Consider the following 238,485-nt stretch of genomic DNA (forward strand, 5'->3'; position numbering starts at 1 on the left):
TCTCTCTCTCTCGATTTAGCTATTTTTTTAAATTTATTTTTTATTTTTTGACAGGCAGAGTGGACAGTGAGAGAGAGAGAGACAGAGAGAAAGGTCTTCCTTTTCCGTTGGTTCACCCTCCAATGGCTGCTGCGGCCGGCACACCGCGCTGATCCGAAGCCAGGAGCCAGGAGCTTCCTCCTGGTCTCCCACGCGGGTGCAGGGGCCCAAGGACTTTGGCCTTCTTCCACTGCTTCCTAGGCAATAGCATAGAGCCAGACTGGAAGTGGAGCAGCTGGGACTCGAAGTGGTGCCCATATGGGATGTTGGCACCGCAGGCGGCAGCCTCACCCGCTGCGCCACAGCGCCCCCCCCCCTTCTCTTGCCATCGCCCTCAGCCCAGACACTTGGGTGCTCAGGGCAGGCTGTTGAGTGGTGACAGGAAGTGCTCCTGGGCGAGGGTGGGAGGGGGGCTTCCTGTCTGCACACCCCCATCACGGAGGTTCTCAGTGGCTCTGGTCCCCCGGGTGGGTGGCCTGGCCCCTCCCTGCCCCTCCCAGCCCTCAGAGATGAGCACCGCTCGTCACTGTGAGTGGACAGGAAGGTTCTGGAATGGGGGGACTGCAGGACAAGGGCCCCTGGTCCCTGCTGAGCTCGTAAGGCCACGCGGAGCCACACTGCTCTCGCCCTCACACCCACCTCCACGCCAGTGTGTGTCTCTCCAGATACAGGTGGAACGGAACCTTGTACTCCTGGTCACTAGACCGACTGCTGGGGACCCAGGGGTTCCCAGGACACAAGACTCTCGGCACGCAAACTGGAAACATCCGGGGATGTCCGGACGCGTCGGGTACAGCTCTCCAAGCTCTGGGACACAGAGACAGCAGGTGGGTATGGGACCAGGGACTGACCTGTGCATTTGTCTCCTAAGCGTTACTCAGGTCCAGCAAGGCACAAGGGGGCTGGAGCCGTGCAGGTGAGCTCCTGGCCGGGGGAAGGACGGTGCTGCTCTCTCGGGTCAGCACGGCATGAGAGCCCTGCTCGGAGTCTCGGCGGAAACTCTCAGGGCCACAGCTTCCTCGGGGGCCTCCACGGAGCAGCCTGGCCCTGCGCTGTCCCTGCACCTGCCCTGTGGGACCTTTTCCTGTTGGATAGAAGGAGGACAGGGCTGGTTCTTCTGCTCCTTCAAAGTCCAGCGTCTGGTGCATCATGGTCACTCGGGGTGGGTGGATGATGGGTGGATGGGTGGGTGGGTGATGGGCGGATGGGTGGATGATGGAAGGTGGGTGGGTGATGGATGGGTGATGGGTGGATGATGGAGAGGTGGTGGGTGGATGGATGGTTGATGGACGAGTAGATGGAAGATGGACAGATGATTATGGAAGAGTGGGTGATGGGTGGGTGGATGGATGGATGGTGGATGGTGGATGGGTGGGTGACCGGGTGGGTTCTGGGTGAGTGGGTTGTGGGCTCTGCGTGGGCGGGTGGATGAGCAGAGTGCCTGTCACTCTGCCCCACAGGCCATCCCCTTGCAGGTGTGAGTCCTGTGTCAGGGCCCAGTAGCAGCTGTCAGTGCTGTGTGCTGAGTTGCTGTTTGCAGCCAGCATCTGTGCTAAGCTCACGAGGAAGCCTTGGGCCTGACCCTTCTCAGGGAGGGAGGCACAGTTCTGTGCGCTTTCAGATGGGTCACGGAGGCCGGGGAGCCCAGGAATTTGTCCAAAGTGCACACGGGGTGGCCATGGGGACCCAGGCGGTTTGCTCTTCTCTCCGTGCATGGCCCTGGACACCATGCCATAGCGTGACCTTTGACCCTGCCTTGCACCCCTCTTTCTATTGGGGAACAGGTTTCCAGGGGCAGGGTCCCTTAGTGGACAAGCTGCTGAAGTGACCTCAGGAGGCAGGGAGGGGGAGCGGGGCTGGAGTCCCCTGCACGTGAGAGGGCATGGGCAGATGGCCAGGGGCAAACGCGTGGACAGTGGCTCTGAACTGCCCAGGACTCGGCTGCATCGGGAGGACGCTCCTGGCCTGGAAGCCGCCCGGCCTCTGCTCTGTGTGGCACCAGCCGGGGTCTGTCCCTCCCAGTGCCACCCGGAACCTGCGCGGGCCTGCCTGCAGGAGCTGCCCCTGGGCAGGGTGGCCCCCTCCCTGGGCCGCTGGCCGAGGTCCGGTGTCCAGCATCTCCCGGACACGCCCTTGCCACGTGGCTGGGGCTCGAGTCCCCAGCAGGGGACACAGCCCTGCGCCCCTGCAGCCTCCTCCTGACGGTGGTGCAGCCCCTCACGGGGAGCCACGCGGAAGCCGGGGCACTGGCAGCCCACTCGTTGGGGTCACATGACGGCCACCTGCCCCTGGACACGCAGCCCAGCAAGTGTCGTCCACAGCTGGTGGCAAACCCCCGGCGGGAGTGCTCTCCTCCAGCCTGTCTGGGCTGCCTCCCCTCCCTGCCTTCCAGCAGCAGGAAGCTGGGGCCTGGAGCCCCCGCGCCGGTCCTGTGCCAGCTCTGGGGCTGGGGGCGGGGCGGGAGGGCACTGGGGCAGAGGCGGGGTGGCCGCAGCCCCGGCAGCAGGACCCACAGCCTCCCTGCTCCTCCTCCCTGGGTGCTCGTGGCCCGCGCGGCACAGCCACTGCAGGGGGAGCTCTGCTTTTCCGAGCAGGGGAGCGGGTGTGGGTGGCACTGGTTTCCTGCTGACGATTCAGCCCCATGGCGGCGGCAGCGGGGCTGGGCTGCCCGGCTCCAGGGCAGGGTTCTCCTAGCCCCTGCCGACTGCGGTGGGGAGCGGCGCCCCCACGCCCCATCGTGAGGTCCAGGGGGCAGGAGAAACACCCCACAGAGCCCTCGACGCCCTGGCTCTCGGGACCAGGCCCGGACACAGAAGTCAGCGCACGGATCTGGTCTGGCCCGCCTGGGCCGCGCCAGACCGGGGCCATGATCATTCTGGAGCTGCGGCACTGCGCGGCGGTCATTCAGCGCCCTCAGTGTCCTGTCAGCTCCTTGCCCTGCCACTTTCTAATTAATTCTTTTATTGTGCACCGGATGAAGACAGACAAAGGCCCCGGCCCTAACGGCTCATTAACATGCGGGGCCTTCTCGGGCTCTTGGCCCGGTGCAGGGCTCTCCACCGGCGCCCCTTAACCCTTTGTGGGACCTGCCGGGGTGCGGTCTCCGGGCGCCCCAGCAGGCCTGGGTTTGGGTTCTGGGCATGGGGGTGCCGGTTCACCTCCGACCGCTCCCCACCTCCCCACCCCGCGGGCTGGGGAGGGCCTGGGCCCCCAGCTGAGGAGGGGCCCTGAGGTCCCCAGGAAGCCAGGGAGCAGCAGACACGGCCCTCAGAGGCCAGGGCGCTGGGCCCCACAGACCCCACACACACTGCTCACACACCCCTCACACCCCTCACACACCTCACACACACCTCACACCCCTCACACACACACTATACACACCTCACACCTCACACCCCTCACACCCCTCACACACCCCTCACACCCCTCACACACACCTCACACCCCTCACACCCCTCACACACCCCTCACACACCCCTCACACACCTCACACACCCTCACACCCCTCACACCCCTCACACCCCCTCACACCCCCTCACACCCCACACCCCACACCCCCACCCACCCCACACCCCACCACACCCCCACACACCCACACCCCCACACACCCCCACACACCCACACACCTCACACACCCCCCACACACCCCACACACCCCCACACACACCCCACACCCCCACACACCCCACACACCTCACACCCCCACACACCCCCACACACCCCTCACACACCCCACACCCACCACACCACCCCTCACACACCTCACACACCCACACACCCCTCACACACCCACACACCCCCACACCCCTCACACACCCCCACACACCCCTCACACACCTCACACCCCTCACACACCCCCCACACACCTCACACACCCCACACACCCCCCACACACCTCACACACCCCTCACACCCCTCACACACCCCTCACACACCTCACACCCCCACACACCCCCACACCACCTCACACACCTCACACACCCCTCACACACCCACACACACCTCACACCCCTCACACCCCCCACACCCCCACACACCCCACACACCCCTCACACCCACACCCCTCACACCCCTCACACACCCCTCACACACCTCACACCCCCACACACCCCTCACACACCCCACACACCCCTCACACACCCCTCACACACCCACACACCTCACACACACCTCACACCCCTCACACCCCCCACACCCCCTCACACCCCTCACACCCCTCACATACACCTCACACCCACCCACACCCCTCACACACCCTCACACACCCCCACACCCCTCACACACCTCACACACCCCTCACACCCCTCACACACCCACACACCTCACACCCCTCACACACCCCTCACACACCTCACACCCCTCACACACCACCACACACCCCTCACACACCCCTCACCACACCTCACACCCCTCACACACACCTCACACCCCTCACACCCCTCACACACCCCTCACACCCCTCACACCCCTCACACACCTCACACCCCTCACACCCCTCACACCCCTCACACACACCTCACACCCCTCACACCCCTCACACACCTCACACCCCTCACACTCACACCCCTCACACCCCTCACACACCCTCACACCCCTCACACCCTCACACACCTCACACCCCTCACACACACCTCACACCCCTCACACCCCTCACACCTCACACCCCTCACACCCCTCACACCCCTCACACCCTCACACACCTCACACCCCTCACACACCTCACACCCCTCACACACACCTCACACCCCTCACACCCCTCACACCTCACACCCCTCACACCCCTCACACCCCTCACACCCCTCACACACCTCACACACCTCACACCCCTCACACACCCTCACACCCCTCACACACACCTCACACCCCTCACACCCCTCACACACCTCACACCCCTCACACCTCACACCCCTCACACCCCTCACACCCCTCACACACCCCTCACACCCCTCACACACCTCACACCCTCACACACACCTCACACCCCTCACACACACCTCACACCCCTCACACCCCTCACACCCCTCACACCCCTCACACACCTCACACACCTCACACACCTCACACACCTCACACACCCCTCACACCCCTCACACACCCTCACACACCCCTCACACACCTCACACCACACACCTCACACCCCTCACACACCCCTCACACCCCTCACACCCCTCACACCCCTCACACACCTCACACACCTCACACACCCCTCACACCCCTCACACACACACTATACACACCTCACACACACACTACTCACACACACCACACTCACACACATTACTTACACACACACTATACACACCTCACACACACCTCACACACCCCCTCACATCCCTCACACACCTCACACATCTCTCACACACCTCACACACACTACTTACACACCCCTCACACACACACTATACACACCTCACACACACACACTTCACACACACCTCACACACACCCTGCTCACACACACACACACCCCTCACACACACACATACCCACTACACACACACACACACACACACAACACTCCTCTTCCAGTTGGTTGGAAGTCAGGGTGAGTCGCCAATGTCTTCTATTTATCGTTTCTTTGTTTTATAAAGCTAAAAGCAATTTTTTTTAATTTGAGGGACAGACAGAGAAAGTGAGAGAAAGTGAGAGTGCGCAGCCATTGGCTGGTTCTCCCAGTGCCTGCGCCGGCCAGGGCTGGGCCAGGCTGCAGCTGGGAGATGGGCTCCCCACAAGTGGCCGCCACTCAACAGCTGGAGTCAGCCCGGCTGCTCTGGGTGCGCACAGGGGGAAGGGGAGTCCAGCCCCCCCTCCTCCCGGGTGTGCACCGGGGGAATTGGAGTGGGTCTCCGCTGCGCCCCACCCCCTCCTCCCCAGTGTGCACTGGGGGGATTGGAGTGGGTCTCCTCCCCAGTGTGCACTGGGGGAACTGGAGTGGGTCTCTGGCTGTGCCCCGCCCCCTCCTCCCCAGTGTGCACTGGGGGAACTGGAGTGGGTCTCTGCTGCGCCCCGCCCCCTCCTCCCCAGTGTGCACTGGGGGAATTGGAGTGGGTCCTCCCCAGTGTGCACTGGGGGAATTGGAGTGGGTCCTCCCTAGTGTGCACCGGGGGAATTGGAGTGGGTCCTCCCCAGTGTGCACCGGGGGAACTGGAGTGGGTCCTCCCCAGTGTGCACTGGGGGAACTGGAGTGGGTCTCCGGCTGCGTCCAGGTGAGCGGCGGCTCCAGTCCCATGCCAAACGCCGGCCCGGGTACCTGTTTTGTGTGAGGCACAGGCTCTGTGCTCTGGGTGAGGGGCTGGTACAGGAGACTGCCTGCCAGCTCACTCCTGCGGCCGGGGGCTGGCGGGGGCTCCAGGGGCACCCCCGCTCTGGAGCTCAGACTTGGGGCCAGGCGGCCCTGGGAACCACACGTTCAGCCAGGAGCTGGGCACCACTGGAGGAGCAGGGCGGGGCCTGACCCCTGGCTTGGGTTCAGGGTGGAAGTCACCAGGTTGTCTGACCAGGACCGCGGAGGGGAGGGGCTGTCTTCCTGCCTGCCGGGACAGTGGTCCCCACGCCTCCTGCTTGTCCAGCTCAGATGGGAGGTCCACAGGAGACTCAGCCCCAGCCAGGGCCCAGGGGTTGACACCAGGGAGCCCTGGCCACGTCCAGGCCTGACCGGCAGAGCCATCCAGGCCTTGAGGACCTGCGGATGCCGTGGCTGGGGCTGCGCCTGAGCCCCGAGGGACCCAGCCAGCCCTGGTCTGGACGCCAGCGGCGGGGGCCCACAGACCTGGCTGTCAGAAGCCCCGCCCCTACCCAGGCAGCTCTTGGCAGGCATGGGCCACAGCCCGGGTGAGGGCCGGGCACTCGGCCGGCCAGGGGACCCGTCACTGCTGCGCCTGCCTCTGCCCCGGCACTGACACACGGCTGCCCCCCCCACCTCCCTCCCCACCAAGCTCCCTCCGACTGGGCAATTCTGCCAGGTCCCGCGGGGCGGCCTGCATCCGTCCCAGGCCGGCCCGGCACACCGCCCAGCCGGCCCTGGGGCCCTGCCCGGGGGAAGCACCAAACCCGGCCCGCGCCGCCTTGCAGAGCCCCCGTGCTCCCCAGAGGCTGCTGTCTGGCTGGCTGAGGGCTATGGGGGCCGTGCCCGTCCCCCAGGAGGCACAGCCCGGGGTGGTCCTCACTTCCCTGGAGAGGAGCAGGGCTGAACCCGGGGCGGGGGCCTGACCCTCCTGCAGCCTGCCCTCCTGGGTTTGGGGAAGCAACACAGGAGACGCAGCCGGCGTAGATAAAAAGCCATTTTTAATTTTATCAAATCAGACTGTACAAAAGTTAGCGGGGCGCGGTAGAACATCGCGGGCGCAGCAGGCGAGGGCGGCCGGCACGGGCACGGGGGCTCTGCTCCCTGCCCGCCCGGGGCACCGGGCGAAATCGTGTTTTCCTCTAGAAAACGGTAGGAAAAGTAGAAAAAGTAAGAAGCAGCGGCCTCCCAGGCGCACGGAGACGGACAAAGTTCCAAAGGCACAGGTTGCTGTGGGAAGGGGCGTGGCTGGCTCCGCGGGCGGGGGGGAGGGGCAGGCGCACCGGCTGCTCCGGGCGACAAGGACTCCCCGGGGACACTCACGCACGGAAGGCAGCCGCCCCTCCCCGGGGAATCCCGGCTTCCACCACTGGGCACGGGCGGGCCAGGTCAGACGCCACAAGGCCGCCTCCCGCCCCGCCCGGCCCGCCTCTGCCTCTCCAGTGGAGCCCCCCCCCCCCCGCCCCGGCTGCATTCTGTCCCAGTGCGACTCCGCACAGTTTACTCCACTGGTTCAGGAAGAAACGATGCAGGCCATAAATACATCTTCAACAGCTGGCAAACAAACACGTTTGAGCTTTAAAAAATGACCGGAGAACAAAAGCAACAGAGACGCGCCGATGACGGCCAAACCTCGCTTGGAGGAGCTCTGACTGGCGTGTGGGCCCCGGCTGCCCCGGCCCGGAGGCCTCGGGCCGTCCTGTCCCTGGTACTGTGGCCACGGTTCCCGTCGGGTGAGGGGCAAACCCAGGCGCTGGGGCCAAGGGTCCCGCAGGCAGGGCCCGAGCGGCCCTCCTCTGTTCAGGAACCACCCCCGGGGGGCGCTCTGGCCACTGGCTCTGTCTGGAAATCGGGAGGCCGCGGGGCGTCCGGCGGCAGGGCCCCGCTCCCGGCACGCTCTGGCAGGCACTTGCTGGGCTCAGGGCCTGGTCAGGGTGGTGTACACGGGCTGCTCCCAGTTACTGGCGGGGCTGTGCGCCGGCGGCACGGACAGCCCATTGAGCAGGGGGGAGGCATAGGACCGCCGGGACGAGTGGAAGTAGGGGTACTGGTAGAGGCTGGACGGGTAGCCGGGGTACGTGCTGTAGTAGCCGGAGGCCTGCAGGTCGGTGTAGTCACACTGCGCGCTGGCAAAGGAGCCGGCGGCGGCCACGGGCGAAGCCGCGGGGCCGCTGGCCTGCGTGCTGTAGGAGCCGTAGTCGGCGCGGCCGGGCGAGCCGTGCGGCTGGTCGCTGTAGTGGCTGGGGCTCAGCTGCTCCGTCTTGATGTGCGGCCGAGGCGGGCCGGCCTCGGTGGGCGAGGCGGAGGCGGACGGGGCTCCCTTGGGGGCCCACACAGGGGATGCGCCCACGCTGGCCGCCCCCGAGTGCGCGTAGGAGGCGCCCCCGTAGGCGCTGGCCTGGCCAGGCTCCGCGGGCACAGCCGAGTGGCCGTTGAGGGGCAGGTACTGGTCAAACTCGTGGACGTCGAAAGTGTCCATGTTGCCGATGACCTCGCTGCTCAGCTCCGAGATGTCCACGTTGCTGAAGTCGATGTTCTGCCGCCCGCTGTCCACCAGGCGGCGCCCTTCCAGCTTCAGCTCCTGCCGGCCCCCTCCGCCCGCCAGCGGCAGGTCGGCCTTGGGGGTGGTGGGCGGGGTGGGTGGCCCGTGGGTCTGCCCTGAGGAGCGAGCACACGAGGCATGAATGCCCTTCTGTGGGGGGCGGGGCGGGGCTGGCGGCCGCAGGTAGGAATCAACGGCTTTTTGTTTCTTTACGTTTCCCAGAAATTCCAGCAAAGTCAGGCCCAGACCTCACTGCCTGGCCCGGAGAATTCCGCTAGGCGCGGCCCAGTGGGAAGACCTGGGCCCCTCCCTGCAGACACGGCTGGGGTGGGGGGGGGAGGCTGGCGGGCCAGCCCGGGCACAGCCAGCACTCCCGTAATGTGGTGCCCTGGGCCGGCGGCCACAAGGAGAGCCCCGGACACCGCAGCCCAGCAGGCGCCACTCAGCCAGCCGGGACCCCGGGACCCCAGCCCCTCGGCCTGACTGAGGCTCTGACGGGCGCCAGGGCCAAGCAGGCCGCCCCCACCCCTGCGCATGGGCCCGGGTCCTCCTGGGTCCACCGGGGCCAAGCTGCTGGGCTGAGCGGCCGCCCGTCCACAGGGCCCTCCCACGCTGGGGGTCCCGGGAGCCCACCTGTGTGGTCGCCGAGGCCCGCGTCCGCCTTGTACCCTGCGCTGGCGTCGGCGTCGCCCTGGCCGGCCTTCTGGCTCTTCCTGCGCCGCGGCTGGTACTTGTAGTCCGGGTGGTCTTTCTTGTGCTGCAGGCGCAGCCGCTCGGCCTCCTCCACGAACGGGCGCTTCTCGCTCTCGCTCAGCAAGCTGCGGGGGACGGGGCTCGGTGGGGGGCGGCCAGTGTGTCCGCGCCGGCCCCTCCCGGAGCACAGCCGGCTCTGCTGGGCGAGCGCCGAGGGCCGATCCTGGTCACCGGGAACCTGACCCCAGCCTCTCCATCTTCCCGCTTCTACTTCCCCCCTCTCCAGACTGGAGTTTGCTCCCTCCCTGTGGGGCTTTCTAAGGCGGGCGGGGGAGGGGCAGGACAGACCAAGCCTGCACTGTGGACAAAGCGGGGCTTCCTGGGAACGGCGCCGGACCGGGCAGGCAGCTGCTGCTCGCCGCCCCCCGGCCCCAGGCCGCCAGACTCCCTGGCAGACACCCCGACGGCTTGTGGCGCCCGGCGAGAACCAGAGCTCCGAGCCCGCGCCGGGCGATCCCGGCCGAGCGCGGGCCCTGTGCGTGCGCCCTTCCGCGCGAGGAGCTCCCGCGCCGCAGCCGCCGGACCCGCGCGCCAGGGCGTGCACCCCGCACTCGGCCGCCACCCGCCTCCTCCCCTTCCTTCCGCTGGGCAGAGGGAGTCGCGGCGGGGCGAAGCTGCGGGAAGCGCCCCGCACGCCTTCCACTCGCCTTGCCAGCTCCCTCCCCGGAGGGACCTCCTCCCCTGCCCCGCAGGACCGCCAAAGGGTCGGGGTCCTGGACGCGCAGGACCTCGCGGGAGGGGACAACGCGCGCCGCGCGCCGCCCGCGGCCCCGGCCTCTCTCCCAGGCCGCCCGCGGGCCCACCCGGGGGCCGCGGTGAGCAGAGGGGCCCCGCGCTCACCGCCACAGCTTGCCCAGCGTCTTGCTGAGCTCCGCGTTGTGCAGGTGCGGGTACTGGTCCGCCAGCTTGCGGCGCGCCGCCTGCGCCCACACCATGAAGGCGTTCATCGGCCGCTTCACGTGCGGCTTGGCCTTGAGCGCGCCGCCCCCGCCGCGCACGGGCAGCGGCACCAGGCTCCAGTCGTAGCCGCGCAGCACCTGGGACACCGCGTCGCGGATGCAGGCCGGGAAGCGCTCGTCCGCCGCGTCGCCGCCCGCGCCCGCGCCCGCGCCCGCGCCCGCGCCCGCCGCCCGGCCCGGCCCCTCGGAGCCGGCGGGCGACGGCGGCGCGTCCGAGTCCGAGTCCTCCACGTGCGCCATGGGGCTGCGGGGCGGCTGCGCGCGGGCCTCGCTCATGTCCAGCATGGGGCGCGCCGCAGAGTCCCGCGCCTCCTAGCCCTCGCCCCGCCGCCGCTGCCACCGCCGGGACCCGCAACAAGTTTCTTTAAGCGGCGGTTGTGAGCCCCGCCCCGGCAGCGCCCATTGGCCGGCGCGCGCCCCCTCCCCAGGGGCGGGGCCTGGTCGCCCCCCCTCCCCTCCGCCCTCCGGGAACGCGGTGCGGCTCCCGCAGCGCCCCCGCGCGCCCCTCCCGGCGCCGCACCACGTGGGCCCGGCGCGCCCCGTCCCCGGCCCGCGCTCCCCGACGTGCCTCTGGCCGCGGGCTCCCCTGGTGGGGGATGGAGGGGCGGGCAGGGGTCGGCGGGGCCAGACCCAGGCCCCTCCGCGGTGCTCGCCCCTGGGCGTGTGCCTTCGCGGGAAGTGTGCGCTGGGTCTGAGCCGCGACACCCAGCCCGGGACCCGGAGTCTCCACTCTGACCCCGGCCAGGGGAAGGTCTCAAGGCCGCGCACGTCCAGGTAAAGTGCGCCCAGCACCAAGCTGGCTGCCCCAAGCCGCCCACCCGGGCGGGGCGCGACACCGGGCTGGCGGGAGCGGAGGCGCGGGGCGGGGCTGCCAGATCCCTGGGGCCGCCGAGCGGATGGCGTGGCCGGACGCGTGGGCCCAGGGCCTTCCAGGCGTGACCCAGGGGTGGGGGCGCGGCCTCCCCCCCCCGGACCCGGAGCAGGGCGTCCCTGGGTGGTCCGGCGGAGGCGGAGGCTACTCCGGGCTTCTGCGCCTTGGGCTCTCGAAGAGAAGGGGAGGGGCGGGATGTGCAGCCTGGTGGCGGCAGCGGGGTCGTGGAGGGGACATTTCCCCGGAGGCGAGCGCCGAGCCGCGGCTCCGCGTCCCCGCCCGAGGCCGCCCCCTCTGGTTGGCCCCCGGCCCGGCATCCCCAAGGGCAGTGCCGATTATTTCGCCGAACGCGTTGGTAGGCGACAGACGCGCCAGCCCGGAGCTGCGCCATCCCTGCCTCGGCGGCCGTGACCCACTGGACCCTAGGCCAGGGCGCTCGCCGCGCAGTCCCCACAAATTAGGTGCGGCCCCCGCCGCCCCAGCTGACCCTCTCTCCAGCTTGGAGCTGGCGCCGGCCTCAGGTTTCCAGCCCGCCGCCTCCTGCACGCGCTCGGACAGGTGGGCAGACAGCGTCCCTAGCGCCCAGGCCTTGGTGCAGGCGGTTCGGGTTGTCCGCTCTGGGCAGGCGACATCACCCTGCAGGCTCCCGGGGCGACGCGGTGAGCCCCGCAGCCTTGCGTGGGAGCAGGGTCTGCGCCAGGTCAAGGGGCTCCTCCAGCCTTCTTGGGGTGCTCTGAGCCCCGGCCTGAAGGCGGAGGGCCCTGGCCCCTGGGCTGCCGGGAAGGGGAGGCCCCTGTTCCGTGCCCACCGGGCTGGTCCCCTGGTGCCCTCTCAGATGAACTGGGGGTGGGGGTGGGGGAGAGGCTGCCCTCCCTCCACACCTGCTGCTGCAGACCAAGCCTTGGCGGCCCCGGAGGACTTGGGGGAGGTCCATGGGTCAGAGCTGCAGGGCCCGACGATGGTGGAGGGGTTGGGAGCAGTGAGTCGGAACCTGACCCAAATTAGGCTGCCTGTCACTCCACACCCCGGGGCCTGGCCCCATCCTGGTCTCACGCCACAGAACTCTCTCTCTCTCCCCCCCTTCCCCCCCCAAACTTGTGTACGTATTTGAAAGGCAGAGAAACGGGGGGGGGAGCGATCCTTTCTCTGCGTGTCACTCCCAGGTGACGGCAGCAGCCAGGGCTGGGCCACGCTGAGGCTGAAAGCCAGAAACTCCATCGGGGTCTCCCAAGTGGACGGCAGGGGCCCGAGCACTGGGCCGTCACCCCCTGCCTTCCCCGGCGCGCGAACGGAGAGCTGGACTGGAAGCCAAGCAGCCAGGACTCGAACCGGCACTCCAGCGTGGGGTACTGGCCTCACACAGCGTCTCACTGGTGCCACCAAGACCCTGGCCACAGCCACGGCCTCTGCTGAGGGCGCCTCTCCTCCTGCCCCTACCCACTGCAGGGGCACGTGTCCACTCTGTGTCCCTTAACACAGGAAGTGACCGCTGGGACCCCTGAGGGAAGGAGACTGAGAGAGGTCAGTCCCAGACAGGCATCTGTCAGGGTGGGTGGGAGGTCCTCCCCGGGCTGCGCGGCCACCCGTGTGCTGGCCACTCAGGGAGGGCGGGGAGGGGCGCACCCCTTCTCCAGGGCTCCTGCGTGTGGGTGGTGCCCCTCCCTGCCCCATCCGGAGGGCCCAGGGACGCGCCTGTGCCCGGCCCTCCCTGGGTGGACACCAGGAGTGGCTTTCTCGAGGCAGGTTCCGGGATGGGTTGGCGTTGCGAGTCCTGACAGACCGCCTGCCCCGGGGGAAGGGTCTTAGGGACGGGTGGGCCAGGGGCTCCTGTGAAGCCGAGACCGGAAGCGTCCAGCCTTGTGCACAGAGAGTGGGGCAGGCGCACTCCTCTGGGGACGTGTCCTGCGTACAGGCCCTGGAGACGCCCTGGGGCCTGCAGCTCGGGCAGCCTCGTCCCGTGGGAGCTGCTTCTGCCTTCTAACGGGATTTGCCGCGTGGGGAGACGTCCGACAGGCCGACCGTGTGCCGGGGGCAGAGCTGACAGCCGCAGCTTCCGGCCCCGGCCCCTGGCGAGGCTCCATGTGCACCTGCAGAGGAGCGGGTGTGGGCTGCAGGCTCCCCGGTGCCTCAGGTGCAGCCAGTCCAGGCCCGGGCAGGACTGAGGAAGCCCTGTGTGTGTGTGCGTGGGAGGGGCTGCCACGTGCCACCGCGGACGCGGGAGCCATGTCCTGCCCTTCTTCCTGGCGGTCAGTCGGCCCGGGCCCGTGGACCCAGGGCTGGCGTGTGCTGGGTGTCCACAGCCCTGGCCTGGGCCTCCCTCAGCCCCCGGGTCAGGGCAGCCCGGCAAGGCAGTTGGCACCCTGTCCAGCACAGCCTTGGAGATTAATTGGTGCTTTTAATTACCAGCTGCTCTGGCGAGAGCAGGCTGGGGCAGAGAGGGGTGGGCTGCTCTGACAGCGGCTCCGTGAAGACAGACAGGGCTCTCGGTGCCCCTCAGGGGGCCAGCCTCCTGGCGGCAGACCCTCAGGGCTCTGGGCTGAGCGCAGTCTGGGAGACGCTGACCGGGCCGTCTGGGTGCGAGCCGGTCCCTTGCTCGGGCTCAGGCCCGCCGGGTTGCGCTTTGCTCTCACGCACACAGTGGTGTGGGCAGCCAGCCCTGCGGGAGCCGAGTCCCCCGCGGCCGGAGCCCGGCTTGGCGCCTGCACTGACGTGGGTTCCCCTGTGCGGCCCTAGACGTCTGTGGGTGCGTCCCAGTGTGCGGGCCTGGGGAGGGGCTCTCGCCGCAGTGCACACAGTTCCGGTTCCCAGGACCCCGATGGTGGCTGCCAGGAAGCGGGGTGTTAGCAGGCGCTGCCCAAGCCGCTGGAGAGGACGGCCCGCCTGCCACCGCGGGCTCGGGTCCCGGGCCTCCGGCTGGACCCCCGTATTGTCTGCTCTCCTTCAGGGCTGGAGTGGCCCCGGGGTCCCACAGGCGGCCTCCCCTGGCGGGGGTGAGGACCACGGCCGGCCCCGCCCGGCCCAGCACCGACTTCCCAGGGGGAAGCCGCGCCTGGCCGCGGTGGATGGGACTCAGGGTCAAGCGGTGCTTCCTCTGGACTTCCCCGTCCCGTAAAGCGGTCAGCCCCACCCCTGCAGGACGCGGTGCGATCCCTTTGCCTTGTTCCCACACCACAGACCCGGACGCCAGCCCAGCCCAGCCCAGCCCGAGCCCTCAGTCCCAGGGCTCCAGCCCAGTTTCAGGCCCGCGTGCCCACAGACCTGTCAGTCCACAGCTGTGCCGTCCACCTCCCGAGTGCTCGCGGCACCCCCAGAAGTGGTGTGAAGCCTGACGGGGAGCTGGCCACCGCTGCAGCCCAGCTGAGCCCCCGTGGGCCGCCCAGGCCTGTGTGCCACCTTCCAGGCTTCACCCTCAGGTTCCGGGGGCCTCTTGCCCCAGACGCCCAAGCTTAAAACCCGAAGTGGAGGGGCCGGTGCTGCTAACCTGCAGGTAAAGCCGCTGCCTGCAGTGCTGGCATCTCGTGTGGGCGCCGGTTCGAGACCCGGCTGCTCCACTTCCCATCCAGCTCTCTGCTGTGGCCTGGGAAAGCAGTGGAAGATGGCCCAGGTCCCTGGGCCCCTGCACCCGCGTGGGAGACCCGGAGGAAGCTCCTGGCTCCTGGCTTTGGACAAATTCAGCTCTGACTGCTGTGGAAGGGAGACCTCTCTCTCTCTCTCTCTCCCTCCCTCTCTCTCTTTCTCTCTGTCTCTCCCTCTCTCTGTCTGTAACTCTGCCTTTTAAATAAATGAATAAATCTTAAAAAACAAAACAAAGTGGTGCCCCCAACTGACTCCTGCTGCAGGTCCCGCTGGGGAGGGCGAATGGCGGGGAGGGGGCTGGCTCGGCCCAGCTGCCTGGGTCCCCACGGAAGGTCCCAGGGACCCGTTAGTGCCAAAGGCCGGGGAGAAGACGGCCTGCAGGAGGGGCCTGCCGTGTCGCGTGTCCGCTCTCTAAGCGTGGCGGCGTGGACGTGGGCCAAGCAGAGGGGAGCAGGGTTCCTCCGCGGCGTAGGGCAAGGCCCAGGCGTCTCCACCGAACTCGCTCCTGAAGACGGGCGGCCAGGCGCCTCGCCTGGCTGGCACCACGGTTGCGTTTCTCAGGCCGGGGTGTTGCCCCCCAGCGTTCCTTGGCCACGGCTGGGCCTGGGTCTCCCCGCTTCCGTGGCTCCATCTGGGTTTGTAGAGGTTTTTCCTTTTAATATTTATTTATTTGAAAGAGTTACAGAGACAGAGATGCTCCATCCGCTGGTTCCCGCCCCAAATGGCCGTTACAGCCAGGGCTGGCTCAGGCCAAAGCCAGGGGCAGGAGCTCCGTGTGGCTCTCCACGTGGTGCAGGGGCCCAAGCACTTGGCCATCTGCTGCTGCCTTCCCCGGCCATCAGGGGGCCGGACCGGCACTCTGATCTGGGGAGTCGGCCCGTGGGCTGGGCCTGACCGTGTCTGCAGCGCTCCTGCCTGCGTGGCGGCCTCCGGCCCAGGCGGTCCTGGGGCTGCTGGTCAGAGTGTGGTTCCTGGAGAAGGGACCATCACAGCCCTGTCGTCTCCTCCCTCGGGCTCCTCGGCGGGGAAGCTACCTGCTGGGCCAGGAGGGCTGCGCCTTCCACCCCGCACAGGGTTTGCAGGGCCGCCCAGGCCACGTCTCCCTCTGGGGTGCTGGGGGCAGCGCTGGTGCCTGAGACCCAGGGGGCAGCAGAGGGGTGGTGGAAGCCAAGCGGAACAGCTGGTCCCAGGGCACCCAGCAAATGGCACGGCACCTGCTTGCTCCCCCCGCCGCCCGCCCGCACCTGCCAGCCTCACTCTGGGGGTTTTGGCCGCTGGACAGTCAGGGCAGGATCAGCCCAAACTGGGCACCCCTCTAGAGAGAGATGAATGACGACGGCGCCGATGAGGCCTGCCCCCCCCCCCCACAGCAGATGTCAGGACGTGAAAAATTGGGGTAAATGAAGGATACACGATTAGCTTTGGACCCAAGCTGGGTTCCTGTGGGTGCCAGAGCCGGCTGCAGCTGCAGGACAGGGACGCGGCGGGGCTGCCCAGCCGGGGTGCCCGGGGGACAGCTGGGCGAGGCGCTGACAGGGGCTCAGCCCCCGCCACAGCGTTCTGCAGCTGCTGGGAGCACAGCCAGCCCGCGCCCGTGGGCTCTGCTCCCGGGGGCGCCGCCCGCCCTCTCCGCTGCCCTCCATTTCTCCGCTCCTGTTTGCCCAGCGCCAGGCAGCCTGGGGAAGTCCGCCGCACCGCGGCCGCCTCTCTCTCCTGTATGCCGCGCACTTTTCTCCCACTGTTTGGCTCCAGAGCGTTGAGTCCGTGTCCCCGCGCTGGCGAAAGGCAGCTCAGGGCGGCTCAGGGTGGCTCAGGGCGGCTCAGGGCGGTGCCCAGCGTGCCTGTGACCTGCAGGGCCTGAGCTCAGGACCCGGCAGCCCCCGACTCCAGCCTGAGCGTCCTGGCCGCTGCGGCCTCCGCCCGCCCAGTTCAAGGACGACTTCCCCCCACAGAGGAAGACCGGTGCCCCATCGCCGTCCCTCCCCTCCCCGACCCCGGTCCACGGGTGCCCCGCTCTGCTCCAGCAGCAGCCGCCTCTGGCGTGCACCCTGGGGCTCGCCCAGGCCGTGGCACGCGCCGAGGCCCCGTTCCCCCCGGGCACGTCTGACTACATGCAGGTTGAGATGGGCAGCAGCTGAGGCACGCGAGACGGAGGGACCTCTGCCGCGGGCACCGCGCCTCCTGCAGGGAGAACATGAGCTTGGCGGACCCTCTGCCCGGCTCGCCCACCCTGGGCAAGCCCGGAGAGGGAGCCGCAGCCGCAGCCGGAGCCCGGAGCCCGGAACAAGGGGCCCTTCTCTGCTCCGCACAATGCCCCATTGTGCCCTGCTCTGGGGAGGACAAGGCAGCCCAGCGGGGAACGCGGGGGACAAAGGGGCCCTTTGTGAGGGCCGTGCCCACCTGAGGAGCAGCACCCGGGTCACACCTGACGGCAGCACTGTCCGTCCTCACCGCGCGGCCCCAGCGCGGCCCTGGCACCCAGACAGGGCCTGGGCACAGCGGCCGGGCCCCCCTGCCCTCAGCGCCCAGCACCTGCATGGTGGGGGCCCTTAGAGGCACCACACTCAGGGCGCCAGCCTGGGCGCAGGCGGCCTTGCTGGACGGTCAGCGGCATGCAGACGCCCAGGCCGAAGCCAGGAGCCAGGAGCTTCCTCCAGGTCCCCCACGTGGGTGCAGGGGCCCAGGGACCTGGGCCATCTTCCACTGCTCTCCCAGGCCACAGCAGAGAGCTGGTTGGGAAGTGGAGCAGCCGGGTCTCGAACCGGCGTTCACAGGGGAGGCCGGCACCGCAGGCGGTCTTACCCGCTAGGCCACAGCTTCACCCCGGGACCCCAGCCCGAGACGCCCACCTATGCTGGGACCCCCAGCAATGGGAGAGAGGCTGGGGGCTGGGGAGGGCCCAGCAGCCGCTGGTCTGGATCGGACATGGGGAGCCAGGCTTCCCAAGGCCCGCGGCACAGGGGTGAAGGTCTGATGGTGCAGGGGTGGAGGTCTGATGGCAGCACAGGGGTGAAGGTCTGATGGTGCGGGGTGGAGGTCTGATCACACACAGGGGTGGAGGTCTGATGGTGCAGGGGTGGAGGTCTGATCACGCACAGGGGTGGAGGTCTGATGATGCAGGGGTGAAGGTCTGATCATGCGCAGGGGTGGAGGTCTGATCACGCACAGGGGTGGAGGTCTGATGGCGGCACAGGGGTGGAGGTCTGATGGCGGCGCAGGGTGGAGGTCTGATGGTGCAGGGTTGAAGGTCTGATGATGCAGGGGTAGAGGTCTGATCACGCGCAGGGGTGGAGGTCTGATAGCAGCACAGGGGTGAAGGTCTGATGGCGGTGCAGGGGTGAAGGTCTGATCATGCGCAGGGGTGGAGGTCTGATGGTGGCACAGGGGTGAAGGTCTGATCACACGCAGGGGTGGAGGTCTGATGGCGCAGGGTGAAAGTCTGATCATGCGCAGGGGTGGAGGTCTGATCATGTGCAGGGTTGGAGGTCTGATGGCGGCACAGGGGAGAGGGTCTGATGGTGGCACAGGGGTGAGGGTCTGGTGACGGCGCAGGGGTGAAGGTCTGATGGAGGTGTAGGGGTGAAGGTCTGATCACGCGCAGGGGTGAAGGTCTGATGCAGCCACACAGGCAGTAAGGACGCGCGCTGGGATCGCTGGCGTGGGCATCGTCCGCCCAACGCTGGGGGACTGGCGGGAGGCTGGGACGCTGGAGCACGCGCAGACAGCGTCTTTATTATTTTATGTTTTTAAAGATTTATTTATTTATTTAAAAGGCAGAGTTACAGACAGACAGAGGGAGAGCAGTGAGGAGAGAGAGAGAGAGGTCTTCCATCCCTGGGTCACTCCCCAGATGGCCGCAGCAGTCAGAGCTGAGCTTGTCCGAAGCCAGGAGCCGGGAGCTTCTTCCAGGTCCCCCACGCGGGTGCAGGGGCCCAGGGACCTGGGCCATCTTCCACTGCTCTCCCAGGCCACAGCAGAGAGCTGGTTGGAAGTGGAGCAGCCGGGTCTCGAACCGGCGTTCACAGGGGAGGCCGGCACCGCAGGCGGTCTTACCCGCTAGGCCACAGCGCGGGCCCCAGGTGGAGTCTAATGCGCAGCCCCGACACTCGCGTGGACTCCCCGGCCCGGCGCCCTGCGGCAGCCCGAGCCCACCCCCGCACTGATCAGCGTGCGCACCCTGGGCGGCCCGCTCTCCGGGGCTGGGTCCAGCCCTGACCGCTGCTGGGCGCTCCGCGGGGCGGGGCGGGGCGGGGGCGACCCCAGGCCGCGCCCCTCGGTCCCTGTCAGGCTGGGACCCTCGCCTGGCGTCCTCCCGGCGGAGCGAGGCGAGGGCAGCGCGCGGCAGCTGGCAGGCCCCCGGGCGCGCTTTCCCGGCCTCGCTCCCCGCGCCCGCAGAGCACAGCGCCGGACAGCGCCTCCCCGCGACGCGGGCTCCACGCAGCGCCCGGCCGGCCGAGGGGCGTGGCGTCCGGGCGGAGGCGGGCGCAGGGCCGGCCGAGGGGCGTGGCGTCCGGGCGGAGGCGGGCGCAGGGCCGGCCGAGGGGCGTGGCGTCCGGGCGGAGGCGGGCGCAGGGCCGGCCGAGGGCGTGGCGTCCGGCGGAGGCGGGCGCAGGGCCGGCCGAGGGCGTGGCGTCCGGCGGAGGCGGGCGCAGGGCCGGCCGAGGGCGTGGCGTCCGGGCGGAGGCGGGCGCAGGGCCGGCCGAGGGCGGGGCGTCCGGGCGGAGGCGGGCGCAGGGCCGGCCGAGGGGCGTGGCGTCCGGGAGGCGGGCGCAGGGCCGGCCGAGGGCGTGGCGTCCGGGCGGGGGCGGGGCATGCGCGCACCGCCCTCTCCACGCATGCGTCGTGGAGGCCCAGCAATGGCGGCGCCCGAGGAGTCTCTGAGGAGGCGGAAGGCTGGGGACGCGGACCCGCAGCCAAGGTCGCCACGCGCGCAGGGCCACGACCCCGCGGGCTTCCCGGACCGTCTCCGTGAGGGCACCTTCTGGTTGACCAGGATTGTGCTCCTGCGGGCTCTCGCTTTCGTTTACTGTGAGTGACGGGAGCCTGGGCCGCCCCCTGCCCCGCCCCCCAGCACCCCCTCACCTGCGCCCCGCCCCCTTCCCCACCCCCAGCACCCCCTCACCTGCGCCCCGCCCCCTTCCCCACCCCCAGGACCCCCTCACCTGCGCCCCGCCCCCTGCCCCACCTCCAGGACCCCCTCACCTGCGCCCCGCCCCCCAGCACCCCCTCACCTGCGCCCCGCTCCCTTCCCCACCCCCCCCGGACCCCCTCACCTGCGCCCCGCCCCCTGCCCCACCTCCAGGACCCCCTCACCTGCGCCCCGCCCCCCAGGACCCCCTCACCTGCGCCCCGCCCCCTTCCCCACCTCCAGGACCCCCTCACCTGCGCCCCGCCCCCCAGCACCCCCTCACCTGCGCCCCACCCCCTTCCCCACCCCCCCCAGGACCCCCTCACCTGCGCCCCGCCCCTTCCCCACCTCCAGGACCCCCTCACCTGCGCCCCGCCCCCTTCCCCACCCCCCCCAGGACCCCCTCACCTGCGCCCCGCCCCTTCCCCACCTCCAGGACCCCCATACCAGTCCCCAGGGCCCGGGCAAGCGGAGGGGCCGGAGCCGCTGTGCGGGTGCCGTGGGGAGCCCGTGGGCCTCCCACGAGGGGTTCTTCCCCGCGGGGCCCTGCGCTCCGCCGTGCTCGGGGGTCATCCAGTTCCCGGACCTCGACGGGAGCCGCAGTGAGCGAGTGTCGAGCGGGGCCTGGTGCGGCTGCCTGCCCGGACCCCGCGTCCTGTTCCCCGCCTCGTGTCCGTCCTGTTCCCCGCCTCGTGTCCGGGGTGGGCCCGGACCCCGCGTCCTGTTCCCTGCCTCGTGTCCGGGGTCTGCCCGGACCCCGCGTCCTGTTCCCCGCCTCGTGTCCGGGGTGGGCCCGGACCCCGCGTCCTGTTCCCCGCCTCGTGTCCGGGGTGGGCCCGGACCCCGCGTCCTGTTCCCCGCCTCGTGTCCGGGGTGGGCCCGGACCCCGCGTCCTGTTCCCCGCCTCGTGTCCGGGGTGGGCCCGGACCCCGCGTCCTGTTCCCCGCCTCGTGTCCGGGGTGGGCCCGGACCCCGCGTCCTGTTCCCCGCCTCGTGTCCGGGGTGGGCCCGGACCCCGCGTCCTGTTCCCCGCCTCGTGTCCGGGGTGGGCCCGGACCCCGCGTCCTGTTCCCTGCCTCGTGTCCGGGGTCTGCCCGGACCCCGCGTCCTGTTCCCCGCCTCGTGTCCGGGGTGGGCCCGGACCCCGCGTCCTGTTCCCCGCCTCGTGTCCGGGGTGGGCCCGGACCCCGCGTCCTGTTCCCCGCCTCGTGTCCGGGGTGGGCCCGGACCCCGCGTCCTGTTCCCCGCCTCGTGTCCGGGGTGGAACCAGCCCCGTCTTGCCAGGACCTGGTTTTCTGGCTCGGCTGAGTGTGGCGGGCCCCTTGTTGGCCTGTGGCTGGCACTGGCGGTCCTAGCCAGGGTTTCCCCGGAGGCCAGGGCCCTCCAAGGCGTGCACTGGGCGCTGGCTGTGCGCCGAGCTTGTGGCTGGATGGGGGGGGGAGCGTGCTCTGCAGACACCCCCCAGAGAAGGTGCTGGGCATGCGGGGTGGAGACCAGGGAAGCGTCCCGTGGGGGGCACGGCCGCCCCCCTGCACCAGGACTCCGCGTGCCCGGCTTGGCGCCTGCGCTGACGTGGGTTCCCCTGTGCGGCCCTAGACATCTGTGGGTGCGTCCCAGTGTGCGGGCCTGGGGAGGGGCTCTCGCCGCAGTGCACATAGTTCCGGTTCCCAGGACCCCGATGGTGGCTGCCAGGAAGCGGGGTGTTAGCAGGCGCTGCCCAAGCCGCCGGAGAGGACGGCCCGCCTGCCACCGCGGGCTCGGGTCCCGGGCCTGCCTGCATGGGGGACTGGGCTCAGGGAGCAGCCGCTGTGTGCCAGGCCCCTGGGCTGCTCACCTGGAGGCTGGGTCCGTGTGCAGAGCCCGGCAGGCCCCACCCCAGGTGGCCCGAGTGTCCCAGGTGCCACGCCCACACCTGGACACACCATGTGCTCAGGCCCTGAGAGGCACCTGAGCAGGCTGCCGGAGGGGAGGTGGACAGGTGGACTGGCCGCCCTCCCGCACGGCCCTGCCGCAGGAGCGGCTCTGTGCCGAGACCTCCTGGCCGGAGCTGAGACCCAGGCGCGGGGTTTGTGCTCCTGCGGAGGGGGTGGGTGCCCGGGTGCTGCCTTCAGGGTCGTGGTGGTCGGGGCAGCAGCGACGGTGCGGCCCGGCTGCGAAGCCCTCGCTGCCCCAGGTCACTGCCCCTTTCTGGGGGCCGGGAATTCCTGGGTGTGACCCCGTGTTCGCTAACGCTGACTCAGCACTGACGGCGCCCCCCCCCCCCCCCCGGAGCCCTCCCGAACCCTCGCCCAGCTCGACCTCAGCCCCCAGTGCCGAGCTGCCTCCTGCAGGGGCTCTAGGTGGGAAGGTGGACGGAAGGCGTGGCGGGGGAGGGAGAGTGGGCTGGCGTGCCCTCAGCAGGCGGCTCCTGGCCCTGGGGAAGCCGCCCCCAGCCGAGCCAGGCTTGTCGGGAGGTGGGCGCGGCGTGCGACCTTGCAGCTGCTTCGGAGGCCTGTGGAGCGAGGCTCCTGCCGCCCGTGCCGGTGGCTGCTGCACCGGAGTTGGCTGGCGCCGGGAGGGTCGTGTGGGTGAGCCGCTTGAGGGGGAGCTAGTCACGGCTGGTCGGCATTCGACATTTGCTTCCTTAGTTTTTATTTGAGAGGAGGGGGAGCGCGAGCGAGCTTCCACGTGCCATCCACTCGCTGAACGCTGCAGCAGCCGGAGCCGGCCCAGGCACGGGTGGAGCAGGGCCCGGGCCCTTGAGCCGCCCCTGCTGCCCCCGGGTCTGCGTTAGCTGGCAGCCGGGTGGGAATGGAAGAGCCGGGACTCAGGCCCAGGCAGTCTGGTACAGGCCGCGGGTGTCACACAGGCACGGCGTGGAGACCGCTCTGCCACGGACGGGCAGGATGGCCGCCTCGCCCCGCGCCCTTCTCGGGAAGCAGGTGCGGACTCGCCGCCGCGCCGCCCCTCACGCAGCCCACGTGGTCAGCCAGCGCGCGGTGTGCCTGGAAGGAACCAAGGACGTTTCCCAGGGGTCAGGCCTGCCCAGGAGGCATCTGCGCTGGAGCGGTGCCGTGCGGTCAGGCGAGGGTGCTGAGGTGCTGGCGTGGGCGGCCTGCCCTGCCCTGCCGTCCGGCGTCTCCCCTCGAGGTCGGCGTGCGGGTCTTGGTGGGGCCCACGAGGGACCGCTGTGGCCGGGGCGGGCCGTTGAACGTGTGCCGCGCGCAGCCTGCGGTTGTGGTCCAGTCTCCTCCGCGGAGCTCTTAGGATCCAGCCGCCCGGGCCCGCCTCTGCCCTCGTGTCCTGCTGTGCCCGCACTCCTGGACGGGGCTCTCCTGGCCCTGGTGACTTGGCACCAGAGCTGGCAGCCGGCTCCCGTTGTGTGGCCGTGGGAACGGCTCGCCTGGCAGGCTTGGGCTGCCCCCGGTAAAGCTGCGTGGACAAGGGGGTGGACCCCGGGCCCCAGGAGTGGAGCTCTCCGCGCGATCCGTGGGGGAGCAGGGGGCTTCTCAGGTCACTTCCTGTGGAGGCCACACTTCGAAGGCTCTCCGGGCCGGCTCTGGCATGAATTCTGTGTGGTTTGTTGGCGCAGTCGTGTCCCTGGGGTCGCGGGGGGCGGGGGGCGCCTGCTGCACGGCTGTCTCTGCCCCAGGGGTGCTGTTCCCTGGTGAGCTCGCGGGCGGATCCGGCCCTGCTGGCTCTTTGGGAAGGCGCGCAGGCCTCCCCCGAGGCTGGGCCTGGGCTCGGCTGCACCTGTGGAGACAGGTGTCCGGGCCCGGCCGGTGGGGCCCCCAGCAGCGGGGGCGCCACTGCTGCCTCCCAGGCTGCACTGGGCAGGGAGCTGGAGGTGGAGCCAGGACTCGAACCAGGCCCTCCGGTGCTGGGTGCTGGGGTCCAGCACTCGCTGGGTCTCCATCGGCGTCGCCCTGGGGCTGAGTGCCCGAGCCTGCTTCCCTGCGCCTGTGTCTGAGTGAGCCGACCGTCCCGGGTCTGCTCGGGTACCCTGCGCTGTGGCGTCTGCCCTCGGCTCAGGTCGCGTCGTGTGCTTCGGGCAGGTGTGAGTATTCTGGGTGCGGGTCCCTGACCGAAGCCGGGGTCTGCCGTCTTCCCCGTCCATGGCCGTTTCCTGTGACGCTTTTGCATTTTGGGAAAGTCCAGTGTGCCAGCTTTTTCTTTTCTTTTTTAAAGATTTAACTTTTTCTTCATTGGAGAGGTAGGGTTACAGACAGGAAGAGGGAGAGAGAGGTCTTCCATCCGTTGGTTCACTGCCCAATCGGCTGCAACGGCCGGAGCTGAGATGCTCCGAAGCCAGGGGCCAGGAGCTTCCTGCAGGCCTCCCACGCGGTGCAGGGCCGGGCACTCGGGCACCCTCCACTGCTCTCCCAGGTGCATCAGCAGAGAGCTGGATCAGAAGTGGAGCAGCTGGGGGCCTGTACGGGATGCCGGCCCTGCAGGCGGCGGCTCTGCCCGCTGCGGCACAGCGCCGGGCCCTGACTCATGGTGGTGATTCTGCGCCTTTGCTCTTCTCTGTACGGTTTAGGATGAGCTTGTTAGTGTCCCAGGAAGTTTGCTGGGTACCTTAAAAAGCAAAATACACACACATGAACTTTTAAACCTTTATTTCCTTGTGTGGGGGGGTAGGGTGCGCTCCCGTTGGTCAGTTCACCCCCAGAATGCTGCAGCCGTCAGGGCTGGGCCAGTGCAAAGCTGGGGCCTGGGGGCTCAGGCCAGGTCTCCCCTGGGGGTGGCAGGGGCCCAGCTGCTTGAGCTGTCCCTGCTGCTTCCAGGGTGTGGTGAGCAGGGTGCTGGCGGAGGAGAGCTGGGGCTCCAGGCCAGGCAGTCTGCTGCGGCGCGTGGGCACCACCGCCCGCTCTGACGGGCTCGCTCAGCGCCCCCTGCTGGCCCTCTCCTGGGGTGCGTGGGGCATCGCAGCCAGCTCTGACGTGCTCGGTCAGCGCCCCCTGCTGGCTGGGTCTCCTGGCTGAGGTGGCGCTAGGTCTGTGGGTCAGACCCGGGAGGTTTGTAGAGTGTGTGTCGCCCTCTGACCTGAGTAGACTGCCAGGGCCCGAGAATGAAGACCCGGATCCTGTTAACAGTGCAGGGGCCACCCGGGCAGCTTACCCGTGAGCTCACCTAGACAAGACAGCTTACCCGTGGGCTCACCTGGACAGGACAGCTTACCCGTGGGCTCACCTGGACAGGACAGCTTACCCGTGGGCTCACCTGGACAGGACAGCTTACCCGTGGGCTCACCTGGACAGGACAGCTTACCCGTGGGCTCACCTGGACAGGACAGCTTACCCGTGAGCTCACCTGGACAGCTTACCCGTGGGCTCACCTGGACAGCTTACCCGTGGGCTCACCTGGACAGCTTACCCGTGGGCTCACCTGGACAGCTTACCCGTGGGCTCACCCGGACAGCTTACCCGTGGGCTCACCTGGACAGCTTACCCGTGGGCTCACCTGGACAGCTTACCCGTGGGCTCACCTGGACAGCTTACCCGTGGGCTCCAAGGTGGGCAGGAGGTCTGGAAGTGTTTTCCCCTGAGGGGCAGCAGAAGTGGAGATGGTGTGTTCGGATTCAGTGGGTACCGGGCTCACACCCCCTGCACCTGCTCCAGGAGCGGCCCTCGGGGGTCTGCTGGTCCCCCTGGGCAGGGCTGCCTTGTCGCAGCCCTTGGCGAGTGCGTGGGCCAGCTGGCCGGAGGTCGTGGGTGTCCGCTGAGAGGCAGAGCTCGCGCTGGCTTGCTGCCAGGGGCACCCTTGTAGTTCCGACTCCTCCAGCCCACGGGCTCGGCGTGTCCTTGCGTGTCCAGATCTCCCTGGTTGCTTTCTGGGGTGTCTTGTGATTTCCCAGATGCAGGTTCTGGCATTCTGTTAGCTTTTTTTTTTTTTTTTTTAAGATTTTTATTTATTTATTTGAGAGGTAGAGTTACAGACAATGAGGCAGAGATAGAGAGAAAGGTCTTCCGTCCTCTGGTTCACTCAAATGGCCTCAATGGCCAAAGCTGTGCCAATGTGAAGCCAGGAGCCAGGAGATTCTTCCCGGTCTCCCACGTGGGTGCAGGGCCCAAGGACTGGGGCCACCTTCTACTGCTTTCCCAGGCCACAGCAGAGAGCTGGATCGGAAGTGGAACAGCGGGGTCTCAAACCGGCGCCCACATGGGACGCCGGTGCTTCAGGCCAGGGCGTTAACCCGCTGCGCCACAGCGACGGCCCCTCTGTTAGCTGTATGCTTCCCCGGGCGGCCGCACGAGCTGTGAGCGTTCCTGCTTCTGTCTGGTCTTTGCCTTCTGTGTGTGTTCAGCCTCGTGGACGCGTTAATTCCAAAAGGTGCATTCTTGGGTTTTTGTCATTTGTTTTTGGGGACTCTTAATAAAGTCGGGCTTGTTTCCGTGTGTCCCGCCTGTGCCTTTCCCGTTACTGGGCTTGCGAGGGCACAGAGAATGGTCTCAGCATGATCCTGGCCGTGGGTGCCCATGGTGCTCCCCACAGCCCCCCATTGGCTGGAAGGTTTGCAGTCCCGGGCTCCCCCGTGCGCTTGTCTCCTGATACGGTGACCTCTGCATGCTGCCCCAGCCCTGTGCCTGGGGGTGCAGTTGGCTGCGGCGCGTTCCTGTCCCTGTGGCTGTGACGGCTGCCTCTGTGCTGTGAGGTCGGGAGAGACGGGGGTCCTGTGACGGCTCCCTCTGTGCTGTGGGTCGGGAGAGACGGGGGTCCTGTGACGGCTCCCCCTGTGCTGTGGGGTCGGGAGAGACGGGGGTCCTGTGACGGCTCCCCCTGTGCTGTGGGTCGGGAGAGACGGGGGTCCTGTGACGGCTCCCCCTGTGCTGTGGGGTCGGGAGAGACGGGGGTCCTGTGACGGCTCCCTCTGTGCTGTGGGTCGGGAGAGACGGGGGTCCTGTGACGGCTCCCCCTGTGCTGTGGGTCGGGAGAGACGGGGGTCCTGTGACGGCTCCCTCTGTGCTGTGGGGTCGGGAGAGACGGGGGTCCTGTGACGGCTCCCCCTGTGCTGTGGGGTCGGGAGAGATGGGGGGTCCTGTGACGGCTCCCCCTGTGCTGTGGGTCGGGAGAGACGGGGGTCCTGTGACGGCTCCCCCTGTGCTGTGGGTCGGGAGAGACGGGGGTCCTGTGACGGCTGCCCCTGTGCTGTGGGTCGGGAGAGATGGCGGTCCTGTGACGGCTGCCTCTGTGCTGTGGGTCGGGAGAGACGGGGGTCCTGTGACGGCTCCCCCTGTGCTGTGGGTCGGGAGAGACGGGGGTCCTGTGACGGCTGCCTCTGTGCTGTGGGTCGGGAGAGACGGGGGTCCTGTGACGGCTGCCTCTGTGCTGTGGGGTCGGGAGAGACGGGGGTCCTGTGACGGCTCCCCCTGTGCTGTGGGTCGGGAGAGACGGGGGTCCTGTGACGGCTGCCTCTGTGCTGTGGGTCGGGAGAGACGGGGGGTCCTGTGACGGCTCCCTCTGTACTGTGGGGTCGGGAGAGACGGGGGGTCCTGTGACGGCTCCCTCTGTGCTGTGGGTCGGGAGAGACGGGGGGTCCTGTGACGGCTCCCCCTGTGCTGTGGGTCGGGAGAGACGGGGGGTCCTGTGACGGCTCCCTCTGTGCTGTGGGTCGGGAGAGACGGGGGGTCCTGTGACGGCTCCCTCTGTACTGTGGGGTCGGGAGAGACGGGGGCCCTGTGACGGCTCCCTCTGTGCTGTGGGTCGGGAGAGACGGGGGGTCCTGTGACGGCTGCCCCTGTGCTGTGGGTCGGGAGAGACGGGGGTCCTGTGACGGCTCCCCCTGTGCTGTGGGTGGGGAGAGACGGGGGTCCTGTGACGGCTCCCTCTGTGCTGTGGGTCGGGAGAGACGGGGGTCCTGTGACGGCTCCCTCTGTGCTGTGGGTCAGGAGAGACGGGGGTCCTGTGACGGCTCCCTCTGTACTGTGGGTCAGGAGAGACGGGGGTCCTGTGACGGCTCCCCCTGTGCTGTGGGTCGGGAGAGACGGGGGGTCCTGTGACGGCTCCCCCTGTGCTGTGGGTCGGGAGAGATGGGGGTCCTGTGACGGCTCCCCCTGTGCTGTGGGTCGGGAGAGACGGGGGTCCTGTGACGGCTCCCTCTGTGCTGTGGGGTGGGAGAGACGGGGGTCCTGTGACGGCTGCCCCTGTGCTGTGGGTCAGGAGAGACGGGGGTCCTGTGACGGCTCCCTCTGTGCTGTGGGGTCAGGAGAGACGGGGGTCCTGTGACGGCTCCCCCTGTGCTGTGGGTCGGGAGAGACGGGGGTCCTGTGACGGCTCCCCCTGTGCTGTGGGTCGGGAGAGACGGGGGTCCTGTGACGGCTCCCTCTGTACTGTGGGTCAGGAGAGACGGGGGTCCTGTGACGGCTCCCTCTGTGCTGTGGGGTCAGGAGAGACGGGGGTCCTGTGACGGCTCCCCCTGTGCTGTGGGTCGGGAGAGACGGGGGTCCTGTGACGGCTCCCTCTGTACTGTGGGTCAGGAGAGACGGGGGTCCTGTGACGGCTCCCTCTGTGCTGTGGGGTCAGGAGAGACGGGGGTCCTGTGACGGCTCCCCCTGTGCTGTGGGTCGGGAGAGACGGGGGTCCTGTGACGGCTCCCTCTGTGCTGTGGGTCGGGAGAGACGGGGGTCCTGTGACGGCTCCCTCTGTGCTGTGGGTCAGGAGAGACGGGGGTCCTGTGACGGCTGCCCCTGTGCTGTGGGTCGGGAGAGACGGGGGTCCTGTGATGGCTGCCTCTGTGCTGTGGGTCGGGAGAGACGGGGGTCCTGTGACGGCTCCCTCTGTACTGTGGGGTCGGGAGAGACGGGGGTCCTGTGACGGCTCCCCCTGTGCTGTGGGGTCGGGAGAGATGGCGGTCCTGGCGATTGCGTCTCCCGTGTGTTCTCTTCCTGCTCAGGGTCGATGTCTCCCTCATTTCCTTTCCGCTAGCCTGGCAAGAGGGCTGTTACTGAAACAGACCTCTAGGGACCGACTTTGGGGGCCAGTGCTGTGGTGCAGCGGGTTAAAGCCACAGACTGCAGCCCGGCATCCCGTGTGGGCGCCAGTTTGAGTCCTGGCTGCTCCACTTCTGATCCAGCTCCCTGCTAATTATGCGTGGGAAAGCTGTGGAAGATGGCCCAAGTGCTGGGCCCCCACCTCCGTGTGGGAGACCCGGCAGAAGCTCCTGGCGTTGGCCTGCCCAGTCCCAGCCATTTGCAGCCATCTGGGGCGTGAACCAGCAGAGGGAAGACAGCTCGCTTGCGCGTGCGCTCGCTCTCTCCCCATCTCTGTCTCTCTCTGCCTTAAAAAAAAAAAAAAAAAAAAAAAAAGGAAGGAAGGAAGGAAGGAAGAAAAAAAAACCACTTTTGATTCCGCTCCTTTTTCTCTATTCTTCGTCCTATTCCCAGTTTCCTTGATCGCTGCTCTTTGGAAACCTTGCTTGCCTGTTTCGGGTGTAATTTGCCTTCTGTCTGGACTCCTAAGGTTCACTGTGTGTGAGATCCTTGTCTTCTCCCACGTAAGTGTCTGATGGCGAATCGCATTGCCGCAGTAGCATCCCACATGGCCTGGTTTTGGTTTTAGTTTTTCCCTAACGATTTATTTATTTGAAAGGCAGAGTGACGAGAGGGAGGGAGGGAGGGAAAAAAAGAGAGGGAGAGGGAGGGGGTGTTTTCAGTCCACTTGTCCCCCCAGCGCCCGCATCATCCAGCTCAGCTCGGGTCACCTGCTCCCTCGGAGCCGGGTCAGCCCAGGCCTGGCTCTCCGTGTGAGGTTGCGGTCCCAGCAGCAGCGGAGCCTGCACACCTGCCCTCAGCACCTCCCCCAGCTCTTCCATGCTGAGTCTCATTGTCTTTCAATTAAAAGTGTGTTGTAATTTCTCCTGTGCCTTCCTTTTAAAAGTTCCTGGGATCACTAGGCTAATCCTCCGCCTGCGGCGCTGGCACACTGGGTTCTAGTCCCGGTCAGGGTGCCGGATTCTGTCCCGGTTGCCCCTCTTCCAGGCCAGCTCTCTGCTGTGGCCCGGGAGTGCAGTGGAGGATGGCCCAGGTCCTTGGGCCCTGCACCCGCATGGGAGACCAGGAGAAGCATCTGGCTTCTGGCTTCGGATCACCGCAGTGCGCCGGCCGCAGCGGCCATTGGGGGTGAACCAACGGAAAAGGAAGACCTTTCTCTCTCTCTCTCTCTCTCACTGTCCACTCTGCCTGTTAAAAAAAAAAAAAAAAAAAGTTGCTGGGTTAAGGGCAGGCGCCGGGTACAGCAGTTGCGACGCTGGCTGGGAGCTGCACCCCGTGTGGGGGCCTGGGCTGGATTCTCGGCCCCACTGCTGATTCCAGCTTCTTGGAAGCGCAGGTCCTGGGGGGGCGGGCGCTGGTGCACGTAGTTGGGTGGTCCTTGCCGTCCGTGTGAGAGACCTGCCTTGAGGCCCTGGGTCCTGGCTTCAGCCTGGCCCAGCTGTGACTGCTGTGAGAATTTGCTGACAGAACCAGCGGATGTTTCCCTCCTTGTCTCTCTGTGCCTCGAATAAAATAAGTAAACAAATGTTGGAGGTTAGAGATCTGTGTGTAAATATGTGTTTTAATTTCCAGTGCGAGTGTATGTCCAGACAGCTTTGTCACTGATTTCTAGTATCTGACATTAGATGGTTAGGTACTACATTTTATACATTTCAATTTTGCGTTCTTGCTAATATGTATTTGAGAGGCAGAATTACAGAGAGAGAGAGAGAGAGAGAGAGAGAGAGAGGTCTTCCATCTGCTGTTCACTCCCCGAATGGCCACAATGCCTGGAGCTAAGCTGATCTGAAGCCAGGAGCCAGGAGCTTCTTCTGTGTCTCCCAAGCGGGTGCAGGGCCCAAGCACTTGGAAGCCATCTTCCTCTGCTTTCCCAGGCCTCAGCAGGGAGCTGGATCAGAAGTGGAGCAGCTGGGACTTGAACTTGCGCCCATATGGGATGTGGCACTGCAGGAGGCTGCTTTACCTGATACACCGCAGCGCTGGTCCCTGTTGTTAAGATTTATTTATTTATTTGAAAGACAGTTAAAGAGAAAGAAAGGAGATCTTCCATCTGCTGGTTCACTCCCCAAATTGCCACAATGGCTGGAGCTGCACCAATCCGAAGCCAGGAGCCAGGAGCTTCTTCCAGGTCCCCTACGTGGGTGCAGGGGCCCAGATACTTGGGCCATCTTCCACTGCTTTCCCAGGCCATAAGTAGAGACTGGACTGGAAAAGGAGCAGCCAGGACCTGAACCGGCACCCATATGGATGCCGGCACTGCAGGCTGTGGTTTTACGTGCTGTGTGCAGTGCCTGCCCCAGCGCCGGCCCCAGCGTGTCTCGTGTGGTGTGTGCCCAGTTCATGTCCACATAGGCACCCTGCGTGTGCGCATCACCACCTGTGTGATAGCTGTGCCCACTCTGCGTCATCTGCAGCTCGGGTTTTCCAGGATTTTCCATTCTGCAAAAGTGCTCCAACTGCTTCAGTGCAGTTTGGAGTCCAAGCCCTGGTCCCCCGCAGCCCTGCCCTGGTCCCCTGTCCCCTCCTGGTCCCCCATCCCCTCCTGGTCCCCCACAGCCCTGCCCTGGTCCCCCATCCCCTCCTGGTCCCCCACAGCCCTGCCCTGGTCCCCCGTCCCCTCCTAGTCCCCTGCAGCCCTACCCTGGTCCCCTGTCCCCTCCTGGTCCCCTGTCCCCTCCTAGTCCCCTGCAGCCCTACCCTGGTCCCCCGTCCCATCCTGGTCCCCCTCAGCCCTACCCTGGTCCCCTGTCCCCTCCTGGTCCCCTGTCCCCTCCTGGTCCCCCACAGCCCTACCCTGGTCCCCCGTCCCCTCCTATTCCCCCGCAGCCCTGCCCTGGTCCCCTGTCCCCTCCTGGTTCCCGCAGCCCTGCCCTGGTCCCCCGTCCCCTCCTGGTCCCCCGCAGCCCTGCCCTGGTCCCCTGTCCCCTCCTGGTCCCCTGTCCTCTCCTGGTCCCCCACAGCCCTGCCCTGGTCCCCCATCCCCTCCTAGTCCCCCACAGCCCTGCCCTGGTCCCCCATCCCCTCCTGGTCCCCCACAGCCCTGCCCTGGTCCCCTGTCCCCTCCTGGCCCCCCTCAGCCCCGCCCCGGTCCCCTGCAGCCCCGCCCCGGCGCGTGTGGGTGTGAAGACACCGCGGGGCTCCGTGCTCACTCTTTGTCCTCTCTCCTCGCAGTCGTGGCATTCCTGGTGGCTCTGCATCAGAACAAGCAGCTGATCGGGGACCGAGGGCTGCTGCCCTGCAGGCTGTACCTGGAGAGCGTCCGGCGGCACTTCCAGGGCAGGGTCGGCTGGGATGCCTGGAGCTACGCGCCCACCGCCTTCTGGCTGCTGGACTGGTCGCACATGGACACCGGCCTGGACGCCTTTGCTGTCCTGGGGCTGGGCATCTCGTTCTTCGTGCTGATAGCCGGCTGTGCCAACATGGTGCTCATGGCTGCGCTCTGGGCCCTCTACCTGTCCCTGGTCAACGTGGGGCAGGTCTGGTAAGTGGGACGGGGCCGTGCGTCGTCCTGCGTGGGCGCCGCGTGCTGCGTGGCACGCTGGGCAGGCTTCCTCAGAGCAGCCGAGGAACACGCCAGCGTGTGCCGACGCCCAGGGACCCGGCTCCCGTGCTTTCCTCGGCCGGACGTGAACCTGGGTCCCTGGGGGCTGTCCCCAGCGCCGGGGCTCGGGAGGTGGAGGTAGCGTTGGCCGTGGGCTTCTGGGGGCGCCCTCGGGGGCTGCGTGGTCGTGTGGTGGAGGCCTCTGTCCCAGCCCCGTCACGAGGAAGAACGGCCTGTGCTGGCACGCTGTGGGGTCACGGCTCCACCTGCCCCGACACTGGGGCATCATGGGTGGCGCCGGCGCTCCGGTGGGTGCGGCTCCACCTGCCCCGACACTGGGGCATCATGGGTGGCGCCGGCGCTCCGGTGGGTGCGGCTCCACCTGCCCCGACACTGGGGCATCACGGGTGGCGCCGGCACTCCGGTGGGTGCGGCTCCACCTGCCCCGACACTGGGGCATCACAGGTGGCGCCGGAGCTCCGGTGGGTGCGGCAGGTTGGTGAGGGGTGGTTTCTGCTTCAGGTTCTGTGTTCCGGAGGAAGGGGGCTTGCCCAGTGGGAGGAGCGTAGAGGACCCTGTGGAGGCCACAGGTTCTGAGAGTGAGCCCGGGAGCCAGATCCGTGCAGGTGGGGGTCGCTGTTGGCTGCAGAGCAGGGGAGCGTGCGTCCTGTGTCCGTCCCACAGCTGCTGACCTGGCGGGGTCTTTGGCTGTGCTGCGCGTATCTGGGGTGGGCTTCAACCCGACAGCGGGGGCCGGGGCTCTTGTAACTGAGCTGCGGCTTCTCTGCTGAGTCGCCAGGGGCTGGGGGTCCCTGGGGGGCTGGGCTGTCCTGAGTGCTGGGCTCTCAGGATCTCCGATTCCAGCCGTGCTCGTGCTCTGGCTGTGCGTGATGTCACGGCACATGGCTGCGATGCCGGGCCCACGTGTGTGATGTCACCACGCATGCTGAAGTGCCGGGCCCATGTGTGTGACATCACCACACATGGCTACAGTGCCTGCTCAGCCCACGTGTGTGACGTTACGGCACGCAGCTGCAGTGCCAGGCCCACGTGTGTGATGTCACCGTGCATGCTGCAGCGCCAGGCCCACATGTGTGATGTCACCGCGCACGGCTGAGTGCCAGGCCCACGTGTGTGATGTCACCACGCATGGCTACAGTGCCTGCTCAGCCCATGTGTGTGACGTCACCACGCATGCTGCAGTGCCGGGCCCACGTGTGTGATGTCACCACGCATGGCTACAGTGCCTGCTCAGCCCACGTGTGTGAGGTCTCCGCACATGCTGCAGTGCCAGGCCCACGTGTGTGATGTCACTGCGCACGGCTGCAATGCCAGGCCCACGTGTGTGATGTCACCACGCATGGCTACAGTGCCTGCTCAGCCCATGTGTGTGACGTCACCACACATGCTGCAGTGCCGGGCCCACGTGTGTGATGTCACCACGCATGGCTACAGTGCCTGCTCAGCCCACGTGTGTGAGGTCTCCGCACATGCTGCAGTGCCAGGCCCACGTGTGTGATGTCACCGCGCACGGCTGCAATGCCAGGCCCACGTGTGTGATGTCACCACGCATGGCTACAGTGCCTGCTCAGCCCATGTGTGTGACGTCACCACACATGCTGCAGTGCCGGGCCCACGTGTGTGATGTCACCACGCATGGCTACAGTGCCTGCTCAGCCCACGTGTGTGAGGTCTCCGCACATGCTGCAGTGCCGGGCCCACATGTGTGATGTCACCGCGCACGGCTGCAATGCCAGGCCCACGTGTGTGATGTCACCACGCATGGCTACAGTGCCTGCTCAGCCCACGTGTGTGAGGTCTCCGCGCACGCTGCGGTGCCTGCTCAGGGGCGGGTGGTGGAGTGCTGGGAATCAGCACCAGGAGTCAGTGCTGGGAGTGAGGCCCTGGTTGACTGAGAATGACTTTGCGTTTCCTCTTCCCTGAAGTGGAAGCGAGACACATGTCTTGTGTGAGAAGCAAGCGCACGCGTGGGCTGAGACGCGCGGGTCAGGAGCCGTGGACGAAACGTGTCCTTGGCTGCTGGCAGAAGGGTGCACCCACCCGCCCGTCTCGGCTGGGGGCTGGGCTGCCTCCTGCGTCCCTGCCTCGCGCCGCACCTGCTCCTGGTGCGCTCCTTGCCGGGGTGCCTGTCGGCACTTCCCTGGCCTAGCCCGGAGCTCCTGAGCAGCGCCAGCGTTGACGGGTGCTGTCACTGACCCTGGACCTGGCGCCCCTGCTGAGCGAGGCCAGGGATGTGCCTCTGCTTGGCAGTGTGCACGGGGCAGCCGGCTGAGGAGCCCTGCCGTGGTGGCGGTGGGGAGTGGCTGCAGCCGCCCACGTGGCCCGAGTGATAGATGAGGCCGACGCCCCGGCTCGCGTCGGGAGGCAGGGGCTCCAGCACGTGGGGCCAGGAGAGGGGGCTGCTGCAGGCACGGGGTGGGGGCCGGGCCCAGCACCCCTCCGTACCGGGGGGCTGTCCTTGCCCTGGCTCTCCTCAGAGCTCAGACGGCACGTGGTCCCTGGGTCCCCTGAGGTGGGAGGCGCACCCTGGGCCTCCTGTAGGGGCGGGCGCCTGCCCTGAGGCCGGCTGTGCTTTGAGGGCGGCTGGGGCTGCTGATGGTAGGTGCCCGTTCAGCTGCTGCCCGGCTCCCCTGGCTCGGGGATTTACCAAACTGTCTTGCGGAGCAGTTTCTGGGCTGCAGTTACCATGGGAACAGCTCTGCTGTGCCCACGCCAGGTCCCCGCCAGGAGCGTCTGTGTTGCGGGCACACTCCCCATCCACGCCCTCGTCCCCGGCCCTCTGCTCTCCTTGCGGGCCCCGCCCGGGACCCCCGGGATGTCGTCCTGTCTGCTCTGGACTGGGACGGTTCTCAGACCCCGTGTGGGAGCTGTGTGGCCGTGAGCAGTGCTGCTGGGCACCCGTGGGCTGCCCCCGTGCTGGGGCTTGTCTGACGCTTCCCTGGACCTGAGTGGGTTGTGGTCTGCAGAGGGGGAGCGGGGAGGGGCAGCACCTCCTCCTCACGTCCTGTCGAGGGTTCCCTCTGCCCCCCGACCCGCTGCTGCTGCTGACCCTGACGGCCTGGCCGTGCCTTTGGCGTCTCCACTGCCTATCACGTCCTGTGCTCCCTGGAGGACGTGGCTGTGCCGCCTCCTCGAGGGTGGGGGCCCGTGGGGAGAACGTCCCTGGCCTGTGGCGTGTGGTGATGCCGTCCCTGGTGCTCTGTGTAGACGCCCGGTGAGTTCCGGCACTGTGGGTGCTTGCTCTCTTGGGCCAGTGTTTAAACACCTTGGGCTCAGCAGTGTGTGTCAGGGAGCCAAGGTTGCTGACGGGGACTGCATGGGCTCTGAACTGGCCTCTGGAGAGCGCCCAGGCAGGGTGGCTGCTGCGCCCACTCCCCAGGAGCCCACCCTGCCCGGAGGCCCGTCCACCTCTGTGCGCTCTGCTCCGGCAGCAGCGGCACGGCTGCTTCGTTGCTATGCAGGGGCCGCACATCCTTTTCTCCACTTCCCGACCCTGCAGGAGGGGATCATCTCGGGACACCTGGGCCCAGCAGGCGCCTGGCCCTCCTTCCTGCCTTGCACTTCCTGCCCGGAGGAGAGAGGTGAACTTGCAGAGCTGCACGGCGGAGGCCAGGCCTGCACTCCCGGCTCTGCACTGGGCCACGTCATTCTTGATGAGCAAAGCTGAGAGCTTACCTTGGCTCCAGGACGTCACCTCAGCACGCTCCCAGTGTCTGCTGTGCACCAGCCCGCCCCACCCTGCACCTGCTGCCCGCCCCAGCCTGCACCTGCTGCCCGCCCCAGCCTGCACCTGCTGCCCGCCCCAGCCTGCACCTGCTGCCCGCCCCGGCCTGTACCTGCTGCCCGCCCCGGCCTGTACCTGCTGCCCGCCCCGGCCTGTACCTGCTGCCCGCCCCGGCCTGTACCTGCTGCCCGCCCCAGCCTGCACCTGCACCTGCTGCCCGCCCCACCCTGCACCTGCTGCCCGCCCCGGCCTGTACCTGCTGCCCGCCCCAGCCTGCACCTGCACCTGCTGCCCGCCCCAGCCTGCACCTGCTGCCCGCCCCAGCCTGCACCTGGTCCTACCTGGTGAGGCTCCGGTCTCTGGTCTTAGCACAGCAGAAGGGCTTGATGGGGTAGGAGGCCCTGGGTGCCCGTTTGGGTTTCGTGAGCTTCAAGGGCTCTGGAAGGAAGGCTGGAGACAGCCGGGGTGTGTGTGCACGCTCCCGTCCTTTCCTGCATCTCCCTGCTCGGGGCCCTGGCAGTGCCCAGTGTGCCACGTGCCACGAAGACTTCTGACGGCTTCCTGGAGTCGGCTCCTGCCTGTGATCACGCGGGAACCAACGGCTCCACATCAGGCCCAGGGCAGCCTCTGCACCTGTGGTCCCCGATGTCCACAGCCTGAAAATCCTTGTTTGTTTGTTTTAAAGACAGGGTTGGGGCGGTGTGGTGTAGCAGGTTAAGTTGCCTACAGCACTGGCATCCCGTATGGGCGCCAGGTCAAGTGCCAGCTGCTCCACTCCTGATCCAGCTCCCTGTGTGGCCTGGGAAAGCAGCAGGAGACGGCCCAAGTGCTTGGGCCCTGCACCCGCGTGGGAGACCTGGAAGGAGCTGACTCCAGGAAGCTGTCAGGTGTCTTCATGGCATGTGTCACACTGGCCCCTGGCTTTGGCCTGGCCCAGCCCCGAGCACTCGGCCGTTTGGGGAGTGAACCTGTAGATGAAAGATCTCTCTCTCTCTCTCTTTTTCTCCCCCTGCCTCGTAACTCTGCCTGTCAAATAAATAAATATCTAAAAAAAAAAAAAAAAAGTGAGAGGACGTGAAAGAGTTGTAGAGAGAAGGAGGGAGAGACAGAAGTCTTCCATCGCTGGGGTTCACTCCCAAATGGCCGCTGTGGATGGGGCTAGACCAGTCCAAAGCCAGGAGCCAGGAGCTTCATCTGAGTCTCCCACGTGGGCGCAGGGGCCTGAGCACTTGGGCCGTCTCCCACTGCTTTCCCAGGTGCATGAGCAGGGAGCTGGATCAGAAGTGGAGCAGCCGGGACTCGAACCAGTGCTCATGTGGGATGCTGGTGATGCAGGCAGTGGCTTTTCCCACTGTGCCACAGCGCCGGCCCAAGCCCTTTCCTTTACAGAGCCGCTGACTCCAGTCTGGTGGAACCCTGGGGACACAGGGCTCCTCCTGTGGCCTTGGTGCTCCCTGTGTGGGCCCGTGGTCAGCTGGACGAGGTAGCTGGATGGAGGCCCTGTCACGCCAGCTCCCAGGACGCTGGCTTTGGGAGGGTTCCCGCAAGCACATGCTGTGGGACTCAGTCCCCGTGGCTGCCCTCCTCCCTGGTCTGTGTGGACGTGCGGCAGGGGAGGGGCAGCGTCCAGGACCCCCCAGGCTGGAGGGAGGAGGGCGCCCTAGATTGCTGGCTGCAGCGGCCCAGCCAGGTGGGTGCGCTGGCCCCCGCTGCCGCTGCCCCTGCAGCCCGCGGGCCGGCTCCTCCGGGTCTGGGTGGCGTGTGCAGCTTGGTGCTGAGCTTGCGAGGTCTGCAGCCTCAGGAAAGTGGGCGCAGCGTTTCCTCCCCGCTGGCCCTCAGCGCTCGCTGGACACCACGGCTCGGGTCTGCTTCCGCTTCTCTCTGGATCCCGTGCCTCCCGTGTGCTCCTTGGTGGACACGTGTGTGGCTGTCTTGGTGGACACACAAATGTTGCTGTCTTGTTGGATACGTGTGTGTTGGCTGTCGTGAACACATGTGTAGCTTTCTTGTTGGACACATGTGTGTTGCTGTCTTGCTGGACACACATGTTGCTGTCTTGCTGGATACATGTGTGTGGCTGTCTTGTTGGACACGTATGTTGCTGTCTTGTCGGATACATGTGTGTTGGCTGTCTTGGAGCGTGTGTGGCTGTCTTGTTGGACACATGTGTGGCTGTCTTGTTGGACACATGTGTGGCTGTCTTGGAGCGTGTGTGGCTGTCTTGTTGGACACATGTGTGGCTGTCTTGTTGGACACATGTGTGGCTGTCTTGGAACGTGTGTGGCTGTCTTATTGGATACGTGTGTTGCTGCCTTGTTGGACACATGCGTGTCGCTGTCTTGCTGGACACACATATATTGCTGTCTTGCTGGATACATGTGTGTGGCTGTCTTGGACACGTGTTGCTGACTTGTTGGATACATGTGTGTTGGCTGTCTTGGAACGTGTGTGGCTGTCTTGTTGGCCATGTGTGTGCCCTGTCCACAGCGGGCTTTTCTGCACTGAGCACAGAGAAGTGTTCCGTCCGCCGGCTGCAGGGGGAAGGGGCTTCTAGCGAGGCTGAGCTGAGCCGGTGCTGTCCTCTGGAAGAGGTGGGTTCTTTGAAGCCACTTCCTGTCGACCCCGGGCTTCCCTCCAGCAGCTGCGGCATTACCCAGGCAGATGGTGAACTGCCCAGCTCTTAGCTCTCTGTAGAACTCCTACAACATGTCCTCCAGCTTTGCTTCTTGGGCTTTCTTCGTGGACCGAAAGTGGACGTTCCTCATCTCCCGCGAGTCCGTCCCGTGGCCTGGGGGCAGGAGGAGCCGGCTGAGGGGGGCGCATCTGCCCTCGCGCAGTCTGGCTGGCATGGGGAGCGCCCCGGGGAGAGACCTCACGTCTTAAACCATTTCTTAGAAGACAGTATTTGTGACTGACTGTTCATGTAGTGAACAGGTGCAGGACTAGTCTTCACGCAATGAAACTATAAAGCAAAGTAGAATGTGAGGTGGTAGTAGTGTGTGACCCCTGGAGACAGACACACACAGCGGGCCCCACGCTGCCCCACGCTGCCCCACGCTGGCCCCGGCTTCCTGCCTGGGGCCCCTCCCAGCACCAAGGCCTTGCTGAACTGGGGAGGCAGCAGTCAGAGCTCAGCAGAGCCCAGGTCTCTGTGATGCGGCACAGGGTACGAGGGCCTCTCAGGTGGAACCACGGGCGTCCACCATAGCCCCCGGGTCTCAGTGCTGAGCCCACGGGCGTCCACCACAGCCCCCGGGTCTCAGTGCTGAGCCCACGGGCGTCCACCACAGCCCCCGGGTCTCAGTGCTGAGCCCACGGGCGTCCACCACAGCCCCCGGGTCTCAGTGCTGAGCTCACGGGTGTCCACGCACAGCCCCCAGGTCTCTGTGATGCGGCACAGGGTACGAGGGCCTCTCAGGTGGAACCACGGGCGTCCACCACAGCCCCCAGGTCTCAGTGCTGAGCCCACGGGCGTCCACCACAGCCCCCGGGTCTCAGTGCTGAGCTCATGGGCGTCCACGCACAGCCCCCAGGTCTCTGTGATGCGGCATAGGGTACGAGGGCCTCTCAGGTGGAACCACGGGTTTCCACCACAGCCCCCGGATCTCAGTGCTGAGCTCACGGGCGTCCACACACAGCCCCCGGGTCTCAGTGCTGAGCCCACGGGCGTCCACGCACAGCCCCCGGGTCTCAGTGCTGAGCCCACGGGCGTCCACGCACAGCCCCCGGGTCTCAGTGCTGAGCCCACGGGCGTCCACGCACAGCCCCCGGGTCTCAGTGCTGAGCCCACGGGCGTCCATGCACAGCCCCCGGGTCTCAGTGCTGAGCCCACGGGCGTCCACCCACAGGCCCCGGGTCTGAGAGCTGAGCCCACGGGCGTCTGCGCACGGCCCCCGGGTCTGAGAGCTGAGCCATGAACAGGAGGTGAGAAGCTCTGAGGCTGGGCAGCAGCTGGGGAGCAGAGCTGCAGGCAGGGGTGGGCAGGGTGCTGGGAGCTGTGGGCTGCATAGCCCCCTGCAGAGACCTGTGTGGACCGCCAGGCCTTGGGCAGCGATGCCCCCAATAGGCAGCGCCAGGGAAGGGGCTTTCTGGAAGCCGCCCCCGAGCTTGCCCGCAAGGCTGGAGAAGACCATCCCATCCTCCGCCCTCCGTCCTCCGCCCTCCGCCCTCTGCGAGGGAGCTGCCGGCCAGAGGCTCCGCCTCCTGTCGCCTTTCATGTCCGCGGGCAGCACCGAGACCCGAGACCCGAGACCCGGGCTGTCTGCCGTGTGCCGTCTATAGCCAGCAAACACGTCGCGGGAACTGGCCCTGGGGTTAGAGGCGGGAGTGGAAAGCGGCTGTTACACTTAAAGGACTTAACAATGCTCTGGTCATCTCGAATGAGCAGGTGGGAAATCGGTCAGAGAAGGGAATCTTTTTTTTTTTTAAGAGGATTTATTTTATTTGTGAGAGAGAGAGAGAGAGGTCTTCCTTTCTCTGGTTCACTCTTCAGATGGCTGCAGTGGCTGGAGCTGTGCCGATCAGAAGCCAGGAGCCAGGAGCTTCCTCCGGGTCTCCCATGGGGTGCAGGGCCCAAGCACAGGGGCCATCCTCCACTGCCCTCCCGGGCCACAAGAGAGCTGGGTCCAAGTGGAGCAGCCGGGTCTCGAACCATCACCAGTATGGGACACCGGCGCTGCAGCTGGCAGCTTTACCCGCTGCACCACAGCGCCAGCCCTGAGTATGTGTCTTCATTCCTTTAGTACACATGAGAGTATCCAAAGAAAGAATTACTGTAACGTGGAGTTTATAATGTGTCTGTAAAGGGTTTCAGAAAGTCCATGGGAATCAACTTAGAAGGTGTTTGTTTTGCAGAAGTCTGTGGAAGCCACGCGTAGGTTTTGTGGAACACACGTTCCCGCGAGCTGTGAACGACCCCTGGTCGGGTACCTGGGAAGCTTTGTTAGCACAGGAAGCTGCGAGGGCGCTGGTCTCTGCATCTCACCCAAACTGCAGTGCTGGCTCCAGGCTGCGTGGTTCCTCGAGGCACACGAGGTCGCGTGGCTCAAGGTGCAGAGGGTGCAGCAGCCACACACGCGGGCTCCGTGGAGAGGAGCCAAGAAGGGAGGAGGGATTTACAACAGAACGGGGGCCGGCGCTGTGGCGCAGCAGGTTAGTGCCCTGGCCTGCGGTGCCGGCATCCCATATGGCTGCTGGTTCTAGTCCTGGCTGCCCCACTTCCGATCCAGCTCTCTGCTGTGGCCTGGGAAAGCAGTGGAGGATGCCCCAGTCCTTGGGCCCCTGCACCCACGTGGGAGACCTGGAAGAAGCTCCTGGTTTCGGGCTTCGGATTGGCACAGCTCCAGCCGTTGCGGCCAATTGGGGAGTGAACCATTGGATGGAAGACCTCCCTCCCTCCACCCCGCCGTGTGTGTGTGTAACTCTGACTTTCCAATAAATCTTTAAAAAAAAAAAACAACACAAAGAATGGAGTGATGGAAAAGTAGCTGATTGGTAGAACGGGTTGAGCTGTGTTAATCACATTAGATGTGAACGGACCAGATGTGCCAGTTAAAAACCAGAGACTGAGGCGAGAGTTTCCTACAAGGAGACCCAGGTGACGCAGTTTGGAGTGTGAGGGTGCAGGTAGGTGGAGAGTGCGTCTCGCAAACCTAATAGGAAGCTGGAGCCGCCGGTCTGAGCGTCAGGCAGCATGGAGACTTCCAGGACGGTGACAGTGCCAGGGGGCTGGAGACAGCCGTCGCCAAGGCGTGGGCACTGTGCGACAGCTCGGCGGCGCGTGGCCGAGGTGTGGGCACTGCGCGACAGCTCAGCGGTGCGTGGCCGAGGTGTGGGCACTGCGCGACAGCTCGGCGGTGCGTGGCTGAGGCGTGGGCACTGCGCGACAGCTCGGCGGTGCGTGGCCGAGGTGTGGGCACTGCGCGACAGCTCGGAGGCGCGTGGCCGAGGCGTGGGCACTGCGCGACAGCTCGGCGGCGCGTGGCCAAGGCGTGGGCTCTACACGACAGCTCGGCGGTGTGTGGCCGAGGCGTGGGCTCTGCGCGACAGCTCGGCGGTGCGTGGCCGAGGCGTGGGCTCTGCGCGACAGCTCGGCGGCGCGTGGCCGAGGCGTGGGCTCTACGCGACAGCTCGGCGGCGCGTGGCCGAGGCGTGGGCACTGTGCGACAGCTCGGCGGTGCGTGGCCGAGGCGTGGGCTCTACGCGACAGCTCGGCGGTGCGTGGCCGAGGCGTGGGCTCTGCGCGACAGCTCGGCGGTGCGTGGCCGAGGCGTGGGCTCTACGCGACAGCTCGGCGGTGCGTGGCCGAGGCGTGGGCTCTACGCGACAGCTCGGCGGTGCGTGGCCGAGGCGTGGGCACTGCGCGACAGCTCGGCGGTGCGCGGAGAAACCAACAGGACTCAGACGGCTCTTGTTCCTGTGGCGTTTTTCACCCCAGCTGCTGGGAGCAAATCCACACGTGTGGCCGTCCCCCGTGGCAAGGCCTTGGGTCGTGATGACATGACAGGCCACAGACGTGACGAGCACGTGTCAGCTTCCTGCTGCTCACTCACACGTGGGCCTCTGGGGCGGCAGCAGCCAGCCTGGCTCAGCGCTCGTTGTATCCAGCGGCCGAGCGCGGAGGTGCTTCTCCCGCCTGAGGCTTATTTGAGAGGCAGAGAGAGGGCTGCCATCCACTGGTCACTCCCACATGCCCTCAACAGCCAGGACTGGCGAGGGGCTTCATCTAGGTCCCTCATGTGGGTGCAGCGGCCCGAGGACTTGGGTGGTCCTGCGCTGCTTTTCCAGGCTGTGGCAGAGAGCTGGATCAGAACTGGGGCTGTGGGGACTTGAACCAGTGCCCACACGGCGGCGGCTTCACTGGCTCGGCCACAGCGCTGGCCCCGCTTGGTTGGCTTTTCATATCACTGGGTGAACAACCTGCTGTTGAAGCTGCCAGGTTGCCTTGAATTTCTTTTTTTCAGTGGTGAAAGAAAGGTCTGGGAGTAGAGTGGACTCCATAGACGGTGCCCACTCCGCGGCATCGCAGAGCCCTGGGTCAGGAGGCGGTGGTGGCGCCCGTGTCCTCCCTCGGCAGCCGCGGGTGGAGGGGGCCTGGGCTGTCCACGCCTCAGCCCCGCCCTGCTGGCCTGTTTTGGTGTGGGGGCTTCGGGACCTGCTCCGTCGCCTCTTGCCCCTCTCTGTGCCTAGGGTCCATGGCCTTGAAATTCAAAGTGCGGAAGGGGTGGGGTCACTGACGGCCTCTGTGGGCTCCTGGGGAGCAGCCCCTCCTTCCCTGCTCAGCAAGGCTGGGGGAGGGGATTCTGACTGCGGCCATCTGGCGTTGGCTGGGTGTCCCTGGCGCTCTGCTCTGGGGGCCTGGAGCCTGCGTGCAGCCCCGCCCCCTGCAGACTTTGTCGCGTGCCTGGGAATGCTGTCACTCTGGTAGGTGTTTCTCTGGGCGGGGTGGGGGAGCCCGGCACTGCTGGACCATCGTCACACCTGGCGGGGGGCAGCGCCTGTGTCACTGCCCTGCCGCCCTCTTCCTGGGGCTCGGAGACGGCTGTTGTCATCAGTGCCCACAGGGGCCTTCTCTGCCTTCGCAGGTGTACGGTCACAGCCGTTTTGGGAGTGGGAGGTGAAGCACCTGTGACCCCAGCGTCCCACGTGGGTCCTGATGGAAGTCCCAGCTGCTCCACTTCCGATGGAGCTCCCTGCTGTGGCCCAGAGAGCAGCAGAGGGTGGACCAAGCCCTTGGGCTCCTGCACCACGTGGGAGACCCAGAGGAAGCTCCTGGCTTCAGCGTGACCCAGCCCGGTCCTTGAGGCCATTTGGGGAGTGAACCAGCGGATGGGAGGTTTGTCTTTCCCTCTCCCTGTAACTCTCTAAAAAAAGAAATCTTCAAAAAAAAAAAAAAAAAAAAAGTGCAGCCGTGGCCCCAGCCCCCTGCATCTGACGCTCCCTCTCGCTCCGGGGACTGCAGCAGGCAGCCCGCTGCCTTCACTGTCTGCACTGGGTGTGGGTCACGGGCCTCGAGGCTGTCACCCGTTCTCGTTGTCCCCTGAGGTCCAGTATTCGAAAGGCGGAGTCGGAGGGAGAGGCAGAGAGAGAAAGCACTGGCTCATTCCTCAGTGGGCTGTAACACCATCCGGGTCTCCCACGTGGCTACAGGGGCCCAAGCACGTGGCCATCCTCCACTGCCCAGGTGCCTTGGCAGGGAGCTGGATCAGACGTGCGGCATCACACAGGATGTCAGCGTCTCACACCGGCCCCGGAGAGTCCTGAAATCCTTGCTGACGAAGTTGAAAGCATTCTCATCCCCTGATCCTGGCCCCTGCCACCCCCCTGCGGTGGACTGCGTGTCTCCCACCCCCCTGCGGTGGACTGCGTGTCTCCCACCCCCCTGCGGTGGACTGCGGGTCTCCCACCCCCCTGCGGTGGACTGCGGGTCTCCCACCCCCCTGCGGTGGATTGCGTGTCTCCCACCCCCCTGTGGTGGATTGCGTGTCTCCCACCCCCCTGCGGTGGACTGTGTGGCCTGGGCTTCCCGTGTCGCAGCCGGTGTGTGCCTGTGCTCCCTGAGGGGGCTTTCTCGTGGCCTCCAAGGGGGTCTTGTGGCAGGGGTCAGCTGGAGAGGCCCGAGACCCCCCCCACCCCTCCCCAGCGAACGTTCCAGGGCCCACGGGGACTAGGGTGTCTGGTCGGGGTCCTGCACACGTGTCGGCTGCGGTCATGTCCTTCGCTCTCTCTGGGCGTGCGGCACGCAGGGTCTGGGCAGCCTGGCCGTGGCCACCGAGCTTCTGGCGGTCAGTGGCGGCGGAGAGCTTGCTGCTGCCTTTGCCATGTGCCCCTCTCCTGGCCAGCCCTGCTCAAAATCATGGGGCGCCCTTTAAAATTCAGGCCCCGCACAGGGTGCTCGATGGGCGTGGTCTACCCCGCGGGAGAGCCGCGGGCTCTGTTCGCTGTCCCACAGTTTGCATGGGCTCCTGTGCCCGTTTGGTGCCTGCCCTCGCTGCCCAGGGCTCAGCGGGTGGGCGTCACTCAGCGGGGAGCTTTTGGCCAGAGCAAACCAGCGGTCTCACGTTTCTCCTCTTTGTTTTCCAGGTACTCTTTCGGTAAGTGAAAGGCACCTAGAACCCCCGAGAGTTAGCGCTGCCAGCCGGGTATGTATCTACACGCTTGGGGCTTCCTCCTCGGGGCGCACCGCGTGTCCACTGCCAGTCCTGGCCAGGTGGGCCCTGCCCGGGGTCGCCCGCACCGCGTGGCAGCAGGGAGCCGACGGTGCTAGGGCGCTCCCACAGGTCCCGTGTGCCCCCGGGCCTGCACCCCGTCCGCCTGAGAGAGCCTTGCAGGGCACGCGGGGCCACTGGGTTTGTGCTTTCTGTGACGGAGCCCCCCAGCCCACACTTGGAGGCAGATGCTGGAGGGCAGGCGGGGCGGGGGCTTTCTGGAGACCCGCGGTGGCTTCGTGAGGAGAGCGTCTGCAAACCCTCGGGGGAGGGCCCAGTGCCCGGAGTTGGCGGGAGAGCTGGCAGGCAGGTGTTACTTGCAGGGCCGGTGTGTCCCGTGTCGGTGCCGTGGGGTGAGGGCCCGGCAGGCTGGGCTCCGGCCTCGAGCCTGTGCCGAGGCTGCGGAAGGTGCCTTCTGCACGCCCAAGCCCCGCTCTCCTCTCGGTCACGGCTCAGGGCAGGCTCGGACCCTGTCCTGGGACCTGTGGGAGGTCTCTGTGGCCTCACTGGGCTCTTGGTGCGAGTGCAGCATCGTCCTGGGCTTGTGCCCTGTGTGCACTCCATGAGGGCTGGGGGCCCTTCCTCCTGCTCGGCCGGGTGTGTGTGTGTGTGTGTGTGTGTGTGTGACGTCGTTCACAGCCACGCACAATGAGCAAGTGCAAGTCCGCCTGCCGTGGGCTTCCTGCGTTTGAGCCCTGTCCGTGGTTGCCTGGGCGGGGCCAGCCCCGATCGCGGTCGGGCCTTATGCGGCTCCTCAAGTGTGGGGCGTGTGGGGCGTGTGCGGGCAGAGCCCCTTGCCCTGGGTGTGGGGAGAGGGCCCACCGCAGGCGCGGAGCCCTGCAGCCGGGGACTTGGGTTTTCTCAGGCTGGCTGCACTTCCTTCAGAATATTCAAGTTTTTGTCAGCACGTCTCTGCTGTCTTAAGGGGTCTTTCCCACGGGCGATAGCCCCAGGCCTGCCCCGTCCCCTGCCGCCGTGCCCTGCGCTGTGTCCCGCGTTGCTGAGTGAGGAGGCCGCATCAGTGGGGCAGTGTTTGCCAGCTCCGGCGCCTGGCACTTCAAAGGCTGCGTGCCCAAGCCGGCTTCCTGCCTCCTGGGGCAGGAGCTTCCTGCCGGGCCTGGGCTCCCGCTGGGAGCTGCCGCGTCTGCCTCTGAAGACAGCAGGGCCAGGCACAGGCCAGCCTCCTGGCAGGGCCTCCCAGCTCGCTGCCCCGATGTGGCTGCTTAACCCTGTGGGACTCTGTGTGGCAGAGGGGTTCTGGCGGAGCTTGCTGAGGACTGGCCCTGCCCTGGGGCCGGGCCGAGACCCCTGTCCTGTCCCAGCCCAGACACCGGGCAGGTCTCAGGCTTGGGAGTGCCGGGCTGGGGGGTGTGGCCTCTCCCGGTCCAGGGGCTGGGGGGTGTGGCCTCTCCTGGTCCAGTGGTCGTGGAGGAGGAGCGCTTTCCTGAGGACTTGGGGTGCTTCAGGCCCCGAAAAGCACTCTGTGACCCTTGTGTCTTTTATCTTGGGCTCCGGTGTGGCAGTGTTGCCTCCAGGAACACCAGAGGTGGGGAGGGACAAGGGGCCTCGCTGTTAGAGGGGGCGGGGCTGCTGCCCGCACAGACGCTTGCAGTGGGGGGCAGGGCGGGGTACATGGGGCCCAGTGCTCCCACGCTCACTGCTGCCCATCCCCATGAGAATGGGGCCTCCTCATTTTCTTTCCTTTTTTTTTAAAGTGGATCTTTTATTTAAAGATGTATTTATTTGAAAGGCAGAGAGAGAGAGAGAGGTCTTCATCTGCTGGTTGACCCCCAAATGGCTGCAGTGGCCAGAGCTGGGCTGATCCAAAGCCAGGAGCTTCTCCTGGTCTCCCACGCGGGTGCAGGGCCCAAGCACTGGGGCCATCCTCCACTGCTTTCCCAGGCCACAGCAGGGAGCTGGACCGGAAGAGGAGCAGCTGGGACTCAAACCGGCGCCCGTAAGGGATGCTGGTGCTGCAGGTGGACGCTGAGCCCACTCCGCCACAGCACTGCCCCCTCCTCTTTTTGAAGAGGCAGAAGCCAGAGAGCCTCGGGCTCTTCCTGGGGCTGGGCCAGCTCTCAGCAGGCCCCGGTGCCTGTGCCCGCCCACAGCCCTGTCGGGCACAGGAGAGCCCAGCGACAGCTGGGGTCTGGTCTGGGTGGCTCCCTGGCCTCACGGAGAGCCGTCGCATGGTGGGCGCAAGGAGCCACTGCCTCAGGTTAACGGATCGCAGTGGGTGGCACTCGGGGCAGGGTCCCTGGGCAAGGGCTGGGCGTGGTGGCCCCTCCCCAGGTGCGGGGCTGGGCAGAGGTGGGGCCTGGCTGCAGGGCCCCCACAGGCAGGCTGGGCAGAGGCGGGGCCTGGCTGCAGGGCCCCCACAGGCAGGCTGGGCAGAGGCGGGGCCTGGCTGCAGGGCCCCCACAGGCAGGCTGGGCAGAGGCGGGGCCTGGCTGCGGGGCCCCCACAGGAGGCTGGTGTCCTGTGCCGCGTGTCTAGAGGGGTTGCAGGCAGAATGGCTTCTGGCTTGGGGGCCGAGCTCGTGCTGAGTGGGAACTCCTCTCGTGGGGGGTCTAGGCCGCCGCTCAGCGGTGTCACCCTGCCTCACTGAGGGTCTAGGCTGCTCAGTGGGTGTCACCCTGCCTCGTTGGGGGGTCTAGGCCACCGCTCAGCGGGTGTCACCCTGCCCTACTGGGGGATCTAGGCTGCCGCTCAGCGGTGTCACCCTGCCTCGTTGAGGGTCCAGACCGCTCAGTGGTGTCACCCTGCCTTGTCGGGGGGTCTAGGCTGCTCAGTGGGTGTCACCCTGCCTTACTGGGGGATCTAGGCTGCCGCTCAGCGATGTCACCTTGCCTTGTCAGGGGGTCTAGGCCGCTCAGCGGTGTCACCCTGCCTCATGGAGGGGTCTAGGCCTCTCCGCCAGTGTCTAGGCCACCGCTCAGTGGGTGTCACCCTGTTTCCTGTGGCAGCAGCTCCTCTGGCCATAGCTGTGGGTTGAATGCTGCCTGTGACCCTTCACCCTTGCTGCTCTTAAACTCCTGCTCGGAGGACAGCTTAATGAGGGGTTTCCTGGCCTGACTGGAGGGTTTTATTAAAACCTGCCAGTGCTGGGGCGGAGCCTGCAGGAAACCCTGGCCCCGGCTGGGCTGCAGCATGTCCCCCGGGAGTGTCCACGGCTCTGGGACCCTACGCTGTGCTCCTGGCTGCTCTGTGCTCCTGGCCACACAGCTCTCCTTCCCCACGGCCCCTCTCTGGGCGTCTGTGTGGACGTCACCCTTAGCCAGCCGCTGTGGGAGGAATCCTGCTGAGCACAGTCCCCAGAGTGTTACCTAAGCTGACAGCACCGTGGCCTGGACGTGGGGTGACCGTGGGTGTGCCCTACACAGGGAGGACACAGGGCCTGGCGTGGGCTGCTTAGGGCCAGGTGCTGTGTGACCATCTCGGCGGGTCACCCCAGAGGGACAGAAACGGTTGGACAGCATCCTTCCCTGGGTGGTCCCAGAGGGAGAGGCCCCACCGGCCCCCAGCCTGAGTCTCCCCTCCAGCAGGGCTCTGCTTTCTGGTGTCTCTGCCACTCTCCCTGGGCGTGATCTTTCCTGGGGTGGCACAGAGGACCTGGGACGTGGGCCATGACCTGTAGGTGACAGCCTGAGCCCTGGGCCGGTGTGCGTGGCCACCTGTGGCCTCCCCATGGCACATGGTCAGTGTTCAGCCAGCACATTGAAAGGAGAGCCAAGAGTGGTCTCTGCACACCGGGCCTCTGGGGCTGCTGTGGGGCCCCGTCACTCCTAGTGGCCATGCTCCTGACGCACCTGGGGTCGCTGCCGTCTGCAGGGCGTCCTGTCTCGCCCAGTGCTGGGCACCTGGGTCGCTGCCGTCTGCAGGGCGTCCTGTCTCGCCCAGTGCTGGGCACCTGGGTCGCTGCCGTCTGCAGGGCGTCCTGTCTCGCCCAGTGCTGGGCACCTGGGTCGCTGCCGTCTGCAGGGCGTCCTGTCTCGCCCAGTGCTGGGCACCTGGGTCGCTGCCGTCTGCAGGGCGTCCTGTCTCGCCCAGTGCTGGGCACCTGGGTCGCTGCCGTCTGCAGGGCGTCCTGTCTCGCCCAGTGCTGGGCACCTGGGTCGCTGCCGTCTGCAGGGCGTCCTGTCTCGCCCAGTGCTGGGCACCTGGGTCGCTGCCGTCTGCAGGGCGTCCTGTCTCGCCCAGTGCTGGGCACCTGGGTCGCTGCCGTCTGCAGGGCGTCCTGTCTCGCCCAGTGCTGGGCACCTGGGTCGCTGCCCCTGCTCTTGGGTACGCTGCTCAGCTCCACAGTCAATCACACATGCAGACGCACACGGAAACACACGTGCATAGACACAGAGCTATACACAGACACAGAAATGCAGACACAGATGCACACACACCCACAGAAACATGCGCACAGACACCAAAATGCAGACAGACACACGTGAGAAACATGCGCACAGACACCAAATGCAGAGGCACATGCATAGACAGACACGTGCATAGACAGAGTTAGACACAAAGACACAGAAATGCAGACACATGCAGAAACACGCACACAGACACCAAAATGCAGAGACACATGCGTAGACGCACAGAGCTACGCACACAGAGAAATGCAGACACACACAGACATACACAGAAACATGGACACAGATGCACACACAGACACGCATGCATAGACACAGATGTGCACACACAAATGCAGATGCAGATACATGTGTGTAGACAGACACAGAGCTACGCACACACACAGATGCACAGACGCTTCATAGACACAGAAACATGCACACATGTACACACACATACACACCAAGACACAGACACATATCCACACACACGTAGACGGACGTACACAGACACCCCCACACAGCTGCACACACACACACACACACACGTACATAGACACACGGAGGTGCACACACAGACACTCACGCACACTCAGGTTGGGGTTGACGTCTGAGTTACGCACGTGGGGCTGTGCTGTGTGCACGTCTTTCCTTCTCTCTGTCTCATCGTCACCTGGCACAGCAGCGCCCGCCGAGCCCGGGCGCCCCGCTCTGCTCTCCCCACCACATCCGTTCCTCGCTGCTGTGCGGTGTGGAGTCCTGGAGGATGTTCTGCTAGGATGCCTCCGTCCTGACCGCTGGGACGGCGTCATCCACGGTTGGGGGGGGGCAGCACCTGCTGTGTGCAGTGTGGTGGTGACGTCATGGCGGGCCGCTGCCTGGTCCCAGGAAGGTGGTTCTGCTCCCGCCGTGGCCGCTGGCAGCTGACGCCCGCCTGGGGCCCCCGCCGATGGGGGTCTGACTGGAGCCGGCCCCTGCGCCCCTCTGCCGTCGCGGCTGGCCGCAGCTGTTCCCGGTCAGAGCCCCCAGCTGCCGTGAGACGGGGCCTGTGGCCGCCCCCGCCCCCGCCCCCGCCCAGAGCTGTGGGTTGTCCCCTCTGGGGTCTTTGCAGAGCTCACGGAGCTTGGAAAGCGTTGGAGTCTGGTAGCTACTTCAGCAGGTGGCTTCCTGCTCCTGAGAGAAAACGTTTGCTGCTCTCTGATGTCTCCCGTTGATGGCAGCTTCCCCTCCTGTTAGGCCCCGAGGCGCCCCCCCCACCCCACCGTGGCCGCCCAGCTCGGCGACAGGCGGGTGCGGGCCCGGGATGAGCGCTGTGTGCAGCCGCGCGCCCGAAGGCCACGCCCGGGCCTCAGGGTCCCCTTCTGTTCCTCTGTTCCTCGGCTCTGGGTTTACTGTGCCACGACCAGGCAGCGCGGCCGCAAGCTTGACCTTTAGTTGTTAAAGAAAAGCTGCCTGTGTCACCTGTTCACCCCGGCACCGCCTGGATCTGCTCGCGTCTGTCTGAGGTGTGGACGTGGGTTGTTCTGGCACCTGACGCCCGACCTTGCGTAAATGCTCGTGTCGTGAATGACAGCCCAGCGCTCTTCTCCCCTCTCGGGGCAGCCGCGTCACGACTGTGACCAGAACTTTCCTTTGCAAAGGAGAGCCCTTCGTTGCTGATTGTGTGACTGTCTGGCGTGAGCTCCGTGTTTTTCCCAGTAACCCTTTGTTTGCCCTGGAGTTAATAGCTACCTCTTCCTTCTTTAGGTGGCTTTTATTTAAAAATTTATTTTTTTATTTATGCGAAAGAGTGGGGTGGGGGGGGACACAGATCTGCCATCTGTTGGTTTGCTCCCCAAATGGCTGCAATCACTGGGGCTGGGCCAGGCCAAAGCCAGGAGCCAAGGGCTCCATCGGGGTGTGCCACGTGGGTGCAGGGCCCAAGCACTTGGGCCATCGTCCCCTGCCCCCCAGGGGCAGCAGCACGGAGCTGGAGCGGAGCAGAGCAGCAGGGCTCTCACTGGCGCGGGCTCCCAGAACCGGCTTTCCCCGCTGCGCCGCGACGCCCCCTGCTGCTCCCTTGTGCTCTGCTCTGACCGTGGCTCCGTTGGCTGTCCCCAGCAGCAGGTCACGTCGGCGTCTCCGTGTCAAGGGATCTGCGCTCGGATCTGCCGCTGCTCGAGGCGGGGCTTCGGGGCAGCGCTCTGTCCAGGGCAGCATTGCTTCCCCTGTTGCCTTTGGGGTCCTTGCAGCTCCCCGGGCAGTGGCTGAGCTGTGCAGCCTCCGCCCCCTCCCCCGGCCCCTCAGCCCTCTGCTGCTGTGGTTGGCAGAGATGCCTGGGAGCGGCTGGCGTCTGCCGTGCTGGACAAGCCGCTGTCTCTGTCAGTTCACCCAGCGACTTTCTGCAGGCGAATGTGGTCGCCTGAGCCGTGGGCGAGGCCGTGGGGGAAGGCGTGGCCTGAGCCGTGGGAGAGGCCGTGGAGGGAATGTGGTCACCTGAGCCATGGGGGAAGGCGTGGCCTGAACCATGGCAGGGAAGGCGTGGCCTGAGCCGTGGGCAAAGCCGTGGAGGTGCTTGGTCTCAGATGCTGCTGAAGCCACCCAGCCCTAGCACCTGCAGCACCTGGTGCCCCTGCAGCCTCCTGGCTCGGGTCCCCGTAGTTGAAGGCGGGAACCTGTGCCAGTGCAGTGACAGGAAGAGGCCCCGTGGCCCACCCGGAGGGGCAGCTGGGCCAGTTCCTTTGGTAAATGCTTTGATCTTTTTTTTTTTTTTTTTTTTTTTGACAAGCAGAGTGGACAGTGAGAGAGAGAGACAGAGAGAAAGGTCTTCCTTTGCCGTTGGTTCACCCTCCAATGGCCGCCGCGGTCGGCGCGCTGCGGCCGGCGCACCGTGCTGATCCGAAGGCAGGAGCCAGGAGCCAGGTGCTTCTCCTGGTCTCCCATGGGGTGCAGGGCCCAAGCACTTGGGTCATCCTTCACTGCACTCCCTGGCCACAGCAGAGAGCTGGCCTGGAAGAGGGGCAACCGGGACAGAATCCGGCGCCCCAACCGGGACTAGAACCCAGTGTGCCGGCGCCGCTAGGCGGAGGATTAGCCTAGTGAGCCGCGGCGCCGGCTTGGTAAATGCTTTGATCTTTTAAAGAGAAACTCTGGACAGGAAGACCGTGCCTCGCTGCCGTGACAGTAGCAGCGTTGTCTGTGGACTCGGGAGGCGCAGCCGCAGCCAGTCCCGGTCCTCAGCTTGGAGGAGGGACCTATCCCAGGCTATTCAGGGCCTCCTCTTCGCAGGGGCCTCGGGCCCGTCCCGTGCTGCCCCACCTCCACGCCGTGCCCGGCAGGCTGGTCTTACCTTGGCCTCCGCCTCGGTGAGCAGCTCCGGGCAGTGGGAAGCTGCCGAGGGTCTCGGTGATGCTGTGGCTGCTCAGAGCCACCGTGGTGCCCTCCTGTGTTTGCCCGCTGCTGCATGGTGCCCCTGCCCCCAGGGCGCCCTGTGTTTGCCCGCTGCTGCACGGTGCCCCCCGCCCCCAGGGCGCCCTGTGTTTGCCCGCTGCTGCTCTGGCACGCTGCTTTCTCGGGTCCAGTTCCCGTCTCTGCGTCGGCCCCTCCAGGCTGTCCCCACAGTACCTGGAGTGGAGAGCTTGGTGGCGGTGACAGACCCGCACCTGGCCCCTGTGCGCAGCCACGGGGCTCCGGGCCACATGTGGCTGTCACAAGAGTGCACAGAAGAAGCGTGATGCCTTCCCAGGCTCACCACACGTCCAGGCGGCTTGGTGGTGAGCAACGGGTCACTTCCAGAAACCTGCTCGCCGTTCTCTGATGGCCAGCAGTCCCAGAGCCGCGGGCACGGGTGGTTGCAGCGTGTGTCCAGCTCACTGTGCAGAGGGTGTCGCTGGCCTGAGTGTGTGGTGCCTCTTCCTCCTCGCACAGCAGCTCGTGCCCACAGGGCACCGAGGCGAAGCGTCCACCCTCAGCCATGGGCAGCGTGGGAAGCCACAGCGTGCAGTGGGCAGCGGCCACTCCGGCCCCGTCAGAGCTTCATGCTCCCTGACCTCCGCAGGGTGACCCAGCACCAGGACAGGGAGCGACGGCTATGCCCAGTCAGGCCTGGTCACCTTGGGTGGGCCTGGAGCTCGCGGTGACCATGTCAAAGGTGTGTACCCGTGTGCCGTGTGGACAGCTCTTGGAGAAGCCCAGCGTGGGGTGGGCGTTTGGCCTGAGCCCGTGCCCCACGCTAGGGGACTGGATTTGGTTCCTGGCTTCCGCTCAAGACGGCAGCATCCCGATGGAGAACCTGGGAGGCAGAGGTGGTGGCTCAAGGCCTTGGGCCCAGCACCCACATGGCGCCCCGGTGGAGTTCTGGGTTCCGGGTTGGCCTGGCCTAGACCCAGCTGTTGTGGGCATTTGGGGCGTGAGCCAGCAGGTGGAAGAACTCTGTCTCTCTGCACCTCAAATGAATCAGTAAGAACAATTAGCAAAAAGCAAGCTTGCAGAGTTAGTGCCGAGAGCTCCCATCCCCCTCCGCCCACCTCCCTTCCAGCGCCTTCCAGATGTGAAGCGTGGTGCTCCACGGGAAGCCGTCTGTGGCTTTAGACAGCAGGCCACGTGCTAGCTGTGCTGTCCACCACCGCCAGGACCAGCGGGGCCACACAGCACACGGCCCTCACGGCTCCTGCACGCTGCACCTCCTCACGACCGTGGCTGTGCTGGGCGGTCCTGGCGCCCACCCTCTTGCAGGCTCCCCCCACCACCAGAAGCCCCGCCTTAGCCAGGCCCGCCCCGGAGCCCTGGTCCCACCTGATGGGGAGTGGCGTCCTCTTGGTGGACAGAGTTGGAAAATACCAGAATGCTCGCACGGGAATGGCCGCTGGCCCGGACGCGGGCGACCCTTGGGAGGTGGTGTCCAATGCCCTGCTAGACAGAGCTGCACTGTGAGGGCTGTGGGTGGGGCTTCCCCATGCCCTGGCGCTGGGGGAGGGGCTGTCACGTGGCTGGTGCACGTCAGAGGTCGTGGACCCTGGGGACTTGCCGGGACCCTGCAGCTGCTCTAAAGCGAATTCAAAATTCACAGGCCTGTGGTCACCGTACGTTTCAGCCTGTGTGTATTTTTTTTTTTAATCAAGCAGAACCCAAATAGAAACTGAAGAATGACCTTGTTTCAAATAGCACTCGAAATACACACGTGACACAGCCACCTGAGTCTGACCCTGTCACATACTTGAAACACACATGGACACAGCTACCCAGGTCTGACCGTGTCACGCAGGGCAGCACTGCTGTCCCGAGGTCCTCACCCGTAGCAGGTGAAGGAGCGCAGGCTGCAGGAGCTCCTGGGAGCCCCGGGCAGCTCGCGGGTTTCGGCGCTGGAGAGCAGGAGTGACGGGATCTTGAGAAACGCCAGTTACTCGGGGCAGCCAGCAGCTCTGCCCCCACACGGGCGTGGGGCGGGCAGCCTGGGGGTCAGGGCTGTGTGGGGCTCCCACGTGGGCGTGGGGCGGACAGCCTGGGGGTCAGGGCTGTGTGGGGCTCCCACGTGGGCGTGGGGCGGGCAGCCTGGGGGTCAGGGCTGTGTGGGGCTCCCACGTGGGCGTGGGCGGGCAGCCTGGGGGTCAGGGCTGTGTGGGGCTCCCACGTGGGCGTGGGGCGGGCAGCCTGGGGGTCAGGGCTGTGTGGGGCTCCCACGTGAGCGTGGGGCGGGCAGCCTGGGGGTCAGGGCTGTGTGGGTCTCCCACGTGAGCGTGGGGCGGGCAGCCTGGGGGTCAGGGCTGTGTGGGGCTCCCACGTGGGCGTGGGGCGGGCAGCCTGGGGGTCAGGGCTGTGTGGGGCTCCCACACGGGCGTGGGGCGGGCAGCCTGGGGGTCAGGGCTGTGTGCGGCTCCCACGTGGGCGTGGGGCGGGCAGCCTGGGGGTCAGGGCTGTGTGGGGCTCCCACGTGGGCGTGGGGCGGGCAGCCTGGGGGTCAGGGCTGTGTGCGGCTCCCACACGGGCGTGGGGCGGGCAGCCTGGGGGTCAGGGCTGTGTGCAGCTCCCACACGGGCATGGGGCGGGCAGCCTGGGGGTCAGGGCTGTGTGGGGCTCCCACGTGGGCGTGGGGCGGGCAGCCTGGGGGTCAGGGCTGTGTGCGGCTCCCACACGGGCGTGGGGCGGGCAGCCTGGGGGTCAGGGCTGTGTGCAGCTCCCACACGGGCATGGGGCGGGCAGCCTGGGGGTCAGGGCTGTGTGGGGCTCCCACGTGGGCGTGGGGCGGGCAGCCTGGGGGTCAGGGCTGTGTGCGGCTCCCACACGGGCGTGGGGCGGGCAGCCTGGGGGTCAGGGCTGTGTGCAGCTCCCACACGGGCGTGGGGCGGGCAGCCTGTGGGTCAGGGCTGTGTGGGGCTCCCACACGGGCGTGGGGCGGGCAGCCTGGGGGTCAGGGCTGTGTGCAGCTCCCACACGGGCGTGGGGCGGGCAGCCTGGGGGTCAGGGCTGTGTGGGGCTCCCACACGGGCGTGGGGCGGGCAGCCTGGGGGCCAGGGCTGTGTGGGGCTCCCACACGGGCGTGGGGCGGGCAGCCTGGGGGTCAGGGCTGTGTGGGGCTCCCACGTGGGCGTGGGGCGGGCAGCCTGGGGGTCAGGGCTGTGTGGGGCTCCCACGTGGGCGTGGGGCGGGCAGCCTGGGGGTCAGGGCTGTGTGGGGCTCCCACACGGGCGTGGGGCGGGCAGCCTGGGGGTCAGGGCTGTGTGGGGCTCCCACACGGGCGTGGGGCGGGCAGCCTGGGAGTCAGGGCTGTGTGCGGCTCCCACACGGGCGTGGGGCGGGCAGCCTGGGGGTCAGGGCTGTGTGGGGCTCCCACACGGGCGTGGGGCGGGCAGCCTTGGGGTCAGGGCTGTGTGGGGCTCCCACGTGGGCGTGGGGCGGGCAGCCTGGGGGTCAGGGCTGTGTGCGGCTCCCACACGGGCGTGGGGCGGGCAGCCTGGGGGTCAGGGCTGTGTGGGGCTCCCACACGGGCATGGGACAGCCTGGGGGTCAGGGCTGTGTGGGGCTCCCACACGGGCGTGGGGCGGGCAGCCTGGGGGCCAGGGCTGTGTGGGGCTCCCACACGGGCGTGGGGCGGGCAGCCTGGGGGTCAGGGCTGTGTGGGGCTCCCACGTGGGCGTGGGGCGGGCAGCCTGGGGGTCAGGGCTGTGTGGGGCTCCCACGTGGGCGTGGGGCGGGCAGCCTGGGGGTCAGGGCTGTGTGGGGCTCCCACACGGGCGTGGGGCGGGCAGCCTGGGGGTCAGGGCTGTGTGCGGCTCCCACATGGGCGTGGGGCGGGCAGCCTGGGGGTCAGGGCTGTGTGGGGCTCCCACACGGGCGTGGGGCGGGCAGCCTTGGGGTCAGGGCTGTGTGGGGCTCCCACGTGGGCGTGGGGCGGGCAGCCTGGGGGTCAGGGCTGTGTGCGGCTCCCACACGGGCGTGGGGCGGGCAGCCTGGGGGTCAGGGCTGTGTGGGGCTCCCACACGGGCATGGGACAGCCTGGGGGTCAGGGCTGTGTGGGGCTCCCACACGGGCGTGGGGCGGGCAGCCTGGGGGTCAGGGCTGTGTGGGGCTCCCACACGGGCATGGGACAGCCTGGGGGTCAGGGCTGTGTGGGGCTCCCACACGGGCGTGGGGCGGGCAGCCTGGGGGTCAGGGCTGTGTGGGGCTCCCACGTGGGCGTGGGGCGGGCAGCCTGGGGGTCAGGGCTGTGTGGGGCTCCCACGTGGGCGTGGGGCGGGCAGCCTGGGGGTCAGGGCTGTGTGGGGCTCCCACGTGGGCGTGGGGCGGGCAGCCTGGGGGTCAGGGCTGTGTGCGGCTCCCACACGGGCGTGGGGCGGGCAGCCTGGGGGTCAGGGCTGTGTGCAGCTCCCACACGGGCGTGGGGCGGGCAGCCTGTGGGTCAGGGCTGTGTGGGGCTCCCACACGGGCGTGGGGCGGACAGCCTGGGGGTCAGGGCTGTGTGCGGCTCCCACGTGGGCGTGGGGCGGGCAGCCTGGGGGTCAGGGCTGTGTGCGGCTCCCACACGGGCGTGGGGCGGGCAGCCTGGGGGTCAGGGCTGTGTGCAGCTCCCACACGGGCGTGGAGGTTTTTCATCCACAGGTTCACTCCCTAGTGGCTCCAACAGCTGGGGATGGGCCAGGCTGAAGCCAGGAGCCTGGAACTCCATCCAGGTCTCCCACACGGGCGGCAGGGGTTCAAGTCCTTGGGCCCTCTTCTGCTGCTTGCCCAGCTGCCTCAGCAGGGAGCGCCATTAGAAGTGGAGCAGGGAACTGGAAACACCGCTCGTGTGGGATCTCGTGTCAGACGGTGGCTTAAGCCATCGCGCCCCATCACCAGCCCCCAAGGTTGTACTGTGTACAGACTGGGTAGCCCAAGGTTGTACTGTGTACAGACTGGGTAGCCCAAGGTTGTACTGTGTACAGACTGGGTAGCCCAAGGTTGTACTGTGTACAGACTGGGTAGCCCAAGGTTGTACTGTGCCATGTTAGCAGACTGGGTAGCCCCCTGGACTGGGCACAAGTGCTGCCCCTAGGGTGCCTTACCTGGTTGGTGGGGGGAGTGGCTATGGAGGCACACTGCCCTGTGTGGTCAGGCTGGGTGGCCCGTGTGGAGCTGACCAGAGGCTGCTCCTGGGGAACTTGGCTGGGGGTAGGCTGGGACCCTTGGAGTCACCGGGACACGGGTAGGACTCTGCAGCATGGCTGCTAGTGTGCCCAGGGCTGCTGATGTCCAGCTCTGCAGGCCAAGTGGGCCAGGGCCAGCCGCCCCTGCCGCCCCCAGAGGCAGATGGCGTCCCACGCTCCTCCTGGGGCCTGCTGGGCACTCAGCCTCTCAGCCTGTGTTAGTCCTGAAGTGCTTGTCGCTCAGTCGTTCCCGCTGTCAGCACTGCTGTGTTCATCCAGACCCAGCAGTGCTGGCCACGGTGGAGTGCACAGATTTCGTCTTCGGGCTCACGGCGACACCCATGGGTCTCAGCGCTGGGCTCACCTGGGTCTGGGCGACACGGTTGTCATGGCAGCGGGGCTGCAGTAAGCAAGGTTGCTGGGACAGGGTCTCAGTGGGGCCGGGGGTGACACAGGCCACGTTGTGTGTGCTGTTTGCTGAACATGTCATAGCGGGAGCGCACAGCTTAGCACAGTCACACGGAAGCACGAGCCCCCCCCCTTCACAGGTGCCCGTCTGCTCCGCTGCTGGGTTTCCGTCCTGTCAGCTGCGAGGTGACGTTTCCCCGATGGCTGACTGTCCGAGGTCCTGGGGGCTGCCCAGTGCTGCGCTCTGTGTGACGTTTCCCCGATGGCTGGCTGTCCGAGGTCCTGGGGGCTGCCCAGTGCTGCACTCTGTGACGTTTCCCCGATGGCTGGCTGTCCGAGGTCCTGGGGGCTGCCCAGTGCTGTGCTCTGTGTGTGTGTAAAGTGTGTGAGGAGGCTGCTGGGACTGGGACAGGCCCCTGCTGGGGGCGGCTGCACACAGGCCTGACCTGGCCCAGACAGACAAGGTGAAGGCAGCGCCCTGGCACCTGGGCTGGGCCGTCCCAGGCCTTTCTGGCAGGACTCACGGTGGTCGCGGGTGTGAGGGGAACCAGCAGGTGGTCTGTGAGGGGAGGCGGCCCCCTCGGCACCCTCCTGGCAGGTGCACGCGTGGGACTTGGACTCAGCAGCATTCTCCAGTGAAGGTCCCTGCGTGGCCGCCCGTGGCCTGTGCCGGGCTGTCTGCGTGGTCGCCCGTGGCCTGTGCTGGGCTGTCTGCGTCCTCCCGAGCCGGGGCAGGATCTTGACCCCGGCTGTGGGGCAGTGTGACTGAGCCGCCAGGGTGTGGGGCCCCTCTGGGTGCTGTGCCTTCGCCCTCTCCAGCTGGGAAGTCTGATGCTGCCCGGTGTTCGTGAGATGTCCCAAGGCCACGGCCCACGGTAGGGCCTCCGAGCATTGCAGACGTGAGCCAGGGGACGACAGGCCCTGCACTCAGGGACACACGTGCAGAGGGGCTGCAGTTCTGTGTGCTCCCGGGTCCAGGCAGGGCCAGCCCCCCGTGCCCTGGGTCTGCGGCGCATGGTCCCTGGGCCCCAGGGTTCGTGGGTCGGCAGAGGCCGCTCCCCAAGCTGGAGGTGCTCTGTGGGCAGCAGCCCTTCCCCATCCGCGTTAGCCGGCACAGGATGAGGTTTTGGTGTGCCAGCTCCTAACTTTTCATCCTCGGCACAGGAACTTGTAAAAGCTCCGGCGCTCCCCAGGGCCGTCATCAGGAGCCCCCCGGGGCAGCGGGTGGCGGCTCAGAGCTGAGTGACAGCGTGAGGAGGGAGCGCCGGCTCTGCTCCCTGTTGCTAATGGTGCAGTTAATGGATTCCCCGTCCTCACGCGGGTGGCGGCTGTCACTTTGAAGGCTCCATCTGCACTATATTTAATTACTCTCCCCAAGTCTCTAAAATAGTTTAGTAGAGCTGATGCGGCCTCGGTTGGCGATTTCTGTCTAGAGCACCCGCCAGACTCCGTGCAGGTTTCTTCCTGGGGGGAGGCCGCTGGCCCATGGCACCCGGACCTTGCCCCCCGACCTGTGCCCCGCCCCGGCTCGCCCTCCGAGACTCGGCGCCGTGCCGGCAGCCAGGTGGCTCCGTCTGCTCCCCTCCCGGCCTGCAGAGCCTGTGGCTCCCGTCCTGCCCTGCTGCCCTGGAGCGAGAACGTGTGCATCGAGGAGCGCCGGGCCCGGCTGCGAGGCCTGCGCCTGTGCCTGCCTGGGGCCACCGGGCCCTGTGCTGCCCGGCCCCCTGCCCGTGGCAGCTCTGCAGTCAGTTGGTTGTCTTAGGATCCCGGCTCTATGTCCGTCTTGGGCTGTGGCTGCCCTTCCTCGCTGTCAGTGTGAAAAGCGCAGCTCGGCCTCTGGCCCGTGACCCTGGACTCTGCGCGGGTTGCCGTGGGCACCCCCACCCTCTGCTCACGGCTTCCCGGGGTCCTTCCTGCGTCCCGTGGGTGCAGATCAGGCCGCTGGGGCGCATCCTCTGCTTCCTTGGTGACAGCCAGGCTTCAGCTCCGTGATGCTCGAGAGTGGGGAGCAGGGGCCGTGCATGGACTGAGGAAGGGGAGGCTCCCGCGGCCGTCCGCCCCGTCCCGGCCGGTGCTGCGGGCTCCTGGTGTTTCCGGCCCCCTGTGGCACTCCCTCAGCCCCGAAGCTGCGTGCGGCCTGAGGCCTTTCATCCGTGACGGGGCCCTGGAGCCCGGCTGCCACGGTCAGGTGGGAAGCGACGCCTGTGCCCTGGGCTCTGCCGTTCGAGGTTGTGCTCGGGACCGAGTGCTGAGGTGCTGTGCGGCGTTGCGTCCCTGGCCAGGGGCTGCACGAGCCGAGAGGACGGAGAGCTGGGGCGGCCCCTGGGGCCAGAGGCTCGCCGTGTGTGCGAGCTCTTGGCCCGCAAGTGGAGGAGCAGGAGGGTGAGGCCGGGGCACCCGAGGCTCCTCCCCGCGTCCGACGCCCGCCCGTCTCTGCGGGACGCTGGGATTGCTCGCTCCTCCCCAGGAGTTCCCCAGGAGTGGCCGAGGCTTGGAGGGCGGCGCATCTGCGGTGGCCGGAGAGGCCCGGCGGCCCCGTCCCCCGAGTGGGAACCTCAGTTCCCGAGTCCGGGAGCTACCCTGAGAGGCCCCACGTGCCGGCCGCCTTCCCTCCCCAGGGCACCGAGGCTCAGCGCCAGAGTGCCGGGAGCTTGGGCGCTGGCCGGGCAGTGCCTTTGCCAGCTCATGGCCCGTTGTCTGGACCCGGCGTCTTCTGTGGCTGTAGAGTTGAGCAGGCAACCGTGACGTTAGGCCGGTTTCTTCTGCCTGCCTCTTCTGGACGTCCTGAGATGCCTCTGTGTGTTGCTACAATTCTGGGACACCCTGTGCCTGGAGCCCTCCTGAGCCAGCCCCTCTGCCCAGGCCTTCCTGCCCCAGCCCTCCTGGCCCAGCCCCTCTGCCCCAGCCCCTCCTGGCTCAGCCCCCCTGCGCCAGCCCCCCTGCCCCAGCCCCTCTGCCCCAGCCCCTCCTGGCCCAGCCCCTCTGCCCCAGCCCCTCTGGCCCAGCCCCTCTGGCCCAGCCCTCCTGGCCCAGTCCCTCTGCCCCAGCCCTCCTGAGCCAGCCCCCCTGTGCCAGCCCCCCTGAGCCAGCCCCTCTGCCCCAGCCCTCCTGGCCCAGCCCCTCTGGCCCAGCCCCTGCAGCCCTCATGAGCCAGTGTTGAGCACAGGTGTCGGACATCTGACCAGGAGTGAGAGCCAGCACGTGAGCTGGCCACGGGCCCAGCAGCTGCAGTTCTCAGACCCGTGTGTGCGGCTTCCTGTGGGCTGGCTGGCCCCTCAGGCGTGGCCACGCCGGGCGGGCGTCCCCTCACCTGCAATGGCTCGGCTGGACTGGTACCTTTCAGGTGACTTTCCGACGGTTGGCCCAGCCTGGCTGTTGCATTGTGGCAGCCACACATGTGGCTGGTTCAGGCCTGCAGGACCCGTGTGCTGTCCCCGCCGCAGCAGTCCAGGCGCCCTAAGGCGCGTTGCGTCTGCAGTATAGACCTGGGGGTGCCTGGTAGGTCCCAGAGGTGCGGTCCCAGCCGCTGATGGGTCTGGCTCCACCCAGCTGTGCCCTCCCCCACGCTGGGGTTTTTCTAGGGGTGTCCCCTGGGAGGGCCAGCCACAGCCTCCAGGAGGCAGTAGGGCCGTGGGCACCCTGGCTTGGTCCCACTTTGCCCAAAGGCTGCCTGTGTGTCAGGCTTGTGGGGTGCCAGGAGCTGCGTTCTCAGCCTCCCACAGGCGGTCCATCCCCCGCTCCATGTCCTGTGGACCACTCCAAGCGAGAGTGGCCAGTGTTCCTCGGTGTCCCAGGAACAGAACATGGCGGTCATGGACGCGAGAGTTCCTGCACCAGCTGTGGGGGCTGTCCGGGGCCTCCCTGTAAGGCTCGCCCCACCCTGTGCCATCCCCGCAGCACGTGCTGGGCACAGATGGCCTCTTCCTGGTGGACGTCGGGAGCCCGGGCTCCTCCTGGGCTTCCTGCCACCGGGGTCATGGGGAAGCGAAGGAGCCAGGACCTGTGTGCCCTGTGCATGGGCGCGTGGCCGGGCCCTGGGCTTCCCAGCTGGAAGATGGAAGGTGGGAGAGCCTGTGGCTCTGAGACCGCCTGTGTGCACAGCCACCGCCCTCCCGTCGCCTGCAGGAGCGGTCTGAACTCCGCCAGCTGCCAGGCTGCTTGGCCGCCGCCCCTGGCAGGAGCCGGGTGTCCCGGAGGCCTTGTCCTCTGCCACACTGGAAACAGTGGCGGCCTTGTGACAGCACAGCTGCTGCAAGCCAGTGGGACCCGGCACAGAGGACGAGCAGGTGGGGCGTCGGCGCCTCCATCCCAGCCAGGGTGCAGCCAGCTGTGGCCACTGTGCGCTGGGGCAGGGCTGAGGGCCAGGAGCTCCAGTCGTTAGAGGCCCCGGGGCCTCTGCTCGGTGGGCGTCTGCCGCTGAGCCCGCAAGGGTGAGGGGTGTTCTGTCCTCTGAGGAGGAGGGGACCCGGCAGCCCCTGCCCTCTCCTACACTCCTGGTGGGAATGGCCCATCTTGCCTCGCCCGCCCGTCACACTGCCTCTTGGCACTTTGTGTCTCTGGGCTCTGCCACTGTGTGTCAGTCAGTTTGACAGGTGTCACTCAGAGTGTGCGTTAAAATTCCGTTCCTCACATCCGTGCAGAACAGGGTGACACGCAGGCAGCTCCGTGCTCGGGGTGGGGTGTCCCGCTTCACCCCTCCGGTTGGGGAGGTGCCCGGCGAAGCAGGGGCAGCCTGGGGGCTGGAGAGAGGACCTCAGCCCCGCTTTTGGCCGCCCGCCCGGCCGGCGAGAGGCAGGGTCGCAGCTGATGCTCCCCGGAGCAGCTCAAAGCTGCACCGAGCAGCCCCTTGCCTGTCCCGTGGAGGCTGTGAAACTGCGTGTGTGGTGCGCGACGGCGTCCACGCCTGGTGCAGACTGGCAGGGAAGGTCTGCTGCCCTGCGCCACACGGGAGGGGGCTTTGGAGACGTGGCGGGGCCCAGTTCTCATTCTGGGAGGTTTCTGGCTGGGTCTGAGCCCAGCTGGACCCCGCATTTCCCTGCCGGAGTCCAGAGGGAGGCGGGGTCTCCTGCCCACAGCAGCCCGCACCACGGGCTCACCCCAGACCCTGCGTAAACACAGCCGTGGCGAGCGCCGCTGCTCGGCGTGCTCCCTGAGTGCTGTCGGCTTGCCGTGGCTTGTTGTTGTTTTTAAGATTTATTTATTTATTATTTGAAAGACAGAGTTACAGAAGTAGAGGTAGAGAGAGAGAGAGAGAGAGAGAAAGGTCTTCCATCTGCTGGATCACTGCCCACATGGCCATAATGACCAGGGCTGTGCCAATCCAAAGCCAGGAGCCAGGAGCTTCTTCCCAGGCTCCCACATGAGTGCAGGGGCCCAAGGACTGGGGCCATCCTCCACTGCTTCCCCAGGCCACCGCAGAGAGCTGGATCGGAAGTGGAGCAGCCGGGACTCCAACCAGTGCCCATATGGGATGCCGGCTCTGCAGGTGGAGGATTATTCCACTGCGCCACAGCGCTGGCCCCTTGGCGTGTTTTTTAGTCGTCTCCATGAGACTGACAGTCTCCCTGCTGGGCCCCGTGGGACCAGCCTCAGGCTGAGCTGTGTAGGCTGAGCCGTGCGGCTCCACCTTCCTGGCCCCAGGTCCCCACGCCTGGGTGAGGCTGCGTGAACAGTGGCAGCGCGAGTTTTCTCCTGGGTCCTGGCTCCCACGCAGCGCAGAGTCCTGGTGGGAGCTGGGATGCCCCACACCCAAACCCTGGCTCCCACGTCGGCACGCTCTCCACCTGCCACTCCCAGAGCAGCCCCACCCTGTCCTGCCTGCGGCTCTGCGGGGCCCCGGCAGCACCTGTGGCCCTCAGGTGGCCACTGTCCTCTAGGCAAGCAGTCGCTGAGGGCTGGCGGGGCCGGGGTGGGGGCCCCTGGGCACCTGGGGCGGACACGGGCACACACAGCTGCAGGCTTCATGGTTTGAAAAACGTGGATTTTGTCTTGTGGAGCAGTTTCTGGGCTGCAGTTACCATGGGAACAGCTCTGCTGTGCCCACGCCAGGTCCCCGCCAGGAGCGTCTGTGTTGCGGGCACACTCCCCATCCACGCCCTCGTCCCCGGCCCTCTGCTCTCCCTGCGGGCCCCGCCCGGGACCCCCGGGATGTCGTCCTGTCTGCTCTGGGCTGGGACGGTTCTCAGACCCCGTGTGGGAGCTGTGTGGCCGTGAGCAGTGCTGCTGGGCACCCGTGGGCTGCCCCCGTGCTGGGGCTTGTCTGACGCTTCCCTGGACCTGAGTGGGGTCGTGGTCTGCAGAGGGGGAGCGGGGAGGGGCAGCGCCTCCTCCTCACGTCCTGTCAAGGGTTCCCTCTGCCCCCTGACCCGCTGCTGCTGCTGTCCCTGACGGCCTGGCCGTGCCTTTGGCGTCTCCACTGCCTATCACGTCCTGTGCTCCCTGGAGGACGTGGCTGTGCCGCCCCATCGAGGGTGGGGGCCTGTGGGTCTGTGAGCCCCCTGAGCTCATGGGGAGAGCGTCCCTGGCTCCCGATACCTGGTGACTGGGTCACAGGTCTGTCGGTGTGAACTCGATGTCTGGCGTGTAGTTTGGGCTGTGATTCACTCCTTTGTTGTTAGCCTGCACTTTTGAACAATTCTTCCGTACAAACAGTTGAGGAACCCCTTATGCTCTTAGGGTTGCCCTGGTGCCTCCTTCCGTCTGCCCACGCTTCCTGCCGGCCCTCCTGGCCCCCACGTCACACACACGCAGGTGCCTGGCCTGTTAGGGGCACGTGACCTTTGTCACCCTGGGGGAGCTCCCAGCAGCACTGCCGCACTAGGGTGAGCTGGTTGTGTGTTCTGGAGAGAGGCTGCCCGTCTCCACGGAGACCAGAACCAAGATGGAATGCGCACTGCCTGCACTGGGGTTTCCCGCAGGAGGGGCAGAGCCACCCTCCCCCGCAGGCCACCTGGCTCTGTGCAGCCCCGCTTCCTTCCGCACCGGGGGCTGTGCTGCCTCCCTGGCCCCCGTCTCCACCCCGCTGCGTCCCCTGGGAAGGGTGGCCCTCACCGTGTTCTCTGTGTGCCCTGGAGCTGTGCTGTGTGGCATCGTGTGGGGGGCCTCCCTCCCAGGAAGAGGGCTCTGAAGCCCCCAGGCCCAGGTCCTCGGTGTCGCTGAAGTGCGCGGTGACCTGCAGACGCACCTGGGTGCTGCTCAGGCCTGGCCAGCGGGACCTCTCTGGGCGCTGTCCGGCCCCCGTCCACGCGCCCCCAGCCGTCTCGTTCTTGTCGTTCTAGGATGGGAATCCCAACTGCTGGAGACCGGATTCCTGGCGATATTTTTGTGCCCTCTCTGGACGCTGGCCCGCCTGCCCAGGTCCACCCCCACGTCCCGGATCGTCCTGTGGGGCTTCCGGTGGCTGATTTTCAGGATCATGCTTGGGGCGGTAAGCAGCTCTTCTCTCTCCTCAGAACACGGCGCACATGTGTGGCCGCCTCCCTGCTGACTGGCCCGTGCGGCTGCGTCTCCCGCTGCCACCAGCTCTGAGCTCGCACCGGCAGGCCACGCTCGTGAAACACCCCGGCCGTGGGTCTTTTTCTCGGGGAGCCGTCCGGGACGGGCTGTTGGTCCCTCACTTTCCCGAGAGCTGGGACCTAGGTGACAAGTCCCCGCGCAGAAGTGGGAAGCAGGCATGTGTGCGGAGTGCGGTTCCCAGCCCCGGGAGAGCCGCGCTGCCTGCCCGGCCGTCCGACTGCCCCATCGGCACCGGCACCAGCCGCCTGCTGGTTTGGGCGTCTCCCTCAGCGCTGGGTGTGCCCAGGTCGCCGTCATGCTCGGGGGCCGTTCCAGGCTGTGCCGTGCCCCTCCCATTGCCTCCGCGCTCGTGGCTTCTGTCCTGTGGTCACGTGGAGGGGCGTGTCCTCCTGCCCTGGATGCCGCAGTGGTGACCTTGAAGGTGTAGAGCCCTTGTCTGAACCTGAGGTGCCGTCTGACGAGAACTGTCACAGGATGTTCCTTTTCGCTGGGAATCTCCTCCGCTGGTCGTCCTACAGATCTGTCCTCTAGTGTCTGGGTGGGGGAGCGGTCACAGCCACGGCACAGGGGGCACGGCTGACCAGGGCCCGGGCATGGGGGCCGCAGGGGGCACAGCTGCTCCCGCGCGGGGACAGGCACCGCCGACCGGGTCCCCCTGCCTTCCGTCCGCTGCAGCTGCAAATGTCCTGCGTCTTGCCCTGCCTGCCTGCCCTGCCCTGGGCTGGGCTGGTGGTGAGTTTGTGGCCAGCTGCAGGCTCCGTGATGGCCACAGGCCCTTCCTGACACGCGCTCCCAGGGGCAGCTTCCACCTGGCCCATTCCTGACCCTCGCGCTGGCCACTGACTCAGTAGGGCCCGCCCCGGGAAGCGGTTTCCTGCTGGGATTGGGTGTTTGTGAGGGGCCCACGCAGATGCTGCCTCTCCCCACGCATCCGGGTGCCCGTGTGTTCTGTCGGGGGCTCAGGCCTCTCCCCACACATCTGGGTGCCCGTGTGTTCTGTCGGGGGCTCGGGCCTCTCCCCACGCATCTGGGTGCCCGTGTGTTCTGTCGGGGGCTCGGGCCTCTCCCCACACATCCGGGTGCCCGTGTGTTCTGTCGGGGGCTCGGGCCTCTCCCCTCGCATCCGGGTGCCCGTGTGTTCTGTCGGGGGCTCGGGCCTCTCCCCACACATCTGGGTGCCCGTGTGTTCTGTCGGGGGCTCGGGCCTCTCCCCACGCATCTGGGTGCCCGTGTGTTCTGTCGGGGGCTCGGGCCTCTCCCCACGCATCTGGGTGCCCGTGTGTTCTGTCGGGGGCTCAGGCCTCTCCCCACGCATCCGGGTGCCCGTGTGTTCTGTCGGGGGCTCAGGCCTCTCCCCTCGCATCCGGGTGCCCGTGTGTTCTGTCGGGGGCTCGGGCCTCTCCCCACGCATCCGGGTGCCCATGCGTTCTGTCGGGGGCTCGGGCCTCTCCCCACGCATCCGGGTGCCCGTGTGTTCTGTCGGGGGCTCAGGCCTCTCCCCTTGCATCCGGGTGCCCGTGTGTTCTGTCGGGGGCTCGGGCCTCTCCCCACACATGTGGGTGCCCGTGTGTTCTGTCGGGGGCTCGGGCCTCTCCCCTCGCATCCGGGTGCCCGTGTGTTCTGTCGGGGGCTCAGGCCTCTCCCCACGCATCCGGGTGCCCATGCGTTCTGTCGGGGGCTCGGGCCTCTCCCCTCGCATCCGGGTGCCCGTGTGTTCTGTCGGGGGCTCGGGCCTCTCCCCTCGCATCCGGGTGCCCGTGTGTTCTGTCGGGGGCTCAGGCCTCTCCCCACACATCTGGGTGCCCGTGTGTTCTGTCGGGGGCTCGGGCCTCTCCCCACGCATCTGGGTGCCCGTGTGTTCTGTCGGGGGCTCGGGCCTCTCCCCTCGCATCCGGGTGCCCGTGTGTTCTGTCGGGGGCTCGGGCCTCTCCCCTCGCATCCGGGTGCCCGTGTGTTCTGTCGGGGGCTCGGGCCTCTCCCCTCGCATCCGGGTGCCCGTGTGTTCTGTCGGGGGCTCGGGCCTCTCCCCACACATCTGGGTGCCCGTGTGTTCTGTCGGGGGCTCGGGCCTCTCCCCACGCATCTGGGTGCCCGTGTGTTCTGTCGGGGGCTCGGGCCTCTCCCCACGCATCTGGGTGCCCGTGTGTTCTGTCGGGGGCTCAGGCCTCTTCCCACACATGTGGGTGCCCGTGTGTTCTGTCGGGGGCTCGGGCCTCTCCCCTCGCATCCGGGTGCCCGTGTGTTCTGTCGGGGGCTCAGGCCTCTCCCCACGCATCCGGGTGCCCGTGTGTTCTGTCGGGGGCTCAGGCCTCTCCCCACGCATCCGGGTGCCCGTGTGTTCTGTCGGGGGCTCAGGCCTCTCCCCACACATCTGGGTGCCCGTGTGTTCTGTCGGGGGCTCAGGCCTCTCCCCTCGCATCCGGGTGCCCGTGTGTTCTGTCGGGGGCTCAGGCCTCTCCCCACACATCTGGGTGCCCGTGTGTTCTGTCGGGGGCTCAGGCCTCTCCCCACGCATCCGGGTGCCCGTGTGTTCTGTCGGGGGCTCGGGCCTCTCCCCACGCATCCGGGTGCCCGTGTGTTCTGTCGGGGGCTCGGGCCTCTCCCCACACATGTGGGTGCCCGTGTGTTCTGTCGGGGGCTCGGGCCTCTCCCCACACATCTGGGTGCCCGTGTGTTCTGTCGGGGGCTCGGGCCTCTCCCCACACATGTGGGTGCCCGTGTGTTCTGTCGGGGGCTCGGGCCTCTCCCCACACATGTGGGTGCCCGTGTGTTCTGTCGGGGGCTCGGGCCTCTCCCCACACATGTGGGTGCCCGTGTGTTCTGTCGGGGGCTCGGGCCTCTCCCCACACATGTGGGTGCCCGTGTGTTCTGTCGGGGGCTCGGGCCTCTCCCCACACATGTGGGTGCCCGTGTGTTCTGTCGGGGGCTCGGGCCTCTCCCCACACATCTGGGTGCCCGTGTGTTCTGTCGGGGGCTCGGGCCTCTCCCCACACATGTGGGTGCCCGTGTGTTCTGTCGGGGGCTCAGGCCTCTCCCCACGCATCTGGGTGCCCGTGTTCTGTCGGGGGCTCAGGCCTCTCCCCACACATGTGGGTGCCCGTGTGTTCTGTCGGGGGCTCAGGCCGCTCCCCTCGTGCCCCAGGTGCCCGTGTGTTCTGTCGGGGGCTCAGGCCTCTGTGGGGCGTCCCCTGGGCCGTCCTCACACCTTAACCAGCTGCGCCGAGCCGTGCGTGCCGCCCCAGGAAGGGCTGCGGGATCTCCCCGGCGTGAGCTCCTGAGGCCTGCTGCTGTCGTGTCTGTGGTCTCACGCCGCTGTGCTGTCGCCCCGGCTCCAGTCTGGGGGACCCTGGGTCGGGCTTCAACCCCGAGCTCCCACTTACCCACTTAGCTCCCAGCACAGGGCTGTGGGGGCATCGTCCCCAGGCTGGGAGCTCTGCCTCCCCCCCCACCCATGGGACCACGGTGCGGTCTCCTGGGGCCCTGGCCGGGGCTCAGCAGCTTCTCCACATCCTGCTTTTGCCACGTGAGCCCCACGAGCCGCCTGTCCCAGAAGCACCGTGGAGCCCGAGGGCATCTGTGGCCTTCAGCTCCGCCTCTGAGCTCCTGAGACCAGGTCTGGGGGGGGCCCTGGAAGCGGCTGGAGGCACAGCCCCCTACGCAGGCCCAGGGCTGCACTGGAGCGTGGGTGGGTGTGTGGAGCCTGGCGGAGCCCCGGCCCCGGCCCTGCCCCAGGGCATGGTGCTTCCTCTCAGTCCGGTTCCACCTGGTCAGGAAGACAGACAAGGTGTGAGACGCTGGCGCTCTGCGGGTGCACGGCCGCTGTGCCGACACCGTGCGCAGGCCCGGGCAGTCCTCGCCTCCGCTGACTGCAGCCTGCGAGTGGCACGTTTCAGACGGCTCCGTCAGGCGGAGGCGCTGCGCTCAGGAGAGGGGCCGTCAGGCTGCCCTGTGGGAGTCCGTGGAGCCCCGGATGCCTGGCGGGACGCGGCGGCCATCGTGGCTTCTGAAGTGCCGCCGTGGCGTTGGGCCGACTGCTGGCACCGGCTGGGTGAAGTTAGACGCGTGAGAGGAGCGACGGCTTGTGTAGGCTTGTGCTGGGAGCCTCTCGACGAGGAGGGCCACGCAGACCCGCGCAGGCACCGGCGGCCGCTGGGTGGGCGCTGGGCAGAGGAGCAGCTGAGGCCGTTCGCTCGGAAACCAGCCCTGCGTCTGTCGTCGGGTGAAGCAAGCGACAGGGCCGAGAGGCGCGACAGCGGAGCGGGGCGGAGGGTAGGACCCGTGCTGTTCCGTGAGACCGCTGTGGAAATGTTCCAGGGTTCCCAGAGCCGCACGGGCTGGTCCCAGGACGCTGCTGCCTGCAGGCCTGCGCACGGCTGGGGGCCCGCGGGACAGGCAGCCTGGACAGCCCCGGCCCGCTCGGTGTGGTGCGGCGACAGCCACGCCGCGCACCCGTGGTCCGAGACGGCTGCAGAGGCTGGAGCGGCAGCACTTCCTGAAGACGTCACAGTGCCCCTGCCATCCTGGGCGCTCAGTGACCTCGCGTGCCAGGGACCATGGCCACAGAAGGGACGTGTACAAGGTGGCCTTCCCCAAGACACAGCTCTTCCGTTCTTCAGGGGCACGGCTGAGAAATGTGCGGGCAGAGCCACGGATGGACGCTTCACGCCACGGGCCGACAGACGCCACCACAGGCCGACAGACGCCACTGTATGGCCCTACGATACCCGACAGACGCTGCAGCCGACACGCCGCTGCACAGCCCCGCGATACCCGACAGACGCCGCGGGCCGACAGACGCTGCTGCACGGCCCCGCGATACCCGACAGACGCCGCGGGCCGACAGACGCTGCTGCACGGCCCCGCGATACCCGACAGACGCCATGGGGCCAGGGCCCCACATCAATAGGACATGGACCTGTGGCTGCAGGATGCAGAACGAGAGGGGCGCCCCGCTCTGCCCCCTGCCCTCCTGCCCAGTACCTCGCGTCTCCTGTGTCCAGAGACCGATGTAGGGTGTGGCTCCCAGCCGAGCCGACCTGCTGAGGTGCTGCAGCCCCCGCGCGCCACGTCGGAGCAGCGGCACGCGAGGCCCAGCTCTGCCCCGTCCTGCAGGTGCACCAGGGAGGCCGTGGGGACGGCTCAAGCGCTTCTGTCCCTGCCTCCGCGTGGCGGACTTGGATGGAGTTCCTGGTTTTGTTTTTGTTTTAAAGATTTATTTGTTTATTTGAAAGAGTTACACAGAGAGAAGGAGAGTACAGAGAGAGAGAGAGAGAGGTCTTCCAGTGCTGGTTCACCCCCCAACTGGGTGCAACAGCTGGAGCTGCACCCATCCAGAGCCAGGAGCCTCTTCCGGGTCTCCCACGCGGGTGCAGGGCCAGCACTTACACCATCTTCCACTGCTCTCCCAGACCACAGCAGAGAGCTGGGTCAGACGTGGAGCAGCCGGGACTCACACTGGTGCCCATATGGGATGCCGGCACTGCAGGCAGCGGCCCCACCTGCCACGCCACAGCACTGGCCCCATGAGTCCCTGGTTTCTAGCTGTGACCTGGCCCAGCCCCAGTTGTTGTGGGCACTGGGGAAGGAGTGCGTGAGTTAGGAGAGCTCTCCAGCTGGCCGTCTCCGTCTCTGACATTGAAATACATGTAAATACATAAATTTCAAAAAAGTCCATCAGCCGGAGAATGTAAACCAACGGTGCCGAATTCTTGCCCCAGATGCTGCTCTGCAGTACCAAGGCACCAGCCACGGCTGTGGAGGGAGCCGCTGGCCGCAGAAGGGCCTACACTGACAAGCCACTTCCACGGCAGGCTCTGGGGGCTGGGAGGAGGCGTGCCCTGGACGAGGGCCGCGGTGCAGGTGTGAGTCCCCGACTGTCCTGGAGCCGGGCGGGAGCGGCCCAGCCAGCGGCCAGCTCCCCACGTTTGCTTGCTCTCACTTGCCCCGGCCCCTGCGAGGCTCTGAGCTCAGCAGGGCCCTGCAGCCCGAGGCCCAGCGCAGGATGGGGCCGTGGGGTCTGTGTCCTCGCCCGGTTGTTGGCATGGGAACCTGGCCCCTGACAGGCTGGTAAGGAGGGGCTGACATGTCAGCGAGAGCGCGCGTGTGGCCGGGCAGCCTGCGGGACACCCGCTGTCCTCAGGCCTGGTGCCGCCTCCCTCCGGCTGCCGCTGGTGAGCCTGGCCACGCAGCCCTCACCGCTGTGCCCGTTTGAGCCGCACCCCTTTCTGTTCCGGTGGTGGTGAAGGGTGCGGCTCCCTTTGTGCTGCTCGGGAAGGTCCTGTCGAGGCAGAACCGTGCAGCGCGTCGTGTTCCCGTCTGCTAAGCCTGTAGCCGGACCGGGCCGCTGGACGCCGTGGGGGCCGAGCAGGGGTTCTCTAGGCAGCACGCGGACCGAAGCTGCCGGGGGCCGCAGTCTGGGCGTTGAGACGAGGGAGGGGAAGATGGAAGCCCACAGGGAGAACGGTCCTGAGGTCGGACTCGAGCCGTCGCTGGAGCCTGGCAGGCGGTGACGGGTGGGTGCTGTCCGAGAGGCAGCGTGAGGCCACGGGGCCATGTGGACGTGCGGGGCCCCTGAGCTCTGGGGAGGGCAGAGGCTTAAGGGCACGGTCTTACCAAAACCGAGACGGAGCAGAGAAGGGAAGCGGCCCTGTGGCTGCGGGAGAAAACCATCGGGAGAGAAGACTCCCGGGCCAGCTGGCCCGGCGTGAGCTCACGACGGTGAGCGTGACAGGGAGAGGACAGCCGTCGGAAGGAGCGAGCTGCATGGCCGCCGGGTGCGGACGCGGCCTGGGGCGCGCTGCCGCGGGAAGATGGAGCTGCCCACGTCGCCCACAGCGGGGACGGGAGAGGGCCTTGTGCTCTGCCCCCGCACACGCGGAGCCCTGCGCCCACTCGGGACAGACTCAGAGCAGGGTTCGGGGAGGCCGCCCACCCGTGGGGCCCCTCTGCAGTCCCACAGCTCGGGTTTCTTGGTGGCGGCAGGAGGCAGGGCGCCTGTTCCCACCACTCGTGTTCAGCCTCGTCTCGGGCTCCTCCTGCCATCCAGACAAGCACGGGGCAGGCGGGCAGAAACAAGCCGGCATTTGCATGGGGATCGTGTGAAACCCACCATCAGGAGCAGAGGCACACGCGGTCACCATCACCATCAGGAGCAGTGGCACACACCGTCACCGTCACCATCAGAAGCAGTGGCACACACCGTCACCGTCACCATCAGGAGCAGAGGCACATGCGGTCACCATCACCATCAGGAGCAGTGGCACACACCGTCACCGTTGCACATGGCCACTGTCACTCAGTCACCGTCACACGCAGCCACCGTCCCGTGGTCACCGTCCCTCGCGGTCACCATCACCATCAGGAGCAGTGGCACACCGTCACTGTCACTACGTCACCGTCCCTCGCGGTCACCGTGCCTCGCGGTCACCCTCAGGAGGAGGCACAGCCGAGGCAGCGGCTGCAGCGGTCCTGACGTCCGAGCACCTGCACGACCAGGGCAGATGTTGGCAGTCTGGGCCCCGGCGGGGGCTCCTGGTGTGCCGCGGCCTCCTGCTCCCACAAACCTGGGAGGACGCGGCGATGGTTCACGTGACGATCCCGGCACCGTGTGGAGGACGAGGTTCCTCCTGGGCTCCCGGCCTCCACCGTTGCCCGAGTGTGGGGGTGAGGCAGCAGATGGGAGCCGCCTCTGCCTCTTCCTCCCCCACAAAGGGTTCCCTTTTTAAGGTTTCCAGTTTACTGACTAATTTGAAAGAGTTACGCAGAAGGAGGAAGAGACAGAGAGAGGTCTTCCATCGCCCGTTCACTCCCCACATGGCCACGATGGCTGGGGCTGGGAACAGGTGGAAGGCGTCGCCTGGTGGGGAGGGAGGGGCCGAGAGGGGTGGCTGCACAGACAGAAATGGGCCGGAGGCAGGCCAGGTGGGCAGGGCCGAGGGCTGGCACCTGCAGCCTCCACTCCTGTGCCACAGGCTCCGCCTCGGCTCCCGGCCACTGCCACAGCTCCACCAGCTCCAGTTCTCCCGGCTGTAGGGCAGCTCTGGGTGCCCACGGGCCCCTTGGTGTGGCCAAGTGGTCCCAGCAGCCTTAGACCCTGTTGTGCGGCTGGCAGCTGCCCATGGGGACAGGGCTAGGGAAAGCAGCTGTGTCCTCAGCCCCAGAGCGGCACTAAGCGTGTGTGATGGGCTCTCTGCACGTGCCGGCTGGACGTCTTCACGTGTTTGCTTCACACGCCTGCAGGCTGCAGCCTCCCGGACGCCGGGACGGACCTGAGGTCTCCTGACGGAGGGAGGGCCGCCGAGACAGCTGCCGGTCAGCAGCGGTGCAGCCAGTGTGCCCTTGCTGACGCCGCCGATGGCTGCCCGGCGCTGGATGGGCCAGCGCTACCTTAGAAGGCTGCTTCCACGTCGGCGTGTTCCACCCAGCACCTTCCGGAGACGCCGCGGCCCCCGGGAGTGTCAGGCCAGCCGGTGCGGAGTGCCCACGGCGCCCCGGGAGAGCGGCTGGCTCGGAGCCCCTGGAGCCACGCTGACAGGTGCCCGTGAGGACCAAGGCCAGGCACGCTTGTCCCCTCCCTGGGGGGCTCACCCTGCTGCTCACCCCTGCGCTGGAAGGAGAGCGGTGGTTCTGACTTCACCTCGTGTTAGCTCGGCGGAACTGAAGGAGTCAGCGGCCGTCCGCCGTCCCGGCTCAGGCGAGCAGGTGGCGTCTGTAGTGTGCCGGCCCCGCCCCCCGCTGCAGCCCCCATCCCAGGCGAAGCCGTCAGGAGCCCTTTGTGCTGCACAGCCGTGGCGGGAAGGCCGGAGCCCCTGACGCCCGCCAGGGACCTTTCTCCGTCAGCACCACTCCTTGCAGCCCCCCAAGTCTGTACTTGTGGGCAACGTCGTGGCAGCGGACGGAGGACCTGCAGGGCCGGGGCCAGGACCGCAGTGGAGCCCCACAGCCGGCCCGAGCAGCTTCCGTTCCCAGGTCGTGGCTCAGCGCCGGGTGATCCCGTGACGGGGCGGCTGCAGCATGGGGTTGGGGCTGAGTTTCTGTCCCCCGCCCTGACCCCCCCCCCCCCGTGTTAGGAAAACTCAGCAGACGCGGGCTGTGCGTGCGGCCGTCTCACCGCAGCCGGTATTGGAGCCAGTCCATGACGAGGGGCGCAGGCTGCGTCCTTCCCTGGAGCTGCTGAGCCTTGGGCTGGCTTGGGGTCACGAGTCGTCGTGTTTTGGTGAAACTGCAGCAGTGGATGTCCTGGGTGACCAGGGCTTGATGCGCGCGCCGGCTCTGACAGCGAGGGCCCCCGACCCAAATCAGACGGAGAAGGAGCCGTGCCCAGGCGGGAGGCGGACAGGTCTTTGCTGAATCCCAGAACACTGAGCCCCAGGCCCCGCCCGGCCAGTGTTTGTGGCCAAAGCTCGTGGCACAGGCGGGGCATGCGGCGCACGCTCAGGTGCATAGCTGTGCACTTTGGGGGGGGCGGGTGTGCCGTAGGCCCCCTCGTTTACTGGGCCGTGTTTTCCGGGACTTGGGAGTACACATAGCTGCCCGGAAGCGCCAGGGGCTCACTGCAGGCGGCAGGAGAGCTCCCCCGGAATGCGGGAGTGGGGGGCGGGGCCGGGGCTGCCCTCAGAGGGGAGCTTTGTCCTGCCCTGAGGGGCCGCCTCTGTGCGTGTGTGCCCAGAGGGCTGTCTCGGCAGGAGAGCGAGGGCCAGGCAGGGGCCAGTGGGTCTCGGGAGAAGCTCGGTGCCGTGCGTGTGTCTAGTCCGGACACGTGTCACTGCACTGGCTCTGGGAGCTCGCGGGGCCGACCTCCTGGGGGAGGCGGGCTGCTTTGCTGGGACAAGCCCGGGACCCCGAGACCCCGCCTGCCCCTCGGTGCTGGCTCAGGCTGCAGGGCCGACGAAGGCCTTCCTGATGGCTGTCCCTGTCGAGGAGGTGCAGTGGCAGGAGGTGGTGTCCCGGGCAGCAGGGCCTGACCCCGAGACGTGCGGTCAGCCTGGCTTCTCCGTGGCACTGCCCCCAGCCGTGTCAGCTGGGTGCCTGTGGCCCTGGTGGTACTGGCGGTGTGGGCCCTGGGCAGTGCCCTGGTCGGATGGCCACCGTCGGGGGTGGGGCACCTGCACCGCACGCTGCGGGGCTGGAGGCTTCGCCAGTGGCCCGAGTGGCCCGGGGCGCGCTGCAGGTCACTCGGCTCCTGTGGGTCTGGCCTGTCTGTGCCATTTTTTTCATCATCAATTTTGGGCTGTAAAAGGCTCAAAGAAGGCTTTGTTCCTTTGGCACTTACTCCGGGGGAAGAAAATCCGTGGAAAGTCTGACACGTGAGCTGCGGAGAGGAACCGGGCCGGGAGGGGCGCAGGCTGAGAGCTCTCGGGTTCTACGTGTCTCACGTCAGCCTGGCGTTGAGTGACACGGTAATTGCTCTGTTTTTTCTTCTTTCCTGGTTTGACTCTCCAGAGAGCCCCACTCTCTGCTTCTGAGGGTCTGGGGCTGAGCTGGAGGCGGGGAGGGGCTCGCTGGCGGGCGCCTGCTGTCCACGCGGGCCTGGGTCTGCACCGCTCCCTGGTGCCTCTGGGGTCTCCACCAGCCCGGCGTCCAGCGACAGGACCCTCCCCTTTCACAGTCAGCACACTTGGAGGCGCCGAGTGCAGCCCGACTCCAACTCCCGGCGCTGCTCGCGGCTCCCCCGGGATGGGGATGGTGGCAGCCGGCTGAGGGCCGGGGTCTGAGCTTGGGCCCACCACGTGCAGGGAGACCGGGGGCTGTGGGTCATGGCCCCTCCAGAGCAAGGTGCTAGAGTCCCCTGGAGTCGTGTTTATAGACCCCCCCCCACAGGGCTGCACAGTAGGTGGTGTCGTGTGCAGCCCCTGCCCTGCCTGGGCCGTCCCCTGACCCCGGCCCCCTGGGACCCCCCATCCTGGCTCCTGTGCTGCCAGGCGCTGGGTCAGTGCCCCGTGCTGCAGGGAGGGGCTGAGCCAGCTCTTGGTACAGCTGCAGCTTCTCCCAGCTCCCACACGCCTCCCATCCCCTAGTCCTGCAGCCCCGGCGTCCTGCACACATCTGGCACTGGACATGCCCCTTCTCCCACAAGACCGCCCCGCCCAGCTCATCTGCCTGGGCAGCTGTAGAGAACCTGGTGGCACGTGCTCCACCCTGGGCCCCCTCAGAGCCCCCGCCCAGGTGGTGCGGTCATTAGGTCGGTGCCCTGATGAGTGGGACCCAGAGGGACCCCTCGACCCTGCAGTGCAGACACAGCCCGCCTGGGAGGAAAGCGCCCGCCGTTTGCAGCCCCGTCTGTGGCTCTCGGCAGTGCCAGCAGAAGCCCTAGACCACCCCCACCGCCTCTGCTGTCTGCGCCTCCGATGTGCACCCCCAGGGATGGGGTCCTATTCCTAGGGGCCACTTAGCGGTGTCTGCTGGGGGGGAGTGGCTGGGGGAGTGGGGGGTGGTAGGTGGGTGAATGGGTAAGTGGGTGAATGAGTGGGAGGTAGTGGGTGGGTGAGCAGGTGTGTAGATGGTGTGGTAAGCAGGGGTGGGGGTGGGTGAGCACGTGTGTGGGCGAGTGGGTGGTTGGGGGAGTGGCTAGGGGAGTGGGGGGTGGTAGGTGGGTGAATGGGTAAGTGGGTGAATGAGTGGGAGGTCGTGGGTGGGGGAGCAGGTGTGTAGATGGTGTGGTAAGCAGGGGTGGGGGTGGGTGAGCACGTGTGTGGGCGAGTGGGTGGTTGGGGGAGTGGCTAGGGGAGTGGGGGGTGGTAGGTGGGTGAATGGGTAAGTGGGTGAATGAGTGGGAGGTAGTAGGTGGGTGAGCAGGGGCTGGGGGGAGTGGGGGGGTGAGTGAGTAGGTGGCTGGGGGAGTGGTGTGGATGATGTGGGTGAGTGAGTGGGTGGTTGGGGGAGTGTGGGTGGGGGGTGGGGGAACAGGTATGTAGATTGTGCGGATGAGCAGGGGCTGGTTGAGCGAGTGGCTGGCTGGGTGGGTGGGGGTGGGTGAGCAGGGGTGTGGATGGTTGGGGGGGGTGAGTTGGGGGTGGGTGGGGGTCCAAGGGCACCTGCCTGGGGTGTGGCTGCAGGACCCACCCTCACCAGGGAGGCCTCCCTTCTGTTCTGTTCTCTCTGCTCGCCCGTCAGAGGCGAGTCGGGCCGCATCTCTGCCTCAGGCAGTGTGTGTGGTCCGGTCCTGGCGGGGGTGCTGAGGCTGCCGGTGCCCGGGAGGAAGTGGGCGTGGAGGAGAGCCGCCCTCGCTGGCCTCTGTGTGCATGGCCGAGGACCGACTGCTCAGCGGAGCCCTGCCTCCAGCCGCGCTGCCTTGGGCTTCCGTGCGGCCCAACCCCAGGGGCTCCCGGCTGCTCTCAAAGCTCCTGCCGTCCCCCCCACATCCTCCTGTGAGGCGAGTCCCTGCCCGAGCCGTGCTCGGTTCACTGGGAGAGGCTGCCGGCCCGCGTGGGTGTCGTGTGGGAGCTGCTGAGCTGTGGCCGGGGCAGCCCGAGGAGGCGGCCGTGTCGGTGAGGGTGGGCGCATCGCTGTGACGGAGAGGGGCTGCGCCTGCCGCGTGTGCTGTTACCGTGCCGGTCAGACGCTCTGTTAGAGTTCTGCCGAGTAAACCCACTCGCCCACAGGTGCCGGGGGGACACGCTCCCCTCCTGGGCCGAGCGCCTCCCGAGGGAGCCGTGGTCCCCGCGAGCTTGTTCGTGTGCTGCCTGCCGGCCCGGGGCCCACGCCAGCCTCACCTCTTCCTTGGCAGGGCCTGATCAAGATCCGTGGGGACCGGTGCTGGCGAGACCTCAGCTGCATGGACTTCCACTACGAGGTAAGCAGCCTGTGCAGCCGGAGCCCGGGTGCCGCCCTCGGCCCTGCACACCCGAGCGGGCTCACCTGGCAGCCTCTGTCCAGGTAGGACTCTGTGCCCCCGGCCAGGTGAGCCCGTGCCTGCTGCAGGTTCTCCCTTGGCTTATCGGGGATGCCCCCTTCCTTTCCTGGTCACGAGGGGTGTGTGGCCCACCTGGTGCCAGGCCCGGCCGGTTCATTCTGGTTTTCCCCGGCACTGCCCAGAGCTCTGAGCCAGGCTGGGCCATTCCTCCTGGAGGCTGTAGCCGCCCCTGTGCCCCTGAGGCAGGTGCAGCGCTGGGGCCACGCCCGGGCCGCAGTCCCCCACCTGGACGTGAGGCAGGAGCCACCCTGCTGGCCCCCTCCCCGTCACTGCTCTCACCGCGGCCCGTGCCTGCACCCAGGTACACGGGCAATGCTGCCCCGTGGGGCCATCCGGGTGTCTGACGGGCCAGGTCCAGTGTTCAGTGTCTGTGCTTCCTGCTGGGCTTGCTCGGGGCACTGTGCTTCCGGCTCGATGGGGGGCGAGTGGTGCCCACCCTGGGCGTGCTGCTGGGTGGCCTTGCTGACCGTCGGCCGCTCCTCTGCTCTCCGGTCCCGAGTTCCTGGTGTCGCAGGCGCCACCTCTGAGCGTGCGGGAGGGCACTGAAGTCCTCGCCGGCTATGCCTGCGTCACAGGAACGCCCCCCGGCCTGGGCAGCTGTGGCGGGGGAGCAGCCCCCGGGGACAGGCGGTGGGCACCGGATGTGGCCGGGTGCCAGCAGCTGTTCAGTTGGGCCACGGCCGTAGTTTGCAGCCCAAACCCGCGATGAGGCCAAGAGGCTCGGCACGGTCCGCACAGTCTGGGACGTCCCTGTCACCTCCAGGTGTCCGCACACCTGGCACGGGGCAGCGCCCAAGTTACAGATTTGGGCAGGAGTGGGAGAGAGCCCCAGAGGTGCAGGCGTCTACTCCCCGGGGCGTCCGGTGGCCTGGGCTGTGGGTCTGCTCTGAGGGTCTCGGCGTCCTCTCCTGGGGCTGCCTGAGACACGTGGGGCCAGAGGCGCTCCCGGGAGGACAGCCCTGTCCCCAGAAGCCGCGCCAGGCGCCAGCGTGCGAGGGGCCGGGGGTCCACGCCCGTCCGCCGGGAGTCAGCCCCCGTGGGGGTGCTGCTGGGAGGTGCCGGGTGCTTCCAGCACCCAGGAGCCCACACGCTGCCCCGTGCAGTCGAGGTCTCTGCGTGGCGCCGCTGCCCCCAGCCCCAGCTCGGGCTCGAGAGACAGGCCTGTGCCTGTGCCGGTGGACGCTCGGCCCGGGTCTGCCTCGGGTGATGCGGGGCGGGGCCAGCAGCTGGGAGACCGGGCATGGGGAGGGTCCTCCTGGTGGGCAGTGGGCTCCGATTCCTGGGACTCGCCGTGGGTGTTGGGCGTCCCTGGGCAGAACTCCCTTATTGGGTTCATTGCCGGCATTCCCAGCGCAGGTTCCCAAGCTGAGCTGGGTCAGGGTTCACAGCAGGGAGAGCTGCAGTCACCTTTGACCAGGCCCAGGGACCTGATGGCCCACGTGCCACGCGGGATCCAGAGCCCGGGCGGAGCACCAAGGCGCCACAGCCAGGCCTGGGCTGCCTGGTAGGCCCTTGTTGCCGCAGACGCCTCTGCCGGGTGGTGCTGTGCACCGGGTTGGTGCTCGGTACCCAGGCTTGAGGTAGGGAAGGAGCCGGGACCCCTCCTCTTCATCTTGCTGGGCTGAAGGGCTCGGGAGGAAACTCCTGCAGGGCAGTTGTCCGCGTAGCCACGGCACCGCGTGCTCCCCACCCGGCAGCTGCCCCGCTCCCGGCTCAGCGGCCGTCCCCAGTGCAGCAGCCAGCTGGCAGCAGATCTGGGCTGTCGTAAGAGCGAGCAGTCCTCGTGACGGGGCCCCCGGTAGGTGACAGGTGGCCAGCACATCAGGCGGTGGCGGGCAGTTAAGGGGGCTCGCGGCCGAGGGGGAGCCCCGCCTCTCCTGTTCTTGCCCTGACTCCGCCTTGACCTGGCGGTCGGACAGAGGCCCTCCTCCCGGCCTGGTGGCCAAGCGCTGGTGGGTTCTGTACCCAGGGCCCTGCAGGGGGCGCCTGCGTCAGCCCCACCCCGACCTGTGGCCTCGTGGTCTGAGGTCCAAGGCTCGTCTACTATGTCTCCATCTTTCGGAGTCAGATGAGGAGTCCAGGAGTGAGGGCTGTCTGTCCGGTTCTCAGGGGGTCCACGACCCGGGTGCCAGGATCAGTGCCTGTGCGTACAGGAATACAGCAGGTGCGAGGACCTTCCTGGCCCTGACACACAGGCTGGCCGCTTCCTGGACAGGCTGCACCCGGGTCTGCCCCCCACCGCCCACGCCTGCCCCCACCGCCCACGCCCGCCCCCACTGCCCACGCCCGCTCCCCACCGCCCACGCCTGCTCCTACTCCCCACCGCCCACGCCTGCTCCCCACCGCCCATGCCTGCTCCTGCTTCCCACCGCCCACGCCCGCTCCCCACCGCCCACGCCTGCTCCAGGTCCCCACCGCCCACGCCCGCCCCCCATCACCCACGCCTGCCCCCCACCGCCCACGCCTGCTCCAGGTCCCCACCGCCCACGCCTGCTCCAGGTCCCCACCGCCCACGCCCACCCCCTACCGCCCACGCCTGCTCCAGGTCCCCACCGCCCACGCCTGCTCCAGGTCCCCACCGCCCACGCCCGCCCCCCACCGCCCACGCCTGCTCTGCAGACCCACAGATGGCCCCTGCACTTGACAGCCCGAGTCCCAATCCGGGTTCCTGTGCCCTCCTGGGCTGGAGGATCTGTGGGGACAGCTCACAGAACTTGAACCCATTGCTCTCTGGAGCCTGTGTGGTGGAGCCACAGGGACAGGTGTCAGATGTGGCTGTGTCCCCCAGGCACCCCGGGCCACCTCATTAGCATAAACCAGGTGTGAACCCCAAGGCCCATTGGTGAGCACTCTGCAGCGCCCTCAGCCCCCGCCCCGGCTCAGCCTCATGGGTCACGAGGGGTGCCATGTGCTCACCCCACCCTTGCAGGGCCCACTGCTCACTGATGGCCTGGAATTGGCGTGTCGCACCCTCGTCACATCGGAAGCTGTCCGTCAGGCCATCCTCGGGTGGGGGCATCCCAGGGCCAGGTCATCCCACGAGGGGCCCTCTGCCCCCTGCACTGGCCACGTGGTCGCTGTCTGATATGGGGGACCACCCTTCCTTGGAAGACCGGGTGTGACCATGTGGCACCCTCGGGTGTCGGTCAACCACTCACTGAGGGTCCTGCAAGCCTCGGGGCCACGACGTCTGGGGCCCTGGCCTCACACGGTAGCAGCCCCGCCCAGCCCAGGGGTGCCCGTGTCACAGCCGTGGAGTCGTGAGTCCCGCAGCCTGACCTGTGCACTGTGGGCTCAGCCGCAGACTGGCCCCGGGACGCCTTAGCTCCCTCAGAGGGGAGAGAGCCAAGTGCCGCGGCGGAGTGGGAAGAGCCGGCAGTCGGAGCAGGGGCAGAGCCCTGGCTGGAGCCTGCAGTCGGAGCAGGGGCAGAGCCCTGGCTGGAGCCTGCAGTCGCACGCTTGCGTGCCTGTGTCGCACACACACACACACACACACACACACACCCCCGCCGTGCGCGTTCATTGGGTCTGAGCATTTTAAGTTGGGACTGCGCGGCTTATGCAGCCTGTCTGTCAGGCATTGCCTTCTTACCCTCGCTCTGCACCCCTGGGCCACGCTGGGAGGACAGCCGCTCACTGCACCCCTGGGCCACGCTGGGAGGACTGCCACTCACTGCACCCCTGGGCCACGCTGGGAGGACTGCCACTCACTGCACCCCTGGGCCACGCTGGGGGGACAGCCGCTCACTGCACCCCTGGGCCACGCTGGGAGGACTGCCACTCACTGCACCCCTGGGCCACGCTGGGGGGACAGCCGCTCACTGCACCCCTGGGCCACGCTGGGAGGACAGCCGCTCACAGAGCCGCCCCCCGCCCTCGTTCAGGGTGTGCAACGTAAGCTGATGCAAGTTCATGGCGGTGTTGTGTTCCAGTCGGGCACGACAAGCCGACCTTTGATCTGGGAAATAAACCAGCTTCCCCTCCTGGCCTCTAACCCATCAAAGGGGCTCTGAGTGGCTGGGTTTCCCTTTGGGTTTGAAGCCCACAATGGGAGCCGCCAACGCACCGACGACAGTGCAGGAGCCGGCAGTCAGTGTGGCACAGGTGCACATGCCTGGGCACGTGTGAGCATGTGTGCGCACGCCGGTGTGCGTGGGGTCGGGGGCGCCCTCCTGCTAGGCGCTTTGGTCCCATCTCTGCAGCCAGGATGTAGCCTGCAGGTGCAGGTAGCCTGCTTAGCACTTCTAGAACCTTCTGCGGGGCAAGGCGCACCTGTCTGAGCATGTCGGGGGGAGAGATGGCCCTGCTCGCAGCAGTGGAGTCACGGGTGTGTGTGCACTGGCCTGGCGTGGGTGGTCACGGTCCTGGCGATGCCGTGGTGGGGTGCCACGACCTTCACCCTAGCTCTTCGGGTTCCGTGCTCCCGGTCATGTCAGAATCTGCATGCGTGGTGGTTCCTGGCCGATGTCCCTGTTGACATGTGACGCAGAGGCCTGTGGCCACCCACGCAGCCCGCTGTTGGCCACGTCTGCCCGTCCGTCCCGCTGCAGGCCGGCTCTTGCTTCCGGATCTGTACAGTGAGGCTGTGACAGGCTCTGCTGCTTCTGACCCAGCAGCCTGCGGGGTGCCATGCCTGCTGTCTGCACCCCGCGGGCTGCTGCGCCGTCTCCTTGTGTGCGGGGCGGGGCTCCTGAGAGCCCAGGGAGGGGGCTGCACACAGTGACTGGAGCTGCAGCGAGTGAAGCTCACGGGCACCGCGAGAACTGGGTGTGCGCTGCAGCCTGGTGAGCTGACGCCGCCCAGCCCTGCCCACCCGCGCTGCTCGGGGCTCAGGGCCCGTGTCCTGCCTCGGAGCATGGGCGCCTCTGTCCAGGGCTGCACGTGCGAAGTGGCTGAGGCGGGGGTGCAGGAGGCAGGGCTGAGGCTTCAGACTGTGAATAGGGTCACAGGCAGAGACCTCAAATTCCCGCGCTCTGAGGGCCAGGCGCAAGCTGGAGATGGCTGCTCGGGGCAAGCACCAGCGGTGTGGCTGTGGGATGGCCCTGCGCCCCCGGCCGGCCCGTCTCTCACGTTCAGGGGCTCTTTCCCCATGACGTCTGCGCTCCCATCAGGGAAGCCCCGGAATCTGAACCTGTGAGACCACAGACCTGGAGACCTGGGGTCCCGGTCCCGTGCTGGGAGAGGCAGACTGCAGACCTGTGCAACCATGACAGGGTGACAGGGGCACAGCCCTGTGCAGTGAGTGACAGTGTGGTGGGCACAGCCCTGTGCAGTGAGTGACAGTGTGGTGGGCACAGCCCTGTGCAGTGAGTGATAGTGTGACAGGGGCACAGCCCTGTGCAGTGAGTGACAGTGTGGTGGGCACAGCCCTGTGCAGTGAGTGACAGTGTGGTGGGCACAGACCTGTGCAGTGAGTGACAATGTGGTGGACCAGACCTGAGCAGTGAGTGACAGTGTAGTGGACACAGAACTGTGCAGTGAATGACAGTGTGGTGGGCACAGCCCTGTGCAGTGAGTGACAGTGTGGTGGGCACAGCCCTGTGCAGTGAGTGATAGTGTGACAGGGGCACAGCCCTGTGCAGTGAGTGACAGGGTGACAGGGGCACAGCCCTGTGCAGTGAGTGACCGTGTGGTGGGCACAGCCCTGTGCAGTGAGTGATAGTGTGACAGGGGCACAGACCTGTGCAGTGAGTGACAGTGTGGTGGGCACAGCCCTGTGCAGTGAGTGATAGTGTGACAGGGGCACAGCCCTGTGCAGTGAGTGACAGTGTGGTGGGCACAGCCCTGTGCAGTGAGTGACAGTGTGGTGGGCACAGACCTGTGCAGTGAGTGACAATGTGGTGGACCAGACCTGAGCAGTGAGTGACAGTGTAGTGGACACAGAACTGTGCAGTGAATGACAGTGTGGTGGGCACAGCCCTGTGCAGTGAGTGACAGTGTGGTGGGCACAGCCCTGTGCAGTGAGTGATAGTGTGACAGGGGCACAGCCCTGTGCAGTGAGTGACAGGGTGACAGGGGCACAGCCCTGTGCAGTGAGTGACCGTGTGGTGGGCACAGCCCTGTGCAGTGAGTGATAGTGTGACAGGGGCACAGACCTGTGCAGTGAGTGACAGTGTGGTGGGCACAGACCTGTGCAGTGAGTGACAGTGTGCTGGGCACAGCCCTGTGCAGTGAGTGACAGTATGGTGGACCAGACCTGTGCAGTGAGTGACAGTGTGCTGGGCACAGCCCTGTGCAGTGAGTGACCGTGTGGTAGACCAGACCTGTGCAGTGAGTGACAGTGTGCTGGGCACAGCCCTGTGCAGTGAGTGACAGTGTGGTGGACCAGACCTGTGCAGTGAGTGACAGTGTGACAGGGGCACAGCCCTGTGCAGTGAGTGACAGGGTGACAGGGGCACAGCCCTGTGCAGTGAGTGACAGTGTGGTGGACCAGACCTGTGCAGTGAGTGACAGTGTGACAGGGGCACAGCCCTGTGCAGTGAGTGACAGGGTGACAGGGGCACAGCCCTGTGCAGTGAGTGACAGTATGGTGGACCAGACCTGTGCAGTGAGTGACAGTGTGGTGGGCACAGCCCTGTGCAGTGAGTGACAGTGTGGTGGGCACAGCCCTGTGCAGTGAGTGACCGTGTGGTGGGCACAGCCCTGTGCAGTGAGTGACAGGGTGACAGGGGCACAGAACTGTGCAGTGAGTGACAGGGTGACAGGGGCACAGCCCTGTGCAGTGAGTGACATTGTGGTGGACCAGACCTGTGCAGTGAGTGACAGTGTGACAGGGGCACAGCCCTGTGCAGTGAGTGACAGTGTGCTGGGCACAGCCCCGTGCAGTGACTGACTGTGTGGTAGACCAGACCTGTGCAGTGAGTGACAGTGTGTGGGCACAGCCCTGTGCAGTGAGTGACAGGGTGACAGGGGCACAGCCCTGTGCAGTGAGTGACAGTGTGGTGGGCACAGCCCTGTGCAGTGAGTGACAGTGTGCTGGGCACAGCCCCGTGCAGTGACTGACTGTGTGGTAGACCAGACCTGTGCAGTGAGTGACAGTGTGTGGGCACAGCCCTGTGCAGTGAGTGACAGGGTGACAGGGGCACAGCCCTGTGCAGTGAGTGACAGTGTGCTGGGCACAGCCCCGTGCAGTGACTGACCGTGTGGTAGACCAGACCTGTGCAGTGAGTGACAGGGTGACAGGGGCACAGCCCTGTGCAGTGAGTGACAGTGTGACAGGGGCACAGCCCTGTGCAGTGAGTGACAGTGTGGTGGGCACAGCCCTGTGCAGTGAGTGACAGGGTGACAGGGGCACAGCCCTGTGCAGTGAGTGACAGTATGGTGGACCAGACCTGTGCAGTGAGTGACAGTGTGTAGGCACAGCCCTGTGCAGTGAGTGACAGTGTGGGGGGCACAGACCTGTGAAGTGACAGTGTGACAGGGGCACAGCCCTGTGCAGTGAGTGACAGTGTGACAGGGGCACAGACCTGTGCAGTGAGTGACAGTGTGGTGGACCAGACCTGTGCAGTGAGTGACAGTGTGGTGGGCACAGCCCTGTGCAGTGAGTGACCGTGTGCTGGGCACAGACCTGTGCAGTGAGTGACCGTGTGGTGGGCACAGACTTGTGCAGTGAGTGACCGTGTGGTGGGCACAGACCTGTGCAGTGAGTGACCGTGTGGTGGGCACAGCCCTGTACAGTGAGTGACCGTGTGGTGGGCACAGACCTGTGCAGTGAGTGACAGTGTGGTGGACCAGACCTGTGCAGTGAGTGACAGGGTGACAGGGGCACAGACCTGTGCAGTGAGTGACCGTGTGGTGGGCACAGCCCTGTGCAGTGAGTGACAGTGTGACAGGGGCACAGCCCTGTGCAGTGAGTGACAGTGTGGTGGGCACAGACCTGTGCAGTGAGTGACCGTGTGGTGGGCACAGACCTGTGCAGTGAGTGACAGTGTGACAGGGGCACAGACCTGTGCAGTGAGTGACAGTGTGACAAGGGCACAGACCTGTGCAGTGAGTGACAGTGTGACAAGGGCACAGCCCTGTGCAGTGAGTGACCGTGTGGTGGGCACAGCCCTGTGCAGTGAGTGACAGTGTGGTGGGCACAGACCTGTGCAGTGAGTGACAGTGTGCTGGGCACAGACCTGTGCAGTGACAGTGTGGTGGCACAGACCTGTGCAGTGAGTGACCGTGTGGTGGGCACAGCCCTGTGCAGTGAGTGACAGTGTGGTGGGCACAGCCCTGTGCAGTGAGTGACAGTGTGGTGGGCACAGACCTGTGCAGTGAGTGACAGTGTGGTGGACCAGACCTGTGCAGTGAGTGACAGTGTGCTGGGCACAGACCTGTGCAGTGAGTGACAGTGTGGTGGACCAGACCTGTGCAGTGAGTGACAGTGTGACAGGGGCACAGCCCTGTGCAGTGAGTGACAGTGTGGTGGGCACAGCCCTGTGCAGTGAGTGACCGTGTGGTGGGCACAGCCCTGTGCAGTGAGTGACAGTGTGGTGGGCACAGAACTGTGCAGTGAGTGACAGTGTGCTGGGCACAGCCCTGTGCAGTGAGTGACCGTGTGGTGGGCACAGCCCTGTGCAGTGGCAGTGGACGGCCAGGCAGAGCCGAGGCTGCTTAGACCCAGGTCCTCCCTCGACTCTCGGCTCCTGGGCGGCCACGTGACACGGCTCTGTGTGGCCCCCGGAGCTGGCGGGACAGATCCCAGGCCTCCCGCGCCGTGACCGCACACAGCAGTTCTCGTGTCTGCACAGGCGTGAGGGTCCTTGCTTTCTGTCCTCTGAGTCTGCGTCAGCGTTCTGAGCACAAGGCCCAAACCTGTCTGTCAGCCCTGCGTCCAGCAGCCCATGCCGTCACCTGTCCCCTGGACACAGCACAGGGCCCGGGGGACACAGGTGGGCCGGCTTCCTGCCGACGGCCACCCCCGCGCTGCCCAGCTACGTGAGCATCGAGGGAGCTGGGGCAGCCTCTGGCACGGCGGCCGGTCAGCGCAGACGGGGCGGCTCATCTCGGGTGGCGAGGAGCCGAGGGAGGGGTCGCCTGCTCTCCACTGGGAGGCCCGTGGGCGAGGCGGCTGTCTCGGGCACAGTCCCTGCCCTGGGCTCTCAGAATCGCCGCTGTGGCAGGGGCACGCTTGTGGGCTTCGTTTCGGAGCTGTCTGGTTTCCTGGAGAGACGTGAGGCGCGTCACTGCCAGGTTGCCACGAGGGGCACCGCCGCGTGCTCTTGGCTGCTGCGGTGCCACGCCTGCCCCGGCTGTGGCTTCACCTTGGGCTCTCCAGGTGGCCTCGGGACTCCTCCCCAGCTTCGAGAGCTGGCTGCTGGTCGCCGGCCAGGCTGGGCCCGTGACCTGCGGGCGGGCACTCCGTCTGCCCCCCTGGGCTCCGGGTTCAGGCTGGGGGCTAGCTTCCTCGTGCCACGCTGCCGTCTCAGCCGGCGAGGTGGGAGAGAGGACTCCACTCTAACCCTGGCGCAGGCTGGGCGTCACCAGCTGGGTCGGCGTGAGGTCTGTCTGGCTCGGGAGCCCCGGTAGACGGAGGAAGGGGCTGGCATTTCACTGCCCTAGGCGTGGGGGCGTCGCCCTGGCAGGCCCCTCCCGCACAGGTCCTCCATGCTCAGGAACAAAATCACTCAGCCCTGGGGGTGGAGTAGATGCTGAGTCCTAGGGAAGGAGGCGGCCCGGCTGGCGCTGAGTGGGCAGGTGCGCGCTGCTGGAGCGGGGGAGGGGCTGGTGACTGCCTGCTGCTGGAGCTGGGGGGGTGAGCCCACTCTGCTGGAGTGGGGGAGGGGTGAGCCCACTCTGCTGGAGCTGGGGGGGGTGAGCCCACTCTGCTGGAGTGGGGGGGGTGAGCCCACTCTGCTGGAGCTGGGGTGGGTGAGCCCACTCTGCTGGAGCTGGGGGGGGTGAGCCCACTCTGCTGGAGTGGGGGGAGTGAGCCCACTCTGCTGGAGCTGGGGGGGGTGAGCCCACTCTGCTGGAGCTGGGGGGGGTGAGCCCACTCTCCTGGAGCTGGGGGGGGTGAGCCCACTCTGCTGGAGTGGGGGGAGTGAGCCCACTCTGCTGGAGCTGGGGTGGGTGAGCCCACTCTGCTGGAGCTGGGGGGGTGAGCCCACTCTGCTGGAGTGGGGGGGGTGAGCCCACTCTGCTGGAGTGGGGGGGGTGAGCCCACTCTGCTGGAGCTGGGGGGGGTGAGCCCACTCTGCTGGAGTGGGGGGAGTGAGCCCACTCTGCTGGAGTGGGGGGGTGAGCCCACTCTGCTGGAGCTGGGGGGGGGGTGAGCCCACTCTGCTGGAGCGGGGTGAGGGGTTGAGCCCACTCTGTTGGAGCGGGGGGGTGGGGAGTGAGCCCACTATGCTGGAGCGGGGGGGGGGGGCTGGGGACTCTCCCTGCAGTAGTTAAGGAGCCTGGTTTCTCTTGCGGGCGCAGCCCTGGACCCGTGCATTTCTCTTGCTTTGGCCCTGGCCCTAGAAATGGCAGGGCTGCTGGCTGGGAGGCACAGGCCGGCTCCCCGCCTTCCCCTGCGATGCGCGGAGGACAGGTGTCGCTGCACGGGCGCGGTTTGGGCCACACAAGAGCAGGTCCCAGCAGCACGGGCCGTGCTGCCTGCTGCTCCTCTGTGGCATACGCCCGTCTGTGCAGGGTCAGCTGGCGCTGGGAGGCGGGGCCCACATGCTGGGCGGAGCACTCGACAGCCTGGGACCCCGGGACACCACAGGGCGCAGTGGGTGGCTGCGTGTGGCTGTGTGAGGCCGTGCTGTCCACGCCCACTCGTGCCCCTGCGCGGGCAGCTCCGGCCTCGGGGGTCCCCTCACAGCTGCCTGGCCGTGACCCTCGGTGTCCCCAGGACGCCGGGGCGCCTCCCCGCTGGTGTTTCTGGGTGACACGGAGTAGATAAGGGGGTTCCACTGAGGGCCCTCCCCCAGGGCCAGACCAGAATAGGAGCGGCACTCAGGCCGGGAGCGGCCCAGGCAGAGCCGCAGGTGCAGGCGTCCTCACCGTGGGCGCCTCGCCTGCCTGCACAGCAGCCGTGTTCACTGCCACCGCCCCCGGGAAGCCCCGCGTGGCCTCAGACCTGGCTTTCTGGGGACGCGTGCTCGGCCTGGTCAGTCCTCTGGGCACAGGCTCCAACACCAAGCCTCACGCTGGTTCCGGCCGGGTGGCCAGTGGGACCCCTGCTGGGGGCCGGGGCCTGGCTTCCGTGCCGTCCCGGCTCCCCGCGGTCAGCAGGCCGAGGCCTTGGAGCTCACGTGGGTGGAGGCGTGGTGCCTCCTGCCCGAGGTCGCTCTGGGTTACTGCCTTGACCGTGCGCATTTTGGAAGAACGAGAACTCGCTTTTGCTTCAGAAACCGCCTGCCCGCCTCGGTCTGGCGGGTGGGCCCGGGCGGGGCGGGGCTCTGGGGCTGCCGGCACCACGCCCCCAGGTGGCCTCTGTCCCCACAGACCCAGCCGGTGCCCAACCCCCTGGCCTACTACCTGCACCGCTCGCCCTGGTGGTTCCACCGCTTCGAGACGCTGGGCAACCACTTCGTGGAGCTCCTGGTGCCCTTCTTCGTCTTCCTGGGCCGCCGCCTGTGCGTCCTGCACGGGGCCCTGCAGGTCCTGTTCCAGGTGAGCGCCCGCAGCCCCCCCCCCGGGCTGGAGTGGACTTGGGGGGCTGGGGTGGGTGTGCGTGGTGGCCAGCGTGTCGCCCTCTGCAGCCCCGGGACAGGCAGGCGTAACCACACGTCCGTGTAGGAGTTCCGGGCCCTTGTGTTGCGGGGAGCCCTCCTCCCTTAGTCTGTGGAGAAGCTGCCGGCTTTCTCTGCTGGCTCCTGTCCCTAGCAGGCACCTAGGTCTCTTAAGATTTATTGATTTGAGAGTTACGGAGAGGGGATTGGGGGCGGGGGAGGGGGGACAGAGGTCTTCCATCTGCTGGTTCACTCCCCAGATGGCTGCAACGGCCGGAGCTGCGCTGATCCTAAGCCAGGAGCCTCCTTCTGGTCTCCCACATGGGCGCAGGGGTCCAGGGACTTGGGCCGTCTTCTACTGCTTTCCCAGGCCACAGCAGAAGTGGAAGTGGAGTAGCCGGGACTCAAACCGGTGCCCATATGGGATGCCGGCACTGCAGGCGGCGGCTTACCCACTACGCCACAGTGCTGGCCCCTGGGTGCCGGTTCTAACCATTGGTCTGTACAGCCCTTGACGCCACTGAGCTGGGCAGGGGCCTGCTGCCTGTGTGCTCTGTTCTCGTTTGCTAGCTGGTGCTGTTTTAGGGTGGGGGTGGGGCTGGATGGACGCCGACCTTTAGCCAGGGCTGTGGCCCTTGGAGGGTTCTCAGTGCTTTGGCTCTGCGTGGCCGTCAGGGCGGCGAGGCCGAGGACTGCCCCCCGAGGGATTCGAGATTCCGTGGCCCTAGAGCGGGCTCGTTTGTAAGTTGACAGTCCTGTGTGGCCACGACGCATGTCATCAGTACCCACAGGGCCCTCGGCAGAGAAGGGTGCCCGCCCCGGGCGCCACAGGTGCGGGGACGCGACTCCTTGCAGGCTGAGTGCCCCACTGTGGCCACTTCCGGGTCAGAGGCCAGGAGATTGAGCTGGACTCTCCCCCCGCCCTGCCACGGCCTCCTGCCGGTCTGGTCTCTGTGTGACTTGGTCCCAGCGCCCCGCGAGTGCCCTGGGAGCAGGTGCGAGAGGCCTGTCCTCTTCCGGGGGGCTGCTGCAGCCCTGGTCCCCCGCCTCACTTGCACAGGCCTGGCCAGCAGCAGCCGCAGGGGCCCTGGGCCAGTGGTCAGCACCAATGGGGCGAGGACGCTGGGAGGGGAGCTGCAGACAGGCGCCCACCCCCCCCTGTGCTCTGGGGCCCCAGCTCCCCACCCGGGCCGATGGTTGTGCCGCGGTGGGGGGGGGGGGCTTTCCAGAAGTGCGCGGCGGGCTCTGACTGGGGAGGGGCGCTGCTCCCAGGTCGTCCTCATCCTGAGCGGGAACCTGAGCTTCCTGAACTGGCTGACCATCGTGCCCAGCCTTGCCTGCTTCGACGACGCCACCCTGGGACCCCTGTTTCCCTCGGGGCCGGGGAGCCTGAAGTGCCGAGTCCTCCAGCTGCAGAGGAAGGAGCCCCCCGAGGCCCAGCAGGGGCCCACGTACGGTAGGAGCCCCGACGCCCCTGGGAGGGGCGGACACAGTGGGGAGCAGGGGCATCACTGCCGTCCCCCCACCCTGTGGTCCCTCGGTGAGCGACAGCCAGGGCACCCACAGCTTGGCGTAGAGGACCCGGGAGAGGCCCTTCCCAGACTTGGCAGGGAGTCAACGGCTTCGCCACCTGTGTTCCCATGGGCCTGGACGGGCTGGGGCAGGAGGAGGAGGAGGAGCAGGAGGGTCCCGGAGTGGGCTGGGGCAGCAGGAGGAGGAGGAGGAGGAGGGTCCCGGAGCAGGCTGGGACAGCAGCAAGAGGAGGAGGAGGAGGAGGAGGAGGGTCCCAGAGCGGGCTGGGGCAGCAGGAGGAGGGGGAGGAGGAGGAGGAGGGTCCCGGAGCGGGCTGGGGCAGCAGGAGGAGGAGGAGGAGGAGGAGGAGGGGTCCTGGAGCGGGCTGGGGCAACAGGAGGAGGAGGAGGGGTCCCGGAGCGGGCTGGGGCAGCAGGAGGAGGAGGAGGAGGAGGAGGAGGGTCCCGGAGCGGGCTGGGGCAGCAGGAGGAGGAGGAGGAGGAGGAGGAGGAGGAGGGTCCCGGAGCGGGCTGGGGCAGCAGGAGGAGGAGGAGGAGGAGGGGTCCCGGAGCGGGCTGGGGCAGCAGGTCTGAGAGCCCCTCCGCCGTGGCTGCAGGCCGTGTGGTGCGGCGGGTGGTCAACGTGTCGCTGGGCGTCCTCGTGGCCTGGCTCAGCGTCCCCGTGCTGCTCAACCTGCTCAGCTCCAGGCAGGTCATGAACGCGTCCTTCAACCCCCTGAGGATCGTCAACACCTACGGCGCCTTCGGCAGGTAGGGGCCGGGCCTGGCCGAGCTCGGCGCGAGGTTAGGGGGCCTGGCCCGGTGCGGCTGGGGTCTGCGCTCCCTTCACCCCAGGCCTCATGGCGCAGGGCCAGGACCCAGTAAGAGCCCCCCGCAGAGCACAGGTGCACGCTGGCCACGCATTGCTGGAGGCCGGAGGGTGGAGTTGGGGCGGGTTGGTTGAATGTGCATAGGGGGTGGAGTCTGTGCTGTGTTAATTGAATATTCATGAGGTGGGCTGGGGCAGGGCTGAGTACTGCCCATTTCCTTGCCCTTTTTTGGAACGCTTGGCAGTGTCAGGTGCATGATGGGAGTGGGAGTGTCAGCCTTCATGTGGGCAGCTGGCTGGTTCTGGTGCTAAGTGGTGGTTTCGTGGGCGCTGTGGTTTTCTGCAGGGAAGGGGGTGTGAGGGAGGTAGGGGGGCTGCAGCCTTCGTCTTCACCCCCGCCAGGGGCTTGCGTCCTGTCCTCTGCACGGGAGCTGGGTCAGGTGCCAGGCGGCGCCCCCTGCTGACTGGGGTTGAGGTTCAGGGGGAGCAGCGCGGGGGTTTCTCACCTCCGACCTCTCGCCCCCGAAGATGAACTTGAGGTGCGCAGTGGACTCAGGACAGGGCCAGGGCCATCCTCGTGAGCCTGCGAGGACGGGGGCAGAGGTCAGGCCAGGGGCCCTTCCGTTCAGGGTGCGCAGGTCCCGGGGATCCGCACCCCCCCCCGGGAGCCCAGAGCTGACGCGGGCTCCTCTCAGCATCACCAAGGAGCGGACGGAGGTGGTCCTGCAGGGCACGGCCCACCCCAACGCCAGCGCCCCTGACGCCTTGTGGGAGGACTACGAGTTCAAGTGCAAGCCCGGAGACCCCCGGCGGCGGCCGTGCCTCATCTCCCCCTACCACTACCGCCTCGACTGGCTCATGTGGTTTGCAGCATTCCAGGTAGGGGTGTGGGGCAGACGCCACCTGGGAGACCACTCGGGAGGAGGGGCCGTCTCCCTGCCCAGAGGGCCCAGCCTGGCCCCAGGAGGGCCCTCCCTGCAGGGCTGGGAACCCCCGGCACTGGGCACTGCCACCTTTGTCCTCCCACCAACCGCGGGGAGCCTCGGCCGTCCGAGCCCAGGACGGGAGCAGGCCGAGAGCCGAGGCGGGGCTGCTGGGCCTGGCCCTGGCTCCCAGGACACGCGGCCGGCGAGCTCCGCAGGCAGCGTCTGAAGTCAGAGCTGGGCCGGGGCTCCAGGGTGCGGGGGAGGGGCGGCCGCGTCCACCCAGCCTTCCTCCCCAGACCTACGAGCACAACGAGTGGGTCCTGCACCTGGCGGGCAAGCTGCTGGCCGGCGACGCCGAGGCGCTGTCCCTGCTCGCACACAGCCCCTTCACGGGCAGGGAGCCCCCCAGGTAAGACCCTCCTGGGGGAGGCGCGGCGGGCACAGCGGCAGACGCCGGGCCTGGGTCCTCTTGCCGGCCCCTACCCGCCTTGCAGCCAGGGCTCCCGGAGGGGCCGCAGGGCAGTGGGCACCGGCCCGGCTGTCCCCTGGCCAGGAGGCTCTGGGAACAGCCCGCGGCGCCCGCATCTCCACGGTGGCCGGGGCAGGGCTGCACCAGACAGGCGTGGGGCTGACCACAGCCTGCGTCTGGCTGCTGGGGACGTCCCCTCGGGGCAGGGGACCCGCAGAACACCAGCACAGGCGGCTGGGACTCCCCAGGAGACACCACGGCCAGGCCGAGCAGGAGCCCGGAGGGGGGCGGGGCGGCCGGCCCCGTCCACCCGCCAGTGGGGTCCGTGGAGACCCCACCAGCAGTGCCAGCGTGCGGGGCGGCCGTCAGCCGTGCTGGGCGCACGGAAGCGATGGCCGGGGTCTCGGCTGACAGATGAGCAAGCCGGCCCTGCGTCTGAGTCAGGCTGGAGAGCCCCCGGCGCGTGGAAGGCGGAGCTGCCGGGACCCGAGCGCGCGGGAGGGCAGCCACGGGCAGTCACGGCGCCGGTGCCCCAGGCGAGGGCAAGTGGCCAGCCCCACAGACCACGTGGATGAAGAGCGCGGCTGCCCGAACACGCAAGCTCTCTTCACACGGCCCCAGAGCCGACTGAAGCCGCGACCCAACTCCTGGGCACGTGGGGCCGGCCGTGAGAGCCCCGCGCCCCACCCCTGCCCAGCGAGCGAGTGAGCGGCGGGCGGGGCTCCCTGTCTGCCTCTCAGGCTGAAGTCTCTTAGAAACGGCCTCTCCCAAAGGAAGCAAAGCCCCTCCCTCTCCCCCCCGCCCCAGTGAGCGCGGGGCGGGGCCCGGCCGGCGGGAGGCGCACGTGCACCTGGGGGCCCCCGCGCCCCGAGACCAGGCGGGGTGGGGGCTGCAGGAGGCTGGAGACGGCAGAGGCGGCACCCACGTGGCCTTGAGCATGTGGGTGGGGTGGCGCTCACGACCCCCGCCTCCCAGTCAGAGCACCGGCTCTGTGCCTCCCGCCCACCCAGCCCGTGTGCGGAGCCTGCACCCCATGAAGGCCCGGTGGGGGGCTGCAGGCTCCTGGCTGTGGCCTGGCCCAGCCCCGGCTGTTGTGGGCGTTTTGGGGTGAACCTGCAGGTAGGAGATCTCCCTCCCTCCCCCTCAAGTGGGGACAGCTCGGCTCACAGGCGTCCACTCAGGCGTGGGGGCCTCGGTCATCCCCGGAGCCCCCACAGGACCCCCGAGAGCTTCGCCGTGCTCAGGCGGAATGGGCGGGCGTGGCGCGAAGCCCGCGGTTCTCCTGTTCCAAAGCCGCATAGACGCCAGAACCGCCCCAGGGCTGGGCCGGGTCCAGAGTGACGGCAGCAGGCGTGTGCGAGGGCCAAGGCCACCGCCTGGGACAGCACCCACACAGCCTCAGCCGTGTGCAGGAACCCACCCCCGACAGGCCCAGCGCCGCCCCGCAGGGACAGGAAGGGGCTCGCAGCCTAGCCCCCGCCCCACTCAGCATCCGCAGCACACGGCAGGGGTGCGGAGGGAACCAGGGAACCTCCCAAGGAGCCCACACGCAGGCCCCGGAGCATGCGGGCGGCACCCACGTTCACGGCCGCCCTGCTTCCCCACCCCTGCAACCTCCCGGGTGCCCAAGGCCCCTTCCAAGCACCCTGACCCTGACCCTGACCCTGACCCAGGCTGGCGCTGCCCGGTCCCCGGCCTCCCCAAGTGCAGCTCAGGGCCCCTGCAGAGGGGCGGCTTCGGCTCCATGCCGGCCCCGTGCCCGGGGAAGGACCTGCGAGCCACGGAGCAGCCGGCAGTGGACCGAGCCCCACACGGACGCTCAGCTGCCCGGCCATGCCGCCCCACCCCCAGAGCCATTTCTCTCCCACCCCAAGGGGCCCACCCAGGTCTCTGCCCCTTGGTGTCCCTGGGGAGGGGCGCGTGCAGAGGACCCAGTGCCCGTGGGGCAGCAGGTTCCACCACCCACAGCACAGAGCACCCTCAGTGTGGCCAGGCCCGCAGTGGACGACGGCCACTGTCCGGGCGGCTCCTGTGGCTGCAGGGGCCCAGAGCAGCCCTGCCCCGCCCGCGAGCAAGGCCCAGACCCCCCTGGGCTGGGCTGGGTACCCAGGTTGACGCTGCCCCCGCCCCCCGGCAGGTGGATCCGTGGTGAGCACTACAGGTACAAGTTCAGCCGCCCCGGAGGCCGGCACGCCGCGGAGGGCGCCTGGTGGGTGCGCAGGAGGATTGGCCCCTACTTCCCGGCCCTGCGCCTGGAAGACCTGCGGGGCTACTTCCAGGCGCGCGGGTGGCCGCTCCCAGAGCCCAGCCGCCCCCACCAGTGACGGACAGACGGAGACCCCGCCCACCTCAACAGAATCGCGCCTGCCACCCGGCCCCCTCACAGTGGACAGTGGGCGGTGCGTGGACACTGCCAGCCCCAGCCTCAGGCGTGGGCCCAGCCCAGAGGGCTCTCGGGCTCTGAAAGGTTCTGTCCACCCCTGGGCATGGGCCCAGCTCCCCAGGATGCAAGGGTGGAGCCAGGCTTCCCCATCTTCCCCCCACGGCCAACCCGGTCCCTCATGTGTGAGCACACGCCGTCCACACGCAAGCACTGTCCACGTCCTACACCATACGCCATCCACACGCAAGCACTGTCCACGTCCTACACCATACGCCGTCCACACGCATGCACCGTCCACTAAGACATGCCGTCTGTACACACACACGCACCACCCATGCTGCACACACGTCCCGGCTGCCCTGGCCCTATGCGTCCTTGGCCGCGTCCCCCGGCCCCGAGCCCGGGGAGAGCGGCCGTCTCGGGGCTCACGTCCGTGGTGCTCCCTGAGACGTGTGGGGCGGCGGCACAAGTGCGGGTCTGTGCTGAGCCCCACAGGTGCAGCCAGAGCCGGGGAACAGAGGCCCTGTGTCTGCAGGGACAGACGGGTCTCAGAGCCGGGGCCAGCCAGCCTGCCACCACCTGGGCGTCCTGCCAACGCCGGCCCTGTGGACAGGGCACGATCTGAGGGACCCCACCCGGCTCCTCCTGGAGGGGCCGCAGGACACCCGGGAGCCCCCCGCCCCGGGCTCTGCAGGTGTGGCCCCAAGGTGAGCTGAGCCCCACCCAGTCAGCACGGGTCACGCCGTCGGGGAGAGCCACATGGCCGTGTGGGATAACACAGGATCCCCTGGGTGGGGACAGGAGGCGGGGGCCCCTGGTCACTCACCCCCTGGATGCACAGCTGACCTCAGCGTCAAGCAGCAGCAGTGGGGCCGGCGCCTACAAAGCCAGCATCCCATATGGGCGCCGGTTCGAGTCCCGGCTGCTCCACTTCCCATCCAGCTCTCTGCTGTGGCCTGGGAGACAGAGAGGTTGACCCAAGTCCTTGGGCCCTGCACCCACACGGGAGACGGGAGGAAGCTCCCGGCTCCAGATCGGCACAGCCCCACCTGTCGTGGCCATCTGGGGGGTGAACGGGCGGATAGATCTCTCGCTGCCTCTGTAACTCTGCCATTCAAATAAATCTTTTAAAAACACAGCAGTGGCGGCAGCGCCTTGGCTCGGGCCTCTGCCCTCAGGCCAGCGTGGGACTCCAGGCCCTGCTGCGGCCCCCAGCCGGGAGTCAGCCCCTCCCTCTTCCATTCAAACCCCACCCAGAGCCCGAGCCTCTCCCGGCACAAACCTGAGGTCCCTGTGCTGCCCGCCCGCCTCTGCCCTTCCAGGCCACGCACTCAGCTCCCCCAGCCCCCACATGGAGGTGCAGCCCACCTGCCCACTTGTCAGTCCCAGAGAGAAACGGGGGGGGGGTGACTGGCAGCCACGGGGCCTTGGGGGTCAGAGGGGCCGCGCAGCTGAGCCCAGACTACGCGAGGCCATGTCCTGCCTGCCTTCCCCAGCTGCCCCACAGAGCTGGCCACACATGGACACAAGTGGGGCTTCCCGGCTTTCCACGATGGCAGACCCCGAGATCCCGGGACACCCCACCTGCACTGGATGACAGCCCGGGAGACCCCAGGACCCTCCACACACCCCAGACGTGATGGGAGACCTCACCTGCCCATCAAAGGAGCTCTGTTAACACCCAAGCAGCCAGAAGCGGGCGGACGCCGCTGTGAGTCATGGCCCCCGAGTTGCTGACTTTAAGAGAATACAAGACCAGCGTCAGGCCGCGGGGTGGGGGCCATGCTGTGTGCCCTGGGCCAGGTCCTGCAGGGTGGGCAGGGCTTACCCCTGTGCCCTGGGGCCGCCCAGCCTGGCCAGTGCTGTCCACTCCTGGCAGGCAGGCGCCAGCCTCCTCCCCAGCCACTGCGCACCCTGGGCAGGGGTCTGCCTGGTTTCAGGGGTCCCTGGCCCTTCGGCCTCCCCCCACCTCGTCCAGCGACCAGATGAGGGAGCCCCCCCATCTAGCATCCAGGCTGAGGCCCCCCCCCGTCCAGCATCCAGGCTGAGGGCGCCCCCCCCCCCGTCCAGCGTCCAGGCTGAGGGTGTCCCCACCCTGTCTAGCGTCCAGGCAGCCACACCACACTGGGACAGTGTCCACTGCTCTTGTCAGCAAAACGGAGTGCCCCGTCCAAGGCTACGGCACAGGGAGGAAAACACCAGGGCCGACGGGGCGGGGCACGGGGACCCCGCCCACACCTGTCACAGAGTGCGTTGTCCGTGAGTGCGTTGGCGGCCGCACTGGACGGGTGTGGGGCTCCCTCGCTCCCTCTGCCTCTCCAGTAGCTGAGGACAAGCAAGCAGCCGTCCAGGGAGGTTTCAGCTGACACCCATGGCACGTGACACGGAGGGGCCCCGCCCACCTCCTGCACCCACGACATCAAAGGGGCAGCCGCTCTGGGCAAAGCCTGGCAGGTTCTAGTAGTGTCCAGCCACACCCCCACGTCCTCGGAATCCGAGCCACCCCGGTGGCCACAGGGCTCCACTGTGCAGGGGGGCAGCACACGTCCCATCCCACAGACTCCACGCGTCCACCGGCTTTCTGCCAACGGGGCAGTGGGTGACGGCCAAGCACGTGGGCTCCTGTGCCCACTGGGAGACCAGGGCACAGGTGCCAGCGCCCAGCCACGGCCTGGCCCCCAGTGGGTGGGCGTCTGGGGAGTGAGCAGCGGGTGCAGGAGCGATCTGTCTCCCTCTCCCTCTCTGTCCCTCTGCCTGCCTCTCTCTCTCCCTCCCTCCCTCCCTGTCTCTGTGTCTCAGTCTCTGTCCCTCCCTCCTTCCCTGTCTCCCTCTCCCTCCCTCTCCATGTCTCTCTCTCTGTCTCTCTGTCTGTCCCCGTCTCCCTCTCCCTGTCTCTCCCTCCCTCTCGCTCTCTGTCTCTCTCTGTCTCCCTGTCTCTGTCTCTCCCTCCCTCTCGCTCTCTGTCTCTCCCTGTCTCTCCCTCCCTCTCACTCTCTCTCTCTGTCTCCCTGTCTCTGTCTCTCCTGTCTATCTCTCTGCCTCTGTCCCTGTCTCTCCCTCTGCCTCTCTCCCCTGCCCGTCACACGAGAAGCGCATCTTCACAAGGTCGGCGGAGGCGGGGCTGCTCCATCACCCGGCTCCCAGGCTGAGGCTGGCGGCTGCAGCCCCGTCACCGCCCAGCGGCCAGTGTGGTCACTCAGAGCCGCGAGACTTCGCACGCAGCCGCCCTCGTGCCGGCCCCCCGCTCCGACTCCCCCGCGCCTCCGGCAGCTCACCACGGCTGACGCAGGAGGGCGACAGCTCTGTCCTGGCACAGAGTGGCCACTGCCCCTGGTGCCCAGAGCCTGCCGGGTGAGGTCCGGTGCCCTCTGCGGCCTGGGGCTGGGCCATCCTCTCCTGTGCCCTCGGGCAGGGTCGTCTGGAGGCCTGCACCTGGGCTGGCCCTGGCCAGGCTGCAGCTGCGCCTCATTTGCATCTCAAAGCCCCATCCAGGCCCCAGCTGTCAGGGCCACGTGGACTGAGGGGGTGGGCGCCGGCCCTGAGCCCAGTGGCCTCGCGCCCACGACTCCCGCACTCACCCATTCTTCCAGACACAGAACCACGGGAGCCCCTGGCGGGTCCCCTCCAGCTCCCATCCAGGGCACACAGGTCCTCTGAGGCCCCACTGAGAGGCCCCACCAGCAAGTCTGCCCCTCACTGGGGGCGGCCTCCTCCTGGGACCCCCGAGCCCAGGACACGACCCCTGTCCCCCGTCCCCCGAGCCCAGGACGCGACCCCTGTCCCCCATCCCCCGAGCCCAGGACGCGACCCCTGTCCCCTGTCCCCCGTCCCCAGAGCCCAGGACACGGCCCCTGTCCCCCATCCCTGGAATCTGGGGCGACATGGTCACAGCCCAGAGCTGCCTCGGGCCGCCGGAGCTGCTGAGACCCTGGAGGGGCAGCCCCACCCCCACTCCTCGACTCCAGCATGAGCTGAGGGCGCACACGGCCAGCAGCACCGTGCCGCCCGGCCTCAGGGCTCTCGGCCACAGCTGAGGGTCAGGCTGGGCCATCGAAGGCCCTCGGCAAAGGGGGAGCCCTGCTGCACCCACTTATCCCCAGCAGGCGCTGCAGCGGTGGCGCAGGGTCTGCTCTGGCCCAGGCGCCAGCCGCGATGGCCCTGGGTGCGAGGGGAACTGGTCAGCGGGGCAGCTCTGCCAGGGCCACACGGGCAGCTCCGGGTGTCCACCCGGGAGGGCCGCCACTGGCCAAGGCTGAGCGCAGGCCCCTGCCCCAGCTCAGAGCAGTCTCCAGGGCCGGCGTGGTTCGGGGAAGCCCCTGGAGCCCTGCACCCACGGGGGGACCTGGGTGGGGCTCTTGGCTCCGGCCTGGCCCAGCCCTGGCTGGTGCGGCCCTCTGGGGAGTGGACCAGCAGATGGAAGATCCCCCCACCCATGCTTTCAAACAAATTAAGTTTCTACAATGGGGTGGGGGGGCGGCTCAGGGCCTGTCGTCGAAGGCGGGGACAGCCGAGGGCGCACGACCACCGGGGTGGAGGTGCCGAGCCCTGTCCAGTCCTGGGGACTCTGCGTGAGGACACTGGCCAGCCGCAGGTGCCCCAGCCCCGTCCACAGCTGCAGCGGGGCCCCACCAGCATCCCCAACTCCGCGCCCCAGGGGGCTCCAGGCCGGCAGGGCAGGGCCAGGGCTCCGTGGTCCCTGAGCTCTGCCAGAGGGCAGGAGGCCGACCGGGGGCGCCGGGGTCTCTGTCGGGGAGGGGCTGCTGGCCAGGAGACCAAGGAAGCCTGGCATGTTGGGGGCACGGCCAGACGGGGGTGCGGTGTGTGTGGGCGTGGCCTGCACAGGGGACAGCTGGCCGGCACCTGTTGGCCCAGGGACCACAGCTGTCTTGGCGACGCCAGCCTGGGACCCCAATTCAGGCTGCTGATCCTGGCCACTCGGGAAAACAAAGCCGCTACGCCAAGGCCGGCAGGAGCCGGGATGGCAGGCGGCTTGGGCGGCGTCCCCACTAGCCCTGGGCTGGCTCCAGGAGGCCCTGGGTGCCCGGGTGCGCCCACCTCCACGTGGCCCCAGGTAGGGCCAGGCCCTCAGCACTGCAGCGGGATCCCCCCCGCCCCCCCCGCAGTTCCCAAACACCCAGGCCTGGGCCCTTAGCACCGCCCGGCTGGGAAGGGGCCCTCACCTCGGTGACATCATCCTGGCCCTGACCCGGGAGCTGACCGGGCCAGGACAGCGCCGATTTCTCACGGCGGCCATGGCCATGCAGCCCCCGGCACCCCCACACACCCCCGAACACCTCACACCTGTGAAACGCAAGGGCAGGGCCCGGGGACCCCCACCCACAGCCCCTGTCCCGTGAGGGCAGGGCCCGGGGACCCCCACCCACAGTTCCCAGCAACCGCCACGCTTGGGTCCGGTGGGACAGCGCTAGGCGGGCAGCCAGACCGCTGCTCCCCCACTCCCAGCCTGGAGGCCACGCGCCCGCGCACGCGCACACCTGCCCAGTGCCCCCCCCCCCCGCGCGCGCATCCCGAGGGCAGGCGCTCAGCTCCCCCGGGGCCTCGGGGCGCCCAGCGGGCCCGGGCTGGAGCAGGTCCTCAGCTGGGCGCACCTGCTCCCCGGCTGCCCCTGCAGGTGGGGCCACAGAACCCCCACACACAGCCCAGGGACGCGGCCGGGGGCCAGGCTTCGGGGACCCCTGGGGGCGTGGCCACGAGAACCTGGCGGTGGCGGTGCCAGTGGCAACAAGGGGCTGGCCCTGCGCTCTGGCCCCGCCCTGGGGTCCCTGCCCCTTACCCACACCTAGCTGAGGAGGGGTCACAGCTTCCCTGGGGCTGCCACCCCCTCCCCAGCCCCACGGCACCCCCCCCCCCAGGCAGGTGCCTTCGTCCACAGCCTCCTGGTCTGAGGACCCTGCTGTCCCCCGCTGCCCACTGCAGACCCCAACTCAAGTCTGGGCCATCGTCCAAGGCACGAAGGGGTGATAGGCGGTGGGCGTGGCGGGGGCGGTGCCTCGTGGGCGGTGGGTGGGGCACTCCTCTCCCCACCACCCCTGCGGCGCTGTCACAGGGCCTAGCTGTCTGCAGGCAGAGCCAGGGGCACGGGGACATCTGAGGAGGGGGATTTGCTGGGGGGGGGGGGGTGTCAGGGCTGAGGGACACGGGAGGGGGTCAGCGGAGGCCCACTCACAGGGCCAGGGCCGCCCGGAAGTGGGCCGAAGACGGTGCCGGCCTGGTCCTCCCCACCCCGTGCCATCCGGACAGCCGCAGGTGCACAGACAGACGGATGTGGCTGAGGAGGGGCGGCCCTGGACCCACAGCCGGAGCCCCGCCTCGTCCTGCGGGCTGCAGCGCCCCCTGGTGTCACTGAGTGAGGCTGCAGGGTCACTGTGGACTGTCCCCCACCCCGGGCCCCTGGCCCTCGCTCCCTGCAGCCAGACCCACTGGCACCCCACCTCCGCTGCCTCCCCACGGCGGGGAAACCACGGGTCCCCCAGGTCACACGGGTGCCCGGGTTCACCCCCAGGGTCGCCGGCCCTTCCGGGGCTCGATTGACCTGCGGGGGTCTGCGAGCCGCCGGCAGGGGGTGACTCGGTGGGATGCGGGTTTTCACTGCACAGCATCTGGGGCGTCCCGGGCCTCTGGGGCTCCCCTGGGGCTGGGACCCCCACCCCCTGGGCACACACCCCCCACCAGCCACTGAGGTGAGACTGCACGGCCAAAGCCACCCCCACGGCTCACACGGCAAGCCCACCCGGGCAAGGGCAGAAGTGACCCCGGGGCCGGCACAACCCGAGCGGGGCGGGGCAGAGGGTCCGAGCTGACCAGGCACAGCACCAGCACTGCCGAGGGCCCCTCACCCCCACACGCGGCACCTGCGCCCGCCGGGCCGCCCTCCCCCTCGGCATCACCCACAATGCACAGCACCAGGGACGCGAGGGGACTGGGCACGAGTGAGAGCGACGTGGCCATCACCACGCGGGGCCGGGAGGTGGGCAGGGGCGAGACCGCGCGGTCAGCGGCACCGGGAGGCGCCCAGAGCCTCGCGTGACCGCAGCGTGCAGGCAAGGCAGGGAGGGCGGTGGCGCACCTGCAGGGGGCGGGGCGGGGCGCCCGTGTGGGTGCCGGAGCCGCGCCTGCTAGCGACCCTGTCTGCAGTCCCTCTGAGGACGCGGTGAACACAGCACCCAGGTCCTAAACTCTGCAGGGGTCAGGACAAAAGGAACCCCCTACCCTACAGGAGTGACCCGCCTGGGACAGCCGGGCCCCAGGGAAGCCACAGGAAGCCGTGACCCTGCAGGGCCACACAGGCGAGGCCGCCCCGGGACAGGGGCATCTGCAGGGCTGGACAGGATGTGGGGCGACGGCCACGCCCTGTGCCAGGCCACAGGGCCCTGACCCTGACCCGCTGGACAGAGAAAGAGGTGCTGACAGAGGGTCCTGCACCAGGAACCACCACCCAGAGCAGGCCCCACTCCACCCAGCAGACGCACGACTGAAATACAGGGACGCAATCCACACCCTCGAGTGACACGGACACCCGGACCCCAGCCCCACATGGACCCCAACCCCACACGGACACCCGGGCCCCCACCCCACACAGACACCCGGACCCCCACCCCACACGGACCCCAACCCCACACGGACACCCGGGCCACAACCCCACAAGCACACCCAGACCCCAGCCCCTCATGGACACCCGGACCCCAACCCCTCACGGACACCCGGACCCCAACCCCTCACGGACACCCAGACCCCAGCCCCACACGGACACCCAGACTCCAACCCCTCATGGACACCCGGGCCCCAGCCCCACACGGACACCCAGGCCCCAACCCCACACAGGCACCCGGACCCCAGCCCCACACGGACACCCAGACTCCAACCCCTCATGGACACCCGGGCCCCAGCCCCACACGGACACCCAGGCCCCAACCCCACACAGGCACCTGGACCCCAGCCCCACACGGACACCCAGACTCCAACCCCTCATGGACACCCGGGCCCCAGCCCAGCCCCACCTCTCGGCCACCCTGCTGAGGTGAGCTCACTGACGTGAGGCCAGGAGGCCCCGCCTCGTGCACAGACTGACCCAGGCTGACCGGCAGAAGCCCACGTCCACACGCGGCATCGTCGGTGCAGGGAGGAGGGCGTGGGTGTGCCGACCGCCCACTGCTCACCCGGCCCCACCAGGGAGGGCCTGGGGGGCGGTGATGGGGCCCCAGAGCAGCCCCCCAGTGTCAGGGCTGTTCCTCATCCGAGGTGCGGAGGGCCCGCCTGCGTACACAGCAGGGATACCACACTGTCCACACGCATGCACACACATGTCCACACACACGGAGATACACGGTGCACACACGTGCACGCCCGCACCTAGACACACCTGTGCACACGTGACCCCACCCGCACGGGACACACTGCCACGGTCCACACAGCTGACCTCACTCCCGGAGGGGAAGGCCAGCTGCCGCGGCCCGCAGGGAGAACAGGTGCAGTGACCGCGGCCAGCGTGGGCCAGGCTCCGCCCCTCGACTCTGAGCAGAGTCCAAGGCCGTGATGGGCTCTGCCCCTCCCCCTCAGGACATGGAGTCTCCCACGCGTGCCCCCAGCCGCCTGTGTGTCCCCCGCGTGTGCCCCCAGTTGCCTGAGTGTCCCCCGCGTGTGCCCCCGGCCACCTGTGTGTCCCCCGCGTGTGCCCCCAGTTGCCTGAGTGTCCCCCGCGTGTGCCCCCGGCCGCCTGTGTGTCCCCCGCATGTGCCCCTGGCCACCTGTGTGTCCCCCGCATGTGCCCCCAGTTGCCTGAGTGTCCCCCGCGTGTGCCCCCGGCCGCCTGTGTGTCCCCCGCGTGTGCCCCCGGCCGCCTGTGTGTCCCCCGCGTGTGCCCCCAGTTGCCTGAGTGTCCCCCGCGTGTGCCCCCGGCCGCCTGTGTGTCCCCCGCGTGTGCCCCCAGTTGCCTGAGTGTCCCCCGCGTGTGCCCCCGGCCGCCTGTGTGTCCCCCGCGTGTGTCCCCAGTTGCCTGAGTGTCCCCCGCGTGTGCCCCCGGCCACCTGTGTGTCCCCCGCGTGTGCCCCCAGTTGCCTGAGTGTCCCCCGCGTGTGCCCCCGGCCGCCTGTGTGTCCCCTGCGTGTGCCCCCGGCCGCCTGTGTGTCTGTCCTCCGCGCGTGCCCCCGGCCGCCTGAGTGTCCCCCGCGTCCCCAGGGAGGGACACAGCCCTCTGGGTCAGGCGCAGTGACCGTGGGTCCTGCTGCACACCTGGACGCCAGGGGACCGCAGCTCTTCATCCAGCTCCTGGCTCGTTTATTTGTAAGCTGCTTTATCCATTCGCCTGAGGTAGTGACAGTGTTACGGCGGGGTGGGGGCCGGCCCGCGGGTGGAGCCCGAGCCTGCTTGCCACGCCAAAGCGCCGGCCCTGCTCCTGGGTCTCTGGTCAGAAGACAGCGCCAGCCAGCACTGCCCTGGGCACCAGGAACGGCCGGGGCGGCTGGACACCACCAGGGGGCGCCCCGGCCAAACATCCAGACGCAAGCCCCCTGCGGCCCTAAATCCTGCCCCAGACACACCGCGCCCCGCACAGGGGCCAAGGCCTCCCCCGGCGAGTGGACGTCTCTGCACACGGCAGGGCCCACGCACGGCTCCACGATGGCCTCCGCGGACACGCGTGTGTGGAAACGTCCCCAGGTCTGCAGCATACAGGAGGCGCGAAGCCTCCCAGCCCACAGCCCGGCCCGGAGCCAGGGTGTGCCGAGGTCCACGGGGGCGGGGGCGCCCCGCTCACCGGGAGGCTGTGGTCACCGCGTGGGCGGGGCTGCGCCTGTGGTGCGAGGCAGGCGTGGGCAGGCAGCGGCCACAGCCCCGGGGTCCCGCCCACCTGTCCCCCACCCCTCGGGTTCCTGGCTCCAGGCTGTGCCCCCATCCGTGCCTCACCCCAGCCCAGGCCAATGTCCTAACCCCACCTGCAGTGACCCTGCTGGCCTTTGTCCCGCCTCTGCAGTGGCCACACCCCCTCCCCCCGAGCAGCTGGAGCCTCCCCTGGCGACGGGAACTCACCACGCACTCCTCACCCCTCCCCCGCTCTCCCTGCAAGGGTGGGGGCACTGGGGGGCAGACACCAGCCAAACCCAAACACCAGGAGCCTGCACCTGTCCCCCGACTCCGAGGCCAGAGACGCCTCAGAAAAACAAAACTGGGCCGCCGCCTGCAGTGCTGACGTCCCACCTGGCCGCGGGTTCGAGACCCAGCTGCTCCACTTCCGGTCCAGCTCCCTGCTATGGCCGGGGGAAGCAGAGGAAGGCAGCCCAAGTCCCTGGGCCCCCGCACCCGCGTGGGAGACCCGGAGGACGCTCCTGGCTCCAGCCTGGCCCAGCGGATGGAAGGCCTCTCTCTGTCTCTCTTTCAAATGAACAGAAAAATAATTCTTTAAAAACAGAGCCAAAACCAGACCCGCCCGGGCAGCCCTGGTGAGCCCGCCTGCCCACACGGCAGAGCCTGCCTCCCCTCTGCACGTCCCCCGCCTCTTGCCCAGGGGCTCTGAGCTCCGGGGCAGTGACCAGGCCGCTGCAGGTCTGCGGTCCATGGGCGTCACTGGCCTTGCTGTGCCCTCGGCGGCTGCTGGAGACGGGTGGGTGCAGGCAGCCCGTGCCAGCAGGAGGGGCCAGGCTGGGGCACCCAGGTGAGCAGAGCCGAGCAGGGGTGAGGCTTGGCAGTGGCCAGGCACTCCTGGACCCTGGCAGGGGCGCCCCCTGAATGACAGCATGACTGGTCCTGGGAGGGGGGCTTCAGGGCCACCACGGGGGTCTCTCCCCAGGGGCCCATGCCCAGTCACGGGCCACCTGGCTGGAGACGTGGCCAGCGCTGCCTCCTCTGCCCCCAGGTTCCCAGGGCCCAGCTGCACCCAGGACGGCCGCCGAGCTGGGCAGGGACCCTGCTCCCAGGACACCCGACACAGCTCTGTCCTCAGCACAGCGGGCACTGCCCACATCCCGTCCAGCTCCCCACTGATGGCCTGGGAAGGCAGTGGAGACGCCCCAGTGCCTGGGCCCCTGCACCCGAGTGGGGGGCTCAGGGCAGCAGCCGCACTAGCACCCGGGAATTCCTGCCCCAGGCGGGAGACCGCGCAGAGCTCCGGGCCCCGGGCCATGCCCTGGCCCAGCCCTGGCCGCTGCAGGCTTTGGGGACGGGAGATTCTCTCAAATGGACCGAATATTGTGGTAAGTCCCACGCAGGGCGTTGCTTCTCGGTGAGAAGGTCCGAACGCAGACGCGGGTCCGGCCACGCAGGCGAGCGCTCGCCACTCCCGGCCCACGGGCGAGAGGGACCAGGCCCCTTCGCGGCCCGCGGCGCCGCCTGCTGGCGAGGGCGCGCGCTGCAGCCGGGCGCGGGATTCGGCTCGCGGCCAGGTCTCTCCCCCGCACGGGAGCCAGGTACCCGGGGTGGACCCGGGGGCCTAGGGCGGCCGCTTCCGCCCGACGTCCTTGCTCTCCATGGCGAGAGGGGCCAAGCGGCAGCCCCGGTGCTCCGGGCCTCTCGCCCCGCGGCCCCCGAGCTGCTCCGGGGGTCGCCTGGTTTCCAGAAGTCTCTCGGGAAAGGAGGGTCCACGACACGTGTCCACCTGCAGACTCACGCACGGGGAAGACGCCCAGGAGAGCGCTTCAGGCGGCAGCCGCACGCCCCTACGCCTGGAGCCCTGGATGCCGGCCGCGACCCCAAAGAGCCCATCTCACGGCTGCACGCCCGGCGAGGCAGCCCGGAAACCCTGCTGGTGGACCCTGCCCGCCCGACCCAAGCCCACGCCTCGCACACACCTGGGCCAGAGCGGAGGGCAGTCCACCGCGCCCAGCCCCGCCCGACCACGCCCACACACCACGCCCCTGACCCCGCCTCCACACCGCCGGCCCCGCCCCCTCCAGGCTTGGTTTCCGGGCAGAGTTGTGGAAGGGGCGAGAACGCGCGCAAGGCTTGGAACAGGGCCAAACCGGGGTTCCGGACGTCCACCAGGCTACCTGGCCTCGCACCGCGTTCGCACTCTACGTACTTCACGCGTGAGGCCCGCGAGCCCCAGACCGCAGCGCCGGGGCTCGAAGTGCCCACGTGAGTCTCGTGACCAGTGCCCGACCCAACTATGGCCCCCCGGACCCCGCCGCCCGCCCCCAAGATGGCGCCTCGGCGCGCTGACGTCACGAGGCGGGTCCTCGGGCCGCCCCGCCCTCCGCCAGCCTCCCGGAAGCGACGCCCAAGGTGGACTGACGCGGAGGGGCGTGGGTGCGTCCCCGAGCCTGGTCAATCCTGGGGACCGCGCCTCGGGCCCCGCTAACTGCAGGCCACGGTGGCTCCCGAGCGCGGGCCCCGCACCCACGCGGGAGACCTGGTGGAGCTCCGGGCTGCAGCCCGGCCCGGCCGTCGCAGGCACCTGGCGGAGACCCGCGCGCGGCCTCCCCGCGCTCCGCGAGCCCGAGTGACCGAAAATCCTTCCCGGCCGGCTCGTCCCCGTTCACCGGCGAAACGCAGCCCCTGTGTTTGCTCTGCGGGCTCGCTCAGTGCCACCACGTGGGAACGGGGACCCGCGAGCACCGCCCGCCAGGGGCCAGGGCGGCTCCCTCCACCGCGGTCAGCCCGGCGTAGGCAGCAGGGACTTCCCGTCCACACCCCCAGGGGCCCTGGAGAGGCCATGGTCCTGGCTCGGTTTCGGACAGAGCCCAGGCCTGTGTGCTTCCCAAAGGCCGGGCTGGGGGCGTTGGACCCCAGGCCAGGGCAGCCGTTTCTAGGCCAGAGGCCCCGTTAGCGACCTGACTACTCGCAGCCTCAGCGGTCAGCCAGAGCGGGTTCTCTGCTGCGCCAGGCACGGACAGTACACCCCCAGGCCTCCCTCTGGGCCTGGGCGTGTTGGGGGTCCAGCCCAGCCTGGCTGGGAAGGTGAGGAGAGGCCCCCCACTGTGGACACGTGGTCTCAGCCCTTGGCACAGGAGCACGCTGTGGCCGTGACTATGAGCCATGCCACCGGGGCAGAGGGACCAGGCGCCACCCTGGAGCTGGTGCGGCCACTGCACGGACACCCCCAGCTGGGGGTTCCCACCAGCCCGGGGCCGGGTTCACCCACGGCTGCATCACAGCCTAAACGTCCAGTGGTCCCAGGGCCAACCTCCCCACACCATGTCCTGGCCACCTGGGGAGGGGGCAGCGCGCTGGACAGTCTGCGCACTGCCCAGGTGTCCCATGGACCCACCCAGGAAACAGATGCTGCTGCCACCCCCGGACCAGAGGCACCTGCACGTCCCGCCCCTCGGCTGCTCTCTGCCCAGGGCAGTGTCCACCCCCACCCCACCGGAGGGGCTGCCATCTGCCTGAGGTCGCTTTAAGCTCCCCACCTCCTAAATCCATAACAAAAATAATCCCTGCGCTCCCTGATGTGCCCCAGTTCCAGAGCACGTCCTGATCCATCAAGCCCCGGGAGGCAAGGTGACCCCGTTCCACAGCCTCGCTGCAGGGGACGGGGGCTCGAGGGCCACCCCTGCAGGGTTCTGGGCCGAGCCCCAGGTGGGCTGCACCCGGGAGCTTGGCGCTGCCCCCTGAGGCCCCTGTTGCTGCCTGGGGCCCCCAGCCAGGATACAGCCTGGCATACACATCCCCGAGGGCCCCGTGGGCAGGAGCGTGGGAGAGGGGGCCTGTCCACAGACCAGCCTGGGCCCTCAGCTCTGGGTGGGCGCTGACACGTGGAGCCCCAGAGCCCCCCAGGCTTCCGGCCACAGCTCGCTCACACCAACGGGGCAGACCCAGCAGCTTGCGCACCTCCCGGCACAGCTGCCCAGCTGCCCAGCCCCAGCCCAGCCCCGGATCGGAGCAGGAGGCCGGGACAGGGAGCCACACACCCAGCAAGGCCTCCTGGCCCAAGATGCCCGTCACTGGACATCACAGACCTCCCACATGCTGTCAGCTGCAGAGGCCACACAGACAGATCCTGACCCCGTCCCTGCTCTCCGAGGTGGCCGAGGAGGCACTCGACGCCACCCAGGAAGCCCCTCACCCGGCTGAGACCGGGCCCCACTGGGGATCCCTGGGCCGCATGTCCCATCAGAGGTTGGCAGTGTGCCCGGCCGAGCCGCGGGGCGGTGCCAGGGCCCCAGGTGGCGGAGTGGGCGGGGCACCTGCCAGGGCTCTGCCTGCCTGGCCAGCCAGTCGGTGCACACACTCAGCCGCCGCTGCCCCCTCGCCGCACCGGCTCATCGTCTGCTCTCACTGTCACTCCAAGGTAAGGTGCTGAGAAGGAAGTGGGGACTGGGGGACCCCCCCATTTACCCAGCCCAGTCCACAGGACGGAGGGGAGCTGCCCTGTGTGCAGGAGCTGATGGGGCCCCGTGCCCGCCGCACCGTGTGCGTCCACAGGGCGCCTGGAGGGCTCCGCCGTGTGCGTCCGCAGGGCGGCCTGGAGGGCTCCGCCGTGTGCGTTGGCAGAGGGGCCTGGAGGGCTCCGGCAGTAGCGGCTGCTCGCAGGCAGGGCTGGGGCTGCAGACGAGGCCTCCCACCCTCGCGGCTGTCCAGACTAGACGGCTGTCCAGAGTGCCGAAATGCGAGTCTGCACGTCCCCCGTGTGCTGCCCATCACCCCCCGGGAACCTGCCCCTCTCCCCAAGCCGCTCACCCCGCTGACCCCTCGGGCGGCTCCCACGTGACCAGATCCTGGGCCCTCCCCCGAGAACCTTGCAGGAGAGGGGCCCCTTCCCAGCCCGGGATGCCCCCCCAATGCGGTGCCAGCGCCTGCAGCCCCTGCCCACCTCCCCAGAGTACAGAACACCGGTCCCCCACCTCCCGGGGGGACTGCAGCACGGGTCCCCCTGGGCCCGGCAGCCCCACCCTGCCACTTGACCCCGTTGTGCTCAGGTGTCCCGGGAGACACCGGCACCGGGGCCACCCCAGCCCAGGTCCTGGACTGCCCAGTGCCCCGGTCCTCAGCGGCACAGCCCAGCCACCCCACCCCATGCAAATTGGAGCCAAATCCTCCTGGCCCCGGGATCCACCAGCCCAGGGTGGGGGCGGGGCTCTGCCCAGATGCAAATCAGAGACCGTCAGCTGGCCCCCACCTCAACCGGGGTGGGAAGTGGACCCCGACTGGGGAGGGCTCAGGGAGCTCCCAGCGGCCTCAGCCCCCCCGCCCCCCCCCCATCCGGAGGCAGGAGAATGGAAAGTTGTGTGCTGATTAGCCCCGCGGGCAGGGGCGCCCCGGGGGACTCCAGGCGTCTGCCTGCGGCTCCGCTCGGCTGTGGGCAGGGGCGGCCTGGCCCCCAGGCTCCGCTGTCCTTTTGTGCTGGGCACGCACAGGCGGGAGGGGCACCTCCAGCAGCCCTGGCTGTTGCCTCCCCGCGCCCCCAGCTCCAGGCTGGCCGCCGCGGAAGCCCCCGACGCCATGGAGGAGTGGGACGTGCCCCAGATGCAGAAGGAGGTGGAGAGCCTCAGGCACCAGCTGGCCTTCAAGCGGGAGGCGTCCTCCAAGACCATACCCGAGTGAGTGCCGCGCTGCCCGTCCACGCGAGCGCGGGCCCCGCTGCCCGTCCACCCGAGTGCGGGCCCCGCTGCCCCGTCCACCCGAGTGCGGGCCCCGCTGCCCCGTCCACGCGAGCGCGGGCCCCGCTGCCCGTCCACCCGAGTGCGGGCCCCGCTGCCCCGTCCACCCGAGTGCGGGCCCACGCTGCCCCGTCCACCCGAGTGCGGGCCCCGCTGCCCGTCCACCCCGAGTGAGGGCACACGCTGCCCCGTCCACCCCGAGTGAGGGCACACGCTGCCCCGTCCACCCGAGTGCGGGCCCATGCTGCCCCGTCCACCCCGAGTGAGGGCACACGCTGCCCCGTCCACCCCGAGTGAGGGCCCACGCTGCCCCGTCCACCCGAGTGCGGGCCCACGCTGGCCTGCGCCCCGTCCATCCAAGGGCCCACGCTGGCCTGCGCCCCGTGCACGGGACCAGGACCCCACCCCTGGGACGGGCAGGCGCCCCAGCGTGGAGCCCCCGCTCACCCGGCCCCCGCCCCCCGCAGGCTCCTCAAGTGGATCGAGGACGGGGTCCCCAAGGACCCGTTCCTGAACCCCGACCTGATGAAGAGCAACCCCTGGGTGGAGAAGGGCAAGTGCGCCATCCTGTGAGCCGCGGCTTTTATAAAGGCGGCGGAAGCACCGCTCTGGTCCGTTCTCTGGGGGCACGCGGGGCGGGGCGGGGCGGGGCGGGGCTACAGCAGGTCCCGGATGTGCAGGCTGCGCCGCACGGCGTTGGAGACGCCCTCGTTGAAGCGGAACCAGACCTGGCTCCTGCCCACCGCGGTGCCCATGCGCCACTCGGCCGCGTCCTTGTCGGGGGCCTCGTTCTCTGTGGGAGCCACGGGGACACGCGGTCATTGCGGGCCTGGCCGCACTCCCCGCGCCCACCACGGCCCCCACACACCTGCACCTGCTGCCGCGCTCCTGACCACCACGCGTCCGAAGAAATCCCTCTCGGGCTGAAGAGGGAGGGGCCGTGAGGCTGCTGGACAGAGCCCGCCCCCCGCCCCGCCCTGCACACGGCAGGCCCTCTCCTGGGGAGCCCAGGCCCCCCGCTCCGCACCCGCTCCTCGGGGATCGCCCTCCTCGTGGGCAGCCCAGGCCCGGCCCCTACCCCGCCCCCGCTCCGGCGATGGTCCTCCTAGTGGGGAGCCCAGGCCCGGCCCCTGCCCCGCCCCGCCCCCGCTCCTCGGGGATCGCCCTCCTCGTGGGCAGCCCAGACCCAGCCCCTGCCCCGCCCCCACCCCCGCACCTGCTCTGGCGATGGCCCTCCTCGTGGGCAGCCCAGGCCCGGCCCCTGCCCCGCCCCCGCTCCTCGGGGATCGCCCTCCTCGTGGGCAGCCCAGGCCCCGCCCCCGCCCCGCACCTGCTCCTCGGGGATCGCCCTCCTAGTGGGCTGTAGCCGCTGCTCGCGGGGGGCGGGGCGCGGCAGCCCTCTCCCTCCACTCCCTGGAGGACCCCCGTCCACCTGCAGGAAGAGGGCTAGGTGAGGGCTGTTGGGCAGGACTTCCTGCCCCGCCCGCGCCGCGCCCGGGGGGCTCACCTGGGGGCTGTCCGCAGCCCGGGCCACGGCCTCGGCCCTGCGCATCTTCTCCACCTCGATCTCGCGGGCGATGAGCTGCTTGGCCTGGTAGGTGAGGGGCTTGCGGGCCGGCAGCTCGGGGAAGCGGCACACCTCCTCCACGTTCCTGCCCGGGGCACCGCTCAGCGCGCCGGCACCGCCCACGCGCCCTCCCGCGACAGCTGCAGGGCTGCGGCCTTGGCGGCGGGGCACGGGGACATCGATGGGGCCCCACCCCCACCGCCCACCACCCACCGCCAGCCCCGGGCGCGGGGCTGCGTCCTCTGGGGGCCGCTCCTGGGGACAGAGGCTGGTGACGCCGGCCCCGGAGTGCAGCAGTGACCACGCCCCCCAGCCCCCCAGGTGCAGGCACTCACGGCTCCAGCCTGTAGACGTACTGCCCGTCGGGCGTGCGCTCCTGGCGGTAGGTGAGGCTGTAGGCGAGCATGGTGCCCACCAGGCTGGACAGCTGCTGCTTCTCGCGGGCGCTGTACAGCTGTGTGCTCACCTGGGCGGGCAGGCGGGCAGCCAGGGGCGGGCTGAGCAGGCCCCGCAGCAGACCCCAGGGGAGCCCCGCCCTCTCCCGCGTGGCACTCACGGGGCGCAGCTTAGGGGTGAGGATGTCCAGGAGCAGGCAGAGGGCGTCCAGGACCAGGGCCTGGGGCGCGGCCCGGCTGCGGGTGGCTGGGGCGATGCCGGACACCAGCGTCTGGATCAGGTTCCTCATCTGGGTCGTCCGGCTCTGGGCCTAGGGCAGAGGGTGAGCCAGCCCGGCCCCAGCGCCTCGCGGGCCGGCAGGGGTGGGGCGGGGCGGGGCGGCGCACCTCCTGCTGGCTGCTGGGGAAGACGATGTGCGGCACGTGGCTGGCGGCCAGCAGCACGTGGAAGGCCACGGGCAGGAAGGGGGGGTAGCGCAGCAGCTGGAAGTTCTGGCTGTGGTGGGCGGCCCGGCCCAGCAGGTCGTCGAAGGCCAGCCAGTCCAGGGCGGCGCACACCGTGCCCAGGCTGGAGTCGCGCAGGCGCAGGCGCAGGAAGTTCTCGAACAGCCCCTGCAGGCCGCGGGCGGCAGTCAGGCCCTGCCCCCCCCCAGCCCGACGGTCCGGGGGACAGCCACAGACAGCGGCCCAGGGCCCGCCCGGAGCCCCGCCCACCAGCCGCCTCCCGCGAGGCGGATCCCGGATCCCGCTTCTGATCCAAAGCCGCTCAGCCGCGAAGCTGCTTAAGCCGGGCTTTCCGGGGGGGGGGGGGGGGGGGCTTTGCCACGGCTCGGCCAGAGTGCACGTGCCCGCGCCGGCCCCGCAGCCCCTGGAGCGGCCCCGCGCCACCCGCACCCCCCGGCGGCAGCCGGGCAGTACCTGCACCACCTTCTCGTGCTCGCCCGCGGAGGTGGCGACGTGCAGGACGCGGTGGAACCGCTGTGAGGCCATGGGCAGGGCGCCCGCGTCCCCCTCGCCCAGCAGGAGCCCGAGGGCCGGCAGCGTGGGGTCCTGACCCACATGGCGCCTGCGGGGCAGAGGGGCCCGGAGCTGCCACGCGGTGCTATCTGCACACCCCCACGCTCGGGGCTGCCCGCCCAGACCTCTGGAAAGCCCCCAAGCCGGGGCCCTGGGCTGGGGGCTGTCGTAGGGGCACCGCAGGGGCCCAGGAGCCCGCAGGGCAGACCCCTGTGTCCCAGCGTGGGGGCGTGGGGGGCAGGCCCATCCCCGCCCGCTAGGGGCCCCCAGGGCTCCCAGAGCCTGAGCCCGGGCCACAAGGCCACACAGCCGAGACAAAGCTGGAGGCCGGGTCGGCTCCGAGGCGGCTCTGGGTCTCCCGGGCTCCCGGCCCCGCCGCCTACCTCTGGGCGCGGGGCAGCTGAAAGACCTCCCGCCACACCGAGAACAGCCCTCTGCGCTGGTCCTTGAGGCCGATGTGGGTGGTCTGCACGGCCCGCACGCTCAGCTCTCGGCCCCGCCCGTGCAGGAACTGGACACGGGGTGGGGGGTGGGGGGTGGGGGGGTGAGAGGCTGCCGCGCCCTGCCGCCCGCTCAGCCCGCTCGCGGCCCCGCCCACCTGCAGCGTGTTGATGCAGGCCCGGATGTCGTTGTCCGTCTTCTCACAGAGAGCAGCCAGCGCGCCCACGTCCGCACGCATGCCCTGCCGCACACAGATCTGAGGGGAGGGGGCTGGTGAGGCGCAGCCCCCGGCCCCACTCACACCCATGGCCACTGGCAGGCAGCTCCGGCCGGGAAGCGCCCACCCCGAAGCCCAGCCCGGTCAGCCGCCACAGCCGGCCCACCGCTGGGGACGGAGGGGGACGGGGGGGGGGGGGGACGGCGGCCCCGTCTGACCTCCTGCAGCCGCTGCACCAGCCGGGCGGGCAGAGTCGGGGGGACGTGCAGCAGGAGCGCCTGCTGCTTCAGCTGCCGCAGGGCCGGCGCAAACCTGCAGGAGGGCGTGGTGGGCAGCGCACAGGCAAGGCCGGAGGCCGGGCCCCGCCCCGTGACGGGACAGCCCCCCACTCACGGGTCATTGCAGATGCAGATGACGGGCCGGAGCAACAGGCCGCCCTCGCCTCGGCGCTGCCGGCCCCCCGGCCCCGGCCCCGGCCCCGGCTCCTGCGGGCCCTTGCGGTTCAGCACGCTCAGCAGGACGCTGACGGCCGCCTTCGGGAGGGAGAGGCCCAGGTCAGCGGGGCCCGGGCCGCCCAGCCCGCCACCCCGGACGCCCAGGAGCCCCACCGTGGGCGCCCCGTCGATCTCGTCGATGACCAGGCAGTTGGGCCGCCCGCCGGCCCCCAGCACCGACTCCATCTGCGTGGCGGCCTCGATGCGGGTGCGGAAGGCCTCGGGGCTGCGATCGTCACTGAAAAAGGGGCCGGGGCGGGGTCTCAGGCGCCGGGAGCCCGAGCCTAAGCCCCGCCCCCGGCCCCGCGGGACCTGCTAGGACAGGCGGGAGAGCCGGGCTGGCCCCTGGCTCACCTGGCGTTCATCTCCACCACGCAGTAGCCGGCGTGCCGAGCGATCACGTGCGCCAGTGTGGTCTTGCCCAGTCCCGGGGGCCCACACAGCAAGGCCACCTGCAGCCGAGGCAGGCGAGGCGGCCGGTGACCACACAGCCTCCGCCAAGCCCGGCCAGCACCGGGCCTGGCCCCAGCCTGGCTGCTCCCTGGACCCCGCCAGACCAGAAACGCTGCCCAGGCACCCGAGAGGGACACAGCTGGCACCCGCAAGCCCTCCCCAGAAGCCACCTGCCCGCTGGGGCCGCGGGGCGGGGCGCAGCTTCCCCCAGCTCACCGGAACCGACTCCGGTTCCGACCGCGCTGGCGGCACGGCGCGGGGCGACCCTCGTGCCGGGCTGCGGGCGCACCTTCTGCCGGGGCCTCTGGCTCGCGTCCAGCTCCGCCTCGAGCATGGCCTCCAGCACCTGCTCGTGGCTCTTCCACTTGCCGGGCGCCGGGGCCTCCCTGCCGGCCCTGACCGGCTCCACGCTGGGCCGGGGCTTCCGCAGGGGCCTGTCGTGGCCGAACACGACCGCGTCCCAGAGCTTCAGCCACTTGAGGAGGCAGCGGTTGGTGAACTGTGGAGGGCAAGGACAGGCCTGCGGGACCACCGGGCGGCCCAGCAGCCAGGACCCTGCTCCCGGCCTGGCACACAGGACAGGTCGCCGTGGCTCAGGACGGCCGAGGGCCACCTCCACACACCTGCCAGCGAGCGGCGAGATGGGACTCCAACCAGGACCCGTCCCCACGGCCCGGCCCTCCCCAGGGACATCCGAGGAGGGCCAGCTGCTCTGTGGGCTAGGAGACCCCCCCCCCCCGCAGCGGCCCCCACACTGGCCCCTGCAGCCCAGCGGGAGCCCCGCCCCGCCCCCGCCCCGCCCCGCCCGGCTCTCGCCCCCGCCCCGCCCCGCCCCCGCCCCGCCCCGCCCGGCTCTCACGTCATCGCTGAGCAGCTCCCGGTAGCACTGCGGCGTGAACTCGTCCACCCACAAGCAGTGCTGGGCGTCCTGGCCGGCGGCCGGCTGCTCCTCAGGGGCTCCGGCAGGCTGCGCCGCCCCCTCCTCGGGCCGCAGGCTGCAGGGCAGGGCGTCCTGAGCCGCAGGCCTCGGCCCCCGCGGGCACGCAGGCGGAGGCTCGCTCTAGGAAGCAGGAGGGTCCTGGGGGAGCCCCCAGCCCCCCCCCCCCGGTCACCTGTGCAGGGCATCCGGGAGCTGCTGGGCCTCCTGCAGCACGCGCTGTCGCCTCTGCACACACAGACCGGCGAGCGGTCAGCACGGCCCGGCGCCCAGCACCACACCCCCCCCCCCGGCCCCGCGCCCCCACCTCGCTGTCCACTTGCTCCTTCAGGGAGGTGAGGGGCACACCCAGCAGGTCCAGCCGGCCTCCGCCTCGCCACCGCACGTCCAGGAGAGGGCTCTGCGGGGGCAGCAGGGTGGTCCCGAGTTCCCCTCGCGGCCGCGGGACTGCCCACACCAGCGCTGCGGGGCCAGGCGGCACCCCCTGCCCCGCCCCCGCCCACCAGGGGAGCTAGAGGGGAGACGGCCTGGTGAGGCAGGGACCCCGCGGGCAGGGCCCACGGGAGCCGAGGTGGAGATCGGGAAGAGAAGGCGGCCGGCCCACCGGCCGCAGGTGAAGCCCGGCACCCTCTCCGGGCGGCCCTGACCTCCCGGCCTGCAGGGCAGCCCCCCCAGCGCCCACGCACCTGCAGCCCCGTGCCCGCGGGGTCCTCGCGCAGCACCAGGAAGGCCCGGTCGCCGCCCGTGGAGGTCACGTGGACGTAGTCCTCCAGCACGGGGGGCCGCCGCAGCACGCGCCGGCGAGAGGCCGAGGCCGCGGCGCCGCAGGGCCTGGAAGGGGCCGGAGTGGGCCTCAGGGGCTGCCGGCTCCCGCGCGCGGCCCCCGGGGCAGGTGGGTGGGGATCCCGCGCCCCCGGCACGCACCCGTCGCCCCGCGGCTCGGCGGGGACCTCGGGGCTCGGCGGCGGGGTGATGCCCGCCGGCGGGGAGTCGGCGGGCGGCGGCTCCTCCACGTCCTCCCCGAAGCTCAGCCTCTTGGCCGCCTGCAGCCGCGGCCGCCGGACCTCGGGAGCTGCGGAGACGGGCAGAAGGGAGGCCCCCGCCGCGCCCCGCGCCCCGCCCCGCCCCGCGCCCCCGGCCCGGACGTACTGGGGGGCGGCTCGCTGCCGGCGTCGGCCTCCAGCGGCCGCTTCCTAGCCCTGGCCGGGCGGGCCTGGACCGCCTCTCCTCCGGCCACGGCCTCCTCGAAGGTCAGCGGGGCCCGGGGCGTCGGGGGGCGCGGGCGCGCGGAGGTCCCTGCGGGCGGGAGCGTCACAGCGCCGCCCCGCGCCGCCCGCCGCCCGCCGCCCGCCGCAGGACCTCGCGCGCCCACCTTCCAGCTCGGCCAGCACCTCGAGCTCGGCCGCGAACTGGCTGTGGAAGTCGTCCTCGACCCCGTACAGCTCCTGCTCGTAGTCCTCCATGGCGGCCGCGCGCTCCGAACCTCCCGCCCGCCGCCGCCGCCGCCGCCGGCCCTCACGCAGCGGCGCTCGCCATTGGCCAGCGGCTGGGGGCGGGACCGCGGCCGGGGCGGGGCGGGGCCCAGCCACACAGCGCGGGAGTCGGAGCAGCGGGCGGCCGCCATTGGCTCTCATTGCCGCCGGTCTGCGACGGGGCGGGACGTGGACGGGGGAGGAGACGGGGCTGGGAGCGCAGGCCGCGCTGGAGTCGGAGCGGCGAGTCGGCGGCCGCTCGCCATTGGCCGGCACAACCGTCACTCCCCGGCGGGGCGGGCTGGCTGCGCGTGCGCCGGCGGGGCTCCGGTGCTGCTCCGTGGCGCGGGTGGCCGCTGCTGGTGGCTGCGTCTAGGGACGCGGGGGCTGCGGAGCGACATCGGGGCCCGGACGGCGCCGTCCGGCTGCAGGTCGGTGCTGGGGTGGGCGGGCGCGGGAGGGCTCGGAACCGGGGTCCGCCGGGACCCGGCCTGTGCCAATCCTCGCGCGCGGGCGGGCAGGCGGGGAGAAAGGAGCCTGCGTGTCGTGGGGCGGGGGGCGGCGAGTGGGAGCCCGCGCCCCAGGCGGGCCGGGCGGGCCCAGGGCCGTGGGATCGGCGCCGTCCCGCGCATCGCCCGTGCGGGCAGGTCGGGAGGGCCGCCGCGAGCCTTCGGCGGGATCCACGGCCCGGAGCGGTCCGAGATGCAGCGTGGGCGGCCTCGGAGCGGAGCCCTGGGTGTAGACGGCGCCCCCGCCCGCCCGCCCGCCCGCAGGCGCCATGGAGCCGGGCAGCGTGGAGAACCTGTCCGTGGTGTACCAGAGCCGCGACTTCCTGGTGGTGAACAAGCACTGGGACCTGCGCATCGACAGCAAGACCTGGCGGGAGACGCTGACCCTGCAGAAGCAGCTGCGGCACCGCTTCCCCGAGCTGGCCGACCCCGACACCTGCTACGGGTTCAGGTGCGCAGGTCTGGGCGCGGGGGAGGGGCTCGCGCCGGGACCCTGCCACCCCCGACCGTGTCCCCCCGCAGGCTCTGCCACCAGCTGGACTTCTCCACCAGCGGGGCGCTGTGCGTGGCCCTGAACAAGGCGGCCGCCGGCAGCGCCTACAAGTGCTTCAAGGAGCGGCGCGTCACCAAAGCTTACCTGGCTCTGGTGAGGCCCGGCCGGTCCCCGAGGGGGGGTGCTCGGGACCACAAGCCCAGCTCGGCAGCCCCGGGCCCTCCCTCTGCTCCACGGGACGGTCCTGGCGTCCAGCACGTGGGGCCCCGGGGGCAGGGGGCTGGCTGGAAGAGCTGGCCGACTCCCTCTGCCGGGCAGGTGCGGGGCCACGTCCAGGAGGGCCGGGTGACCATCAGCCACGCCATCGGCAGGAACAGCACGGAGGGCCGGGCCCACACCATGTGCATCGAGGGCACACAGGGTACACGCCGGGGCTGGGGTCCTGGGGCGGGCGCCCCGGGGACTCGCACGGTGATGGGAGCCTCACGCCTGCTCCCCGCCCCAGGGTGCGAGAACCCCAAGCCGAGCCTCACGGAGCTGGTGGTGCTGGAGCACGGCTCGTACGGGGGCGACCCCGTCTCCAAAGTGCTGCTGAAGCCGCTGACGGGTGCGTGCGGGAAGGGCCGCCGGCTGGCGGGGTCTGGCGGGGACGTGAGCCGGGTGCTCTCGCAGCAGCCGCTGCCGCAGCCTGACGCCGCCCCTGCCCACAGGCCGGACGCACCAGCTGCGGGTGCACTGCAGCGCCCTGGGCCACCCCATCGTGGGTGACCTGACCTACGGGCTGGCCTCGGGCCAGGAGGACCAGCCCTTCCGCATGATGCTGCACGCCTTCTACCTGCGCATCCCCACGGGGGCCGAGCGCGTGGAGGCCTGCACGCCCGACCCCTTCCTGCCCACCCTCGACGCCTGCTGGAGCCCCCACACCCTGCTGCAGCCCCTCGACCAGCTCGCCCGGGCCCTGCAGGCTGCCCCCGACCCTGAGCCCACAGACAGGGCCCCCCGAGCCTGCAGCCCCTCGGAACCCCTGCCCGGGCCGGGCCGGCCCCCACCGCCCCGCACCAAGCCCCCAGAGACTGAGGCACAGCGGGCCTCCTGCCTGCAGTGGCTGTCGGAGTGGTCGCTGGAGCCAGGCCACTGAGCCGTGGGCCGGGGCTGCCGTGCCGCAGAGCCCAAGGCCTGGCCCTCCGGGGACGTTGCTCCTGGGCGGCAGCCAGGCCTCGGCAGGGCCGGGGGGTCCGCAGGGGGTGAGGACGATGCACCCTGGCTTGGGGCCGATGCCGGTCCCCTTCCCACCGTCCCGGGGGCCTCTAGCCAAGAGGCTGGGCCAGGGTCTGGCCAGTGTGCCCCAGGGTGGGCTCCCAGGTGGCTGTGGCCCCCATGGAGGGGCTGAGAAGTGCCCTGGCCACATCCCTGGCTGTGGCCCGAGGCCTGCAAGATTCCAGCAGCTCTGCCCACACTGCTCAGGTCGTCTGACCCCCAGCCTGGCCAGCACCCCCGCATGGCCCTGTCCCCTGCCCGGCTGGGGTCTGGGCGCGTCTGGCCCACCTCGTGCCTTCGCTTCTGCTGGCCACCTCTGCCCAAGCCTCGTCTAGTGGACGAGGAGCTTGGCGCCGGGCAGGGACGGGGCAGTGGCCGGGGAGCCCTGGCCGCACGCGCATGGTCCTCCAGCCTGACTGCCGAGTCTCCTGGGCGCTGCTGGCCGTAGCGCCCACCGTGTTGCACCTGCCTGGCCCCCACACAGCCACGGGGCCAGTCTCAGCCTCAGAGCCACACCCCTCTTCCCCACGGCCCAGCCGTGCAGAACTGGAATAAACGCTCTGTGACCAGCCCTGAGGCGACATGGCTGCGTCTGGTGGGTTCGGGCACAGGTCTGGACACACAGACCCTTCCGGTTCCCCTCCTCCTCCTGGGCACGAGCAGCGCACAGCCTAGTTTGGGGGCCGTGGGGCACCCAGCTGGTCCTGAGCAGGGTTCCTCCGAGAGCTACCCCACCGTGTCACCCCACCAGCCTGAGGTCACGGCCTGGGCCTGGCCGGGGCCCTGCCCACTGTGGGACGCAAGCCCCAGAATGACTGACTGCAGGTGGGAGCAGGGGCCACTGCCCCCGAGGCCTGAGCCTGCAGAGGCAGTGGCTAGAGCCGGTGGGGAGGTCGTGCGGCCCCGGCCCCGGCCCCTGGGTCAGCACTGGCCACAGGCAGCTTTCTGACCTGCCTGCCTTTGGAGGACACTGGCTCCTTCCAGGCTGACGCCCAGTGCACGTTCCCTCTTCGCTGAGCCCCGTCCACGCCCCATCCTGTGTCAGCCACTCCCTGTGGGCCTCACTCCCCACCGTGTCTGGCAGGCCTGGCCCTCAATGGGCACCCAGCAGCCGTGCAGGACCAGGGGATGTCCCTAGAGGGCCCCATGCCCCTCCAACCTCCGCCTCTGCTGGACGTGCCCCCACACGCCTGCCATGGCCCCCGAGGGGACGTGCCCAGCTGCCTGCCACACCTGCCGGGGCTGAGCCACCCCACCTCCCTCTGTGTGCCGGGCCTCTCCTGGCCCCTGAGGGGACGTGCCCAGCTGCCTGCCACACCTGCCGGGGCTGAGCCACCCCACCTCCCTCTGTGTGCCGGGCCTCTCCTGTCTCCTGTCCCCTGAGGGGACGTGCCCAGCTGCCTGCCACACCTGCCGCGGCTGAGCCACCCCACCTCCCTCTGTGTGCCGGGCCTCTCCTGTCTCCTGTCCCCTGAGGGGACGTGCCCAGCTGCCTGCCACACCTGCCAGGGCTGAGCCACCCCCACCTCCCTCCATGTGCAGGGCCACTCTTGTCTCCTGTCCCCCAAGGGGACGTGCCCAGCTGCCTGCCACACCTGCCGTGGCTGAGCCACCCCACCTCCCTCTGTGTGCCGGGCCTCTCCTGGCCCCAGGAAGCTCGGCCATGCGCTGGGGAGGGGAGGGAATGAGAAGCCGTTCCTGCAGCTGGGATGGAGAAGGCCTTTCTTTGAGTTGCCTTCAGAGTCCACCGTGAGGTCAGTGGATTCCCCCGTAGTGGGTGGGGTCCCAGGGGTCCCAGCTAGAGCAGGGACGCAGCCGCAGGCACTGCAAGTGAAGCCCACGCCCTCCCAGCAGGCTCTGGCCGCCCGGGCAGCACCAGGTCCACCGGGAAGCTGGAGCCCGCGCAGCAGGGAGCCACGGCCAGCCGAGGGGCAGCAGCTGGACACAGCGGCCTGGCCCAGGGTTGGGATGAGCCCACAGAGTAAGGCACAGGCCAGCAGGAGGATGCAGACAAGAGGCCGGCGGCGAGCTGGAGGAAGGGTGGGGTGTCCCCCCTCCCGGAACCTGAGGAATCCCTGGACCACTGCCCACCCTCCGCTCCCTCCAGGCTAAGGGGAGGGCTCTGGGGGCTCCGGGCAGGGGTCTGCAGCCCCTAGCCTCGGTGTCCTTGCCTGCAGGGTGAGGGACGCAGCTGTGCCAAGGGCCATGGCACCCCCAGGAGGTGGGGACGCGGCGCTTCCTTCCTGTCACTGTCCACGGTGGGCGGGCCAGCATCCGGCCTCTGGTGGACAAGACCCCCCGTCCACAGGCCCTCCAAAACGGGGGCTGCCAGGTTCAGGGGTTGGAGCCCTGTCCCGAGCAGCTGTCCGGCCAGGGCCCGAGGGCCCTTCGTGAGCCAAGCAGGCCGCCACCTCGTGCATCCATGGTGCTGTGCCCCAGCTGTTGGCCCCGCAGGCCCACGTCAGCATTTTGGCCAGGCTGTGGGGCTGGACACTGGGCACCCCCAGCCCTGAGCTCTGAATGTGGTTCTGTGGTGCTGGCCCTGCCCAGGGTGGGGCCACACTGGGGCGCCCGGCCGGGGAGGGGGGCGGGGGGGCAGGGAAGTCCCTCCCCTAGTCTCACTTCCTGCGCTCACGCCCAGAGGCCTCCATGGTGGAGCAACAGCCACGGGCTGGGGCAGGCTGTCCACACGCCCCCTCTGCCATAGCGCACACGCGCCTGACACGCCTGCCTGGCCGCATCCCAGCACCCACAGAATGGCCACAGAAGGCCAGCCGCCACCCTGGGTCCATGTGTGTCTGACGTCTTGGCAAGGGGACACACAGGAGTGCGTGTGCTCCCTCGGGGACTGGGATGCATGCCCGGGTCACAGACAGTGGCACACGCATGACCCTCAGGGTGCAGCTGCCCGGGGCTGGCCCCAGCACTGCGCAGCCGCCAGCTCCCTGGGGCTGGGGAGCAGGTGCCTGCCGTGCCTGGGGTCTCCTGGGGCTGACGTGGGAGCGTCACCTGGGCACGGCCCGGGCCCCTCCTCTCTGTGGCTGCCTGGCAGGTGTCACTGAAGCGGCGGGCCCGGCGGGGCGGGCAGTCGCTGCCTGCTGGGCCAGGCGTGGGGATGAGCGGGGACCCCAGGGCCCCTGCCTGCACCTGTCTGCATGGGCTGACCTCACCCCTGTCTGCGCCTGTCTGCATGGGCTGACCTCACACCTGCCTGCGCCTTGCTGGGGAGCAGCCTTCCCTCCCGCTCGGGTGAGTGCGGCAGGTGCGGGGGGGCGGAGGCCACCAGCCCCAGCACAGGGCAGCCCCTCTGAGCGTCCGCTCCGCCCCTGCCCTGGGGCCGCTGACCTCCCTGCCTCCCCCTGGCCCTGGAGTGGGGGGGGGGGGCGGAAGACGAGGCCCCAGGCGTGAAGCTTGGGTCTGCATGGAGGCCCGGCTGCCCAGGGCCGTCACCTGGGGCCAGGTCTTAGGAACACAGCTGGAGGCTATGGCCCAGGTGGGGGCAGAGGAGTGCCCCCCAGCCCCCCAGGCATGGGGTGAAGCTGCGGTTGTGCTAAGGAGCCCCAGGGAGCACAGGAGACTCCACAGCCCAGGTGCCCTGAGCACAGACCTGTGACCGCCTGGAGCCGGGCTGCCCCCCACGCCCCGTGCCTCTGGCAGGGACACAGCTGCAGCCCGAGCTCAGGGCCAGCGCCCTGCCAGCCCCGAGCCCCCTCATTCCCGGCCTCTTCCCCAGCCGGTCCTGGACCTGCCGTCCCAGATGTCTCAGCCAGGCCCAGCGCACCGCACGCCCATGGGCACCAGAGCTGGTGAGCTGACACCTGCGCATGTGGGGCGAGCCACCCACAGACGGGGTGCTCACGCCCCAGGGCTGCCCCAGGGAGTGTAGGGACAAAGCAAGGCTGGGGCCACTCGAGTTGTCCCTGGCAGCCCACCTGGCCCGCCCAGTGCCTCGTCCCCCCGGGGGCCACCACTCCAGTCTGCCTGGGGCTCCCTGGGCTGACCCGTACAGAGGCTCAGTGCCTGAGTGGCTCGGGAGGTGGGGGGGGCCTTGTGCAGGCCGGGGGGGGACACAGAGCGGGGGCAGGGGGCTCTGGAGGGGGGGAAGGTGTCTGTGCTGCCATGGACCCACCAGCACCCAGCACCACCGCCACGGTGTGGAGGCCGTCAGACGCGCACCCACCCAGCCCCCTCGGGCGCCCCGAGGCCAGGCCTCCCCCACATCCCCCTACCTGGAGGAGGCACCAGGGGAGGGGTCCCACCTGCCCCACAGACTCCCGAAGCCCCCTGCGCTCTGCCCTTCCTGTGTCCGCCACAGCCAAGGCCCTCACCGCCCGCTCTGTTGCAGGTGCCCTGGCGTGCCTGGGCCTGGCCCTCCTCCTGTGCCTGGCTGCCCACTGCTCTCCGCCCTGGGCTAAGAGTGTCCCCCAGGGGGAGCCGGACGCTGGCGGGGACAGCCTGGGGGCGGGGTGAGTGCCGGGCCCTCCCACAGCTCCCACACAAGTTCCAGGGAGAGGCCACCTCCGGGTCCGCACCAGGTCCCTGGGGCCTGACCATCTCAGACAGACCCCCGCCCTGGGCGGCTCTGCTGTGCTCGCGGGGGAGAGATGGCCTGACCCCTGGGCAGCCTGCAGTGGGTCCCAGCCAGCAGGGACGAGGCCTGGGGAGGAAGCACAGCCCCGCGTCTGGACAGGGACCACCAGGGCCTGGCCCCAGCAGCGGGCTCTCAGAGGGCACGGAGGACCGAGTGACCGATGACTGGGGCGGGAACCTTTCCCACGTCGGGGTCAGGCCTGCTCTGCCTGCTTCCCAGGCCCTCCACGCTGGGAGACGGCGGGGTCCAGCTCCTGTCCCGCACCTCCCTCTGGGCTGGCCCTCAGCCCCTCACGGGCTCTCCTGTGCTGTCCAGGGCCAACGCGTCCGTCCTGCAGGGCTTCTGCGGCCAGCCCGCCTGCCAGCTGCCCCGGGACCAGCTCTCGGCCCTCATCAGGAGCCTGGCCTCACAGCAGGTGCCCCTCAAGGCCTGGCAGGTAGGCTCCGCGGCGGAGGGCGGGCAGCGGTTCCCACCTGCTGTGACAGGTAGCCCAGCCCCTGGGGGCCACCACCCTGCCCCAGCACCGCCCACGTGTCTGTCTCTGAGCCAGCTGCTGTCACTGCTGTGCAACGGGAGGGCGAGGCCCTGCCCGCCCCCGCCCCAGCCGCCCCGCCTGCAGCACAGCGCAGGTGCCCCCTCAGTGGGTCCCCTGAGCTCCGGGACGCATGGGGGGGTCTGTGCAGGGGCTGGCCGGGCTGTCCCCTCCCTGCCTGCAGCACGGCGCAGGTGCCCCCTCAGTGGGTCCCCTGACCTCCGGGACGCATGGGGGGGTCTGTGCAGGGGCTGGCCGGGCTGTCCCCTCCCTGCCTGCAGCACGGCGCAGGTGCCCCCTCAGTGGGTCCCCTGAGCTCCGGGACGCATGGGGGGGTCTGTGCAGGGGCTGGCTGGGCTGATTCGGAGGGGGAGGGTGCCACTCTCCGCCTTTTTGTTCACCGTGGAGCGTGGCTAACACCCGCCCGGGCCGGGGAGTTGGGGTCCGCCTCCCCTCTCAGTGTGGGGACCCTGTCCTCGGGAGGGTGGAGGAGGGTGCTGGGGTGGGCCTCTCACTGCACCTGTGCCTCACCCCACGTCCTTTCAATGACCCCGGGGCAGCCAAGCGGCCCTGGGAGGGCCCGCCCAGCAGAGCCCCGGGGAGTGTCTGGCACAGCAGGGACCGGGCGCAGGGAGGACAGCGGCTGCTGCCCCTGCCGGCCTCCAGTCCCCCTCTGGACCCCCCACCGGGGGAGCTGCGTCCTGCGTCCTGGCCACAGTGGGGGCTGGAGCCACCTTGGGGTTTGCTCTGATGCAGACCTCAAGCGGGTCCAGGCGATGCGGGGTGGAGGCGGGGCCGAGGGCTGAGGGGCTCAGCCCGGGGCTCTGCCAGGCAGAGTCCAGACTGGACAGGGAGTGACCCGCAGCCCGTCCTGCCCAGCTCAGCTGCTTGGCCAACCTCGCGGCCCGGCACCGCCTGCAGGATGACTTCCTGCTGCACCCGCCCGACCTCCTGCTCTTCTACAAGTGAGCGCCCCACCCCCGCACCACGGGAGCTCGCCCCCCCCCCGACAGGGCGGGCGGAGTGGCCGGCCCCCCCCCGTGCCACGGGAGCTCGCCCCCCCCACCCCCGACAGGGCGGGCGGATACAAGTGAGCGCCCCCCCCCGACAGGGCGGGCAGATACAAGTGAGCGCCCCCCCCCGCACCACGGGAGCTCGCCCCCCCCCCCGACAGGGCGGGCGGAGTGGCCGGCCCCCCCCCCCGCACCACGGGAGCTCGCCGCCCCCCCCCGACAGGGCGGGCAGAGTGGCCGGCCCCCACCTGCGCCACGGGAGCTCGCCCCCGCCCCGACAGGGCTGGCGGAGTGGCTGGCCCCCGGTGGGCAGTGTGGGCGGCCCCCGGTGGGCAGAGTGGGCGGGCCCTGGACAGGCGGTGTGGGTGGCCCTGGGCTGACACTGCCGCCCGCCTGCAGCCTGAGCCAGGTGAGGGTCACCGACTGCCGGGCCTTCACCGGCCACGCCGCCCAGGGGCACACGGAGCTGCTGGCCAACCTGCCCGACCAGAGGGCCGCCCTGCAGCACATGGCCTTGGCCTGCCTGGTAGGTGCTCGGCAGGACTGGACGGACAGCAGGCCCTGGCCTCCCGCCGGCACTGACCCGTTGTCCCCGCAGGGGGGGCCGCCCCCGCGGCTCAGCGCCGCGGACCTGGAGCTCCTCGGAGCCCTCGTGTGCGACATGGACGCAGCCAGCATCCTGGCCGCAGACCCCCGCGTGCTGCAGAACCTGCGACGCTGCCCCCAGCTGACCACGGCCCAGGGGGCCGCCCTCAACGGCCTGCTGGCCAGCGGGAGGACCTACCTTGGGTGGGTGGGGTCGCTGGTGGCCACAGCCCCCCGCCCTCAGCCTCACTCTGCCCCTGCAGCAGTGGGGCACGGGGATGGGGGTGGTGGCTGGGCACCCCAGCACGGGTGCCAGTGGCCGGTGCTGCTCCCGCGACCCCTCGGGGGGGCCTGCGATGCTGCCCTGGACCCCGACACAGCCCCGATTCCTCGTCCCAGGCCCCCTGAAACCTGGAACCTAGAGGGGCTGCGGGCACTGGGACCCCTGGCCTTGCACATCAGCCCCTGCCTGTGGGCGCAGGTGCCAAAGGTAGGCGGGGCCGGGCTGGGGCATGGCGGCTGGCCCCCCCAGCCTGCCCAGGCCCAGGGGCTCGGGGAGGGGAGGGGCGGTGGTGCGGCGCCACCACACCCGCCCGCCAGGCCGTGGGCCTGGGCTTCTTCCGCAGCGTGGTGGCCGCGAGCCGGGCGGGGCGGCTCAGCCAGCGAGAGGCCGGGCGCTTCGCCACCAGCTTCCTGCAGTCCAGGGCCACCTCCGGGCTCGCGAGGCCCAGGCGCGGCACAGGTCAGTGAGGCGTCATGGCCTCAGGGGCGCCGGGCAGGGTCTGGGTCGGGAGTGGCAGCGGGGTCAGCGCTGCCTGGCCTCACTGCAGCGCCCGCCCACACAGGCCGGCCCTGCGTGCCCGGCAACCTCACGGCCGCGGCGCTGAGGGACGACCTCCTGCTGGTGCGCTACAACTGCGCCCAGCTCCAGTCCTGCCTGGACGGCCAGGTGCTCAGGGCCGGCCTGGACGCCCTGCTGCAGCAGCCCCTGCCCGCCGAGTGCCAGCACGTCGTCAAGGCCAAGCTCGCCCAGGTGCGGGGGGGGGGCTGCGCGGTGGGGGCTGGGGGGGCGGGGGCAGGGGGGTGCAGCCGCTAAGGCCCCGCCCCCGCAGGTCTACCCCAGGGCTGCGCGGTGGGGGCTGGGGGGGCATGGAGGTCGGGGTGCAGCCGCTGAGACCCCGCCCCCGCAGGTCTACCCCAGGGCTGCGCGGTGGGGGCTGGGGGGGCGGGGGCAGGGGGGTGCAGCCGCTAAGGCCCTGCCCCTGCAAATCTACCCCAGGGCTGTGCGGGGGGGGGGGGAGGCCGGGGTGTGGCCCCTCAGATCTACCCCGGGACTCAGCAGTGGGGGCTGGGGGGGCATGGAGGCCTGGGTGCAGCCGCTAAGGCCCCGCCCCCACAGGTCTACCCCAGGACTGCGCGGTGGGCGCTGGGGGGGCGGGGCGTGGAGGCGGGGTTGCAGCCGCTGCCCCCCCCGCAGATCTACCCCGGGGGCGTGCCCGAGGACCAGCTGCCCCGCATCACCTCGCTGGTCTACCTCTACTCCCTCGCCGAGATCAGCCAGTGGAACATCACGTCCAGAGACACCGTCCAGACCCTGCTGGCCCCTGACGTGGCCCTGGAGAACCAGACAGAGGTGAGGGCGCAGGGGCCAGGCCCTCGGCGGCTGGGGTCTGCCCGCCCCCAGGCCCTGCTGAGCCGGCCCCGCCCCCAGGCCGTCCTGCAGAAGTTCCTGGACCACAATGGCACGGTCACGGGCGCCCTGCTTGTGGCCATCGGGGGCTGCCGCCTGTGCAGGATGAGTGCCCGGCAGATCCAGGCCATCGGGCCCGCAGAGTTCCGGTGAGCCCACCCCCGCGGCCGCTGTCCGGCCACGAGACCGCGTGGGACGGCGGGCTCGGGAGGGGTCCGGCCCAGGCTCTGGGCCCCGATCAGGGCGGTGCACCCCCCCGGGCCTCCGGAGGCCGGGGTCCTGGCCGGGCCCCCCACAGAGCCCCCACAGGACAGCACCACCCCAGCCTGGAAACCCGTCTCCCCCCCACCCCGTTCTCATGAGGACGCCACGAGGCCCACCACGGAGGGGAGGAGACAGGCGCGCCCACCTGTTCACCCTGACCCCAAGGCTGGCCGGGGCGCTGGACGTCTCCTGCTGCGCGCAGAACCAGAAAAACGCGCTCTTTGCCAAGGCGCGCGAGGCCTTCGGCAGCACCAGGACGGCCGCGGCCTACTACCACTTCATCCGCCCCTACCTGGGTGAGAGCCGCCCCTGCGCCCCGCAGCGCGCCCCGGCCCCCTGACCCCTGACCCCTGACCGCCGCCCCCGCAGGCGGCGCCCCCGTGGAGGAGCTGCAGCGCCTGGCGCAGGCCAACGTCTCCATGGACATCGACACCTTCGCCAGCCTGAACCCCAGCGTGCTGCAGGTGGGCGCGCGGCCGGCGGGGGGCGGCCGAGCCGGGTCCGGCCCGCGGGCGCTGACCCCCGGTCTCCCCAGAGCCTCAGCGTCAGCAGCGTCGCCACCCTGCTGGGCCAGAACCTGGGCGACCTGCAGAAGGCCCGCAGCCACCCGGCCATCCGCAGCTGGCTGCGCGGCCTCAACACGTCGGCGCTGAGCCAGCTGGGCCTCCACGCCGACCCCACCGGCCCCGCGGCCCCCGCGGCCCCGACGCAGGGGCGCCCCCACACCAGCGCCCTGGCGCCACGGCCGGCGCACTTCTCGGGCCGGCCGGACAGCGCCGCAGCGCCTGCCTCGGGTACGTGCCTGGCCGCGCCCGCGGACCCTCATCCTCGCACCTCTAGGGGCCGCGCCCGCCTCCGCAGCCTGAAGCCCCCAGACCAGGGGCAGCGCTGGCGGGAGCCCCCAAGGCGCTCCCCACCAGCCCAGAGGGAGGCGCTGTGGGACCCGGGCTTCCTGCGTGGGCGGGGCTCGCCGGGTGCCGGCTTCCGGGGCGGGGCCGAAGGTGTGGGAGGGACTTCGAGGGGCGGGGCCTGCTTCTGGGGCGGGGCCGAAGGTGTGGGAGGAACTTCGAGGGGCGGGGCCGAAGGTGTGGGAGGGACTTCGAGGGGCGGGGCCTGCTTCTGGGGCGGGGCCGAAGGTGTGAGAGGAACTTCGAGGGGCGGGGCCTGCTTCTGGGGCGGGGCCGAAGGTGTGGGAGGAACTTCGAGGGGCGGGGCCGAAGGTGTGGGAGGGACTTTGAGGGGCGGGGCCTGCTTCTGGGGCGGGACCGAAGGTGTGGGAGGAACTTCGAGGGGAGGGGCCGAAGGTGTGGGAGGGACTTCGAGGGGCGGTGCCTGCTTCTGGGGCGGGGCCGAAGGTGTGGGAGGGACTTCGAGGGGCGGTGCCTGCTTCTGGGGCGGGGCCGAAGGTGTGGGAGGAACTTCGAGGGGCGGGGCCTGCTTCTGGTGCTGGTGGGTCTTCCAGGGGGCGGGCCTATTTCCAGGGTGGGCTATGGTGTGGGCGGGGCTTTCTGGGGCAAGACTGTGAGGGAGCGGCTTTTCACGGGGCGGGGCCTGCTGCAGGGGTGGGGCTGAGTGTGGGCGGGGCTTCCAGAGGGCGGGGCTGGGTGGGAGGAGCTCCTGGGGTGGGGCCTGCTTTTGGTGTTGGTGGGTCTTCCAGGAGGCGGGGCTTCCGGGATGGGAGGGGTTCCTGGGGCCGGCTGACGGCAGCGCGTGTCCCCCGCAGGCAGCCCGCCCGCCCGGCCATGCCCGCTGCTCGCCGCTGCGCTGCCCTGCGGCCTCCTGTGGCTGCTGCTCTCGGCCCCTCCCAGCGAGGGGGCTGGCTCGCGGGGCCGGGCGCCCAGGCCTCACACGCAAGGACGGCGGGGCCTCTGGCTGCGCTGGGTGCCCCGCACCCCCATCTCCCGGGGGCCCCGGGGGCCTGAGCCCATGCAGCCAGGAGGCGGGGGAGGGCGTGCGGTGGGCTAGGGGCGGGGGGCGCCTTGTGGCTGGCTTCTCCGTGCAGCTGAATAAAACCAAGGCTGTCATCCCGTCTCCTCTCTGCGCCGAGCGCCCCCGCCCCCACCCCCACCCGTGTCCCCTGTGGCCACGCGCGCCCCGGTCCTGCGTGTCACCGGACGCCGGGAGCTGCCAGTGCGGGGTCGTGCCTGACTTTATTTAGCTCCAGTCCCGCGGGCTCGGGCAGGGACGGTGGGCGTGCACGGGGGGGGGGGGGCAGCTGGACAGTGGCCTCAGCGCGGGGTCAGAGCCAGCAGCAGAGCCAGCATGGTGGCCAGCAGGCATCCGGGTCCGAGGCGTGCAGGAGCCCTCGCGTGGGCCTCTGCGAAGAGAGCAGGGCGGCTCAGCCCGCCGCCCCCCAGCCCTGCCACCCCCGCCCCGCAGCCCCCGCCGCCCCGCCCGCCCACCTTCGAAGCTGAGGTCCAGGACCAGGTAGCCGTCGGGGACGCCGCCCAGCAGCCCCAGCTGCAGCGTGTCCAGCTCGGCCTGCGGCTGCCGGAACACCCAGTCCCGCACCGGGCTATCCTCCTCCGCGCCCTTCAGGTCCACCACGTGTGCGCCCAGAAGGCCTCGCACCTCGGCCACAGTCAGCGGCTGCAGGGCCCAGGCAGCCGTCAGCCCCCGCAGTCCCCGCCCACCTCCCGCCCCCCGCCCCGCCCCCATACCGCCACGACCTCCGCCCCCATACCGCCACGACCTCCGCCCCCATACCGCCACGACCTCCGCCCGCAGCCGCCGGAAGGCAGCCACGTCCAGGCTCACGTTCTCCCGACTGAGCGCCCGCAGGTCGTCCGTGGAGGCCCCGCCTGGCGGGAGAGGCGCCTCACAGCACACGCCCCCCGGCGCACAGGGACCCCTCCCCGGGAACGCCCACCGTGGCGCAGGGACACCTCCCCGGGAACGCCCCCCGGGGGCCCAGGGACCCCTCCCTGGGAACGCCCACCGGGGCACAAGGACCCCTCCCCGGGAACGCCCGCCGGGGGCACAGGGACCCCTCCCCGGGAACGCCCACCGTGGCGCAGGGACACCTTCCCGGGAACGCCCCCGGGGGGCACAGGGACCCCTCCCCGGGAACGCCCCCCGGGGGCCCAGGGACCCCTCCCTGGGAACGCCCACCGGGGCACAAGGACCCCTCCCCGGGAACGCCCGCCGGGGGCACAGGGACCCCTCCCCGGGAACGCCCGCCGGGAGCACAGGGACCCCTCCCCGGGAACGCCCACCGTGGCGCAGGGACACCTCCCCGGGAACGCCCACCGGGGCACAGGGACCCCTCCCCGGGAACGCCCCCCGGGGGCACAGGGACCCCTCCCCGGGAACGCCCGCCGGGAGCACAGGGACCCCTCCCCGGGAACGCCCGCCGGGGCACAGGGACCCCTCCCCGGGAACGGCCCCCGGGGGCCCAGGGACCCCTCCCCAGGAACGCCCACCGTGGCGCAGGGACACCTCCCCGGGAACGCCCGCCGGGGGCACAGGGACCCCTCCCCGGGAACGCCCACCAGGGGGGTACAGGGACCCCTCCCCGGGAACGCCCCCCGGGAGCACAGGGACCCCTCCCCGGGAACGCCCACCGGGGCACAAGGACCCCTCCCCGGGAACGCCCGCCGGGGGCACAGGGACCCCTCCCCGGGAACGCCCACCGTGGCGCAGGGACACCTCCCCGGGAACGCCCCCGGGGGGCACAGGGACCCCTCCCCGGGAACGCCCGCCGGGGGCACAGGGACCCCTCCCCGGGAACGCCCCCCGGGGGCACAGGGACCCCTCCCCGGGAACGCCCGCCGGGAGCACAGGGACCCCTCCCCGGGAACGCCCACCGTGGCGCAGGGACACCTCCCCGGGAACGCCCACTGGGGCACAGGGACCCCTCCCCGGGAACGCCCCCCGGGGGCACAGGGACCCCTCCCCGGGAACGCCCGCCGGGAGCACAGGGACCCCTCCCCGGGAACGCCCGCCGGGGGCCCAGGGACCCCTCCCCGGGAACGGCCCCCGGGGGCCCAGGGACCCCTCCCCAGGAACGCCCACCGTGGCGCAGGGACACCTCCCCGGGAACGCCCGCCGGGGGCACAGGGACCCCTCCCCGGGAACGCCCACCAGGGGGGTACAGGGACCCCTCCCCGGGAACGCCCACCGGGGGGGCACAGGGACCCCTCCCCGGGAACGCCCACCAGGGGGGCACAGGGACCCCTCCCCGGGAACGCCCACCGGGGGGGCACAGGGACCCCTCCCCGGGAACGCCCACCGGGAGCACAGGGACCCCTCCCCGGGAACGCCCACCGGGGCACAGGGACCCCTCCCCGGGAACGCCCACCGGGAGCACAGGGACCCCTCCCCGGGAACGCCCACCGGGGCACAGGGACCCCTCCCCGGGAACGCCCCCCAGGGGGCACAGGGACCCCTCCCCGGGAACGCCCGCCGGGGGCACAGGGACCCCTCCCCGGGAACGCCCGCCGGGGGCACAGGGACCCCTCCCCGGGAACGCCCGCTGGCCCGCCTGGCCGCGGGGAGGCCGGCTGGGGCTCACCCAGGAAGAGCAGGATCTTGGCGGAGTGCTCGGGCCCGCTCACGTTCCGGAACGCCGAGAGGGCCTTGGGGTACAGGACGCCCAGCTGCCCTGGGCCACAGGCGTCCAGGTCCCGGGGCCCCACGGCCCACAGGACGCCGGGCTGCACCTGCTGCAGCTGCTCGGGGCTGAGCGCACACAGGTAGGTGGGGCGGAAGCCGGCCAGGGCGTCCAGCAGCTCCCTGTCCACGTGGTTCCTCCCCAGCAGGTAGCGGGAAACCAGGGTGGCCACCTGCGGGGGCGGGGCTGAGCTGAGGGAGACCCCCTGCAGGGGGCGGGGCTGAGCTGAGGGAGACCCCCTGCAGGGGGCAGGGGCTGGGCTGAGGGAGACCCCCTGCAGGGGGCGGGGCTGAGCTGAGGGAGACCCCCTGCAGGGGGCAGGGGCTGGGCTGAGGGAGACCCCCTGCAGGGGGCGGGGGCTGAGCTGAGGGAGACCCCCTGCAGGGGGCGGGGCTGAGCTGAGGGAGACCCCCTGCAGGGGGCAGGGGCTGGGCTGAGGGAGACCCCCTGCAGGGGGCGGGGCTGAGCTGAGGGAGACCCCCTGCAGGGGGCGGGGGCTGAGCTGAGGGAGACCCCCTGCAGGGGGCGGGGCTGAGCTGAGGGAGACCCCCCTGCAGGGGCGGGGGCTGGGCTGAGGGAGAGACTCCCTGCAGGGGGCGGGGCTGAGCTGAGGGAGACCCCCTGCAGGGGGCGGGGCTGAGCTGAGGGAGACCCCCTGCAGGGGCGGGGGCTGGGCTGAGGGAGAGACTCCCTGCAGGGGGCGGGGCTGAGCTGAGGGAGAGACTCCCTGCAGGGGGCGGGGCTGAGCTGAGGGAGACCCCCTGCAGGGGGCAGGGGCTGGGCTGAGGGAGAGACTCCCTGCAGGGGGCGGGGGCTGAGCTGAGGGAGACCCCCCTGCAGGGGGCGGGGGCTGAGCTGAGGGAGACCCCCTGCAGGGGGCGGGGCGGAGCTGAGGGAGACCCCCTGCAGGGGGTGGGGCTGAGCTGAGGGAGACCCTCCTGCAGGGGGCAGGGGCTGAGCTGAGGGAGACCCCCTGCAGGGGGCGGGGGCTGAGCTGAGGGAGAGACTCCCTGCAGGGGGCGGGGCGGAGCTGAGGGAGACCCCCCCTGCAGGGGGCGGGGGCTGAGCTGAGGGAGAGACTCCCTGCAGGGGCAGGGGCTGAGCTGAGGGAGACCCCCCTGCAGGGGCAGGGCTGAGCTGAGGGAGACCCCCTGCAGGGGGCGGGGCTGAGCTGAGGGAGACCCCCAGGCCCGCCCCCGCAGTCACCTGGGCGTCCATGTGCTGGCCTCTGCAGACGGGCAGCAGGGCCAGCACCGTGTCCAGGGAGGTGACGTTCCACTTGAGGATGTCCGCAGGCTTCATGGACAGGAAGAAGTAGCCCAGGCGCCGGGCCAGGGCCTCGGGGTAGCCTCGGGGGTAGAACTGGGGGGAGAGCGTGTGAGGGCGGCGCCCGGCCCCGCTCCGCCCTGCCTGGCCCCCCACCGCGACCCGGCCACCTCGTCCAGTATGCTCTTCAGAATGGCCAGCTGCTCGTAGGTGAAGGGGACCGAGTTCACGTGGTCCATCTGGGCGTCCAGCAGGGCCCCGTCCACGCAGGCCCGCAGCTCCCAGTCCGTGTAGAAGAACAGGCGCTCGTCCACCATGGCGGGCTTCCGTCCCGGGGGGCAGGCGGCCTCTGCAGGGGCCGGGGCAGGGCCGGCTCTCGGCGTCCACCCTCTGCCTCCTCCCACGCCCGCCCGAGACCTCGGGCGCCCCAACCAAGGGCGGGCCTCGGTCATCCATCAGGAAGAGGGGTGACTGTCCACCCCACTGAGGGCGGGGCTGCTGGGGGGGTCTCCCTCAGCCCAGCCCCGCCCCCTGCAGGGGGTCTCCCTCAGCCCAGCCCCGCCCCCTGCAGGGGGGGTCTCTCCCTCAGCTCGGCCTCCTGCCCCCCCGCTGCCCCGCCCACCCAGGGGACAGGGGCCTCACTCTTTGTGTCCCGCCGGAGCCTCCGGGGTGGGTCGGGGCCGGTGTGACGCAGCCACGTGCTGATGACGCCCTGTGGGGAGAGAGGCCCTGCTGAGCTCGGGGACCAGCCTGGGGGCAGGGCGGGGGCGAGGCCTCACCTGGGGGATGCTGTGGCTGATGGGCGGGTCCAGCACGGCCAGCAGGCCCCGCAGAGCGCCCAGGGTAGAGACTGACCACGTCGATGGGGGGCTGTCCAGAGACGGGGGTCCAGTTCAGGGACCCCGACTGCAACCCCAGATATGGGGCAGGGCAGGGGACCGGGCAGGAGCTGTCCCCGCCGGGGAGGGGGCCTGGGGGACAGTGGACGGCCAACCCCACACGCTCACCCGTAGGGGGGTCCTCCACCCTGCAGAGCCGCCCTGGCTGCCTCCCGCTGGTCCTGGTCCAGGGGTCCCGGGCAGCCTGCCAGCCTGGGGAGCAGCACTTCCGCCGAGCTGGCCACAAAGCGGCCAGGGAGATCACAGGCCAGGCCGCCCAGAGCCCGCACGTCGGCCGCGGTCACCCGAGAGCCCCACACACCCTGCAACACGCAGGCCTCAGTGTCTCCGGGGACCGCCGGCCCCTCCCCGCCCCGCGCCATGCCCGCCCGGCCCAGCCGCACCCTGCAGGCCAGCGCGTAAGACAGCAGCCGCCGCCGCTCGGGGGCCGTCCTGGGAAGCTTGTCCAGGTGGGCCTCGGCGATGTGGGAGAAGAAGCCGGCGCAGGCCCCGGGCCAGGGGAGCGTGGCGGGGCTGTGGACAGGGGCTGCTGCAGGCGGCCGCCCCAGCCCACCCCGCCCAGGCCAGGGGAGCGTGGGGGGCTGTGGACAGGGGCAGCCCAGGCCCGCGGGGCAGGGAGAGTGGGGGGCTGTGGACAGGGGCAGCCCCAGGCCCGCGGGGCAGGGAGAGTGGGGGGCTGTGGACGGGGGCAGCCCCAGGCCCGCGGGGTGGGGGAGCGTGGCGGGGCTGTGGACAGGGGCTGCTGCAGGCGGCCGCCCCAGCCCACCCCGCCCAGGCCAGGGGAGCGTGGGGGGCTGTGGACAGGGGCAGCCCAGGCCCGCGGGGTGGGGGGCTGTGGACAGGGGCAGCCCAGGCCCGCGGGGCAGGGGAGCATGGGGGGCTGTGGACAGGCAGCCCAGGCCCACGGGGCGGGGATCGTGACAGGCTGTGGATGGGGGTGGGGCAGCCCAGGCCCGCGGGGTGGGGGGCTGTGGACGGGGGGTAGCCCAGGCCCACGGGGCGGGGGATCGTGGGGGGCTGTGGACAGGGGCAGCCCAGGCCCGCGGGGTGGGGGGCTGTGGACAGGGGCAGCCCAGGCCCGCGGGGTGGGGGGCTGTGGATGGGGGCAGCCCAGGTCCACGGGGCAGGGAGAGTGGGGGGCTGTGGGGGGGGCAGCCCAGGCCCGCGGGGCAGGGAGAGTGGGGGGCTGTGGACAGGGGCAGCCCAGGCCCACGGGGTGGGGGGCTGTGGACAGGGGCAGCCCAGGCCCGCGGGGTGGGGGGCTGTGGATGGGGGCAGCCCAGGTCCGCGGGGCAGGGGAGAGTGGGGGGCTGTGGGGGGGCAGCCCAGGCCCGCGGGGTGGGGGGCTGTGGGTGGGGGCAGCCCAGGCCCGCGGGGCGGGGATCGTGGCAGGCTGTGGACAGGCAGCCCAGGTCCGCGGGGCAGGGAACGTGGGGGGCTGTGGACGCGGGGGGGCAGCCCAGGCCCGCGGGGCGGGGAGCGGGGCCTACTTGAGGAAGGGGAGCAGCTCGGGCAGGAAGGCGTCCAGGTCCTTGGGGACACCCAGCTCCGTGAGGCGACGCGCCAGACAGCGCAGCTGCGGGCGTCCAGGGGCAGGCCCTCTGAGCTGTCGCCCCCAGGGGGCGGCCCAGGGCTGAGTGCTCCCCCACCCCTCACCTGCCCATGGCCATGGGTGTCCACACCGGGACGTGGCCCCCCGATCTTGTGCCCTTGGGACGGAGCCTGGCAGCTGGCCCTGAGGCTCCCTAGGGCCCAGAGCCCAGGTGCCCCGGGTGGCCCAGCCTGCTCCGAAAGCTGGAGCCAGTGTGGTGTGGCCGGGGGTGGGCACAGTTCCTCGGGGCCCCGGGGCTGACCTGGTCCAGCTGGAGCATGGCGTTCTCCCGCCTCAGGGCCGTGGCCAGCTCCCGGACACGCTCCATGCTCAGGCCCGACAGGGCGGTGCACGTGAGGCCCAGAGGGCGGCCTGGGGCACGGCTGGGGGGCCAGGTCTGTGCACTCAGGTCACCCCCACAGGGCCCTCAGTCCCCCGGTGCTCCCTGGGGCCCTCCCCGCAGCCCGGCCACACGGCGGAGGTGGGGAAGTCCCCAGGGCAGGTCTGGGGGCATTCAGGGGCAGAGGCTGGGACTGCCCCCACGGGTCAGGAGCCCTGGAGTCCCATCCCCGAGGGCGTGGGGCCCAGGACCCACCTGGCGGCGTCAGGTGCGGCCAGGACTTGGCTGAGGAGCGTGGTGTCCTGTGGGACAGGCCTGGCTGCACCCTGGGCCCAGCTGCTCCAGGGCCCAGCTACTCTGTGGGCCCAGCTGCTCCAGGGCCCAGCTACTCTGCGGGCCCAGCTGCTCCAGGGCCCAGCCAGTCTGGGCTCTGCTACACCTGGGCCTGCAACTGCCAGGCCAGTCCTCTCAGCCCAGCTGTGTCCTTACAAGTGGACACACTAGGTGGAAGCCAGGAATTAGGCTGTGTGTGTGTGAGACCGGCCTGAAGACCAGCACCCACTGCGGAAGCCCACGCCCAGCGTCTGGCACTCCAAAGTCCTGCCCAGACCCTGGGAACCTCCCAGGGGGTCCCAGCACCACCCCCCCCCCGGGAAAGCTCCCAGAATTCTCTGTCCTCAGGGCCACAGGGGCTACCTGACCTGACAACAAGGGGCAATGAACCTTCCCAGACGCCCTAGGGAAGCCCCTGCTCTCCCAGGCCAGCAAATCTGGGGAGAGGGTTGCTAATTTCCCCCCAACAAACCCTTCCTCCAGGACCCCCCATCCTCTGTCCTGGAGGAGGGGGGGTAAACAGGCTCCCTTAAAGACCCAGGGAGTCCACGCGGACTGCGCGCTCAGCCCTCTGCCCTGCTGAGCCCCCGCCTGGCCTGCCCAGGTCTGTTCTCTCCATCAAGCGCGTGGCCTCCTCTCCCCAGTCCCCGCCACTGGGCGCTCTCTCCGTGCCCTCTCTCTGTCCTCCCTCTCTCTCTGTCCTCCCTCTCTCTCTCTGTCCTCTCTCTGTCCTCTCTCTCTGTCCTCTCTCTCTGTCCTCTCTCTCTGTCCTCCCTCTCTCTCTCTGTCCTCCCTCTCTCTGTCCTCTCTCTGCCCTCTCTCTCTCTCTCTGCCCTCTCTCTCTCTGCCCTCTCTCTCTCTCTCTGCCCTCCCTCTCTGTCCTCTCTCTCTGTCCTCTCTCTCTCTGTCCTCTCTCTCTCTCTTTCTGTCCTCTCTCTCTCTCTGTCCTCTCTCTCTCTCTCTGTCCTCTCTCTCTCTCTCTCTCTGTCCCCTCTCTCTGTCCTCTCTCTCTCTGTCCTCTCTCTGTGTCCCCTCTCTCTGTCCTTCTGTTCTGATGGACGCCCCTGTCCCCTGGAAAGCCTCCTCACTCCGCTGCAGGCCTGAGCTCGTTCCTGTCCTCATGCACAGCCTCCATGGCCCCCTCCCCAGCGACAGACACCGCTGACCACGGCCCCTCATGGCTGAACTCCGTTTATGTGGCGCAGGCGTGTGCGTGCGTGTGCACACACGTGTACGGGTTGGAGAACACAGCCCAGCAGTCCCAGGTCCCCGTAGAGCCCAGACCTCCACCCAGGGCCAGGAAGCCCCCCATTTCCCTGCAGGGCGCCTTACCTGCTGCGTCTGCACAGCCTGGGGCATCCACGCTGCGGGGGGAGGGCCGGGGGCTTCCCGTGAGGCCCCGCATTCCCTGCCGGACAGCAGCCACCCCCCCGGCCCCCACCCCAGCTCAGCCTCAACCCCGCCTGGGGCTCAGGGAGAGCTGGGCGAAGGCTCCGCTGGGCAGGGCCCGGCAAGGTCTCCCGGGCCTCTCTCATGGCTCGGTAACCCCCCCACTCACCAAGGCCGAGGAGGAGGAGCAGAAGCCGGTGGTGAGGAGGGGGCCTGCGGGGCCCCAGGGGATCCGTCAGCCGGGCCATGGTCTGTGGGACAGCAGCTCTGACTCTCCCAGCCCCGGCACAGCCTGCGCCACCCGCCCCTCCGGCTGGGGGAGGGGCTGCTGGCACTCAGCCTTCCCCCTGGGCAGGGCCTCAGGCTCCCCTTTCACAGCAGGGGACAGGGCAGCTGGGGGGTCCCCACCACACCCCTGCCATGCCGCCCCCACCCGCAGGGGTGCCACCCAGGGGTGGTGCTCAGGAGCCCCCCCAGCTGGGCTCCGGGGGCGGAGCTGCAGGACACCAAATGCCCCTCTGCACCCCCCCGGGGGGGCAGCCACCTGGGCGCCTGCTGCTCAGCCAGCACTGCCCCGTGCTGAGCGCCTACTGCATACCGAGCCCTGCGTCTCCCCGGGAAGCCCACGGCCCCTCAGAGCGTGGGGCACAGGAGCCACCCGGCCCAGCCCAGTCCCCAGGCCTCTCGGGGGAGGGTGGCGGGAAGGGGCTCCAGGCTCACTGGTGTGCCTTGAGCACAGAGGCCAAGCTGGCCCCGGTCACGCTGGGCACTGCGGGGAGAGAGAGAGGCCTCCAGGAGGCAGCAGGGCCACAGGGCAGGGCTCGCCAGGGTCGCTGCCCGGCAAGTCCCAGGAGCAGCCCTGGCCTGACCTTGTCCCCCCAGGCCAAGCCTGGCTGGCTGCACCCCTCATCACCCATCACCCACAGACACCTGCGCCCTGACCCACCCCACGTGGCCCAGGCCGGGCTGAGTCCCTCATGGGCCTGGACACTGAGTGGGTCCCAGGTGGGATTCTGGGGAAGCCCCCAGCTCAACCAGGGCTGCAGGGCCAGCGCGGGTGGAGGGGAGCCAGTGCCCGGCCCCTGGACGCGAGACCAGCAGGCGTCCCACAGCTCCCGCCTCACCCTGGGTCAGATGCAAGGTGCACGCCCGCCCAGAGCCCACACGACAGGAATCGAGTTTCAGGCTGCGGCCACTCCTCTGTCCAGAGCCCCGAGGCTGGAGGGAGAAGCCAGGTGCGGGGGCACAGTGCCGGTGGGCGCGGGCAGTCACTTCCAGCTCCGAGCCCAGGCCTCCAGGCTCCCTCTGCCCCCTGGCTGGAGCTGACCCCGTGCTGCCCACTGGGACTCCCAGTCCCGAGGTTCCCAGGGCCCCTCCCAGGGTCCAGGCAGGCCCTGCCGACAGTGCCTGTGGCACGCCCAGGTCGCCGACCAGACCCAAGCCTGCGTGTGTCTCCTCACCTGGGCCGCGGGAGGCTGGGCAGGTTCCGGGAGCCGTCCAGGGGAACCAGCGAAGCTCGGCTGAGCACAGGGGTGGCTCACGCTACAGGAATGCGAGGGTGGAGACCCTGGGGAGGCGGCACCGGCACCGCCGGACACCGGCCTGGGCCCCTGGGGGAGGGGTGGGCCTGGGAGGCAGCTTCCTCAGAGGTGGCAAAACCCAGGACACATGGGGGCCCAGGGCACAGCGATGGTCGGGGTCCACAGGGGCCAGCAGCAATGGTCGGGGTCCACGGGGGCCGGCAGCGATGGTCGGGGCCCACGGGGGCCGGCGCCGGGTCCCAGGGCACAGCGATGGCCGGGGTCCACGGGGGCCGGCGCCGGGTCCCAGGGCACAGCGATGGTCAGGGTCCACGGGGGCCGGCGCCGGGTCCCAGGGCACAGCGATGGTCAGGGTCCACGGGGGCCAGCAGCGATGGTCGGGGTCCACGGGGGCCAGCGCCGGGTCCCAGGGCACAGCGATGGCCGGGGTCCACGGGGGCCAGCGCCGGGTCCCAGGGCACAGCGATGGTCGGGGTCCACGGGGGCCGGCAGCGATGGTCGGGGCCCACGGGGGCCGGCGCCGGGTCCCAGGGCACAGCGATGGCCGGGGTCCACGGGGGCCGGCGCCGGGTCCCAGGGCACAGCGATGGTCGGGGTCCACGCCGCCAGCCCGCGGTGCTCCTCACTCAGCAGGGCTGTGGGTGCGCGGGGCGGGGGCGGCTCCAGCAGGCCCTGCAGGTGCACTGGCTCCGCGCCCTGGGGGGCTGGGCCAGCCCTCCCTCAAGCCCCCAGTGCCCATCCCCATGCAGCTGCCCCTCCCCCGGCCTCTGACCTAAGGCTAGGGTCTCTGTTTCTTCCGATGCTGCCTGACCCTGCCTAACACGGAATTCGGCAATGCCGACAGGCAGACAATTCTGGGCAAAACATGCATCAAGAACGGGGCCGAGCACAGGTGACGCCATGACCTGCGGTGCCGGCTCCATGTAAGCGCTGGCCCGGCTCCCCGCTAAGGCCCGGGAGGGCAGTGGAGGATGGTCCAAGTGCTTGGGCCCCTGCACCCGCGTGGGGGACCCGGGAGAAGCTCCCGGCTCCTGGCTTCGGCCTGGCCCAGCCGTGGCCATCCTGGTCATTGTTGTTAAGGTTCACGTACGCATTTGAAAGGCGGCGTCACACACAGAGCCCTCCATGTGCTGGGTCACTCCTCAAACAGCCCGGACAGCTGGGACGGACAAGGGGGCCTGCCGACCCTGGCCCCGCCGCCGGCCCGCCCCGCCCGGCCTCCGCCAGCTGCCCTCAGGGCGACGTCGCGGGAGCGCATGGCTGGACCCGCCTCGGGGCACGCGAGCTTCCGTTTCTGGTGTCCCGGGTTCGGGCTGCGCTCCCGCACCCCTGGGCGCCTCACCCCGTGACCCGTTCTCGGGTCGGGCGGGGACACCCGTGCAGTCGTCGTGTTGCAGCCACGGAGACTCGCGACGCAGGGGCTGCGGGACCGATGCTGCACGCCCACCACCCGCCCGCCCGCTCTGCACGCGGCCCTGGCGCGACGGCGCTGTCCTCATTCTAGGTTTCTCAGGAACTCAGCAAGTTTACTAAAAAGTCAAAAACAGTAATCATCTGTGACGTAAGAATGAGGAAGGCCCCGCAGGCAGAGCGGCCCGATGGGGCAGGCGAGGGCTGCAGAACACACGTGCCCCAGCCACGGGGTCCCCAGGACATGCATGTCTAGGTCACAGGAACCCCGGGACACGCCCGTCCCAGCCACGGGAACCCTGGGACACGCCCGTCCCAGCCACAGGGTCCCCAGGACACGCCCGTCCCAGCCACGGGGTCTCTGGCACACGCCTGTCCCAGCCATGGGGTCCCCGGGACGTGCACGTCCCAGCCACGGGGTCTCCAGAGCACGTGTGTGGAAAGCATCGGGGTTCTAGAACACCGTGTCCGAGCACCGGAGAAAGACCTGGGGCTGACGGTGGGGGACACCAGCTGGACGTGGCCTGCGTTCCAGGCCCCACGTGCGCCCAGAGGAGCCATGGGAAGGGCGACACCCAGGCCCCTCGGCCCAGCTGCGCTGCAGGAGCCGCCGCGCCCTGCGGGTCCTCATTAGCGGCTAATGGCCGCCTGCCCGCACCTCCACCTGTTGACAAGCTGTGGGGGCCCCACAGGGACGCCCCGCGTGTGCCCTGCGCCGCTAATGACGCGCTCATCACCCTCCGACAGATAAAACGCTCCGCTCGGCCCTCGGGGACGGCGCCCGCCTCTCGGAGGGCGGAGGGGCCGGGTGGGCTCCGGGGGCGCCCGTCGGGCCGACACAGGCCCCCGCACAGGTGGCCGCACGGCGGGGACAGGAGGCGGCCAGTATCCACTCTGCTGGCCTGGGCGGCCCACAAGCCCAACACGGGGGCCATGAGGGTCAGGCGCGCAGGTGACCCCGGGGCACGGGGACAGGGAGGCCCCGGGGTGCTGGGCGCAGGTGGTCCCCTGCGGGTGACAGCGTCGGCACCGCCGTGGGGGCCTGGAAGCACACTGTGCCCGCGGCTGGAAATGTCGGGGGTCGGAGGCCCGCGCGGGCTCCCAGCCGGCCAGCCCCCCAGTCCCGGCCCGTGGGCAGGCCCTCCTGTGGGCTCCAGGCTGAGCCGCCTCGGGGCCCCTCGCGGGGGCGGCGCCGGGCAGGGGTGCCTCCCTGCGTGCCCCCCCCCACGTTCGCGGTTCACTCGGGCGCGCGCACGGGAAATACCTGCTAATGATGATGATGAAACAGCTTGTAAAACGGAGCGCGGGGTCGCCTGAGGCTGCGCCTGCCGGCCGGGGGCTCCCTGGAATGAATAATGAGGACCTCCAGGGGCTGCCACGTGAGTGTGTGTGTGTGTGACTGTGTGTGACTGTGTGTGTGACTGTGTGTGACTGTGTGTGTGTGTGTGAGGGGCTCCCGGGAATGAGTAATGAGGACCTCCAGGGGCCGCCACGTGAGTGTGTGACTGTGTGTGTGACTGTGTGAGTGTGAGTGTGTGTGTGACTGTGTGAGTATGTGTGAGTGTGTGTGTGAGTATGTGTGAGGGGCTCCCGGGAATGAGTAATGAGGACCTCCAGGGGCCGCCACGTGAGTGTGTGAGTGTGTGACTGTGTGTGTGTGTGTGTGTGAGTGTGTGTGTGACTGTGAGTGTGTGTGTGACTGTGTGTGTGTGTGTGAGGGGCTCCCGGGAATGAGTAATGAGGACCTCCAGGGGCCGCCACGTGAGTGTGTGTGTGTGTGTGTGACTGTGTGTGAGTGTGTGTGTGATTGTGTGTGAGTGTGTGAGTGTGTGTGAGGGGCTCCCGGGAATGAGTAATGAGGACCTCCAGGGGCCGCCACGTGAGTGTGTGTGTGATTGTGTGTGACTGTGTGTGTGTGTGTGAGGGGCTCCCGGGAATGAGTAATGAGGACCTCCAGGGGCCGCCACGTGAGTGTGTGAGTGTGTGACTGTGTGTGTGTGTGTGTGAGTGTGTGTGACTGTGTGAGTGTGTGTGTGAGGGGCTCCCGGGAATGAGTAATGAGGACCTCCAGGGGCTGCCACGTGAGTGTGTGTGTGAGTGTGAGTGTGTGTGACTGTGTGTGTGTGTGTGAGTGTGTGTGAGGGGCTCCCGGGAATGAGTAATGAGGACCTCCAGGGGCCGCCCGCTGGTGTGCGCGTGGGTGGAGAGCAGGGAGCATGTGACTGTGTGAGTGTGTGTGAGTGTGTGACTGTGTGTGTGTGTCACTGTGTGAGTGTGTGAGTGTAAGTGTGAGTGTGTGACTGTGTGTGTGTGACTGTGTGTGAGTGTGTGACTGTGTGAGTCTGTGTGACTGTGTGAGTGTGTGTGAGGGGCTCCCGGGAATGAGTAATGAGGACCTCCAGGGGCCACCACGTGAGTGTGTGACTGTGTGTGTGTGTGACTGTGTGTGTGTGACTGTGTGAGTGTGTGTGAGGGGCTTCCGGGAATGAGTAATGAGGACCTCCAGGGGCCACCACGTGAGTGTGTGACTGTGTGACTGTGTGTGTGATTGTGTGTGTGACTATGTGAGTGTGTGTGTGTGTGTGACTGTGTGTGTGACTGTGTGAGTGTGTGTGTGTGTGACTGTGTGTGTGTGAGGGGCTCCCGGGAATGAGTAATGAGGACCTCCAGGGGCCGCCACGTGAGTGTGTGACTGTGTGAGTGAGTGTGTGACTGTGTGTGTGACTGTGAGTGTGTGTGTGACTGTGTGAGTGTGTGTGTGAGGGGCTCCCGGGAATGAGTAATGAGGACCTCCAGGGGCCGCCACGTGAGTGTGTGTGTGTGTGACTGTGTGTGAGTGTGTGTGTGATTGTGTGTGAGTGTGTGTGTGTGTGTGAGGGGCTCCCGGGAATGAGTAATGAGGACCTCCAGGGGCCGCCACGTGAGTGTGTGTGTGTGTGACTGTGTGTGAGTGTGTGTGTGAGTGTGTGTGTGTGTGTGTGTGAGGGGCTCCCGGGAATGAGTAATGAGGACCTCCAGGGGCTGCCACGTGAGTGTGTGTGTGAGTGTGAGTGTGTGTGACTGTGTGTGTGTGTGTGAGTGTGTGTGAGGGGCTCCCGGGAATGAGTAATGAGGACCTCCAGGGGCTGCCACGTGAGTGTGTGTGTGAGTGTGAGTGTGTGTGACTGTGTGTGTGTGTGAGGGGCTCCCGGGAATGAGTAATGAGGACCTCCAGGGGCCGCCACGTGAGTGTGTGAGTGTGTGTGAGTGTGTGTGTGTGTGTGTGTGAGGGGCTCCTGGGAATGAGTAATGAAGACCTCCAGGGGCCGCCCGCTGGTGTGCGCGTGGGTGGAGAGCAGGGAGCATGTGACTGTGTGAGTGTGTGTGAGTGACTGTGTGTGTGTGTGTGACTGTGTGAGTGTGTGTGAATGTGTATGTGACTGTGTGAGTGTGTGTGTCACTGTGTGAGTGTGTGAGTGTAAGTGTGTGTGTGTGGCTGTGTGAGTGTATGTGACTGTGTGTGTGTGAGTGTGTGGCCGCAGGTGTGAGAGCCAGGGAGCATGTGACTGTGTGAGTGTGTGTGTGGCTCAGTCAGTGTCTGTGTACTGGAGCCTGAGGGAGGGGACAGAGGAAGCCCCGCCCTCCTTCGGCCCCTGCAGCAGCGGCCTTGGCCCCGCCCTGACTTAGGCACACAAATTGGCTGGCGGAGGTGGGCTCCGGCCTCGCCCTTCAGGACCCAGGCCCCGTATCCGAGTCCCCGGGTTCGAATCCCAGTTCCAGCTGCTGCACCCACATGGGAGACTGGGGTGGAGCTGGGGCTCCTGGCGTGGGCCTGGCCCCATCCGGCCACCGTAAGGGTCTGGGGTGGACCAGCGATGGGACTTCTCCCTCCCTCTCTTAAATAAATAAATATTGAAGGCCGGCACCGCGGCTCACTAGGCTAATCCTCCGCCTTGCGGCGCCGGCACACCAGGTTCTAGTCCCGGTCGGGGCGCCGGATTCTGTCCCGGTTGCCCCTCTTCCAGGCCAGCTCTCTGCTGTGGCCAGGGAGTGCAGTGGAGGATGGCCCAAGTGCTTGGGCCCTGCACCCCATGGGAGACCAGGAGAAGCACCTGGCTCCTGCCATCGGATCAGCGCGGTGCGCCGGCAGCAGCGCGCCGGCCGCGGCGGCCATTGGAGGGTGAACCAACGGCAAAGGAAGACCTTTCTCTCTGTCTCTCTCTCTGTCCACTCTGCCTGTCAAAAAATAAAAAAATAAATAAATTAATTAATTAAAAATAAATATTGAAAATAAATTTGCATATCAGAACTGTGAAATGGTGGTGAGGGACCTGTAACACCTGTGCCGTGCGGCCCCCAGCCCCTTCCTGTCCCCCACGGACGGGCGTGGCCCCTGGCGTGGCACGGGGCGTCCAGGCTCCCCGTGCCCTCTCCTGGCCTCTGCGGCCTGTGACCCACTTGCATTTGGGGAAGAACGAGGAAAACCACTGGGTATCAGCCCTGGGGTAACGCTGCCCCCCCACAGCCAGAGGACTGCACGGCCCAGTGGTCAGCCCGACAGAACCAGGGCCTGGAGCCGCAGGACAAGAGGGGCAAGGGGTGTGCCCTCCACCCTGGACGTTTCTGGAATGTCCAGTGAAGCCACGGGGGACACCTGCACCCCGGGAGTGACAGACGGACAGAGGGCTTCCATTCCCGGGCTCACTCCCCAGATGGCCGCAGCGGTGGGGGCCGGGCCAGTGCGAAGCCAGGAGCCCGAGCTCCGCCGGGGCTCCCGCCAGGGGCCAGGGTGCTGGGGCCCAGGCGCTTGCCTGGCGCTGCTTCGGCAGGTGCCTGAGCCGGGAGCCGCTGGGACTCAGCCCACGCGCGTCCGGGAGCCCGGGCCCAGCACAGCGCCGGCTCCCATAGCTCAGCAAAACGAAACGCAGACCCCGCACAGTGTGCATTTGGACAGGGCAGGATCCGCAAAGGCCTAAGTGGAGTCTGACCAGGCCAGCACTCCCCGCAGCTTATAAAATTCCAGGGAGCGGAGCGGCCCGAGCCCCCAAGGGGTCGCCCCATCCTAATTTCCTCACCGCCTGAATTTATATTTCAGTAGAAACTGAGCGCCCACCGCGGGCCGGCCGCGGGACGCTCTCGGGTGCCCCGGGGAGCTCCGGGCCGGGCAACCCTGGGCCCCACGCCTGGCAGGCAGGCGAGCACCGCACAGGGGGGACCACCCAAGCGGCGCGCGGACCCCAGCACCTGCACCGCCCCCTCCGCCGCCCGGCGCAGGCGCGGGAGGTGTGCTGTGCTCAGCTCGCCGGCAGAGGGCGCGCGTGCGCCGCGGGGCTGCTTTCCGGCAGCGTGGCGGAAACACCCTAGCTGTGCGGCGCCCTTTGACGACCGTTCGCGCGTCGCCTGGCGGCAGTGTGGCTATCATGGCGTCGCCCTTTAGCGGGGTCCTGCAACTCACGGATCTAGATGACTTCATCGGGCCGTCTCAGGTGGGCCCGGCGGGTGGGCGGCTGCGGCGCGGGCGGCGGGCGGCGGGCGGCGGGCGGCGGGCGGCGGGCGGGGCCGGCCCCTGAGAAACGAAGTCCGCGCGCCCCCGCCAGGGCCGGCTCCCTACGCGGTGGCCGAGGGCGGGGGGCCCGGCTTCCCCGCGCGCTCACGGCCGCGGCGTGGGGGCTCCTCCCGCTGCAGGACTGCGTCAAGCCCGTGAAGGTGGACGCGAGGCCGGGGCGCGGCGGGGCCAAGATCCAGGTCGGGGACGACGGCAGCTACTTCCAGGTCCAACAGGTGAGGTGGGCCCGGCGCCGGGGGTGCGCAGGGGGACCCTGGGCGGCGGCCACTCCTGCGCGGAGGCCTCTGCGCCCGCGGTCCCAGCCTGGCTCCCCTGGCCTGGCGCGGGCAGGCGGCGCACGGCGGGAGCTCACAGCGAGGGGAGGTCCCGCTGTCCCGCCCGGCCACTCGCTGCTCCGGAGCCTGGTGGCGGGGGCTGCGGGAGCAGCGCGGGGCCCGGCCGGGCTGGTCCCGGCGGCGTGCGAGCCCGGCGTGCTGCCCCGCAGGGCGGCGGCGCGCGGAGGCTGGAGCGAGCCAGGGTCTCGCTGGACGACTGCCTGGCCTGCAGCGGCTGCGTCACGTCGGCGGAGACCGTGCTCATCGCGCAGCAGAGCCACGAGGAGCTGCGGAAGGTTCTGGACGCCAACCAGGTAGCGGGTCCGGCGGGCGCCTCGGGGGGCCCCGGGCGGCGCGGCCCGGGTGACGCGCGCCCCCCGGCCTTGCAGGCGGCGGCGCCCGCGAGGCGCAGGCTGGTGGTGGTGTCGCTGTCGCCGCAGTCCACAGCGTCGCTGGCCGCCCGGCTCCAGCTGCCCGCCGCCGACACGGCCAAGAGGCTCGCCTCGTTCTTCCGGAGCATAGGTAGGTGGGCGCCGGGGGGGGGGCGTCCACGCGCGGATCCCGAGTGACCGCAGCTCCGAGCGAGCCTGGAGGACGCGCCGTGCCCGGCGTGCTTTCCTGCTTTGTGAGGTTTGTTACTTATTTAAAAGGCGGCGTTCCAGAGAGGGGGACACAGACAGGTCTTCCGCCCGCGGGTTCGCTGAGTTCAACTCGGGGTGGAGGGGCCGGGCGGCCGCCACGGCGGGAGGCCGGGACCCAGGCGCACGGCAGGCGCTGGCGATGCGCCTCGTGGCTGTGGAAGCGGCCCACGGTTCTAGGAGGCGGGTCCCGCCCAGGGGGCGTGGTTGGCCTGGGAGGCGGGGTCCCGCTCTGGGGTCTGGGCCCGTGGCTGGCCCTGGCCCAGGTGCCATGAGCAAGTGCAGCTCGGCTCTGGGAGGCGGGGTCCCGCTCTGGGGGCGTGGCTGGCCCTGGGGGCGGGGGTCCCGCTCTGGGGGCGTGGCCGGCCCTGGGGGCGGGTCCCGCTCTAGGGGCGTGGCTGGCCCTGGGGGCGGGTCCCGCTCTGGGGGCGTGGCTGGCCCTGGGGGCGGGGTCCTTATGGGGGGCATGGCTGGCCCTGTGGCCGGGTCCCGCTCTGGGGGCGTGGTCGCGCTCTGGGGGCGTGGCTGGCCCTGGGGGCGTGGCCGGCCCTGGGGGCGGGTCCCGCTCTGGGGGCGTGGCTGGCCCTGGGGGCGTACCCCCCCAGGTGCAGCTCACGGGGTCGCCCTGCAGGCGTGCACTACGTCTTCGACGCGGCCTTCTCCAGGAGCTTTAGCCTCCTGGAGAGCCAGCGCGAGTTTGTGGAGCGGTTCCGACGCCAGGCGCTGCCCGTGCTCACTTCCGCCTGCCCAGGTGCGTGCGTGGGGGGTCATCTGTGGTCACTTCTGTTGCCCTGAAGTCATCACGTGGATTCCGAGAGCCCCCGGGGGTGAGGGCAGGGCGGGGCTGAGCCCGGGGGTGAGGGCAGGGGGGTGGTCACTGAGCCCCCAGGGGAGAGGCAGGGCGGGCGACCCCCGGCCGCCCCTGGGAGCTGTGGCTGCGTGTCCCGCTGCCCAGGCTGGATCTGCTACGCCGAGAAGACGCACGGCAGCTTCCTGCTCCCCTACATCAGCACCGCCCGCTCGCCGCAGCAGGTCATGGGCTCCCTGGTCAAGGACTTCTTCGCCCAGCAGCAGGTACTGCGTCCACCGGCCCAGGCCGCGCAGGGAGCGGCTCAGGCTCGGTGAGGGGCGGGGGCCTGGCTCTGTGCGGCCGCCGAGGGCCTCTCTCTCGACGTGGCCAGAGGTCCCGCCCGGCTCGGGGAGGCGGTGTGGTCACCTGCCCGCCCCGGCGCCGGCCCCGCTCAGAGAATTCTCGGGGACCCTGCCCTGCGGGAGACACCGCCCACAGCGTGGGGGCGGGTGTGACCGCGTGTCCGCGTCCCACAGCACGTGACCCCCGACAAGATCTACCACGTCGCCGTGATGCCCTGCTACGACAAGAAGCTGGAGGCGTCCAGGCCCGACTTCTTCAACCAGGAGCACCAGACCCGCGAGGTGGACTGCGTGCTCACCACCGGTGCGCGCCCGGCCCCGCCCCTCCCCGGCCCCGCCCACCTGTGCAGCGCGGGTTGGGGGGATGGACTGTGTGCTCGCCACAGGTGCCCGCCCCCACGTCTCCCCGGACTCCGCCCCGCCCCTCCGCCCAGAGGCGCGCGGGTCCTGCCTCTCGGAGACCCCTGTTTGCCTGAAGCAGTCTTATCTCTAAGGTGTGCCGCTCATTTTTATTTATTTGCAAGGCAGAGAGCTCCCATCCCCTGGTCCACTCCCCCAGTGCCACCGCAGCCAGGGCTGGGCCAGGCGGAAGCCGGAGCCCAGGAGCCCAGGAGCCGATGCTGGACTCCCAGGCGGCCCCCAGGGTGTGCATCAGCCGGTGCTGGGGGCAGAGCGCCACTCGCATCCGCACCCTGTGTGGGCGCCGGCCTCCCGAGCAGCACCCTAACCACGGGGCCAAACAGCCGGCCCCGGGTGGAGCAGCCCTCCCTCTCCCACACGCTCATGCGTGTTCCCCAGCCGGACAGGGGCGCGCACAGCCGAGGCCCCTCCCCCTCGCTAGCCGGGTGGCGGCCGGGGCCTGGGACCCCCGGCTCAGGGCGCCGCGTGTGTTGCAGGAGAGGTCTTCAAGCTGCTGGAGGAAGAGGGGGTCTCGCTGTTGGAGCTGGAGCCCACCCCTCTGGACAGCCCGTGAGTCCCGGCGAGGGCGAGGGCTGCGGGGCACCCAGGACCAGCGCTCGGACCTCAGCGCGACGCCCCGTCCCAGACTGCTCCCTGCCCGGCCCGGGGCTTCACAGAGGGGGGCGGGGCTGGACGGCGCCGCGGCCGCACTGACCTGCCCCTCCCCCAGGTCCAGCAGCTGCTCCGCCCAGGAGCCCACCAGCCACCGGGGTGGGGGCTCGGGGGGCTACCTGGAGCACGTGTTCCGGCACGCGGCCCGGGAGCTCTTCGGGATCCAGGACGCTGAGGTCACTTACAGACCCCTGAGGTCAGTGGCTGGGCCTGCCGCCCGCCCTGGGGGCTGAGCTGGGCTCCGGGGAGGGGCCCTCCGGGAGGTCACCGGCCAGCGGCCTGTGCGTCCCCAGGAACAAGGACTTCCAGGAGGTGACCCTGGAGCGGGAGGGCCAGGTGCTGCTGCGCTTCGCCTTGGCCTACGGCTTCCGCAACATCCAGAACGTGGTGCAGAAGCTCAGGCGGGGCCGCTGCCCCTACCACTACGTGGAGGTCATGGCCTGCCCCTCAGGTAGCTCCGCCCCCGGCCGGGCGGGTGGGGCGGGGCGGGGCGAGGCGCCGCCCGCGTGCCGACCCCGCCCCTCTGCCGCAGGCTGCCTGAATGGCGGAGGGCAGCTGCGGGCCCTGGACGGCCCCGGCCGGGAGCTGCTGCAGCAGGTGGAGCGGCGGTACGGCGAGCTCGGGGCGCAGGCGCCCGAGGACGTGCCCGGCGTGCGGCTCCTGTACGCGCAGTGGCTGCAGGGCCAGGGCTCGGAGCGGGCCGGCCGCCTGCTGCACACACAGTACCACGCCGTGGAGAAGGCCGGCTCCGGCCTCAGCATCAGGTGGTAGGAGACGCCCGCCCGCCACCGGGACCTCCAGGCCCGCCCCCAGCGCGAGCCGCGGCGACGGCAGAGGCCCCGGCCTCTGCGGGGGCGTGACAGGCCGAAGGGGAGGCCGGAGCTGGCCCGGACCAGGGCCCACACGCGCCGGGGGTGGGCCTGGGGTGCTGAGGCAGAACCGAGTGGGTTCCCCACCCCCGTTGTGGCGCGTGCAGGGGGCGGTGGCAGTTGGCAGAGGGGAGCTGAGGGCCGCGGGTAACCAAGGGTCCCCTCCCAGACCACGTGCTCCTCACCGCCGGCACAGCCGGAGCCGTACCTGGGCCTTCTAAAGGCCCGTGCAGCCCCCTGGGCCGTCCGGACACCCTGGGCCGGAAGCACCCACTCACCAGCTGGACAGGGCCTCAGAGGAGGGCTCCGAGTCGGCCTGACCATCACGGGAGGGGTCGTGGAAGCTGGTCCCTGAGCTCTGCCTCCCCCACCCCACATGGTGCCCCAGACCTAGCCAGGGCTGGCCTGGCCTGTCTCCCAGGGAGTCAGTGACCGCCCGAGGCTGAGGGGCGCTGGCTGGAAGGCCCCATCGATGCTCCGGCGGGGTGGGCACTGTGGCTTAGCAGGTAAAGCCGCCACCTGAGGTGCTGGCTGGAGACTCTCTGCTGTGGCCTGGGAAGCAGTGGAAGATGGCCCAAGTCCTCGGGTCCCTGTACTGGCATAGGAGACCCCGAGGAGGCTCCTGGCTTCAGATCTGCCGAGCTCCAGCCGTTGCAGCCATCGGGAGTGAACCAGTGGGCGGAGACCTGTTTGTGCCTCTGTAACTGCCTTTCAAATAAATAAACCTCAAAACAAACCAAACCCACTCCGGAGCCGCCTCCCAGGTGCCGGGGCGGGCCGGGCCGGGGCCCTCGGCAAGGCGCACCTGTGCAGGCGCTGCCCCCCGGCCCAAACCACAACCGCAGCCCCAGCGCGGCGCTGGGGCTCACGCGAGCTCCACTGCCCCGGACCCCGGGAAATGAGGCCCTGGCCTGGCCTGGCCTGTCCTGGCCGCCCTGCGCGGCTGCCCTGGCGCCCAGCAGCCCCGGGCTGCCCCGCCCCGCCAGCCCCTCATGGCACCACGCCAGCGCCGGCGCTCTTCCTCCCGGGAGCCTCCCGCAGACCCGAACGCCCCCTGTCGGGAAGGTTGCGAAGTCCGGCCGGTGAGCCCACCTGCCCGGGCGGCGCACGACGCCGGCTAGTAGGGTGCGAGCCCACGCCGAGCGCAGCAGCAGCACCCCAGGCACGAAGCATGCGTGGGCGGAAGGGGGCGGGGCCCTCGAGGGCGGGGCCCCGGGAGTCTCTCGGGACAACAGCGACCTTGGTGATGCCGCACAGCGCCGTGACAACAGCCGCCGAGCAGGCGGGGAGCCGGGCCTTCCTGAGCCATGGAGTCGAGTTCAACCACAGTCCCCCCGCCAGGGGTCCCGCCTCGGGCCACGGACACTGTGAGTGCCCCCAGGGCCCCCACATACTGGGTGGGTGCATGGCTGCTGAAGCCACGGAGCCGGCACCCACCTGGAGGATGGGTGGCTGTGCCTCCCAGGTGGCCGCAGGAGCTGAGGGCTGGCCGCCAGGAGTCCCTGGGGGCGCCCCCACCTGGGCGTCCCCCCTCCAGCTCGGCGAGGAGCAGTGGCTGCAGGTGGGTGCCGGGCCTGGGTGTGGGCAGGAGGAGGGCCCTGGCAGGGCCCAGCTGCCTGTCCCCCCCCCCCCCCCCAGATCTCCAAGGACCTGGTCGGCCTGGAGGTCAGGATCCTCGGCCTTCAGGAGCAGCACGAGGCTGAGGTCTTCCAGCTGCGGAGCGAGGTGGGCAGCCCCAGATCCCACGCGTGCCAGCCAGAGGGCGCGCCGGGGGCAGCGTGTGGCAGCGTGTGGCAGCGTGGCGGCGTGCCCACAGGTCCTGCGGCTGGAGAGCCGCGTGCTGCAGCTGGAGCCGCATGGAGACGGCGCCGGCCCGGAGCAGCCCCAGAGGCCCGGACCTTCTGGCCGCCGCGGACTCCAGGTCACGCTGGGCCCATGCAGGCCTGGTGGGGGTGGCTGGGACCTCAGCCAAGAACACAGTGACGCTGGGACCTGCTCACCTGGTCCCCTTCCTGCAGGTGCAGCCCGGGACGTCCTGAGACAAGCAGTCAGCGGGGAGCAGCGGGGACCCCACCTGGCCTGGGGCCCCGTGCACCCCACAGGGGGCAGTGTGACCCCACCTGGCCTGGGGGCCCCGTCCAGCCAGCCCCGTGCACCCCACAGGGGGCAGTGTGACCCCACCTGGCCTGGGGGCCCCAGCCAGCCAGCCCCATGCACCCCACAGGGGGCAGTGTGACCCTACCTTGCCTGGGGGCCCCAGCCAGCCAGCCCCGTGCACCCCACAGGGGGCAGTGTGACCCTACCTGGCAGGCCTGGGGGCCCCTCCAGCCAGCCCCGTGCACCCCACAGGGGGCAGTGTGACCCCCACCTGGCCTTGGGGCCCCGTCCAGCCAGCCCTGTGCACCCCACAGGGGGGCAATGTGACCCCACTTGGCCTGGGGGTCCTGTCCAGCCAGCCCCGTGCACCCCACAGGGGAGCAGTGTGACCCCACCTGGCCTGGGGGCCCTGTCCAGCCAGCCCCGTGCACCCCACAGGGAGGCAGTGTGACCCCACCTGGCCTGGGGGCCCCGTCCAGCCAGCCCCGTGCACCCCACAGGGAGGCAGTGTGACCCCACCTGGCCTGGGGGCCCTGTCCAGCCAGCCCCGTACACCCCACAGGGAGGCAGTGTGACCCCACCTGGCCTGGGGGCCGTCCAGCCAGCCCCGTGCACCCCACAGCTCCTGGGCGGCCCGGAGCAGCTGCAGGGAGCAGTGGGGCAGGTGCTGGAGCATCACAGGGCCCGGCAGCAGGCACTGGAGAGCCGTGTGTGAGTGGCGCCTGGGGCCAGTTCTCAGAGCAGCCGTGCCCTCGCCCTGCCCGGGCTCAGCCGCGCACCCGTGTCCACAGGGCAGCCCTGGGCCAGCAGCTACAGGAAGCCCGGGAGGAAGCCAGGGCAGCTGGGCAGCAACTGGCCACACAAGCTGCGGTGAGCCCCGCCCCCCGCGCCACCACCGGCTGGCGAGGGTCCGAGGGCGGAGTGCGAGGGCCGCCTCCCCCGCAGGCGCTGCAGCAGGCCCAGGCCGAGACCGCGCGGCTGCAGCTGCAGCTGAAGCAGCGGACGGAGGAGCACGCGGCCCAGCTGCAGCGCTGCGCCCGGCAGGCGGTGGTGGGTGCGGGCGGCCCTGCGGCGGCGGGGCGGGGCTAGCGTGGTGCAGAGACCCGGTGGGCAGAGCCCGCCTCCCTGTCCCATCTGCTGGGGGCCGGGGCCCAGCCAAGCCCCAGCTGCCCCGCCCCGCCCCGCCCCGCAGGCAGGCCCTGAGCCGGCGGCCGTGGCCCTGCGCCCGTTTCTGGAGGCCACTCTGCAGGACATCCGGGCGGCGCACCGAAGCCGAGAGCAGCAGCTGGCACGGGCCGCCCGCACCTTCCAGAGACGCCTGGCAGACCTGAGCCGCAGGCACGAGGAGCTGCTGGCCACCCACAGGTGGGCCACGCCCTGACTCAGGACCCGAACAGTGACCCTCGCTGGCCGGAGCGCGGCTTGGGGCAGAGGGGCAGCCCTCCCCGCCCACCTGCAGAGGTGCACCTCTGCCCCCCCAACCCCACAAGGCACCTCAGGCCCCGTCCGGAGCAGGCAGCGGAGGAAAACCTTCCCCACTTTACCAAGTGGGCTTGGGGTGCAGCTGCTGAGCCCAGCAGGTGCCTGGGGGCGCGCGGGGGGCTGGGGGAGACGTAGCTCCTGCCAAGTGCCCAGCAAGGGGGGCCCCACCTTGGCCGGGGAGCAGGGTCCACCAATGGAGGTGTCCCGCTGACCTGGGCCTCCCGGTTCCCAGCTCTGGGGTCTGCCCCTACGGACACTGGCCTGGTGGTGTAGCCCCCATGGCCAGACGGCGGCACGTGGCGGCGCATGTCGAGGCCGGGCGGTCACCGGTCAGCTCCTGGCCCGCCAGGCAGGCCTTCCAGACCACAACTCCCTCCCGCAGGGGCACGGATGCCGCGTCCTGGGCCCAGACCTGCCAGAAGCTCTGGGACTTCTCCCGTGGCACCCAGGTAGTGGACAGAGCCAGCCAGGGCCCCCCCACGCCACACCCTGGTGCATGCCCCCCACAGGGCCCCCCCACCCTGGCTCGTGCCCCCCACAGGGCCTTCCCCACCCTGGCTCGTGCCCCCCCCACAGGGCCTTCCCCACCCTGGCTCGTGCCCCCCACAGGGCCCCCCCACCCTGGCTCGTGCCCCCCCACAGGGCCCCCCCACCCTGGCGCATGCCCCTCCGAGCTCCCCAATGCTGCACCCTGGCTCATGCCCCCACAGGGCCCCCCCACCCTGGCTCGTGCCCCCACAGGGCCTTCCCCACCCTGGCTCGTGCCCCCCCACAGGGCCCCCCACGCCCTGGCGCATGCCCCCCACAGGGCCCCCCCACCCTGGCTCGTGCCCCCCACAGGGCCTTCCCCGCCCTGGCTCGTGCCCCCACAGGGCCTTCCCCACCCTGGCTCGTGCCCCCCCCACAGGGCCCCCCCACGCCCTGGCGCATGCCCCCCACAGGGCCCCCCCCACCCTGGCGCATACCCCCCCTGAGCCCCCCCCCGCACATGCCCCCCCACACCCTGGCGCATGCCCCCACAGGGCCCCCCCCACCCTGGCGCATGCCCCCCGAGCCCCCCACGCCGCCCCCTGCCCCCCCCCGCAGGCGGAGCTGGAGCAGGAGCGGGCGCAGCTGCTGGGCCGGGCGGCAGTCGCCGAGCAGCAGCTGTCTCGGCTGCAGGAGTACGTGGAGCAGCACCTGGGCAGGTGGGCCCGCAGGGTCTGAGGGGACCGCCTGCCCTGGCCGGGCGGTCCCTCACCCCGGCCCCTCCCCGCAGGTACAAGCAGGAAATCCTGAGGCTGAGGAAGCTGGTGGGCGTGGGGGCGCCCCGCGAAGTGAGGGCCGCACTTGCGGCTGAGCTCCAAGGCCCGGGGGCCCGCAGCCGCTGGCCGGCCTGGCCAGCACAGAGCCTGCCGCACGGGCTGCCCTCGCGGGAGCCGCCCCGCTGAGCTCCGCGCCAAACAAGAGTCGGGACAGAGCCCCTGCGTCTTTATTGCGCCCCGCTGTCAGCCGGGCCGAGGGACGGACTCCAGGGCCGGGGCCGGAGGGGAGCCCGCGCGCCCGGCCGGCCCCTGCGTCTTTATTGCGCCCCGCTGTCAGCCGGGCCGAGGGACGGACTCCAGGGCCGGGGCCGGAGGGGAGCCCGCGCGCCCGGCCGGCCCGCCGCCACGGACGTCATAGGCCCAGACGCGGTCCGGGCCTTCCCCCAGCACGGCCACCGGCTGCCAGGTGGGGAGGGGGAACCGTCCGGACACCACGCGGGCCCCGGCGGGCAGCTCCGCCCGCAGCTTCTCCTCCAGCAGGGCGAGCTGTGGGGGCGGCAGGAGCAGGTGTGGGCGGACCCCCACACCCCCCCACACACACCCCCGCCCCGCGGAGCCAGGACGCCCAGGGTGGCGCCGCCAAACCTACCACGCTGGGGGCCAGGAACACCGACACGTTGTGGCAGTCGCTGAGGCTCACCTGCGGGAGGGAGAGCGCCCAGCGGCCGAGTGTGCGTGGCGGGGCCGGGGCCGGGGCGGGGCGGGGCGGGGGCGGGGGCGGGGCCGGGGCGTGGCGGGGGCGGGGGCGTGGCGGGGCCGGGGCGTGGCGGGGCGGGGCCGGGGCGTGGCGTGGCGTGGCGTGGCGGGCCGGGGCGGCCGGGGGCCCCGCGGTTACCTTCCAGAGGTCCTCCCGGCGGTAGCAGACGGCGCCGGCGCAGCCCGCCCTCCAGGCGTGCAGCCGCGACAGCCCCACCAGCCACGGGTTCAGCTCATAGCCCACGGCCGGGCGCAGGCCGCACCTGTGCGCCGCCAGCACCTGTGGACAGCGGGAGCAGAGGGCCGCGCTGCGGCGGGGGAACGCGCGGCCGCCCGCCCCCGCGCCCGCGCCCGGCGCCCGCGGGGGCCTTACGATCCTGCCGTCGCCGGAGCCCAGGTCCACCGTCTTCCCGGGGCGGCCCCGCAGCAGCGACAGCACGTGCTCCACCTGCCGCGCGCTCGCGCCCACGTACGGCACCTGCGGAGGCGCGGGCGCGGGGCGGTCAGGGCGCGGGGCGGTCAGGGCGCTCGCCGGCCGCCCCGGCCGCTCCCGCACCTGCAGCCGCAGCGGGACGCGGCGGAAGCCGGGCTGCAGCAGCAGCGCCCACACGGCGTAGGCCGCCAGGCCCGAGCCCGCCGCCGCCTGCAGCAGCTCCCGCGCGCTCAGCCGCCGCTCCCGCAGCTCCGCCAGCGCCTCGGCCGCGTCGTCCAGCTCCATGCCGGTCGGGCCCTCGGCGGCGCCGGAAGTGGCCCGCGGGCTGGTCCGTCGCGGTTTCCGCTCCGGCCGGGCCCCGCGGACGGCCACTGGGGATCCGCAGGAGGACCTCGCCCCGTGGGACCGACGTCCCGGCGCGGGGCCCCGGCTGCCCCCCGTGAGCATGGGGCCTGGCCCAGAACGCCCCTGGGGGGAGGAGAGACCGGCATGGCTGAGCCCAGGGAGCCCGCAGTGGGGATCCCGGCGGGGAAGGGGCTCAGCAGGGGTGGCGCGGCGTGCAGACCCTGGGCGTCTTGGGTCCCCCTGCGGGCCTGTCCCTGAGAGGGCAGCCCCGCGGACGGGACATGGGGGATGTGCGGCCGTGGGCCGAGGCTTGTCTGCACAGGGGACCCTGGCCTGGCCCCTTCTGGGGTGTTTGTGTCCCTGGTGCTGCAGGGGTGGTGGCTGCTCCCAGACCAAGGGTGTCCAAGGCCACTGCCTGCAGAGGGACTCCCGTGCCTGCCACACATTGGCCCCAGCCTGACCGGCCCTGGAAGACAAGTGCGGGAGGGGAGCCTAAGTCACACCTGTGTTCCCCTCAGTGTCGACAACTGGGCACCTAAAGGGCACACAGTACGCACGCGTTGAAGGAACGGGCGCAGTGGCCCAGTGCACACCTGCGCGAGTTGGCACACACAGGACCCCCAGCCCAGCCCCTGTCCCCAGCAGGGCCGGAGGCCCCAGGCCCAAGCCCCCAGGACACATCACGAGGGGCTCCCGTGACGCTAGCCACAAGCAGTTCTGCCCCAGGAGGGTGTGTGGTGGGAGGCCGGGCACTGCCCAGGGCAGGTGACTTGGGGCTAGGGGCGGCCTAGCACGGCTGGACAGGTGGACCAGGAGGCAGCAGGGCCCCCACTGGCTGTGGCCGACAGGAGAGGCCGGGGCCGCTCAGAGAAGCAGCGGTGCGAGCGGTGACTGGGGACCTGTCTGGACAGAGGGGGCTCCCCAGACGACAGGAACGGGAGTGCACCGGAGGCTGGCCGGCGAGGGTCCTCTGAGCGCTGCTGGGGGCTCCGGGGGGGGGGGCGTGTTTGTAAGTAGAGGTGAGGACTCGCCCCGTGTTTGGGAGTTGGGAGAGATGAGAGGCAGGAGCCAGAGGCGGCCCAGGGGCTGCTGTCCATGGAAGGCTGTGCCCCCACTTGTCCCTCCCAACCGCCCCCACGGACATCCTGGGCAGCCCTGGAGGTGACCCATCACAGGCCTGTGCTGGGCGCCCACGGCAGCTCAGCTGGGAGGGAGGCCCTCTCCCACTCCCACCTGAAGGATGAGGGGGGCTGTTTGCCTCCACCCCCAACCCTGTCCCCTCCTGCTAAGGGCAGCCAGACAAGGGCCCTGCCCAGGCCTCGGGCAGGGGTGACGGCCGTCGGCCGGGCCTGGGCAGTGACAATGGGGCGGTGCCGGCAAACGGTCCTCGGAGCCCCCATTGAGCACTCGCGGGAAACGGGAGCCTGCAGCGGGGACCCACGGCCCGCAGGCCCCTGGCCAGTGTGCGTGCTCAGCACTCCAGGGCCTCCGGACACAGCGGCCCTTTCTTCCCAGAGGCAGGATGGGGCTCCGGGGAAGCTGGCACAGAGCCGAGCGGGCACCGGCTACCCCCGCCCCATCCAGGGGACCCCACCCACCTTGGGCTCGGGAGTGACGGCCCTCCCACTCCCACTCTGAGTCTCAGAAGCACCCTGGCACGGGGTGGGGGGGCAAACAGGAGGCAGAGAGGAAGCAGGGGGGGAGTGGCACGGGGCGGGGGGGCAAACAGGAGCCAGAGAGGAAGGGGGGGAGTGGCACGGGGTGGCAGGGGCCGCAGCCCCTCCCCTCGGACCCTGTGGAGGGAGCCGGGGCTGTGGGAGGGTTGAGGAAGGGAGGCGGGCCCAGGGCAGGACACCAGGTGCACGGCAGCCAATGTAATCCTCGCTCTTCATGATGGCCCCGCCTCAGAAGCAGGGGTGCCAGGATGTGGCCCTGCCCCACCCCAGCCCCTCAGTCCAGCACCAGCCTGCAGGGGAGGAGGTGGGCGGCACAGGTGGCCGCGTGGGCTCGGAACAACTCCTGCAGGTGGGGGGCGCAGCCCAGCCAGGTCTCCCCGAAGCGGCTGCAGCCCAAGAAGAGGAAGGGGCTGGGGCCGGGGCGGACGCCGCAGCGCAGGGTTGCTGGATGCAGGCCAGCCCCGGGCCCCCCACCCCGAGCAGGGGCAGTGTCTCGCGGAGGACGTGGGCGGCTGCCATGGTGATGCCAGACTCCTGCAGCTCCGCGTCGTGGGCGACCCCGCGGATGCTCCCCCGGATCACTGGGGAGACACGGGGGCCGGTGGTGGGCACTGGGTGGACAGGGTCCAGGCTGTTTTACTCCAGGCCAGCCGGCAGGCAGGGCACTCACCCAAGTCACTGGTGCAGGGGGAGCTCGGCCTCACTGCCGGGTCTCAGGCACCTGGCATGGAGGGGTGAGACCTGGGGGGCTCCCAGCAGCAGCCGCAGGAGCCCAATACAGCAGCCCAGCTAGGGTGGCAGGAGGCCGCCGCGGGCTCTGGGGTCACCGGTGGGGTCACCGGCCACAGAGCATGAGCCATCGGTGGGGTCAGGCTCCCAGCTCAGCAGAGCAAAGGCCTGGGCCTGGTGCCCTGCGGGGAGGGGGCAGCGGCCATGGACACTGGCGGGCACGGTGGGCTTTTGTTGGTTGGGCTGGGGAGGGGAGAGAGCTCACTGCTGGCCGGGGGCTCTGGGCAGCTTGGGCCTCAGGCTTTGATCTGCCCGCCCCTCCCCCAAGGCCTCAGGGAGGAGGCCGGCCTCCCCTTCTCTCCCTCTGCCCTGCTGGTCCTTGCCCTTAGCGCAAGGTGTGCCCCGCCCCGTCTGTGCTCACTCCCTGCCGGCCCCTGACCAGCGCAGCCCTCACTGTCCACGCCAGGGCTGAGGGCCTGGGAGGCAGCTCTGGGCGCGCGCCCCCGCGCAGCTACAAGCGGAAAGCGGCCACGCGGAGGCTGACGTCGCGGTGCGGGGTGGCCTGCAGGAAGAGGGCCCGACGCTCGCGGGGGTCCCAGCGCACGCAGCGGCTGCCGGCCGGGCCCGCACCCTCGGCCAGCAGCAACTCCAGGGTGCCGCCCCCGCGTTCCGCGAAGACCTGGGCGCCCGCGAATGGCCGGGCCGGCCGCAGGCAGGCAAAACCCGGGCCGGGGCCGCCCAGGCTGGGCGCAGCGCCCCGGCCGGGTACAGCCACTCGACCGCACCCTCGGCGCAGGCCAGGGCCAGCTGCCCCACGCTGCCGGGCTCCTGCGACAGGCCGCTGGGGACAGACGGGCGACGCTAAGCGGACCAGCGGCGGGCTGGACCCGCGCCGCCGCCGCCACGGCTGTGCCCACTTTGAGGAGGGGGAAATGGACGCCCGGCTCCCGCCAGAGCACAACCCTCCCGGGCTCGCAGCGGCACCCCCAGCCCCACCGGGCGTATACCTGCCCCTCCGGCTGCAGCGGGGCGGGCGCCGGCGGCCGCCGCCAGGAACGCGCAGCCGAGCGCGAAGAGCAGCGCGGCCCGCACGGAGCGCGCGGGACGCCCGGGCCTCGCGCCGGATGTTGGTGCTGCCCGGCGGGGAGCGGGGTCGGGCGGCGGCGACAGCAGCCTCAGGGCGCCGCCCGCGCAGCCGGGGCCGCCCCGCGCCCCGCGCCCCGGGAGCCGGGCGGGTGAGGCGGGTGAGGCGGGGCCGGCGCTCCCGGCCAATCGCGGCGCGGCCCCGGAACTTTCTTCCAATCGCAGCGGCGCCCGCGGGAGCTGAGAGCCCTCTGCCCGCTGGGCGACCCGCGTCGCGGAGCTGCGGGGTCTGGCCCCTTCTTGGCCTTCGGGGTCCTGTGCCCCTCCCCGGAGGCAGCTGGGATGCCGGCAAGACGCAGGGCGACCCAGGCAGGGGCAGGGGTCGAGCCCCCTGGGGCGAGGGTCGGTGGGGGCCGGAGCGGCCGGGCGGTCCTGGACCCGTTCTGCAGCGCCCTTTCTCTCGGACCTGCGTCGTGCACCCCGCGGTCGCCGCGGCGTGTGGATGCGGGAGACGCAGAGGCCCCCGCACATATCCAGAGCCGCCAGGGCCGAAGGCAGGGCTAGGGCGTTCTCACCCATGGACTTGGCAGTTGTGCCTTGTGGGAAGTGTGGGGAGAGGCCGCGTGCCCCGACCGCAGCACCTGCCCAGGCCGCACAGCGACCAGGCGGGCTCGGAGCGGTGTCTGCGCCGCGCAGCCCCGTGCCCCGCCCTGTGGCAGGGTCTCCAGGGAAACAGGTGGGCTGCAAAGAGGAATGCATCACCCCCTGTGGGATTCCGAGGTGGGGAGTGAGGACAGGGGCTGCGGCCAGGAGCCAGGGTTTGATGGATAGTTTGCTTGGTGGCACAAGGGTGCGGGTGTCCCCAATTAAAACCACGAGCTGCACATGGATAGTGTCCGTGCCCTCTTCTGTTGTGTGCGTGCTACTGTCATTAAAAGGTTAAAAAAGCGAGCAGGGTGGACAGGGCCTTGTGGGCACAGGCTGGCAAGCGAGCTGGGGGGCCATGGGTGTCCTGGCCAGAGGCCTCGGAGGCAGACGTGGCCCTGGTGGCTGTGGGGAGGACCCACCCCAGCCCTTCCCCGGGGAGCTGGGGCCGCTGACTTCCACCCCAACCATCCCCCAGAAAAGCAGCAGGGCTCTGGGCCGGGGGAGGCCCCCCGGGACCTCACCGCAGGGGAGACCAACACAGAAGCCGCCCACAGCTCCTGGATCGGCCATGGCCCCACCGGTCATCATGGCTCTGTGGTCCCCATCCAGGATCCCAGAGGCCCAGTCTGGACTCTTGCCTGTGTCCAGGCCCCGCCACAGCTGGGTGCAAGTGCTGGCTGCTCGTTACCTGGTCGTCAGCCAGTGGTGGGGGTGGAGGGACGAGCAGCCCCTGTCCCACCAGGCCAGAGAGGAGCAGCAGGAGCCACTCCCGGCAGACCCGCAGGACTTCCTTCCAGGGGCTGGGTCGTTGTGCCCTGAGGCCCCCGGCCACTCTGGGAGAGAATGTTTGTTCCCCAGAGGCCTTGGAGGTGCAGCCCGGGCCCTGGGGCTGGGGCAGTGCAGACCTCACCTCTGGCCATTGCCAAGACATAGGTGTGGCCCGCTGAGGGTGCCGAGCTGGGCCTGGACCATGCCTGCAGCCAGCCACCAGCCAGCAAGGGAGGAGGTGGACAGGTGGCGGCCTCTGGGGTGAGGGGCACAGCCTGCAGCACTGGGCTGGCCCTGCTCCCGGGGGCGTGGCATCAAGGGCAGGCGGCCTGGAGGGGCGAAGAGAGCAGATGGGGCCCCCAGGAGCCAGAGCCACAGATGGTGGAAGGGGGCGGGGCCAGAGCCCGGCAGAAGTCTCCCACTCACCAAGACTTCCGGCCTGGGTCTCAGCGTTCACCAGCAGCAGTGGGGCGGGGCGGCTATCCCCTCCAGTGTCCACCCAGAGCCCTGCAGCCAGCAATGGCCACAGGCGCTGGTCTGGCCCTGCAGGGTGGTGCTGGGGGGGAGGGGCGGGACTGGACAGAGCAGGGGTCCTTCCCACAACTGGGGGCACCGAGGCACAGGGAACCCACCACGCCCTGGGCCAGCCGGGGCTCTCACGATGCCCACGCTGAGCCCTGGTGCTCAGACCTGGGGCTTCAGGGTGCAGGCAGGGGCGCCCAGGGGCTCAGGCAAGGAGGGGTCCCAGCTGCCACCCCCCCGCCCCGCCTCCTCTGGAGGCACCTAGGGCCAAGCCCTCCTCTGTCTCTGCCGTGTTTTTCATCCACGCCCCACCCCCGCCTTGCAACTCCTCCTCCAGGAGCAGAAAATGCAGCCGCGCTAAAAATAACTGCCAGCTCCAGCCGGGAAAACATCCCGTTGCTAGGAGACAGCCGTTGCCAGGAGACCACATTGCTAGGCGACTCTGTTGCCGTGGTGACAGCTGGGCCCTGAGTCATCCTCAGCGGGGAGGGGGGGAGCTGGGAGAGCCCCCGCCCACGGCCCCCCAGGGCGAGGTGCCCGGGCTGGCCCTGGAGTGGCCAGAGCAGTCAGGCACCTGCTGACCCACGTGCCTCTCCCCAGGAGCCCGCAGCGTCTGCCTTGGAGGCGGGGCGGGGCTGGGGCGGAGGCGGGCCAGCACGCTTTCAGACCCGCCCCCTCCCCAGGAGGGGCCGGCACCCAGGCTCAGGCTCACGCCACCACAGCACCCACCCCCCATGGCTGAGCAGCTCCATGACAGGACTCAGGGAAGGGCCGGGTGCCACAGGACGACCCTTCTACCCCCTCAGGTCTCGGGGCAAGACGCGCCAGCAGCCTCCAGTCCCCGTGGCTCCCGAACCAACTCCAGCAGCCCACGCTTAGGAGACAGCTCCAGGGGTCCCAGGAACCTTCTCCTGCGGCTCCCCAGGGCTGCGGGGGCGGGGGGGGCAAGCCTCCTCACTGGCCAGGCCGCTCTGCATCCCCCAGGTGCGGGGGGTGGGGGCTGCCGACACCCACAGAGCCGGTTTCCAAAGGTGTCCTCCAGGGGGCGCCCTGCCGATCTGCTTGCTCCCCCCACACCTTGGTCAAGCTCCCACTACACGCCAGGCTCTGGGTGAGGTGCAGGCAGCCCCACCCTGGCCCCCAGCTCAGTCCAAGCACCCTGGAACGCCGGCTGAGAGGGGAGGTCCCTGCCGCGGCGAGCCAGCACTGAGGGGCAGGGGGAGCCACCAGTGCAGGTGGTGAGGGCGCTTCAATTGCAGGACTCCAGGTGGGGGCGTGGAGCCCTTCCAGCCCCAGAGGCAGGCCCACGTGACCACGGCTCCTGGAGCAGGCAAGGGCGAGGCCGTGGCCGCGGAGCCAGACACCTGGGGCGCTGCAGACCGCAGTCACGGGCGGGCAGAGCCCTGGGGGGCACTGGGCGTGGGGGAGTGAGGGCCCAGGAGGATGGGTGATGGGGAGACGCGGGTGGGCCCCCCGCGCCAGTGTCCGTCCGAGCAGCCCTCTCGGGTGTTCTGACCCTGCAAAGGCAGCGCACAACCCAGCGCCGCTGTGTGTCTTGGCCGCCCATGCCCAGCACGGGAGCTGCAGCCTCCCCACGCTGTCAGGCCATGGGGTCTCAGCAGGACCCCCCAGATGTGGAGTGCAGGGATCCACGCTTGTGCACAGTGGACGCGGCCGGCCGGCCCCTGCCCCGAGGCCACAGCAGGCTTGGCTCCCTCGTGTGTCCTGAAGCCCTGCCTGAGGCTCAGCCTGTCCACCCTACTCCCGGCCACCTCTGGTCACTCTCGGAACAAGACCCCTGTCCCGTCCCACGCGTGAACCACACTCCTGCAGCTGCAGGAGGCTGAACCTAGTGCCCACTCCCGTGCTCCTGTGCCCGCTGAAACCCACCAGTGTCCAGCCAGCCTCACCCTGTCCGCGGAGGTGAGGCTTTGCCATCAAAACGCAGCCAACGCCAGCTGCTCCTGTCTAAGACGACCTGGACCCGGGTCCGACTCTGCTCCCCACACCTGGCCTCCCTTCTGGCCTCTCCTGCACCCCCTTCCCCTCGCGGAACCCCCACGCCCCATCTTTGCCCAGCCTCCAGTCCACTTGGCAGGGAAACCGCGTCTCCTTCAGGCCCCTGGACCGTGGCGCCACCCGCGTGCGGCCACTTCTCCCTCTCACCCTTGTCAGCCCGGGGGACGTCCGCGGGTCCTGCACTCGGCGCCACGCTCTGAGCGCTCTGTTTAGCTCTGCAGCTGCGCGAGCGCTCGCCGCCCAGGCCTGCGCCGCAGCAGGTGCACTCGGCCTGCGCGGGCCGGGCTGGAGGGTCCCGGCGCTGGGAGGGTGGGACCGTCTCCCCTCCTACGGCCCATCCTCGCTGCCCTGCCCACAGCACGCGCGGGGCCGGCCCCCGGGCCGACCGCACGCGCCAGGGGCCCGAGTCCTCGTGCGGCCGCGGGGTCGGCGCGCTCCGGGCCCGCCCGGCAGCTGCACGCCTTGGCCCCCGCTCGTTAGCCCTCCGGGATCCGCCAGGCGCCGGGGTTCCTGGAGGTGCGGGAGCCCAGGCCCAGGCGGGGCGCGTGCCGGGCCGGCGCGTGCCCGTCGGCGCCGCGCAGGGGGCGGGCCGGGGCGGGGCTCCGCATCCTCTGCGCCTCCGCCGGGCTCGCCGGCCCGGATTGGTTCTCGCGCCGGGAGCGCGCGAGGGCGCGGCGCCCAGGGCCGGGCGGGGGGCGCGCGCGGCGCCGCCGGCGGCCGCGGAGGAGCGCGGGGAGGGAGGAGGCGCCCCGGCTCCCTGCACAGCGGCCTTATTTATCTGGGCTCAGCCTCGGCCTCCCCGCTGGGAGGCTCGGGAGGCCGACCCTCCCCCACCGGGAGCTCTAATTCGGGCGCCGCCGCGGGGGCCCGGCCAGGCCAGGGCGCGGGGCGCGGCCGGGCCCTGCCGGCCAGTCCAGCCCCTCGCCCGCCTCCGCGCTCGCCGGCGCCCTGCTGGGCTCCCCATGACGCGAGGCCGCCCGGCGGACAGCGTGGCATGAGCCAGGAGCCCGGGCCGAGGTAGGGCGGATGCGCGGGCCGGGCCTGGGGCGGGGAGGGGCCTGGCCCACCGCGGCGGCCGCCACAATGAGGAGGGGGCGGGGGGGGGGGGGGCTTGGGACCGCGCCGCCGCCGAAGAGCGGCTTACGTAACGGCAGCCCCTTCCCCTCCTCAGCCCGCCGCCGTTCGGCCTGCAGCCCTGCTGGGCCTTCGCGCGGCCCCCGGCCCGGGCGGCCCGCCTGGCAGAGGCCGCTCCCGCTGGCAGCTCTGCCGTGGTTCGGTGGCACCTGAACCGCGGACGCCAAGCGCTGTGTCCCCGGGCGAGGCGAAGGCAGGCCCCCAGCCTCGGGTTGGCCTGGCGAAGCCGGGGCTCCCCACTGCAGCGCCTGGGCCCCTGGGCGAACGTCACAGGTGTGAGAGACGATTGAACTCCAGGGGGAGCCCCGTGGTTCTGTGGCCTGGCTCTGGCCCTCCCTCGGACCCCTTCTGAGCAGGAGCTGGGGCCCTGCCGGGCCTCCACCCCGGGGAGAGTGGGCATGGCCCTAGTGCTGGAGGGCCTCGGAAGGCGCCTGGCCATGCGGACACCTGCTGGGAGTCCGGGTGGATGGGCAGAGTGCCCCAGGAGGAGGGGCCCAGCTAGTGGAGTCTGGGGCCCAGCGGCCGCCTCTCCCCTCCCCTGCAGGCCTCTGAGCGGGAGGCCTGACTGCCACAGGGCAGCAGGTGGCAGCAGCAGTGTGGCCTCACCCGCCCTCCCGAGCCCCTGCTCCACACCCACAGTAACCGGGGCCTGCTCTCCCAGCTCAGCCCTGGGCTGGGAGCCTGAGGGACCCCCACGACTTGGCTGCCTCCCCCCACACGTGGGCGAGGCCAGGAGCCCGGCACTGTTACCGGGGATGGACGTGCAGGACTTGTGTGGCCGAGCGGGAGGACGCCCCCTGGAGGGGGCTGCTGGGGCTGCTCTGCCGCCTGCAGACCCCGGCCCTCCCCTGCGGGAGACGGCCGCCTCGCTGCTGGCCAGCCGGGGCTCTGAGGGCTGGGCAGGAGGCCCAGGAAGACGCACACCATGACCAGCCACAGGGGGTGGGTGCTTGGCAGAAGGCGGGCTGCACGGCGCCTCCCCCAGAGCAGAGGTCCCGAGACCACATGTCCTTCTGCCCAGCGTCCACTCCCCAGGGTGCCCAGTGCACTTGGCTGGGCCGGCACAGGGCGGCCACAGGGCTTCTGTCTGCAGGGACATCGGCCCGGGGCTCCCCCAGCTGGGGTGGGAAGGGAGCGTGGCTCTGTGACACGTGCAGGTGGCAGGGACGTGAGTGTGCCTGAGTCACGGGCCTGTCACGGCGTGCGTCAGCCTCAGCCCCGGGGCTGCCACTCAGGCTGAGCCTGCCGGGAGCTTCCCCGGCACCAAGGCCCTCGGCAGGCAGGTCCCTCCAAGGCCAAGACCCCCGCCCCTCCCCGTCCCAGGCACCTGTCCTGGTCTGACGTTCAGAAATGGCACCAGTGGAGGTGAGTGACGAGGGAGAAGAGAGTGCAGGGCCTGGTGGCACGGCTGGGTAAGGCAGTGCCCAGTCCCCCAGCCTGGCCTGGGCGGGTGGGCCCAGGCCTCAGGGCCACCTCCGGATCACTGTGCCTGGCCCCAGCCCTGGGGACCGCTTGAGCTAGGGTGCAGGGGTCAGTCACGCCGAGCTCAGGGACCCCTGAGCCCTGCTGCTGGTCAGGCGGCGTGTGGCCAGGAAAGAGGACGAGGCCTGCGCTCGCTCTGGTGGCTCCTGGGCTCCTCAGGGCCAGGCCGGGGCACGGGGGCTGAGCCAGCAGAGACGCAGCCGTCTCTTCCCCAGGACCTGCACATTCCAAGGCCCAGCCACTCCCCAGGGTCTGGGGAGCCCACTGAGTGTTTGTGGCCTCGATCCTGAGGCCCCCTCTCCTGTGGGCGCTGCCACGGTCAGCACCGGGCTTTCCTTAGAGCTACGCCTCCCGCTCTGGCCGGCCCCTGCCAGGCTGCGCGGTGTTCCTCGCTCACCCCTTCATGCACTCAGCACAGCGGGAGGCCAGCAGCCCTGGAGCAGCCTGTCCCCCAGGAGTCCCCAAGCCAGGGAAGGGGCAGGAGCTCCCACTGAGAGGGAGGGCACGGGCCGGGGCCTGCTGAGCGAGCTGGGGGCCAGGTGTGCCCAGGCAGAGGACGGTGGGCGAGGGGGAGTGAGGCCTGGACCTGGACCGAGCCAGTGCTGGGCCCTCCCACGAGCCCTTGGGGAGGAAATGAGGGGGCCCTCCCCAAGGTCACCCTGACCCAGTGGGCTCAGGCTAAGAGCAGTGGCCGGTGTCACCCTCCTTCCCGGGTGAGCCTACCCCAGGAGGGGACGTCCCCCCACACTCCCACTCTGGACCCAGCATGTGCCAGGGGCTGGGGCGCTCCACGCAGGTGTTCTGAGCCACACTGAGTGGGGTGGGGGCAGGCACAGGCCTGGGGCGGTCACCCTCCAGCTTTCTGAGTTGGGCCAGGGCCTCTGGTAAGAAGCCCCGTGTCCACCTGACCCCTGGTCCCAGGTGTGGCTGTTCATTTCTGAACATGAGGGTCACCTGGGGGAGTGTGAGGAGCGAGCCGGGGGGTGGGGGCCACAGACCGGGGAGCAGGAGGGCTCAGCGTGAGGACTGCAGACGCACCGCCCCCCCCCCCGGCCCCCCCAGGCAACCTTGGTTCTCCCTGCTCGACCCTGAGGCCTGGGGTGGGGGCGCGGAAGGAGCCCTGCAGGAGCCGGGGGTGTCCACGTGCGGCCCCCAGCCTGGCGCTCCACGTGCAGAACCAAAATCAGCACCGCGCCTCCGTTTCTTCCCCTGGCGCCGCCTCCGCTGCCGCCTCCGGATCCCAGCCGAGCCTCTTCCCCCCCCCTCCCGCCGCCTCTGGGGCCCCTCCCTGCGGAGCTGGGCTTGCCGGGCGTCCCCCAACCGCATCCCAGTGGTCCCCACCCGGCCGCTGTCCGCGGTGGCGCCCGGCCCGGGGGCGCCGCTGTCCATGGTGCTGCACAGGCTCCGCGCCGGTCTGCCAGGTCTGCCGGAAGCCACGAGCCCCGCGGCCGGGCATCAGCACTGGGGACGCTGGGGTACTCAGGCCGGGACTGCCTCCACCCCTGCACACGGCTTTCAGAAGGGCCTGCTGGCACCGCAGGGGGTAGCCACGGGTGCTGCTGCCCCAGGGCCCTCCTCGGGTAGCTGTGGACACGCTCCTCGGAGCCCTGGGTCCTGACCTGAAACCTGGGGCGAGGGCAGGGCCACCTGCACACACAGGGCTGCGGGCAGTTGGGCAGCCAGCAGGGTTGTGGTGGATGGCGCCGTCAGCCTGTCTGGGGCCCCTGCTTCCCAGTCATGAGCAGCTGAGGGGTGGGGGCCGCTCCTGGCAGGGCCTGGGCCCACAACCCCGGTACAAGTGACCCCTTCGGGGAGGGGCAGAGGGGGTGGTGGCACAGCCCTGAGCAGGGCTGAAGGGCAGGAGGGCCCGAGGCCTGGAGCAGGCTGGGCGGTCCCAGTGACCCCTGGTCCCAGCCCAGTGGACTCAAGGTTGGGGAGAGTGAACTGACCAACGGCATAGATGAGGGACCCAGGCAGCTGTGCTGTCCAGGGCTTGGGGACAAGAGGGACGGGGCCTCCCGAGGTGGGACAGGGCGTGGGGAACCCGCTGCCACGCCCCCTGAGGGGAGGGCTCTCTGCTCCTCTCCCCGAGCTGTGCCGACCCCGAGGTCCCCCCAAGCTCTGGGAAGGTCTGGGCGAGCTTCTCGGACAGCCCTGGCGGGACCTGGCCCCCCCTGGCCTTCCCTGCTCCTCGGAGCCCGGGGCAGGAAGGCAGAGATGGACACGCGGCTCCAGGCTTGGTCCGGGAGCCTCCTGCAGACCAAGTCAAGGTCTGATCTGCCCTCAGCTGTGGCTGGCGGGGGAGGGACAGGTAACCTGGCCGTCACTCTCGGAGGCCCCCGCACACACCGCCCCAGGAAGCAGCAGCTTCAGGGTGAGGAGCAGGCGCGGAGACGGGGAGCGGCTTGCAGGAGCTCACAGAGCCCGAGGGGACGGGACCCTCACTGGATCCAAGGGTGCAGCGGGCAGTCAGCACCCAGTGCCCCGTACTGCCCACTCACAGCCACAGAGGCCTGAGGGAGCTGGGGGCGGAGGACCCTGTGTCAGCCAGCTGGCACCCAAACTTCAGCTCCACCACGTCACTGCCGTGCTAAACCGGGCCTCGGTCTTTCTCATCTGCACAATGGGCCCAGTCACAGCATTGCTGGGTGGGGGACTCGCCGGCTGGCACCGCGGCTGGCGGTCCTGGGGCGCACGCCTGCCTTCTCTCTGGGAAGATCTGATCCACAGGGCTCGCCGTGCTGTGCGGCACCAGAGCCGGCCCTGGAGGGGAGGGGCCGGGGCCCCCAGCCTTTGCCCCCGACTCCCCCGTGTCAAAGGGGACCTGAGCGGTGCATACAGCAGGTGCTCAGGGAGTGCCCAGATCGTCAGCAGCCCTCAGCGCTGCATGCAGCCCGGAGGCAGAGGCACGCGCTGCTCCGCCGGCGGCTCTGGGAGGGCCGTGGGCGGGGACACCCAGCCCCCGGGGAGCGGCACACTCACCCTGCTTCCCCGCTCTCTGCAGAGCAGTGCGAGGAAGATGGCGAGCCCGGGCGTCGATGGCGACCCCAAGCCTCCGTGCCTGCCTCGGAACGGCCTGGTGAAGCTGCCGGGCCAGCCCAACGGCCTGGGCGCGGCCAGCATCACCAAGGGAACCCCGGCCGCCAAGAACCGCCCCTGCCCGCCCCCGCCCCCTCCCACCCTCCCGCCACCCAGCCTGGCGGCCCCGCTGTCCCGGGCCGCTCTGGCTGGGGGCCCCTGTGCCCCGGCAGGGGGGCCGGCCGCAGCCCCCGTGCCCGGACCCCCAGCCGAGCGGCCGCCGCTGGCCACGGACGAGAAGATCCTCAATGGCCTCTTCTGGTACTTCTCGGCCTGCGAGAAGTGCGTGCTGGCCCAGGTGTGCAGGGCCTGGCGGAGGGTGCTGTACCAGCCCAAGTTCTGGGCGGGCCTCACGCCCGTGCTGCACGCCAAGGAGCTCTACAACGTGCTGCCCGGCGGGGAGAAGGAGTTCGTGAACATGCAGGGCTTTGCGGCCAGGGGCTTTGAGGGCTTCTGCCTGGTGGGTGTCTCGGACCTGGACATCTGCGAGTTCATCGACAACTACGCGCTCTCCAAGAAGGGGGTCACGGCCATGAGCCTCAAGCGCTCCACCATCACCGACGCCGGCCTCGAGGTGCACCCCCGGGCTGGCCGGGAGGCGCTGGGCTGGGGGCGGTGGCAGGCGGGCATGGGAGGGCATGGAACCCGCCCCCGGGCAGCTCAGGTGCGGGGGGGGGGTGCCTGTGCCGCAGGGGACCCCTGCTGCGTGGTGTGCAGACGCACAGGTCCCCTGTTCAAGGAGGCCCGCGGATTTCCAGGCTGCACCGGCAGCAGCGCAGTGAGCTCATCCGGGGGGGGGGGGGGCAGGAAGCTGGCCTTGGGTGGGGAGGGTCTGGGGCGGACCTGCCACGCGACATCGGCACCCACCCTGGCGCCCTGTGCTGACGGGACGAGCACCACAGCGCCCCCCGCCCCCCCCCGCCCTGTGCTGACGGGACGAGCACCACAGCGCCCCCCCCGCCCCCGCCCCGTGCTGACGGGACGAGCACCACAGCGCCCCCCCCGCCCTGTGCTGACGGGACGAGCGCCCCCCGCCCCCGCCCTGTGCTGACGGGACGAGCACCACAGCGCCCCCCGCCCCCCCCCCGCCCTGTGCTGACGGGACGAGCACCACAGCGCCCCCCCCGCCCTGTGCTGACGGGACGAGCACCACAGCGGCCCCCCCCCCCCCCCGCAGGTGATGCTGGAGCAGATGCAGGGCGTGGTGCGCCTCGAGCTGTCCGGCTGCAACGACTTCACCGAGGCGGGGCTGTGGGCCAGCCTCAGCGCGCGCATCACCTCGCTGAGCGTCAGCGACTGCATCAACGTGGCGGACGACGCCATCGCCGCCATCTCGCAGCTGCTGCCCAACCTGGCCGAGCTGAGCCTGCAGGCCTACCACGTGACGGACACGGCGCTGGCCTACTTCACGGCGCGCCAGGGCCACAGCACGCACACGCTGCGCCTGCTCTCCTGCTGGGAGATCACCAACCACGGCGTGGTCAACGTGGTGCACAGCCTGCCCAACCTCACGGCGCTCAGCCTGTCCGGCTGCTCCAAGGTCACGGACGACGGCGTGGAGCTCGTGGCCGAAAACCTGCGCAAGCTGCGCAGCCTCGACCTCTCGTGGTGCCCGCGCATCACCGACATGGCGCTGGAGTACGTGGCCTGCGACCTGCACCGCCTGGAGGAGCTGGTGCTGGACAGGTGCGCGGGGCGGGGGGCGGGGCGGGGCAGGGCTGCGTGGCGCGGGGGCGCAGGGGCGGGGCGAGACGCTGCGCCGGTAGGCAGGGCCCGTCTGGTGCACCCGCAGGTGCGTGCGCATCACGGACACCGGCCTCAGCTACTTGTCCACCATGTCGTCCCTCCGCAGCCTCTACCTGCGATGGTGCTGCCAGGTACCGTCCCCGCACGCCTCTGGGGAGGTGGGGGCGCCGGGACGATCCGCTGACCTGCCCCGGGCCCAGGGGCCTCCTGCGGGGACCCTACGGTGTCTCCAGGCACACACCTGCCGGCCCCCTGGGCGCTGAGCCCAGTCGCCTGCCCCTCCCGCGGCGCCCCTCCCCGCCCCCGTGGGAGCGGAAGTGTGGTTTACCCGCCCCGCCCCGCCCCGCAGGTGCAGGACTTCGGGCTGAAGCACCTCCTGGCCATGAGGAGCCTGCGCCTCCTGTCTTTGGCAGGTGAGACCCCCCACTCCGCCGGGCCACCCCCTCCCCGTCCCTGCGCGTCGGGGGCCCTCTGCAGGCCGTGCGCGCCGGCGCACTGAGCCGCCTGCCTCCGCCCGCCGCAGGCTGCCCGCTGCTCACCGCCGCAGGGCTGTCGGGCCTGGCGCAGCTGCAGGAGCTGGAGGAGCTGGAGCTGACCAACTGCCCCGGGGCCACGCCCGAGCTCTTCCAGTACTTCTCGCAGCACCTGCCCCGCTGCCTGGTCATCGAGTAGCGCGGCCACGCGCCCCGGCCACGCGCCCCGCCCCGCCCCGGGCAGGGGCGGCGGGCGGGGCCGCCCCACGCACGACGCTCGCTCGGGGACTTTGCATGCCCCTCGCGCCCGCACTGCACGCCCGCCCTGCTGCGCCCCCTGCCCGCCCGCCCGCCCGTCCGCCCGTCCGCCCGCCCAGGGCGGGGCCCAGCCCTGGGGCGCTTTGAGCCCTGATCGCTGCCCTAACGCCTTTTCTCCCCTCCCCCGCCGTCTCCCCGCTGTCCCCCAACCCCGGGCAGGGCCCAGGGGGACTGAGGGAGGCTGGGCTCCGTCACCCGGGGGCCCAGCAGAGCCCCGAGGGCTTCCTGCATCTTCACTGCACCGCCTGGAGCCCTCCGAGGGGTCGCGAGGGAACCAGGCCACCGCCAAAGCCATGGCCCGCGGGGGAGCCCAGTCCGGCCGCTCTCGCCCACCCGCGCAGGTCCGACCCCAGCGAGCGGCCTCCTGTGTGCTGGCCGCTGTGCGGGGCGGTCCCCGCCGCCCGCACACGCGCCAGGCCTGCCGGGCCGGGATGGGGAGAGGGCCCACCGGCCGGGGGTAGCTTGGGAGCGAGCACCGGCAAGCTGGGCGGTGCCGGCGCCGGGCCGGAGCCAGAGCAGCAGCTGCCCTGGGCCCGCGGCTGGTGGGCCCCCAGCGGCCGGGCTCTGGCCTTGGCGCCTCCTCCACTCTGGGCAGGTGTGGCCAGGTGGGATCTCAGTAGTGGGCCCGACCTGCCACTCCCATCTCCGGTGGCCGCCCCGCCCCGCCCCGCCGGCCCCTCCTAGCCCCCACCCCACGCCCCAGCTTCCCAAACTCTGCCATGTCCTGTCCCACCCAAGGCCTGCGATGTCCGGGGGGTGCTGGCTGAGGAGGGGGCTGGGACCCCTTCCCTGCGCATCCTTGAGCCCCAGGAGAGTCTTGGGATCCCCCGATCTGGTTGGGAGAGAGTAACCAGTTTCCAGAGAGAGAGCGAGTGAGCGAGTGAGCGAGTGAGCGAGCGTGAGACGCTGTTGAAGCGGAGCCGTCCGGCAGCCCAAAGATTCCCGCCCCGCGCGGCGCTCGGAGGGCGGCCGCTGTCCATGTGCCCAAAGCATTAGCGCGACTGAAGCTGTGATTCCCAGCGACCGCAGGAGGAGACACTAGGGGAGAGAGGAACCAAACCCCGCCCCGAAATCGCGTTCTTATTGTACATACGACCTCATTCTCCTGTATATGCGGAAGATATAACCTTATATTTGGTAAGTGTTTCTTGTGCTATTTTATCACGTGACCTGTTTATAAAAATATATATTAAAAACGTTGTAAAAATGCGGGTCTGCGTTGGTGTCCAGGTGGTCAGACCGGGGCCCAGGAGGGTGCGGCCGCCCCGGCCCGGGGAACGTCCAGACCCGGCCGACCACCTGCCAGGAGGGCCTCTCACGGGAGGGCAGGGGCGCATCGAAGGCCAGCGGCGGGACGGACGCCCCGGGGGGCGCGGGGCAGCGAGGCTGCAAGGTTCGACGGCGCGGACGGGGCCCCCCACGCGGCCGCCGCGCACGGGGGAGGCGAGGGTGCACCCGAGCGCCGAGCGCGCTGGGCGCAGGGCGCGGTCAGCGGGGCCCGTCCTGCCCGCCGTGAGCTGGGTGGACCCCCGCAGGCTCACTCCTCGGTGCTGTGGGGCCGGGGGGCCCCTGCCTTCCTACCCAGTAGGCGCTCGCGGACGGCCACTCCCGGGACAGGCGCCGAGAACACAGTCGCGCGCAGGAACCGCCGGCCCCGCCGGCCCCGCCGAGCTCAGCTCCCCGACCCGGAACCTCAGGCGGGAGTCCCGGCCCGCTTCCGGCGAGGGGCGGGTCAGGAGGGCCGCTTCCGGCGAGGGGCGGGTCAGGAGGGCCGCTTCCGGCGAGGGGCGGGGTCAGGAGGGCCGCTTCCGGCGAGGGGGCGGGAAAGACGGCTCGCTTCCGGCGTCGGTTCCGGACGGCAGTGCACCTTCTAGGAAATGCTAGGGGGGCTTCGCCGGCACCGCGCGCCGCCGGTCCTGCCAGGCCCACGCACAGCTCGCTGCGGACGCCCCCTGGGCTCCTCGGAGCCGGCCACCTCGCCCGCCTGCCGGCGCTGGCTGACCGGTGCCCCGCGAATGCCGGGCTGTGACTGAGGGAGGCCTGGCGAGGTGGCCCGGGCGGGGACTGGCCGGGTAGGGTCTCGGCGGGAAGGCGGACATGGTCCTGGCCGGCCTCGGGGCCTTCGGTGAGTCTGCACTTGCGCCTCGGGCGGACCGGCCGGCCCCGGCCCCGGCCCCGGTGCGGGTCCCCGCCTTGGCGCAGGGTCTGCGCTGACCGGCGACCCCCGCGCGGCCATGGAGAAGATGTCCCGCGTGACCACCGCCCTGGGCGGCGGCGTGCTGACCGGCCACACCATGCACTGCCACCTGGACGCGCCGGCCAACGCCATCAGCGTGTGTCGCGACGCGGCGCAGGTGGTCGTGGCCGGGCGCAGCATCTTCAAGATCTACGCCATCGAGGAGGAGCAGTTCGTGGAGAAGCTGAACCTGCGCGTGGGCCGCAAGCCCTCGCTCAACCTGAGCTGCGCCGACGTGGTCTGGCACCAGATGGACGAGAACCTGCTGGCCACGGCGGCCACCAACGGCGTGGTGGTCACCTGGAACCTGGGCCGGCCGTCGCGCAACAAGCAGGACCAGCTGTTCACGGAGCACAAGCGCACGGTGAACAAGGTGTGCTTCCACCCCACGGAGGCCCACGTGCTGCTCAGCGGCTCGCAGGACGGCTTCATGAAGTGCTTCGACCTGCGGCGCAAGGACTCGGTCAGCACCTTCTCGGGTGAGGCCCGCGCGCTCGGGAGTGCCCGCCTGCACGCGCCCCTGCGCAGGTCAGCTGGACACGGGGGGGGGGGCGTGGCTGGCCACTGGCCTCTGCGGGCAGCTCCAGCGCAGGCCACCTCGGGGACTCCTGGGGCTGCCGCAGGGCCGCCGGGTCCCCAGAGGGCTGTGTGGCCACGTCGGCCCGCTCACGCGCCCGCCCGCCGCCCGCAGGCCAGTCTGAGAGCGTGCGTGACGTCCAGTTCAGCATCCGGGACTACTTCACCTTCGCGTCCACGTTTGAGAACGGCAACGTGCAGCTCTGGGACATCCGGCGCCCCGACCGGTGCGAGAGGATGTTCACGGCCCACCACGGCCCCGTCTTCTGCTGCGACTGGCACCCCGAGGACAGGTGCGGTGGGGGGCGGGGCCGAGGCGGGGCGGAGCCCGCGCGGCGGCCGGGACAGGATGGGGGAGACCTGGGACGGGACCACGGGGTTCCCTCCCTGCCTGCCAGGGAGCGGCACTGAGGCCCGGGGCTCCCGCAGGGGCTGGCTGGCCACGGGCGGCCGGGACAGGATGGGGGAGACCTGGGACGGGACCACGGGGTTCCCTCCCTGCCAGGGAGCGGCACTGAGGCCCGGGGCTCCCGCAGGGGCTGGCTGGCCACGGGCGGCCGGGACAAGATGGTGAAGGTCTGGGACATGACCACGCCCCGCGCCAAGGAGACGCACTGTGTGCAGACCATCGCCTCGGTGGCCCGCGTCAAGTGGCGGCCCGAGTGCCGCCACCACCTGGCCACGTGCTCCATGATGGTGGACCACAACATCTACGTGTGGGACGTGCGCCGGCCCTTCGTCCCGGCCGCCATGTTCGAGGAGCACCGCGACGTCACCACCGGCATCGCCTGGCGCCACCCGCACGACCCCTCCTTCCTGCTCTCGGGCTCCAAGGACAGCACGCTGTGCCAGCACCTGTTCCGTGACGCCAGCCAGCCCGTGGAGCACGCCAACCCCGAGGGCCTCTGCTACGGCCTCTTTGGGGACCTGGCCTTCGCTGCCAAGGAGAGCCTGGTGGCCGCCGAGCCTGGGCGCAAGCCCTACGCGGGCGACCGGCGCCACCCCATCTTCTTCAAGCGCAAGCTGGACCCGGCCGAGCCCTTCTCGGGCCTGGCGTCCAGTGCCCTCAGTGTCTTCGAGACGGAGCCGGGAGGGGGCGGCGTGCGCTGGTTTGTGGACACGGCCGAGCGCTACGCCCTGGCCGGCCGGCCGCTGGCCGACCTCTGTGAGCACAACGCCAAGGTGGCTCGGGAGCTGGGCCGTAACCAGGTAGGTCAGGCTGGGCCCAGGGAGGGGTGGCCGCCCCCCCCAGCCGAGGGAGGGGTGGCCGCCCCAGAGCTGCGCCCGCCCCCCCCCCAGCCGAGGGAGGGGTGGCCGCCCCAGAGCTGCGCCCGCCCCCCCCAGCCGAGGGAGGGGTGGCTGCCCCAGAGCTGCGCCCGCCCCCCCCAGCCCTTGGCTCTGGCCGGTCCCCATGACCAGGCTTGCTGCCGGCACCGAGGGGCTGGGGTCTCGGCCCTGGCTGACGCCCTGCCTGCGGTGGCGGCGCGGCCTGCCGTCCCTCCGGGGTGCACAGTGGCGAATGCGTGCAGGTGGCGCAGACGTGGACCATGCTGCGGATCATCTACTGCAGCGCCGGCCCGGGGCCGGCCGCCGGCCTCAACCACAGCCTGGGCAAGGGCGGCCCCTGCGGCCTGCCGCTCATGAACAGGTAGGCGGCGCGCGGCCGGACGGGCGGGGGCGGGGCGTGCGCGCGCGGCCTGCCCACCCCTGCGGCTTCCCTGCCCCCAGCTTCAGCCTGAAGGATATGGCCCCAGGGCTGGGCAGCGAGACGCGGCTGGACCGCAGCAAAGGGGACGCCCGGAGCGACGCGGCTCTGCTGGAGTCCTCGGCCACGCTGCTCACCAACGAGGGTAGGGGGCGGCCTGGGGCGGGGCTGCGGCGGGCGCTGGGGGGCGGGGCGCTGACGGGGGCGGGGCGCTCATGGGGGGGCTGCCCACAGACAACGAGGAGACGGAGGGCAGCGACGTGCCCGCCGACTACCTGCTGGGCGACGCCGAGGGCGAGGAGGACGAGCTGTACCTGCTGGAGCCGGAGCACGCTCACCGTGAGTGGGGGAGTGGGGGGCTCGGGCGGGGCCCTGCGGGAACACGCTCACCGGGAGTGGGGGAGTGGGGGGCTCGGGCGGGGCCCTGCGGGAACATGCTCACCGTGAGTGGGGGAGTGGGGGGCTCGGGCGGGGCCCTGTGGGAACACGCTCACCGTGAGTGGGGGAGTGGGGGGCTCGGGCGGGGCCCTGCGGGAACATGCTCACCGGGAGTGGGGGGCTCGGGCGGGGCCCTGCGGGAACACGCTCACCGGGAGTGGGGGAGTGGGGGGCTCGGGCGGGGCCCTGCGGGAACACGCTCACCGTGAGTGGGGGAGTGGGGGGCTCGGGCGGGGGGCGGGTGCGGAGGCCCGGCCCACCTCCGGCCCTGCGGGAACACGCTCACCGGGAGTGGGGGAGTGGGGGGCTCGGGCGGGGGGCGGGGGCGGAGGCCCGGGCCCACCTCTGGCCCTGCGGGAACACGCTCACCGGGAGTGGGGGAGTGGGGGGCTCGGGCGGGGGGCGGGGGCGGAGGCCCGGGCCCACCTCTGGCCCTGCGGGAACACGCTCACCGTGGGGGAGTGGGGGAGTGGGGGGCTCGGGCGGGGCCCTGCGGGAACACGCTCACCGGGAGTGGGGGAGTGGGGGGCTCGGGCGGGGGCGGGGGCCCGGGCCCACCCCCGGCCCTGCCTCGCAGCCGAGGAGCCCGAGTACGTGCTGCCGCAGGAAGCCTTCCCGCTGCGCCACGAGATCGTGGACACGCCCCCCGGGCCCGAGCACCTGCAGGACAAGGCGGACTCGCCGCACGTGAGCGGCAGCGAGGCGGACGCGGCGTCGCTGGCGCCCGTGGACTCCGCCTTCTCGCTGCTGTCCGTGTCGCACGCGCTGCACGACAGCCGCCTGCCGCCCGACTTCTTCGGCGCGCTGGTGCGCGACATGCTGCACTTCTACGCCGAGCAGGGCGACGTGCAGACGGCCGTGTCCGTGCTCATCGTGCTGGGCGAGCGCGTGCGCAAGGACATCGACGAGCAGACGCAGGTGGGCGGCGCGGCCCCGGCGGGCGGGCGGGTGGGCCCCTCCCCGGGCGCGCGCGCGCGCTGAGCCGCCCGCCTCCCCGCAGGAGCACTGGTACACGTCCTACATCGACCTGCTGCAGCGCTTCCGCCTCTGGAACGTGTCCAACGAGGTGGTGAAGCTGAGCACCAGCCGGGCGGTCAGCTGCCTCAACCAGGCGTCCACCACGCTGCACGTCAACTGCAGCCACTGCAAGCGGCCCATGAGCAGCCGCGGCTGGGTGTGCGACCGCTGCCACCGCTGCGCCAGCGCCTGCGCCGTGTGCCACCACGTGGTCAAGGGGCTGTTCGTGTGGTGCCAGGGCTGCAGCCACGGCGGCCACCTGCAGCACGTCATGAAGTGGCTGGAGGGCAGCTCCCACTGCCCGGCCGGCTGCGGCCACCTGTGCGAGTACTCCTGACCGAGACCAATAAAGCGGGCGCGTGCGCGCCGTCTGTCGCTGCTGCGTCGCCAGTCTCTGCGCGCCACCGCCGCCGGGCAGCGTCGCCATGGCCACCGGCCGCCCCGCCTCCCGGAAGCACTCCTGCCGGGGGCGGGCTGAGGGCGGCCACTTCCGGGAGCCCAGCCGTCACCGTCGGCCAATGGCGGGCCGGGGCCGGGGCGCGGGGCCGGGCTCCCGGCGTGCTGCGCGGCGCGGTCGCGGCTCGGGAGACGCCGGGCTCATGGCGCGGCTAGCGGGGTGGCCGCTGCTGCTCTGCGCGCTGATGGCGCTGGCGGGGCCCAGCTCCGCGGAGGCAGGCGACGGGGGATGGTGAGCCGCGGCGGGCGGGCGGGGCGGGGCGGGGCAGCGCGGACCGGCGCCGCTGACCGGATGTGCCGGCAGGCGGCGGGGCGGGCCAGGGCCGCCGGAGGAGGCACTGTGCACCGTGGAGCGCCGGGCCGACCTCAGCTACGCCGAGTTCGTGCAGCGGTACGTGCGGGAGTGGGCGCGGGCGCGCGGGGCAGGCCGGGCCGGACCGACCCGACTCGACCTGACCGCGCGCCTCCCGCTCCCCAGCTACGCCTTCCAGAGACCCGTGGTCCTGCGAGGGCTCACGGACAACTCGGTGAGGGCGCGCGCTGGCGCGGAGGGTGGGTCCCCTGCCGAGCAGGGCCCGTGCCGAGCCGCTGTCCTGCCCCGCAGCGGTTCCGCGCCCTGTGCTCCCGCGAAAAGCTGCTGGCCTCGTTCGGGGACCGCGTGGTCCGGCTGAGCACCGCCAACACCTACTCCTACCGGAAGGGTGAGCCGCCCCGCCCCTGGCCCCGAGCCCCGGCCGCCCGGTCGTGACCGGCCACTCCCCCTCTCCCGCAGTGGACCTGCCCTTCCAGGAGTACGTGGAGCGGCTGCTGCGGCCCCAGGACCCCACCTCCCTGGGCAATGGTGAGCCGGGCCCGGGGGCCACGGGCGAGGGGCCGGGGTGGTGCCCGGGGCTGACCCCGCCGCCCCGTCCGCCGCAGACACCCTGTACTTCTTCGGCGACAACAACTTCACCGAGTGGGCGTCTCTGTTCCGGCACTACGCCCCGCCGCCCTACGGCCTGCTGGGCACGGCGCCCGCGCACAGCTTCGGCGTGGCAGGTGCTCCCGGGAGCCGGGGACGGGGGCAGGGCAGGGGGGTGTGGTTTTTTGCTCACCCGCCAAACCCACAGGCGCGGGCACCGGGGTGCCCTTCCACTGGCACGGGCCCGGGTATTCGGAGGTCATCTACGGCCGCAAGGTCAGTGCCGTGGGCAGGGGCTGGGCGCGCGGACCCGCGGACCCGGGGTGAGCGTGCGCTTCCCCTCCCCCAGCGCTGGTTCCTGTACCCGCCCGAGAAGACGCCGCAGTTCCACCCCAACGAGACCACGCTGGCCTGGCTCCGGGACACGTACCCAGGCCTGGCCCCGGCCGCGCGGCCGCTCGAGTGCACCATCTCCGCGGGCGAGGTCCGGGCCGGGGCCGGGGCCGGGGCCGGGGCGGGGGAGGCGAGGCCCCCCGCTGACGCCCGCGCCCCTCCCGCAGGTGCTGTACTTCCCGGCCCGCTGGTGGCACGCCACGCTCAACCTGGACACGTGCGTGTTCATCTCCACCTTCCTGGGCTAGCGCTCGTGCTCACGGACTTTATTGCAGGACAGGGGCGGCGCCGGGGCGGGGGCGGGGGCGGGCCTTGCAGGGGCTCAGTAGTCCTCCACCCAGCCGTTCTCCGAGATGAACGCGTCGATGACCTCCTTCATGGCCAGGTTGGGGATGAGCTGCTCCTGGGTCAGGGGGCTCCGGGTCACGGGGTCAAAGTGGCCCACGCGCTGCGGGGACAGCGGGGTCAGCGGCGCGGCGGGGCGGGGCGCCCGGCCGGGCCGCCGCGGCCGCACCCACCTGCAGGTGCTCCTCGATGTCCTTGCGGTCGTAGGTGATGCCGCTGGGGGTGATGCAGGGCTCCCGCATCAGCTCGAAGCTGATCTTGCCGCACAGATAGTCGGGGACGTCGCGCCTCTGCACACAGGGCGCGCTCAGTGGGCGGGCGGCCGGCACCTGCCCACGGGCCCCGCCGACAAGGCTCACCTTTCTCTTCTCGTCCACTTGCGAGAAGAGCTCGTCCATGTCCGCCAAGTACTTGTCCTGGAAGAAGCGAGGGGGCGCTGCCCCGGGGCCGCACACGGCCCTCCCCCGGCCCAGCGCCGCCTGCCCCCGCCGCCCCCGCCGCCCCCGGGGCCCGCGCCCGCCGGCCGGGCCGCCCTCACGTGCTTGGCCTCAATGCAGGCCTGCTGGGCGCGGACGTGGCCGTCGTCCTCGTCCCCCTCGTGGCTCCGCTGGCACTCCTCCAGCTCCCTGCGGGCGAGCGGCCGCGCGTCAGGACCCGCCCCGCCCCGCCCCGCCCCGCCCCGCTGTCAATAAACGCGCGGAGGGGCCCACCTCTCGCGCTCGGCCGCGATGAGCCTGGCGAGGTAGGCGTGCAGCTCGCTCTCCTGGTGGATGCGCCGCTCCTCCAGGCTGTTCCAGCGCTTCTTCTTGGCGATGCGCAGCGCGCTGGGGATGTCGTCGCCGAAGTTGAGCCGCTGCTCCTTGGCCAGGCTGTAGGCTGCGGGCGCGGGGCGCGCGGTCAGCCCGGCCGGCCGCCCGCAGCCGCGCCGCGCGCCCCGCGCCGCGCGCCCACCTCGCTGCAGGTTGGCGATGGCCTCGTCGTAGCTCTCCAGCTCCAGCTGGCACTGGCCCAGGAAGAAGTGCGCCTTCACCGACTGGCCGTCCAGCTCCAGCGCGCGCCGGCAGTCGGCCAGCGCCTGCTCGTGCTGCTGCATCTTCAGGTAGCACAGGGCGCGGTTGGTGTAGTACACCGCCACCAGCGGGTTGCGCGTCTGGGGAGAGCGGGCGGCCGCGCTGTGGGCGTGCGCGCGGGCCGCACCCGCACCGCACCCGCACCCGGGCGGCCGCCGCCGCCGGGGCCGAGTCAAACGCCCCAAGCCGGGGGGCCCCGAAGGGCCGCGCCCCGGCGCCAGGCCCGCCCCCGGCGCGGCGCACTCACGATGGCGCGGCCGTAGCAGGCCGCCGCCTCCGGGTACTTGCGGCCCACGAAGAGCCGGTTGCCCTGCTCCTTGAGCTCCTGCGCGCTCGGGCTCTTCTCGGGGCTGCCGCCGCCGCCCAGCCGCGCGCCGCCCTCCTTCTCCTCCTTGCCCTTCATGGCGCCGCGCGGCACGGCCTGGGCTCCGCTCGCGGGCTCCGCGCCCGGCCGCCCGCAGCCCGCGCCCCGCTCGGCCCGGCCCGGATCGCCGCCACCGGAACTTCCGGCCGCGGGGGGCGGGGTCGCGCGTGCGCGCTGCGGCGGGGTGGGGGCGGGGCCCGCCGCGCGGAGCCTCCGAAGGACCGCCTCCCTGCGGCCGGGCTCCGCCCCTCCGCGCACGCCCCGCCCCCGGCATGGGGGCAGCGGGAGGCCGAGGCGTGCAGCGCGTGCGGGCCCCCGGGGGCGGGCCCCGCCGGCGGAGACGACCCAGGACGCCCTGACCCGCAGCTGAGTACGGCCTCAGCTGCCGCAGCCGCCCGGGCACCCTGTGCGGCCCGTGAGGCAGCGTCCGCACAGGTGGGAGCGACCCCGCCGGCGCCGCCCCCTCGGCATGGGCGGTGGGACACCGTGCCTGACCGGCCCCAGCCTGGCCCCCTCCCCCACGGCGTGCAGGCCGAACTCGTGGGCCAGGACACCCACCGCCTGTCCCCTGGGGCCGCAGCCCAGTCCCTTCGTAGATGGGAGGGCCCCGCACGGTCCGCGGGAAGCGGGGGGCAGAGACGCCTCCAGACCCCGGACAGCCACCTGGTGCCGTGTAAAATATTTATTCACTCTGCAAAAGGCGCGGACCGCGGACCCGGGGGCGGGGCGGGGGCAGGGCCTCCCCTGTGCCCAGGAGGCGGTCAGGGCGGCGGGGGGACGTGGGCGCCCAGCAGGTCGTAGGCAAAGACGTTCCAGAAGACGGCGAAGAGCAGGAAGGTGCCGTAGGCCAGCAGGACCACCCACCAGCCGCACTGGTCCCGCAGGCGCTCCTCGTAGCTGCGTAGGATGGTGAGGCCCATGCTCACGCCCACCACGGCGCCCGCCAGGTGCGCCATGAAGCTGGGCTGCGGGCCCGAGGCGGGCAGCGGCGGCGAGAAGCGCAGCCACACGGCGCGGCCCACCTCCGAGCTCACTGCGGAGGGAGGCGGCAGGTGGGCGGCGCCCCGCCCGCGGGCCCGCCCCGCCCGCCCCGCCCCTACTCACTGCACACCAGGGCCAGCACCATCCGCAGCAGCTTGTAGGGACACCGCATCCCAGCCCAGTTCTGAGGGGCGCGGAGAGGCCGTGAGACAGGCCCGCGGCGCCCGCCCCGCCCCCCGCGGGCGCCCATTACCATGACGACGTTGGCCAGGTGCGCCGAGCACAGGGCGTAGACCCCGCCGGAGCCCCCCACCACGGGGGCCCGCATGTCGGTGATGGACACGGTCAGGGAGCCTGCGGGCCAGGAGGGCAGGGGTGAGGCCCGGCGGGCGGCGCGGGGCGGGCCGGGGCGCGGCGCCTCACCTGCCAGCACGCCCGCCAGGTACAGGAGGCTGATGCGCAGCGCGCCGTGCACCATCTCCAGGGGCACCCCGATCATCAGCTGCAGCAGGGCGTTGAACCCCAGCTGCTCCAGCCTGGCACACGGTAGGGGCCGTCACCGTCTGGGCCGCCCGCGCCCCCCCGGCCCCGCCCGGCGGCCGCACTCACCCCACGTGCATGAACATGTAGGTGAGGAAGCACCAGGCGCGGGCCCGGTGCCCCGGGTGGTACACGAGGGGGCTCTTCATGTACTCGGGGTGGTAGGTCTGCAGCACCCACTTGTTGAGCCGCGCCCCGTAGCACAGGAACACCACGATCTGGAGACACGACCGCTCAGGGCTGCGCCCAGCCGGCGGCCGGGGAGGCTGCGGGGCCCGGGGCGGGGGCCCACCTGCGCCAGGGTGACGGAGGCCATGAACACCGGGGGCGGGCAGCTGCGGTGCCTGGAGAAGTACCAGCGGCGGTCCACCTCGCAGGGCAGGATCTCGTAGGCCACGTACCGCACGAAGCGCTTGTAGAAGCCCAGGCCGGGCTCGTCCAGCAGCCCGTCCCTGGGCAGCGCCCGCTGGCCGTTGGCGATGGCCCGCTTGAAGCTGCCGGAGCGCCTGCTGCCGATCTGGGGGCAGGGCCGAGCGTGGCGGCCACGGCGCCGCCCTCCCCAGCACCCCCGCCCAGCGTCCCGCCCCCCCGCCCGGGCGAGCGCCCCCCCACTGACCAGGTCCACCAGCTCCTGGTAGCAGACCTGGCCCCGCTCGTTGCTCTGGGCCAGGGCCACCAGCATGTCCAGCTTGGCGGGGTCCAGAGGCAGCTCATGGCTGTGCACCAGGCCAGCAAAGGTGTCCACGCCAATGAAGCCAGTGTTCTCGGGGTCCAGCTGCTGCGGTGGGACAGCCACGGGCCAAGGCCTGAGACTGGGCCCAACCCCCGGACCTCGGCCGGGAGCAGCAGGCTGCCGGCCCTGCCCGGGAGGGGTGAGCCAGCCCGAGGGGCGCTGGAGCGCCTGCCCTCCCTCCCTCGAGCCGTGGTCCAGTCAGCCGGCCCCTGGGGGGGGGGGGGGCCCAGGCCGTGCAAGCAAGGGGCTTGGGGGAGCATGCGCCCCCGCCCCCCAACTCTGGGCGCCGGCCCCGCGGGACCCCCCGCACCTGCTCGTGGATGAGGTGCAGCAGCGAGCTCCTGTCCATAGAGCCAGGCGGGGCCGGGCCGGACCGGCGGCGGGCCGGGAGGGGCTGCTCTGCGGACCGCCGCTCCGCCCCAGCCGCCCCAGCCGCCGCTCCGCGCCGCGCCGCGCTCCAGCCGCGTCAGAGCCGCCAGCCCGCCCCGCGCGCCGCCGCCGCCGCCGCGGTTCGCGCGCCCTGCTCGGGGACGCGCAGCCTCAGGACACGCACCCTGGCCGCGAGCCCGCCCCAGCTCGCGCCCCGTCCCAGTGCCCTGCCCACCTGCACGCTGCCGGCGCCTGCTCGGAGCGGAGCCGAAATCCGTTCCCCCCGCCCGGCTCCTCCGACCCCGCGCGAGCTGCCCGGTTCCCCAGCGGCCCCCTCGCCTGTGCCTCGGCAGGGGAAGCCCTCCCTGGCCACCCCAGGCTGTGCCCCGCCCCGTCCCCCGCTGAGTGCCTCCACCCACAGCAAGCCCGCGTGCCGCTCCGGGCTGCACCAGTCCACCCTGATGCCTATCCCAGGCTGGCCTGGAGGCCCCTGACCGCTCCTGCAGCTGGACACAGGGCCTCCAGCCCCAAGGTGCGAGAGCTGGGCTCGAGGAAGGGGCATCCAGAGAAACCCAGAGGTGGCAGGAGAGCCCCAAAGGGCAGGGCTATAGGTGGGATGGAAAGGGACAGGCCAAGAGGCTCGGTGACCACAGGACAGCAGATGCCAGCGGGGTCATCGCCCCACAGCTGGGCCCCAGGATGTCCTGGGCTGGACATGAAGCAGGCAGCCACAGGGCAGGGACTCCCGAGGCCCCGCGCTGCAGCTCGCTGCTGTGGGAGCCAGCCCCGCTCAGGGGCGGGCGCACGGCACACCCAGGCCCTAGGACGCTCAGCCAGGCTGACCGCACACAGGCGTGGGGGTGCAGAAGCAGGGCCAGGAAGACTGCCAGGGGCATGGTCAGCCCACTCGGCCTCAGCCCAGGGCCACTCAGCAGAGGCCCCAGCGAGGGGTCCAGGGGTGGGACGTGTTCCAGGGTCAGCTGTCGTAAGAGACGGGCACCCGAGCGATGGGAGACAGAGTGCAGTTTAATCAGAAAACCCGACCTCCTGCCGCCCTTGCCCACTGGCTGGCCGAGGCCAGGCCAAAGGGGACCCTGAGAACCCGCGGCCGGGCCGCCACCTCCCCAGCCCACACGAGGCCCACCCGGCAGCCTGCGGGCGATGGCCCGGCCCCACAGTCCTGCCGAGCTCGGGTGGGGGGGGCTCATCGGCTCCTGAGGACTCTGTACAGCGAGAAGCTAAGGATGGCGACCGCCGCAGCCCCGAGGGCGCCCAGCAAGCCCCGCAGCCAGGAGCGGGAGGGGCCCCGCTCTGCCGGGGCCAGGTGTCTGCGGGAGAGACGGAGACCTCAGGGCAGTGTCCAGCCGGCGCCCCGCCCCCGCCCTGGGGCCATGGCGCGGGTACCCACGGGAAGGTGGCCATGGTGGCGAGCTGAGTGTAGACGGCGGCGCGGAGCGGGGCGGGGCCTGCGCAGGAGAACGGGGCGGGGGCGGGCAGCCGGTGCCGCCGGCAGAACTCGGCCGGGGACGGGCCGGGCGGAGCGGGGCCCTCGGGCAGGTCAGCCTTGGAGCAGACGAAGAGGCAGGGCGTCTGCCCGTCCACGTAGTGGCGCTGTGGGAGGACCCGGTGAGGCAGGGCTCATGGCTCTGGCGCGCTGGTGCCCCGCGGCCCCTGGGCGGGCACTTGCCTTGTAGAGGCCGGCGCAGTGCAGGAAGGACTCGGGGTCCCTGCCGTCGAACAGGAGGCAGGCGACGTCGCAGCTGGTGTCCGGCAGCCCGTCGGCGCCCACCTCGCACAGCTGCGACAGACAGGGCCTTCAGTCGGGGTCCGGGGGCAGGGCCCCCGGGCCAGGCGTGGGTGCACCAGGGCCGGCACTCACGATCAGGTACTTCTCCTGCCCGCGGACGTGCACGGTGTTGATGGCGTGGGCGGGGGGCTCCGCGGGGGACTCCTGGTGCCGAGAGAGGGCGGCCCTGAGGCGAGGCACCCGGGGATGCCCCCCGCCCACGAGGCCGCAGGCGCCCAGGGACACTCACCCCTAGGCCGCGGCCCAGGAAGGCCTGCAGGAAGGCGGACTTGCCCACGCCCGGGGCCCCCAGCACCCTGCACAGGAGCACGCGCCGCTGGGTCTGCCCCTTCTCCTGGTCCAGCCGCTTCTCACGGGTGACTGTGAACAGGGCCGGGTGAGGGCAGCCGCCGGCAGGGGCTGCGCCGGGGCCGCAGGCGTGGGCGCCCACCTGTGATGGCCTGGGCCTGCGAGTCCTGGCCGCAGAGCGTGGGGTAGCCCAGGTAGCCGAGGTGTCCGAGGCAGCGCCGCACGTCCAGGTAGGCCAGCAGGCTGGGGGCGGGGCGAGCGTGGCGTGGGAGGGGCACGGGGGGCAGACGTGGTGTGGGAGTGGGGGCAGGGGGTGAGGCAGGTGTGGTGTGGGTGGGGGCTTGGGGGCCAGGGGCCAGGTGTGGTGTGGGAAGGGGCGCAGTGCGGGCAGGGGTGGGGCGGTGAGGCGTGGGAGGGGCAGTGGGAGTGGGGCTGCACTCACGTCCACTGGCACAGGTAGCCGTGCAGCGGCAGCCGGCCGGCCTCGGTGGGCACGGTGCTCGGGAGCCCGGGCCCCCAGGGGGCTTCGGGGAACACGCTGAAGAGGCTGCGCAGCTCGGCGGGCGAGAGGGCGCCGTCCCGGTCCTGCGGCACAGGGGTCAGTGCCGGTGACAGGGGCGGGGGGCGGGGCAGGGGCGGGGGCGGGGCTCGCACCTGGTCATGCCTCTCGAAAGCTCTCTGCACAAACTGGTAGCCGAGATGGCTGAGCTCCGTGCTGCAGCCGGGGGGCACGTGCAGCCTGTGGGGGAGTGAGGGACCCCAGTGTGTCCGGGACCTGCCCACGCGGGCCCGGCGGCCCCAGGAGCCCCGCGCGCGCACTCACGGCGGGGAGAGGTAGTCGGCCGTGAGCTGCAGGGCGTCGCTGTAGCCGAAGCGGCGCAGGATGGCCCAGGTGGTCTCGTGCCGGCCACGCTGGATGAACAGGGTGTTGAGGAAGAGGAAGCCTGTGCGGAGAGGCAGGGGGGCAGGAGGGGCCGCTGGGGCGCAGCCCGGCCCCCCACACCCGGGGCGCGCGCAGGGCCCGTGCTCACCCTCCAGCGTCAGGCCACCCTCCCGCACGCCGCCGGCCACGTGCCTGCTCACCACCATCTTCACGTCCTCCAGGGCCTGCGGGGCCAGCGGCCGGCCGAAGCAGGACTCCTGCCTCCGGGAGGGGGACCGCGTCAGCCCCGGCCGCCGGCACCGGGGCGGGGACCCGCAGCCCAGGGGCCAGGCGCACCTGGAAGGCGTTGAGCTCCTGGTCGCTGAGTACCTGGTCCAGGTCCTGATCTGACAGCCTGAAGACGCGCGTGAGGGCCTGGGCACACGCGGGCCGCAGCTGCGGGGACAGCAGGTCAGCACCCTGGCAGCGCCGGCCCCACACCCACCACCCGCCCATGACGGCCTCCATGTCCTACAGTGAGACAGGGGTGCAGGACGGCCTCCCCCGCCCCTCCCACCCCTGTCACCCGCCCGCCCGGCCTCCATGTCCTACAGCGGGACGGGGTGCAGGACGGCCTCCCCCGCCCCTCCCACCCCCATCACCCACCTGCTTGGCCTCCGCGTCGTAGAGGGGGGCCGTGGGGTGCAGGACGGCTTTCTGGGCGTAGTAGAACAGCTCGGAGACGTTCCTGAGACTCTTGGCCGAGCACTGGGAGGCAGCAGGAGGGGACCTCGGCGGCGGCCCGGGAAGGGCGGGCGTGGGGTGGGGGCCCGGGCGGGCGCACCTGCCCACCTACCTCCACGCAGGTCTCAATCTCAGCGAACTGGCTCATGATGGGCAGCACGGCCTCCAGGGAGCTCCCGGGCCGCAGGTCCGACTTGTTGCCCACCAGGATGATGGGCACCCTGGAGAGGCCGCCGTCAGCGTCAGCGGGCGGGGGCGCGGCGGGGCCAGCTCCCTCCCGCCAGGGCCGCGCCACCACCTCACCTGCGTCCAGCCTCCGTCCCTCCGTTCACCAGCGGGATCCATTTGGTCCGGATCTGGAAAGCAGGGCAGGGTGGGGAGGGGACGCCGGGCTCAGGGTCAGGGTCGCGGCCGCTGGGGGGGCTGGGCCACGGTCCACCTGGCCGCCCCGGGCCGCCCACCTTCTCGATGGTGGCCTCCTCGGAGACGTCGTATACCACGCACACCACGTTCGCCTGCGGGACGGCGGCCAGGCTCAGGCTGGGGCCGGGCGCGCCGCGGGGACAAGGGCCGGCCCGCGCGCCCCCAGCGCACCTTGCGGATCTCGTCCTGCAGCTCGGCCGCCGTCTGCTCGGCTTCTGCACGGAGGAGAGAGGCGCTGGGGCGCGGGGCGCGGGGCGCGGGGGCGCGGGGGCGCGGGCCGGGGCGCTACCTGAGGAGTCCACGATGCGGGTGGGCACCTTCTCGGGGGTGACGTCCGCGGGGATCGTGATCTCCTCCGCCCGCGGAGGGACCTGCGGGAGGCCGGGCGCGGCTGACCGGGCGTCCGCGGGGCCCGCACGGCCGCCCCACCCCGCCCCGCGCGGCCCCGCACGCCCACCTCGTCGGGGAACGCCTCGCCCACCAGCGACAGGATCAGCGACGTCTTCCCCACCTGGGCTGCGCGCGGCAGGGCGGTCAGCGCCGCGGCCGGGGCCGGGGCCAGCGCCGCGCCCCCGCCGCCCCCGCGCCCCCCGGCCCGGCCGCCTACCCTCGCCCAGCAACAGGATGCGCACGTCTCGCCTCATGGCTGCCGCGCAGCCGGCACAGACCCGCGCCCCCGCCCCGCGCCCGCAGGCCCGCCAGCGCCGCGCCCCCGCCCCGCGCCCGCCCGGCGCCCGCCCGGCGCCCGCCCGGCGCCCGCCCGGCGCCCGCCCGGCGCCCGCCCGGCGCCCGCCCGGCGCCCGCACTTCCTGCGTCCGCGCGCGCAGCCGCACCAGCGACGCGGCGGGGCCAGAGCGGCCGGGCCGCACGCCGGAGCCGCCCCGTGGGCGCCGCGGGTACTGCAGGCAGCGCCGTGAGCCGGCCCGTGGACCGGGCAGCGCGCGGCCGGACACCGCTGCTGCCAGAGGTGCCCGAGGACAAGGAATGCGCAAACGTCCACTTTATTTAAACTGTACAAGGCGCAGACGGGGCCCCGACTGGCACGGGGCCCTCTGCACACGCCAACAGCCTGTCCTGGCCACGCGGCCGCAGCTCAGTGACCTCCCACACCAGGATCCGGTTGTAGGCCGCGGTGAAGAGCGTCCTGGAGGAGGGCGTGAACCGGCACAGGTGCACCGAGTCGTCGTGGCCAGCGAAGTCCTGGCTGGTGCCCGAGGCACAGTCCACCAGCCTCAGGGTGCACCCTGTGGGCAGACAGCACAGGCCAGCCCTGGCAGCGTCCCTGGTGCCCGCCCTCCCTGCACGGAGGCCTCCCAGGGCAGGTGTCCAGGGTGCAGGGGTGAGCCCTCACCAGTGAGGCCGATGGCCATGAGCTGGGCCGCGGAAGACAGGCTCAGGGACACGGCGGAGCACGGCAGCGGGATCCTGTCCAGCACCTGCGAGTGGACAGCGTGAGGCTGCCAGGCCTCGGCGCCCGTCCGTTGGGGCCCCCTCCCGGGCGGCAGCGAGGTGCACCTGCTTCTGACGGAGGCTGTACAGCATCACCTCCTTGCGCACGCCGAGGCCCACGCACACCAGCAGTGCCCGGTCCCAGGGGCAGAAGGCAGCAAGACAGGGCGGCGGGCGGCCTGGGGCCTGTGCAGGGGTGAGGCATGCTGTGCCCGACGAGCCCACAAACCCCCACCCCCCAGGCGCCCCCAGGGCTCCCTCACCTCCAGGGTGGCCGGCGCTGGGAAGCTCAGCCAGTCCACCAGCTCACAGTGGTCCCGTGGCCAGTCGGAGGCCCAGACACTGACCCGCTGGTCCCCGCTGGCCGCCAGCCACAGGTCCGTGCCCTCCGCCCCCACGTCTCCACACTGCAGGGAAGGGGTGTGGGTGCGGGTGCCTCCTGCCCAGGCCACGCCCACCCCGGCTGTCCAGGCCACCTCACCTGACGGCTGGTGCTCTGGAGGGCAGAGATCGGGGCCCCCTGATGGTCACTCAGCACGCGGAATGTCAGCCCCGCGCGGGGGCAGCTCACGGCCACAAGCCCGAGCTCGTCTCCGGAGAGGATGGTCTGACCTGCAGGTGGAATGAGGCCACGTCAGGCCGCAGGCCCCCAGCACCTGGCCCGGCGCCCAGCGGCCTGCCGCCCCGGCTCTCACCGTCCGTGGAGAAGGCCACAGCTGTCAGCGCGGCCCGGTGGGGACACATCTTGAGCTCCAAGGCCGTGCGGGCAAGGCTGAACACCCGCAGCGTGCCGTCGCCATAGCCCGCCACCACCCGCTGCTGCTCTGCGCGTGCACAGGACGGGGGGCTCCACGCCAGGCACAGGCAGCTCTGGGGACCCCCGCGGGCACATCACAGCAGAGGCGGAGGTGAGGGCGGCGCCAGCTGCGCGCTCCCGACAGGGCCCCACCCCCTCGGGCGCCCCGGGTACCTGGTTCAGCACCTGGAACTGGATCACCAGCTCCATGCTGGCCAGAGACCACACCCGCACACTGCCGTCCTCGCTGCACGTGGCACAGTGGCACCCGCTGGGGCTGAAGACCACCTCGGTCACCTGCAGGACCGTGGCTGGGCTGAGCCCCAGGATGCCACCCGGGCCCACGCAGCCCTGGGCAGAGAGGAGGGACCAGCCTCCAGGGCCAGCTGTCATGGGACCACGTCTCCTGCCCCAGCCGGCTCGGTCCCCGCCCACTCCACCTGGGGAAGACACATTCCACCTGGGCAAGTCCCCCTGCCAGGCCCGGGGCAGCACAGACCCAGCCACCAGCCGGGGCCTCAGGGCACAGAGTGGCCGCAGAGTCCTGCCATGCCCGGCCACCAGCCGGGGCCTCAGGGGACAGAGTGGCCACAGAGTCCTGCCAGGCCCGGCCACCAGCCAGGGCCTCAGGGCACAGAGTGGCCACAGAGTCCTGCCATGCCCAGCCACCAGCCGGGGGTCTCGAGGGACAGAGTGGCTGCAGAATCCTGCCAGGCCCGGCCACCAGCCGGGGCCTCAGGGGACAGAGTGGCTGCAGAATCCTGCCAGGCCCGCCACCAGCCGGGGGCCCCCGGGGAGAGCTGGCCGCAGTCCCGGGCGTCCGGGCAGGCTGACCCTCCGGCTGCAGTGGTGTCGCCGCGGCACTGGGGGTCTGCAGTTCAGGACAAAGGAGCCGTAGGCGCCTCGGCCAGGGAGGACAAGGGACACGTCGGTGGGACTTGGACCATGGTGCCAGGTCCGGGTGTCCCTTCTTGCCCCCAGGAGTCCCCTGGGGCGCTAGCGGGGAGGACCGTGGGGCACCCACGGTGGAGTAGTGTCTTGCAGAGAGGAGCGCGGCTGTGGCACGCACTGCCTCGGAGAAGCCAGCGAACACCGCTCGGGCCGGCACTGTGTGTGGCGGGTAAAGCCACCACCTGCTAAGCCAGCTTCCCGCGTGGGTGCTCCGCTTCCGATCCAGCTCCCTGCACCCACGCGGGAGACCTGGAAGAAGCTCCTGGCTCTGGCCTGGCCCGGCTACGGCCGTTGTGGCCATCTGGGGAGTGAACCAGCGGATGGAGATTCCTTGTGTCTCAGTAACTGCTTTTCAAATAAGCACATCTTTTTTTTTTTTTTTTAAGGACTCAGTGGGAGGAGCCTCGCGCCTGCACTTCCATGCAGGGTCCGGATGGCTACATCCAGACAGTGGGGTCAGTGGCTGCCAGGGACCCGGGCAGGACCACCTTGGGACGATACAAGCGCTGACCCTGCTGGCTGTGCAGTGTTGGGCAGACAGGTGTCCGTGGGGTGAGCGAGGCGGGTGTTGGTGCAGACGCTCCGTCCCGCTCCTGCTCTGCCTTTCAGAAGGACGGTGACTCCACCTTCAACACCGCCACGGAGCCCACACCCAGCGGGGAACACGGTACAACCCTGACCTCGGCGACTCCATCTTCAACACCGCCACGGAGCCCACACCCAGCGGGGAACACGGTACAACCCTGACCTCGCACGTCTGCTCCGCCGCAAGAACAACCCTGCCCACGACAGGCCCAACCTCCACGCACACACGCACACACGCACACACACACACACACACGGGACCCACACGCTCGTCCAGAGCCCAACACCCGCTGGCCGGCGGCTCCGACACTGGAAACCTGGTCCCAAAGCCCCGCAGTGACCACCGTCTCCCCCGGGGCCTGTGGCCGGCCAGCCTGCCCACGCCACGGCCACGGCCACGGCCACACGGCGACTCCAGGTCGCCGAGCCCCACACCTCCCCCGGCCAGCCTGCCCATGCCGCGGCCGTGGCCACACAGCAACTCCAGGAGGCTAAGCTGGCCCTGATCAACCCTGCCACAGCTGACCGATGGGAGCAGAATGCCACCAGGACTCCCTAGACCCTGACCAGAACTGGACCCAGATCTGACGTGACTTCGCTTAACTGAATTATAAAACTACCTGTTTGTTTTTTTTTAAAGGCACACAGAGATTGCCTGTCTCCCAAACGCCCAACAGTCAGGGCCGGGCCAGGCTGAAGCCAGAAGCCGAGAGCTCGACCCGGGTCTCCCACGTGGGCGGCGGGGCCGAGCCCTCGCCATGGCCTGCAGTCTCCCAGGGGCCCAGCAGGGCGGGCCCAGCAGCAGTGGAGCCGGCACCCTGCGTGGGAGGCAGGTGCTGTGGTTCCGACGGGTCAGCTCCGAGGGAGAGCTGCAGAGAGGCGAGGCCCGAGGCCTGCCGGCCCCGCGTGGGCTCCGAGCGCCCCGCCTGAGGACCTCGGCACGGGCCCTGCGCCACTGGACCCAGAGCAAGGCAGAGGGTCCGGCGCACCCAGCTCGTCTCGCTGCCCTGCCTTGTCCCTGTCCAGGTGGACACCCCACTGTGTCTCCTCGAACAGCCTGGCCAGCTCACCTTCTTCCTGTGGCCGCTGACGAGACGGGTGCTGGTGCCCTCGGCCCAGCCGACGTACCAGAGTGTGCCCGCCGTGGTGCCCACGACCCCCATGTCCAAGCTGTCGTCGAAGCTGGCACTCACAACAGCCCCGTCCAGGGTCAGCTCGTGCTCCAGGAACACAGAACTGGACCTGGTGGGAGGGCAGGACACAGGCTGAGGCGGGGCCCCGGCCAGCACCAGGTGTGGCCTAGGGGCAGCCTTCCCCGGAGCCGCCCGGGGGAGCGTGGCGCAGGGGGGAGCCCGCAGCCGCTCACCTGGCCCCCGAGCCCTTGCGTCTCAGCTCCAGCACGGCCCCCACGGCCCACAGGCGCAGCCGCCTCGTGTGGCTGCCGCTGAGCAGCCTGGAGCCCGAGCACAGCAGCACTCCTGGAGGCGGGGGCGGGGGGGGTGAGCCGGCGGCCCCCCGTCACCGCCCGGCGGCCCAGACTCCAGGCCAGGCACCCACCGATCTCGCCGTCGTCCGCCTCCCAGGCCAGGAAGCAACGGCCGACGTGCGTGTCCCAGACACAGACCCGGCCGGAGCTGGAGCCGCAGTAGAGCAGGGGTGCGGCCCCGTAGCAGAGCGAGGTAAGCTCCACCACGCCCACCTCTTCTGGGACCGGATCTCGGCGAGCCTGGTCGGGCAGAAGGCGGCTGCAGGTCAGACCCGTCCCCAGTTCAACTCCGAGCCCCAGCACTCGGGCCAGCAGCCTGGCACCTGGAGGCCGACGTCCGTCCCGTGCTGCCGCAGGAGCCAGGAGGTGACCGTGCCTGGGCCCACACCCGCGAGCTCGCCGGCTCCCCAGGGGCTGAAGGCCACAGCGTGCACCGGCTCCCGGAGGCGCGTGGACAGCAGGAGCTCATAGGTGGCTGTGCTCCACAGGGCCAGGGTGCCGTCCCCACAGTCCCCTGGAGAGGCGAGGGGGCGCCAGGTCAGCGCTGGCGTCCCAGGGAGGCTCCTGTGTCCTCGCGCCCCCGCCCCACCCCGTCCCCTGACCCAGGGTGACGAGGAGCCGGTCGTCCGGCGAGAAGGCCAGGGCGCGCACGGCTGAGTGGGGCGAGGACAGGAGCTGCTGGCAGAGGCCCCCGGGCACGTCCCAGATGCGGATCTGGCAGGCGGCGGCCGCGCTGCCACGGCCCGAGGCAGAGGCCAGGACCTGAGGGTGGGAGGGGAAGGGCAGCGGTAAGCAGAGGGGAGGCTGAGACGCGACCTGCTGCCGTGTGCAGTGGTGACAGCCCAGCTCGGACAGGAGCCGGGGGGTGGGGCAGGCACCTGGGCATCGTGGCTGAGGGCCAGCGTGGCGACGTCCTCGGGGTGGCCTCGCCAGTGCCGCTGGGCGCCGGAATGCAGGTCCTCCACCACCACCAGGCGGCCACACGTGTAGGCGAAGAAGCCTGCAGGCAGGGAGGGGAGACAGGACCCCGGTCACGGCACCCCGGGCACCTGCCGTCCCCCGGCAGTCTCCCAGGGACGCAGGCCGGAGTGCCAGTGGTGTTACGAGGACAGGACCCTCACCTCCTGCCCCTCGGCCTGGCTGGGTGCAGGCTGCGCCCCGCCCTACCTGTGTCCGGCCTCCAGACCACGCTGGCCTGCCCGTTCCCACCGTAGCCCACGACAGCCTTCAGCTGCAGCTGCTTTCTCCCGGCAGGCGGGGGGAGGCGCTGTGAGGAAGCAGAGGCGGCACTCGAGCCTGCATCCGGGGCGGAGCCAGAGCTTGGGGTGCCGGGAGCCCGGGCAGCCGAGGCCCGTGAGGCTCTCAGGGAGGGCTCCTGGGCTCAGCAGGACTGCCAGGCCCGGTCTGTGCCCCGGACGGCACTGAGTGCAGGATGGAGGGTGCCCCTGGAGGCAGCAGGTCCCCAAAGCCAGAATCACTGCCGGCCCGCAGAGGCCCTGGGGAGCCCACTGGGGAGAGGCAGGCTCCCACAAACCCACACACCTCGGCAGGCTGGGGTCCGTGGACAACCCTGGCCAGCGTGGAGGCCTCGCACAGAGCCACGGAGCGCGTGCAGGAATCCAGGTGGGCAGGGGGCCGGGCCCGCGCTGTCCGGGTGCTCTGGGCACCACCTGCTGTGGAGAAGGAGCCGTGTGACCTCGGAACACAAGACAACCCTCGGCAGAGTCCCCGCCCCAACAGACAGCGGGAGCTGCACCAGGCGGCTGCAGGCTCGGCTCATCCACGCAGGGGTGCGCCTGACCACCCTTACGCCACCTGCACCTCATCCCTGCCCACCCAGCCAGCCACACCGCTTACTGAGCTGGCTGTGGGGCCTGGGGGAGTCCTTCCTAGCCTCCACGGCCCCGTCGCCAGCCCCGCCGGCCTCCTCTTCTGCCAGCACGGGTGGGCCTGGGGTCTTGGGTGCCCCCTCTGCACGGCGGCTCTCTTCATCCAAGGCAGGGCACGTGCCTGGGGGCAGGAGAGAAGCCGCACTCCCTGGCCCCACGCCACCCCAAGGCCGTCCACTTGAGCACCTGTTGTGAGGTCCCCTGCCCAGTGGACCCTCCCAAGACCAGCCAGGACCCCTGCCCCCTAACCAGCACCACGCTCGGGGAGCTCAGCACGGATGTCCAGCCACAGCGGGATGCCCAAGACGGCACAAGTGCCTCCTGCCAGGGGTGCCAACAGGCGCCAGACCCAGCGGCCTGGGCTGGGCCACCGCACCCTGCAGCGGCCCCGTGCCTGGGCCAGGGGCCAGAGGGAGTTGCACGGCATTCCAGACCTGACAGGGCGTGCTGGGGGGCAGCCCGTGGGACAGCAGCTCCACGCCCACCCCCACCAGGCACTCACCGGCCTCACGGGCTGCCGGCGTCCCGCGCGGGTCTGGGCTGCTGTGCGAGGAAGCACAGGTGCGTGGCGGGCCCGGTGCGCAGCCGGCACGCACACGGCTGAGGGCAGGCACTTGCCTGGGGGGTGCTGCCAGGACATCCCAGAGGAACACGGTGTCCCCTATGCTGAGCACCTGCTGCTGGTCGGGGGTGAAGGCCACGGCCTGCACGGGTTCCGAGTGGCCAATGTACACCTAGGAGTGGCCGTCACTCTTGGGGACCCCGCGAGGCTCCCAGTCCCCCGGCAGGCGCAGCCTGGCCAGGGTTCCCCTCCACCTCTGACCTCCCCCACGCCCTGCCCCACCCCACCCCACCCCACCCCTTGGGCCTCCGGGCACAGCTGAGGCCTCCCTCCGCCTGTCCACACCACCCACCTGGCAGTCAGGGCCGGCCTGGGTGGAGTAGTCCCACACCTTGACTGCCCGGCCAGCGGCCGTCAGCAGGAAGCGGGCATCCTCACTGAGGGCCAGGGAGGGACAGGCCACGGCGTGGACGCCACACAGCTGCAACAGAGCGCTTCTGGGAGATGCTGCCCTCGGCGCAGTGCCCCAGGCTGTGGGGTGTCTTGGGCCTGCGGCCCCGGGCCTCACCTTCCTGAGGGTGCGGCCCGACGTGGCGTCCAGCACGATGACCTTGCTGGAAGACGTGGACACCAGCAGGTGGCCTGAGGGGACGGGGCCGAAGCAGACGGCCACAGCTGAGTCCAGGCGACTGCCGGCCGGGTCCAGTGCACTGACGTCGACCTGCAGCAGCTGGGGAGAAGCACCAAGTGGCCATGGGCCTCAGCCCCCAGCGGAGCCAAGGGCGGCGGCCATCGGGAGCACCCCCCAGTGCCCCTCCCCTGCCCTGTGGGAGCCAAGGCGCCCCAGGAGTGGACGTGTCCCCTCCTCCGGTCTGCCCAGGGCCCCTGAGACTCCACCCCGGGCCCACCCATGTGGAGCCAAGGGGCGCTGGATTGCACCCAGGAGCCTGCCGACGCACCTTGTCCAGGGAGGCCGTGTCCATGACGGTCACTGCGTGCTTGGAGGGGCCCACAAAAGCCAGCAGGTGGCTGTCCCCACTGACCACCAGGATGCTGGGGCTCGGGTGGGCGTCTGGGCACACCACGTTTGCTGTGGCAGTGGGGGCGGGGGTCAGAGCACACACAGGGTGGGGCTGTGCCCCTGTGGGGAGCGCCAGCCCAGGGAGGTGGCCCCTTGGCATCAGAGGCCAGGGCGCCACAACGCTGGTGGGCGCCCAGCACTCCCGGGAGAGCCGGGACTTCTCCAGGGCTGGGGTGACCCAGCGACCACTCTATCGGCCTGGGCTCTGGTGGCCCCGGGAGGGGGCAGAGGCCCTGTGTCCAGCTGCCCATCTCCTCCTGGAGCAAAGGACACAGCCCCGGCTGGCCTCTGGCATTGGGGGCTGTCTCCCCGGGGCCCTGGACAGCAAGGCCTCTCCCTGAAGCATTTACCCGGCCGCGCGGGGCTGCGAATGCGGCCCCAGCGTGAGGGTGCGGCCTGCTGTCCCGGGGGCCTGACCTGCCACTCGGAGGACGCAGCACCGGGGGACGGCACAGCTGTACTGGGTGAGGGTGCCGCGGGCGCAGGCGCTGAACAGGAGGCTGCCGTCGGGGGTGACGGCCAGGCCGGTGACGGCTCCGCGGTGATGCCTGTGCCACACACAGCAGCCCACTGACGCCGGGCCGGGAAGGCAGCCCGGGGGGACACTGTCCCTGACCCCGCGCACACGCGCGTGCCCCGCCAGGACCTACGTGTGCTCCACGAGGGCCTCGGGGGCCTCCAGGCTGAAGGCGCGCACGGCCCCACTGCAGAACCCGCAGAAGACGGTCGGCCAGGCCGGGTGAAGGGCCACGGTGGACGGGGCCTCGCCGCTCGACGTGAAGTCATACAGCTGTGGGCGGGGCCACGGGGAAGGACCCCAACGGACAAGAGGTCTCCAGGTGGCCAGGACGCACCCGGGGCCCCGCTGGGCCCACACCCGCCACCCCTCACCTGCTGCAGAGTGGCCAGGTCCCAGATGCGGACGGAGTGGTCCGCCGACACGGTGGCCAGCTGCCCCCGGCTGCGCTCCACGGACAAGCCCCGCACCGGGGCCACGTGGGAGCGCACCAGCACCGTGTACTCCTGGGCCGCGATGTCGAGGAAGCCCAGGTGGCCCGAGGACGTGGTGGACAGCACGCGCAGGCCGTCGGGGCTGACACGCACCGAGCTGACCGGGCCCTCATGCTCTGTGCAAAGGGCGTGGTCAGCTGGGCACCAGCTGCTCAGTTTCCACCTGAGACAAAGCCCAGCGCTGCCTTCCCGGAGCCCCGGGCTCCCCGCCGGCCCCCAGCCCGCCTTCCCGGAGCCCGGGCTCCCCGCCGGCCCCCACCCCCTGCATGAGCAGCCCCGGGCTCCCAGCCGGCCCCTGCCCACCTTCCCGGAGCCCCGGGCTCCCCGCTGGCCCCCACCCCCTGCATGAGCAGCCCCGGGCTCCCTGCCGGCCCCCACCCCGCGTGTGAGCAGCCCCGGGCTCCCCGCCGGCCCCCACCCCGCCTTCCCGGAGCCCCGGGCTCCCCGCTGGCCCCCACCCCCTGCATGAGCAGCCCCGGGCTCCCCGCCGGCCCCCGCCCCGCGTGTGAGCAGCCCCGGCACTGGCGCACCCCAGGGCTCCAGAGGCACCTGCTGTCCAGCGCAGGCACGGTGCTGCCCATGCCGGGGCCCCAGGTCCAGCCTCCCGCCCCCTGCCCCGCCCTGGGCTGGCCGTGGGCACTTGCACTCACCCGCTTCCAGGAGCACTGAGGAGAAGTCCCGGGGCCAGAGCCGCAGGTAGCCGTCCTCGGAGCCCACGGCACACGCGGCGGCGGAGACACTGAGGCTGCTGAGAGCGACCCCGGGGCCTGGGGGCCGGGGCGTCAGCGCCGCAGCCTCAAAGCCGCTCCCCCGGCACAGCGGGCGCCCCCTACCTGAGCTGAAGGGCTGCTTCCGGGAGCGGGGGCTGCCGGGCGTGTGCGTGGGCAGCAGGCGGCGGGCACGCTGCACGGCCAGGCGCTGGAGGTCGACCTCTAGGATGTAGCCGCTGCGGCTGCACACGTAGCTGCCCCGGGAGGGGGCGGGAGGGGACGGGAGAGGTGAGCCATGGGCTCGGGGCGCTGGGCCCACCCAGGCCAGGCGAGGCAAAGGCAGCGCTCACAGGGTGCGGGCCGCGGGCTCCCGGCCGCTGTCCTGGGCCTGCTCGAAGGCCAGGTCCGTGAAGTCCAGCGAGTGGTGCTCCCCCAGGTCCACCGGGCAGGATCGCAGCGCCCCGCCACGCAGCCGCCACAGCCGCACGCTGCCCCGCCCGCACGAGGCCATCCTGCCGGAGGCACGGAGGCATGGGCCCCACGCACGCACGCACATTCAGACAGCACACGTGCACACGCCCCTACACGTACTCACACGGGCACCCACACACCCCAGACACCCACCGTGCACCCACACACGTGCACATGCACACGGGCACCCCACACCCCATACAGACACCCACCGTGCACCCACACACGTGCACGCGCCCCTACACGTACTCACACGCACACGGGCACCCACACACCCCATACACAGACACCCACCGTGCACCCACACACGTGCACGCGCACACGGGCACCCACGCATGTGCACGCACACATACATGTACTCACACGCACACAGGCACCCACACACGTGCACACGCACACATACATGTACTCACACGCACACGGGCACCCACGTGCACCCACAGAGCAGGAACAAGGGCTCAGCCCTGGCCACAGCACCGGGCGGGGGTGGGGGCTGCCACTCACCGGGTTCCATCCGCAGGGGCGACGTGGAAGGCCTGGATGTCGAAGTCGGTGTGCGCCTTTGCCAGAACAACCACGTCACCACCCAGGCTCACCTGGGCTGTGCCCCAGGCCACCACCACCTGCAACAGGCCCCCGAGATCCTGGGCGGCTGGCCGCGGCTCCGGGAGACCCTGCCGGGTCCCCGAGCCAACACTGCCCGACTGTGAGGAGCCAAGGGGCGCGGGGTCCCGTGGGGGGACAGCGGAAGGAGCGCCGTGTGGCAGAGCCGCCTCCCAGGCTCCGCCCACTGAGTGGGCGCCAGCACGTGGGGCCCCCATCAGGAAGGGGGCGTGGCAGGGCGCCCCCACTTCCGAAGTTGTCTGGGGCTTTTAAAAAACCTTACTCTTCTCTTCGTTCTCCTGAGAGGCGGAGCTACAGGAGGAGGAGGAGAGACAGACACCTTCCACCCGCTGGGTCACCCCCAGATGGCCACAGCGGCCAGCGCTGGGCCAGGCGCTTTCGGTCTCGCGTGCGGGTGCAGGGCCCCGGCACTTGGGCCGTCTTCTACGGCTTTCCCAGGCCACAGAGGGAGGTGGTCGGGAGTGGGGCAGCCAGCGCACGGTCAGGCGCCCAGAGGCTGCCAGCGTCCCAGGCGGCAGCTTTACCCACGCCTGCCCTGTAACTGCGACTTTCAAAACAGATGAATTGTTTTCAAAAAAGTTTACATTTACTGAGACAGGTGAAGACAGAGTTCCCGCCCACTGGTTTATTCGCCAAATGCCAACAGCTGGGGCTGGGCCAGGCTGCAGCCCGGAGCCGGGAGCCGCGTCCCGGTCTACCACGTGGGCGCCCCAGCACCGAGCCATCAGCGCTCCTGCCAGGGCGCACAGCGGCAGGAAGCTGGGGCCGAAAGCCAGAGCCGGGCACCGCCAGGACCTCTGACGGGAGACAGAGGCTGCGCACCCCACGTCTTCCTCCTCCCGACAGGAACAGCACCGGGCGCCGCCGCCCGCCCGCCCTCACCGTTCTCCCGTGGCAGTCCTTGCCCACACCACAGAGGAGGGCCCCGCTCTCGGAGAAGCTGCGAGGGAGCGGCAGCCGTCAGCACCGCGGCCGGCCCGGCCCCCCCAGCCCCGCCCCGCCCCCGCCCCCGGGCCCACCTGAGGGAGCAGGTGCTGTGCACCGGGCTCTGCAGCAGGGACAGGCACCCCCCGGCCCGGAAGTCCCAGAGCCGCACCGTGCTGGGCTGCTCCTGGGCCGAGGCCAGCAGCGAGCCCTCCGTGTCCAGCGCCAGGGCAGAGACCTGGGGAGGCAGGGGGAGGCAGGCCGTGGAGGGAGGCCGCAGGCGCGCCTGAGCCAGCCGGGGCCGCGGCACCCACCTTGTCCGTGTGGCCCAGGAAGAAGCGCTGCTCCATGGTGTGGATGCGCAGGACGACGATGACCGCGTGGCAGGGGTACACGACAGCCGCCCCGTCCCTGGTCCACAGGGCCTGGCACACGGAGCCGGGGCTGGCACCGGCAGCACCCCCACCCCCGGTCTTCCCCAGGAGACCCCGCCTCACCCACACCCACAGCGTCCGCAAGCACTTTGCCCCTTCGACCCAGGCAGGCCTCCCAGTCAGGGCCCAGCCGTGCACTCAAACAAAAGCCCGCGTGTGTCCAGGAAGCAGGGAGAAGGTGGGGCGGGGCATGAGGGCCTCCTCGGGGACACGGCCCTTCCCCCCCAACAGGACGGTCTTGGAAGCAGCCAGGGGACCCCTCACCCATTTGGTGCTGTGGCCCCCAAAGCCGACGACACCCCTGAGCCTCAGGACCGGGTCTGGAAGGGACCACTGCAACGGAACGCACGGTGAGCCAGGACCCCGGCCGCAGCAGGGCCTCCGGGGAGCCAGGGCGTGCTGGGAGGGAGGCCGCAGGGGCCTGCCCTGAACACCGCCCAGAGTGGACGCAGGTGCAGCGGCCCCGCCCGCTGGGAGTGCGCTCACTTCTCCGGAGCTGGCGTCCTGGGCGGCCGTGGGCTCTGCGGCGGCACAGGGGCGGCCGTCACCGGGGACCGTGTGCAGGTCGGCAGCCTGCGCGGAGGCCGAGGGCTCAGGGCCACCGACAGCGGACACCTCCGAGCCTCCGCAGGACGAGCTGTGCTCTGGAAGGCGGCTGGGCCCTGAGGGCGCCCGGCGGGGCTGCGGGGGGGGGGGGGGGACACAAGCGCCCATCAGGAGCTGGGCTGCCTCGTCCCCGCCCTGGCTCGGGGGCGACGGGCACTCACGGCTGCGGGGCTGGCGCTCTGCACCACAGGGGACGCGCTGTCTTGCACGGGTTTGCCGAGGCCCCCCAGGCAAGGGAACGGCTGCGGCACAGGCCCCAGGGTCGCTGCAAGGAAGCAGACGCCCGGGGGCGGGCAGCAGGCTGGCCGAAGCCACACCACCACCAGCGCCCCAGACCCCAGCACTCCCCACTGCGGCCGGGAGGCCTGGGGCCCAGACGCGTGGGCCACTCCTGACCCCTGCACGGCACCGGGCCCCCACCTGACTCTGCCCTGTCCCCGCGAGGCCCACCTGCCTCGGGAGGGGAGCAGCTTATCCGAGGCGGTTCGGAGGGCCCTGCGGAGCGGTCACTTGGAAACCTGGGCGGGCAGGAAGGCGCTCAGCGCGGGGCCGGGCCGCCCACCCAGCCGCCCGCCGGCCGCCAGGGGCCGCCGCGGCTCACCGGACGTGCAGGTAGCGGTCGTGCCAGCTCTCCCCCTTTGGCACCGGGAAAGCCATTTCCCGAGGCACGGGGGTGACGGGCAGCTTCGCCCGCCGGGCCTCGGCGACGGTGACAGCTACGGGGAAGAGCGGCCGGGGTCAGCGCCCCGCCCAGCCCGCGGCGCCCGTGCGGGGGCCTCCAGGCGGGCAGCCCTCACCCGGGTCGAAGCACAGGTCGCTGGTGTAGAGGTTCCTGACCAGCAGGCTGGCGCACAGCCGGACGCCCCGGAGGTGGCCGTAGCGGCGGCGCCCGTGGAGCAGCAGCGTGTCCCGCAGGTCCAGCTGCAGGCAGGTCCAGCGCGCGCCGGCGGCCGCCGCCTCGAAGGCGAAGGGGAACTGCAGCCACGTCGCCGTGCACTTGACCTCCCTGAAGAGGCTGGAGAACGACACGCGCACGCCCTGGCCGTCCTGCGGGGAGCGGGGAGCGGGCGCGGCGGTGAGGGCCCGGCGCGCGCGGGGGCGCGGGCGCGCGGCCCCGGGCCCGGCCCCGCACCTCGGTGGACACGTCCAGGTGGATGACGAAGTGCCTGGCGGGCAGCGGCCGGAAGAGCACGTACAGGTACCGCCCGGTGAGCCCCAGGGGCTGCGCGCCGGGGCGGGGCAGCTGGATGTAGTTGCGGGCGGAGACCGCGCCGCGGATGCGGTAGACGGCGCCCCTCAGGGTCTTGTCCTGCGGGCGGCAGGCGGCGTCCGGCACAGGCCCCGAGCGCCCCAGGAGCGCGCCGGGACCCCGCGGCCGCCGCCCCCGCCTACCGTCACCAGGGCCACGTCGCCCTCCTTGGCCGCCCGCCTCCACTCGTCCACCCTGAAGTGCCTGAAGACGTTGAGGAACGGGTGCTGCCAGGCTGCGGGCGCGGACCCGCCGGGCCCGGGGCCCCGCGCGAGCTGCCCCGCGCCCCCAGCCGGCCGCGCGCCGCTCCCGGGGCCCATGGCGCCGCCACTCGCACTTCCCGCCTCGGCCCGCGCGCCCTACGTACGACGCGCACGGCACGCACGGCGCGCCTGGCAACGGTTGCCCGGCAACGGCGCGCCCCTCCCGCCGGCCACGTGGTCGCGCGGCGCCGCCGAGGCCCCGCCCCGAGGGGGGGTGCCTGCTCCGGCCACGCCCTCCCCGCGCGGTGGCTGGCGAGTGGCCAGCCCAGCGCCGACGGCCGGCCGGCGGAGGCCTTGGGGACCGCACTGGGCAGGAACTGCTGAGGCCCTGGGCCGCCGCCGCCCGTCATGCTAGGGCCCCACACTGCACTGCCGCCGGGGCTGGGGCATTCGGCAGCCCCTGACCTGGACCGCACTTGAAGCCGGGCCCCAGCACCAGCCAGGGCCCGGGCAGCAGAAGTGGGAGTGGGGCCGGATGGGGTGGCCTGGGGCCCGCAGACTTTGGGCAGAGCGAGCCCTCAGGGGGACCGGGCCGCGTGGCGCAGCCAGGCCAGACCTGGAGTCCAGGGCTATGGACGGGCCCTTGTCGCGGGGACCCCCCCCCCCACGTCCAAGTAGAGGCCACGCCAGAAGGCACTTTCTCAACTTTATTAGCCTGGAGCCCCTCCCCGCCGGCTCCAGAGCTGGTCCCTGTGCACGCTGGACAGGATCGAGGTCAGTTCAGCCCCAGCCCCAGGCGGCCCAGGACGGCGGAGCCAGGGCACAGAGGTGCAAGAGTACGGATGCTGGCACTTGAGGTGTGGCCGGCGCGTGGCTGGGCCGGGGCCCGCGCGCCCTCCCAGGCGGCTGCTAGGAGCAGCTGGTGATTCTGGCCAGGAACTGCTGCGCCCACCACTCATCCAGGTCAATCGGCACAAAGTCTGCAGGCGAGGCAGAAGGCTGGGCGGTGACGCGGCCCCGGGTGGGCCTCTCCCCTCCCCACCCCGGCAGGAAGCCCCCACCCCACCCCCTGGAGCTACCCGGTGGGCAGGGGTCAGGGTCAGAGGGGGCAGGGCAGTGAAGGTGACCCTGGCCCGGGTGGGCCTCTCCCCTCACCACCCCAGCAGGAAGCCCCCACCCCACCCCCTGGAGCTACCCCGTGGGCAGGGGTCAGGGTCAGAGGGGGCGGGGCAGGGCAGTGTCATTGACGCTGGCCCAGGTGGGCCTCTCCCCTCCCCACCCCAGCAGGAAGCCCCCACCCCACCCCCTGGAGCTACCCCGTGGGCAGGGGTCAGGGTCAGAGGGGGCGGGGCAGGGCAGTGTCATTGACGCTGGCCCAGGTGGGCCTCTTCCCTCCCCACCCCGGCAGGAAGCCCCCACCCCACCCCCTGGAGCTACCCGGTGGGCAGGGGTCAGGGTCAGAGGGGGCAGGGCAGTGAAGGTGACCCTGGCCCAGGTGGGCCTCTCCCCTCCCCACCCCAGCAGGAAGCCCCCACCCCACCCCCTGGAGCTACCCTGTGGGCAGGGGTCAGGGTCAGAGGGGGCGGGGAGGCCCAGGGCCCAGGGCGAGGGGCTCACTCTGTAGGCGTGGGTTGGGGCTCCGCTCCACGTACTGCACAGGCCTGGGCCCACGCTCCCCGGCCCGGCCGACGTCCAGCTGCCGCTCCACCTGCTGCCAGGCTGTGGGGGTAGGGCAGTCAGCCGAGCCAGGCCCCCCGGCAGCCCCTCGCACCCGGGGTCACCCTGGACTCCAGCCCGGCACAGGGAGTGAGCAGTGTGTTCAGGGAGCTGGCCGCCTGCCAAAGCCGAGCCTGCCCCGCGGCCGTGGGAGTCGGGTTGCAGCAGGAGGAGCCCCAGGGGCCCAGGCCGCCCCCTCACTACCTTCGGACACAAAGCGGACGTTCTCCTCGTGGGCCAGCGTGTAGGTCTCCTGAGTGCCCTCCAGGGACGGGGACGTGGCGTGGGGCCGCCGGCCGTTCACGCGATTGAACACCAGCCTGGGCCCCGGACTGCGGGAGGGGAAGAGGCATGTGGTCGGCACCTGGTGGGTTGGCCACTGTCCGGTGGCCCCGAGCCCCCGCGGCTCCGGCCACACCTGCGGCCCTGCCCTGAGGGAGGTGGGCGATGCAGGCCAGGGAGGGGCCCCGGTTCTGTCGGCACAGCTTCTCGGGGTCGTGGGAGCAGGGTGGTCTCTGTCGGTCCGTCCCTCTCCCAGGCTGCCCCCAGGCCCCCCGGCGGCTGAGCACTGGGCACCGGGCAGCCCCTGAGAGGCAGAGTGGCTGCAGCCTGGCCCCACTCCCCGCGGAGCGAGATGGCCCCCCACCCGCGTGGCAGCTCGTGACATCCAGGGGGCCGCTGGGCCCGCCCCGGCCAGCGGCAGCCAGCTCAGCCCTGCGAGGGGAGGGGCCGCACCTACAGCAGGAGGTGGGAGCCGGGAGTCCTGCTCGCGTCCTGGGCTCAGGTGCCCCAGCGCTGCTCTGGCTTCCTCCTCAGCTGAGAGGGCCACTACAATAAAGAGGAGCGTCCTGAGGGGCCGGCAGGGGTCTGAGGGCCGCAGGGGAGACCGGGCGGGGGCGGGGCTCCCCGGCCTGCGTGCTCTGTGAAGCCGGGGTTCGCCATAAAGCTCCGTCCTCAACTCGGAAAGCACCCCCACCCCGACCCATTGCCAGCTGCAGGCCGGGGCGCTCGGGGAGACGCAGGAAGCAGCTGCACCGAGGGCCTGGCTCCGTCCTGCGGGGGACGCCCGGGCCCCAGTGTGCGCCCCGGACACGCGTCCCCTCCACGGCCCGCGAGGCAGGCCACCCGCCCGCCTCGAGTCCAGCAGCTTTGCGGGTCATGTCTGCGGGTGGGGGCAACGGTCGGGACCTCACGGCCCAGTCCCTGCCTGGCCACACAGGAGCTGCCGCCACTTCTCCCGGGTCAGGAGACCACGGGGCCCACCCTGCCCGTCCCGGCTTTTTGCTGCCCCGACTCGGCCTCGGCCACTGCCAGCAGCGGCCCCACGGGTCCCCGGTCAGCAGGGGGGTGGGGGGTGAAAGGCGGGATGGGGGCCAAAGCAGAGCTGGTGTGGAGTGGCCCATAAGGGATGGAGGGGCACGTGGGGGCCCACTGGTGGGGGTGGGCACCCCTGCCCAGCAGGTTTGGCCTTTACGGAAACAGGTGCGCAAGAGGGCCTTGGCCCTCCCCCAACTCTGCCACAGACCCCCCCCTTCCCCTCCCCAGCCAGGGGGTCTCGGAGGGCAGGAGGGCGGGCACCTGGCCCTGGGCCACAGTGCTCCGGGCTTGGGTGGTGTGTGGCAGCCTCCCCAGAGAGCAGGACAGAGGCCCCCGCCCGGGGCATCTGACTACCGGGAACAAGTGCGGGCCCGAACGCCCTTTGCCCGCCCTCCACTGCCTCAGGGGGTCCCGGGCCGCTGGGCCCCTGCGCAGCGCCCCCACCCGGGCGGGGCCAGAGCAAAGTCCGCCGCGGCCGGGAGTAAGCACTCCAACCGCCCGCGGGACGGGGCCAAGGAAGGGAAAGGTTCAGCCGGCCCGGGCGCGGCGGCCTCGCGCCCTTGGCAGCCTCAGCCTCTGCTGCGGGGACGGGGCGCCCCGGGGCCCAGGGCGTCCCGGGCGAAGGGCGCCGAAGGGCAGCTGCCTGGCAGGCCCGGGGCAAACACGTGCACCGCTCCCCGCCCAGCTGCGCAAGGACGCAGTCCGAGACCTTGAGGGCCCGCGCCCGGGCAGCTCGCAGACCTTGACAGCAGCGGCTCCAAAGGGGGTCTGGGCGCCGCAGCCCAAGGTCGCCCGGCCTCCTCCGAGCTCACGCGACAGGAGGCTGTGCTGTGCGCCCACCTGCCCGGGCCCCGGCCTGGCCAGGTGAGGCGGAAGTGGGGCGCCGGCGCGCGGTGCTCGCACGTGGTAGGGACCCTCCCGCCTCCGCTCAAGGTGACCCCGGGCCGCGACTGCGCTCACCTCGACAGGGGCCAGGGTCCGGGCTGCTGCGCGGAGGGCTGCGCCCGCGGGGGCTGCAGGGTCGGCGGCGCGGGCTGCCGGCATTTCAGGAGCTCGCCGAGTCTGCTCTCCACCTGCTGCTGCGAGGGACCTGCGGGCGAGCGGAGGGCGCGTCAGCCGCCGCGGGTCCCCGCGCGGACCCCGGCCCGGCGCGGACCCCGGCCCGGCGCACCTGTGCGGCGCTGCGCGACCAGCTTGCTGGGCCCCTTGGTGATGGTGTACATGGCGGAGTGGCCGCCGCGCCGCCCACGCGCTCGCCCGCACGCGCAGCGGCCAGTCCCGCGCCCGCCGCCTGCCTCGCACTTGGCGGGCGCAGAGGGCGCGGCCCCTTTAAGCGGGGCCGGCGCGGCGACAGGGGGCGGGTCCGCTCCACGCCCCCCGGCCCTTAAAGGGCCCGCGGGCTCCGGCCACTCGCGGAGAGCCGGGGGCAAGGGGGGCGTGGCCAGGGGCGGAGCTGCGGGCGTCTGTGCGGACGCCGGGGAGACTCCGTCCGCCTAGCCCACCGCGGGCTCGGCCCCCGGACTCGGCTGTGGGTGGTCGGGCCCCTGCCAGCCCCGAGGGCGGCCCGGGCCGGGCGGGGCGTTCCTCCGGGTCTGGGATGGAGCCGGTACCCTCACCCCTCCCAGGCAGGGGCTGCTCAGAGACCCCCGTCCCGGCCCGCAGCGCCAGCTGTCCGCAGCCGGGGGTTCCGTGCTCGCGGCCTCGGGCCCCCTGCTGAGAGCTGACAGCCCAGGGCACTGTCAACGTGCAGGGTCTGTGGGGTCCAGCAAGGGCGCTCAGGCTGCTGTGGGCACCTGCACACCTGGAAAGCAGTGGGGTGGCCAGACTGGAGGAGGAGCCCTCCCCCGACCTGCACCTGCTCCTCCTCCCTCCTGGCCTCCCTGGGACCCAGGGTGGCCGGGCTGTCCCGGTCAGCTCTCCATCCTGTTCTCTCCGACCTACTGGACCAAGGCCAGGGACCCTGGGAGCAGGGAGCAGGGACGGCGTCCAGGCCCCACCCCGCAGAGGGCAGCGAGGACAAGGCGTCTTCTCCACCGGCCCCTGTCAATCTCATCAACAGAGATTTTATTTTTTCTCCGGAAGAAGCTCATGCTGAGGGTTAAGGTCCAAGATGCAGGAGGCCCAGTTTCCCACCGCCCTCGCTGGGTTTGCAGGTCTAAAATCTGTGCCCTGACCCTCCAGCCGAGGCTGGGCTCGGGCTGGGCTTCTGCCCGCAGAGGGGTGCCCCGGAGGCCCCCAGGGCCTGGCTGGCCGGCTGCTCTGGCGTCACCCCCCCACCACGAGCCAGGTCCACTCGGCCCTGCCGAGGGGGACGGCTGGAGGAAGTTTCTGGAACGCAGCGAAGGCGGGGGCTTCACTGACCACGTGGACCCCGAGGCACAGGCCTCGAGGCCCCACGCCCTCATTCCTGCTCGCTCTCCGCAGCTCGGGGGGCCATTTGTCACGGTCGCCAGGGACGGCACCGGCGTGGGGAGGAAGTTGGGGCGCGGGACCCCTGAGTGGAGGCCAAGGGGCTGGACCCCGGGAGAGCAAGAGGGGCCCTGCCGCTGGCCTCCGGACCCTGGCGGGTGCCCACGGCGCCCAGCTCGGCAGGCAGGCGTTCCCGGAGCCCTCAGGGGCAGAACCCCCTGCCGCGGGGACCCGGCGGGCTCCGGGAGGGGGTGGCCAGGCAGGGGCGGGCCGGACGCCGCGCCAGGAGCTGCTGCTGTGACGGCCGAGGGACGCTGGCCGGGCCACGGTGCCCGGACGACCTCGGCCAGCGCCACGGCCTGGGCAGCGACTCGGCCGCCGGGGGACGCCCGGCCTCCGGCGGTCCGGCTGGCCGCAGCGCCGGCGAGGAGCAGAGCCGGGGAGGCGCAGGCCGCCCGGCCCTCGCGCATGCGCAAACGCAGGCGGCGCGCGTCACAAAGCCCTGAGCCGGGCTGGCGGCCCGCTGCTCGAGAGCGCCGCTGGTGTAGTGGTATCATGCAAGATTCCCATTCTTGCGACCCGGGTTCGATTCCCGGGCGGCGCAGGCACTTTTTTTCCTCCTCCACCTCGAAAATGAACTCCCGCTACTCCCTTAGATTTGAAAAGCGGAGAGTATCCGCAACAAGGGGGCAGCGCCTAAGCCTCGAACTGTTCGGAGCGGCAGGTCCTAGGGAAACCCCGGGACGGCCTCGAGTCCAGGCGTCCGTTCCCAGCGGCCTCTGCGGGGCCCTTTAACCGGAGACGCGGAGGGACGGGCCACACCTCCCGACGCGCCCCGCGGCCGCGCGGCCGCACCTCCCGACGCGCCCCGCGGCCGCGCGGCCACACCTCCCGGCGCGCGTCCAGCCCGGTGCCGTCCGGCGGTCGGCGCGGCCGCGATGCTGGTGGCGGCGGCCGCCGAGCGGAACAAGGAGCCCATCCTGCGCGTGCTGCTCCAGTACGTGGACCCGGCCCAGCGCGGCGTCCGCGTGCTGGAGGTGGCCTCGGGCTCGGGCCAGCATGCTGCCCACTTCGCGCGGGCCTTCCCCTACGCCGAGTGGCAGCCGTCCGACGTGGACCAGCGCTGCCTGGACAGGTGTGGCGGGGCCGGCGGGTGGGCGCGACGCGACGGGCCTGCGGGTGCTGGGGGGACCCCGGGGCCGGGAGGCTGCGGCCCTGCCCGGCCCGGCCGGCCCACGCGTCGCCCTCCGGCAGCATCTCCGCCACCACGCGGGCCCAAGGGCTGCCCAACGTGAAGGCCCCGCTGTACCTGGACGTGACCTGGGACTGGGAGCAGTGGGGCGGGATCCGGCCGCAGTCCCTGGACCTGCTGCTCTGCATCAACCTGACGCACATCAGCCCCCTGTGCTGCACCCAGGTCTGCGGCGGCGGGGGGGGGGGGGGGGGCGAGCGCGCGGGCGGCGCCTCACCGCCCTTCTCCCTCGGCAGGGGCTCTTCAGGGCCGCTGGCCACCTGCTCAAGCCCGGGGCTCTGCTCATCACCTACGGCGTGAGTGCACCTGCCACGGGGCCCAGCCCTGCGCTCTGGGGGCGGGGGCCGTGTCCTTGTGCCGGGGCCCCTGGAGACGGCCCTGTGGCCCCTGTCCCCACAGCCCTTCGCTGTCAACGGCAAGATCTCCCCCCAAAGCAACGTGGATTTCGACCTGACGCTCAGATGCAGGTCAGCGCTGAGCGCCGGGGCCTGGCTCGGGGCCTGGCTCGGGCGGTGGCCCGGTGCCCCGCCCCCCGCAGGCTCCAACTCCTCCTCCCCTCCCCCCACCCGTGCAGGAACCCGGAGTGGGGGCTGCGGGACACGGCCCTCCTGGAGGACCTGGGCCAGGCCAGCGGCCTCCTCCTGGAGAAGATGGTAGGCGGGCAGTGGGGGGGGCCGGGGCCCGGGCGGCCCCCTGGGGGTCCAGAGCTGCCCCTCCACCAAAGCGTCTCCGCAGGTGGACATGCCGGCCAACAACAAGTGCCTGATCTTCCGGAAAGCGTGACCCCCCCGCCCCCCACCCCAGGTCCCTGCTGAGGCTCTGCTGGGCCCCCACGCGGGTCTCCAGACCCCGCCCCCCCGGGCCCCACCTCGCTGGGTATGCGGCCGGCACCCGCCTCGGAATAAAGTCTCTCCGGCTGCCGCCCTGCCTCGTCCTGGGACCGTCTGGGGGCTGGGGGCCCTGCAGGCGGAGGCGCAGGTGGTGTGGCCAGCGCCTTTATTGGGTGGGGCTTAGTCCTGGAAGCGGCCGAGCAGCGCGCACGCCCCCTTCTCCAGCAGCTCCCAGATCTTGCGGACGCGCCGCTCGCTGGCCGCGCGGATGTAGCCGCCGGCGTCCAGCACGGCCACGCCCTCCCGCACCTCGCCCATGATGACGAGCGGCCCGTCGCCGGCCGTCACGTTGGGGCAGGGGCAGGCCCAGTCCATGCCTCTGAGCGTCACCTCCAGGTACCTGGTGCCCAGGAGCTTGAGGCCCATCTTGTCGTCCTTGAGCACGTCCTCCAGGGCCACGCGGGCCAGGCCGCCGCCCGCCTCCGGCTCCTCCAGCACCTCGGTGAGCCGGCCCACGATGGCGAAGTCGCTGCGGCACAGGCTGGGCACCAGCTTGGCCCGCGGGCGGCAGGCGCGGCAGGCCGGGGCCCGCGGCACGGGGCAGGCGTCCTCGCAGCTCGCCCGGCTCTCGAAGTTGTTGCCGTTGCCCTCGCAGCCGCCGTACAGGAAGGGGTGGCAGAGCTGCAGCAGGGGGCTGTAGGCCCAGCGCGGCTCCCGGCCCTGGCACGGGCCCTGCACGGCGGGCAGCACGCAGGCGTCCCCCGGCCCGCGGGCGCAGGCCTGCTGGCACGCCTCGTAGGTCTCGAAGCCGGGGGCGGTGCCGGCGCAGCGCGGGGCCGGGAACGTCATGCAGCTGCCGCGCTGGGGGTCGAAGTGCCAGAGGCCGCGGCGCGGGGAGGCGGGGGCGGGGCCGGCGCAGGCCTGCGCGGCGGGCAGGCACTCGGCCGGGGCCTGGGCGCCGGGGCCCCCGTCGCTGGCCGCCTCCCGCTGGACCACGGAGAGCGGGAAGTCGGCCCGCAGCAGGCCGGCGGCGTTGCGCGCGGTGCAGGTGTACAGCCCCGCGTCCTCGGGCCGCGCGTTGTACAGCACCAGCTGCCCCAGGCTGGTGACCACCACGTTGCCGTACATCTGGTCCGGCCGCATGATGAGGTTCTCCCGCTGGTGGCTCTGCTTCTCCCAGGTCACGGCCGGCGGCGGGCGGCCGCTGACGTCGCAGTGCAGGCTGGCGGTGCCCCCCACCTGCACCGCCTGCGGGAAGGGGGTGCTGTACAGGGCCGGCGGCACGGGGGCGGCGCCGGGCGTGGGGTGGGCGGTGGGCTCGGGCAGCCCCGGGCTGCCGGGCGGCCAGCTAAGGACGTGTCTGCAGGGCACGACGCGCAGGGGCAGCCCCCGCAGGCAGGCCTCGGCGTCCATGTAGCAGCGGTTGTAGTAGGTGAGGCCGTCCGAGGCGCAGGTGAAGCTGGGCTCCTTCTCGCAGCGGTCGCGGCAGCGGCACACGGGCTGCCCGTCCCAGATGTCGCAGTCGGAGCCCTGCTGGGGGCAGGCAAAGCCCTCGCAGGAGGCCACCGCTGGGGCGGCTGCGCCGTCGCGGGGAAAGCGGGCGGCCACGCAGCTGCGCAGCCCGCACACGTTGGTGCAGCACTTCTCCCCCGCCGCACAGTCCTGGGGGCGGGAGGGAGCTTAGTGAGCCCGCCCCCGGGTCCCCCTCCACCCTGGGCTGCGGGACAGGCTGTGCTCCCTGGGCGACTGCCTGCCAGTCCCCGAGCCGCTGGCCAGCCTTGCCGTCCCACTCCACAGACCCAGGAGGACAGGCCATCTGCCGGGGCCACTGCGCCCCCCGCCCCCGCTCGTCCTGCAAGGTGTGTCCACTGGCCTCCAGGGCAGGCAGGTTTGCTGCGGCTGAGAGTTTGGGGGCGGGGAAGGGGACTGTCGTCAGATGGGGCTTCCCTGGGACCCAGGGCAGGAGAGGGTGGGGAGCCAAGGAGGAAGTGGACTCCTGGGGTTGAGGGTCCAGGTTTCCCCCCGCCAGTCACCCACAAGATGTCGCTGGGGGCCCTCGCTCACCTCATCCTGGACGCACTCCCTCTCGCAGGTGCTCTGGGCGTCCACCCACAGGTGGGGGCTGAGCTGGTTGGGGCACACGCCTGGGCGGCTCTCGGGCCCTGGAAGCAGGCTGGCCCCCGCGGTCAGTCCCACAACCAGGAGCAAAGGCAGGAGGCGCCGTGGGGCGGGCATGGGGACCTGGGGCGGGGGCCCACCAGCCCTTCTTTGGGGCCTGCGGAGCTTGGCTGCCTGCAGGCATCCACCCTCTGGGCCGTGGCGGCCACCGCTGTCCCCCAGGGCCCAGCCCGCGCTCACACACCACGTCCCTGCAGCGCTGGCCCCTGCTCCTGCCGGTCAGTGAGTGGTTCCCAGGCCCTGGTTAGCACAGGGCATGGGGTGGGGAGGGGCAGGCTCTGGCCAGAGGGGGGAGGGGGTGCTGTAACCCGAGCCCCTCCCTGCACACCCTGGGCTGCTGAGATCAAAGTCCCCCTGAAGACCCTCCCTCTGCTGGGGGAGGAGGGGGCAGGGCTCCGCCTTCCTCCCTGACCCCCCTCCCAAGCCATCGATTCCCTGCCCCACCCCCAACAGGCCACAGCCTGGTCCCCTGGGCGGGACAGGTGAGGTGCAGGCACTCCACGGTCAGTCTTTAGCCTGGGGGGGGGCGGGGGCGTCCTGGTCTCCAAGAGTCCAAACCTCTCCAGGACCCTTTCAGAAGGGTCACCACTTGCCCACAGGTCTGGGGTAGGGCCCCCGGGTGCTGGGGCGGGGTGACGGGATTTTGCATTCGCCATACTCCCCAGCCAGGGTGGAGGCGGTGCCCGCATGTGGGGCCCACAGTCCCAGGGAAGCCCCTGGGCCCGGAGGGGGAGGGGCGGCCGGCCAGGCTCTCCTCGGAGATCATATGCCTGCAGGGGGACAAAGGGCCCTCCCAAGCCCTGGGCTGCTGCAGGGGTCTGGGGCCCCTGGACGGCTTTCTCTTCGACCCGCGTCTGACCTTCTGACCCAGGGGCGGGGTAATCAGCTCGGTCTGGCCAGATGAGACCAAGAGACAGCCTCCAGGCGCCAGCGGCCCCATCCCAGGATGAGCCGGGACCCTGGTGACGCTGGGGTGGGGGCCCATGGGCCATCATGGGCGTGGCTCCCCAGGCCACATCCACTGGGCTATGGCCGGACTCAGGGCCCCTGGTGAGCCCCGGGCCGTGTGCTGTCCACCAGGAAATGGGCTGCGTAGCAGACGAGGACTGGGAGGTCACAGGAACCACATTTACTGTACAAAGGACAGCTCGGAACCCAGCGTGGGGAGTGAGACAGCAGTGAGCTAGTGCTGAGCCCGTGCGCGGGGACGTGGGCTTCCCCCCACCACGCCAAAGGAAGGGGCCTCGCTGGCAGCCCCAGCAGTGGCCTCTGCCCGGCGTCCACACTGCCGTGCTGAACCCACATCGTGACGAGGGCGGGAGGTAGAGATGAGCACCAAGGAGGCCGTGGCAGGGTCGGGGCCGGGAGGGCGCATCCCGGGCAGGGACAGCTGGCAGCTTCGACAGCAGCGAGGGGCCAGGCCCCACTGCACCAGGGCGCCCAGCACAGGAGGCCTAGGTGTCCGCCACGCAGCCCACGGCTGCCCAGTTCCACGCTGAGGCCACATCTGAGGTCAGAGGACGCGAGCTGCCCCCAGGCCACTCCACCCTCACAGTAGAGCCCCAGCCCCGCCCACGCGGGAGGGGCCTGGGCCCAAGCGAGTCCTGGTGTGCACCTCCCAGGGGAGGCGGCAGGAGCCCGGCCTGCCGGCTTGGTCACCGAGCGCAGCTTCCAGAGGGCCCCTGGGCAGCAGCCCAGCCCCTCCGAGGGAACGGACCGCAGCCCCTCGGAGACTCCATCACTCCCACAGTCCCTTCCCGAGTCCCAGCAGAGCCCATCAGGGCGGCAGCCAGGCCCCCCAGGGCCTTCAGACCAGCACACGGCCGCCTGCAGCCCCTCCCTCCACCTGCAGCCTCCGTGGCGGGGCCCGGTGGCCAAAGTCCCTGCCCACAGCAGGCCCGGCGCCCGGCAGGAGCGTGCGTCCAGTCTCGCAGGCCTGCTAGGAGATCTTGCAGTTGCTGCGAGAGCAGTTCTGGGGCGGGCTCTGGGGGGGCCGGATGGACTTGGACCTCTTGAGGCTGCTGCCCTTGCTTCCGCTGCCCCCGGCCCCGCTGGCCAGGGAGTAGGAGCGTCCGTGCATCATGACCGCGTTCATGCCGTTGGCCATGGAGAAGGACTTGAGGTGGCTCTTGATGGTGACGGGCAGCGGGAGTTTGTCGATGAGGTGCACAGGGGTGCAGGAGACGATGGCGCGGCAGCAGAGGTCCTGCAGGCTGAACACTGTCGGGCAGGGGTCAGCCAGGGCAGGGCCCGGCCGCAAGGGCTCTGGGCACCTCAGCTACGTCTGCCACCTGGCACAGCGGGGCACCCCTGGGGGCAGAGTGAGCTGCCTCTGGTGGTGCCTGCTGGCGCCCCTCCCTATGGACACCCTCAGACCGGGTGATTCCAGAAACGCTGAAGGAAGCAGCACCGTGCCCCCCTCCCGCCGTGAGGCCGTGTCCGGAGCCAGAGCAGGGGGCAGGGCTGCTCCGTGCCGCGTCCCCCCTCCCCTGAGAGGCCATGTTGGGGCCCCAGGAGGGGGCAGGGCTGCTCCGTGCCGCGCTCCCCCCCCCCAGGCCGTGTCCAGGGCCCCAGCAGGGGCAGGGCTGCTCCGTGCCGCGCCCCCCGCCTGCACCCACCTCGGTTGGGCCTCCAGATCTTCTCCATGCCGTGCCGCATGAGCACAATGCGTGACAGCTCGGTGAACGACTCGGTGACGTTGAAGTTGCACAGGGGGCTGACCTCAAAGAACGTCATGCAGTTCTTCTCGGCGTAGGCGCGCGCCTGCTCCGTCGGCACTTGCCGCTTGAAGGCCAGGTGGAGCCGGTTCCCCACCAGGATCCGGGGGACCCCAGGAGCGTGCTTGGGAGGGCACGGAACTCAGCAGCGGCCCCGAGGCAGGACGCCCCCACCCTCCCCGCGGGCTGAGGCGCACAGGGACACCCACCTCGTCGATCTCCTTGATCCACCGGTCGATGCCGTCGAAGGACCAGCGGTTGGTGATGTCATACACCAGGAGGATGCCCTGCCAGGCACAAGGCGGTCACCCACTGCGGGTGGGGCAGGGACACTGGGCCCTGGGGGTTCTGAAGCTACCAGCGTGACAAGCAGACAGGACAGCGCTGCAGAGCTTGGTGCAGCCTCACTGCTGCCTCCTGGCCAAGGAGAGCCGGGGGGGCACCTGCGCTCCCGGCCCCGCTGCTGCCTGCGGCACGCACACACACACGTGCACACACACACACACCAGAGGATTCCGAGACACAGCAGATATTTTTTCAACTCTTCTTACGCTCATCATGACCATTATCCTGTCATTTAAAAAGCACTCTTTATTAATGTGACAGGCAGAGTGACGGAGGGAAGGAGACGCACACAGACCTGCCGTCCTCCTGCTGGTTCAGTCTCCGAACGCCCACAACAACCCAGGCTGAAGCCAGGAGCCTGGAACTCCATCCGGGTTCCCCGCATGGACTTGGGCCATCTTCTGCCCCCTCATCAGGTGCATCAGCAGGGAGCTGGCTCAGAAGCCGGGGAGCCAGGACTCCAACCATCACGGCAAATATGGGATGCAGGCAGCTAGCGCACTGTCCCACAGCCACCCCCCAACTCCACTCAGGATGCCTGCTCTGGGGCTGCCTGTGTCCCACAGCGCCCCCCACCCCACTCAGGTGCCTGCTCTGGGGCTGCCTGTGTCCCACAGCCCCACCCCACCCCCCTCAGGTGCCTGCTCTGGGGCTGCCTGTGTCCCACAGCCCCCCCCCCCAGGTGCCTGCTCTGGGGCTGCCTGTGTCCCACAGCCCCCCCCCCCAGGTGCCTGCTCTGGGGCTGCCTGTGTCCCACAGCCCCCCCCCCCAGGTGCCTGCTCTGGGGCTGCCTGTGTCCCACAGCCCCCCCCCCCAGGTGCCTGCTCTGGGCCTGCCTGTGTCCCACAGCCCCACCCCACCCCCCTCAGGTGCCTGCTCTGGGGCTGGCGCTGTGGCGCAGCAGGTTAGGCACCCCGGTGCCCCACTTCCAGTCCAGCTCCTTGCTGGTGCGCCTGGGAAGGCACAGCAGGATGGTGGAGTGCCGGGGCTCCAGCCTCTGCCGTTGCGGGCTTGTGGAGAATGAACCACCAGATGCGACAGCTCTGTCTGCCCTTGTCCCCCTCTCTAACTTTCAAATAAATAAACAGAAAACAGCGCGACGCTCAGTCACACAAGCCCCGGTGTGAAGCCGGCCCGTGGGGCCCGGAGCCCCCAGAGCACGCAGACGAGGGCCCAGCGCCCTCCCAGTCAGCCCGGCAGAGTGTTCCGCCGGGGGGCACCCAGGCAGAGCCCCGCAGAGCCGTGTCTTATTCTGCAGCCCCACACTTGCGGAGCGCAGGCGCTGCAGGTCCCTCCTGCCACGGCCCTCAGAGACCAGTTACTCTGGGCTCGGCTCCGGGGTGTCTGCGGCGGTCCCAAACACCCCCACAGCAAGGCAGCGCGGCCCCTCGCACGCTGCCCCCGCCCCGTGTCAGAAGCCCACTCTGAAGGGGGCTCAGCCGGCAGAATCCCTCCGGCGAGGAGTGAGGGACAGGGCACTCCCCACGCACACTCAGGGCCCCGAAGGCCCCGCACCACGGGCGGCAGCCTGAGGGAGCCCCGAGGACGCAGGACAGCCACAGACTCCGCCAGACCGGGCTGGGGGGCAGCACAGCAGTAGGGCTCCTGCTGCCGGGCCCGGCTCCGGCTCCCGCCGATGCAGTCTGGGAGGCAGCCGGTGGCGGCTCAGGTGCTGGCCCCGCTACCCACTCAGGAGACCCAAGGGGGTTCCCGGCTCCTGGACTCCGCCAGGCCCAGTCCTGGCTACTCTGGGCATCTGGGGAGCGAACTGGCGGACGGGAGATGTCTGTCTCCCTGCCTTTGAATAAATGGAGTCAGAGCAAGTGGAGGGAACCCGTGGCCGGGCGTGTAGGGGAGGAGCCCGCTCCCCACGCGGGGAGTCCACGCCGGCACCCAGAGCTCTGTCCCAGTGCTTTCAACAGGGGCCGGCGGGGGGTCGACAAGAGCGAGAATGCGGGGCAGGGTGCCGAGAAGGGGCTGGCGTGGCGGGTGCGGCCTCTCGTTAGTGCCGACCAGCACCTCCACCTGAGCACCCGGCCACGTCACGCTCCACGGGCGCAAGCAGGCGGAGAGCCCTGTGAGCCTGGCCCGGGATCCCTCGGCACCAGGGCTGCTGCCAGAAGTCCTGGCCCCTTCTGGGACTGCCCATGGCTGTCGTGTGGGGCACGGCGGCGCGGCACGGCACAGGAGACGGGGCGGGAGGACACAGGACGAATTCCGGCAAATTCCAGCAGCCCCAGAGATCAAAACACGGATTTGCCAAGGAGAACAATGGGGAAATGGCACAGCAGGACAGTCCAGAAACCACGGTGGGCCTCGGCTGGGGGCAGCGCTCACGCACCCGGCCTGCAGAGGTGGGACTGGGCTGGGGCGGCTCCGTCACCAGGTCTGCAGAGGTGGGACTGGGCTGGGGGCAGCGCTCTGTCACCCGGCCTGCAGAGGTGGGACTGGGCTGGGGAGGCGCTCCGTCACCCGGCCTGCAGAGGTGGGACTGGGCTGGGGAGGCGCTCCGTCACCCGGCCTGCAGAGGTGGGACTCGGCTGGGGTGGCGCTCCGTCACCCGGCCTGCAGAGGTGGGACTGGGCTGGGGAGGCGCTCATGCACCCAGCCTGGCCTGCAGAGGTGGGACTGGGCTGGGGGCAGCACTCGGGGACCCGGCCTGCAGAGGTGGGACTGGGCTGGGGAGGCGCTCCGTCACACGGCCTGCAGGGGTGGGACTGGGCTGGGGCGGCGCTCCATCACCCGGCCTGCAGTCCCCTGGGTCACGCCCACATAGCCGCCTCCCCACGGGCAGACATCTGAGGCTCACCTGAGCGCAGGTGCTCCTAAGGGGGCTTCTGGGCGTGCACCTGCGGGGCCCGAGTGGCTGCCCTCACACCAAACGCAAGGGCCGGGACGCAAACCCCGGTGAGTGTTTGACAGAGGTCGACTCCCGGGAAACATCACGCCAGGTGAACCTCCCCCACACCGGGGCTCTGCCTGGGAGCAGTGGGGGCCACTGCCTGGCGCAGGCTTCCCCGAGCTGATGCAGCCGACCGCAAGCCTCACCAGCGGGACAGCGCCTCCTGCTGGTTGTGTCTGGGCCCGCACCCGCCCCTGCTACACACCACAGCTGACCTCACGCCCCTGTCTGACAGCAAAGCGGCACACGTGGACCGCCAGAACAGGAGGGCCGAGCACCCCCGGGGACGGGAATCAGTCCCCTCTGCACAGCGGGCTCGGTGGGAACTCAAGGCCAGGGCCCACCAGGCCCAGCCTGCCCTCCCCACCCTCCCACGCAGAAGGCCCCGCCCCAGAACCTGGGCCGCAGGCTGGGGCGGGTGTCGCCCCACACCTCAGGGCTGCTCTCCCCTCAGCCGCCCCAGGTGATCCAAAACCTCCAGGGTGCAGGACGCAGAGCAGTGTGGGGGAGGGGCAGGCACAAGGGGCACCTTGCAGCCCAAGGCGACAGCCTGCAGGGCACACCGGGCCCTCCTCCTGCGTCCAGGCCCACACAGGGCGCCCAGCTCCTGCAGGAGGACGTCTGGGAGGGAGCGGCTCTCTGGCCCTTGGGGAAGTCACAGATGCACCACAGACAGGACTGTTGCCACCAAATCCCCCCGCTGACCAGCTGGCTGTGCACACGGCACCACACTCGCTCCCACCCTGCATCAGCACAGTCGGTCAGGGGCCCGGGGGGCACCGGAGGACAGAGCGAGCCCTGCACACGCACGCACACACACGCACACACCAGTGCCCTGCACACGCACACATGCACGCCCACATGCTCCAGTGCCCCCCCACACCAGTGCCCCCACACATACACATGCACGCCCACATGCTCCAGTGCCCCCCCACACCAGTGCCCCCACACATACACATGCACGCCCACATGCTCCAGTGCCCCCCCCCACACACACACCAGTGCCCCCACACGCATGCACACACACACACAGCACCTGCACCCATTCACACAGGAGCCCTCCTAGACGCTCGCACAGAGCTCTGGCCCCGACTGCCCCGGGCAGGTCCCCCAACCCAGCAGGCCTGTGAGGGTCCTGGGCAGACTCAGGGCGGCCGCCTTCGGTTTCTGGACTCAGCTGCGTGAGCTCCATTTTGACAGCACTGGGAGGCCCCTACGGTGACACTGCTCAGACAGCCACAGGCCATGGCCATGAGGACAGAGGGGACACGGACAGCGGGTGCCCCGGCTCCGGGGGACGGGAGCCACAGCGAGAGGCCCCAGACGAGGGTGGGCTACGAGGGAAACTCGATGACCAAGCGTCCAGTCCCCTTAGGGAGGAGCCCAGGCCTCAGGGAGGGGTCGGGACACAGAACAGCCAGGCTTACCTGCGCGCCCCTGGAGTAGGACCTGAAGATGGTGCAGAACCTGCCCTGGCCCGACGTGTCCCTGAAACACACGGGGGCAGTCAGCAGGGGAGTCCCCGCCCGGCCCTGCGCCTCTGGAGACCCCAGCGAGGGGAGAGGGCCGGGACGACGTGGGACGCAGCCTCTGGCCGTCAGGACACAGGGCCACGAGGAGACGCGGCCGCGCCCGCGGGGCCCACGCACCACAGCTCCAGCTTGACGCGCCGCCCGTCCAGCAGGATGGTGGTGGTCTTGTAGTCGATGCCTGCAGCGACAGGGGAACGGGGGCCCGTCAGGGCTGGGGCCGGGCAGCGCCCTCACTCCCGGCTTGGGGAGCGGGCACCGGGGCTCCCGGGGGCCACGCTCCTTCCCGCCGGCCCTGCCTCCTGAGAACCCTGAAGCCAACCGGAGGCTGCAGCTGCTGGAGCTCCCACAGGGCACGGGGCTTCCACCGCCCTGGCTCTGCCGAGCGCCTTCCGCGAGCCGGCTCACACCCCCAGGGGGAGGGTCGGCACGCGGGCACACGGCCCCGGCCTCCTGAGCCTCGGCCGCTGGTCTGAGACGCGCCCGAGGGGGCCAGGCACAGAGGTTTTTCTGAACATGGGTGTCGCTCCTACAGAGAATGCGTGTGTGACTGTGTCTGCGTGTGAGTGCGTCTATGTGCATCTGTGTGTGTGTCAGTGTGTGTCTGCCTGTGTCTCTGTATCTATGTGCACACATGTGCACCTGTGTGTCTGTACATGCGTGCATCTGTGTGCACACGTGTCTGCCTGTGTCCCTGTATCTATGTGCACACATGTGCATCTGTGTGTACATGCGTGCATCTATGTGCACAGTGTCTGCCTGTGTCTCTGTATCTATGTGCACACATGTGCACCTGTGTGTCTGTACATGCGTGCATCTGTGTGTCAGTGTGTGTCTGCCTGTGTCTCTGTATCTATGTGCACACATGTGCATATGTGTGTCTGTACATGTGTGCATCTGTGTGTCAGTGTGTGTCTGCCTGTGTCTCTGTATCTATGTGCACACATGTGCATCTGTGTGTCTGTACATGCGTGCATCTGTGTGCACACGTGTCTGCCTGTGTCCCTGTATCTATGTGCACACATGTGCACCTGTGTGTACATGCGTGCATCTGTGTGTCAGTGTGTGTCTGCCTGTGTCTGAGTGTGCAGCAGCTGAGCGGCCGTGCACGCTGCCCTCACGCTGGGGCACTGCCGCCTGGCTCAGATGTGGAAGGCGCCATCGACAGTGACACGCAAGCCCCAGAATGAAAACAGTGTTTGCACATCCCTGCCTCTCTGAGGGTCAGCAGTCCAACCTGTGAAGAGGTCCTGCACCCCAACAGAAAAGCAGACAGCCTGATGAGAAAGGTGCCAAGCCCCTGCACGGAGCCTCCTAGAGGACACCAGGTCCTCCGGAAACCCAAAGCCACACCCGGGAGACAACAGGGACAGAGAAAGCTGCGGCCCTCGTCCCTGCACCAGCAGGACCCGGATGGGGGTTGCCCTGCCCCCCAGGCCGCCCCAGATGGTGCTGCCATGAGCCCTGGCAGGGAGGCAGGGGCACCCCCTACTGGAGAGGAGCGGGAGCCTCCTCGAATTTGTCCCCAACCAACCCGAGCATCAGGAGCGCTGTGATGACGCCTCGTCCTGTAGCCACTGTCAGGTGCTGTCCCCGGCCCCGAGTACCGTCCCGGGCTCCGAGTACCTTCCCCTGCTCCGAGTACCATCCCAGGCTCCGAGTACCGTCCCGGGCCCCGAGTACCGTCCCGGGCCTCGAGTACCGTCCTTGGCCCCAGCCCCGAGTACCATCCCAGGCCCCGGCCCCAAGTACCTCCCGGGCCCCAAGTACTGTCCCCGGCTCCGAGTACCGTCCCGGGCCCCGAGTACCGTCCCTGGCCCCGAGTACCGGCCCCGGCTCCGAGTACTGTCCAGGGCTCTGAGTACCGTCCCAGCCCCGAGCACTGTTGTTAGCTGAGTACCCCTGAGCTGAGCTCCAAGCACTAGTTCCAAGCATGGCCAGCTCTGGGCATCATCCACACCTGGCAGGAAAGGATGGGCCCTCCGATGCAGCATGGAGGACGGCGGAGGCGGGAGACCGCAGCAGCCGGCAGGCGGGCACCCGGCCCCCAGGGCGACCCGTGACTGCTTCCTTCCAGCTAACCCATCCTCCATGGAGAGCAGCAATGACCCCTCAGTGCCCACCCGCACGGCTACAGAGGCCTGGCCCCGAGCCAGCGGCTCCAGCCGAGGACTGAACACAGCTGGCCAAGCCCCTCCGGGCCCCACGGCCCCTCCTCCTTTCTCCCAGTAAACCTCTTCTCCCGCGATCCCAGGAGGCCGACACCACCAGCACCACGCGTGAGGAGAGCTCGCCCTCCGCCCCTCCCTCTCAGCACAGGGAGATGGCTCACAAGGGCCACTCGCGTCAACTTCCCGGAAGGAAGAGCTTGGTTTTGACACTGACCGGTGACCACAGCCTGGTCCCGTGCAGTCTCCAGGGAGGCACAGGAGGAAGACTGGATGCGGGGCTGCCCGCGCCCGCACACTGGCACCCGGGTCGTCTCTGCCGCTCACACGGACGGCCAGACGGGGTACTGCTCGCAGCTCCAGATCACACCCTGGCACAGGTGCTGCGGAGTCGGGGAGGGAAGTGTCCACCGTGCCCCTAGGGGCCGCAGGGGAACCAGCTGAGTCCAGACGCCCCGAGAGGCCCCTCCCAGCTTTATTTCAGAGATGAAGCAGCACTGCCGGTGCGGCAGGGCAAGCCGTGCCTTGCTACGCTGGCATCCGGCAGGAGAGCGCTGCGTCCCGTCCCGCTGCTCCACTTCCGACCCAGCTCCCTGCTGGGGCCTGGGAAAGCCGCAGACGGCGGCCCAGCTGCTTGGGCCCTGCACCCACGGGGGAGACCCGGGTGGAGCTCCTGGCCCCAGCCCGGCCCAGACCTGGCTTTTGTGGCCATTTGGGGAGTGACCCAAAGGATGGAAGATCTTTCTCTGTCTCTCCCTCTCTGACACTCTGCCTTCCAAATAAATTAATCAACTTAAAAAGAACGAACGAACGAACGCAAGATTTCTGGAGTCCCACCTTTCACGGGCAGCACTGACCTGCAGGAGGGCAGGTCCCTGCGCACAGCCCAGCCGGCTGCCCGGGTGGCCCAGCATCCTGTGTCGGCCCCTCCAGGCCAGAGCAGGCGCACCCGCGTCCTTGTGGAAGAAACGGCAACTGCGGACACGTGGTCGTCCACCCGCGCCCAGCAGTGAATGCACACGGCTGATTTAAGATGAACAAACAACAAAACAGAAGACGGCCCTGGGCTCTGTTCTCTGCAGCTCTGAAGTCACGCAGCAGCCACGGGGCCCGGCCAGCGGCCGAGCAGCAGCAAGGGCTCCCACGGGCCCCTCCCACCTCCCCGCCGCCCTCGGCCCACCCAGGCTGGGCTCTCCCAGGGCAGGGAGGCGGGAGGCCTCCCGGCAGGTGTGGCACAGGCGAGGGCTGAGCGGCCACACTCCACGGCCAGCCCGCGTGGGCTCCAGCTCTCTCCCGTGCAGTCCGCGTGTCCCTAAGGAGGAGGAAGCTCCTGCCACGTGTCCAGAGGAGCGCCGGGGACACAGCGTTCCCCATCAGCGGCCACACCCACACAGCCCAGAGGCTGCACAAGGCTCCTGGAGGGGGCCCCAGGACCACCACCACACCCCTCTCCCACGTGAGGCTACAGAGCACACCCACGTCACGGACACCCCCTCGCAGGCACACCCCAGGCAGCAGCCAGCTAGGTGGCCCAGGGCCTGGCTATCCTACCACCTGAAACTTGCTGCGCATTAAAAAAAACATTGAGATTCGCTGTGCTGGCTTCCCACGAGCTCCCAGGGAACTGCAAGCTGGAGGTGGCCGCCAGCCACAGCCCAGCCAAGCCCAGGGAGACTTGGCCTCAGCAACGCGGGCTCTACAGCTAGGGGGAGCCCTGAGGCCCCGCAAGGACGCCCGAGGCAGGGGCCGGCCACAGACGCACACGCACCTCCGACTGGGCACTGACCACAGCAGCTCCTGAGACTAGGCCAGAGCAGGGCAAGCGCGGCCGCCACACCGGGGCAGGCGCTGCGGGTTCTGGGCAGGAAGTGAGCCACCTCTTCGGGAGGCGACCGCGGACCTGAGCGGACGCGCCGTGGACTGCGGGACTTGGGGGACGGCTCTCTCGGCACGGCAGGGGCTCTGCCAGGCCCGCAGGGTGAGGGCTGCCCCACTGCTGTGCAAGCAGCCCCACGTGTCCGCACTCCTGCCCCGTCTGCGAGCTGTCCTAGGCAGGAAAGGCCCTTCACCGGGGCAGAGCATCACTGCACAAGGACCACGGCACAGGTGCGGGCCGCGGAGCAACCCCACCATGGCCACAGCTTCTGCCCGGGGCCTGTGACCCTGCAGACGGGACAGAGGCGCTGCAGGGCGCCGAGGCAGGAGCCCGACTGGGGAGCAGCCTGGGCTCTGTGGCCGTCAAACCAGTCTTTCAGAGTCGAGATGGGTGGAGGAGAGGCCCGAGCGCCACGGGACCCGCCCTGCACGCTGGAGGAGAGGAAGGCCGCGGGCGAGGGTGCAGACCGTCTGCAGCTGGGCAGGGCCCTCAGTTTAGAGCCAGCGACGACGGGGCCCCCCTCCCACCGGAAGAACCCGAGGAGAAGGAGACGCAGCCTCCTGTGCGGCCGCGACAGAGCCTGCCCAGGGAGGCCCGGGTCAGACTGACCCACACCCCTGGGCGGCTCAGCGAGGACAGCAGACAAGCACTCGGGCATCCCGCGCCGGGACTCGGCGAGCACAGGCCGGACACGCAGCCCCCAGGGAAGGGACGGCACGGACACCCACTCGCCCGCAGCTCAGCCGACACCAGGCAGGGACGAGGCAGACTTGGTGTGCGATGCCCGCGCCCGGGCAGCGTCCAGGCTCTGACTCCGGCTCAAGTTCCTGAGACCCTGTCACCCACAAGGGGGTCCAGACGCAGTTCCAGACTGCTGGCTCTGGCCTGACCCTGCCCTGGCTGCTGCGGCCACTTGGGGAGAACAGGTGGAAAAACCTCCCCCTACCTCTGTTTCTCTCCTTTCAAATAAATAAAAAGGAAACAGGGCTGGCACTGTGACCCACAGGTTAGCCCACTGCAGCGGCACCGGCATCCCGTATGGCATCGGCTCGAGTCTCAGCCGCTGCACTTCCGATCCAGCTCCCTGCTGTGGCCTGGGAAGACGGTGGAGGACGGCCCAGGTGCTTGGGAGACCCGGATGGAGTTGCTGGCTCCTGCCTTCAGCCTGGCCCAGCCTCCCCCATTGAGGCCATTTGGGGAGTGAACCAGGGAATCAGATCAGAAGTGGAGCAGCCGGGAATCAAACTGGCACCCATACAGGATGCTGGCGCTGCAGGTGGAGGCTTAACCCACTTGCATCAGCATTGGCCGCAACAAAGATCTTAAAAAATATAACCAGGATACCATTCCAGTCCCGGCTGCTCCACGTCTGATCCAGCTCTCTGCTGTGGCCTGGGAAAGCAGTAGAAGATTGCCCAAGTCCTTGGGTCCCTGCACCCGTGTGGGAGACCTGGAGGAAGCTCCTGGCTCCTGGCTTCGGATCAGCGCAGCTCTGACTGTTATGGCCACCTGGGGAGTGAACCCGTGGATGGAAGACCTCTCTCTCTCTCTCTCTCTCTCTCTCTCTCTCCCTCTCCCTCTCCCTCTGCCTCTCTGTAACTCAGCCTTTCAAATACATAAACAAATCTTAAAAAAAAAGGCACTGAGGGGCTGACCCACCCCCAACCCCGCAGCCCAGGCCGTGCACCCAGCCTGACCAGACGTCTTGGCTTCTCCCTGCAACTTTATCTAAACCAGGACACCAGACACAGCCTCGCTGATCTCCAAGTGCCCGAGGGACAGGGCGTGCAGCACGGCCCGGCCCCAGCACGCTGCTCAGGGCGTCCACGCTGGGGCTGCAGGATGCAAGTTTCACACCTTCCCAGCCGCATCCTCCTGCCAGCTCCCTTCCTTCAGAGCAGAGTTAGAGAGACGCAGAGACAGAGAGGTCTGCCATCCCTGGTTTCCGCCAGATGGCCGCAATGGCCGGGGCCGGGCCACGCCGAAGCCCGGCGCCTGGAGCCCCGCAGGTCTCCCACACGGGGAGCAGGGCCCACGCGCTGGCGCCGTCCCCCTGCTGCTTCCCAGCTGGACGGGAAGTGGCAGCCAGGACGTGAACTGGGCCTCGCGGGGTGCGGGCGGCGCAGGCACACGCCAGCCCCTCCATCAGGGCTTTCCTGAGAGCCAGACGCCAGCGTCGGGGCCAGGGATCCTTCCCGCCCTGAGGCTTCCTTCCTGGAACACGGTTACACTTAGTTCATCACCCAGGCCACAAACAACCCTGTGCACGCAAGACGACACTATGTGTCCACCCCACAGCCTGCACGCCCAGTGTCCACCCCACAGCCCAGTGTCCACCCCACAGCCCTGCATGCCCACTGTCCACCCCTCAGCCTGCATGCCCACTGTCCACCCACAGCCCACTGTCCACCCCACAGCCAAGTGTCCACCCACAGCCCTGCACGCCCAGTGTCCACCCCATAGCCCTGCATGCCCACTGTCCACCCCACAGCCCACTGTCCACCCACAGCCCGGCACACCCAGTGTCCACCCTTCAGCCTGCATGCCCACTGTCCACCCACAGCCCACTGTCCACCCCACAGCCAAGTGTCCACCCACAGCCCTGCATGCCCAGTGTCCACCCCACAGCCCTGCAGCCCAGTGTCCACCCCTTACCCCTGTACACCTACTGTCCACCCCACACGCCCACTGTCCATCCCACACGCCATGTCCACACAACAGCCCTGCATACCCACTGTCCCCCCCTCAGCCTGCATGCCCACTGTCCACCCACAGCCCACTGTCCACCCCACAGCCAAGTGTCCACCCACAGCCCTGCACGCCCAGTGTCCACCCCACAGCCCTGCACACACAGTGTCCAGCCCACAGCCAGTGTCCACCCACAGCCCTGCACGCCCAGTGTCCACCCCACAGCCCTGCACATACAGTGTCCAGCCCACAGCCAGTGTCCACCCCTCAGCCCTGCACGCCCAGTGTGCACCCCTCAGCCTGCATGCCCACTGTCCACCCCACAGCCCTGCACGCCCAGTGTCCACCCCACAGCCCTGCACGCCCAGTGTGCACCCACAGCCCTGCAGGGTGCTGCCTGCCCTCCACTGCCACCTGAGCGCATGCTGAAGATAGGGGGAAGACGGGGCCGGCGCTGTGGCACAGCAGGTTAAAGCCCTGGCCTGAAGCGCCAGCATCCCATATGGGTGCCAGTTCCAGTCCCGGCTGCTCCACTTCTGATCCAGCTCTCTGCTGTGGCCTGGGAGAGCAGTAGAAGATGGCCCAGGTCCTTGGGTCCCTGAACCCATGTGGGAGACCCGGAAGAAGCTCCTGGCTCCTGGCTTTGGATCGGTGCAACTCCGGCCATTGCGGCCATCTGAGGAGTGAACCAGTGGATGGAAGACCCCTCTCTCTCTCTCTCTGCCTCTCCTTATCTTTGTGTAATTCTGACTTTCAAATAAATAAATCTAAAAAAAAAAAAAGATAGGGGGAGGAGCCAACGCTGGATTCTGTCCCGGTTGCTCCTCTTCCTGTCCAGCTCTCTGCTGTGGCCCAGGAGGGCAGTGGAGGATGGCCCAGGTGCTTGGGTCCTGCCCCGCATGGAGACCTGGAGGAAACTCCTGGCTCCTGGCTGTGGATCGGCTCAGCTCCGGCTGTTGCGGCCATCTGGGGAGTGAACCAGCAGATGGAAGACCTCTAACTCTGCCGTTTGAATATATACATAAATATATTAAAAAAAAAAAAGCCTCAGTCCCTCACCCTCACAGGGTGGTGGTGAGGGGACCGCTCAGCAGGGGGCTGGCAGGCATCGCCCGTCACCCACTGCCGCATCCACCTGGGCTGACACTGTGACCCAAACCTGGACCTGACGGCGCACGCCCGTGGGAAGTGGGGTCGACACAAGCTCCCAACAGAAGGCTCAAAGGGGGTGCGCGGTGACGACACGACCAGCACCGGGCACGCGCAGGGCTGCGCAGGGCACGCATGAGGCCTGCACCGGGCACAGGGGGCCCAGACCAGGCACACGGGGGCCCAGTACTGGGCACGTGTGGGGCCTGCACCTGGCACACGTGGGGCCCAGCACCAGGCACATGTGGGGCCAGTACTGGGCACGTATAGGGCTGCACAGGGCACACGTGGGGCCCAGCACCGGCACGTGTGGGGCAGCACAGGGCACGTGTGGGGGGGCAGCACAGGGCACGTGTGGGGGGCAGCACAGGGCACGTGTGGGGCAGCACAGGGCACGTGTGGGGGGCACAGGGCACGCAGGGGGCTGCACAGGGCACGCGTGGGGCCTGCACCCGGGCTGCTCGTGCACCAGAGGCCACACAGGCTCCAGCCAGCACGCGGAAGGCGGCACAGACCCCGCCTGCCCTGCGCAGCCCAGGGAGGGGGTCTAGGCGGGAAGTGACGCCCACAGAGAGCCCAGGCTGCCCCTGGACCTGCAGCACGGGCAACCCTACTTCAAGTCAGACCAGAAGAAAGCTCCATCCCCACGCAGCGCAAACCCACGGAGCTGGGCCTGTGGCCACGGATGCGGCACCCGGCCCCACGCCAGCCTCGGAGTCGGCCTCGCCGCCCGCAGCCGCCCCGCTCTGGGCACCGCTCAGGGCGAGGGGGAGACGGAGTCCCGCTCACGGATCCCCTTGTTTCCCCACCCGGTCTTCCAGGATGTGGGCAAATCCACCACGGCCGACCGTGCCAGAGGCCACACGGTGGGAAGGCGCAGAGGCCTGCCGGAGGACGGCGGGCTGCATGGGGCCAGCGCACACCTGGTGAGCAGGTGCGCCCCGGAGCCGGCCAGCACCCCTGTCCCCCGGGCCAGGAGCCCCTGCCGCTCACGCGCGGCGGCCCTGTGCCGGCACCGTGGCGGGGGGGGGGGGGGGCATCTCCAGACCCTCTGCGGGGCGGCTCTGAGGCAGGGAGCCAGGACCCCTCCGCGGAGCCCAGGCGGCCGCGGGAGCAGGCCTGTGGTCGCACGCCGCTCGTCCACGGCCCGGGGTGAACGCTCAGCGAGGAGGCCACGGTGACGCTGGAAGTGCCGCGGACACTCACGTGCCCGTCTGCAGAACGAGCTGGACCGGCCCGGGGAGCGGGACCCAGGCCACGCCTTCACCAGGCCTGCCGCCCTGGCCACAAGCAGCGGCAAGTTCAGGCCGAAGACCAGGCGCCTGGGGAGGCCCGCGTGGCGGCTGTTCACGCCGGGCGCGCAGCGTGGGGCCCCGGCTGCTGGTCCAAGTCCCAGCCCCGGATCTGAACAGAGCAGCACGGGTTCAAGCCCCGAGCTCCTCCACCGCGCAGAAACGCAGACGCCGCCACGCAGGGCGCGAGCCAGCGGGTGGGGACCTCTCTGTCACTCTGCCTCCAGATGGACACAGACAGACGGGGCCAGCGCGTGGCATCCCCAGCTTCCCCCGCTGCGCCACCTCTGCTCCGGCTCCCGCCCCTGGCCTGGCAGGCAGCGGACGGGGCCCAGGCCCGGGCGCCCACTCGGGATGCCGGGCTCCCGCCAGGTGGGGAACGCGCCAGAGGATGCAAGACCTGGCTTCCCAGTAAGTGCATTTTACAGTAAGTGAACAAACCCTAAAAAACAAAGAAGAGACGGAACCGACAAGAGCTCAGGGAAACGCACGCCTACGCCCTGCACGCGGGCGCCTCGGCCAAGGGCTCCCGCGGCCACCCGGGAAGCGCCTGCGCTGCGGGCCGGCGCCCGGCCACGAGGACCCGCCTCCCAGCCCGGGCTGTCCCCCTCGGGGCCACGGCGCGGGGGGTCGCGGGCGCTCCTGTCACAGCCTGGGCACTCGGGCAGGCGGACGAGGTGACCCGCGGCCTCCCAGGAGCAGAGGAGCGGCGCCACAGCCCCGGGGCGTCCTGCTGACCTCCCACCACCGCCGGGCCGCGGCCACGCGCGTCAGCAGACACTCGGAGCCGTCAGACGGGGCTGCGGGCCGACACACAAAGCCAGGCGGCGACGCAGGCGGGGTCCGGCAAGCGCCGCGGGCAGGGCGCACAATGCCCGCCCGGCGGCCGGCCGTGGCCGCGGCGTCCTCGCGCCACCCACGCCGCGCGCCCGGCCGCGGACCGGAAGCCCGCGGGCCGGCGCCCGCCCCGCCCCGCCCGGCCGCTGTCAGCCCCGCACGGGCCCGCAGCCGCCCGCGCGGCCTCACCGTTGCTGTAGGCGTACGGCGACTCGGACGCGCCGTCCTGCAGGCTCTCCAGGATCTCGCCCTTGCCCACGTCGCTGTCGCCCACCAGCAGGAACTTGAGCAGGTAGTCGTAGCTCTTCACCGGGCTGCCCTGCGTGCCCATCCTGCCCCGCGGCCGGCCCGCCGCGGCCCGGAGCCCTGAGACCTGCGGGACGGGCCCGGCTGAGCGCGCCGCCGGCCGGGACGGCGCGGCCCCCGCGCCCGGCCCCGCCGCCGCCGCCCCTCCCGGCCCGGCCGCCGCCGCCCCGACTCGCCTCAGCCTCCGCGCCGCCGCCCCGCAGCTTCCCGCACAGGCCGCGCAGCGCGCCGCCCCGCCCCCGGCCGCGCCGCCTCCATTGGCCGCCTGCCGACGTCCCTCCACGGCCCATTGGCCTGTCCGCCCGTCGGTCAGGACCGCCCCGCCCCCGCCGTTTCCCACACAACGCCGCAGATGCGCCGTCTCCCCGCCCCACCCCGCCTCCTTCTCGCCGCCGTTGGTCGCCCGACGCCCTCTTTCCCGAGGTCATTGGCCTGTCCGTCCGTCCTTCGCGGCCGCCCCGCCCCTGGAGTTTCCCACACAGCTTCTGGCCGATTACAGGCACCCCGCCTGGCCCCCATCGCCATTGGCCACTCGCCTTCTGATGGTCTGGAACCATTGGCCGGCCGACACGTCCGTCAGTACCGCTACCGCCCCAGTCCGCAAAGCATCCCGGAACCACTCCGCCCACCAGCCCTCAACACCTCAGCCTCCGCGCTGTCACCATTGGCCGCCGTGGCCGAGCCATTGGACCGCCCACACGCCGATCGTGGCGCCTCTCGCCACGCCCCCTTCTTCCCGCCCCTTTTCTCGCACGCTGACCAATCAAGAGCTCGAAGCTCCAGGTCGGACAGTGGTGGCCCTCGAGCCGAGGCGTCAGAGGTCCCAGGGAGGCGGCCTGGCGCTGGGGCTGCGTCGTCTCGGGGAGCCTCAGCGACGCCTCGTGGGGCGCGACATCCGCGCGGTCGGCCTGGGCGCCGCGCCGCGGAGATGCCCACCGAGGACCCGGCGGGAGGCAGTGCCGGGAGCCCACGTCCGTGCGCCCAGCCGAGATCTCCCCGCGGGGGCCGGCGGGGCTCTTCACCGAGGGCCCCCAGGAAGGCCGCCCTGGGCCGGCGCCGCCAGGCCCGTCGCGCTGCCCCCACTTCCCGTCCAGCTCCCTGCGGGCGGCCGGGGCCCCTGCACGCACGTAGGAGACCCGGAAGAAGCCCCTGGCTCCTGGCCTCGCCTGGCCCAGCCCCGGCCACCGCCGCCATCTGGGGAGTGAGCCAGCGGATGGAGGACCTCTCTCTTCTGTCTTCCAAATAAATCTTTAAAAAGTCATATTCACGCATGATGTGTAATTAATAACCCACAAGCCAAGCCGCATGTCCCCCACGGGCTCCCTGCTGGACACGGCACAAAAGCCTGGGCCCCCGCACCCACGTGGGAGGCCTGGAGGGAGTGCCAGGCCCCTGGCTCCTGTCTGGCCCAGCTCAAGCCCTGTGGCCGTTTGGGGAATGGAAGAGCTCCCTCTGTAACTGCCTTTCAAATAAACACTCGTAAGATTCGTCCCACACGACGCCAGCTAGGAATCCTGCACACAGCTGAATGCCCATGGCAGGCTGGTCACAGTGGCCAAAAGTGGACACAGCCGGACACCGCGGCCTGCGACGGAGCCCAGGTGCCAAGTGGAGTTCGGATGTGTCCCCAGGAGCAGTGACCCTAACAGCAGGAGAGGCCGCGGCCAGCCAGGACCACTCCCCCAGCGCGCCCCCTGCAGCAGCCGCTGTCCCTTGAGCAAAGACACCCCCCCCATCTGTTCAGGGAGGGGCTCCTGTGTGCAGGGCCACACGGCAGGCGCCTGTGGATCCAGAGGACTCCTGGGCCGCATCCTGCCCTGGACACTGGGTGGCAGCAGACACAGCCACTAACACACAACACCCACAGAGCAGCACAGGCCAGGCAGTCAGCTCTCTGCTGGTGGGGAGGGGAAGACAGCCCACCCTCGGAGCCGGCCGCCGCTCTCTCAGCTCCTCCTCCCTTACCCCATCAGCTCCCCCAGCTCAGTGGGCGTGTGCCCACTCCTCTCAGGCTGCCTGGTCTCCACCTCCCAGGACCAGGAAGGGCCCGGCTCCTCCCACTGCGCCGTCCTTGCTTTATGGGTTGGGACAGTGCTCTGATTTCAGGGAACTGCCCGTGGGTAAGACCTCCAGGGCAGGCCTCAGGGAGCTCGGGTCACAGCCCCCATGCTGGCCTCGGCTCAGAGCGGAAGGCAGGCATTGTGGGAGGCAGGACCCGCGTGCACGCCTGCACGCCTGCTGCTGGCAGATGTCAGCCCGCGGCAAAGCAAACAGACCCCTACTCAGAAGCCCGGGCCGCCCCAGCCTGCGCGCCTGGCTGCCGGGCCAGTGGTCTCCCCTGTAGCTCACCAACCTGCTGGCTCTGAGCGTGCAATGCAGACAGCCCTCCAGACCCAGCGTCTGCAAGCGAGGGCCCCCCTGTGCTGGCTCCAGGAAACCTAATCCCCAGGCTCATGGTGGTGATGTCTGGGGTGGGGGTGGGGACTCTGGGCGGTAGTTAGTATGGGACGAGGTCACTGACATAGCCCCACGAGGGGCCGGTGTTGAGCGGCAGCAGGTTAAGCCACCGCCCGTGACGTGCATCCCACGAGTGGGGTTAGAGACCCCGGCTGCTCAGCTGCTGATTCAGCTCTTTAAAAAAAATACTTATTTTAAAGGCACGGATACAGAGAGGGATGGGTGCCTTTCATTGCTGGTTCTCTCTCCAAATGGCCACCAGGAGCCAGGAGCTTCTTCTGGGTCCTACGTGGGTGCGTCTTCTGCTGCTTTCCCAGGCTCATCAGCAGGGAGCTGCACGGGAAGTGGAGCAGCTGGGACAGAAACCGGTGCCCATGTAGGACGACGGCACTGCACGCGGTGGCCCCACCCAGCTCCCTCGTAACGCACCTGGACAGAGCTTAACAGTGGCCCTCGCACCCATGTGGGAGACCCCAGATGGAGCTGTAGGCACCTGGCGCTGGCCTGGTGCTGGCGGCCATTTGGGGAATGAACCACTAGATGGAGATCTCTGTCTCTCCCTCCTTCCAACTCTGCCCTTCAGATAAATAAATACATCTTTTAGAAAAAGAGGGGGCTGGCACTGTGGCGCAGCGGGTTAACACCCTGGCCTGCAGCACTGGCATCCCATCTGGGCGTCGGTTCGAGTCCCGGCTGCTCCTCTCCTGATTCAGCTCTCTGCTGTGGCCTGGGAAAGCAGTGGAGGATGGCCCAGGTCCTTGGGCCCCCGCACCCGCGTGGGGGTCCCAGAAGAAGCACCTGGCTCCTGGCTTCAGATCGGCACAGCTCCAGCCATTTCAGCCACCTGCCACCTGGGGAGTGAACCAGCGGATGGAAGACCTCTCTCTCTGCCTCTATTTCTCTCTGCAACTCTTTCAAATACACAAAATAAATCTTTTTAAAAAATAAAAGTAAGAAAGGAGACAGAGAGAGAGAGGCCTGAGCCAGCACCCTGGCTGCCTCACCACACTGAGGAAGCAAGGCCCCCACCAGGTGCGGGCACCCTGCTCTCGCACCCCGGGCCCCGCAGCCGCAAGCTACGCAAGCCTCCGTCCCTCGTGTTAGTTACAGCAGCAGAGGACGGGACGATGCCCACCAGCCCGGGTCACGGGAGCACAGGTCCGCAGCCCCACAGCCCGTGTCGGAAGCTCACGGAGCCCCTGCGGCCCTGCGGCGGCTCAGGACCCAGCCCAGGTCGGTGCCGAGGAGATGCCGGCTGACATCCTGCTCAGACGGGCCAGCAACACGGGCAGACACGAACAGGTGGCCGACAGAGATGAGGGACAGACGCGGCCGTCACGTGTCCAGTGCAGGCCCGGCGAGCAGTGCCGCAGGACAGGGGCACTATTCTGACCACGGGAGCCCCGGGGTGAGCTGACGCGGCACACGGGGAGGTGGAGGCCCCGTGCAGCTGTGGCCTCCCACCTCGGGCCCGAGCTGCCCTGAAGCCCACACCGAAGGCAGCCAGCAGCGAGCAGGCCCCGCCCCCAGGCTGTGGGCAGCGGGGCTCAGCACACAGCCTCTCCCTAGCCGGGGCAGCAGGCGGCAGAGGAAGCCCCTGGCGCCC

At 70.2% G+C, this 238,485-nt stretch overlaps 22 protein-coding genes and 1 non-coding gene across 49 annotated transcripts; 11 read left to right on the top strand and 12 right to left on the bottom strand.

Annotated features, from left to right (window-relative positions):
- Nucleotides 1-8,091: 8,091 nt before the first annotated feature.
- Nucleotides 8,092-10,929, bottom strand: SOX8 (SRY-box transcription factor 8). The gene is made up of 3 exons (XM_070064775.1): nt 10,458-10,929; nt 9,498-9,682; nt 8,092-8,980 (listed from the first exon to the last, which is right to left on the bottom strand). The coding sequence occupies exons 1-3, from the start codon at nt 10,859-10,861 to the stop codon at nt 8,241-8,243; spliced, it is 1,329 nt and encodes a 442-aa protein (XP_069920876.1). The 5' UTR covers nt 10,862-10,929; the 3' UTR covers nt 8,092-8,240.
- Nucleotides 10,930-11,105: 176 nt separating this feature from the next.
- LMF1 (lipase maturation factor 1) lies at nt 11,106-102,353 on the top strand. Of its 4 annotated transcripts, XR_011384472.1 has the most exons (13): nt 19,842-20,051; nt 32,292-32,601; nt 45,488-45,498; nt 66,241-66,389; nt 79,203-79,268; nt 90,810-90,977; nt 92,309-92,492; nt 93,165-93,318; nt 94,072-94,255; nt 94,599-94,711; nt 96,909-97,861; nt 98,651-98,865; nt 99,258-102,353. XR_011384472.1 is itself a non-coding variant. In XM_070064187.1 (11 exons), the coding sequence occupies exons 2-11, from the start codon at nt 32,462-32,464 to the stop codon at nt 97,093-97,095; spliced, it is 1,356 nt and encodes a 451-aa protein (XP_069920288.1). In that variant the 5' UTR covers nt 11,106-11,350; nt 32,292-32,461; the 3' UTR covers nt 97,096-98,292. The 4 variants fall into 4 exon arrangements, 2 of the variants coding, with proteins under 2 accessions (XP_069920288.1, XP_069920286.1); XR_011384471.1 differs by lacking the exon at nt 99,258-102,353 and having other exon boundaries at nt 98,651-98,920; XM_070064187.1 differs by lacking the exons at nt 19,842-20,051; nt 98,651-98,865; nt 99,258-102,353 and adding an exon at nt 11,106-11,350 and having other exon boundaries at nt 96,909-98,292.
- A 6,716-nt stretch (nt 102,354-109,069) lies between these two features.
- Nucleotides 109,070-113,307, top strand: GNG13 (G protein subunit gamma 13). Its single transcript, XM_051841462.2, has 3 exons — nt 109,070-111,393; nt 112,511-112,642; nt 113,170-113,307. Exons 2-3 carry the CDS (start codon nt 112,545-112,547, stop codon nt 113,273-113,275), a joined length of 204 nt encoding a protein of 67 aa, XP_051697422.1. The 5' UTR covers nt 109,070-111,393; nt 112,511-112,544; the 3' UTR covers nt 113,276-113,307.
- CHTF18 (chromosome transmission fidelity factor 18) lies at nt 113,268-119,754 on the bottom strand. The gene is made up of 22 exons (XM_051841459.2): nt 119,596-119,754; nt 119,373-119,519; nt 119,148-119,295; nt 118,910-119,054; nt 118,531-118,623; nt 118,399-118,451; nt 118,146-118,281; nt 117,576-117,785; nt 117,188-117,285; nt 116,948-117,071; nt 116,733-116,872; nt 116,558-116,651; nt 116,280-116,378; nt 116,065-116,192; nt 115,583-115,730; nt 115,052-115,276; nt 114,826-114,975; nt 114,605-114,735; nt 114,210-114,354; nt 114,033-114,134; nt 113,571-113,625; nt 113,268-113,495 (listed from the first exon to the last, which is right to left on the bottom strand). Exons 1-22 carry the CDS (start codon nt 119,684-119,686, stop codon nt 113,359-113,361), a joined length of 2,799 nt encoding a protein of 932 aa, XP_051697419.2. The 5' UTR covers nt 119,687-119,754; the 3' UTR covers nt 113,268-113,358.
- A 221-nt stretch (nt 119,755-119,975) lies between these two features.
- RPUSD1 (RNA pseudouridine synthase domain containing 1) lies at nt 119,976-122,525 on the top strand. The gene is made up of 6 exons (XM_051841465.2): nt 119,976-120,126; nt 120,469-120,655; nt 120,727-120,850; nt 121,016-121,118; nt 121,203-121,304; nt 121,408-122,525. Exons 2-6 carry the CDS (start codon nt 120,474-120,476, stop codon nt 121,833-121,835), a joined length of 939 nt encoding a protein of 312 aa, XP_051697425.2. The 5' UTR covers nt 119,976-120,126; nt 120,469-120,473; the 3' UTR covers nt 121,836-122,525.
- Nucleotides 122,526-122,673: 148 nt separating this feature from the next.
- On the top strand, nt 122,674-132,653 carry LOC127489711 (mesothelin-like protein). Its single transcript, XM_070064181.1, has 17 exons — nt 122,674-123,708; nt 123,806-125,203; nt 125,688-125,760; nt 126,300-126,420; nt 126,861-126,981; nt 127,957-128,042; nt 128,490-128,616; nt 128,689-128,879; nt 129,075-129,165; nt 129,276-129,417; nt 129,521-129,708; nt 130,153-130,308; nt 130,387-130,514; nt 130,795-130,925; nt 130,999-131,093; nt 131,165-131,423; nt 132,353-132,653. The coding sequence occupies exons 2-17, from the start codon at nt 124,808-124,810 to the stop codon at nt 132,592-132,594; spliced, it is 2,547 nt and encodes an 848-aa protein (XP_069920282.1). The 5' UTR covers nt 122,674-123,708; nt 123,806-124,807; the 3' UTR covers nt 132,595-132,653.
- A 107-nt stretch (nt 132,654-132,760) lies between these two features.
- Nucleotides 132,761-149,678, bottom strand: LOC127489709 (mesothelin). Of its 6 annotated transcripts, XM_070064178.1 has the most exons (17): nt 142,520-142,784; nt 142,184-142,277; nt 141,229-141,310; nt 141,003-141,034; nt 139,593-139,639; nt 139,260-139,380; nt 138,897-138,982; nt 137,790-137,919; nt 137,515-137,708; nt 137,287-137,377; nt 137,150-137,219; nt 136,678-136,856; nt 136,448-136,603; nt 135,143-135,413; nt 133,336-133,430; nt 133,032-133,218; nt 132,761-132,946 (listed from the first exon to the last, which is right to left on the bottom strand). In XM_070064178.1, the coding sequence occupies exons 3-17, from the start codon at nt 141,305-141,307 to the stop codon at nt 132,858-132,860; spliced, it is 1,827 nt and encodes a 608-aa protein (XP_069920279.1). In that variant the 5' UTR covers nt 141,308-141,310; nt 142,184-142,277; nt 142,520-142,784; the 3' UTR covers nt 132,761-132,857. The 6 variants fall into 6 exon arrangements, 4 of the variants coding, with proteins under 4 accessions (XP_069920279.1, XP_069920280.1, XP_069920278.1 ...); XM_070064179.1 differs by lacking the exon at nt 142,184-142,277 and having other exon boundaries at nt 142,520-142,785; XM_070064177.1 differs by lacking the exons at nt 142,184-142,277; nt 142,520-142,784 and adding an exon at nt 142,006-142,144.
- CIAO3 (cytosolic iron-sulfur assembly component 3) lies at nt 149,345-154,340 on the top strand. Its single transcript, XM_051830892.2, has 11 exons — nt 149,345-149,475; nt 149,675-149,770; nt 150,040-150,183; nt 150,259-150,391; nt 151,139-151,258; nt 151,463-151,581; nt 151,834-151,963; nt 152,556-152,628; nt 152,789-152,926; nt 153,024-153,181; nt 153,263-154,340. The coding sequence occupies exons 1-11, from the start codon at nt 149,410-149,412 to the stop codon at nt 153,499-153,501; spliced, it is 1,416 nt and encodes a 471-aa protein (XP_051686852.2). The 5' UTR covers nt 149,345-149,409; the 3' UTR covers nt 153,502-154,340.
- A 566-nt stretch (nt 154,341-154,906) lies between these two features.
- CCDC78 (coiled-coil domain containing 78) lies at nt 154,907-158,637 on the top strand. 3 transcript variants are annotated; one of them, XM_051830885.2, is made up of 8 exons: nt 154,907-155,160; nt 155,238-155,520; nt 156,319-156,407; nt 156,488-156,746; nt 156,889-157,061; nt 157,411-157,627; nt 158,265-158,365; nt 158,437-158,637. In XM_051830885.2, the coding sequence occupies exons 1-8, from the start codon at nt 154,907-154,909 to the stop codon at nt 158,606-158,608; spliced, it is 1,548 nt and encodes a 515-aa protein (XP_051686845.2). In that variant the 3' UTR covers nt 158,609-158,637. The 3 variants fall into 3 exon arrangements, with proteins under 3 accessions (XP_051686845.2, XP_069920289.1, XP_069920290.1); XM_070064188.1 differs by having other exon boundaries at nt 158,265-158,341; XM_070064189.1 differs by having other exon boundaries at nt 157,561-157,627.
- ANTKMT (adenine nucleotide translocase lysine methyltransferase) lies at nt 158,634-167,921 on the bottom strand. Its single transcript, XM_070064193.1, has 6 exons — nt 167,549-167,921; nt 159,735-160,079; nt 159,552-159,656; nt 159,318-159,458; nt 159,072-159,122; nt 158,634-158,968 (listed from the first exon to the last, which is right to left on the bottom strand). Exons 2-6 carry the CDS (start codon nt 160,056-160,058, stop codon nt 158,756-158,758), a joined length of 834 nt encoding a protein of 277 aa, XP_069920294.1. The 5' UTR covers nt 160,059-160,079; nt 167,549-167,921; the 3' UTR covers nt 158,634-158,755.
- On the bottom strand, nt 161,907-164,023 carry METRN (meteorin, glial cell differentiation regulator). Its single transcript, XM_070063903.1, is given in 5 exon segments — nt 161,907-162,076; nt 162,079-162,263; nt 162,754-163,108; nt 163,111-163,222; nt 163,358-164,023. Coding segments are annotated over 5 exon segments (1,488 nt in total).
- Nucleotides 167,922-168,077: 156 nt separating the features above from the next.
- On the top strand, nt 168,078-176,841 carry FBXL16 (F-box and leucine rich repeat protein 16). The gene is made up of 6 exons (XM_070064190.1): nt 168,078-168,418; nt 173,022-173,669; nt 174,273-174,781; nt 174,888-174,972; nt 175,191-175,254; nt 175,365-176,841. The coding sequence occupies exons 2-6, from the start codon at nt 173,037-173,039 to the stop codon at nt 175,511-175,513; spliced, it is 1,440 nt and encodes a 479-aa protein (XP_069920291.1). The 5' UTR covers nt 168,078-168,418; nt 173,022-173,036; the 3' UTR covers nt 175,514-176,841.
- Nucleotides 176,842-177,379: 538 nt separating this feature from the next.
- On the top strand, nt 177,380-181,979 carry WDR24 (WD repeat domain 24). The gene is made up of 8 exons (XM_070064182.1): nt 177,380-178,347; nt 178,560-178,737; nt 178,981-179,653; nt 179,974-180,092; nt 180,173-180,294; nt 180,384-180,488; nt 181,165-181,505; nt 181,588-181,979. Exons 1-8 carry the CDS (start codon nt 177,867-177,869, stop codon nt 181,939-181,941), a joined length of 2,373 nt encoding a protein of 790 aa, XP_069920283.1. The 5' UTR covers nt 177,380-177,866; the 3' UTR covers nt 181,942-181,979.
- A 50-nt stretch (nt 181,980-182,029) lies between these two features.
- JMJD8 (jumonji domain containing 8) lies at nt 182,030-184,431 on the top strand. 2 transcript variants are annotated; one of them, XM_051842202.2, is made up of 9 exons: nt 182,030-182,292; nt 182,365-182,451; nt 182,539-182,587; nt 182,665-182,761; nt 182,833-182,901; nt 182,979-183,098; nt 183,170-183,237; nt 183,311-183,445; nt 183,522-184,431. In XM_051842202.2, exons 1-9 carry the CDS (start codon nt 182,030-182,032, stop codon nt 183,600-183,602), a joined length of 969 nt encoding a protein of 322 aa, XP_051698162.1. In that variant the 3' UTR covers nt 183,603-184,431. The 2 variants fall into 2 exon arrangements, with proteins under 2 accessions (XP_051698162.1, XP_051698163.1); XM_051842203.2 differs by lacking the exons at nt 182,665-182,761; nt 183,170-183,237 and having other exon boundaries at nt 183,522-183,659.
- On the bottom strand, nt 183,606-185,172 carry STUB1 (STIP1 homology and U-box containing protein 1). Of its 2 annotated transcripts, XM_051842201.2 has the most exons (7): nt 185,017-185,172; nt 184,651-184,849; nt 184,410-184,575; nt 184,238-184,325; nt 184,059-184,115; nt 183,873-183,989; nt 183,606-183,802 (listed from the first exon to the last, which is right to left on the bottom strand). In XM_051842201.2, exons 1-7 carry the CDS (start codon nt 185,170-185,172, stop codon nt 183,677-183,679), a joined length of 909 nt encoding a protein of 302 aa, XP_051698161.1. In that variant the 3' UTR covers nt 183,606-183,676. The 2 variants fall into 2 exon arrangements, with proteins under 2 accessions (XP_051698161.1, XP_051698160.1); XM_051842200.2 differs by having other exon boundaries at nt 183,873-184,115.
- A 205-nt stretch (nt 185,173-185,377) lies between these two features.
- Nucleotides 185,378-188,624, bottom strand: RHBDL1 (rhomboid like 1). 5 transcript variants are annotated; one of them, XM_070064192.1, is made up of 8 exons: nt 187,698-188,624; nt 187,271-187,432; nt 186,947-187,171; nt 186,724-186,872; nt 186,538-186,650; nt 186,368-186,468; nt 186,238-186,298; nt 185,801-186,030 (listed from the first exon to the last, which is right to left on the bottom strand). In XM_070064192.1, exons 1-8 carry the CDS (start codon nt 187,734-187,736, stop codon nt 185,816-185,818), a joined length of 1,065 nt encoding a protein of 354 aa, XP_069920293.1. In that variant the 5' UTR covers nt 187,737-188,624; the 3' UTR covers nt 185,801-185,815. The 5 variants fall into 5 exon arrangements, with proteins under 5 accessions (XP_069920292.1, XP_069920293.1, XP_051698159.1 ...); XM_051842199.2 differs by having other exon boundaries at nt 185,801-186,166; XM_070064191.1 differs by lacking the exon at nt 186,538-186,650 and having other exon boundaries at nt 185,378-186,166.
- A 138-nt stretch (nt 188,625-188,762) lies between these two features.
- RHOT2 (ras homolog family member T2) lies at nt 188,763-192,637 on the bottom strand. 4 transcript variants are annotated; one of them, XM_051842196.2, is made up of 19 exons: nt 192,488-192,636; nt 192,338-192,396; nt 192,170-192,251; nt 192,052-192,095; nt 191,919-191,972; nt 191,761-191,813; nt 191,570-191,678; nt 191,380-191,481; nt 191,071-191,169; nt 190,883-190,991; nt 190,675-190,795; nt 190,506-190,590; nt 190,294-190,436; nt 189,994-190,094; nt 189,793-189,923; nt 189,636-189,707; nt 189,444-189,554; nt 189,165-189,367; nt 188,763-189,084 (listed from the first exon to the last, which is right to left on the bottom strand). In XM_051842196.2, exons 1-19 carry the CDS (start codon nt 192,522-192,524, stop codon nt 188,961-188,963), a joined length of 1,839 nt encoding a protein of 612 aa, XP_051698156.2. In that variant the 5' UTR covers nt 192,525-192,636; the 3' UTR covers nt 188,763-188,960. The 4 variants fall into 4 exon arrangements, with proteins under 4 accessions (XP_051698156.2, XP_069920285.1, XP_051698153.2 ...); XM_070064184.1 differs by having other exon boundaries at nt 189,994-190,436; nt 190,927-190,991; nt 191,380-191,678; nt 192,488-192,637; XM_051842193.2 differs by having other exon boundaries at nt 189,793-190,094; nt 190,675-190,763; nt 191,380-191,678; nt 192,488-192,637.
- Nucleotides 192,638-192,865: 228 nt separating this feature from the next.
- On the bottom strand, nt 192,866-207,060 carry WDR90 (WD repeat domain 90). 8 transcript variants are annotated; one of them, XM_070064176.1, is made up of 38 exons: nt 206,852-207,060; nt 206,592-206,768; nt 206,257-206,506; nt 206,061-206,175; nt 205,910-205,977; nt 205,621-205,724; nt 205,340-205,534; nt 205,118-205,186; nt 204,734-204,844; nt 204,515-204,657; nt 204,378-204,435; nt 203,376-203,494; nt 202,751-202,912; nt 202,524-202,654; nt 202,341-202,457; nt 201,571-201,806; nt 201,330-201,469; nt 201,097-201,227; nt 200,558-200,688; nt 200,167-200,328; nt 199,951-200,079; nt 199,539-199,770; nt 199,005-199,157; nt 198,690-198,820; nt 198,315-198,414; nt 198,026-198,147; nt 197,750-197,909; nt 197,471-197,661; nt 197,219-197,387; nt 197,028-197,139; nt 196,732-196,903; nt 194,300-194,422; nt 194,025-194,199; nt 193,811-193,941; nt 193,593-193,736; nt 193,396-193,515; nt 193,232-193,316; nt 192,866-193,124 (listed from the first exon to the last, which is right to left on the bottom strand). In XM_070064176.1, the coding sequence occupies exons 1-38, from the start codon at nt 207,026-207,028 to the stop codon at nt 192,886-192,888; spliced, it is 5,484 nt and encodes a 1,827-aa protein (XP_069920277.1). In that variant the 5' UTR covers nt 207,029-207,060; the 3' UTR covers nt 192,866-192,885. The 8 variants fall into 8 exon arrangements, with proteins under 8 accessions (XP_069920277.1, XP_051698152.2, XP_069920273.1 ...); XM_051842192.2 differs by having other exon boundaries at nt 205,880-205,977; XM_070064172.1 differs by having other exon boundaries at nt 202,341-202,654.
- Nucleotides 207,061-207,604: 544 nt separating this feature from the next.
- Nucleotides 207,605-211,273, bottom strand: MCRIP2 (MAPK regulated corepressor interacting protein 2). Its single transcript, XM_051842181.2, has 5 exons — nt 211,116-211,273; nt 210,905-211,034; nt 208,832-208,959; nt 208,529-208,630; nt 207,605-207,891 (listed from the first exon to the last, which is right to left on the bottom strand). Exons 1-5 carry the CDS (start codon nt 211,165-211,167, stop codon nt 207,821-207,823), a joined length of 483 nt encoding a protein of 160 aa, XP_051698141.2. The 5' UTR covers nt 211,168-211,273; the 3' UTR covers nt 207,605-207,820.
- Nucleotides 211,274-212,886: 1,613 nt separating this feature from the next.
- On the top strand, nt 212,887-212,957 carry TRNAG-CCC (transfer RNA glycine (anticodon CCC)). Its single transcript has one exon. It is a non-coding gene; the product is annotated as a tRNA-Gly (tRNA).
- METTL26 (methyltransferase like 26) lies at nt 212,918-214,526 on the top strand. The gene is made up of 6 exons (XM_051842183.2): nt 212,918-213,488; nt 213,608-213,770; nt 213,842-213,901; nt 214,005-214,072; nt 214,180-214,258; nt 214,341-214,526. Exons 1-6 carry the CDS (start codon nt 213,292-213,294, stop codon nt 214,386-214,388), a joined length of 615 nt encoding a protein of 204 aa, XP_051698143.1. The 5' UTR covers nt 212,918-213,291; the 3' UTR covers nt 214,389-214,526.
- Nucleotides 214,527-214,584: 58 nt separating this feature from the next.
- WFIKKN1 (WAP, follistatin/kazal, immunoglobulin, kunitz and netrin domain containing 1) lies at nt 214,585-217,578 on the bottom strand. Its single transcript, XM_051842174.2, has 2 exons — nt 216,500-217,578; nt 214,585-216,097 (listed from the first exon to the last, which is right to left on the bottom strand). Exons 1-2 carry the CDS (start codon nt 216,668-216,670, stop codon nt 214,616-214,618), a joined length of 1,653 nt encoding a protein of 550 aa, XP_051698134.1. The 5' UTR covers nt 216,671-217,578; the 3' UTR covers nt 214,585-214,615.
- Nucleotides 217,579-217,720: 142 nt separating this feature from the next.
- On the bottom strand, nt 217,721-234,687 carry RAB40C (RAB40C, member RAS oncogene family). The gene is made up of 7 exons (XM_051842177.2): nt 234,599-234,687; nt 234,306-234,489; nt 224,227-224,287; nt 224,005-224,065; nt 219,540-219,617; nt 219,232-219,454; nt 217,721-218,833 (listed from the first exon to the last, which is right to left on the bottom strand). Exons 2-7 carry the CDS (start codon nt 234,445-234,447, stop codon nt 218,553-218,555), a joined length of 846 nt encoding a protein of 281 aa, XP_051698137.1. The 5' UTR covers nt 234,448-234,489; nt 234,599-234,687; the 3' UTR covers nt 217,721-218,552.
- Nucleotides 234,688-238,485: the final 3,798 nt, after the last annotated feature.

Source organism: Oryctolagus cuniculus, chromosome 19, assembly GCF_964237555.1.
Source record: "Oryctolagus cuniculus chromosome 19, mOryCun1.1, whole genome shotgun sequence".
Classification (NCBI taxonomy): domain Eukaryota; kingdom Metazoa; phylum Chordata; class Mammalia; order Lagomorpha; family Leporidae; genus Oryctolagus; species Oryctolagus cuniculus.

What these genes read in the sequence shown, in the direction of transcription:
- METTL26 (XM_051842183.2), top strand. Translation starts at nt 213,292, where the DNA reads ATGCTGGTGGCGGCGGCCGCCGAGCGGAACAAGGAGCCCATCCTGCGC. An exon ending in GCCCCCTGTGCTGCACCCAG is followed by an intron (nt 213,771 to 213,841) that starts GTCTGCGGCGGC and finishes CTCCCTCGGCAG; the next exon opens with GGGCTCTTCAGGGCCGCTGG. An exon ending in GACCTGACGCTCAGATGCAG is followed by an intron (nt 214,073 to 214,179) that starts GTCAGCGCTGAG and finishes CCACCCGTGCAG; the next exon opens with GAACCCGGAGTGGGGGCTGC.
- CCDC78 (XM_051830885.2), top strand. Translation starts at nt 154,907, where the DNA reads ATGGAGTCGAGTTCAACCACAGTCCCCCCGCCAGGGGTCCCGCCTCGG. An exon ending in GCTGCGCCCGGCAGGCGGTG is followed by an intron (nt 156,747 to 156,888) that starts GTGGGTGCGGGC and finishes CCCGCCCCGCAG; the next exon opens with GCAGGCCCTGAGCCGGCGGC. An exon ending in GTGGAGCAGCACCTGGGCAG is followed by an intron (nt 158,366 to 158,436) that starts GTGGGCCCGCAG and finishes CCCTCCCCGCAG; the next exon opens with GTACAAGCAGGAAATCCTGA.
- ANTKMT (XM_070064193.1), bottom strand. Translation starts at nt 160,058, where the DNA reads ATGCTCACGGGGGGCAGCCGGGGCCCCGCGCCGGGACGTCGGTCCCAC. An exon ending in GCTCCGGCGACGGCAGGATC is followed by an intron (nt 159,459 to 159,551) that starts GTAAGGCCCCCG and finishes CGCTGTCCACAG; the next exon opens with GTGCTGGCGGCGCACAGGTG. An exon ending in TGTTCCTGGCCCCCAGCGTG is followed by an intron (nt 158,969 to 159,071) that starts GTAGGTTTGGCG and finishes CCGCCCCCACAG; the next exon opens with CTCGCCCTGCTGGAGGAGAA.
- RHBDL1 (XM_070064191.1), bottom strand. Translation starts at nt 187,736, where the DNA reads ATGGACAGGAGCTCGCTGCTGCACCTCATCCACGAGCAG. An exon ending in TACATGTTCATGCACGTGGG is followed by an intron (nt 186,469 to 186,723) that starts GTGAGTGCGGCC and finishes CCTGGCCCGCAG; the next exon opens with GCTCCCTGACCGTGTCCATC. An exon ending in GGTGCTGGCCCTGGTGTGCA is followed by an intron (nt 186,167 to 186,237) that starts GTGAGTAGGGGC and finishes CTCCCTCCGCAG; the next exon opens with TGAGCTCGGAGGTGGGCCGC.
- JMJD8 (XM_051842202.2), top strand. Translation starts at nt 182,030, where the DNA reads ATGGCCACCGGCCGCCCCGCCTCCCGGAAGCACTCCTGCCGGGGGCGG. An exon ending in TACGCCGAGTTCGTGCAGCG is followed by an intron (nt 182,452 to 182,538) that starts GTACGTGCGGGA and finishes CCCGCTCCCCAG; the next exon opens with CTACGCCTTCCAGAGACCCG. An exon ending in CACCTACTCCTACCGGAAGG is followed by an intron (nt 182,762 to 182,832) that starts GTGAGCCGCCCC and finishes CCTCTCCCGCAG; the next exon opens with TGGACCTGCCCTTCCAGGAG.
- WDR24 (XM_070064182.1), top strand. Translation starts at nt 177,867, where the DNA reads ATGGAGAAGATGTCCCGCGTGACCACCGCCCTGGGCGGCGGCGTGCTG. An exon ending in GGCCTGCCGCTCATGAACAG is followed by an intron (nt 180,093 to 180,172) that starts GTAGGCGGCGCG and finishes CCCTGCCCCCAG; the next exon opens with CTTCAGCCTGAAGGATATGG. An exon ending in CACGCTGCTCACCAACGAGG is followed by an intron (nt 180,295 to 180,383) that starts GTAGGGGGCGGC and finishes GGCTGCCCACAG; the next exon opens with ACAACGAGGAGACGGAGGGC.
- MCRIP2 (XM_051842181.2), bottom strand. Translation starts at nt 211,167, where the DNA reads ATGTACACCATCACCAAGGGGCCCAGCAAGCTGGTCGCGCAGCGCCGC. An exon ending in GGTCGCGCAGCGCCGCACAG is followed by an intron (nt 211,035 to 211,115) that starts GTGCGCCGGGCC and finishes GCTCGCCCGCAG; the next exon opens with GTCCCTCGCAGCAGCAGGTG. An exon ending in GGACCCTGGCCCCTGTCGAG is followed by an intron (nt 208,960 to 210,904) that starts GTGAGCGCAGTC and finishes CCCCTCCCGCAG; the next exon opens with TCCGGGGCCCAGGCTGGTGT.
- RPUSD1 (XM_051841465.2), top strand. Translation starts at nt 120,474, where the DNA reads ATGGAGCCGGGCAGCGTGGAGAACCTGTCCGTGGTGTACCAGAGCCGC. An exon ending in GACACCTGCTACGGGTTCAG is followed by an intron (nt 120,656 to 120,726) that starts GTGCGCAGGTCT and finishes GTCCCCCCGCAG; the next exon opens with GCTCTGCCACCAGCTGGACT. An exon ending in CCAAAGCTTACCTGGCTCTG is followed by an intron (nt 120,851 to 121,015) that starts GTGAGGCCCGGC and finishes TCTGCCGGGCAG; the next exon opens with GTGCGGGGCCACGTCCAGGA.
- GNG13 (XM_051841462.2), top strand. Translation starts at nt 112,545, where the DNA reads ATGGAGGAGTGGGACGTGCCCCAGATGCAGAAGGAGGTGGAGAGCCTC. An exon ending in TCCTCCAAGACCATACCCGA is followed by an intron (nt 112,643 to 113,169) that starts GTGAGTGCCGCG and finishes CGCCCCCCGCAG; the next exon opens with GCTCCTCAAGTGGATCGAGG.
- LOC127489711 (XM_070064181.1), top strand. Translation starts at nt 124,808, where the DNA reads ATGCATGCCCGGGTCACAGACAGTGGCACACGCATGACCCTCAGGGTG. An exon ending in CCCTGGAGAACCAGACAGAG is followed by an intron (nt 130,309 to 130,386) that starts GTGAGGGCGCAG and finishes CCCCGCCCCCAG; the next exon opens with GCCGTCCTGCAGAAGTTCCT. An exon ending in ATCGGGCCCGCAGAGTTCCG is followed by an intron (nt 130,515 to 130,794) that starts GTGAGCCCACCC and finishes CCTGACCCCAAG; the next exon opens with GCTGGCCGGGGCGCTGGACG.
- SOX8 (XM_070064775.1), bottom strand. Translation starts at nt 10,861, where the DNA reads ATGCTGGACATGAGCGAGGCCCGCGCGCAGCCGCCCCGCAGCCCCATG. An exon ending in ACGCTGGGCAAGCTGTGGCG is followed by an intron (nt 9,683 to 10,457) that starts GTGAGCGCGGGG and finishes CGTCCCCCGCAG; the next exon opens with CTTGCTGAGCGAGAGCGAGA. An exon ending in GGGCCTCGGCGACCACACAG is followed by an intron (nt 8,981 to 9,497) that starts GTGGGCTCCCGG and finishes CTCGCTCCTCAG; the next exon opens with GGCAGACCCACGGGCCACCC.
- FBXL16 (XM_070064190.1), top strand. Translation starts at nt 173,037, where the DNA reads ATGGCGAGCCCGGGCGTCGATGGCGACCCCAAGCCTCCGTGCCTGCCT. An exon ending in TCACCGACGCCGGCCTCGAG is followed by an intron (nt 173,670 to 174,272) that starts GTGCACCCCCGG and finishes CCCCCCCCGCAG; the next exon opens with GTGATGCTGGAGCAGATGCA. An exon ending in GAGGAGCTGGTGCTGGACAG is followed by an intron (nt 174,782 to 174,887) that starts GTGCGCGGGGCG and finishes GTGCACCCGCAG; the next exon opens with GTGCGTGCGCATCACGGACA.
- LOC127489709 (XM_070064177.1), bottom strand. Translation starts at nt 142,038, where the DNA reads ATGAGGGACTCAGCCCGGCCTGGGCCACGTGGG. An exon ending in AGGCTGTGCAGACGCAGCAG is followed by an intron (nt 139,640 to 141,002) that starts GTAAGGCGCCCT and finishes CCTGTCCCACAG; the next exon opens with GACACCACGCTCCTCAGCCA. An exon ending in GAGCTGCTCCCCTTCCTCAA is followed by an intron (nt 137,920 to 138,896) that starts GTAGGCCCCGCT and finishes CCCTGTCCACAG; the next exon opens with CCCCGCCACGCTCCCCTGGC.
- WDR90 (XM_051842189.2), bottom strand. Translation starts at nt 207,028, where the DNA reads ATGGGCCCCGGGAGCGGCGCGCGGCCGGCTGGGGGCGCGGGGCAGCTC. An exon ending in GCCCCTGCGGATGGAACCCG is followed by an intron (nt 202,913 to 203,375) that starts GTGAGTGGCAGC and finishes TGCCTCCGGCAG; the next exon opens with GATGGCCTCGTGCGGGCGGG. An exon ending in AGTTCCAGGTGCTGAACCAG is followed by an intron (nt 194,200 to 194,299) that starts GTACCCGGGGCG and finishes GGGGGTCCCCAG; the next exon opens with AGCTGCCTGTGCCTGGCGTG.
- RHOT2 (XM_070064183.1), bottom strand. Translation starts at nt 192,524, where the DNA reads ATGAGGCGAGACGTGCGCATCCTGTTGCTGGGCGAGG. An exon ending in GCGAGGCGTTCCCCGACGAG is followed by an intron (nt 192,252 to 192,337) that starts GTGGGCGTGCGG and finishes GGCCTCCCGCAG; the next exon opens with GTCCCTCCGCGGGCGGAGGA. An exon ending in GCCACCATGGCCACCTTCCC is followed by an intron (nt 189,085 to 189,164) that starts GTGGGTACCCGC and finishes TCTCTCCCGCAG; the next exon opens with ACACCTGGCCCCGGCAGAGC.
- RAB40C (XM_051842177.2), bottom strand. Translation starts at nt 234,447, where the DNA reads ATGGGCACGCAGGGCAGCCCGGTGAAGAGCTACGACTACCTGCTCAAG. An exon ending in CGCGTCAAGCTGGAGCTGTG is followed by an intron (nt 224,066 to 224,226) that starts GTGCGTGGGCCC and finishes CGTGTGTTTCAG; the next exon opens with GGACACGTCGGGCCAGGGCA. An exon ending in GATCTGGAGGCCCAACCGAG is followed by an intron (nt 218,834 to 219,231) that starts GTGGGTGCAGGC and finishes CCTGCCCGACAG; the next exon opens with TGTTCAGCCTGCAGGACCTC.
- STUB1 (XM_051842200.2), bottom strand. Translation starts at nt 185,172, where the DNA reads ATGAAGGGCAAGGAGGAGAAGGAGGGCGGCGCGCGGCTGGGCGGCGGC. An exon ending in CATCGCCAACCTGCAGCGAG is followed by an intron (nt 184,576 to 184,650) that starts GTGGGCGCGCGG and finishes CCGCGCCCGCAG; the next exon opens with CCTACAGCCTGGCCAAGGAG. An exon ending in CCTGCATTGAGGCCAAGCAC is followed by an intron (nt 184,116 to 184,237) that starts GTGAGGGCGGCC and finishes CGCTTCTTCCAG; the next exon opens with GACAAGTACTTGGCGGACAT.
- WFIKKN1 (XM_051842174.2), bottom strand. Translation starts at nt 216,670, where the DNA reads ATGCCCGCCCCACGGCGCCTCCTGCCTTTGCTCCTGGTTGTGGGACTG. An exon ending in GGGAGTGCGTCCAGGATGAG is followed by an intron (nt 216,098 to 216,499) that starts GTGAGCGAGGGC and finishes TCCCGCCCCCAG; the next exon opens with GACTGTGCGGCGGGGGAGAA.
- LMF1 (XM_070064185.1), top strand. Translation starts at nt 19,859, where the DNA reads ATGCGTCGTGGAGGCCCAGCAATGGCGGCGCCCGAGGAGTCTCTGAGG. An exon ending in TCAGGATCATGCTTGGGGCG is followed by an intron (nt 66,390 to 79,202) that starts GTAAGCAGCTCT and finishes CTTCCTTGGCAG; the next exon opens with GGCCTGATCAAGATCCGTGG. An exon ending in TGTGGTTTGCAGCATTCCAG is followed by an intron (nt 94,256 to 94,598) that starts GTAGGGGTGTGG and finishes CTTCCTCCCCAG; the next exon opens with ACCTACGAGCACAACGAGTG.
- CIAO3 (XM_051830892.2), top strand. Translation starts at nt 149,410, where the DNA reads ATGGCGTCGCCCTTTAGCGGGGTCCTGCAACTCACGGATCTAGATGAC. An exon ending in CTCGTTCTTCCGGAGCATAG is followed by an intron (nt 150,392 to 151,138) that starts GTAGGTGGGCGC and finishes GTCGCCCTGCAG; the next exon opens with GCGTGCACTACGTCTTCGAC. An exon ending in CCCACCCCTCTGGACAGCCC is followed by an intron (nt 152,629 to 152,788) that starts GTGAGTCCCGGC and finishes CCCCTCCCCCAG; the next exon opens with GTCCAGCAGCTGCTCCGCCC.
- CHTF18 (XM_051841459.2), bottom strand. Translation starts at nt 119,686, where the DNA reads ATGGAGGACTACGAGCAGGAGCTGTACGGGGTCGAGGACGACTTCCAC. An exon ending in GTGGTGGAGATGAACGCCAG is followed by an intron (nt 117,072 to 117,187) that starts GTGAGCCAGGGG and finishes CCCCTTTTTCAG; the next exon opens with TGACGATCGCAGCCCCGAGG. An exon ending in GGGCTGCGGACAGCCCCCAG is followed by an intron (nt 114,135 to 114,209) that starts GTGAGCCCCCCG and finishes CTCTTCCTGCAG; the next exon opens with GTGGACGGGGGTCCTCCAGG.